The 224,429-nt window shown below is 34.0% G+C and overlaps 11 protein-coding genes and 1 long non-coding RNA gene across 20 annotated transcripts; 6 read left to right on the forward strand and 6 right to left on the reverse strand.

The window, feature by feature from the left end:
- Positions 1–9,919: 9,919 nt before the first annotated feature.
- On the reverse strand, positions 9,920–21,010 carry LOC115881499 (putative glycine-rich cell wall structural protein 1). The gene is made up of 4 exons (XM_030899004.1): positions 20,897–21,010; positions 19,321–19,468; positions 19,146–19,235; positions 9,920–10,048 (listed from the first exon to the last, which is right to left on the reverse strand). Exons 1-4 carry the CDS (start codon positions 20,957–20,959, stop codon positions 10,008–10,010), a joined length of 342 nt encoding a protein of 113 aa, XP_030754864.1. The 5' UTR covers positions 20,960–21,010; the 3' UTR covers positions 9,920–10,007.
- A 4,721-nt stretch (positions 21,011–25,731) lies between these two features.
- LOC115881951 (lipase 1-like) lies at positions 25,732–34,665 on the reverse strand. 2 transcript variants are annotated; one of them, XM_030899702.1, is made up of 6 exons: positions 34,487–34,665; positions 30,417–30,748; positions 29,219–29,465; positions 29,020–29,160; positions 28,121–28,348; positions 25,732–26,247 (listed from the first exon to the last, which is right to left on the reverse strand). In XM_030899702.1, the coding sequence occupies exons 1-6, from the start codon at positions 34,595–34,597 to the stop codon at positions 26,083–26,085; spliced, it is 1,224 nt and encodes a 407-aa protein (XP_030755562.1). In that variant the 5' UTR covers positions 34,598–34,665; the 3' UTR covers positions 25,732–26,082. The 2 variants fall into 2 exon arrangements, with proteins under 2 accessions (XP_030755562.1, XP_030755573.1); XM_030899713.1 differs by lacking the exon at positions 34,487–34,665 and adding an exon at positions 32,226–32,334 and having other exon boundaries at positions 25,734–26,247.
- Positions 34,666–34,843: 178 nt separating this feature from the next.
- On the forward strand, positions 34,844–69,790 carry LOC115881568 (protein sprint). The gene is made up of 16 exons (XM_030899112.1): positions 34,844–34,857; positions 35,927–36,129; positions 39,776–39,967; positions 40,899–41,104; positions 41,812–42,062; positions 42,133–42,481; positions 43,391–43,673; positions 43,766–44,038; positions 45,457–45,609; positions 45,670–45,817; positions 45,875–46,140; positions 47,372–47,652; positions 53,769–54,092; positions 54,190–54,456; positions 68,477–68,645; positions 69,370–69,790. Exons 1-16 carry the CDS (start codon positions 34,844–34,846, stop codon positions 69,492–69,494), a joined length of 3,504 nt encoding a protein of 1,167 aa, XP_030754972.1. The 3' UTR covers positions 69,495–69,790.
- An 813-nt stretch (positions 69,791–70,603) lies between these two features.
- On the reverse strand, positions 70,604–79,097 carry LOC115881964 (lysoplasmalogenase-like protein TMEM86A). Its single transcript, XM_030899724.1, has 6 exons — positions 79,012–79,097; positions 77,802–77,968; positions 76,422–76,615; positions 74,181–74,287; positions 74,011–74,121; positions 70,604–71,828 (listed from the first exon to the last, which is right to left on the reverse strand). Exons 1-6 carry the CDS (start codon positions 79,039–79,041, stop codon positions 71,757–71,759), a joined length of 681 nt encoding a protein of 226 aa, XP_030755584.1. The 5' UTR covers positions 79,042–79,097; the 3' UTR covers positions 70,604–71,756.
- A 988-nt stretch (positions 79,098–80,085) lies between these two features.
- LOC115881973 (radial spoke head 14 homolog) lies at positions 80,086–101,550 on the forward strand. The gene is made up of 8 exons (XM_030899737.1): positions 80,086–80,233; positions 80,409–80,554; positions 81,002–81,120; positions 87,928–88,139; positions 88,195–88,352; positions 88,917–89,063; positions 89,420–89,578; positions 101,231–101,550. The coding sequence occupies exons 1-8, from the start codon at positions 80,152–80,154 to the stop codon at positions 101,417–101,419; spliced, it is 1,212 nt and encodes a 403-aa protein (XP_030755597.1). The 5' UTR covers positions 80,086–80,151; the 3' UTR covers positions 101,420–101,550.
- A 1,445-nt stretch (positions 101,551–102,995) lies between these two features.
- LOC115881979 (1-acylglycerol-3-phosphate O-acyltransferase Pnpla3-like) lies at positions 102,996–131,873 on the forward strand. 5 transcript variants are annotated; one of them, XM_030899757.1, is made up of 11 exons: positions 102,996–103,320; positions 122,379–122,561; positions 124,179–124,417; positions 124,477–124,737; positions 127,161–127,336; positions 128,335–128,532; positions 129,341–129,498; positions 129,792–129,864; positions 130,083–130,266; positions 130,954–131,095; positions 131,613–131,873. In XM_030899757.1, exons 1-11 carry the CDS (start codon positions 103,161–103,163, stop codon positions 131,849–131,851), a joined length of 2,013 nt encoding a protein of 670 aa, XP_030755617.1. In that variant the 5' UTR covers positions 102,996–103,160; the 3' UTR covers positions 131,852–131,873. The 5 variants fall into 5 exon arrangements, with proteins under 5 accessions (XP_030755617.1, XP_030755638.1, XP_030755627.1 ...); XM_030899778.1 differs by lacking the exon at positions 102,996–103,320 and adding an exon at positions 104,702–104,873; XM_030899767.1 differs by lacking the exon at positions 102,996–103,320 and adding an exon at positions 106,041–106,290.
- On the forward strand, positions 107,395–109,230 carry LOC115881992. Its single transcript, XR_004050116.1, has 4 exons — positions 107,395–107,659; positions 107,722–108,389; positions 108,442–109,053; positions 109,146–109,230. It is a non-coding gene; the product is annotated as an uncharacterized LOC115881992 (long non-coding RNA).
- A 3,659-nt stretch (positions 131,874–135,532) lies between the features above and the next one.
- Positions 135,533–137,273, reverse strand: LOC115881998 (peroxisomal membrane protein PEX16). Its single transcript, XM_030899811.1, has 4 exons — positions 136,922–137,273; positions 136,627–136,864; positions 136,097–136,504; positions 135,533–136,012 (listed from the first exon to the last, which is right to left on the reverse strand). The coding sequence occupies exons 1-4, from the start codon at positions 137,043–137,045 to the stop codon at positions 135,751–135,753; spliced, it is 1,032 nt and encodes a 343-aa protein (XP_030755671.1). The 5' UTR covers positions 137,046–137,273; the 3' UTR covers positions 135,533–135,750.
- Positions 137,274–142,152: 4,879 nt separating this feature from the next.
- On the forward strand, positions 142,153–143,678 carry LOC115882041 (AP-1 complex subunit mu-1). Its single transcript, XM_030899866.1, has 2 exons — positions 142,153–143,329; positions 143,388–143,678. The coding sequence occupies exons 1-2, from the start codon at positions 142,282–142,284 to the stop codon at positions 143,606–143,608; spliced, it is 1,269 nt and encodes a 422-aa protein (XP_030755726.1). The 5' UTR covers positions 142,153–142,281; the 3' UTR covers positions 143,609–143,678.
- A 173-nt stretch (positions 143,679–143,851) lies between these two features.
- Positions 143,852–224,163, reverse strand: LOC115882007 (putative fatty acyl-CoA reductase CG8306). Of its 4 annotated transcripts, none has more exons than XM_030899838.1 (10): positions 224,055–224,163; positions 221,369–221,529; positions 221,109–221,193; positions 220,001–220,212; positions 209,175–209,388; positions 154,714–154,912; positions 154,415–154,657; positions 148,691–148,920; positions 145,686–145,791; positions 144,907–145,026 (listed from the first exon to the last, which is right to left on the reverse strand). In XM_030899838.1, the coding sequence occupies exons 1-9, from the start codon at positions 224,089–224,091 to the stop codon at positions 145,688–145,690; spliced, it is 1,485 nt and encodes a 494-aa protein (XP_030755698.1). In that variant the 5' UTR covers positions 224,092–224,163; the 3' UTR covers positions 144,907–145,026; positions 145,686–145,687. The 4 variants fall into 4 exon arrangements, with proteins under 4 accessions (XP_030755707.1, XP_030755682.1, XP_030755698.1 ...); XM_030899829.1 differs by having other exon boundaries at positions 148,657–148,920; XM_030899847.1 differs by lacking the exon at positions 145,686–145,791 and having other exon boundaries at positions 143,852–145,026.
- On the reverse strand, positions 150,947–152,413 carry LOC115882049 (activity-regulated cytoskeleton associated protein 2-like). The gene has a single exon (XM_030899876.1). The coding sequence runs from the start codon at positions 152,222–152,224 to the stop codon at positions 151,562–151,564; it is 663 nt and encodes a 220-aa protein (XP_030755736.1). The 5' UTR covers positions 152,225–152,413; the 3' UTR covers positions 150,947–151,561.
- Positions 189,414–191,646, forward strand: LOC115882032 (probable DNA primase large subunit). Its single transcript, XM_030899854.1, has 4 exons — positions 189,414–190,023; positions 190,091–190,448; positions 190,509–190,725; positions 191,223–191,646. The coding sequence occupies exons 1-4, from the start codon at positions 189,579–189,581 to the stop codon at positions 191,490–191,492; spliced, it is 1,290 nt and encodes a 429-aa protein (XP_030755714.1). The 5' UTR covers positions 189,414–189,578; the 3' UTR covers positions 191,493–191,646.
- Positions 224,164–224,429: the final 266 nt, after the last annotated feature.

A 224,429-nucleotide genomic window follows, 5' to 3' on the forward strand; every position in this document is an offset into this window, starting at 1 on the left:
ATAGGTACTTAAATGATGGCAAAAATAAAAGACTTACACTATATTTTTAGGGCCACAAATAAAAGAAATTGTCTAATAAAAACACATATAACAAATTATAGTTTGAAAAACGTTTTGATAATCATTTTTGATGATTGGCGCTATGACAACGACAATATTTTTTGAGAATTTGACAATAGTATGACAATGGCCGTTGGAAACTATGGAAACGACAAAAAAAATCTGGTTGAACGCCATCTGGCAATAACTAGTAGCAATTTCTTAACCTAAAAATTAATTGCACCACCACCTAGCGCCCGAGGCTAGAACTATTTTATTTGAAATTTCCGTGGAAACGGTGGAACCGCTTTTGCTATTTCACTTTCCGGCCCCTGGACTAATGTCATGTACTAGAGATAGATTGGACAAACGCCATATCCAAACTACTTCCATTTAAATCCCAAATAACTTATGAAAAGGAATACAAAATTTTTCAATAATGGAAGCAATTAAAAAACGTGCGAGAAGAAATAAAGTTTTTAACCCTCGCTGTTAAGGTATTTAATCTACCCTTGCGGTTAAAGTGCTACTTTATCTACTATTTTTGATAGATATAAGGCAATTTTAACAGTTGCTATGGAAAAAATAAGATATAATACACTTATTAGCAATTTTCTGCTGGTCCCTTGTATCCGATTGGCCCTTAAAATATTTAAAGCGACTTGTTAGAGAGAGAGAGAGAGAGAGAAAATCCGAAGAGGGTTTTTCCCTTCTAAATGAACTCCGGCAGGGATTTTCTTTGAACGTGAACTTTTCTCCGATGCGTTTTTGCGCTCGCTGGAATGGATCTTATTTTAAAGTCTTTCTCTGAATAGGGCTATTTTGCGTTTCGGGACGGCTAGAGGCTTTCCTGAATAATTTACTAGATTTTTAAACACTTTACGTCTAAGTTATTGCTTGTAGTTTTGTCTCTGGATCTTTTTTTATACTATATGGCATTTTTTTGTCAAGATTCTTTTCAGTAAATGGCATATTAAGTTGAAAAATATAATAAATATAGGTTTTTTTTTGAGCTTATAATACCCCGTATGATCGAAAAAAAATCGGCTTTGAAGTGACAATCGATGACATTCCCCGTATAGTTTTACATATAAAATGACAGCGATTTTCATTTCATAGCCATCGCTGACACCGTTTTTTATAAATTTAGCTAGAAAATGTATAATTCAAATATAGATTTTTTTAAAACTATAATTAAGGTACAAATCTTAAAATATACAAAAAATACAAGGTCCAGTAATAGTGCGTCGGGCCATCCGTAGCTGTATATAAAATAAGTAAATACTTTGGCAAATATATTTCGATAGTTTCAGAGATATTAATAAATAAATTAAAAAATATATACTTTTCAGCCTTTCTTAAAAAAATATTAAAAATACAAAAACTGTCCTGATATCAAAACTGTATTAGGTATGTACTTTAGATAGTCTGTACTTACTTTGCTATAAATAATGGTAATAGTAAATCATACAGGATGTTCAAAATTATACGCCAAACTTTCTAAAATATGTATATTTTTTTAGTTTTTTTTTAATGGAACACCCTGTATATTATTTCTTCAATAGATGGAGAATTAAAAAATGAACATTTTTTGTATTTAGAGTTTTTCAAAAATTTTAACTCTCAGATATTCGCGGTTTTATATTTCATATTATGACATTTTCACAGTAAATTTTTATCAAACCCACCCAATGATTTTTTTCTCGTATTTTATCCTTGAAAGAGCCATATAAAATAATACTGCGTGTATCTGCGAAACCATTAAAGCTTTGAAATACTTTAAATACAAAAAATGTTCAGTTTTCTAACTCTCCATTTTATATTTTAGAAAATTTGGTGTAGAATTTTGAACACCCTGTATGATTTAAGAATAAAATATTTATAGCAAAATAGGTATAGACCATCTAAAGTAACTACCTAATATAATTTTGATTTCAGGACATTTCAGGACAATTCTTATATTTGTAACTAGCGTGTACCCGCAACTTCGTTCGCGTCGAATTAATCATTTATAATGGTGATGATAAAGCAAAGCAAGAATTTCTATTAACATACAAACTGGAGCAGAATCGTCGTTAATCAATTATCCAACTTTTTGGAACACCCTATATGGTTTTTTAAAAGATTTCAAAGGGGCGTTTTCACCCTCTTGGAATTTGAGATGGAAACCCCTTCTTATCGAACCTCTACACCCCACAGTCAATCCGTTTGCCAAAAATCAGCTTTAAACATCAAGGAGTTTAAGCAGAATCATGATTACTCAATGGCCATATTTTATGAAACACCCTGTATAAGTTTTTAAAAAATCTTAAAATATGTAAAACAACAAAATAAAATATACGTGTTTAAGAGTTTTTTCCGAGAAACTCTTCGGTTTTTAAATAAAAAATATTCTAATATTTGAGGGGTTGTTTCACCCCCTTAGAATTCGAGTTTCGAAAAATCCCTTCTTATCGAACCTCTACATCCTAATGTCAATCCGTTTTCGAAAAATCAGTTTTTTACGTCAAGCGCTTTAAGCAGGATCGTGATTAATCAATGACCAGATTTTTCGAAACACCTTGTATACGTTTTTAAAAAATCATAAAATATGTAAAAAACAAAATAAAATATACGTGTTTAAGCGTTTTTTCGGAAACTTGACCGTTTTTTAAATAAAAAATATTGTAATATTTGAGGGGTGGTTTTACCCCTTTGGAACTGGAATTTCGAAAAATTCCTTCTTATCGAACCTCTACATGCTAGAATCAACCTGTATGTCAAAATTGAGCTTCGTACGTTGAGTGGTTTGAGCAGGTTCGTGATTAACCAGTATGTCAGTCACTTAAGGATTTTATATATTAGTATAGATAATTTTTTTAAAGAGGGTTAAAAAATATATATTTTTTTTTTATTTATTTATTAATATCTCTGGAATCATCGAAATATATTTACTCATATCTTAGGATTATGTAAAGTGATCTGAAAGGAAGCCAAAAATGCATAATATACAGGGAGTTCCATTAAAAAAAATAATTCCAATCCCCTCACACTTTTTTGAACCACCCTATAGAAGTTAAAATATTTTCCTGAAATGCATTCTCGTACAGACTTTAGGTTTGCACTTAAACAAAATTCTCAACATTATTATTCTAGGAGCTACAGATACTCGATGGACCCTGATATTTTCAATGAATCGAATAATTTTCAGAAATAAGTATTACAATTTTTTATAAACAATAACTAGTACTGTGTAAGATATTTATTTTTGTCTGGTGGTAACCGTACTAAAAGTACCAGAGTATCCCACTGAGATGACTTCATCACGAGAAAACAGCCCTTGTCTTTGCCCTGCAGGAGGTGAAACGCTCCTGCCCTCTGAATGTCAGCTAAAAATCATATTTGGTTGACCAAAAGCAACCGTTCCATAAGACTAATATTACATGTTGCTCCGTATCCTGTAAAAAAGTTAAAATTTATATAAGTTTTGTGCCATATTTCACGTAATATAAACATAATCTTAGTTAAAATTCACCCTGTATTGTAGGAACTAAGAGGGCTAGAACAAGTCTTTGTATAGAATCTTTAGTTTCATAAAAAAATAGCACAGTGATGTGAAAAACGCATCTTTGTAACTCTACTCATAAAGCTCCATAAAACATCGAAAATAGAACACCCTGTACATAGTACGTATTCTTTATTACCCTCTATAGTCTGCCACACTATATTCTAAGCTACTTTCGACCCCTTTTTGCAGCCCTTCGCATTCTAGCCCTGCCGAGAATTATGTTGTGTGCGGTACGGTGGATAATTAGTAAGTTTAGATAACTGCGGAACAGAAGCATTATTAAATAAGTTCCGTACGGGGTTTCTAGCCGTAACGTGATCCCACGTATTCATTTGCATCTATTTAGCCGTTTTAAGATTATCCGATTTAGAAGCTGCACAACAACGTCACGACCTAGTACGTTCATTGAAATTAACGACCATATATACTATTTTACAAGAACGAATTGAATAATTTGTAGAGCAGTAACGGTGATGCTTTAATGTTGTTAGTAAAGATAGAATATTATGGCGAAATGAAAGTTTTTTGAAGTGAAACTTCTTTACGCGCGATGGGAGTAAAAATTCAAAGCCGCGAACAACATTTGATTTAAAACTAAGAAAATCATTATAATAAACTTGATACTGTACCTGATGTGTACCAGTGTTCTCTGGTTGTGTGCTAGGAAGTAGATTTTCATATCGATAGGTTTGTAGCTTCTGATTCTGAATAACGGTCTAGGTAAAGCGTCTAGCTCATTTGCTAGCTCAGAATTAAAATTATTAGAGTTGGGCAACTCACATTTTCATTGAAGAACATTTTCATATTTATTTTAAACCTATAATCAACGAGAATACTCGTAAAATTAACAAAATTACTGTAAATCATAGAAAAATACAACAAGTTTAGATTGGAAAGCCCGTAAAAATTTTGGGTCGCGACCGTTATACGCGATCTGGCGCTGCTATAGCGGTCGCTAAGAACAACGGCAAACAGAAATAATTTTCTCTTGGCAAAGTCAGAATCTTCAAAAATCATAATAATCTTTCAAAATCTAAACCGCTCTCATTAAAGAAATTCCGAAAAGTGTTTATAGCGTCCATTTTCAAAGTAATAATTGCTATCTTGAGAGTTTAATTCAAGTTTTATTTACTCGAACGGGTGATAATTGTGAAAAAGTGGCATTAAAACCTTAAAAAGCTGTGCTGTGAACTGCAAAAACCATCGTGGATCGTGGCATAACGTCGGTTTCCAATGTTTCATAGGTATTTCATACATGCGTCCTTATATAAAATAAAGTTTCTTGTATGCAACACACTGTCTTTTATTTATAAAATTAAACAAAAATAATAATAAATTTGAATAAACAATATTTGGCGACATAATTCCGAAAAAAGCCGAACCGCTCCGAAATTTACAAAAGTTTTTGGTCGCGACCGTTGCAAAAATAGCGCCAAATAGTGTTTACATTGTCCTTATGGGCACTTTACAATCTAAACTTGTTTCATTTATCTATGCTGTAAATCACGGTAATGGCACGGCAATGCCGTCTCTAATAGAACAGCCTTGGGGCGAGATTTATGACGTCACGCTAGTTAGATACTACGGATTAATAAATATGTTATAGAATACATGGAAAACATAATTATTCCTCAGATTTTTGGTTTGTATTTTAAAAATGATATAGTTTACATGAAATATACATAATATACCGTTAATAACGACAACATATATACCTATTTATATTAATAAATACTTTGGCAAATAAACTATGAACCATACAAATGCAGCAAATGTTTTACAATATACAAATAATGTATTACATAAGATATTGGGTAAAATGTAAATATATTTTAAATTTTGGGGTTTAAAAATCGATCTAATTTAACAAAAAACATTCAATATCTACTAATAGTGATGTAAGAAATGCGCATGCGTACGTAAACGTTTACGTGTTTGTAGGCCGACTCGACCGTATGCCGTTGTTCTCTATTATATTGGGTAAAATGTAAATATATTTTAAATTTTGGGGTTTGAAAATCGATCTAATTTAAGAAAAAACATTCAATATCTACTAATAGTGATGTATTATTATTTGCATTCACAAAATTTATATGTATATTTTGCAAGTATCAATGTTCGAAAAATTATATTTACAAATAATACAATATCGATCTAAAAAGTTGAGATTTTAGGTTCGGGAAAATGCTGATTTAAGTTTTCATTTGGTTTTTTATTATTTTTATTTGTTTTTAAAAGAAAATTTGGCTAACTATAGTATTCATCAGTGTTGTGTCATATGAAAAAAATAGTGTCGAATATAATCCAAAAATTACATATAAAATTTCACACCACATAATGTTTACTGCAATTAATAAACTAATATAAACTTATCAAAAGATGACCACATATTTCTTAGAATTATTATTCTTAACAGTAAAACTATCTACATTGACTATGGAGTACGCAGTAAACATTATGTGGTGCGTGGTGTGAATATTTTATATGTAATTTTTGGATTATATTCAACATTATTTTTTTCATATGACTAACACTGATGAAGGCTATAATGTTAGCCGAAAGGTTTTTTAAACCAAATAAAAATAATGTCAGCGTTTTTCAGAACCTAAATCCCAAGAATAAAAAATTAGAATATTTAGAAACAAGGTTCAAGAATATCAAATTTTCCAAGATTGTAAAATTCTAGTTAATTATTTTATGTGTACAATTATTTAGGGAATGTCATCGATGTTCATTTCCAAGCCAAGTAGACGCCGATTTTTTTCGATGATACGGTATAATTCTTACATAAAATGTAAATAACATTCGACCAATTAAAACAAAGAAATATGAATTTCTTAGTAGTATATTTTTAGTAACACGTTTTTATTCTTAAAACTTAACTTTGTATTGCAAATATACCAATTTTATTGTTATTTTATTCATATTGTATTCAGCCATCACTTAAATATTTGATATTAATTTTGTATTATAAATAATCAACATTATTCAGTAAAAATTACTGAACAAATATATGTTATGCTTTACATACATTATATTATCAAACAAAAACACATTCTTCTTTTAAACTTTATCATTCTTGTCTTACAAAATCTTTTTAATTTTGAACTCAAAATAAAAATCTTTTTCATGATCTTTAATACAGCTATTCTTTATTTCATCCCTAGATCATAATACCTACTTACATGTTTATCTTACGTGTTTGAAACTATCGAAGCTGAACCAACAACACTTGGGTGGAGATTCCACAATATGAATAAAATAAACATAATTGTCCAGTTTTCTTTAATACCATCCTGGGAGATTATTATTTTTAAATTTATTAAAGATATTTTCAATAGAAACATCTTACATACATTATATTATCAAACAAAAAACACATTCTTCTTTTAAACTTTATCATTCTTGTCTTTACAAAAATCTTTTTTAATTTTGAACTCAAAATAATAATCTTTTTCATGATCTTTAATACACATATTCTTTATTTTCCCTAGATCATAATACCTACTTACGTGTTTATCTTACGTGTTTTCAATCTATCGAAGCTGAACCAACAACACTTGGAGTGGAGATTCCACAATATGAATAAAATAAACATAATTGTCCAGTTTTCTTTAATACCATCCTGGGAGAATATTATTTTTAAATTTATTAAAGATATTTTCAATAGAATTGTCTTGATTTATAACTCGTACCCACTTTTCTTGCTCTTCCGGATACTTTAAGCTGCCTAGTATAACTATCCTTTCCACCAGGAACACAACAAAGATGAGGCAAAGCACCAAAAACACACTCCACTTAAGCTTTATTGATGAATTGTTAGAGTCTTAAAAAACACACACAAAAATCACGATAAATAAAAAATTTATGGGCACTTTTAGGTTAAAGCATGGTTAAAACACTTAACAAAATGTGTAATATTTCGTGTTTTTTTATGAGAAACAGAGTGACCATCATAGTGACCATATATCTGGTAGTACTTTATGTCACTTAAACACCAAAATAATTAGTTTTTTGCACTACAATAACAAATAATACCAAAAATCAACGGACAAAATATGAATACAGAATCTAACCCAATATCTAAGTATGTACAGCTGATGAAGTAAACAGAAGTCCGCCCGTAGGCTGATTTTTTATAGAGGGCATTGGCCGTGGTAATGATGCGGATCCGGTGGCTGACCTTGAAACGGGTTTTTGCTGCATATAGTCACAGACACTACGCATGCGCACATCAACTTTCAACAGATTGAAAGTTATTTTGGAATTATTTTCAGTAGAAAACAAATATTTGCTTTTCAGTGTTTTTTTTAGTCAATATATACAGTATGATCGAAAAAACGGCGTCCAGTTGGCTGGGAAATGACGATTGAGGACATTTTCCATATAAAATGAAAGCGATCTTCATTTCATAGTCATCGCTGACGCTATTTTTTTCAATCATAGTACGCGCGGTATATTATTTTTTATATTATCGTTGATTGAAAGAACTGTGAATGTTATTTCCTTCAATCAACGATATTATTATTTTAATATTTCGCACAACACGTGAAACGTGAACGCTTATTATGTATTTTCATAGTCAATAAAATTAAATAGAAATAAAATTCTAGATTCCTATAATTAATCTAATTAGCTCTAGATTATTAAGCTACGTTTAAAAAGTGCTTTATTAAAAATTCGGGAAATTAAAAGGGATGTGTCCAAGTTTTTTCTTTTTTTAATTTTTAAATGCTGTAGCTCCATGTCATGTTCATAGGTTTTCTTAACATTCCATCAAAACTACGGAGGCCTTAAAAGGCCTTTTAGCCTCCGTAATTAAAATTGTTGAATCAGCTTCAGCAACATTTATTACAGTTACCTTGTTTAATTCTGCTTATACATATATTGCATTAATTTTTCTGCTACCTTAAGATTTCTCTATCCTTACACCTAATTTATGTGATTTTCTTAGCATATTATGATTTATAAACCATATTTTTCCTAATGGAAGAATGGAATAGGATATGCAAAATTAAGATATTTTAACATTTATTTTCCAGACAAAGCATAATATAGTATTAAGATTACATTTTAGTATAGTATAATATAGTATAGTATACACATAATATAGTATTAAGATTAGACATAACAAATATTATAAGAAAGATCTTAATATAAATCACAAACTAATCTTAATTTGGTCTTGTATAAACACAGGTATAAAACTAATAAGATCAAAACTCAACCTTCTCCATATTGTCAAGATTTGGCATTATAGGAAACAAGAAATTACAGTAAATTAAGAAAAGAATATCAAAGTACAAGATATTAAATACTGTAATGTATTCTACAACACAAACCGTCTTCCTTCTAAAGAGAAAAAGATAAAACATAAAGCTTATTTTAGTCTTATCAACACACTCTTCAATAAAATATATGTCTAAAATTGCTATTAATCCACTAACTTGATATTTTTAAGAAATTATGATACAAACATTATAAGCAAAGTATATTATATTAGTAACATTATAGGTAAGATGTTACTTTTATCTCTTATTGACGTGTATTGTTCTATAAGACTCCTCATGGTAGTATTTCAAAACATCAGTACATATACAGTACGTCTGTCCGTGCTGTAGCTACGGGGTATCCGTGAGAGGGGAAACGATATTCTCTCGATATTTTTCGTAAAAAATTAGATTACGCGTCCCATCAATAAAAAATCGACAAATTTGCAAGTAGCCAATAAAATGAGTGGGCGGAGCGATTTGCGGTGACGTACTCGTCAAGTCGACGTATAAAATATATTGCTGTTTATTTAAATGTTTTTGTCCGCATTCCTTTCAGAGACACAGATCCAGCAGATGTACTGTAATCAAAACTATTTTGTTGCCTGTAAATAACTAGAAATTAAATAACTTGAAAGAAATAAAATAATTCTAATAAGTTTAAAACCATAAGAAAAAATCCGTACATGATAATTTTTAATTCTAATGTAAATATATAAATAAATGTTATTATTTATTATTACAGTTTTATATATTCATAATACTTTCATTTCACAATCTTCATTATCCTTCTTACCTTAATTTTGGATATCAAGATAAATGTGTATTTTGGGTGGTATTCCTCAAAATTTGTAGGCTATTAAGGAAACAGAAAATGTACTGAAATAAATTGAAAATAATATTTATATTAAAACATTATATGCGACTTTTTCAAACATATCCTTCAAACCCTACAATTTAATAGCTGTTAGTAGGAAGTTTTACTTCAAATATGCGCACATAGTGCACACACTGTTTTTTTAAGACTCACCCTGTATAAAGGAAAATAAAACAATAATTTTTACTAAACCATTACTTATATTTTACCATAATGATATTAAAATACCCTTTGTATAAAGTTATTTTTATCTGGTCAATTTGTCATAGCGAATTTAACGTCCGGTGCTGTTCGATGGTGGTGGTGGTGGTGGACCTAGAAAGGAAAGATAAATAAAGTCGTAGATTTATGGACAGCATAACAGTATGATAATAAATATCTGTGATATATTATAACTTGTGACAAGCGCCCCTATTCTGTCCTATCGCTCTTTATTACCACTACTTCTTCATTTATTACTAATATTAGGAGACGGAAAATACTTTTGATACAGAAAGGCTTCTTACAGGGTGAGTCTTAAATAATTGCAAATATTTTCAGGGCTGGAAGATCTCGATAAAAGAAACATTTATTTTCTCTTTATCGTTTTTAAAATAAGTCCAAAATAAAAAATAACCGAGATATTTTATTACAGTTGAGGGTTGGAACCTTTGGTGTTAAACAGCAAAATAAAAACACTAAATCACCACAATACACCAAAACACTTTTACTTTTACACTGGACGCGCGTTTCGCTAACCATGTTAGCATCATCAGCAGATGATTATAAACTAAAGTACAATCTACAAGTTGAGCGTTTATATACTCGCCCAGTGGGCACCGAGTGGGCGTGGCAAAATCTAGCAAACCGAGTCAGAGCCCACTGAGCGTAACAGTTAGATTTCCGCCACTAGAGTAGTAGGAACAAAGAACCTGAAGGAATTGGACCATTGTCTCTGTTCATACTATCTTTACATTTATTAATTCTGATGCTTTCATATGCATCTAATTGCCTGTAATTTGAGACTTGTTTAATTAATTTTAAATTATTAAGATCTATACAATGTTCTTTATCAACAATATGTTCGGCAATGCAAGATTTATCCGGTCTACCATATCTTATCTGAGCTAAATGTTCTTTATATCTAGTTAATATTGACCTTCTAGTTTGCCCAACATATTTCTGATTACAATCTTTACAAGAAATTTCATAAATACCCGACCTTACCAGTGGAGGTGTTTTATCCTTTGGATTACCTAATAATTGTTGTAATTTATTATTAGCACTATACACAAGTTTATAATTTACATTCTTCAAAATTCCTTTTAGACCACGGGATAACTCTCTATCAAACGGCATCGAAAAATATTTAGACGTGTCTTTCTCCACTTGAAAAGTCGAATTTTCAGAAATCATTAACCTATACCTACGTTTTCTAATTAATTTATCAACTAGTGAAGGAGAATATCCATTACACTCAGCTACATTCCTAATGTAATCTCTTTCTATTTCATATCTTTCTTTGGAAAGTGGGAAACTAAGTTATCTATGAACTAGGAAATTTAAACTAGCCATTTTATGTTCAACACTATGATGTGATTCATTAGGAATATATCTGCGTGTGGTCGTATTTTTCCTATAGATATTAAATTCCAGGCAATTATTAATATTTCTAATAACTCATACATCTAGAAATGGTAATCTGTCGTTGTTCTCAATTTCATGCGTAAATTTAATGGAAGGAAAACGATTATTTAACTTAGAAATAAAATTATCTATGGTGTCTGAATGTGTGTCAAAAACAGCAAAAATATCATCCACATACCTAAACCAAACTCTTGGAAAATACTCAAACTGATTCTGAAATACTGAATACTGAAACTGAAGTGGAGGCTAGGAATAAAGGCTAATAATAAATTACAACAATTATTAGGTAATCCAAAGGATAAAACATCTCCACTGGAAAGGTCGGGTATTTATGAAATTTCTTGTAAAGATTGTAATCAGAAATATGTTGGGCAAACTAGAAGATCAATATTAACTAGATTTAAAGAACATTTAGCTCAGATAAGATATGGTAGACCGGATAAATCTTGCGTTGCCGAACATATTGTTGATAATGAACATTGTATAGATCTTAATAATTTAAAATTAATTAAACAAGTCTCAAATTACAGGCAATTAGATGCATATGAAAGCATCATAATTAATAAATGTAAAGATAGTATGAACAGAGTCAACGGTCCAATTCCTTCAAGTTCTTTGTTCCTACTACTCTAGTGGCGGAAATCTAACTGTTACGCTCAGTAGGCTCTGACTTGGTTGGCTAGATTTTGCCACGCCCACTCGGTGCCCACTGGGCGAGTATATAAACGCTCAACTTGTAGATTGTACTTTAGTTTATAATCATCTGTTGATGATGCTAACATGGTTAGCGAAACGCGCGTCCAGTGTAAAAGTAAAAGTGTTTTGGTGTATTGTGGTGATTTAGTGTTTTTATTTTGCGAGATATTTTACTTTGAAACTTTCAAAAAAATTGATTTTTCACTTATGTTTTGAGAACCACTGGATTTTTTCTGGGTTTTCTTTCTTGTAAACTATTACCTATGTTGCCAACTAAAAATTTAAAAAAAATTCCAAAAATTCTGAATTTTCAATTTTTTTTTGTAAAAAAACTCATAGACATGTTTCTGGGGCGAAATATACTACCCCTAAAAATATTTGTACTTATTTCAGACTCACCCTGTATACCTGGTGCGTCTCAAAAGTGGCTCACCTCTATAACGTTTTTACTTTTCACATAAAAAAAAGAGATTTGGTATGTTCGTATATGACATAAATTAGGATTGATTGACGTATTCAACTGTTTTTGGTCACTTCCTGTTTCACCGAAAATAACTACAACTTTTGATTTTTAAATAGCAGCCTCGGTATTTTTTTACTTTACTCGATAGAAAATGCCACAGTTGTGGGTTGGAACGGCGGTGCTTTGGTGTTACACAGCAAAATAAAACCCTAAATCACCACAATACACCAAAACACTTTTACTTTTACACTGGACGCGCGTTTCGCTAACCATGTTAGCATCATCAACAGATAATTAAAAACTGACTTTTTTTAATGATCTGCTGATGATGCTAACATGGTTAGCGAAACGCGCGTCCAGTGTAAAAGTAAAAGTGTTTTGGTGTATTGTGGTGATTTAATGTTTTCTTTTACAGAAAATGCCACTCTGAATTGACTATTCTTTTTTTAATTAGTGTCTATCAATTTACTTTACAAGGAAAGTCCAGACTTCATGATAAAAATAAAAATATTTGAGAATCAGCTGTAGTTATAATATTGTTACGTTTTTCGTCGGTTCCGTGTGGATAGAAAGTCATAATTTATTTAAACACTATTTATTTAACACTAATTAACAAAAACAATAACGATAAAAAAAACTTAAAGAACTATTTATAACTTATTTACAATTTATCTAATTATTTATCTAACAGAAATTTATATTGAATTAGCGCGGCGATTGTACCTCTACGCGTCGATCGGTTATTTATCTCTATCTCTCTTAGGCCCCGGCGTCTGCTTATATAGGAGAGAAACAGACAATCCAGACTTGTCTAGTAAATTCTTATTCGTTCTTAGAACGTCGGCATTGCTGGGCGTATGAGTCATAGGCGAGTGGCCAGGCCTAAGGCTGAGTTCACACGGCACGGCTCCGCAACACTGCCCCCTTCTTAGGTACATGCTCGTCCCGAGATGTACCCGGTGAATGAAGGTATTTGCAAAGCTGGCCCCTGGTACACTGCGAAGTCTGGTAGAAATAGCAGTCTACAGTTTTCTCTCCCGATCTCAGCTTTGGGTTGTAGCAGCAAACAAGGATCTCGATTCCCGTAAATTTGAACAAGACTTCAATCATGTTCCGGATTGTAGGCCAACTCAAACCATCGAGTCCACACGCCAGCCTCGGAATGGCTAATCGTGCAATGCTGTTGTTTAGCAGGGCTTCTCTCAGTTCAATCAGGGTCTTCCATAGATCGAGATAAGTCGGCTTACTCGGGGACCATTCCTTGGTGACCAGGTAGAAGATGTGTCTTGTTTGACCATGTGCATTGTCGGTTAGCCCCAAGACGCTTCCAACCTCTGGATCCTGTCGGCATAGTTCTCCGACACGCCCAAATTCTCATTGAACGTCGCAGCGATTCCTCTGAACATCCGCAAATCTCGGGCCGCACAGTGAGCGAGCGAATAATCAGGAGGCACGGAAAAAGGTCTCGTTGTTCTTCTTTGGTTACACCAGAGCGAGCCTTCTCACTGCTGTATCGGGCCATGAAATCGTCAAAGGACATCTCCGAATCAGGGGATCAAAGCTGCAGGTCCTCACGGTCCCAGCACGATCTTCTATTTCGCCTTGTAGGGGCTCAAACGGTTGAAATGAACTATCCTCGGTTTTCCTTTGGCAATTTTCTGATACGGCATACGACGTCATTAATTCTATCCGACTTCGTATGGGCCTTCCTACGAGGATTGTAGCTTCGAAGATAATCCACGACGTCTCTGCGGGTTAAATAGCCACACCAACTTCCATGGTTGGTATCCTCCATGATCAGCTTGAATGTCGTAGTGCTCCTCCATTCGGTCACTAGCGCTTTGAATATTTAGGCGGACTGTCTGATGAATGTCGTCCATCCTTGACGTAGCCTGTGGACATAATCTTCTCCAGCAACATCTTCTCCCGGTCGGCAACCAAACTTCAGATCACAAGGTAGACGCACTTCCGTCCCATAACGATGCTGGCTGGAGTTTGCCCTGTGGATTCTTGGACGGATGAGCGATAGGCCAACAGGAACAGGTGAAGGAATTTGTCCCAGTCTCTCTGGTGGTCAGAGAGTACTTTGGCCAAATAACGGTTGATGGTTCTGTTCATGCGTTCAACCATCCCATCGGATTGTAGATGTAGAGCCGTCGTCCTGGTCTTGCGGATGTTAAGGACTTCGCAGACGCCTTGGAACAGATTAGACTCGAAGTTTCTTCCCCGATCTGAATGAAGCTCCATGGGAACACCAACCCTGCAGATCCATTCCTTAACAAGAGCATCAGCAATGGTGGACGCTTCTTGATTTGGTAACGCGTAGGCCTCGACCCATTTGCTGAAGTAATCCATTACTACCACAATGTCTTTGTTGCCATCGTTCGTCTCCCGGAAAGGACCAGCCACGTCGATCGCTATTCGTTCAAAGTGACTGCCTACATTGTACTGGCGCATTGGAGCTTTTACCGCGCCTTTGTGGTCCATTGATAGCAGCGCAAACGTCGCATTTCTTACACCAGGCCCTCACGTCTTCTGTGCAGTTCACCTAATAGAACCGTTCACGCAGCCTGCCAAGTGTCTTGGTAAAACCAAGATGTCCACCGCTGGTTCCATTGTGAACTTCCTCCAAGACCTCCGGGACCCTCTTCTTTGGAATGACGATCTGACTTCTCTCTTCTTGTCCCTCTGGCCTCTCAATCACACGGCGGAGTAACCCGTCATCTATTACCAAGGAATTCCACTGGGCCCAGTACGACTTCACGTTCGGCGAATATCTGCAAACTTCATCCCACGTTAGTCTTTGGTCCACGTTTTTCTAGTTAATCACTAAGCCTAATTCTGGGCCACTGATTTGGTCGTTTGCAAGATCTTCGGGTTGCCAAGTATCTTTAACCACAGCTGTTCTTAGGAGTTTCACTTCTTCTCTTCTGCTCGGGAACAATGCTTACAGTCCTTATCGCAAGGTCTTCTGAAAAGTGCGTCGGCATTTTTATGGATCGCCCCAGCTCGATGTTCTGTGTCGAAATCAAATGCTTGTAATCGTTCAATCCATCTAGCTACCTGCTCTTCAGGATTCTTAAACTGCAACAGCCATTTCAAGCAGCATGGTCTGTTCTTAACAAGAACTTTCTTCCATAGAGATACTTGTAGAAGTGTTCCACTGCTTTAACTACTGCTAGTAATTCTCGTCTGGTTACACAGTAGTTCCTTTCCAGTTTCGACAAGGTCTTACTAAAATAACCACCATTTTTCTTGACCATCCTGGATCTGAGACAAAACAGCGCCTAACGCAACATTGCAAGCGTCGGTATCCAATATAAAGTTTCCGTTGCCAAGAGGGTAGCTAAGCATGGGGCGCACTAGTCAGGCCTTCTTCAATTTCCGGAATGCCTCGTCAGAATCTGAGTCCTAAGAGAAACGCCTCTCGCTTTCGGTAAGTCTGGTCAATGGTTTTGCGATGGTGGCGAAACCCCGTACATAGCGGCGATAGTATGTGCATAGTCCCCAAAAGCTTCGTAGTTCATGTTTATCTTTAGGTATCGGCCACTCTTCCACTGTCTTGGTCTTCTGTGATCTACCGCAACTCCTTGGGAGGAGACTACATGGCCCAAGTAGTGTACCTTTTCTTGGCATTAGATGACATTTTTAGCTAAGTTTCAAACCAGAGCTCCCTAGTCGCTTGAAGACTTCTTCCAAATTCTTCAGATGATCGTCAAATGATTTCCCAACCACTATGTTGTCATCCAGGTACACTAAACAGGTAGTCCAGGATAGTCCCTTTAACACAGACTCCACTAGTCTCTCAAAGGTAGCTGGCGCGTTGCAAAATCCAAAAGGCATGACGGTAAATTGCCACAGTCCGGAGCCCACCGAGAACGCTGTCTTCTCTCTGTCTTTCGGCGCCATGTCGACTTGCAAATATCCACTCTTCAGATCTAACGTAGAAAATATCGTTGACCCCGCCAGCGTGTCTAGAGTATCGGCTATCCTCGGCAGGGGATAGCCATCCTTCTTGGTAACATTATTGAGCTGCCGATAATCAACACAGAACCCGGTGGTACCGTCTTTCTTCTTTACTAGTACTACCGGCGATGTCCACGGGCTGTTAGATGGTTCGATGACACCCTCTTCTTTCATTTCTCGAAGGATTTTGTCAGCTTCTTCACGTTTGGCGAGCGGAAGTCTCGGATTTTGTTTGATTAGTCGTGCATCTCCGGTGTCAATTTTATGTTGTACTAAATTGGTACGACCTCTATGTCCTGCTTCGCCTTTATCAAACACATCTTGATACTTGATTATCAGGTTTCTCAATTTTCTACTTTCTTCGGGAGATAATCCCTTAACGTTTACTAACTCCTTCACCATTTTGTCCGGAATTTTGAAGTCGAAACTTTGGAGGTTTCCACGCTTCGAATGACTGAGGAGACCGAATAACAGTACCCTAACAGGGTTCACTTCTTCAAGGATACAGAATAATAATTCTTGTGTTCATTATTCTCACCGGTACAGTCTTCTTCGCTCGTAGCAGGGCTTTTCCAACAGCGACCCCCCGTCCTATTTCGCTGTCATGGTTCCTCGGCTCCAACAGAATAATACCCCCATTATTCATTTTACCTTCCAGGCAACCATCCAAAAATATCTCACTGCGCTCAGGGATCGAAACATCTTCTGTTACCACCACGCGAAGCGTCTCTTCACATTTTCGATGTAGAACCACTTCTTCTTCATTTATTTTCAAAATTCCCTGTTTGAAGTTTAGTTCAAAACCTCTAGTGGTCACGATGTCCATTCCGAGAATTAGTTTATCTTCGATATCTGCTACTAACACTGGATGTTCAAAACTGGTGCTCCCAATAACAAAATTAAGGTTTACCTCTCCATGGACAGCAGCGGAGCCCCCTGTAGCAGTACGTAGTCGCCATTGTGTTGTTTTAACCTTCTTCGATGTTTTAAGAATGCCCGGTCTGATGATAGTTTTCGTCGCACCTGTATCCAACAGCATGGTCCGAAACTCTCCATCAACAAAACCATCCACAAAAAATGCTGTTGAACTTGTAGCGAGGCGACTTGAGCAGTTTTCGTTGAGGCATGTTGGGTACAGGTCGACGTGTGCCCCTTCATTTCGACCCTTAGTAGTTTTCCGACCTCGACGAAGCCGGTTCTTCGTTCTTCTCCTTACAACGGCTTCGCACGTGTCCTACCTGTCCGCAGTTCCAGCAACGAACCGGTCCCTTCCACGGATTCGTCGAAACATTCGTCGATGGCCCGTACTCTTCCTAAAGACCGAGAACTTTGTTTCGCGGCCTCGAATTCTAGGGCACGTGCTAAAGCATCCACCAAGTGCGTTGGGTGGGCTAGGAGAAGTGCTTGTCTTGTCTCGTTGTCACGTAAGCCATCGGAGAATGCCTGTACTACCAACCGCTCATTTCTAAATGTCGTACCAATTGCTGATAATCTCCCTGTTCCGATGGTGACAGTGTCTGCAGGATGTCAGTCGCATCTCCTCGCAGTGCGACAGTCAAAGCGGTAGCCTTTTCAGCGATTGTCCATCCGTTCGGCCTCAAACTGGCAAAAAATAATTGGCCCAAGAGGTTTTTCCGTCAAACTGTGGAGGCTTAATAACTGACTTTGAGATATACTTATTTTCGTCGAGTGTCGGGCCCTCCGATGTTTCTTGACATTTTGGTGAATTTGCTTTTGCTATTTGTTCTTTCAAAATTTCGATTTTTCTATGTACATCTTCCTCAATCTCTGTTATTTTGTCTTGTGTATCTGTTATCTTTTCTTCTAATTCCTGTATTTTATTATTAAAGCTGGCCTGTATATCTTTAGAATTTTCGATGATCTTAGCTTCTAATGTGTTGATTAAATCCTGGGAATTTTCCATAATTTTATCACTGATTTTATCTTCTAAATTAATCCCAAGTCAATTATTTTACTATTCAAATTGTTTTCAATTTTTGTAGGCACGAGTCAAGGTCACCTTCCAACTCAAAGCAAAAGGTGTCAGGATCCTCACCTTCCTCAATCAAAACGTCTCTCAGTCTGGCTTGCAGAATGGTTTTCCATCTGTCTTTCTGCATTCCCTCTTCCAGTATGCATTTTAATTCGGATACTTTCAAGTCTTTCAACAATTTCTTCAGAGCCATTGTTAGTCTTTTATTTTTTAGTCTATCACACACGCTACACTTGACACCAATTGTTACGTTTTTCGTCGGTTCCGTGTGGATAGAAAGCTTCACAATTTATTTAAACACTATTTATTTTAACACTAATTAACAAAAAACAATAACGATAAAAAAAACTTAAAGAACTATTTATAACTTATTTACAATTTATCTAATTATTTATCTAACAGAAATTTATATTGAATTAGCGCGGCGATTGTAACTCTACGCGTCGATCGGTTATTTATCTCTATCTCTCTTAGGCCCCGGCGTCTGCTTATATAGGAGAGAAACAGACAATCCAGACTTGTCTAGTAAATTTTTATTCGTTCTTAGAACGTCGGCATTGCTGGGCGTATGAGTCATAGGCGAGTGGCCAGGCCTAAGGCTGAGTTCACACGGCACGGGTCCGCAACAATATGTACCTATACTAGTTAAAAAATGTAAGTTTCCTTACCCCCTCCACAAGCAGCAGTGTGAGTCTGATGAAACGCATGATGATTATTCAGGTCCCGTTTCACTAAAGACGCGCTTCCAGATCCGCCCCCTACAATGGAATCATAACAATAAGTTGTTGGGAATTAATGCAAACTGAAGTGTGTAGGTTTGTCTCGATTATAATATATTTGTACCTGATCCAGATGCTCCACCGCTAGCACCAGCTCCACCGCTAAGCCCCCCTCCAACTCCTGCTCCAAACTGGAAAGTTCCACTTCCTCCTACTTGTCCGGTACCATTTCCCGTTCCGCCATATTGAAATGGAGACGCATTGCATAACATCTATTTTAAAATTAAAAATGTTTATTATTTAGTCGAGTTTATTTCCTTCCGTCATGCGTCGCCCGTTGTTGAATTCCATTGCTTTATTTGTGGGTTAAGTGTCTCAAGAGTGGTCCACCCCCACTTTCTAATTTTTTCAGATAATCGAGATTGTTAGATATGACATAAATTGGGATTAATTGACGGCATTCCACAGCTTTGGTCACTTCGCTTCACCGGAATGACTACAACTTTGGTTTTTAATAGGCACGCTCGGTATTTTGTTACTTTATTCGATTGAAAATGGCACTCTGAATAGAATGACATATACGTCAACTTTTGACATTTTCGAATATGGTTTATTTGAAATTCCAACATGCGATTCATAACGACAATTTGACTCGAAATACCCAAAATATTACTTAATTAATACTCTTTCCAAATATGCTAATGAGCCACCCTCGTTCCATTTAAAAAAGTGAGATATGATTAAAAGTACGATTTGGGCATATTTTAACCCGCCAGGACAAGACACTAATAAAAGCATTAGACGATCAAATGTATTTTTCCAAGGCTCCTTGATTAATGTTTTAAACATAGCCATGGCACCCTAGATTGATATTTAAAATACAATTTTGTTTTAAGCGAAAATGTATAAAGTTGACATTTTTGTCATTCTGTTCAGAGTATCATTTTCTATCGAATAAAGTAAAAAAATACCGAGGGTGTCATTTAAAATCAAAATTTGTTATCATTGCCGGTGAAACAGGAAGTGACGAAAAACAATTGAATACATCAATCCTAATTTATGTCATATACTAACATACCAAATCTCGTATTTTTATCTGAAAAAATAAAAAAGTTACAGTGGTGAGCCACTTTTGAGACGCACCCGGTATATCGGACGAGGCAATACAGATACGCAGGCAAATTTTTGTACAAATTTTTGCTTGTTCTAAAATCGTTAATCCCGTTTATACTTTTGTACATGGAATATTGGGACACTCTGATTAATATAATTATTATATTTTACTTTTATGATTATATAAATATTTTAAGATCGATTAAAAATGACCATACTATACAGGGTGAGTCTTAAACAAGTGCAAATACTGGGCTGGCAGATCTCGATAATAGAAACATATTTTGTCTTTACCGTTTTTCAAATAAGTCCAAGATATCCGTGTTATTTTACTTTGAAAATTTCCAAAAAAATTATTTTTGCTTAAATTTTGAGAACCACTGAATCTTTTCTGGGTTCTTTATTGTAAATGTAATCCTACCTATGTTGCCATATTATCAAGAAATTATGTTTTTCAACTAAAAACTAAAAAAAATCAAAAATTTTTTTCGCGAAAAAAATTAGTCCTAAAAATATTTGCTCTTATTTAAGACTCACCCTGTACTAGATTTATGATAACAGTAAATAAATTTATAAAGAATACTTACCAGTGCTACTGCTATGAATACAAAAACAGATAACACAATGCAATTCGTCTTTATAGCAACCATTTTGATCGAGTTATGGCAGCCCACTGATATCCTCTCATTCCTGTCTTCCTCATTTTATACTATTTTTTAGAATTATTCCCAGGAAGTATTTTTTTTTAATAAATTGCAAATAAAAGTGTTATAAAGCGGAAGCAGTTCATCACCGTTCATTCTATTCGATTCAAATATGTATTACAAAAGGTTACGTAAATTTAATATAATTTATAAAATAATTTAAAATCGCGCTAATTTCATTGTAATTGTTGCACTTTGTATATGTTCAGTGACAGGTAGAACGACAATAAATTTTCGTATAATATTTTTAATTATCTCCATAAGCATGGGAAAAGTGTAGGCCTGTTAATTTATAATGCAAGTCTAGAGAAACTGACTGTCACTTTTTAAAACATGTCTTTTTAAAAACAGCATTATACAGGGTGTTTCTAAAAACATGTGCCATATCTCGTGGGAAGATTCCTCACGTAAAAATAAGATTTATTTCTCGTATCAACTTTCTTAGGTCCGATTTTGCTTTGTTTCGTAGCTACAGGGTGTTAAAATTTTAATATTTTTTCGATTTATTATAATTCTCTTCCAAGTGCTTTTAGTAAATCAAATGAAATTTTGAGGGTAAAAATTACTATAAATGCGACATATTTTAAAGCTAAAAAAGTGTCGACATATTCACCAGGGACGTGCATATAGGTTATCGCTGGAATATTTAAAAAAAACATGTGCGCCACTGACTTTTTTTATTTTGATATCAAAATTGTGTAGGCCGTTTAATGCCAATTGAAAGCTATCTCTTGATATTCTGTCGAATTCGGCCTCCTTGATGAGATAAACGCAATTTTATTAATTACAATTAATAAAATAAAAATAAAATTAATAAATTATGTATTTTACATAATTTATTATTAACTATTATTAATATTAGTTATTATTACTATTAGCAATTAATCTACAGCAATTTCAAATAAAAAAATAATGGTATTTAAGACAATTACAAAAAAACTAATTTTAAAATGTTTTAACATCCTGTAACTCTAAAACTTTGCATTTCCATACCCATGTTTATAGGAACATTATTTCATATTTTTCGATGAGGAATCAATGAGTACTTATTTAAAACTTTCGCAAGTTAATGTTATTAAAAATGTTTAAAGGTTGCTATTAAACTTGGATCAAGGCAAATTAATAAAATTGCGTTTATCTCATCAAGGAGGCCGAAATCGACAAAATATCAAGAGACAACTTTTAACCGGCATTAAACTGCTTACACTATTTGGCTAACAAGAGAAAAAAAAGTCAGTGGCGTACATGCTTTTTTAGAAAAATATTTCAGTGATAAACCATATGCACGTCCCTGGTGAATATGTCGACACTTTTTTAGCTTTAAAATATGTCGCATTTATCGTAATGTTTACCCTTAAAATTTCATTCGTAACGGTAAAAGTACTTGGAAGAAAATTATATAAATCGAAAAAATATTAAGACTTTAACACCCTGTAGCTACGAAACAAAACGGAATCGGACCTATGTTGATGTGAAAAATAAATGTTATTTTTACGGAATCTCCCCACGATAGATGGCACATGTTTTTTGAAACGCCCTGTATACAACAAAATAATATATTAATTAAATTTTCATGTACTCGTAATAGTAGTAGGGTATTTAATAATTAAATTAAATACTATTTTAATAAATAGATAATTACCATTAAAATAAAATCATCAACACAAAGAATTCTCGACGAGGATTTCGTATTTTTACAATTAAGTAATAATTAAACTGTATACAGTTTCTAGAGAAGTGAGACGGTATAATTTTATTTATTTTATATTTAAACTAACTTAAAAAAATACACAAATAATTGTTAAAAAGAAACAAATTTTAGCGAAATTATTTAACATTTTATTTGATAGAAAGTATATAATCTAGGCATTTTTTAATATGATTTTCACTGTAGGAGTCCCGCAGCGAAAAATTAATTACGAACTAACTTTAGTTAATTAAAGTTGGTCGCTCAAAAGTTTTACTGTTCTTAGACAGAATAAAAATAAAAAATAATGAAACCGACAGTATTTCTCTGTTAATCATTGGCTCTCAGCCAATGACACAGTCTAGCGCGAACTTCCTGAATGTTTTGGGACTCGAAGAAGGTTTCAAATTTAGTCATGAAATAGAACTAAACTTTTTATATGTCAGCTATATAGGGTGATAACTCTGTTTGTAGTTGGCAGGGGCGGATACAGGAATTCATTTTAGGAGGGGCTTTTTTAATTGAATAAAAAGGCACAAGAGTTTTTATAAAATTTGAAAGCGTCCACACGGTGTCCCACACAAAAATGCACCAGAAGAGATAAATACAAAGATACATTTACCCCCACAATGGATGGTAAAATTAACTATAGGCCTATTGCTAACTTGTGGCTTTCATTTTCAAGTCTTTTTGCTGGAACTGTCTCTGCGAATGTTGCACAAAATTTAGAAATAAAATACAATCATTATTATTGCAAGTATTCCTGAATAATTTTTATATAAATCTTTTAAATCTATTTTATAAAGTGAAACAATTAAATAATTAAACAAATTTCTGTTTGTTAACAGATTTCAGTAATATAAGTATAAAAAGCAAAAAGAAATTTAATTCGAAGCAATTAAGAGTAAAAAACATTTTTATATCGACCCTAAATTTTAAGGGAAATTAAACAATACTTACAATATAGCTTTATTTATTATTAGAATCAAGCCAGCTGGAGAAATCAGTGCCGTTTCCTCAAAGACTAGGTTGAGCAATATTTTCGTAAAAACCTTGATCATGTTCAAAGAGTATTAAAATTAATTCCAATACAGTTTCATGGGAGAATTATTTACACAGTTTTCTTGGTTGTAAAACTACTTTTGGATTACAGTTTGAATGTACCTTTGTTTTGAACAGGACAGGTCGTACAAGCTTATGATATCTCACATATTAGGCACGTAATGTCAATTTTTAATCACATTTCTAGGAATATTTGTATAGTTCTCTATTAATTATTCCACATATATCTTGAATTTTGGCAGTGCATAGTTCTAAGTTCGTCTTGGAACAAGTAGTTGGTCTTTTTTAGGAATTCTGTGTTGAAGGACATTGCTTAGAAAGTAGTATTTAGTTATTGTTTTAGTATTATCTGAAGCTAAACACTGGAAAGGAAATACATTATTAAAAATTTGGCTGTATTATAAGGGGTATATTTATTTAATAAAACGGTTTTATACCTTTGATTGTTCTTTCTGGTTCATGGCCATTCTACCACGAAATTCCGCATTCTCAGGTACCTTCGTTTACTGGGGGGATCGTTAAGATTCGCCTGGTCGGAGAGGCGACGCTTGCAATTCATCCTGTAAATGCTTGGAGTACAAACTTGGGAATGTTTTTGCCACTTTTTTTCAATCATTTCATAAAAGTGGTAATTCTTTACAAATTAAACAGAGCGCAAGAAGACTATTAAAAGTATTTTATTTTAAGTCTATGATTAAAAGTTAATTTTTAATAAAATATAATAATAGTATCATCAGCGAATCTTAGATGGTTAAGATATTCTCCATCTATTTTTAATCCTATGTTTTTTTAGAAAATATATTGTCTATTATATCTTACTAACTGGCAATATAAAGCCTTAATAAAAAAACACACACAAAAATAAAACCCAGTCAGTAGAACATGGTTTAATCCGTGATAAACAGCCTTGTTTCTTTTTCCTTTATTGTCGGAAACAGAACTTTTCACTAGCCACAAAAAGAGAATGCGCTCAGTTTGAAATATCTATCCACAAATTCGTTCTATAAATAACGGTCCAGAATGTAATAGGACGTCCTGGATTTCTGACTGGTAAACAAACACTTTTTCTTCGATTTTGTGTTGTCTACGACACTATACAGGGTGTCCATACATAAATTTATTTCTGGTGTCAATAAGGAAAATCCCTCCAGTTATTGCGAAAAGGCGAATCTGTATCGTGGATGACCTACAAATCGCTGTTTTGCCAGCTGTTTGGAATTGGGTAAGATCAATATTGAGATAGCACCAATTAAGACTCGTTTACGATGACATTAAATGGTACAAATGGCCATTTTACGAATGCGGATTGTTTAGGCTCTGCCGTAAAACTTAAACGAGGTTTGAATTTATTGCCGAATGGTGGTTTTTCCGTTAAAGTACTACGGAAGATATTTATTTCTGCGTTTTTTTTTGAAGATGTGTTAACAATAGATTTGATGTCTTAACAACAGCTTTAGTTATACAGGGTTACTCATCTCATTCGACACGGAGTATTGTGTATTGTAGCCAAATTATTAGATTTTTACAAATTGTAAATTGTTGGACTAGTAAAGCTATAATTTAAAATTATTTGCAACAAGTACAGAGTGTCCGCGATATATAAAAATATCAAAGATGTATTTTTTTAAATAAAACATCCTCTATAGTATTACATATTTAAGTAAAGATAACTTTGATTACGTTTTATCTCACCAAAATCGTTTTTGAAATATCACACCATTTTGTCAAGATGCTGTAACAATTTTAATGCTTCATACATACTTAAGTTTTTAAAACCGAATATTGTACTGAAGTTTTTCTATTTTCTAAATTTTGTGTTGCAATAATAAAAATAATACTTACTACAGAGTGTCTAAAAAAAAATGGGACACACTGTACAGATATACAATTCGGAGCATTGCTAAATGTAATTTGACATAAAAATAATTTGATGTGGCTTTTTGGCAGTCACTGTATTCTGGTACTCAAATAAAAAAAATTCTTTGTTATATTTAAACTTCATATTGTATCTACAAAACTTCCACCAAATAGTCGAAATAATTGACATAAAAGATATCATGTGATTGACAAAAATCAACATTAACGTACTTTAAATATCACAATTTTAACACTTTATAAAAAGGTTTTTTGCCAATCTTATGATATTGTCGATCACACATAACTTAATCTATAATATATTACATCTATTAAAACACACAATATAGTTTACAAACAATAACACTTACAAATTAAAAAAACAATAACATCCAATAAATATTTAAAACAATACATATAAATACATAATCAGTCAAATCTATATAGAGATAGATTAGTAAAAGAACTAACTTATTTCTCTGTTCACTTTTTGAATATTCTTTAAAGCTTCGATGTTCAGAAGTGATATTTCTTTGCCATAAATAAAATCCAAATGATTGAAATTGCTATAAGGCACAAGAAATTGTCCTACAACATTTGGCAGTTGTTTCGCTACTGATCCAAGTAATTCCTACAAAGAAAAAAGTTAAAAAAATATATATACAGGGTTGTTCACCACATACGACACGGAGTATTGTAGCTAAACGATTAGATTTTTACAAAAGTTTTGGGTTCGTTGAAGGACTGCTAGAGTTACAATTTAAAAATATTTTTTCAAGATACAGAGTGTCCCAAATAAATAAAAAATATAAAAGTTGTATTTTTTTAAATGGAACACCCTGTATATTATTACATTTTTAGTTTCTACGATTAAAATAAAGGTAAATTTGATAAAGGTTTATTACACTTAAACCTTACCGTTTTTGAAATATTTTCAATTTTGTGAAATTGCCGTAAAAATTTTAAGGCTTCATTTCTCCAAGGGTATCAAAGTTTTTAATACTAAATATTTACTGAAGCTTATTTATTGATCAGTTATTGTGTTGCAATAATAAAAATTATACTACCTTATACAGAGTGTCTAAAATTTTATTTTAAATAATTACTAGCTTTAAACGGCAATAACTTGTTCAATTTAAATGGAACACCCTGTATATTTTATGAGAATCAGATGCACAATTTAATTGTCTATCAAATTGTGTTATACCATTTTTTACCTATCGCTTCAAGTTTCCGTAGAAAATGCATTTTCTTGTAATTTTAAATTCATTTATCAATATACCCATGGAATACTGACATTTTAGATTATTTTTAAAGATGTACCAAATTTTTAAAAGGTACAGATATAGTTTGTTTATTTCATTAAAAAATAAAAAAAAACTGTTTAAATATTTATTAAAGAGGACCAATTAATATGATTCCAGTATTCAAACTACATTAATTGACTGTTTGCCTTGATTAATAATAATTGCTCCAAATACTAAAAAACTGAATCTTTTATGTGTATTAGACAGTGTGGTAAAAAGTAACACCTTAAAAATGATATTTCATTTTTTGACAAATGCTTATTTATAACAACAGAGACATTCATTTTTATAACTTATTATTATATTGATTTCTGATTCAAATCCACATTTATTTAGAATAATTTATTAACGAACATAATTAAGTATGTAATTAATTAGTATTTGGGCGGAAATAATGGAGGTATATTTAATTAATGGTATACTCTTTTATAAAGATTTAAATAGTTTTCTTTTTGCATACAAATGGGCTAGTAATATTATCATTTTGCTAAAAACGATAATATTACTATCCTGTACATCTTGTACATTTGTTGCTTTAAAAACAATCTAAAATGTCAATATTCCATGGGTATATTGATGAATGAGGTCCAAATTATAAGAAAATACATTTTTTACGAAAACTTGAAAGGATAGGTAAAAAGTGGTATAATACAATTTGATAGACAATTAAATTATGCATCTGTTTCTTCTAAAATATACAGGGCGTTCCATTTAAATTAAACAAGTTATTGCCGTTTAAAGCTAGAAATCATTTAAAATAAAATTTTAGACACTCTGTATAAGGTAGTATAATTTTTATTATTGCAACACAGTAACTGATCAATAAATAAACTACAGTAAATATTTAGTATTAAAAACTTTGATACCCTTGGAGAAGAGAGATTTTTTATTTATTTGGGACACTCTGTATCTTGTTAAACTATTTTTAAATTGTAGCTCTAATAGTCCTTCAACGAACCCAAAATTTTCAATTTGTAAAAATCTAATCGTTTAGCTGCAATACTCCGTGTCGTATGTGGTGAACAACCCTGTATACAGGGTGTTTCGAAAATCATGTGCCATCTCTGGTGGGGAGATACCTCACGTAAAAATAAGATTATCTCATCACATTCACGTTTTACAAAATTACTTAATCATTTTTCATTCGGTGAAGTTATATTTAGAATTTGTAGTAACAAATCTTGAGATATTACTTACCCCATTGTTTATAAGACAATCAGATTCACCGTAGTAAAGAATGATTGGTGCTGTAACTTTAGTCAAGTCGTAGGCTGGGGGATCTTTTCGTCCATATACTTCAACGTTCTTTACAGAACCGTAGTCAAATGGCCTGAACAGACCTGACTGGGTGCCTTGGACATAATGAGCGATTTGCTTCCAAGACATTCCCGCTGGAAAGTTGATCAATATATCCATCAGGAATTCCTAAAAATTTTAATAAATTTTTATTCGCCATTTTGCCAAGAAAAATTTGATTTTTTAAATTCTTTTGAACATTACAAAATGTTGCAAGAAAGAAGAAAGTTTATTGAAAATAAATTTATGTATGGAAACTTTTCACTATAATTTCTAAATTAAATATTATTTTTTTTATAAATTTTTGTATGTAGAGTAATGATGGACCTTAAGATTCTTTTTAGTGAATCAAATCACACGATTCGATTTCTCACACTGAATCGACTTTTTACGATTCGTTCATTTGAACGAACTAGTTTGTTTTTAGTGCTTTTGTTTGAATCTAAATATTGTTGCCCTATTATACAGGGTGTCCCAATCTTCCGTGGACATAGAACTACTACGTATTTTCGGAAGAATATTAGCGCATTCTAGATTTTATGCTCCTACATAGAAATATTTTTTGTTAAGTCAATTTCAAAAAATCATTTTTTTGTTAAAAAATAATGCGCTGTGATGGTGTTTTTACGACACAAAAATATAGTAAATACTAGAAGTAAAATATCTTAAAAAATGTGTTGATTTTTTAATATAATATTGAGACGCTTTGCATAAATACGCGGTCTTTTGGTGTACTGTGGCGAATCAGTGATTATGTGGTGAATAGGTTACATTTAAATAACTCAATTTCGTTTACTTACATGATCAGCTAATTGTTCTGGTGACGATCCAGTAACCTCGAAAAACAACTTGCATAAAAATCTCAATCTGCAGAGGTTCCTAAATACTTTCGCCGCAATCCTTTTGGTAAACATTTCATTCCATCCAATCATTTTTGCCAACTGAAAGAATTAAAAGTTTCATACATCTAATACTGAATTTACAAAAAAATACGTTTACCTTTAATAGTACAGGAAATCTAGCCAGAGTATTGATAGGCCAACTAGTTATGGCATGCATGTTAGTTACAGGCGCAAAAGCGTTCATAAGTAAAATTTTGTCGTTGTATTCGGGTCGGATAGACCCCATAACGGTGAACGATGTGAACCCTTCTGAATATCCTACATACGTCAATTTGGCGAATCCAGTAGACTTCAAAACGTAGTCAATCATTCCAGGAAGGTCGTACTTTCCGATTTCGTGGTAGCTAAAAATATTGAAAACTATACAGGAAAGTAAACGAAAGTCATAACTTTTTTTGGGACACCCTGTATACAACAAAATATTTTTAGGATATACCCCTCTAAAAACCATGCAAATCTGTATAAAACTTTTTTTCGTATCATCGACAACCAAGACGATATTGGACTTCCTAGCACTACAACGAGTCGCTCATTTGAACGAGTATTAAAAATGAATCGTGATATTGATGCATAAGATTTGAACCATGAGCCGTAAAAACGAATCGTGAGAATTGAATTTTATTTAATTTTCACGTTGATATTTTTGTTAAAATAACATTACCGACTATTAAATGCCGGACTAAAAAACGAAATCGTGTTTTTATGCAACTCCAAATAAATATTGTTGGCCTCTGCTCAATGTGATAAAAAACGGCGTCAGCGATGGTTATAAAATGAAGATCGCTGTCATTTTATATGTAAAATTATATGGGGAATGTCATCGATGTTCATTTCCGAGCCATTTGGACGCCATTTTTTTTCGATCATGCGGTATTATAATACTATATATTATGATTATTAAATCGGAATTAAAATATGGCTCTGAAAATATTAAATTGGTCTTAAGAAGTCTTTAATAAATAGTATATATAAATTGGATTGATAATTTAATTATTTTTGGTAAAATAATCAATCCAATTACGCCAGTAGTGTCATAAAGTGTTGAAAAACAAATGAAAGAACTGTACATTTCTTTTTCTGGTCCCTTAAGTTATTGTCCTGACAAATTATCGCCGGTAGTGCCAGTTACGATTCTTGTTTTTATGAAACGTAAATTGTGCATGTGTTTCGTTCAAATGAACGAATCGTAGGAGTCGATTCAGTATGAGAAATTGAATCGTGTGATTTGATTCACTAAAAAGAATCTTAATGCCCATCACTATACAGACTATACAGAGGGTATGCCGAAAATCTACCTGTAATTATAGAATGTTTTCGAGTCTCTATCTGGATCCAAGGACACGTGGTTTCGGGAAAAGGTGTTTCCCCTGTTATTTCCCAGCCAGACGTCGTATCCCGCGTCGGCCAACATCAAAGCCATCGCTTTGCCAGGCCCTAATATTACCCAGTCTACCGAACTGCACAATAAGCCGTGCATAAGAAAAACTGGAGGTTTCCTGTCTTTGTCGTCAGTGGATGCGGATTCTTTGCGGCCGTGAGGTATTCGGTGTAAAGTTAAGATGTAGCCGTCTTCGGTTTGAGCGTGATGGGTTTCCAGCGGGTATCCATTTTGGGAAAGGTATACATTCTGAAAAATCGAAATAATCTTGTTATTAAATGATGAATTTCACAATCATTTGGGGTATTGTTTGGCTGTGAATGGGGAATTATGTAAACATTTTATTAATTAGTATAGTTTAATAAAGTTCCTTGTATTATTTTGATCATCCCTTGAATAATTTGCAAATAAATATTTTAAAACTCAATAATGATTTTGACAGACGTGACAGACAGACGGACGGGCGGACAAACAACAAATTGATCTTATAAAGGTTCCGTTTTATGTCAGTTAATTCTGACTTATTATCAATTGCAAAAAATATAAAGATAATATTGTTTTAACTCCCCTAAATGAATCAGAAACACACAGTGGGTATTTATCAAGACGCCATTATTTTTAACAACCCAGGATACATAAAATTTAGGTTTTATTATCTAGTATTAGAGTGCATTTTATGGGGCTTTCACGCACTTGGAATAATTATTTAATTTTTATTAGAACAAGTCTAATGACATGTAAGACCATTAAGTTGTCACGCACTAAAAATAGTTATTTAACTTTTAGCACTGTAAATGAATGTAGCATTGGAATGGTAAAATAATTTAAGTAAAAAATCTGCATAAGAATTCTAACAGTCTATGAAACATTCAAATTACGTATAACACATATAATTGATAAATTATTTTTTTTTCAAACGTCACAAAAGTATTAATTTTCGCGACCTGACTGACAACATGAAAAAGTCATTTTAACGCCTAGGCATAAAAATGAAGCACTTTTACATCTAAGCACAAAAGTACGAAAATACCGTGTGATCGAGAAAAAAACAAGAAAGAATGGCTGGGAAATGACGATCGATGACATCTCCCATATAAATTTACATATATAAAATGACAACGATCTTCATTTCATAGCCATTGCTGACGCCGTTTTTTTTTCGACCATGCGGTAATTATTAAACTGACATAAAGTGTCAAATTCAACAAGCCTAACCATAGTTTCTCGATATATAGTTACATAAAAGGTGTTACTAAGAGTGTTACTATGGTGTTACTTTTAAATCTTTTCATAATATTTGGAACGTTTGAAATTGTTTAAAAAAATATTTGTGGCATTTGAAAAAAATAGCATGTGTTGTTCTATTCGGAGTAAAAATGACTTTTTGTAGCTCGCCTGTATGTCAAAAGTATAGCCTCGCCACAAAAAGTGTCATTTTTACTTCTAATAAAACAATATACTATTTTTGGATATCGACATTAGTATTTTTATAGAAACTACTTTATTATTTATAATTCAGCGGCGTAGCTTCTATTGATGCGGGTGATGCGTCGCATCCAGTTCTCTTTTTAAATTGGTTTGATTATTTTTTTAACCTGTTACATAGTTTTGAGAACACTTTTTAAAGCGGCTTAATACCTTTCTACTAATACTAAATGGTTGATTTAAACCTTGAAATACTCTTTAGTAACAGGCACTGTAAGAATAAATATGTAATAGACGTTACCAGATACATTATTTCATGAACAACAAACAACGGACTTTCTCGCACAGAACTAAACTGATAACATTAATTGTTGAACTAACGATACAATTACGCATTCTACTACAACTGAAATTACGATACTGCGAGATCAAGAGTCAATCGATTCAAGAAATAATTGCATAGGAAATTAATTGATAATGCATATACCGGGTCGGCATTTCTGGCCTTGGGTACCGATTTTCGTGCGTACGAAGAGTACGACCAATACGCTCAGTAAAATAAGGTGTACTGAAAAAAGAAAGAAGAGCAAGTATTTTCCCAAGCGGATGAAATCTAGCATCGGATTAAGTGGTTATGTAAACACTTCGCATTTTTCTCTCTCCAAGTTACTAGATCGCCATAACGATTCACTCATAAGGACGGTCCACACTTGCTATATAAAGGACGGTCCACACTTGCTATATAACACTGCTATATAGCAAAGTTATATAACATGTTACATATTTTTTAGTTATATTTAGCAAATTTCGATGCTATATAACTTGCTAGATGTTATCCATTTGTAGTCGGTAAAGATCAAAAGATGTTGTGCAACATTGCTATTGTAACATGAAACAACGCGTCCACACTTGCTAAATTTCTAGTTTAGCCGCTCATATTTTCAGGGACGTGCGCGACAGAATCTTAGTGTGGTGAGCTGATATTGGTTTGTTTATTTACTGGTCAATAATACCGTATGATCGAAAAAAACTGCGTCCCGTCGGCTTCGGCCTCCGTCCAGTTGGCTTGGACATGACGATCGATGACATTCCCCATATAATTTTCCATATAAAATGACAGCGATTTTCATTTCATAGTATGTATTTGGAAACAGAAAAAGTTGAGAAAAATGCGTAATCTAATAGGCCAGTTCCAGCGGGAACAAAAGAAATGCAAATCAGGAACTGCATGGTTTAGATGAAGTGGATAATTCAAAATGGTTTGCTTTTGCTTTTACAGTACGTCTGTCCGTTCTGTAGCTACGGGGTATCCGTGAGAGGGGAAACGATATTCTCTCGATGTTTTTCGTAAAAAATAGACGACGCGTCCCATCAATAAAAATTCGACAAATTTGCAAGTAGCCAATAAAATGAGTGGGCGGAGCGATTTGCGGTGACGCACTCGTCAAATCGACGTATAGAATATATTGCTGTTTATTTAAATGTTTTTTGTCTGCATTCCTTTCATTGACGCAGATCCAGCAGACGAGACGTACTGTAAATTATTAATGTTTTTAAAAGACAGAAACACACCACGAGAAACAGCCGAGGCAAGTATTGAAAAGATAAGCTAATTGAGTTCAACTGTATCTAGATCTTGCTGGTAGGCTATGGCGGACTCAAAACCGCTTTTTTTCTCGACTTTCTTTCCCTTAGTTCAAAAATAATTACGCACGCCGCTGCTGCGAGCTGAACCTCTTTCTCGCCAAAACGATTCATGACTACGAAAACTATAATGTGGACGGCTCCCGGTTTTTTAACATGTTACATGTAGCTTGTTAAATAGCAATGTTATATAACATGTTACTAAATGTGGACCCTCCTATAGACATGTAAACACCGACCCAAGACTTCGCTTGCCGACAGGGTATAATCGAGACAAAAAAAATTGGAAATTTGGAATTTTTTGAAACAAATTTTTGGATTTTTTTTTAATTTTTGGTTAAAAAACATAATATAATATCTTCATAATATGGCAGCATAAATAGTAGATTAATTGATAAGATTTGCAATAAAGAAAATAGATCTAATGGTTTTCAAAAATTAAGCGAAAAATCAATATTTTTTAAAATTTTCAAGATGATACAAGATGATAATTTTGAATTTTCTCACCTGGTTATTTTCATCCCGTACACAAAAATAATATTAAATAACAAACGGCTTAAACATAAATGAATTGTTATTAAAACCAGGATTTATTAGAAAAAAAAATATTTAAAAAAAACTTAATTCAATTTTAAGTATGATTTAAGTTTAAGTGCCGGAAAAAATTAACACATTATTGCAGTGACATTATCAATCACAAAATGTCAGTTTCTAATAATTTATACTTTGTATCACGAATCTCAATTTTGTCAATATTGTTTATGTTAAAAATGATTGGTATTTGAGTGAAAATATTTAGCCTTAACTGTTATGATCGTTATTCTTTGTTATAGGTAATTAACTAATGAGTTTTTAAATTTTATAAATATGCAAAGTATTTTTGTATACAAGGTATGAAAAAAATATAAGTATACTTACAATATTATCGATAGCATTTCGATACAGAGGTAAGCTGAAAGACTTTACACCCCCCAATGTATAAAGGAATACCAATGTGGCCACTGTAAGCAACATTGAATTTTTCAACATTTTTCTTTATAATACCGCTCAAACCGAAATACAGGTTTGCAATCACCTCTGTTCAAGACTGAGCACTTGTTTCTATTTGCTTTCTGTTTCTATGTCCCTATTTATACCTGGCCACAAAAACTGATAAGGTTTTTTCCCCACTATTTAAATTTTATTTTAATAATAATTACTCTCATAAAAATGGACATTTGTATTTATTAGTACATTTCGGTTTTGGACTAAACGCAAAAATATACATATAGAAATATGCGTAATACGAGGTGCTTATAGCAAAATTTAATCTTGGTGTTTATTAAATCTACATACGCTTTCGATATATGTATACGCTATGGAGTATAGAAGCTGTATATTAAAGGATAATTAAAAGAATTAGATTAAGAAGTAAAAAGACTTTACTTGTTAAATTTCTAAAATTGCCATGGTAACGAAATTCATGAAATGAAACTATATTTAATTTAGAATTATTATTTTTTAAGAGTCTATTACGCTGTACTTTCGGATAGCTCCTAGGGGTCGGTAAAACGGGTGTGTGGCTGAAAGATATATATTATATTACCTATATTTCAGAAATCTGCCCTAAGGCTTAGCCCGATCCTGTTGTGTGTGCTTTACCGAAAATTCCAAACACACGTGCTTTGATTAAGGGTTGATTATGCGTTGATTATATTAAAAATAGCGAGCAATTTGTTACAAAACCATATAAATTATATATCACTGTAATCACAAAACTTCAATCTATTTCCGTATTGTAACGGAATTTTAAATTATTTCTTTATTTTCGGGAAAATTTAGTCCAAACATAAGGAATATTTTGTTGATGTTTGACCATCAAAATCTTAAAAATAAAGAAGTTGTCTAAAAATGTGTTGCAATACGGATATAGTATAATCCTTTATCTTTAATTTCCTTCTTCGTTTTTGTAAAAATAGCTAGCCAGTTTTACATAAAACATTAAATGCCCAACGCTTATTTTGGTACTTTTTCGGACTAGTGAAATGGGCTCTTTTAAATAGCTCTACTTAAATCGTCGCCTGATTTTTTAAAAATTATACATATGGTTGAATTTAAAAAAAAACAAAGATTTGATCAAGTACTACAACAAAACAAACGGAAATAAACTTTTTTTTGTTCCTCCTCTGTAATATCCAATCTGTTGATTTAGACAGATCAAATAGATAATAGTATATTAATATCATGACATAATGAAAAACCCCTTTATATAACCATAGAAAAGAGTCTACCTATAATAAAAAAAATAAATATTGAAAAACTTTTAATTTTGACTGGTAGTGGGATGAGGTGATTCTGATTTCTTGTTTTTCGTTTCAGAAATGAGTCGTTCCTGGAACCCTATATCCAAGGACTGACCGACAGGCACAGCTGTCCTGTGGGCACATCTCCCTCGCCTCCACCCGTGAGAGTGGTACTGCCTCCACCCCCAGCGGATACATCATCCAGATCTATCTCCAGAGAATCCTTGATTTCTTCCAATGGTGGATCCGATGCCAGCAGTGAAGCTAGCGAAGGAGATGGTAAGTCGTATAAAAAAATTAGAGAGATAATCATAGACTTAAAATAAAATATAGACTGAGCATCTCATTCATAAATAGCTGGAACATGCGGTCAGACACTGTCTTGTTATTGTTGTGTTATTGTTTTAGGTTATAACGAGTGCGACACGAGCGATAGATAGGTTATCTCTGTCGTAACGGTCGTTCCCTGGCGACTCTGCCGAGAAACACAGCACTGTCTTTCGTTTCTCAAGTACACCTGAACTCTCCGTATCATAGCCGGGTAATTTTTTTATTTTAATGAAGCTGTAATTAAATTAAAAATATGTCGTATTTACTTTTTAACTTTTTTATATTTTATTAAGATTTAGGACAGGTTTTTTAAATAAAAGTTTAGAAAAAACAATTTAGAGTCCAAAAAGGATAAAAATAATAAAATACACGTTATAGAAGAAATTTTATAATCGAAATTGCGTAATTTTTGAAATTAATAATAAATTATTAATTTTAGTCAAACATTTACAACCCCTAATATTAATCAAAACAGGATCTATTCCACAGATATAATAGAATCGGCGACAGGGAGAAAAAAAAATATGATTGTTGTAATTTTTTTTCTGGTTAAGTGATGTCTTATTATGTAAATTAGAGAAAACATAAATCTGTTCCATTAAAGCAAGGAAGGTGATAAGAAGTGGATAAAATAAAAACTACATTTATTTAACTCGGTACTGTCTTTATTATACCGGGTGCGTCCCAAAAGTGGCTCATCCCCATAATTTTTATATTTTCAAATAAAAAACAAGATTTAGTATGTTGGTATATGAAATAAATTAGGATTGATTGACGCATTCAATTGTTTTTGGTCACTTCCTGTTTCAACGGAAATGACTATAACTTTTAATTTTTAAATGGCACCCTCGGTATATTTCTACTTTATTCGATAGAAAATGACACTTTGAATAGAATGACATATCATACGTCAACTTTTGACATTTTCGCATACGATTTAATTGTAATTGTAACACGCGGTTCATAACGACAATTTGACTCGAAATATTCGGTGGTATCAATATATTCATAAAAAATGCTTTTTCCAAATATGCTAATGAGTCACCCTTGTTCCATTTGAAAAAATTGACATATGTATGATTAAAAATACGATTTGTACATCTTTTAACCGGCCTATACAAGACACGAAACCTATTAGACGATCAAAACTATTTTTCCAAGGCTCCTTGATTAAAACTTAGTGTTTTTAACAACATCATGGCACCCTGATTGAAATTTAAAATACGATTTGTTTTTTAAGCGACAATGTCAAAAGTTGGCATATGATATGTCATTCTATTCAGAGTGTCATATTTTATCGAATAAAGTAGCAATATACCGAGGGTGCCTTTAAAAATCAAAAGATGTAATCATTTCGGTGAAAAAGGAAGAGACCAAAAACAATTGAATACGTCAATAAATCCTAATTTATGTCATATACCTACTAACATAAAAATCTGTTTTTTTTTTATCTGAAAAAATAAAAAAGTTATAGGGGTGAGCCATTTTTTGAGACGACCCGGTATATTAAAAATATTGTTTCATAATGTAATATCATTTTAAAATTCTTGTATGTTATTTTAGATTCTGAAGATAATTTTAGAATAAACCGGAATATATTTTTAATAAAAACATTATTAATTATTAACAGGGTTATAATTATGATTTTGTTACAATGTAAGTAAGTAAATAATGTAATGTAAGAGAAAAAATTCAGATTTTACATTTTACTAAAATATTATCTAAATAAGCGCCTTTCTACAACAACGCCACTGACTCCTAATGGGTAAATTGAGAGTTGCCTACCGGTCGAAAGTCGTTTCAAGACTTAAGTGGATTATTTAAGTCAAATTTCTTGCAAATTTGGCACTGGCGAACCATATTTTATAGTTCTTGAACAGAAAATGTCAATAAAATAAAGACTTAAGGACTACAAGCTAAGAAAATGCGTTAATACAGCCGGGGACATAGCGGCAACAAAGCTTTACCGCACACGTGCGACTCGTACTACAAGGTAATAAATGAATGAATAGGCTCGCTCGCCTCTAATCGGTGTTGTCATATTGTAAATAACTTTTCTTTTTTAAACAGTATCCGACTTATAATTTAGTAGTATAAGGACTATTTAATACATCTATGGAATATTAAAACCTACTTTATTAAACTGTAGTATTAATATCTCAATATATGTGTGTAACAAGAAAAAAAATATTGATAATATTAAAGACGTGACAACATAGGCTGGATGAGGAAGGCTCGGTCGACTGTACCCAGAAGTAAACATGTATACAAAAAAGATTGTTTGACCGCGTTGAGATGTAAATAGTGTAGTCTATATTTTATTTTAAGTCTATGGAGATAATAGTTTGGAGTTGAAACCTACGAAATATTTTTTTTCCATAGCAACTGTTAAAATTGTCTTATATCTAACAAAAATAGTAGATAAAATAGTACTTTAACAGCGATCGAGGATAGGTTAAAAATTTTATTTCTTCTCGCACGTTTTTTAATTGCTTCCATGTTTGAAAATGTTTATATTCCTTTTCATAAGTTATTCGGGATTTAAATGGAAGTAGTTTGGATATGGCGTTTGTCGCCTCAGCCTGAATATTTGTTGGTAATTTACTTATTTCGTTTTGAACCATTTCTGGCTCCAATTCAATCAGCAATCGACACGAAAGAGAATTAAAAAATATTGACTCAAAACTGACAACATAGATAAATGAAACAAGTTTAGATTGGAAAGTGCCCATAACGACAATGTAAACACTATTTGGCGCTATTCTTGCAACGCGCAACGGTTGCGACCCAAAACTTTTGAAAATTTCGGAGCGGTTCGGTTTTTTCCGGAATTATATCGCCAAATATTGTTTATTCAAATTTATTATTATTTTCGTTTAATTTTATAAATAAAATACAGTGTGTTGCATACAAGAAACTTTATTTTATATAAGGACGCATGTATGAAATACCTATGAAATATTGGAAACCGACGGCGACGTTATGCACGATCCACGATGGTTTTTGCAGTTCACAGTTCTCAGCACAGCTTTTTAAGTTTTTAATGCCACTTTTTCACAATTATCACTGGTTGGAGTAAATAAAACTTGAATTAAACTCACAAGATAGCAATAATTACTTTGAAAATGGACGCTATAAACACTTTTCGGAATTTCTTTAATGAGAGCGGTTTAGATTTTGAAAGATTATTATGATTTTTGAGGATTCTGACTTTGACAAGAGAAAATTATTTCTGTTTTTGTTTGCCGTTGTTCTTAGCGACCGCTATAGCAGCGCCAGATCGCGTATAACGGTCGCGACCCAAAATAATTTCGCGATCCAAAATTTTTACGGGCTTTCCAATGACTGACAACTAAAGAGACAGCTTTATTTAATTGTTAAATTACATAGAAACCAACGCCAACCCAGCACAATATTTTTTCTACTCGTAATAAATTCCTTGAAATAATAATTTCTGAATATTTTTTAAAACGTAACTCGCTATGGAAAGAAATATTGTTTTATACACGACGATAAAATTGCATTATCGTCTTGTATAAAAAATTACTATCTAGGACGATGATATTTTTAACCCGGTATAAATATTTTGTTACAGGGTATGGAGCAACATGTGATATTAGTCTTATGGAACGATTGCGTTTGTCTAACCAAATATGGTTTTTACCTGGCATTCAGAGGGCAGGAGCGTTTCACCTCCTGCAGGGCAAGGAGGAGGGCTGCTTCGTTGTGAGGAAGTCATCTCAGTCGGACACCATGGCACTCTCGGTACGGCTACCACCAGACAAAGGTAAATATCCTACAGTACTAGTCATTGTTTATAATAAAGTGTAATACTGATTTCTGAAAATTATTCAATTCTTCGAAAATATATATTTTGTATATTTGTAGGTTTGTAGGTTAATTGTACTATACCATCGAAAAAAAAATGACGTTGAGGACGGCTGGGAATTACAATCGATGATAATTTTGGCGAGGTCGAGGGTCACTTGGCCCGTATAATCTTTTCTTTATTCTGTCTGATTTTTTTCTCTTTTGGAAATAGATTGGTGTGTAAACGTTCTATCCTTTTTAATATTTCTATAATTAGTGTTAATTTTTTACAAGTCTTCTATCAAATTTTTACTAACTGACGTCTAGAGATTGACCTCGCCAAAATTATCGATTGTCAATCCCCAGCCGGCTTTGACACCGTTTTTTTTCATACCGTATTAATAAAACAATCATCCATTAGTGAAAAAATTTCTGTAATAATATATTGTTTAATTAGAAGTAAAAATGACAATTTTTGCGGCGAGACTATGACTTTGGCTACGACGTTTGACACTCAGTTTTTACTCCGAACAGAACATTCTATTTTTTTTCAAACGCCAAAAATAATTTTTTAAACAATGTGGTAATTGTTGAAAATGTATGAAATTGTATGAAATTACATATCGAAAAACTATGATTACGCTCGTTGAATTTGACACACTAAGTCAGTTTACTAATATATTTTCTTACTTTTAAAAGTGTTTACTTGTATGCCTAGACGTTAAAATGACTTTTTTATATTGTCAATCACGTCGCAAAAATTAATACTTTGTGACGTTTGAAAAAAAATATTTTTAGTAATTTTGATTTGTAGAAAACATATTCGATTTTTCTATTAAAATTCTTAGTCCTTAAAGTCACTCTCCGCCTTAACCTCGACAATAGTTACGGAAATATTGTTGTTCTAGGTCCATATATAGAACACTACCTCATTCACAGCTCAGAGGGCCGCTTAGGGTTAGAAACAAGCGAAAATCGTTTTATAGATATGGCCGCCTTGATTGCTCACTACGCCAGTTGTTGTGACGAACTACCGGTACAACTTACCCTGCCGAAAACAATAAGGGAATGTAAAAGTAGACAGCAGCTATCTTCCTTAGCCTTATTAGGACAGGTAGCAATATATAGTTCATACCAATTAAACTTTTAGTCACGTGATTAAGCTTGACCGGCACAGCGTTGCCCACTTTTACATATTTTCTTTAAAACAAAATATTTTAGAAAACAAAAACAAATTAATTATAAATATATAAACAGTTCTTATTTACACCAAAAAAACTCACCTCCTTAACAGCTCTTAAGGGACATAAAGGGCTAATACTACAGCTTTTCCGTTCAAAATGTTCTAATAAGGTTTCGATGAGTTTTTTGCAGCGCCTATTAAGCGCCTATTATCTTATAACTTCGCACTAACAGAGGTTCTAAAAAGAACAATGTTCGACTGCAAGGTCTGCTAGTAAACATTTTTAAGCTTAAAGTATCACAACACAATTCATTTAAGCAAAAAAACTTGTACTACAAACTTGTAATGACAATGTCAGGAAGTAAATAAATAAATATGGCAACTTGACATTTTTAACAGCAATTTTTTACAGCAGAGCTACCACCTGAAGCCCCAGGGGGAAATTCAAATTCCAGTTAGTCAGCCCGGCGCCGAATATGTCCATGGTTGGCAACAATGCATTTAAAAATCGCGCTCTCGATTACGTAACTAAATATTTAATTGGTATCGCTTATACATAATATAGTTCAAAAAAGTCTTCTGGTTGTTAAGACACATTACATTACATGAACTGTGTTCTATGAAAATTTGTATTTAAGGAATTCTGGAGCTATAGTCCCCCACCCTCGGCTGCTTCGAGCCCAGATGCGGATTTAATCCTTAATCTCAACCCTTTAATGAGTACCTTCAAGCAAGCGGAACCTGCAACGCCGGTACAGAACAAACCGGCGAGGCCTAACACACTTAATTTGCTCAATAAAAATGATCCGAAATCTGAACTGATAAAAAGTACCACATCTCTGAAAGCCAGCGATTCTTTGGGGAAGAATCCTCCACCTCCACCACCTAGGTAATTTGTAATTAATGACATTCAAGTCGAAACGAAACATTATTTAAGAAATTTATTTAAATTTTTGTAGGTGGTCAAAACCAACAACACCCCAACAAAGTAATTTTACAGTTACCACAACAGTAACGTTCAGTGTGAACTCTCAAAGCCCCAGCAATGAGAAACCCACGCAATCACAAAGTGAAATGATTCATTGCGATCCCAAGAGAATATCGCCTGAAGGACAGGGAAATAATTCGACAGTATCATCTAGAGGAAGTCTGAGAAACAAAAGTATAAGCAACGTGACATCACCAAACTCAGTACTATCCCCTAGTTCGGATAGTTTTATTTCACCTGACACTCTCTCTCCGTTGTCGGTTACTAAAGGTACTCGACATAGCAAAAGGACCAAAAATAAAATTTCAAAACATTATCAGGTAAAACACCTTTTTAGTTGCTTTATGTGGTGGATTCATCTCTCCAAAAAAATCCTATATGGGTATTTCGCCATTGCAAGAAAATCTACAAAATAAAATAGTTATTTTTTTGTAAACACTGCTGCGTTAATCCAACGGAGACTAATAATAATTGTCAGCAGTTAAGTTTACTGATAAACAAATTTGCCTAACGACCAAAAAATTGCTTAACGTTTCGGAAAGTTTATCTCTCTCCGTCGTCGGAAGCAAAAAAATACAGAGAATAAAGAAAAAACTATTTAAATATTTAAATGCAATTATTCGAAAATACTTTTTTTTTTAAAACAGATACGTCTACAAAAACCGTTGACGTTCTGTTAAAATGACATTATATGAAGTTAAACTTCAAAAGTAACAATTACTACCTGATAACAATTACTTATAAGGTAAAATCAAAAAGCTTCAAACTTTCTGTATGATTATTTTTAATTTGTTTTTAATTTTTACTTATGTTATGTTCTTTAAAATCAAAGAAGCGATTGTCATACATTAACTAACATCTACAGATGCATGAGCAATATATTTATTATTAGATTGTAAAAAAGACTCTTTATGTATCTTTTAGAGGCTATCGCTTCTTTCATTATAATTGCCCTGTGTCCCAAAAATGCTGACAAATCTTAGATTTGTGAAAGTCGCCCTTTCTTAAATAATCTTTATCTTCTTTAATTCGAACATTTTTTTTTCGGAAACCAGCATTAAGCATTTTTTTGTTTATTAGGCAAATTTGTTAACCAGTTAAACTTAACTGCTGACAAGTTGGTCTCCGTTGGATTAACGCAGCAGTGTTTAACAAAAAATAACTATTTTATTTTGTAGATTTTCTTGCCGAATTGTAAATATACTCGTAAATCGAAATTATTGTTTTAGGAAAGCGATATAGTTGATTCACCGACAATGCTCTATTATAAGAGCGGTTTGGGTGACAAGATCAGCGATTATGAAGACGTGTGGACCAACGACGGTCAAGTAATCAAACCTAAAAGCAATACCAATGGAAGTGGACACCTGGTCTCGCCAGATATTCTCCAACATATGCCTGGACACATAGTTTCTCTAAATAATAATGTACTGAGCCCTACAGATTCCTCGCATCATAGCTCATCGCACAGGAGTTTGTGTGGTACACCAGTTCAAAATGGTTCAAATAAAGGTCAGTTTCTATTTTCAACAATAACTGCGATATAAATTGCAACAGTAAAAATTTGACACCGAATTGCGATCTTAACGAGTGTATTTTGACAGTACCTAACAGACAGTCCCCAGCTACGGATTTTCTGTCTCCGCCTCAGCACGAGGACCAATCTAGCCCTCACACACCTAAACAGCAGAGCCCTTTCTATGCGGAACCCGCCGATTCATTGGCACCTGTACAGCAGATACCACGAAGAATCATTAGCAGGGTGGCGCCGGGCATTCCCGCACACCATCGACATTCTAACCCGCCGGGACTAAACTCGATGAAGTCCATTAATCCAGTTCTCGAAAAAGTCGACGATTTTGGAGAATTCAATGGAGGTAACGAAACTTTAATATACAGGGTGGTCCGAACTGTATTCCGGAAAGTTCGTATAAATGTATGCCCTAAATTGCTCAGTTTCGGAGATACAGGGTGTAGAAGTTTCATTTTTTATTTCGATTTTTCCAAATAATTTCTGCAGTAACGTCAATATTTGGATGAAAATTGGTGTCTGGAAGTTTTTTGACATGTCAATATATGACTCCTGTTTGTAGGAGGCGCCACATACATGTGTTTTAACTGTTTTGAAGAGTCATAACTTTTTGTGCGTACCTGTATAAAACTACTGAGTGAAAAATTATACCTTTCAGTGATTTTTTACGTAAAAAATGTCTCTTGGTAAAAATCGCTACGAGTTATTTAGAATGGAAGTAGTCGATACATGTCGTTATTGACAAAAAATAAACATGTTGAGTAGATAGGTACAGTTCCTGTGTCCATGAAAGGAATGCGGACAAAAAACATTTAAATAAACAGCAACATATTTTATACGTCGACTTGACGAGTACGTCACCGCAAATCGCTCCGCCCACTCATTTTATTGGCTACTTGCAAATTCGTCGAATTTTTATTGATGGGACGCGTCGTCTAATTTTTTACGAAAAACATCGAGAGAATATCGTTTCCCCTCTGACGGATACCCCGTAACCTCAGAACGGACAGACGTACTGTAGTTATTTGACTGAAATGATAAATTTGGGAATTTTTTATTTTTTTAAATTAATCATAAATTTTTCTTCAAAAAAAATGATGATAAAACAGTTTCTGTTGAACTTTTGACACAAAATCATTTCAAATTTATGATTTCATCAGTCTAATAACTATTTAGTCAACATGTTTAATTTATAACAATGATGACAGGTATTGATAATTTCCATTCTAAATATCTTGAGAACGGTTGCTCGTAGCGATTTTTACCGAGAGACATTTTTTACGTAAAAAGTGACGAAAATGTATATTTTTTCACTCAGTAGTCTTATACAGGTACGGAGGAAAAGTTATTACTCTTTAAATCGGTTAAAAATATGTAAGCTATACAAGTAGGAGTCATATTGACATCAAAATCGAATTTTTCATGTCAAAAAACTCCCAGACACCAATTTTTATCCGAATATTGATGTTACTTCAGAAATTATTTGGAAAAAATCGAAATAAAAATAAAACTTCCTCACCCTGTATCTCTAAAACTAAGCATTTTAAGACATAAGTTTCCGGAATACAGTTCGGACCACCCTGTATATGTTTAATAATCAGTATTGCCAACTTAATAGGAATCTTACTCAATGTAGTAGGTTCGGCAGAAGCCTAGGTAGGAAATTTTACCGTTAGTAGGAGACGATTAGTAACTTAAGCGTTGGCAAAACTGATGATAATAATTATTAATAATTATTTACGTTGGCGTTAATTGATATTTCAGGTTTAATGTCATCGTCGGTCGACAATCTCAGTCCGAAGCAAAGATTTTTGGGTTTAAGAAAGACAGAAATCAAGCCCGTGTTGCCGCCATTCGTCAAACCAAAATTATATGCGAACGAAAGTTGGCAAGTGGACAACAGTTGGAAATTTATGAGTAAGATATTTTAAACGCTTGTAAACTTTAGGTTCATAATTTCATATCGTATTTATTTAGCTCACGAAGGTGATATAACAGTGGAATCTAGCGAGCCAGACTACGAGTCCGACTGGCAGGCCATTCCCAATTTACTAAGTTCTTTGGATAGCTACACCCCGGATAATTTAGACGGACAAGTTACCTTGCAAGATCTCATAAGCAAACGGTATGTAATAATTCTATTAATAGTCGTTATTATTATTTTATAAAAATTATATTTTAGATTTCCCGATATACGTACCACTTCAAACGTGGTAGCTGAAGGGGAGCGTTACCGCATGTCCTCCTATGACAACGTGGAAGAGAGGAGAGTACCGCGGGCACCTCCCTCAGAAATTAGCGAATTGACGGAATTTTCCGACCCATGGGCCGAGCCGAATCAGGTCATCACCGAAACGGACGAATCTTATTCGGAGACGCCTCAGAAGATGAAGTGCGCTTCGATTGGCAGATCGAAAAGTTTCCGGGACCGTTTAGATCCAGTTATTGGTAATACAACCTCTACACTATGTTAAAAACTGTTCGAAGCAGGTCAAGGTCGTGTTTCCACGACTAATTTTGCCTCGTCTCGGCTTATTTCCGCTTGTCTTGACCTACTTTAATTTCTTAAAAACGCCTCGAAACTACTCGTGGGGGGATTTTTTTGAAGACAATAAAATAATAATCAATATGATTTATTTTTAAATTTCCGATGCACGTGATCAACTTTGAGTGACAAGCCATGTCGACAGCGCTGCCAGATTGTGATGGATTTATGAAATGAATCTTAATTTAAAATTGACAAACAATATATTTATTATATAATTTTTTAAAGATTTTTACGTTTTATTTGTGATTTAATAACTAATATTTTAGTAATTAATTGATTAATTTGTTTTATAGCTTATTTTACTTAAGACATATTGGCAAAAACTAGTCCATTATGAGGATTTATTCTAACCGTTATTATGGGTTATTTATTTATTTATTGATGTACATCTTACAACGCCATAAGTGGTAATAACAAGTAAGGGGGTGCTATTCATGCGCAAACTAATAATCATAGAATTTACTAAAAACTAACGTAGAAATAGCTTTGAAAGTGGTATAATGTGCTTATCAATCTAACTTACTTCTCTGGCTGTAGTCAAGGGTAATAAAGGACCTTTATTGTCACGTTCTTGTTCAAAATAATTTATCAGGGAAGCTACAAGCTCCTTGCTTCGATTGTTTAAATGCCTCGGCATATTTTCAACACAATTTCAAGAAATGCAATACAAAAACTCGAAAATTTGGTTCTTAAAAGAACTGTTTGTGCTTAAAAGTACAATCTTAAAAAAAACTATAAAAATAGGCAAAAAACCGAGAATTACTCACAAATATTCAACAACACGATATTATACAAAATAATGACTGACATTAGGATAATTGTCAAATAATAAACGACAACGTTGCTGAACACGGCGCAACGTGTTTAAATGGCGCAATTCAGTTTAAACTAATTTTTGCAGCTTTAATCGAAATAAAATATCTGTTACAATCATTTACTCTATAAAGTAAAATAAAGAGCTGCTCGGTATCTTAAATTATACAACAAATTTAAACATTTTTGCCAGATTTTCATTTAGTCAGGTTTATAGACTTTAGTGTCAATGTCGATATGATTGATGACGTGCATCGGAAAATGTTTTGCGATCACCGTATGTGTATGGATTTCTATAATAGAAAACTTCATTTTCAGCGTCAACACCTATTGAGGCAATGAAGAACGCGGAACACAGCAACGGCCCCAAAACCGTTGGCTCGGCGATAAGAAATTACGCCCTCGAACTTGCTCAAGACAAAAGTACAACGTTTGCTCAAAACATCGATAATTTTATAGCTTGCACCTGCGAATCCAAAGAGATTAGTCCGCAGATAGTTATGCGTAATATGAGACAATTTATGTCCGGCATGAAAAACTACCTGGTGAAGCATGGCGAAAAGGAATTTTACAAAGAAATAGAACGAGAGAGGAATAAGGTAATAGTCTAAGAGGCAGTGAAGATTTTCGGTACTTATTTTTATCTCAGTAGAGTCTAAGTTTATTATTATTCTTTATATGGTTATCTTCGGCAGCATATTATGCAGATAAAAATTCTGCAAGTAAAAAAGTTCTTATAAATGTATGTCCTAAAATGCTTAGTTTTGGAGATACAGGGTGTAGAAGTTCCATTTTTATTTCAATTTTCCAAATGATTTCTGAAGTAACGTGTATATTTGAATGAAAATTAGTGTCTGGGAGTTTTTTGACATAAGAAATCTGATTTTGATGGCAATATGACTCCTATTTGTAGGGGGCGCCACCTACATGTGTTTTAACTGTTTTGAAGAGTAATAACTTTTCGTCCGTACCTGTATAAATATACATTTTCGTAATTTTTTACGTAAAAAATATCTCTTGATAAAAATCGCTACGAGCAACCATTCTCAAGATATTTAGAATGGAAATAATCAATACATGTCATTATTGACAAAAAATAAACATGTTGATTATAGTTATTTGTGACTGAAGTTATAAATTTGGGAACTTTTATTTTTTTCAATTAATCATAAATTTTTCTTTGAAAAAATAGGAGCTATATTGACATCAAAATCCCCAAATTTCTCTTGTCAAAAAACTTCCATACAGCAATTTTCATCCAAATGTTGACGACACATTTGGAAAAAAATTGAAATAAAAATGAAATTTCTACACCCTGTATCTCCAAAACTAAGCATTTTAAGACATACATTTATACAAACTTTTTTACTTAGTTTTATCTGCAGAATATGCTGTCGAAGTTTCCGGAATATAGCTATTTTAGTTATAGCTATTTTTTTTCGGCAGGCCCCCAAACTAATTTGCAATCTTTAATTTGCAGCTAAAGTCGACTGAATTTTTAAACCTGGACGCCATACTGGAAGGTGTCATGCACAAATTGGTTGTGAAACCGTTAAAGAACCATCTCCAAAAACTGTTTCTAGACCACTATACAAAGACTGGCGCTATCAGACTTCTGGCTGATAACATTCAATACGCCGCCACGCGGCCTCTATGCGAACTAGCGATAAACTCGAAAATAACACTACCATCTGAAAATATGCTCAACAAGATTTCGGTCATTATACAGAGACTTCAACAATCCAATTCCCCTTTAGACAAACTGGAATATCTCTTGGCCGCTATAGCTACAATATTCAGTTCTGTAAGTATTTTTCCCGTAGACAAGTAAGTGTGTAAAAAATGTATGTGTTTTTAAAAATGTACTATGTTCATATGATTAAAAAATAATTTTTGTTGCAGGTTAAACGGGACACTTAACAGGTTCGGGACGTATGGTCCATTTAGGAGCGGATGACTTTTTGCCGATTTTCGTTTGGGTTCTGGTCAAAACGAACTTTGTAGCCGCCGAAATAGAAGCCGAATACATGTGGGGTCTTTTGCATCCTTCGCTGTTCAGTGGCGAGGCCGGGTATTACCTAACCACCTTATCTTCTGCGGTGCACGTACTTAAAAAACTTTAAAAAGGGCTCTGAAGAAAACAACATGAAAAACCACGTTGAAAATGATGTAAGTTAAATTACATAAACGGCTATAATTGAAATTATTTGATATTATTTAAATTGTTGTTATTGATTCACATCAAAATTTTGATAATGAAAATTTCCAGACTTTTGTTTGCAGTGCTGTGGGTCTGGCAGTAGTTGTGTGTCGGGTATCTGTAGCTCCTAAAATAAAAAAACTTAGCAATTTTTGTTTAAGTGCAAACCCAAGTATGTGTTCCCATATAACTAGAGGATATCCACTTGAGGATATCCACCAAGGATATAGTAAATATCTTAGGGATATCCAAAAACCCGAGGAGGATATTTATAGGATATCCAGATGGGACAAAAAAAGTCATCTTCAACACATCCCTAGGCAGACCTTTTACGATTATTTGGGATATTTATAGGATAATACAAGGATGATGTTGGGAGCATTATAGAATATTTTTAGGGCATTATATCAGGCCTGTTTTTTGACAATACTTACTTCATCCTTAGTTTATAGTAAAAACGTTCGCAATTTAGTTTTATATTTAGCCACATTTTGACGTTATTTATTGGATATTTTATTAACAGCTCTAAAATATACCAACATATTAGAAAGTCAATGAATTTTGCACAAAATTTGAAGTTTATTTGTATGAGTTAAGAGGTTTCACTTATACCAAAATTACCGAAAAAAAAACGGCGTTGAATTAGCTTGAAAATTACGATCGATGACATTCCCCATATACCTTTTTACATACAAAATAACAGCAATCTTCATCAAGCCACCTCTAACGCCGTTTTTTCGATCGTATGGTATTATACCAGATCATACTACCCTTTATGGAGTCTAGCAGTTTATGTCTAGCAGCAACAGTTTATATCAAAGTTAGCACACAGGATACAGATATAATTTCTAACACCACATTCCAGAAACTCACAATTTAAACACAAAATAGGATTTCTGTTTGAATAGATCAAACACGAAAATGAGTTTAGGGATAAAGAACAAGCGCTTTTCGACAAATGTTCACCTATAATTTTGTCACAAATTTTTCATTGTGAGATCCTGAGTTGTTCGTCGTTTTTCGACATTAGTTGAGTTTAGGATAGAATTTCTGCTAGAACAAGGCTAGAACTATGAGTATAAGAAAAACTAAGTCAAACTCAACCACTTTTGTTAGTTTCAGTCATTTTTAAGCCCATTCAATATCGACAAACGACCGAATTCACCTCGAATTTCACTTAAATCAAAGAACTGAATAATACTAATACACGATGCAAAAACAAACAACTGGTGAGATGGATTGTGGGAAATTTGTTGCGCGGGCGTTTTAAATTCTCTGTATTAGTGGGAGTGGCCAAGCTCATAAATATCCAGATTATCCAGAAGACACCAACAGGATATGTTGTTGCCTTGACGTAATATATATCTATCTGTATGGTTTATTGCATTTTATGTAATAGAAAAAGTAGTACATTATTTATTTTTCCTAAATATCTAGACGATATTGTTAGGATATTTTATTATCATGAGCATGTTTGGATATCTCAGCTGGATGTATATTAGATATACGACAGAGAGAGATATCCATAGGATATTCTATTCTGAGACATCTACAGGATTTCAGGATGTCTGGAGGATATCCTATAGATGGCTTTATAAGATAATCTTATAATGGGACATTCCGACATTCTATGAATATCCTGCGGATATTGTGTGTTATAAGTGGTTAGGGATGTATTTCAGGAAAATAATATAACCCTACAGGGTGACTCAAATAAATGTGAGTGGATCGGGATGATTTTTTAAATGGAACACCCTGTATTTGCACTTATTCGCTTCTTCTGATCATCACTTTACATAATCTTAAGATCTTTTTAAATAAGTTTTGATCATAGATTTAGGAAGAACAGATATCACATTTTGCATTTTAACCCGATCAAACAATCGGAGGTTGACTACGTACTGTAAAAACCAACTGAGATAGAGAAGGCGACATTGCCACATCTCAAATTTGCTCCTATCTACTTAGTTTGATTTGCAGAAAAGGTGACTTTTAAAACCTTCACCGGATATCAATAAATCTCTTAATTTCTACTCAAATTAATAGTTTATTTTTAAAGAAGCATGCGTAATAATATGTTATTAACCAGAGGATATATGCGTTACTATTAAAGGACATGTTTACTGTTTAATGTTCTGAAACGTCTAGAACTATTGGCAACGTCGCGCTAGTCTTCCAGAATGAAATAAGCCGTCCGTCCCACCACCCTCGCGACGGCCAATGGTCCGTTATAGCGTACTACGTTTAGCTTACGGTGTGTTTGAAGTCGGAATCAAGTCCGAAGTGAACTTTTCAGTGTTATTCAGTAGTTTTGCTTTTGTTTAACGTACTTTTGAATCTACGAATTTTCAATATGGTACGACAGTGTCAAATGTGTGGAAAAATAAGCCCAAATTACCTGAATTTGTCTTTTCACAGGTAGGTATTGCTTCCGCCGCGCCGTAATCGCCGTACATAGGTGTCCCACAAGGGAGCCTCTCTCAATTAAAATAATTTCTAATTATATTTGTTGAATTTTGAGCTATTAAAACAACGTAGTAGAAGCTGGTAATTGAATTATAATTCTTCTCACTACTACCTAACTGTTGCAGATCATAACAAATTTGAATATAAACGTTGCATTTGAAACTTTATTATAAGCCAGAATGTGACATTTTTTCTTAAAATTATGTCATATTTTGGTCATTATATACGATGATCTAAAGGAATTTTGTTTCAACAAATAAACAAAGGTGTTTACCCGCCCTTTTTACATTTTATTGCATTATTATATCTGCCCCTTCGGCCTCGTTTAAACAATTTTTTACCACCGTATCTTTTTTTTTAGAATGGGAAGAACTGTAAATAATTCTTAGGCTACTAGTTTTATACATACCTATATACAGAATAATCAGGCCTCCAAAAAAAAGCTTTTTATCTATTACGTTTTTGGTTTGTAATTTTTATTTCAATTTTTACATAAGATGGGGCCATTGTAACGCACATTTTCAAAAAATATTTTTGTCAACATACAGGGTGATTCAAACCGCAATACATATGCTTAATACAGTTCATGAAGATTGGGACATTTAACTAAAATTTGATTGTCTGATGAAGCTACCTTAAAAGTAATGGATTTGTAAATAAACGTAATATTCATTATTATGCAACAGAAATCCCATATTGTAGCACACAGATTTGATACTTTTAACGATAAATGCCTTCTATTGAGAGACTAAAAGGTAATTGCCTCTTATCAGAGCCATCATAATACAAGAAGAAGACCGAAAGTCAAATCTTGTCTTTATATTTTCAAAACACAATTTTCTCATTAAATGGTTGATTTTAGGTATAGGAAGTTATTAATAATACAAGATTAAACAACTATTACACAGTACTTTACGGGAAGCTATCGATTGCGAACTAACTAAATCGTTACTAATTACTAATTTTAAAAAAGTTCTTTTTAAGATCAAAAAGGTAAAACTAAAACCTAAATTATTTCATTTGAGATTAAACCGGAAGTTCTAATGTTGCCTATTTCTAAACAAGAAAAACACCAGTGCAGTTGACGCGCTAAAATTCAAAATAAATTCTTAGTTATAAATCGTTTGTAAATAGTTCTATAAGTCTTTTATCGTTATTGTTTTTGTTAATTAGTGTTAAATAAATAGTGTTTAAATAAATTGTGACTTTCTATCCACACGGAACCGACGAAAAACGTAACAATATTATGCAGATAAAAATTCTGCAAGTAAAAAAGTTCTTATAAATGTATGTCCTAAAATGCTTAGTTTTGGAGATACAGGGTGTAGAAGTTCCATTTTTATTTCAATTTTTTCCAAATGATTTCTGAAGTAACGTCTATATTTGAATGAAAATTAGTGTCTGGGAGTTTTTTGACATGAGAAATTTTGATGGCAATATGACTCCTATTTGTAGGGGGCGCCACCTACATGTGTTTTAACTGTTTTGAAGAGTAATAACTTTTCGTCCGTACCTGTATAAAACTACTGAGTAAAAAAATATACATTTTCGTAATTTTTTACGTAAAAAATATCTCTTGATAAAAATCGCTACGAGCAACCATTCACAAGATATTTAGAATGGAAATAATTAATACATGTCATTATTGACAAAAAATAAACATGTTGATTATAGTTATTTGTGACTGAAGTTATAAATTTGGGAACTTTTATTTTTTTCAATTAATCATAAATTTTTCTTTGAAAAAATAGGAGCTATATTGACATCAAAGTCCCCAAATTTCTCTTGTCAAAAAACTTGCATACAGCAATTTTCATCCAAATGTTGACGACACTTCAGAAATTATTTGGAAAAAAATTGAAATAAAAATGAAATTTCTACACCCTGTATCTCCAAAACTAAGCATTTTAGGACATACATTTATACGAACTTTTTTACTTATTTTTATCTGCAGAATATGCTGCCGAAGTTTCCGGAATATAGCTATTTTAGTTATAACTATTTTTTTTCGGCAGGCCCCCAAACTAATTTGCAATCTTTAATTTGCAGCTAAAGTCGACTGAATTTTTAAACCTGGACGCCATACTGGAAGGTGTCATGCACAAATTGGTTGTGAAACCGTTAAAGAACCATCTCCAAAAACTGTTTCTAGACCACTATACAAAGACTGGCGCTATCAGACTTCTGGCTGATAACATTCAATACGCCGCCACGCGGCCTCTATGCGAACTAGCAATAAACTCGAAAATAACACTACCATCTGAAAATATGCTCAACAAGATTTCGGTCATTATACAGAGACTTCAACAATCCGATTCCCCTTTAGACAAACTGGAATATCTCTTGGCCGCTATAGCTACAATATTCAGTTCTGTAAGTATTTTTCCCGTAGACAAGTAAGTGTAAAAAAATGTATGTGTTTTTAAAAATGTACTATGTTCATATGATTAAAAATAATTTTTTGTTGCAGGTTAAAACGGGACACTTAACAGGCTCGGGACGTATGGTCCATTTAGGAGCGGATGACTTTTTGCCGATTTTCGTTTGGGTTCTGGTCAAAACGAACTTTGTAGCCGCCGAAATAGAAGCCGAATACATGTGGGGTCTTTTGCATCCTTCGCTGTTCAGTGGCGAGGCCGGGTATTACCTAACCACCTTATCTTCTGCGGTGCACGTACTTAAAAACTTTAAAAAGGGCTCTGAAGAAAACAACATGAAAAACCACGTTGAAAATGATGTAAGTTAAATTACATAAACGGCTATAATTGAAATTATTTGATATTATTTTAAATTGTTGTTATTGATTCACATCAAAATTTGGATAATGAAAATTTCCAGACTTTTTGTTTGCAGTACAGGGTCCGGCAATAGTGTGTCGGGTATCTGTAGCTCCTAAAATAAAAAACTTAGCAATTTTGTTTAAGTGCAAACCTAAAGTATGTGTTCCCATATAACACAACACAATCCTATAGATATCTTGAGGATATCCACCAAGGATATAGTAAATATCTTAGGGATATCCAAAAACCAGAGGAGGATATTTATAGGATATCCAGATGGGACTAAAAAAGTCATCTTCAAGACATCCCTAGGCAGACCTTTTACGATTATTTGGGATATTTGTAGGATAATACAAGATGTTGGGAGCATTATAGAATATTTTTAGGGCATTATATCAGGCCTGTTTTTTGACAATACTTACTTCATCCTTAGTTTATAGTAAAAACGTTCGCAATTTAGTTTTATTTAGCCACATTTGGACGTTATTCATTGGATATTTTTATTAACAGCTCTAAAATATACCTACATATTAAGTCAATGAATTTTGTGTCAAAATTTAGAAGTTTATTTGTATGAGTTAAGAGGTTTCAATTTATACTGTACCATCGAAAAAAACGGCGTTGAATTAGCTTGAAAATTACGATCGATGACATTCCCCATATAATTTTACATACAAAATAACAGCAATCTTCATTTCCAAGCCACCTCTAACGCCGTTTTTTTCGATCGTATGGTATTATACCAGATCATACTACCCTTTATGGAGTCTAGCAGTTTATGTCTAGCAGCAACAGTTCATGGTACAAAGAAAACAAGGTATGATCGATAGCGGCCCCAATTTCGTTAAGTTTGCGCATACCACCTGTGACGTCATACGCCATACAAAAAAATATCCATCTTGTGCAATTGCCACTAATAAAAAAAGACCTAAAATAGGGAAGAATTAGGACATAACCCTAAAAGTTATGTCAAATCATCGTGCTTGACATTTGAAAAATTATTCTGACATTTATCGTGTCATCTGTTTGACAATTTGAAATTGGCGCGCGGAACTTGCCGACCAATGGTGCCGTTTATCACCTGTGACGTAGTGACCAACCTGCGCAATATCATACCTTGTATTCTTTGTATCATGGCAACAGTTTACATCAAAGTTAGCAGACAGGATACAGGTATAATTTCTAACACCACACATTCCAGAAACTCACAATTTAAACACAAAAATAGGATTTCTGTTTGAATAGATCAAACACGAAAATGGGTTTAGGGATAAAGAACAAGCGCTTTTCAACAAATGTTCACCTATAATTTTGTCACAAATTTTTCATTGTGAGATCCTGAGTTGTTCGTCGTTTTTCGACATTAGTTGAGGTTAGGACAGAATTTCTGCTAGAACAAGGCTAGAACTATGAGTATAAGAAAAAACTAAGTCAAACTCAACCAGTTTTGTTAGTTTCAGTCATTTTTAAGCCCATTCAATATCGACAAACGACCGAATTCACCTCGAATTTCACTAAATCAAAGAACTGAATAATACTAATACACGATGCAAAAACAAACAACTGGTGAGATGGATTGTGGGAAATTTTTTGCGCGGGCGTTTTAAATTCTCTGTATTAGTGGGAGTGGCCAAGCTCATAAATATCCAGATTATCCAGAAGACACCAACAGGATATGTTGTTGCCTTGACGTAATATATATTATCTATCTGTATGGTTTATTGCATTTTATGTAATAGAAAAAGTAGTACATTATTTATTTTTCCTAAATATCTAGACGATATTGTTAGGATATTTTATTATCATGAGCATGTTTGGATATCTCAGCTGGATGTACATTAGATATACGACAGAGATATCCATAGGATATTCTATTCTGAGACATCTACAGGGTTTCAGAATGTCTGGAGGATATCCTATAGATGGCTTTATAAGATAATCTTATAATGGGACATTCCGACATTCTATGAATATCCTGCGGATATTGTGTGTTATATGGGTTAGGATGTATTTCAGGAAAATAATTTAACCTCTACAGGGTGACTCAAATAAATGTGAGTGGATCGGGATGATTTTTTTTAAATGGAACACCCTGTATTTTATTACATTTTTCGCTTCCTTTCTGATCACTTTACATAATCTTAAGATCTTTTTAAATAAGTTTTGATAGTTTCAGAGATATTAAAAAAAAATAAAAAAAAATGTTTTTCAGCCTTTTTTAAAAAAATTATTAAAAATACAAGGACTGTCCTGAAATCAAAACTATATTAGGTGTTTACTTTAGATAGTCTGTACTTATTTTGCTATAAATTATAAATATCGTAATCTGAAATTATACAGGGTGTTCAAAATTCTGCGCCAAACTTTCTAAAATATTTAATAATTTTTCTTCGTTTTTTAAATGGAACACCCTGTATATTATGCTTTTAATAGATGAAGAATTAAAAAAAATAAACATTTTTTGTATTCACTTTCAACGGTAAAATACGAGAAAAAAATCATTGGGTGGCTTTGATAAAAGTTTACTATGGAAATGCCATATGAAATATAAAACCGCGAATATCTGCGAAACCGTTAAGAGTCCATTTCACTAGTCCAAAAAAGTAGCAAAATAAGCGTTCGGCATTTACCGTTTTATGTCAAACTGGCTAGGTATTTTTACAAAAACGAAGAAGGAAATTAAAGATAAAGGATTATACTAAATTCGTCGTGTAGCACATTTTTAGATAACTTGTTCATTTTTAAGATTTTGATGGTCAAACATCAACAAAATAAACGTTATGTTTGAACCTGGTTTGAACTAAATTTTCTCGAAAATCAAAATATAATTTAAAATTCTGTTACAGGAGGGAAATAGATTGAAGTTTTGTTATTACAGTGATATATAATTTATATTGTTTTGTAACAAATTGCTCGCTATTTTATGGAAAATGCTGAAGCTCTGCAAGCCCTAATCTAAGGAATTTAAAAATTATATTTTTTCACTGAAAGCACGTGCGTTTGGAATTATAGCTGTGGTTTAACACGACAGGATCGGGCTAAGTTTTAGGCAGATTTCTGAAATCTAATACATATAAAAAATTGTCTTCTCACAGGTTGTTACTGTACTCCTCCGAAACGGCTTAACCGATTTTGATGAAATTTTATATGCATATCAGTACGTCTGAGAATAGGTTGTTATCTATTTTTTATACCCTTAAGTGACAAGGGTGACCCACCCCTTTTTTTTATTTTTTTGGGAAAATTTTTAATTTTTCTTTTTTACGATGTGGCATTAAAAAATACATACAACACTAAATTTTCACTTTCAAATAAGGGTTGTTTTTTTTTTTAATTTTTTGTTGCCATACTTCTCCGTAACGGCTTGACCGATTTTGATAAAATTTTATATGTATATTCAGTAGGTTTGGTTTCAATAGGTTGTTATCTATTTTTTCTACCCTTAAGTGACCAAGGGGGCCCACCCCATTTTTATTATTTTTTGGATAAAATTTTTAATTTTTGTTTTTTTTTAATTTTCACTTTCAAATAGGGGTTGTTTTTTTTTAATTTTTTGTTATCATACTTCTCCGTAACGGTTTGACTGATTTTGATGAAATTTTGTATGTATATTCAGTAGGTCTGAGAATAGGTTGTTATCTATTTTTATACCCTTAAGTGACAAGGGAGGCCTACCCCAATTTTTTTTTAATTTTTGGACAAAATTTTTAATTTTTGTTTTTTTACGATGTGACATTAAAAAATACATTTAACGCTAAATTTTCACTTTCAAAGAGGGGTTGGTTTTTTTTAATTTTTTGTTACCATACTTCTCCGTAACGGCTTAACCGATTTTGATGAAATTTTGTACGTATATTCAGTAGGTCTGAGAATAGGTTGTTATCTATTTTTTATACCCTTAAGTGACAAGGGGGGCTCACCCCAATTTTTTTTATTTTTTGGACAACATTTTTAATTTTTGTTTTTTACGATGTGGCATTAAAAAATACATACAACACTAAATTTTCACTTCTTTGTCCGTGAGAGGGGAAACGATATTCTCTCGATGTTTTTCGTAAAAAATTAGACGACGCGTCCCTTCAATAAAAATTCGACAAATTTGCAAGTAGCCAATAAAATGAGTGGGCGGAGCGATTTGCGGTGACGTACTTGGCAAGTCGATGTATAAAATATATTGCTGTTTATTTAAATGTTTTTTGTCCGCATTCTTTTCATAGACACAGATCCAGCAGACGTACTGTAATATTTCTACATAAATTGAATTACGCTTATTTATGTGTGAAAATTTACTATTTTTTGTCACTGAAAATCGTTAATATCACAGTTAATATGTTGTTTTGTTTGGTTTACATGTTTTCATACACAATTGTATACTTTTAAAGCTTTTTAGCTAGGGATTTTAGGGATTTTAGTTAAGTATCTATCTATAATTTGAAGAGCGGCACATACCGACATTATAATTTTATACATTATCAATTAGAATCCGCTAAAAATACTGTAATATATGAAAGGAATTTATATTATATTATATAGCATCGAGATAAATAAATAGACCGCTCAATAAACAAACTCGTGCATCGAAAATCATCAAAGGCATTGCGCTCACAGGCGGTTGTTTACTAACGATTTTTATTTTTCAAATATTTTTTAAACCGCTCGACTTAAATTGTTAATTAAATGCCCGTATACTGCTAGAAATTGTTATATAAACGAAGCAATTTCAAAGAGATATATAGATTATATAGAAGTCGATGGAAATTAATTTTTGTTAAAAAAAACACAACTATTATTATCAGGTTCAAGGTAAATTAAATATTGCGTCGAAAGATAAATGTTACAGCGCTTTCAGATGGAGCGGACCGTTCGCGACTTCGAGCAAGTACCATGAGTTTATATGAACAATTTCACATGGGTCGCGTATGCTCCGTCCGGATGATTTCGTCCGACGGCTATCTTGAAAATACACGCGGACTAACAGTGCGGACGCTCCGTTCCATCTGAAAGAGCTGTTATTTTTTGGTTGGGACTATGGTTGGGACACTGAAAGAACTTGTACAGGGTGGGTCAAATTCGACGCTTTTAAATGGAAACACTCTTTTCTATAGGAGATAGACAAAAACTAATACAGGTGTCTGGAGCTCAATTTTTGTCAAAAACTTGATGGTGAAAACCGCATATCGATATCTGTTTCCGTTTCGGAGTTACGAGGTGTTTTTCAAAAATATGCATTTTTAACAAATCGCTGTAACTTTTTTGCTATGGAAAATTTTTTATTTTTATGAAAACATTTCTAAAGCACCTTTTTACGTAGAATTTAATGGTTTAAGCATATTTTTTTTAAAATTAATAATTTAAGAATTATCAACAGAAAATTTGATTTTTTATATGGGACACCCTGTATATTTTTAATTTATTGAAAAGAATTTAAAATTATCTTTCCAAAAATATAACACACTTGATATTTTGCTCGATTCCTCTTCGAGATATAGAATATATAAAAATTCGCCCGCTTTAAATAAGTAGGCTTGGAACGGCACCAGCTGTAATGCAAAAAAAATCTAGCTGTAAGCATCAATTAAAACGAAAATAATATTTGCTATGAGATATGCAGAATTTTATAACAATTTAAAATAATATTAACCAACATCAACATATTTAGACTATATCTAATAACAATAAAAATAAATAGTAAACCAAGACATGAGATTTTGCTACAGGTGTTCGACATATCGACCGTCTTCTGTTATGGACAATTTTTGAACATTTCTCGTGCAATTCATTAACTCAGTGGAAGTGAAAGATACCCTCTCGTAACTGCTAAGTATTTCTAATTCTTGTCGAGATTATACGGAAGAATAAGGAACCTTTATTCTTCCGCAAATATATCCATAGGGTTAGATCCATGGGCACTAAGTCAGGCGGCCCCGACGGCCAACGGCTGGGATCTTGGTTAGCTATTCAATTATTCTTGAAATTGGCTGCAAGAATTTGCTGATAACTTCAGCGTTCAGAGGCGGTGCCTCGTCTTGCTGGAAAAATATGTTTTCGAGTTCCATTAAGAGCATATCATCAATAAGGGGTCCAAAGCCTACTAGTTAAAAGTGGTAAACTTTTAAAAATTCTGTATTTCGAAGGGGATTATAACAAAATATCAAGTGCGCTATATTTTTGGAACGGTAATTTTAAATTCTTTTCATTTAATTAAAAATATAGAGGGTGTCCCAAATAAAAAATAAATTTTTCTGTTGATAACTCTTAAATTATTAATTTTAAAAAAATTATACTTAAACCATAAAATTCTACGTAAAAAGGTGCTTTGGAAACGTTTTCATAGAAATACAAAATTTTCCATAGCAAAAAAGTTACAGCAATTTGTTAAAAATGCACATTTTTGAAAAACACCCCGTAACTCCGAAACGGTAACAGATATTGATGTGCGGTTTTCACCATTATGTTTTTGACAAAAAATGAGCTCCAGACACGGATATTAGTTTTCGTCTATCTCCTATAGAAAAGGGTGTTTCCATTTAAAAGCGTCGAATTTGACCCACCCTGTACATACCGGGTCACCGGGTGCGGGTGCGTCTCAAAAATAGCTCACCCCTATAACTTTTTTATTTTTTCAGATAAAACAACGAGATTCGGTATGTTAGTATATGAAATAAATTAGGATTGATTGACATATTTAATTATTGTTTTCGGTCACTTCCGGTCTCACCGGAAATGACTACAATTTTCGATTTTTAAATGGCACCCTCGGTATTTTTTTACTTTATTCGATAGAAAATGACACTCTGAATAGAATGGCATATCATTTTGACATTTTCGCATATGGTTTATTTGAAATTATAACATGTAACGGTTCATAACGATAATTTGACTCGAAATACCAAGTGTGTGGTATCAAATTATTCGTAAAAAAATGCTTTTTCCAAATATGCTAATGATCCACCCTTGTTCCATTTGAAAAAATTGAGATATGATTAAAAATACGATTTGGGCATCTTTTAACCGGCCAGAACAAGACACTAAAAACATTAAACGATCAAATCTATTTTTCCAAGAGTCCTTGATTAAAAATTAGTGTTTTTAAGATAGCCATGGCATTCTAGATTGAAATTTAAAGTACAATTTGTTTTTAAGCGAATATGTCAAAAGTTTAGATATTATGATATGTCATTCAATTCAGAGTGATATTTTCTATCGAATAAAATAAAAAAATATCGAGGGTGCCATTTAAAAATCAAAAGTTGTAGTCATTTCCGGTGAAACAGGAAGTGACCGAAAACAATTGTATATGTCAATCAATCCTAATTTATGTCATATACTAACATACCAAATCTCATTTTTTTATCTGAAAAAATTAAAAAAAGTTATAGGGGCGAGTCACTTTTGAGACGCAGCCGGTATATATAGAAATTAAAATAGACAAACATTTCTTTGAAAATCAAAAAATGTTGCCAAAGCTGGAGAATTTTATTTTAATTGTTTTTACCGGAAATAATTCACCCTATAGACACATTCCTGGTATGCGAATTAGAGGACCCAGTAATGAAAAATAGTTATTACAGACAGTTAGATAAGAATTATATTAGAGTTGGCATTTCTGGCCTTGGGTGCCGATTTTTGTGTGTACGAAAAAATTATGAAATTTTTATGAAGAATACATTTTTCTCAGAATGTCAGTAATAATGCATATAAATCCCATGCATATAAATTTATATATGTATAATAAAACAATAATTACCTAATAATAACCGTCTGCCGAAAAAATAAAAATAAAATCGAAATGATATTACCATAGAAACGCCTCTTGATTTTTAACACTGAAAAAATTCAACAATATTTTCAAGTTTTTTTTTAATTTTCTCTAAAACGGTATGGAAATTTGAAAAAGTATAAACGGGATTAACCATTCTAGAACAAGCAAATTTATTTATGAAGAATACATTTTTCTCAAAAAGTCAATAATAAAAAAGTTTTTCCTCTTGTAAAGACAATATTGTTGTACAAAAGTTATACATAAGGTATATTTAAATAAACATTATGATTATTACTATTGTTTCAAAATTATTCTTAAAATCATATACTCCCCCCTACTTAACGGAACATATATTTTAATATAGGAACAAATATCTGAATTATGATACTGTTCATTTTATTGTCAATTTAAAAAAGCTACATTATTAAGTATAAATGCATTTAATATTATTTTTATTTAAAAATAAAATGAAATAAATGTAATATAGAATAAAATTTTAAAAAATATTTTTTTAAGTTCTGATGCTGGAGAAATAAATACTTCTATCAGCTTCTATCAAACTATCAAATAATATGGGTATTATTCAGATGCGGATTTACACTGAATGCGTCCGACCAAAAATCAGGCGGTGGGGGATCGTGAACGGACCGCCTTCCACAGCACACCCGCTCTACCCGACCCCTGAGACCGACCCGAGCGGTGTAGCGCAAATGGACTCTTAAAAATTTTGAAATACTCTAAATACAAAAAATGTTCATTTTTTAATTCTCCATTTACTAAAAAAATAATATATAGGGTGTTTCGTTTAAAAAAAAAACGAACAAAATTAATTTTACATTTTAGAAAGTTTGGCGAAGAATTTTGAACATCTCTGTATGATTTAAGATTACGATATTTATTTATTAATATCTCTGAAACTATCGGAATATATCTACTCATATCTTAGGATTATGTAAAGTGATCTGAAAGGAAGCCAAAAATGTAATAATATACAGGGCGTTCCATTTAAAAAAAAATCATCCCGATCTACTCACACTTTTTTAAGCCACCCGGAAGAAGTTAAAATATTTTCCTGAAATACATTCTATAGTACATACTTTAAGTTAGCACTTAAACAAATTTTCCAAGTTTTTTATTCTAAGAGCTACAGATGCCCGACGCACTATTGCCGGACCCTGTAGATTCAGTAGATATTAACACCAGTATAGAAATAACGGAATATTTTTTTTAAATGGTGATATATTAGTGTGTGTGCAGCTAGGGAGTCTCTCCAGTCCATTTTTCATTCTTTTGGTATATTCATGCATGTTGACTCACCAACTAGAATAACTAAAACTGGCTCTAGTACTATAGATTATGTCGTATCGTCTTTTGACCCGGAATTCGTTGACTGTAGAGTCCTTCACTCAGGTTTCTCTGATCATGAGGTAGTATTGACAACGTTTTTGCCACATTCCAAAGGCAAAAATACCTCGCGCAAATTGGGCCGTATTTTTTCGGATAAAAATTTTCTAAATTTTCACCACCTATGTCTAACAACTGAGTGGGTTGTCCTCTCGGCTGACGTCGATTCCGAATTTTCTAGATTTATAAATACCTTGTCTAATCTGGCGTGCAAGGCGTTTCCTCTTAGGCCTATCAAAAGTAAGCAAGGTATACCCTGGTCTACGACCGGCTTGCGTATATCTGCAAAGAACATGCGCTCATTATCTCACCTTAAAAAAATCACAGACAGCGTTTTCCTTCATAATTACGTGAAACTTTATAGAAGGGTTTATCGTAAGACTATAAAAGCTGCCAACGACATTTATTATAGTGGGAGGCTAGCCAAATCCGGTAATGTTTCTAAAGAGACTTGGGCTATTGTAAATGACTTAAGGAATAAGACTTCTTCGTCTGGCACAGTCTTTAATTCACCTGAAGATTTAAACACTTACTTTGTTAATGTGGCTAAAAATTTAGTGAACACCATAACTCCTTCTCATGATTCACTTTCATATCTCCCTAAAGCAAATGAGAATTTACACAGTTTCTTCTTCACGCCCGTAGCATTAGATGAGCTCCGTAGTACAATTAAAAGTATTAAAAATAAATTCTCATCTGGGACTGATGGGCTTACCTCAAAATGTTCTCTGAACTTCCGGAATGCACATTAATCTATCTTACTACTTTAATTAATGAGTCATTCCAAAAAGGAGTTTTTCCAAACTGCCTTAAGACAGCAAGAATTATTCCTCTGCATAAAGGAGGAGATAAAGATCAAGCTTCGAACTATCGCCCAATTGCTCTCCTGCCCACATTATCTAAGATCATTGAAAGATTGGTTAAAAAAAGGCTTCTATCTTTTCTCCTTAAATATAAAGTACTTTCTACCCATCAATTTGGATTTCTAAGTAACAGTTGCACAAATGATGCTATGTTCGATCTTTTTAATAATCTATACTCTAGCCTGAATAACCATCACTCTACAGCTACAATTTTCTGTGATTTCTCTAAGGCTTTCGACTGTGTAAATCATAATATCTTAATTAACAAATTGCAAACTATGGATTCAGGGGAGTGCCGCTCGAATGGCTTAAGTCGTATCTTGGCAACAGAAGGCAGCTTGTGAGGATTGATACGTCTATGTCTTCTTGTAAGCCTATAGAATATGGTGTCCCTCAGGGTTCAGTACTTGGCCCTATTTTATTTCTGGTGTTTATCAACGACATTGCAAATCTAGACATTAGCGGTAAAATCTGCCTCTTTGCGGACGATACTAGTTTCACTTGGAGCGGTCCAGATGTCACGGCACTATATGATACTATATCCAGTGACTTACGCACCATTAAATCTTGGTGCGATTCTAATCTCCTATGCCTCAACCTTTCAAAAAGTAAAGTTTTGTCATATAAAAGTACTATACAACCTTTTGTACTTAATAACATCACTATTGACGTCGTGGAGATTCTTAGGACTTGTTGTGGACAACTCTTTAAAATGGGACTTGCACATCGAAGCCTTATCAAAGAAACTAAGCTCTGCCTGTTTTGCGCTAAGATCAGTGTCTAAGGAACTTAACTCATCAACCTCTAGAATGGTCTATTATGCCCTTTTTGAGTCGCATCTTCGTTATGCCCTTCCATTCTGGGGTACTTGCTGCGCGACAAAATTTGATCGTATTTTCAAATTTCAAAAGAGAGCAGTTCGATACTTATTGGGACTAAACAGTAGAACTCACTGCCAGAATTTCTTTAAAAATTTCAAAATACTGACTCTTCCTTCCATATTCATTTTTGAATCCGTTTGCTTAATCCGCAAGCACATATTCTCTATTCTGGAAAGGCCTTCTCACAACTATCCACTTAGGAATGCTGAGCACGATATTTATCTGCCAACCCCGAGCTCAGAACTAGTTAAGGGCTCAATACTGTACAATGCCAAGAAAATGTACAATCATTTGCCTTCGAATATCAAGTCACTTTCATTCTTTCCCGCATTTCGCAAAGCTCTGAAATCATACTTAGAGAGAGCCCTATATGCGGTAAACGACTTTTTTGTTGATGTTTAATCATGAACAATTTAGAATTTTAATTTTAATATTTTGATCATCTCACACACTGGTTAAAGGTCTAGTATTTAATATTTTATAACTCTTGATTTTATGTTATTATAACATGATTTTATCCATTTACAGTTTTCCTTTTGTAAAATTTTCTAGATACGCCTGTGTTCTGCAATGTCCATATATGTTTTATTTGTAATTTTATGACGTATTTTTTTTAATTGATTTGTATTGTATGACATTTTTTTATTATTTATTTATATTTACTTTTAAGTATATTTGTTTTTGTGCTTTTTTTGTTTTGCTTTGTCGATGAAGTTGTTTTGGCTTTTTGTACAATAAAGCGTTGTTTTTTTTATTATTATTAATCTTGAATTTATTTAGAAAGTCGTTTTCAAAAGTTACAATTAATTTTAGTAGGTATTATTACCCATATAACACAACACAATCCTATAGATATTTTGAGGATATCCACCAAGGATATAGTAAATATCTTAGGGATATGCAAAAACCAGAGGAGGATATTTATGGGATATCCAGATGGGAAAAGAAAGTCATCTTCAAGACATCCCTAGGCAAGCCTTTTACGATTATTTGGGATATTTATAGGATAATACAAGGATGATGTTGGGAGCATTATAGAATATTTTTAGGACATTATATGAGGACTGTTATTTGACAATACTTACTTCATCCTTAGTTTATAGTAAAAACGTTCGCGATTTAGTTTTATTTAGCCACATTTTGACGTTATTCATTGGATATTTTTATTAACAGCTCTAAAATATACCTAAATATTATATCAATGAATTTTGCGTCAAAATTTAGAAGTTTATTTGTATGTGTTAAGAGCTTTCAATTTATACTGTACCATCAAAAAAAAACGGCGTTCAATTGGCTTGAAAATTACGATCGATGACATTCCCCATATAATTTTACATACAAAATAACAGCAATCTTCATTTCCAAGCCACCTCTGACGCCGTTTTTTTCGATCGTATGGTATAATACCTTTGTACCATAGTATTATACCAGATTATACTACCCTTTATGGAGTCTAGCAGCAACAGTTTACATCAAAGTTCGCACACAGGTTTAATTTCTACAGGTATACAGGTATAATTTCTAATACCACACATTTCAGAAACTCACAATAAAACACAAAAATAGGATTTCTGTTCGAATAGATCAAACACGAAAATGGGTTTAGGGATAAAGAACAAGCGCTTTTCAACAAATTTTCACCTATAATTTTGTCACAAATTTTTCATCGTGAGATCCTGAGTCGTTCGTCGTTTTTCAACATTAGTTGAGGTTAGGATAGAATTTCTGCTAGAACAAGGCTAGAACTATGAGTATAAGAAAAAACTAAGCAAACTCAACCAGTTTTGTTAGTTTCAGTCATTTTTAAGCCCATTCAATATCGACAAACGACCGAATTCACCTCGAATTTCACTAAATCAAAGAATTGAATAATACACGATGCAAAAACAAACTGTCGAGATGGATTGTGGGAAATTTTTTGTGCGGGCGTTTTAAATTCTCTGTATTACTGGGAGTGGCGAAGCTCATAAATATCCAGATTATCCAGGAGATACCAACAAGATATTTTGTTGCCTTGACGTAATATATATCTATCTGTATGGTTTATTGCATTTTATGTAATATAAAAAGTAGTACATTATTTATTTTTCCTAAATATCTAGACGATATTGGTTAGGATATTTTATTATCATGAGCATGTTTGGATATCTCAGCTGGATGTACATTAGATATACGACAGAGATATCCATAGGATATTCTATTCTGAGACATCTACAGGATTTCAGGATGTCTGGAGGATATCCTATAGATGTCTTTATAAGATGATCTTATAATGGGACATTCCGACATTCTATGAATATCCTGCGGATATTGTGTGTTATATGGGTAACTGGGAACTAAGACTGGGAACCACCCAATGTGAATAATAGAGGGTGGTCCGAACTGTATTCGGGAAACCTTGGTAGCATATTCTCCAGATAAAAATAAGTAAAAAAGTTTATATAATTGTATATGTTCCAAAATGCTTCGTTTGGGAGATACAAGGTGTAGAAATTTCATTTTTATTTCGGGTAAAATTGGTATTTGCGTGTTTTTTGACATGAGAAATTTGATTTCGATATCACTATGGCTCCTACTTGTAGAGGGCGCCACCTACGTGCGTTTTAACTGTTTTGAAGAGGAATAACTTTTCATCCGTACCTGTATAAAAATACTAAGAAAAAAAATGCGTTTTCGTAAAAAAATTTCTTTTCCGTAAAAAATCGTAACGAGTAGAACCAGTTAAAAATATGTAGGTGGTGCCCTCTTCAAGTTGGAGTCATATTGACATCAAAATCAAATTTCCCTTGTCAAAAAACTCCTAGACCCCAATCTTCATCCAAATATTGACATATAGTTCAGAAATTATTTGGAAAAAATCGAAATAAATATGAAAGTTCTACATCCTGTATCTCCGAAACTAAGCATTTTGTATAAGGCAACCTTTTCATTTATTTTTATCTGTAAAATATGCTACCGAAGTTTTCCTGACTACCCTGTATACTGATATTTAAATTAAATAATTTCGATTCAAAAAATATTATTCTATAAAGCAATCTAATAAAATAATTATATTTTTTTGTCGTAGTCGGTGTTGAAAGTTGTTGTACCAGACGAACTCCACGGCTCAATATTAACGAAAACTTTACCGGCCCGACCTCATATGACTACCAAAGAAGTGTGCAAAATTATTGCCCACAAAGCCAGAATTACCAATCCTCAGGATTACGCTCTTTACAGACTCACCGATGGCGAAGGTAAGCTTCCTTTTTATGTTAAACAGGAAGAGTGATCATTTTGCTGTCACCATTGACTCTAATGCCGGGTCCAGACCAAGGCGACAAAAAGAAAACACGATTTTGAGACAAAAACCAGATAAACTTACGACAAAAAATGGGGAATTCTGACAAGACAAACTTGAGACAAATTTTCCACACCGCAAGAACAAAAATACAACAAAATCAAAAGTTTAGTTGTTGCGAATGGTTTTATTAAATAACATATCAGATCATAGAACTAAAAAAAGTACTATTACATAAAACCAGGTGATACAATACTTCAAAATTAATTTTAACATAATATCAAAACCGAAAAATCAAACTGTAAACACAACCACACTTATCACAACAGAAATTAACACACACTTCCGCGGCAAATGTCCAAGAAAGACTGATCATTCTGATTGGTTCTGGTCCGGTCGTAGCTCACGTCGTATTGTCGGTAAGCAAAATCCCTGTCCAAAAATTTTGACGATCAGCGCCATCATCCGTCATAATTGGGAAACTTTTGCTGGAACCATTTTTAATATTTCACTTACATGGCCCTGGACACTTTGATCTTTACCTTTACCGACTCGAGACGGGACATTGAAAAGTCTCCGAATTTTGAAACAAAACAAAAATCAGATAAAAATGTCTCCTTTGTCTGGACCCGGCATAACAATCGACATTTTTCAATAAAACTGTTATTTTCTTGTTACAGAGACGATGTTATTAGACAACGAATGTCCACAAGATTTCATGAAAGAAGGAAAACATACCATGTTGGCCTACAAAAGGATAGACGCGAAAATCGCCTGGCCTACACAGGATAAGCTCAAAATCTAGTCATTTGTTTATTGTTACTTTGTTGCCTGTCCTGTTATATTACCACAAGCCCGTGTAAATACATCCTAACCTAACTATTAATATATAAGATATAATATAGTGTAAAAGTCCTGTAAACAAGAAATAAATCCAACAATCCTTTTGATATAAACATTTAACAGTTTTTACTACTCTTGTCACTCAATACTATATTAGGCTACATTATTTATTTCGATAAACTACTGTGAATTATGTCTTTTTAATCCAATTTTTTTAATTTATTAAAGTGTACTAAATAAAAAAATAATATATTCTTATTTTGATATTTTATTTAATAACATTAGAACCTACATATGTCCAAGGAATATACAGGGTATCAAAAAATAGTATATTTAACTTTGGTAGGTGATTCTACAGATAAAAATAAAAAAAAAGATCTTATGGTAAAAATAAATTATTTTTATTTAAGCTCGAAAGCTTAAGTAAAAATAATATATTTTGTTTATTTTTAAGAAATTAAAATTGGTAAACCATTTTTCCTGAAAGTTGGTACTTTTACACACATTTTAATGCCAAAGCGAATGATTGTGTAAAATTCCGTAACAGCCTTGAAAGCGTACTTTCTATTAGGGTAGTGAGTAATATACTGGTGGTACTTCTTTTAGCTTTATAGATAGAGTAATTTCAACAAATAATATAAAAAGCTGTATATATATATATATATATATATATATATATATATATATATATATATATATATATATATATATATATATATATATATATATATATATATATATATATATATATATATATTTTTTTTTAATGATTTACTCGTTTGTAGCTCGTCCATTTCTTAAAAAACTGGGGTATTTGGCCACAATACACTATAACAAATTTTAACAACAATTTGTCAGATATTTGGGTATAAACCAAGTATATACCCAAATTTCTTTATTATACCTATTGGGTACTTACCCACCGCTAAAGTTTCAGATTTATTTTCATCACATTTTCAAGAATTCATTAAATTACATGCATGGCTAACAAAGATTGACAATTTGAAGAAGACTAATTAACCACAGTCACATGTTTCTGCGACGATTCATATAAAAATAAATAAAAAAATACAGATTGAACTAATTTTTATTTTCATATTATACCTACTAAACATTTTAAATAGAATAACACTTTAGATTAATTTTAACTTATAGCTATTACATTTTCTTTGAGTACCTACGTAAGAAAGAATCACAGATAAAATTTGTGCAGTCTACCTAAATTTATAACTATTTCAAATAGTTGGAAGACAAAAGACACACCTATTTTTTCCCAAAAAAAAAATAATTGAGCTGACATAATAAACTCATATTTATCCAGTGTTAGTTTTTATGTCTTTTTTAAGATTTTGTTTGATTGTACAGTATGCAAAATTACCGTGCACTATGCAACATACCGTATAGAAAATAGAGTATGTACTCCCTAAAGACCAAAAACATCCCCATATACAGGGTGTCCCAATGTAGGATATATCTACTGTCTATAGATAATTTATCTCTATGCAAAATTGCGTTTGTCCGCTAGGGGGCATCAAACTTTAAAAAAATAAACACGTTTTTCAGATATTTTAAGAACCGTTATTCCGACTTGAATGATATTTTAGGTGTCTATGTTTTGCTAAGTGCTTTAACATTTGCCTTTGACAAAAATCAAGAAAAAGTACGGGAAGGTTGAAAACTACCCCCACCCTTACATAAACTTTCCTTAAGTATTAATATTTTCCAACTCCACCGACGTGACGACAATTTTTCTATTAGAATAAATAAATTAATTGTGGCACATCAGTTAAATTCAGGTGAGTCGAACTTCGTAGTTTTTGCATCTTGTTAAAAATATATATTTATCTAAATCAGATGATATAATTAATTGTTAAAAATAAATGTCTTCTATCACACAAACGCGAATGAAGTTAAAAAAGTATAGCATATAAGTACATTTTTCGTAAATTGTTCTGTCCCTTAGAGACATGTCTTTTTTTTCTTTTTATTTAATATAATATCATTTTAAGAACCCTGTAAACCTAAATTAATTTAATATCACAATTACATAGTTGCACTAATTTAGTGCATAATATAGGTACATTATATAATTTGATCAACACATGCCGTACACATAATATACGTACTGTACTAACCATTCTACTCTATATGAGTCGGACGTGGATTAACATAATATATGTATATTTTATACCTTTATATAATTTTAAAAATGTCAATGTCAATATCAATATGGTGGCTCCATGACGCTTAAAGCTATTCCAAGTTGAGCAGCATAGTATGTGGATATTATAAGAACCTGAAAAAAATGTATTTTAGTACACCTCCTAAAAAATTCTACTACAGTTTATTTAACACCGTATACGAACCATAACAACTAAATGTTCGGACAAACAAAAATTTATTAAAAATTTTATTTTCATTAACTGAATTATTTACATTTAAGAAATACATTAAAAATATATTAAAATCTAACATTTCTTATGAGTATTTAAATAGTTTAGTTTCTATAAACATTAAACTAAACTGTAGGCCAATAAATAAACAAAAATATTGCACAATATTGTGAAAACTAAATGTTCGGACACTTTAAAAAGTAACTGTACTAATATGGCGTTACATCGGCATGAACTTTTGCAACCACTGCAAGCCTGTTTGGCATTGTCTTTTATTAATAATTGACGGTTGACATACGCCAAAAAATTTTTTTTGCCATAATTCACTTAATATCATCGTCAAATGGGCAACGGTTTCTTGGGAATCGTGGCACAAATTTTGTTTTGTTTTATGCCACATGTCTCGATAACATTAAGGTCCGGACTGTGCGAAGGCCATGACCTTGTCCTTCCCACTTGACACAAGAATATTTTTCAAATTTTTTTTATTTTTTGACGCATCAATTATCCCTTCTACCACGTCATACTTTTCTGGGCCTTATATATACACCTTCAAATCATAATGCCTTTAGAAAATTTCACCGTCCTTTTGAGGCAATCTTTATCAAATAGACACTCTAGCGGTGTTCGATTATATTTATTATATCGATATTGCTTCTATATCACTTGCCATTTGCGATTGGAATTATTAGCGTCGGATTGGGAAATAATTAAATTTTTTACCTTAATGTCATTTTTGTAGTTTGTGACACCAGAAGTTCCAATCCGACGCTGATAATCCTAATCGCAAACTGCAAGTTCAAGGATTACATCTGCACGCATACATGATCTTTATGAAAATGGACAGTGAAATTTCCTAAAGACATTATGCTTTTAGAGTTTATGCCCGCAATGGGTCTAGGAAGGTATGAGGTGGTAGAAAGGCACAACTAATGTGTCAAAATATCAAGAAATTTTGAAAAACAGTTTTGTGCCAAGTGCGAGAGACCTTTACCAGGATATGAATTTTATATTTCAACAGGATGGCGGGACATGCCATATGGCTAAAACTACTAAAAATGGTTTAGGGACATGAAAATCAAGGTCCCCTCATGGCCTTCGCATAGTCCGGACCTTAATGTTATCGCGACATGTGGCATAAAACAAAACAAAAATTATGCCAGGATCCCCAAGAAACCGTTGCCCATTTGACGATGATATTAAGTGAATTATGGTAAAATTTTTACTCTGGAGTATGCCAATTATTAATAAAAGCAATGCCAAACGGGCATGCAGTGGTTGCAAAAGTTCATGCCGATCTAACGCCATATTAGTACAGTTAATTTTTAAAGTGTCCGAACATTTAGTTTTCACGATATTGTGCAATATTTTTGTTTATTTATTGGCCTACAGTTTATTTTAATGTTTATAGAAACTAAACTATTTAAATACTAGATTTTAATATATTTTTAATGTAATATAATTAAATTTAAATGTAAAAATATACTTAAATGTAAATAATTCAGTTATTGAAAATAAAGTTTTTTAATAAATTTTTGTTTGTCCGAACATTTAGTTGTTAGTGCTCGTAATAGTAATAGACTGTATTATAGTTAAATGGTGATCGTTGTATTTTAAAGTTTTATATATTGTGTTCTACTGGACCGATTTTGATGAATTTTTAAGCAATTTGTATCTAAATTATTCGCCTTTTTAAACTCTCTTTCTAAGTTAAAAAGTTCCCATCTATGAATCATTTTCGTGAAAGTTTGGAACACCCTATGGAATATGTTAATAAAGCAAGTAATTTGAAAATCATTTTATAATCTATGTGCATCTTTTCTCGAAATTACGAAAAAATGATACTGTCTTCTTCAAAAGCGAATATCTCCAACAAAACTAAAGATATTGAGATGAACCAAAAAACAAACTACGGAGAAAGAATGTACCTAGATGATAAAATTAATCAAATATAATAATAAAGGCATATGCATTAGCATTTACATGGAAATAACATTGAACACATCGGAAATAATTGATATATTAGACATAAATTCGTTCATTGTTACTAATAATAGCTTGGTAGGGCAAATCATTTAACCTTACCTGAGCATGTGGTATCGGATCCAAGAACTGATTTGTACCAATTATAAAATCTGATAGTCCAAAAAGCACAGCTCCAATACATGTCACCAATTGTAGCCAAGTCCAATCAGTCTGAAATACCAAACACAATAATATAACATTTCGAAAAAAAATGTTCACTTTAAATTTACTTGTAAACGTGCTGCTGCTCTCCAGATCATCAAATTCATTAGGAAACAATATATAGGAACTCCAACCACAAAAGTTTTCGCTAAACCTGGATACAAATGGGCGACAGCTTAAAAAAATTCGATTACTAAAATACCTTATGATTGAAAAAAAACGGCGTCCCGTTGGTTTGAAAATAAACATCGATGACATTCCCCATATGAAATGACAGCGATCCTCCCTTCACAGCCATCGCTGACGCCGTTTTTTTTCGATCGTACAGTATATTAAACTAGTGCAAATTGGAATTTAAAATTCCATTAAATAAAAAAAATGAATTAAGAATTAATACTTTAAGGGCTCGAACTCACTGACGACCAGGTCGCAACGACCTGGCCGTCGGCTGCGGCCAGATGAACGACCAGTTTCAACAGAGTTGTCAAATCTAACGATTGTTTACGTTTTACCAAAGAATATTATAGGTTTTACCCTTTTTTACCAATTAGAAAATATTGTTTCAGAAATGTTAAAATATTCCAGTTAACTAAAAAGCGAAGTTGATATTCACAACAAACAAAAAGCATTGTGTACGCGTGACCGACAAAAAATGAGATATTCTGTTTCTTTTTTCTACTGATATGGTGCCCTTATCGACTTTAGAAGTAAACATATTAGGGTCATCGTAAAAAAAGATCGTCAGACACTGGCTATAAATATAAGCAGGTAGAAAGTTTAGCTTCCAGTTATTTCAATGTTTACAGTATAATGAAGAATCTACAACAGTAGTTCTATTTTTATGAATGTTTAAGTTATGGTGGGTTCATACAGCCAAATAAAATAAAATAAGAATAAAATAAAATAAAATAAGAAAGTTGGTTATATGGGATACCGTACATGCGTTCATACAGCCAAATAAAATAACAAATAAAATAAGAAGTCTTTATCTTTTAACTTCTTGTTTTATTTTATGTGAAAACGGCTTTGCGCATGCAAAAAAAACAAGTGGTTGTAGAAAAACTTTAAATATTATTTTTTTTTATTTTTTAAACATCGAAACTCAAAGGTATAATAACAGGTATCATACTAACCATAAATAGAGTAGGTATGCCATATAAAAATGTTTTGAGTTTTTACTAGAATCGACCTTTGATAAAAAAAGGGATTAGATTTAAGTTTACCTTTGATCCAGTCTGTATACTATTTCTTTGGATTTTCTGCACGTGTGCAAAAACTACACTAAAACACTATATCTTATAGAAAATAAAATATTGTGCCTTGAATTTGAGGTATTTCATCTGAAAAATTATTAATTTGGAAGAAAACCGGCAACAAGCGGCAGAAAATAATAATATTTCCGTGCAGTCTTCTGGTCGCAACGATCAACAGACGGCCAGGACGTTAGTATGTGCCATTTCATTTGATTTAATGGATTTAATGGTTTTAGAGGTAGGTGCGGCCTGGCCGGTGCGACCTGGTCGTCAGTGTGCTTGAGCCCTAATTTAGAATGTTAAAATTCAAAATAGCACACATTCAATAATTTTCTTTTAAAACAAGTCAATATAACGAGTTCGAACATTAGCAGCATATACTGCAGACATATAAGTAAAAAAGAATTCGTATAAATGTATGTCCTAAAATGCTTCGTTTCGGAGATACAGGGTGTAAAAGTTCAATTTTTATTTCAGTTTTTTCCAAATAATATCTGAACTATAGTGGATATTTGGATAAAAATCGGTGTCTGGGTATTTTTTGGCATGAGAAATTTGATTTTGATGTCAATGTGACTCCTGGTGACTCCTACTTTTAGAAGGAACCACCTACATAATTTTTAACTGGTTTGAGGATAATAACTTTTCGCCCGTACCTGTATAAAACAACTGAGTGATAAATATAAATTTCTCCAAACACAAGCTCCCTTCAGACACGAATTTTCATCCAAATATCGCGGTTACTTCAGAAATTATTTGGAAAAATTCGAAATAAAAAATAAAAAAAAAATTCCTTAATTTTATCTGCAGAATATGCTGTCGAAATTTCCCGAATTCAATTCGGACCACCCTGTAAATACGCTACTGGATCAATTAAGTAAAATTATCACAAAGAGATATGTGTAAACAATTAGTTTGTTTATTTACAGTATCATTTCACTCTACTTAATATAATCCTTATTTCAAGATGGGACAATTTGTAGTAAATGGTTAATATTGAAAATAATTAAAGACATCATTTAAATGTAACAAACTTAAAAAAAAATCACTTTTTACCTCCTATGCCGAAACAGAAGGACACCAATCCCAACCGTGGTTTTAAAGGTATTAATTGGAATGCTATAATGTAATTGATATGTCCCACTGAGAAAGCTAACATGGCTAGTAAAAATAGTTTATCCCAGAGTATAAGCATGTCGCCTATACAGTCTGCTACTAAACCCAGGAATATTCTTCTTGGATATACGGATCTGTAATAGAATAAAAGAATTGTTAGTTGTCTCCTTTTCTAAATACACATTTCCAAAAAATGATTTTATTTCCACATCTTTTTTTCCATTTCTGGCAATGTAAACTATCTAAATTGTTACTTGAGCCATTTATTTATGAATCCCCAATAATGACAGACTATCTGAAAATCTTAGGAAGATTTTGGGAAGATTACTAAAAAACCTGAGTGACCAGCGACGTAGCGTGGCGTCAATAAAAGGGGATGTAATAAATAACTAGAATTAATATTTTACCAACATAATAAAGTTTTCTTCTTTTGTTTATTAAATCTTTAATTTTGAATTTACAAAAATAAAATATATAAAAAATGTAACAGGTTAAAGAAATAATCAATTTAAAAAAAGACCTAAATTTCAAAGAAAGGTAAAAAAACTGTGAACGTATACTGGGTGCGTCTCAAAAGTGGCTCACCCCTATAACTTTTTTTTTCAGATAAAAAAAAGAGATTTGGTATGTTAGTATATGACAAAAATTAGGATTGATTGACGTATTCAATTGTTTTTGGTCACTTCCTTTTTCACCGGAAATGACTACAGCTTTGGTTTTTAAATGGCACCTTCCGCATTTTTCTACTTTATTCGATAGAAAATGACATTCTGAATAGAATGACATATCATATGTTAACTTTTTATATCCTCGCTTAATAAAAAAATCCTATTTTAAATTTCAATCTAGAGTGTCTTGGCTATATTAAAAACACTAATTCTTAATGTTTTAGTGTCTTGTCCTGGCCGGTTAAAAAATGCTTAAATCGTACTTTTAATCATTTCTCAATTTTTTCAAATGGAACGAGGGTGGCTCATTAGCATATTTAGTATTACTTGGTATTTCGAGTCAAATTTTCTTTACGAACCGCAAGTTATAATTTCAAATAAACCATATGCAAAAATGTCAAAAGTTGACATAATATGATATGCCATTCTATTCAGAGTGTTATTTTCTATCGAATAAAGTAAAAAATACCAAGCAGGGTGCCATTTAAAAATCAAAAGTTGTAGTCATTTCCGGTGAAACAGGAAGTGACCAAAAACAATTGATTACGTCAATCAATTCTAATTTCTGTCATAAACTGAAAAAATAAAAAAGTTATATAGGTGAGCCACTTTTGAGACGCGCCCGGTATAATAAAAATGTAGTAATACTTACTGTTTTTTGAATCCTACAATAACTATAAAATACATCAGACTGATAATGGGAGCACATTTCCTTAATATAATAGGAATTGTAGGGGTAGTACCGTACGGTTGAAGCCACCAGAAGTAGACTATGACACTAACAAAATATGGCAGCAGATGTTTACCTACGCTACGGACCTGGAACATTTTAAAAAACCCTATTTGAACAAAAAAATTTCTAGAATGCCTCGCTTTATGAACCGGTACTGTACAACTAATTTTGTTTATTTATCGAATAAAGTACGGGCTTCAGATAATTTTGTTTAATCGCATGTCTCGTTACTAGACCAATCAGTTAGCAGCGCATTGTTTTTATGTGGTAATTACTCAGTGGTATATATTGCCACATTGATAAAGTCCGCTTCATGTGGATTTTTTTATTATAGTTGATTGAGAATAAAATTAGCGTTTTTTGCTCTAAAATAGATTAAGTAGTTACTTAAATTTTTAGGTGACCGTCAAATTTGACATTTAAAGTATTGTTAAACTGAAAAAAAAGAATGAATAACAACTTTGAAAGGGAAAGTTAATTTTATTGTAAAAAATTTGACTTAAGTGATGCAAAATCTAAAAAACTTCTATTATATCTCCAAACACAAAATCATAAAAAAATTTCTGCGGAAATGCATCATTCGCTTTTTTCTCTTTAGAATAAATGAACTCAGTTACGTAAAAACATGTTCCTGCTTTACATTCTAAACACTCTTCTTGTGTAGATATGAACTTAATCTAGTAGATACTGTAATTTAGACATCAATGCCGTACCGTGAAAAAAACGAAAATAAAGAAAAACGAACCAACAAATCAAAACGATACAAAGCAATCGAAACACGCTGTCAGCTAAAACGCGTCTGGTTACGAATAATTCCAATTTCAAATATTGCTATATAATATTTTAACAATAAATGAAAATTGTCCACTTCCACAAGAAGTTTTTTGCGTGTCTATGAAAAAAATATCTAGAATGAAAAACAGAAACGTGTTTTCATGTAACTGGTTTCAGCTATTCTGAAGTTGAAAAACTGAAAATAATGCATTTCGTGACTTTCTATTCAAAAAGGCTTTCAAATACTAAATAAACAAATATTTCTTAAATAACTGATTTCTGCTAAAGAAAGTTGAGCCCTTGATAAAAACGAAGAAAGGCGAAAAATATTCGATTGTGTAGTCGAGTCACTCACCTGTACAACGACGCCTGGCGTCGTTACCATGACGCTGCAGTCGATCGCACTAGGTATTGAGAAAGGTCGTTTGGCAGAGAGCTCTTTTTACTGCTACAGCATAGCATAGCAGCAAAAAGTATAGATTGCACAGAAATCTTGCGCTTGCGTTTCAAGAAGCACATTTTAGTGTAGTCGAGTTTACCGATCAGATGCATATTCATACAAATATCACACGGTCAAACCATATCTATTAAATTATTGGATTTATACCACAGATAGAGGAAAGTAACCTAATATGGAATAGTATCCCTAAAGGTTGATTCTCTCTATACCTTCCATAGCAGCTCCCTTCCGTTTATATAAAATATTATATCATGTAAATGAATAGGACAATAGAAGTACGGTTAGAACGTATAGTACGCTTTGCACACTATACGTTCTGTTTCCGTTCCGTTCCACATCCTTTCCTTCCATCAACCATATATTTTTTTGGTGGACGGACTGAAGCATATCGGAAACTGCGTTGTCAAGTTCTTACATTTGTACCAGTTCTGTTAACATTTTGCTGATATTTATTCATCCTTTCACCTCTTAATTAAATCTATTACCTTTTTTAAAAGATACAATTTTTTAAAATAAAACTTGCGTAACGATATAAATTGTGCAATAAAAGATATGGAACTGATACGGAACGGAAGCTTACGTAAAGCGTTAATACAATAAAAATACGGAACGGATATGGCAGGGTATAGAGAGAATCAACATTTATGGAATACCGCCATTTCTAAGAAATAAATAGGCCTAATCGCGAAAGACCGATTTTTAATATCTTTCTGGCATTATATCGCGCAGTGAGAGTTTTTTCTTTCAGCACTATGAGCGCAGTTTTCTTTCAGCGCTATGAGAGTACTCAGAAAATAAATATTTCTTGATAGGTTATTGCGAATAATATTGTATATTATGATTTAAGACAGTGCATTGTTAGATTGTTTTAAAGATATTTTCTTGTCTGAATTGGTTCTTTTATAAACTATTTTATTAATGAATGGGGACCTAAACTTGTATATTATTTAATGACACACAAACGTCAGATGCATATTTGTTGTCAAGTAATTATATTTCTTTTATTCCAGTTCCAGTAGATTAAAAATTTGGAATATGTATTCCTGTCATAAAAATTCATATCTGCACGGAAATACTGACATTAATGCGGGAATCATAAATAGACTGGTAGAACGTGGTAAGTTAAATAGATAAAAGTGATTAAGAATATATCTGTGCAGTGGTATTTTTTTATACTTATTGTAGGTAATTTATTTCTTTTTGATTGTTTTGAAAAGCTTATCAATTAAATTAACAAATAAAAATTAATGTGCCATGTTTAGAATGTTTAAATTTAAGATATATTTCTTTAGCTTGGGACGGCATACACTTCGTGGATGAGTATGACCGGGCTCCACCATTTAACAGACTTACCTCGGAACAACCCTGTATACCCGTCAAAAATGTGGATTGTACCAGAAGGCCTCAAGGTTTCGGACGGTGGGCAATGCCAAAGCTGGTATAAAATTGCACTTTCGATTGATTAATGAATTTGACTATATCCAGTGAACTTTCCTAAAGGTACGTCCATAGTGCACCAGCTCTCCGCTTTCTGGTGGCCCGCTTGCAGTAACATAGGAACGCACTATGGCTACGCGCATACTGTTGTTCCTCTATTTTTCACCGCTAGTCTGCCGTGATAAAGCGAGAAGCCGGTGCATTATGGACGTACCCCAACTCGAACTTCCTTAACTCAAAATATTCTTTACTTCAAATAAGTTTTGCGACTACCTCATTTAGATTTTACACCCTGACAATGAATTTTTATTTCTATAAGCTAATTATTTTTATATCTACAAATAGAATATTTCTGTGGAATGTAGAGTTTTTAGGAGTTGAATTCCTGAAGTGCACTGATTATGTCTTTAAGATGGTAGTACCTATAAATAAGTTATTTATATTTTAGAGAAGAGAATTACACGATAAAGATGCTCAAGTAATCTTAGCGGCATTGACAAGCATCTGCGACCTAATACACGACCCAGAAAGAGGGTATGAAGCTATTCATTTAGGAATTGTAGAAAGGTAAAGTCTGTCTATCAGTGAGATACAATAATATGATCGAAAAAAAAATCGCTGTCATTTTATACAGAAAATAAAATGGGAAATGTCATCGATCGTTATTTCCAAGCCAACTGGACGTCGTTTTTTCCGATCATACGGTGCCTTTCGACAGTGGACATCCTAATGTTGCCCTATTCATAAATATACGTAAAAATTAGGTTTTGATTAAAAATATGTATTAAGAGTCTATCACGCTGTACTATAGTAGTTCGGGTCGCTCTCAGGGGTCGGGAAAAGCGGGTGTGTGACCGAAGGAAATATAATTATATTTCAGAAATCTGCCTAAAACGGCCTGCACACGTAACGATTTATTGTACTGCGCGTTGAACTGCAGATCGTAAAGAAAATCGTACGGCTTGCAGTACAGCCATTTTTTGTACATACGATGTAACACATTGTACTGCCGCAGTTCAAATTATTCACTTTTCGTCGAGAAGGACTACCGTTCTGTCAAGAAATTCAAAGAAGAAAGCTGCTGTGCTGGTAGCTGCGGTATTGCTGATAGATGAAGATGATGAACAAAAGGAAATCAAAAAGCGAAAATGGTGTAAAAAGTGGTTACTGGAGAGAAAGAAATATTCACATATGAGGTTGGTAAAAGTGCTGGAAAATGAAGAACCTCTTGATTTTAAAAACTATTTAAGAATGGATTCTGATGCCTTTACGTGTTTGATGGATTTACCTAGTTTGTTATAAAATTACCAAGCAAGATACAATTATGAGAAACGCAATAGCTGTTGAAGAAAGATTGGTTGCAACACTAAGATATTTAGCAGCAGGATGTTCTTATATTGTTTATTTTCTTTTTCATCACTTCTTGTGATGCTTCTGGGAACAATTCCTTAAATTTTTTAAACAAAATTTCATAACTTTTATATTTTATTTGCATAATCGTTTAATTTCAAATCCCGTAGGCATCTATTTTCTCTATATTGTTACGTTTTTCGTCGGTTCCGTGTGGATAGAAAGTCACAATTTATTTAAACACAATTTATTTAACACTAATTAACAAAAACAATAACGATTAAAAGACTTAAAGAACTATTTATAACTTATTTACAATGTATCTAATTATTTACCTAACAGAAATTTATTTTGAATTAGCGCGGCGATTGTAACTGTACGCGTCTATCGGTTATTTATCTCTCTCTTCCTTACGCCCCGGCGTCTGCTTATATAGGAGAGAAACAGACAATCCAGATTTGTCTAGTCAATTCTTATTCGTTCTTAGAACGTCGGCATCGCTGGGCGTATGAGTCATAGTCGAGTGGCCAGGCCTAAGGCTGAGTTCACACGGCACGGGTCCGCAACACTGCCCCCTTCTTAGGTACATGCTCGTCCCGAGATGTACACGGTGAATGAAGGTATTTGCAAAGCTGGCCCCTGGTACATTGAGAAGTCTGGTAGAAAAAGCAGTCTACAGTTTTCTCGCCCGATCTCAGCTTTGGGTTATAGCAGCAAACGAGGATCTCGATTCCCGTAAATCTAAACAAGACTTCAATCATGTTCCGGATTGTACGCCAACTCAAACCATCGAGTCCACACACCAGCTTCGGAATGGCTAATCGTGTAATGTTGTTGCTTAGCAGGGCTTCTCTCAGTTCAATAAGGGTCTTCCATAGATTGAGATATGTCGGCTTACTCGGGGACCATTCCTTGGTGACCAGGTAGAAGATGTGTCTTGCTTGACCATGTGTATTATCGGTTAGCCTAAGACGCTTCCAACATATGGATCCTGTCGGCGTAGCGCCCAAACTTCTCATTGAACGTCGCAGCGATTCCTCTGGACATCCGCAAATCTCGGGCCACACAGTGAGCGAGCGAATAATCAGGATTCACGGAAAATAGGTCTCGTTGTTCTTCTTTGGTTACACCATAGCGAGCCTTCTCACTGCTGTTGTATCGGACCATGAAATCGTCAAAGGATATCTCCGAATCAGGGGGATCAAAGCTGCAGGTTCTCACGGTCCCAGCACGATCTTCTATTTCGCCTTGGTAGGGGCTCAAACGGTTGAAATGAACTATCCTCGGTTTTCCTTCTGGCAGTTTTCTGATACGGTATACGACGTCATTAATCCTATCCATGACTTTGTATGGGCCTTCCCACGAGGATTGTAGCTTCGGAGATAATCCACGACGTCTCTGCGGGTTGTACAGCCACACCAAATTCCCTGGTTGGTACCCTCCATGTTCAGCTTGAATATCGTAGTGCTCCTTCATTCGGTCACTAGCGCTTTGAATATTTAGGCGGACTCGCTGATGGATGTCGTCCATCCTTTGGCGTAGTCTATGGACATAATCTTCTCCGGCGAAATCTTCTCCCGGTCGGCAACCAAACTTCAGATCACAAGGTAGGCGCACTTCCCGTCCCATAACGATGCTGGTTGGAGTTTGCCCTGTGGATTCTTGGACGGATGAACGATAGGCCAACAGGAACAGGTGAAGAAATTTGTCCCGGTCTCTTTGGTGGTCAGAGACTACTTTGGCCAAATAACGATTGATGGTTCTGTTCATGCGTTCAACCATCCCATCGGATTGTGGATGCAGAGCAGTCGTCCTGGTCTTGTGGATGTTAAGGACTTCACAGACGCCTTGGAACAGATTGGACTCAAAGTTCCTTCCCTGATCTGCATGAGGCTCCATGGGAACACCAAACCTGCAGATCCATTCTTTAACAAGGGCATCGGCAATGGTGGACGCTTCTTGATTTGGCAACGCGTAGGCCTCGACCCATTTGCTGAAGTAATCCATTACTACCACAATGTATTTGTTGCCATCGTTCGTCTCCGGGAAAGGACCAGCCACGTCGATCGCTATTCGTTCGAAAGGACTGCCTTGTACTGGCGCATTGGAGCTTTACCGCGCTTTTGTGGGCCATTGATAGCAGCGCAAACGTCACATTTCTTGCACCAAGCCCTCACGTCTTCTTTGCAGTTCACCCAATAGAACCGTTCTCGCAGCTTGCCAAGTGTCTTAGTAACACCAAGATGTCCACCGCTGGTTCCATTGTGAACTTCCTCCAAGACCTCCGGGACCCTCTTCTTTGGAACGACGATCTGCCTTCTCTTTTCTTGTCCCTCTGCCCTCTCAATCACACGGCGGAGTAACCCGTCATATATTACCAAGGAATTCCACTGGGCGCTTCACGTTCGGCGAATATCTGCAAACTTCCTCCCACGTTGGTCTTTGGTCTGCGTTTTTCCAGTTAATCACTAAGCCTAATTCTGGGTCATTGATTTGGTCGTTTGCAAGATCTTCGGGTTGCCAAGTATCGTTAACCACAGTTGTTCTTAGGAGTTTCGCTTCTTTTTCTTCTGCTCGGGAACAATGCTTACAGTCCTTATCGCAAGGTCTTCTGGCAAGTGCGTCGGCATTTTGATGGATCGCCCCAGCTCGATGTTCTGTGTCGAAATGAAATTCTTGTAATCGTTCAATCCATCTAGCTACCTGCCCTTCAGGATTCTTAAACTGCAACAGCCATTTCAAAGCAGCATGGTCTGTTCTTAACAAGAACTTTCTTCCATAGAGATACTTGTAGAAGTGTTCCACTGCTTTAACTACTGCTAGTAATTCTCGTCTGGTTACACAGTAGTTCCTTTCCGGTTTTGACAAGGTCTTACTAAAATAACCAATTACTTTTTCTTGACCATCCTGGATCTGAGACAGAACGGCGCCTAACCCAACATTGCTAGCGTCGGTATCCAATATAAAGTTTCCGTTGCCAAGAGGATAGCTAAGTATGGGCGCACTAGTCAGGGCCTTCAATCTTCGGAATGCCTCGTCAGAATCTGAGTCCCAAGAGAAACGCCTTTCGTCTTCGGTAAGTCTGGTCAATGGTTTTGCGATGGTGGCGTAACCTTGTACATAGCGGCGATAGTATGTGCATAGTCCCAAAAAGCTTCGTAGTTCATGTTTGTCTTTGGGTATCGGCCACTCTTCCACTGTCTTGGTCTTCTGTGGATCTACCGCAACTCCCTGGGAGGAGACTACATGGCCCAAGTAGTGTGTACCTTTTCTTGACACAGATGACATTTCTTGGGGCTAAGTTTCAAACCAGAGCTCCCTAGTCGCTTGAAAACTTCTTCCAAATTCTTCAGATGATCGTCAAAGGATTTCCCAACCACTATGATGTCATCCAGGTACACGAAACAGGTAGTCCAGGATAGTCCCTTTAACACAGACTCCATTAGTCTCTTAAAGGTAGCTGGCGCGTTGCACAATCCAAAAGGCATGACAGTAAATTGCCACAGTCCGGAGCCCACCGAGAACGCTGTTTCCTCTCTGTCTTGGCGCCATGTCGACTTGCCAATATCTTCAGATCCAAAGTAGAGAATATCGTCGACCCCGCCAGCGTGTCTAGAGTATCGTCTATCCTCGGCAGGGGATAGCTTTCCTTCTTTGTAACATTATTGAGCTGCCGATAATCAACACAGAACCTGGTGGTACCGTCTTTCTTCTTTACTAGTACTACCGGCGATGTCTACGGGCTGTTAGATGGTTCGATGACACCCTCTTCTTTCATTTCTCGAAGGATTTTGTCAGCTTCTTCACGTTTGGCGAGTGGAAGTCTTCTCGGATTTTATTTGATTGGTAGTGCATCTCCGGTATCAATTTTATGTTGTACTAAATTGGTACGACCTCTCTGCCCCGCTTCTTCTTTATCAAACACATCTTGATACTTGATTATCAGGTTTCTCAATTTTCTACTATTTTCGGGAGATAATCCCTTAACGTTTACTAACTCCTTCACCATTTTGTCCGGAATTTTTGAAGTCGAAACTTTGGAGGCTTCCACGCTTCGAATGACTGAGGAGACCGAACAATAGTATTCATTCCCAACCACTATGATGTTGTTGTTCGTGTTCATTACTCTCACCGGTACAGTCTTCTTCGCTCGTAGCAGGGCTTTTCCAACAGCGACCCCTCGTCCTATTTCGCTGTCATGGTTCCTTGGCTCCAACAGAATAATACTCCCATTATTCAGCCATAGTTACGTAAGCCATCGGAGAATGTCTGTACTACCAACCGCTCCATAACATTCTCGGGCGTAGCAGGATACGCAAGGCGAACGAGGCGGGCTACGTCGGCTTCAAACTCCTGCAGAGACTCATTTGACTTTTGAATGCGATTTTTTAGCTGGGAATGATAGACATGTTCCAAATGAGCTTGGCCGTACCTCATTTCTAAATGTCGTACCAATTGCTGATAATCTCCCTGTTCCGATGGTGACAGATGTCAGTCGCATCGCCTCGCAATGCGACAGTCAAAGCGGTAGCCTTTTCAGCGATTGTCCATCCGTTCGCTCTCGCAGCGACCTCAAACTGGCAAAAATAATTGGCCCAAGCGGTTTTTCCGTCAAACTGTGGAGGTTTCATCACTGATTTTGATGCATACCTATTTTCGACTAGTTTCCGTTCTTCCGATGTTTCTTGACGTTTTGGTGAATTTGCCTTTGCTATTTGTTCTTTCAAAATTTCGATTTTTCTATTTACATCGTCCTCAATTTGTGTTATTTTGTCTTGTAGTTCTGTAGAATTATCTATAATCTGGAAGATTCCTGGATTTCTGTTATCTTTTCTTCTAAATTAAGTATTTTATTATTAAAGTTGGCCTGTATGTCTTTAGAATTTTCCGCAATCTTATCTTCTAAAGAATTAATTAAATCCTGGGAATTTTTTATAATTTTATCACTGATTTTATCTTCTAAAATATTCATTTTATCATTTAAAGTTTCTTGCAAATTGTCGTATAAATTGTCTTGCAAATTTTTTAATGACGAGTCAAGGTCGCCTTCCAGCTCGAAGTAAAATGTGTCAGGATCCTCACCTTCCTCCACCAAAACGTCTCTCAGTCTAACTTGCAAAATGCTTTTTTTTCCATCTGTCTCGCACTCTCTCTCTTCCAATATGCATTTCAGTTCAGACACTTTCAAGTCTTTCAACAATTTTTTCAGGGCTATGGTCAGTCTTTTTATTCTTCTAGTCTATCACACACGCCACACTTGACACCAATTGTTACGTTTTTCGTCGGTTCCGTGTGGATAGAAAGTCACAATTTATTTAAACACAATTTATTTAACACTAATTAACAAAAACAATAACGATTAAAAGACTTAAAGAACTATTTATAACTTATTTACAATTTATCTAATTATTTATCTAACAGAAATTTATTTTGAATTAGCGCGGCGATTGTAACTGTGCGCGTCGATCGGTTATTTATCTCTCTTCCTTACGCCCCGGCGTCTGCTTATATAGGAGAGAAACAGACAATCCAGATTTGTCTAGTCAATTCTTATTCGTTCTTAGAACGTCGGCATCGCTGGGCGTATGAGTCATAGGCGAGTGGCCAGGCCTAAGGCTGAGTTCACACGGCACGGGTCCGCAACAATATAAATCAATAAAGTCTTCCCAGAACGTCTAATTTTTTAAAACTATAATATTGATTAAACCAAAAATAAATAAAAATTATATCATAACTGCGCGCTGCGGCAGGGAGTATACTCCACACGTTCAGACTTTCGTTCAAACCCCACCCCAGATACGACCCATTGATACGATATTTTACGGAAGCTCCGTACTGCAAACGATTTGACGACTGCATACTGCAAACCATCCAATTTCCCTACACACACTACGATTTATCGTTAATGCGGCAGTTTCGATGGATATCGTACTGCATGCAGTACGATAAATCGTTACGTGTGTAGGCCGTTTAAGTAAATTTAGATGTAGAACTATAATTTTAAAACGAATTTATTATTGATAGGTTGGTTGATCATACAACTCACGAACTGCCAACGATTAGAGAACGTAGTACGCATTTACTAAAGGTTTTGGCCGAATTGGCAGAAGGAAAAGAGGCCATAGTAGAAAATCCACATCTTCTAGCAAACTTAATAGACAATATAGATGACGAATTTGCAGAAGTCAGAGTACAAACGGCGGCATGTATAGAAATGGTGGCCGCATTTTGGAAAAGTATTATTCTGAAAGATAAAGATAAATGATAAGTTACATACTAACATTTTTACAGCTGCAGACGTTCTTGTCGAAAACGGTTTGATCCAAGTACTTCTTGCCAACCTAAACGACAAACCGGAAGTCGTTCAAATTCATTTGGAGACGCTAAAACACTTAATATATTGCAATGGGAAAAAAATCGTCATCGAAAATGATGGATTCAGTATTTTAGTTAGTATACATTTGTGAAATAATAGCAAAGAGTTTTTAAAAATATCCTGACATAGTTCATATCAAATAAACTTTTAGTCACGTGATTAAGCTTGACCGGCACAACTTTGCCCACTTTTACTATTTTCTTTTAATCAAAATATTTTAGAAAACAAAAATAATCTACATATATAAAATGCTAATATTTATCTGTGTCGTCTCTACTGAAGTAACGACTTGCTCTAGAAAGTTGCCTTTTTTACTAAAAGATAGCTAATTAGCTCTTCTAAAAACTGTCGTCGCCGGATTTTTTGTTTTTCATTTAATTAAAAAAAATAAAAAGTTTCCTGATTTCGTGGCGGATGTGCCAAGCTTCAACTTGTTTAATCTGTTTTGTGAGTTTAATTATAAATATATAAACAGTTATTATTTACATCAACAAAACGCACCTCCTTAACAGCACTTAAGGGACATAAAGGACCACTACTACCGCTCATTCAACCTCGACATACTTCGAGATGTTTTGGGCATAGTGTAGGGTGTTTTAGGGTGTCTTAAAATTCGACATAAAAATACAATTTTTAGGTAAAGCTTTTACAAAGAGACGAGAGTGAAATACTAGCAAAAACCTGCACATTGCTATCGATTTTATGCAGCATTAAAGAAGGAAGAAAACTAGCCAGCAAAGAATTCAATTTGTTACTAGAATTAAACAGACTACTACATGACGAGGTTAGCGTATATAATTTCTATTATACAGTTATATTATTACGCCAAATTTTTTTTATTAAAAAACAAGATGCCAACACTAATCTGTGCATGTTTAAATTCGCCATACCAACGAGAAATTGATGTCACTTTCATCCTTAACGTATAAATATAAAAAATAGTACTTGACTTGTTAAAAAGAATATACCCAGTGGCGGATCTAGGGTAAAATACGTCGTGGGCAAAGAGAAAATTTGGCGCCCCCACAATTCAAAAAATGTGTAGACCCCCCCCCCCTAGATCCGCCACTGATATACCACAAAGACCCCATCTCTTGGTGTTTATTCAATTGTCATATATTATATTACTACTAATTTTAGAGGGAATTGATACACACTGCCGCTGCAGAAACAATCATGTTCTGCACCATAAAGAGCGCAGAAAAAATTACGGCCAGCAAAATAAATTCAATGCCCAAACGTCTTGTCCAACTCACCAACAACAGGCTGAATGGACGAACTCAGATGTTCGCAATGAAGGTAAAGTTTCATATCTAAGTAAAAAATGTATTTTTGGTTATATTGTTATGCCAGGCCCTGGTCAAGGCGACAAAAAGTAAACACAACTTTGGGACAAAACCAATAAGACAAACTTGCGACAAAAAATGGGGAATTCTGATAAGACAAACTTGAGACAAATTGTCCACAACGCAAGGATAAAAGTACAACAAAGTCAAAAGTTTAGTTATTGCGAATGAGTTTTATTAACCATGTGTGATTTCGCTGGTCTCCTACTATTGGCAGCACACGCCATCCACACTGCGCCGACAACTTGTCGAAAAATATACGAACAAAACATAGACACTTTGATCTTTACCGAGTCGAGACGGGACACTGAAAAGTCTCCGAATTTTGAAACAAAACAAAAGACAAAATTGTCGCAGATATGTATTGAATTTGTCGCAATTTTGTCGTAAAACATAAATTTTTCTGTCTTGTAGCTGTTTTGTCTGCTTGGTCTGGACCCGGCATTACCACTTAACGATGTATAATTTCTACTTTCTTGAACATCAAAGTTTTTCTGCAGATTGGTAAGGAATATGTAGTATAATATGTACAGGGTATCAAAAAAATAGTGTATCTAATATCGGTGGGTGATTTTACAGATAAAAATAAAACAAAAAGTTCCTAAGAGCATATCTATGAGCTAAAATGCTTCACTAAAAAGTTGCAGCTCTAGAAAGTTAATTTTTAAAAACATTGTTAAACCATTTTTCTTGAAATTTGGTAGTCTTAGGTAGTCGCCCACTAGACAGCGGCGCGACGCGGCGCGGCTCGGACTTTCCGTCAAGAAGATGAAAGACTTCTCTAGCAACTTTTTTCCGTCTCCCGCGTTTCGGCGCGTGGCGGTGTGCGTACTCACAACGGAAATAATTTTGCATCTCGACTCCCTTCAGTTGGCTTTTTGACTAGGAACTAGTGATACGTATCAATGGTACAAATGTATTTTAAAGGTAAATTAGGCAACATATTTTCATAAACGAATATGATATTTTTTTCAGTCTTCCCTCACTAGAGACAGATGGACGAAATGTTTTTCTATCAAAGATTTAATATAATTGAGGGGTGTAGAAGCAAAACCGGTAATCTCCACTTTTTGACAAAAGTGACTATCTCCAATTTTTAAATTCTAATTACCTAAATATATAAAAAATAGTTTTTTTTCATCACATAACTAATATCAAGGCTAATATACACATCAAAAAATATGATGAGTAGAGATACCCGGTGTTTTGCTTCTAAAACCCTCAATTGAGCAGTTCGTAAAATGTTTCCTTTATATTTTGTAATACTGATAAAGATGCTTTTGTAATGTTTTTGTAAATCAGGAAAAAGATGGTAAAATTCTCCAAACTTTGTTTTTTTGTTAATCTTATTAGTCCAAACTTTCCTTTTCTTCTCACCTGCTCTTCCAAGAGCACAAAAAATACGCTTTCGTTCGTACTTGAACTCATTGCTTTAAAAACTAAACTACAGTAAGTAAAAAACACTTCGACTAACTAAATAGCGTTTCCGCGTTTTAAAAGGGCGCTATAGTGGGCGCAGTCCCGTCGCAGCCGGAAAAAATTCTCTTCCCAGCGCCGCGCCGTGCCGCGGTCTAGTGTGCGACAACCTTTAGACAAATTTTAACGCCAAAGCGAATGGGGCAGTGGCGGACTAAGGGGGGGCGGAAGTGGCGGTCCGCCCCGGACCCCTTCTTCTAGGGGCCTCCAAATCTTAATAAGCAATTTGTAGTTAGAGTATGAACCATTATACGCAAACTAAACACAGTATAAATGGAAGCAGATATTTACTTAATTATCAATTATTAGGCCCCAGTAATTGTCAATGGCATTTTTTTATTTACGAAATTAAATCAAGGGGTAATTTTCTTTGTTTAGAATATCGAATAATTAGTATTTTTTATATTCGAATAATTATTATTTATTCTTGGACCTATATAGGAGTATACCGCGATTTTGTAAGGGGCCCCTTACAAAATAGCGGTATTTACCTGGTACGGTCGCGAAAGTAACGCGGCTTATATGTGGAACCAGTATTCCCATCACTTTGTCATCATAAATTGCCATTAAATGTATGTAAACATTCGCTCGGGGATTGTTTTATTACGTCAAATTGCATTCGTTTTTCAATTTAAATGTATTATTATAAGCTTTAAAAAAAATGATGTTATCGTTTTTGATACCTTTTTGAAGCTGGGGCCCTCGAGGGGGCCCTTAATTCTTTGGTCGGGGCCTCTCGCGCGTCGGGTCCCTACGTAAAAACGGCACTGCCGATGAATAACATATTTATATCTACAGTATGTCCGCGGATTGTCCTCATAAAATTTTTTGCTTGTTCTAAAATGGTAATTCCTGTTTATACTTTTCAAAATTTCCATACCGTTTTAGGTTTTAGAGAAAAATAACAAAAAATGAAAATTAATAGTAGTTAACGGTAGTTGAATTTTTAAACTAGTAAAAATAAAACGGGGGGGCCTTTCTATGGTAATATAATTTCGTGATAATTTTTTGATAGATTATTATTGACAGAACTTTAATTAATTTAAGTTATATTTTTTGCTGTTTTAAAATGTTATAGAAGCACAAAATTTATTTAGTTCAATGCTACGGAAAGGGTGATAATAGTTATCGGAAAATGTGACTTTAACATCAAAAAATATGACGTTAATCAAAATGAATTATAACGATCTATCAAAAAATGAAATCGAGAATGAAATCGAAATTATATATAGTCTGTCCAACGAGAAGATCCTTGACAGTGATAGATGCGTCTGTCATTTTAATTTCAAATTAGTTTATTTTATTTTACAAAGAAATAAGTTGGTACAACTGGAACGCATAACAGGAAATTAATATATTTAAAATTTGACTGACAAGTGATTACTTCAAAATATTGTGAAAAAAACTGTATAAAACTGAAAAAATGTAATCGAGTTATTTTATTTAATAAAAAACGGTATGTGTTAATACAAAACAAACAAGAACAAGATACCACATACCAAAAAATATAAAAAAGAACTATTTCTTACTTTCAAGCTTTATGAAACTTCCCGCATTTATGATTATATTTATCAATATAACTTATGTACAAATACAAACTTGTAATATTCCACAGGAATAAATAAAATAACATAAATAAAACAAACTATTTTATTAATAATAGCACCAAACCAAATTTTATACTTATTAATTAACTTTAATCTTAATTTTTTTAAACCAGTACCTTTTGACATTATTTTTCTGCAGTACTAAAATCCATTATTTACCTATCGTGTGATGTCGATATTTTACAGCTACTCCAGTTTTTAGTATGTGTTTAGTATGGTCCTTCTATCATATTCGAGATGCACTTATCTACGACGAGATGGTATACGAACTTTATTGATGGTAACTTTCTTTATTGAGGCAAGACTTTGACAAGCGTCAAAAATCTAAAGGCGAGTTCATACGCATCGGCGTCCGTTTGCCGTTCATCGTTCCGTCAAACCAATAAAATTGAAATACGATCTGTCATTTTTGAAATAAACCAATAAAACTGGTTAAAAACTACAAGAGACGACGTATGACGGATTTATATTTAAACCCATCCATAGTTAACTTAAAAATTATTAAAAACTTTTGTTAGTAAAATAAATAGATTGGTATGGGACGTCATCTGCTTTTCTTCTGTCATCGTCTGTCGAAATCTTACCTGAGAAAAAAAACAGAGTATACCATAGCGTTTTAATTTTTAGGACTTTTAGTTTTTTTAGGATTTTTTTTGGGGAAAAATTACATTAAAAAACTACATTTTTATGTTTTTTTTTATTTTTTCTAAAACGGTATGGATATTTAGAAAATTATAAACGCTATTTTACAACAAGCAAAAATTCTTATGAACGCATTTTTTTCAAAAAGTCAATAATTAAAAAGTTTTTCCTCTTGTAAAGACAATCCGGGGACATACTGACTGTAATATACAGAGTGTCCCAGAAATAAGTACAAGTATTTTACTGGTAGTATAGTTCAACCCCAGAAACACGTCTATGAGGTTTTTTTGCGCGAAAAAACAAATGAAAACTTCGGGAATTTTTTTAGTTTTTAGTTAAAAAACTTAATTTCTTGTTAATATGACAACATACATATGTTGTCATCATACATAGATTAAATTTACAGGAACAAATTTAAAAGAGCAAAAATTTTTTTTGTATATTTTCAAAGTAAAATAACACCGTTATTTTGGACATATTTAAAAAACGATAAAGAAAAAATAGGGTTCTTTTATCTACCACCCCTTAAAATACTTGCACTTATTTCTGTGACACCCTGCATATATATATCGTTTTTTATTACAATTAGTACAGTATATAAATACTTGAAATTTGTCAACCATTATTCATACGCCATTCAATCTTTACAAAATGTGCAGACCGGGGGCCACATTTAGCTTTGCCGCCCCGGGCCCCCGACAGGCTTAGTCCGCCACTGGAATGGGGTTAGTGTAAAATTCCGTAACAGCCCTGAAAGGGCACTTACCGTTAGGGTTAAGTTAGGTACTACTGGTGGTACTAGAGAGTATACTACTGGTGGTACTTTTTTACTTATATACAGTAATTTCAACAATTGACATACAAATAGGACTTTTTACGTAAGAAATATGCTCTTCGTTTACCATACCATACCATACCGCTATTACTCGCTGACGAGTATTTGACACGCATCAGAAGACGGTCACGCAAGGCGTTTTCTGTCATGAGCTTTTTTGTGACTGAAAAGCCCGATACGTGATGTTATCTGTCTACCGCACTCCAGACATTCAAAAATCTCATTGCTTTGTTGCTTCTTTACTTTTTGGTTGTCGCTGTTAACTGACTTTACAATTCTTCTCCATTCCGTTCTATTGTGAGCTGCCCCTTCCCACTCATTCTGCTTGTTAATTCCTTTTAAGTTTTCGTGGAAAATATCCTTGAACCTTTTGAGTTGTCCACCCGGCCTCCTCTTACCGTCTACAAGCTCACCGTAAAGTAGAGATTTTGGTATGCGGTTTTCTTGCATTCTGCATGCGTGACCAGCCCACCTTAAGCGGGACTTTGTAATCATGACTTCAATACTCTCGCAGTTAGCTTTTTCAAGGACCGATACATGATTTTATTTTATTCTTAAGAGTTATCTAAGATGTCTCTGTTGCAACTTGTTTAATGCGTTCATGTGTCGGCGGTACGGTACCCAAGTTTCGCTTCCATATAACATGGTGGGAATTATTATCGCTCGGTACACTGCAAGTTTCGTTTTTGTGCTCAAGTCGTGATTGTAGAAAACCCTGTCTTTTAATTTCCAGAATGCTCTTGAGGCGCTGCTAATCCCGTGCTGAATTTCAGAGTCGATATTGGCCTTTTCCGAAATCAAACTGCCGAGGTAATTGAATTCCGCTACATATTCCAACAGCTCATCTCCGATTTTTATAGCATTGTTGTGATCTTCTGGGGGAGTGCACATGATTTTAGTTTTATCGATGTTCAGCTTAAGTCCCAAGGCCTCGTATGCCCATGTATATGTTTTCAACATTTCTTGCAATTGCTGTAACGTATTTGCAACTAGAGCATATTGTTGCGGACCGGTGTGGACTCAACCTAACCTAACTATATAGCCAGCCCTCGGATGACCTTAACATCGCATTAAGAATAGACACCGTAATGATTCATTCGAAGATTCGAGAAGAAACGAGTTCCACTGAAATGGAGTAGTACATACGAGAACAATCGAAAACTTCTCTATGCACCTAACGACCTATGGACTATTCTAGAGATCTTTAGCTGTCGGTATAAAAGCCGGCGGCTGTGGCCTAAAGAGGGCAGTTATAAATAGACGAGAGCAGTTGACGCGCTAAAATTCAAAATAAATTCTTAGTTATAAATCGTTTGTAAATAGTTCTATAAGTCTTTCATCGTTATTGTTTTTGTTAATTAGTGTTAAATAAATAGTGTTTATATAAATTGTGACTTTCTATCCACACGGAACCGACGAAAAACGTAACAATTGGTGTCAGGTGTGGGGTGTGTGATAGACTAGGAAAATAAAAAGACAGACAATGTCTCCGAAAAAATTGTTGAAAGACTTGAAAGTGTCGGAATTAAAATGTATACTGGAAGCGAGAGAGTGCGAGACAGATGGAAAGAAAAGCATTTTGCAAGCTAGACTGAGAGACGTTTTGGTGGAGGAAGGTGAGTATCCTGACACATTTTGCTTTGAGTTGGAAGGTGACCTTGACTCGTGCCTACAAAAATTAGAAAATAAAATGACAGAGAATTCTCAAAAATTAGACGACAACTTGAATAATTTGAATAGTAAAATAATTGACTTGGAAGTTAATTTAGAAGATAAAATCAGTGATAAAATCACAGAAAATTCCCAAAAATTAGAAGATAAGATTATAGAAAATTCTAAAGATATACAGGCCAGCTTTAATAATAAAATAATAATTTTGGAAGAAAGTTTTAAAAATAAAATAACAGAGATTGAGGAAGATGTAAATACAAAAATCGAAATTTTGGGAGAAGAAATAGCAAAGGCAAATTCACCAAAATGTCAAGAAACATTGGAGGGACCGAAACTAGTCGAAAATAGGTATGCATCAAAATCAGTTATGAAACCTCCACAGTTTGACGGAAAAACCGTTTGGGCCAATTATTTTTGCCAGTTTGAGGCGGCTGCGAGAGCGAACGGATGGACAATCGCTGAAAAAGCTACCGCTTTGACTGTCGCACTGCGAGGAGATGCGACTGACATCCTGCAGACACTGTCACCATCGGAACAGGGAGATTATCAGCAATTGGTGCGACATTTAGAAATGGGGTACGGCCAAGCTCATTTGGAACACCTCTATCATTCCCAGCTAAAAAATCGCATTCAAAAGGCAAATGAGTCTCTGCAGGAGTTTGAAGCCGATGTAGCACGCCTCGTTCGCCTTGCGTACCCTGCTACGCCCGAGAATGTTATGGAGCGATTGGCAGTACAGGCATTCTCCGACGGCTTACGTGACAACGAGACAAGACAAGCGCTTCTCCTAGCCCACCCAACGAACCTGGTGGATGCTTTAGCACGTGCCCTAGAATTCGAGGCCACGAAACAAAGTTCTCGGTCTTTAGGAAGAGTACGGGCCATTGACGAATGTTCCGGCGAATCCGTGGAAGGGATTGTTCGGAAAGTAATGGACCAGTACATGGGCAAGAAAGGACTGACTTGTTGCTGGAATTGCGGCGAGGCAGGACACGTAAGGAGTCACTGTAAAGAAAAGCACGTGGACCCGGTTTCGCCAAGCGTCGAATCAAAGGGACACATATCGAGCAGTACCTAACAGGTTCCAACGAAAACTGCTCAAGTCACATCGCTACAACACAAGTTCAACAGCATTTTTGTGGATGGAGAGTTACGGACGATGCTGTTGGATACGGGTGCGACCAAAACGATCATCAGGCCGGATATCCTTAAAACATCAAAAAGGATTAAAACAACACAATGGCGACTACGTACAGCTACAGGAAGCTCCGCTCTCATCCATGGAGAGGTAGATCTTAATTTTGATATCGGAAGCACCTGTTTTAAACATCGAGTGTTGGTAGCAGACATCGAAGATAAACTTATTCTCGGAATGGACATCATGACCACTAGAGGTTTTGAGCTAAACCTCAAACAATATAAAAACTACTACTGAAGATGTTTCAATCCCTGAGCGCTGTGAGATATTTTTGGATGGTTGCCTGGAAGGTAAAATGAATAATGGGAGTATTATTCTGTTGGAGCCAAGGAACCATGACAGCGAAATAGGACGAAGGGTCGCTGTTGGAAAAGCCCTGCAACGAGCGAAGAAGACTGTACCGGTGAGAGTAATGAACACGAATTATTATTCTGTATCCTTGAAGAAGGGAACCCTCTTAGGGTACTGTTGTTTGGTCTCCTCAGTTATTCGAAGCGTGGAAGCCTCCAAAGTTTCGACTTCAAAAATTCCGGACAAAATGGTGAAGGAGTTAGTAAACTTTAAGGGATTATCTCCCGAAAATAGTAGAAAATTGAGAAACCTGATAATCAAGTATCAAGATGTGTTTGATAAAGGAGAAGCAGGACAGAGAGGTCGTACCAATTTAGTACAACATAAAATTGATACCGGAGATGCACGACCAATCAAACAAAATCCGAGAAGACTTCCACTCGCCAAACGTGAAGAAGCTGACAAGATCCTTCGAGAAATGAAAGAAGAAGGTGTTATCGAATTATCTAACAGCCCGTGGACATCGCCGTTAGTACTAGTAAAGAAGAAAGACGGTACCACCAGGTTCTGTGTTGATTATCGGCAGCTCAATAATGTTACCAAGAAGGATAGCTATCCCCTGCCGGGGATAGACGGTACTCTGGACACACTGGCGGGATCGACAATATTCTCTTCCTTAGATCTGAAGAGTGGATATTGGCAAGTCGACATGGCGCCGAAAGACAGAGAGAAGACAGCGTTCTCGGTGGGCTCCGGTCTGTGGCAATTTACCGTCATGCCTTTTGGATTGTGCAACGCGCCAGCTACCTTTGAGAGACTAATGGAGTCTGTGTTAAAGGGACTATCCTGGACCACCTGTTTAGTGTACCTGGATGACATTATAATGGTGGGTAAATCCTTCGACGATCATCTGAAGAATTTGGAAGAAGTTTTCAAGCGACTTGCGAGCTCTGGTTTGAAACTTAGCCACAAGAAATGTCATCTGTGTCAAGAAAAGGTACACTACTTGGGCCATGTGGTCTCCTCCCAGGGAGTTGCGGTAGATCCACAGAAGACCAAGACAGGGAAGAATGGCCGATACCCAAAGACAAACATGAACTCAGAAGCTTTTTGGGGCTATGCACATACTATCGCCGTTATGTACAGGGTTTCGCCACCATCGCTAAACCATTAACCAGACTTACCGAAGGCGAGAGGCGTTTCTCTTGGGACTCAGATTCTAACGAGGCATTCCGAACACTGAAGAAGGCCCTGACTAGTGCGCCCATACTTAGCTACCCCCTTGGCAACGGAAACTTTATATTGGATACCGACGCTAGCAATGTTGCGTTAGGCGCTGTTCTGTCTCAGATCCAGGATGGTCAAGAAAAAGTCATTGGTTATTTTAGTAAGACCTTGTCAAAACCGGAAAGGAACTACTGTGTAACCAGACGAGAATTACTAGCAGTAGGTAAAGCAGTGGAACACTTCTACAAGTATCTCTATGGAAGAAAGTTCTTGTTAAGAACAGACCATGCTGCTTTGAAATGGCTGTTGCAGTTTAAGAATCCTGAAGGGCAGGTAGCTAGATGAATTGAACGATTACAAGAATTTGACTTCGACACAGAACATCGAGCTGGGGCAATCCATCGGAATGCCGACGCACTTTCCAGAAGACCTTGCGCTAAGGACTGTAAGCATTGTTCCCGAGCAGAAGAGAAAGAAGTGAAACTCCTAAGAACAACTGTGGTTAATGATAGTTGGCAACCCGAAGATCTTGCAAATGACCAAACCAGTGACCCAGAATTAGGTTTAGTAATTAACTAGAAAAACGCAGGCCAAAGACCAACGTGGGAAGAAGTTTGCAGATATTCGCCGAACGCAAAGTCGTACTGGGCCCAGTGGAATTCCTTGGTAATAGATAACGGACTACTTCGCCGTGTGATCGAGAGACCGGAGGGACAAGAAGAGAGAAGGCAGATCATCATTCCAAAGAAGAGGGTCCCAGAAGTCTTGGAGGAAGTTCACAATGGAACCAACGGTGGACATCTTGGTGTTACCAAGACACTTGGCAAGCTGCGTGAACGGTTCTACTGGGTGTACTGCAAAGAAGATGTGAGGGCCTGGTGTAAGAAATGTGACACTTGCGCAGCCATCAATGGGCCACAAAAGCGTGGTAAAGCCCCTATGCGCCAGAACAATGTTGGCAGTCCCTTCGAACGAATAGCGATCGACGTGGTCCTTTCCCAACAAATGCATTGTGGTAGTAATGGATTACTTCAGCAAATGGGTCGAGGCCTACGCGTTGCCAAATCAAGAAGCGTCCACCATTGCTGATGCTCTTGTTAAGGAATGGATCTGCAGGTTTAGTGTTCCCATGGAGCTTCATTTTTTAACTGGATTTTAATTTTTGATATTAAAAGACGGTGGTCAGTGCCATATTCGGCATCTACTCTGCCTTTTGTGAGACTGACATCTTTTAGGTGCGTCCTTCGAACGATTACGTTGTCCAATTGGTGCCAATGTCCTGATATCGGATGTTTCCAGGTACCTTTAAACTTGTCTTTCAACACGAACCACGTATTGGTGATGCAGAGATTTTACTCTGTGCATGTTGTTAATAAGCGTTCACCATTGTTATTTACGTTTCCCATTCCGTGTTTTCCCAATACGTCAGGCCATATTTCTTGTTGTTTGCCGACACGGGCATTAAAGTCACCTAGCAAAATGATTCGTTCGTGCTTTGGAATTTGTTGGAGTATATTTTGCAAAGCTTGGTAAAATTTATCCTTATCCTCAATTTTAGCATCTAGGGTAGGAGCGTAGGCACTTATGATGTTGACGTAAGTTTTGTCTGATATGGGGTACCTTAGAGTCATAAGACGGTCGGAGACACCAATAGGTACCTCAGTTAATTTGGTGGCTCCTTTTAGTGTGTTGTAATAATGGTAACAATTAGCTGATAAAGTTTTGTCAATTGGTTTTCATTTTTGATTGCAATGCCTACGCCATGAATTCTCCTGTGTGTTGCCGGGTGACCCTTCCAAAAGAGGGTGTAATGCTCCTCAGTGAGACTACCTTCATCTGCAAAGCGGGTTTCGCTAAGAGCGGCAACATCTATATTTAGTCGGTGGAGTTCCTGTGAGACCAGTGCTGTTCTTCTCTCTGGTCGATTGGAGTTTGTCTTATCCAGTAGAGTGCGGACGTTCCACGCCGCAAACGTGAAACATTGACGATGTTTAGTTCCCCGATGATACGCTGGAGTAGGCACCCCCTCTTGGAGATCCGATCGAGGAGGTATTTTACCTCCGGACGATGATTTTGTCATACTCGAATGTTCCATCTTTGATGAGTGTAAGCTGCGTAAAAAGGTTAAACTGTGACGGTTACGCTGCCGCACAGTTTGGCTGCAACTGTAGCACGGGATGGCTATGGCACAGGGACACACAGTGAGGACTCCGACGATAGTTCCCTTGTGCTACGTTCTCGGCCGGCTAGGAGTAATTTACTACTCCTCTTTCCCAGAAAGGTGGTAGGTCTGAGGGTTGTATAATGATATACTGCCTATACTCGGTCGTCAGAGCCTCGTTTGTTTAAACAGGGTGCACCACGTGAACACAACGTGAAGGTGAGGTTGACTTTTGGGTAAGCTAGGCTATATGTATCGCTTCAATACCCCTTGCACCCCTTGCATCCTTGCTCTTCGTTTAGTTCGAAACGGTGAACAAGATATTTGCGTTTAAAGGTTACGATGCATCCATTTTATTATTAGCGAAATCATGACACTAATTTATTTATAATTTCTTTATATTTCATCATTTTGCTTTCTCTGTTCTGTTTTATCTGTAGAATCACCCACCAAAGTGAGATACGCCCAACAATACTCAACAATATGTTCTATTAAAGGCTTTAACGAATATTTGTGAACATCCCCTAGTGAGGAAGGAGGTCAGTACGAAGTACTACTTCGACATTGAAAATTCGCAACTTTCAGAAGATATTGCTGAATTACAGAAATATAAAAATACATTGATGGGTATGTTGAAATGGGTTCCAGAAACCAAAGACGATTTGACTGCTGGAAAAAACTACTAGAAGTAACTTAACCATCGTTTTTTATCTGGAAAACTTTAAATCTAGTATAATTAGCCATGGAGTTTTCAAATGCAAAATTTCTATTAAAATCAAAAATTTGTACAACCTTATTTCTTAAATATAAAATAAATATTTACACAAATTAAAAATTTGTTTTTATTAAGGAACACGTATACAGAGGGTTTTTTCCCCACAAACAAGTGATTTGTGCAGGAAATAAATAATATTTGAAGATAAATGGACTATTGACGTAAAACTGGAAGGTCGCACAGCAGTTAGAACTTATGTAACTGCGAACCACTTGGTTATCTACAGTAGTTTTTGCGTAAAAATGTTAACGTGAGAAATATTGGGGTCAAACGCATGATCCCATTCGGCCACCAAAGCTGTGCTTGCGTTATACTATACAGGGTGTTCCAGAAAAATGTGCAAGTATTTGAACTGGTAGTATAGTTCGACCCCAGAAACACGTCCATGAGATTTTTTTGGCAAGAAAAATGTTTTTCTTGACATATTCCGGAAAATATTAAAAAACTTTTGAGTGCTGCTTGTTCAATTTCCGGAAATTTGTTCGAGAGAATGCAATGTTTTCCATCTCCTATGTTGTCCATATTCTGTATGTTTATAAATTATATATTTCTACAAAAACACAAGGTAATTGCTTGGTATTTGTTGCCGATTATCGATCGCTGCCAAAGGCTCTCAAAATGTTGCAGTTCTTTTTAATTTTCAAAGTTAACACGCCTATTTTCAATTTATTTTAAAAATAGTAAAGAGAAAATATGATTATTTTGGTCAGATCTACCACCCTATAGAATACTTGCAAAATGTGCCCTTATTTCTGGTACACCCTGTATAATAGACATAAGGAAGGACGATGATAAGACAAATCGAGAAAAAGTTTATATTAAATAATTTCTATTGATAGAGATTCATATATTAAAATTAATTGCAGTCTAAAGCATTCTTATTTCTTCATTTATCATATTTTATGCTCCTTAGAACATTCATTTTAAAATAAATTTGGACAGAGGAGTGCTAGTCTAATTTATAATGGATCAACTTTCGGTTAACTGAAAAGATTAAGAAATATTTGTTTATTTAGTATTTGGAAGGCCTTTTAGTAAAAATAGTAAATCTAAGTGATTTTGGTGTTTGCGAGGCTTCGTAGTTCGTACCCAGTCGTACCTGAATTCCTTGACCCACAGAAACGGTCCCTTTAACATGAATGATTTAAGTAAATGCCACACCACCATTTTCGACCAATAGGAAACGCGGAATGAAAATACCCAGTTCCTAGATATGCCATCAACTTGTTTTATGACGTGTAAAGCGAAAAACGCGGTAGTACCTGAAACTATGCCGTGTTGCCAAATTATGCATCATGAAATATTAATTATAAGAAAACATACTTTAAAGAAGGTATTTAGATTAGTTTAATGTATTTCCCGTTCATTACAATACCGTTAAAATACTTGGCTTCAATATTTTAATCTAATCATTTGAAAATGGAGATAAATTTAATAATATATAAATTATAAACGGGCAGGAAAAGTGGCAACGGGTTTAAAAACATCTGTTATCGAGAGCAGAACGTCAGAGTCAGAGAATTGTTGATAAACTTTAAACGTAATACATCGTCTGACTTGTGAAGGAGTGAGAATTTACGAGTGATTTTAAATTGTTTTCTTAAATTAAATTTTCATTTTTGGTTCACCCTTAATTTTCCTAAATAGAGAAAATGAATTTGTCGTTCGCTGGTTGCGGGTTTTTGGGTATTTACCACGTCGGAGTCGCGTGTTGTTTTCGAAAATATGCCCCACATTTGTTATTAGACAAAATTTCTGGGGCATCAGCTGGTGCTATGGCGGCCTGTTGTTTATTACTGGATTTACCTTTGGGTAAGTTATTTTCTAATATTTACGTGTTGCCTCTTTAGTTGCTAAAACGATTTACTTATACCACAGATTATACCTCCTGAAGAATAATATAAAATTATTTATAGCTTATCAAAATGTATTTCACAATGCCCAGCACATTACGGTATTTTTTCATTGTCAGTGAATTCAATTATTAAACCTTGAAAATATTTTTTTTGGTCAACAATAAAACAATGTCACCAAGGGAATATTGTAGGGACATGATATTAAATAAACCTAATATACAGGGTGGTCCGAATTGTATTCGTAAACTTCATTAAAAAATGACGGATAAAAATGAGTAAAAAAGTTCGTATAAGTTTATGTCCTAAAATGCTTGGTTTTGGAGATACAGGGAGATAATAACTACTTGTCCGTAGGTGTATAAAACCACTGAGCGAAAAAATATACATTTTCCACGTAAAAATTATATTTTGGCAAAGATCGCTACAGGCAACCGTTCTCGAGATATTTAAAATGGAAATCACAGATGGAAATACCTAGTCAATACATGCTATTATTAAAAAAATAAATATGTTAAGTAGATAATTACCTATTTCCCTAAAATAGTAACTTTGGGAACTTTTTAATTTATGTCAATGATGACATGTATTGCTTATTTCGATTCCAAATATCTCGAGAACTTTTACTCGTAGCGATTTTTACCAAAAAACCTTTATTACCTTTTTTATTACAAAAAAAAAGTTATATATTTTACGCGGTAGATTTATACAGGTACGGACAAAAAGTTATTACTTTTAAAAGCAGTTAAAAAATAAGTTGGTGGCGCCCTCTACAAATAGGAGTCATAGTAAGATCAAAATCAAATTGATCGCGTCAAAAAACTCCCAATTTTCACCGAAATATCGACGTTCTTTCAGAAATTATTTGGAAAAAATCGAAATAAAAACGAAACTTCTACTCCCTGTATCACCCTGTATAGGAACATACTTTATTAATTTATACGAACTTGTTTGCTCATTTTTATCTGCAGAATATGCTGTCTAAGTACCGAATTCGGACCACCCTGTATATTCTGATAAATATATTTTTACAAAGCCTATTTTGTGCTATTAAGTACATGTCCGTAATTATCGTATTTTGGACAATTAAAAATATTAGCTATGAATACAGGAATACTCAATAAACAAGCTATTAAATTTATATCATCGACAATAGAAAAAATGCGGTTGATTAGACTTTCCGATGTACGCGTAAAATGATTACGGACAACAACAAAGGATGTAATATAAATAATAGCAGAGTTGCAACTATGAACTTTGCTTTAACAAATTATAACGATTAATTAGACACATTTTCAAATATTATAGAGCTTCATAGATAAGAAGGCGGTATTTTCGGCAACTTTTATCCGAACATGAATCTTTCCTTCTCCGGTTGTGGTTTTTTGGGGATGTATCACGTGGGAGTGGGTTGCTGTTTTCGAAAATTCGCGCCACATTTGATAAGAGAAGTATCTGGAGCATCGGGCGGCAGTATTGTCGGCTGCTGGATACTACTGAACTTAGATCTGAGTAAGCACTTCATCTCTATTCTTTTGTATTAATTATTATCTTGATTATTATTAAAATTATACAGGGTGGGTCTTAAATAAGTGCAGATATTTTAGGGGTAGTATACAGGGGTGATCCGAACTGTATTCCGGAAACTTCGCCAGCATATTCTGCAGATAAAGTAAATGTAAAGAAGTTTGTATAAATGTATATCCAAAAATGCTTAGTTTTGGAGATACAGGATGTAGAAGTTTCATTTTTATTTACATTTTTTCCAAATAATTTCTGAAGTAACGTCAATATTTGGATGAAAATTGGTGTCTGGAAGATTGTTGACATGAGAAATTTGAATTTGGTGTCAATATGACTGCTGTTTGTAGGGGGCACCACCTACATATGTTTTAACTGTTTTGAAGAGTAATAACTTTTCGTCCGTATTCATCTGGATAAAACTACTGAGTGAAAAAATATACATTTCCGTGATTTTTTACGTAAAAAATATTTCTTGGTAAAAATCGCTACGAGCAATCGTTTTTAAGATATTTAGAATTGAAATAGTCAATACATGTCATTATTGACAAAAAATAAGCATGTTGAGTAGATAGTTATTTGGATTTAGATATTGGAAAATATTTTTGGATTTTTTTTAGTTTTATTTTAAAAAACATAATTTATTTGGTAATATGACTGCAACATATATGTAGTAGATTAAATTTACAAGAAAGGAAACCCAGAAAAGATCCAGAGGTTGTCAAAATTTAAGCAATTTTTTTTGAAATTTTTAAAGTATAATAATTCGGTAACAATAATTAATTAAAAATTACTTTTTGTGCCTTTCCACAAAAGGTGGCAAAAGTGTTATTTTTACTCCCAATAAAACAATATTTATACTATTTTCGTATGAAATAATGATCGTTTATCATACCTACGTTGGCTTGATCTTCGGCTTAAATTTCGAAAAAATGACCAAAATAGAGATCCTGACTTGCTAATTATTCATAATTTTCCATTATATTATGATATTCAACTTGAATAACGTTAATTTAGTTTTTTATGCATTTAACTGCATGCGCTCAAATAATACGAACTTCATTATTTATAATAATCACTCGACAAACAACAGGTATATTACCATTATAGCCTTGACAATTTTCGTATAACTAAAGTGGTTATCAAATTTTGAAACAGTTTTCATCAGACCATACCCATACAGACATTGAGACTGTTGTGACTATTTCTTGTGGAGTATAATCTCAGATAAATTACCGTTTATACTATACAATGACTCTATCCTTCGCTGGTTGTGGCTTTATGGGTTTTTACCACATAGGAGTGGGATGCTGTTTTAGGCAATTCGCCCCCCATCTGATAGAAAAAGTTTGCGGAGCTTCAGCCGGAATTATCGTGGGTTGCTGGATTTTGTTGGATTTAGATTTAAGTAAGTTGGAAGTTGGTATTTATGGTTGGTCCATTCTTATCAGTAAGTCTGTACAGAATAAAAAGATTCATTTTATTTTATTCAAAACGTGTAAAAATATCATGAAGGGTAGACTCAATAACTTGTTTTATTTTACGTTATCTATAAATGTTGATAGTTATTAAAATAATTGTTATAAACATATACAGGGTGAGTCTTAAATAAGTGCAAATATTTTCAGAGCTGGTAGATCTCTATAAAAGAAATATACTTTCTCTATACCGTTTTTCAAATAAGTTCAAAATAACCGAGTAATTTTGCTTCAAAAATTCCCCAAAAAGATGATTTTTTGCTTAAATTATGACAACCACTGGACTTTTTCTGCATTTTCTTTCTTGTAAATTATTTAATCTACTACCTATGTTGTCATATTATCAAGTAATTATGTTTTTTAATTAAAAACTAATAAACATTTCCACATTTTTTTTTCAAAAATTCCAAATATTCATTTTTTTGCGGAAAAAATATCATAAAGTTTCTTCTCATCATAATCGTTAAGACTCACCCTGTATAATTCTAATAAAAATAGATAAATTATAATAATTATATTTAATGACACAAATATCAGATACGCTACTGAAGCACGTAAGTCAAATTGACGTATCTTAGTTATTTTTGACAAGTATAGTAGATAAATGAGAAATTGCAAGAAAAGTGTGACGTGAATCTCAATGTTCTTTTTAAACGGAACACCCTGTATATTATTGAATTTTTAGCTTCTTTTCTGATCACTTTACATAATCATAGTCGTAGCGGTAGAACCCAAATACACGAAAAACGTTTCAAATAATGATAGAAATAAACCACTTGGTATAGGTGGTATATGCACATAAACAATCGATTTGACCCGCAGCACCTTATTGCAAGTGGAGGCAAATTCAAAATGGCGGCGTTTTTTAGAATTACTGTTTTTTTTGTTTTTTTTTAAGTTTTTTAATGGATTAAATTAATAAGTATATTTTGAATTCAAATGCTAATATGATTAATACTACACTAAGTATATAAAATTCAAAATAGCGGAATTTAGTTCTGTATTAATTAGTAGTTGCGAGCTAATTCTCTATCAGCTACGCGCGAGATATAAATTTTAGTTCAAATCAAAAATTTATTACAAGCAGCAGCGCACCAAGAAAGTAATTATGAGAAGACCCCCTTCCGTCCCTCCTTCCCCACCAGCCCACCAAACAAAAAAAAATCCGTTCCAAACTTTCCCGTGAACTGGATTAAAATGTGTTCTTTCAGCATGAAAACGAACAATGCCCACCATCTCTGTCTCAAAATGGAGAATTACGCCGGGGGCAAAAAAGTGACCTCACCAATATTCTTGAAGGTACATAATTAATTACGCGTATTAAGTTTTAGTTTTACATATCTATATTTTTTCTGTTGTAGAACCGGTACCAAGCGATACTGATCCAGAATCATGCGATTGTATTGTTTACGATGGTGCAGCTCTTGTACACTTTGTCATTCCCCGTTATAGCAAAATATTTCAAGAATATTTTGATCTGGATCTTAAATCTTATGTTGAAAAAGATGTCGCAAAATTGGGAGCATTGCGCATTGATATTGTTTGGGATCGATATGTAATTGATAGCGTTAAAAATACTGTCTGTGAAGAACGAGGACATGGAATTCGCCGCCAAGTAACCGGCCTACTAGACTTCCACTAAACTGGCCAGATTTCTTAAAAAGCCCATTAAACAAAATTTATCTCTTCTTTTTTTAGCAAAATCTTTTATTGCAGTAGAAAGCAAAATAGTATATGTATCAAATATAGGTGACATAATTTACTCATCAGCAAAGGCAAACTCGTCCCTTAATGGTGTCAAATGTAGTACTGAAGAAGAAGCAGATGGCAGAATAATATTACATTTAAAGGATGCGGGATGCGGTGCAGCATGGGTCCCAGAACGTGGTAGTGCGAACAGTTGATACTGATGTACTAGTACTATGTATAGCTTTTTACGCACCATTTAAATCTCTTGGTCTCCAGAATTTATGGTTTTTTTTTGATACAGGTGCAAAGAGACTATATTTAGCAGCACACCTTATGGCAGGTAAGCCTCTCACACACAAATAACACACTTGGCTTAAAAAATCATATTTTAGATGCTCTTGGCGACAAGGCTAGCGCTTTTCCTGGGTTTCATGCTTTTACAGGATGTGACACGGTGTCATTCTTTTCTTACAAAAGAAAAAAGTCTGGAAAACATGGAATTCGCAGAGCGATAAGGCAACCGAAGCTTTTTTCAAGCGATTTCAAGCCCATCACTGTCTTCCATTCTGGACGATGTCGTCAAAGTCCTTGCTAGCTTCACTGTTCAGATGTACAATCCACTTAGCACTGCAACCAACACTGACACTACAAGAAAAAAAAATATTTTTTTCTCAAAACAAGCCAATTCATTTGATACCTCCGACTTCTGCAGCACTGTATCAACATATCCTAAGGGTTACTTACCAAGCTGGTCAAGTCTGGGGTCGTTCTTACGATATGGATAACGTAACGCCATCACCTAAGGGGCTGGGTTGAAAAGAATTCAAAGTGGACTCCTCTATGGTCTGTTCTTCCAAATGTATGGCAGACATGCCAAGAGCTAGCTAAATGATCCTGCGTAAAACTGGATGTAGCAGTAGTCGGTGTAAATGCAAAAGTGATCTTCCATGTACACTGCAATACAGTTCCTGCAAAAACATGTACACCAACAGTGTAATTCAAAAGTTGGTATTTATAAATATTTTTATATTTTTCCGAGCTAGACTAACAAAAAGTTTCTGCGAGTAGACTTATTCTTTTTAATTTTTTATTTTAGTTTAGAAGATTCCGAAGACTAAGGAACGGTATCCGGCGCCATTTTGTAAAAAATCACGCCATTTTATTTTTTTTCTTAAAAACGCTGTACTTTTAATAAATTATAAAAGTTAAAATTGCTATTCTATTAATTTTAACCCAATTAGTCTCATAAGAATTAAGTTAAGCTGTGCCATTTTGAAAAATTCCGCCATTTGGAATTTGCCTCCACTCCTGATAAGGTGCTGAGTGCTAAATCAACCTACTATATTACAGTACGTCTGTCCGTTCTGTAGCTACGAGGTATCCGTGAGAGGGGAAACGATATTCTCTCCATGTTTTTCGTAAAAAATTAGACGACGCGTCCCATCAATAAAAATTCGACAAATTTGCAAGTAGCCAATAAAATGAGTGGGCGGAGCGGTTTGCGGTGACGTACTCGCCAAGTCGACGTATAAAATATATTGTTGTTTATTTAAATGTTTTTTGTCTGCATTCCTTTCATAGACACAGATCCAGCAGACGTACTGTATGTAAGTAAACTTTCTGCCAAGCGGTTTTATTCTATCACGATTTGAAACGTTTTTTAGTCTACCGCGACGACTATCATAAGATATTATTAAATATTATGATTATTGTTAGTTCCCAGTAGTTAATATGCAGATAAAAAAAATCGTGAGTGTTTGGGAAGGCTTGAAAGGAAACTATGTTTTTGCGACGTTTCGCGACTTTATTGTCGCTTCTTCAGGCACCAAAACATATATTAATCCACATTATGACTACAAACATTCATGGCGACTCCAACCGCCAACACTAAGACACATACAGACGAATCGAACAGAAACTTGACAGGTATTGTTTGGCCCGATATACATCGATGCTCGGTTTGTGTCGTACTCATTTTGTGTCGTACGCATTTTGGTGCCTGAAGAAGCGACAATATAGTCGCGAAACGTCGCAAAAACATTGTTTCCTTTCAAGCCTTCCCAAACACCCACGATTTTTTTTTATCTACATTATTAAATATGTTTTGATAGTTTCAGAAATATTAATAAATAAATAAATAAAATATATTTTCAGCCATTATTAAAAAAATTATTAAAAGTAAAAGAAATGTCCCGAAATCAAAACTAGACCAGATATTTACTATAATTGGTCTGCACTTACTTTCCTATAAATATTGTAATCTTAAACCATACAGGCTCTTCGAAATTCTATGCCAAACTTTCTAAAATATAAAATAGACTTTCTTCGTTTTTTTTAATAGAACACCCTATGTATTATTCCTTTATTAGATAGAGAATTAAGAAAAGAACATTTTTTGTATTTAAAGTATATTATAAAGTTTATTTTTGCCTTTAATTAAATATATATATATATATATATATATATATATATATATATATATATATATATATATATATATATATATATATATATATATATATATATATATATATATATATATATATATATATATATATATATATATATATATATATATATATATATATATATATATATATATATATATATATATATATATATATATATATAAGAGAAAGAAATAGTGAGGGATAGTAAGGGAAATGTATAAAAAAAAAAGATTAAACGGCTCAGCCCTCAACAACTCGTAACCGTATACACCAGTGTACACCAGTGCAGACACGCACACCCATACACTCACACAACCACACCTACACTAGTGCACACCGATGTAACTGCCTTCAGGCTTCATCAGTACGGTAAGGATTCAGGAAGCGAAGAAACCGATCCCAAATCACAAAAATCCAGGAAGCAAACGATGCAACGAGGCACCGTGTGCAACCCAGGAGATGGAAAAAAAATGTGATGAAGAAACGAAAATAAATGATGGAAAAAAAAAGGAGCAAACGGGAGCCTAAAGCCCCAATTTGCAGCCAAGAACCAGAGTCGCCCAGGATTTTGGGCTTCGTCCAGAACAGCCGCGGAGGTAGCCAACAGCAACCCGCCGCAATACCCTTAGCCGTGGTACCAATATGAAAGAGAAAGAAATAGTGAGGGAAATGTATAAAAAAAAAGATTAAACGGCTCAGCCCTCAACAACTCGTAACCGTATACACCAGTGTAGGTGTGGTTGTGTGAGTGTGTGGGTGTGCGTGTCTGCACTGGTGTATACGGTTACGAGTTGTTGAGGGCTGAGCCGTTTAATCTTTATATATATATATATATATATATATATATATATAAAAAATATTATATATATATAATATTTTTTTATTTTTTTAACTCGTTTTCTAAAGAAAAATGGTACATTTATTTTTTTGTTTAATTACATACATTACATATTTATCTATTTTTTGCAATGTGTTGAAGGTAAGTTATAATTGGGAAGTCACTTTAAAAATATGTATTTATTATAATGGAAATTTTTGATGTATCGTTTTCTAGCAATTAATTAAAACTACAATTAGTATATGAAATAATGAAATAATATGATATTATAATGAATAGAGATATATTGAACCACATACGTATAGGTATCTATACTGTATGATAAGTTTAAATTATATAGCATCCTGTGGACCCTGTTTAGTGTAAATCATTGTATTATCTGTCTAAATTTAGACCACTTGAATAACAACATGAAATTTTACTTTCAATGCGAATATTCTACTTAAGTACTGATCTATATCGGGTGTTCTTCAAAAGTGGCTCACCCCTATAATTTTTTTATTTTTTTTAAGACATGAAAAAAAAAATGGCGCCGGGAGGCTCGTATAGCCGCCCATACTAAAATATGTTAATATCTCGAAAACTACGACTTTGACTGATTTTGATGTTATTACAAATTTTATTGCAAATATTACTCCTAATCTTAATTTGAAAACCGCGTTTCGCTAGCTACTGTAGTTTTGGAATTACGATTTTTTTAAATTTTTAGCCCTCTCCCATACCCCCTTACCAACCCCCCACCCTAACCAAAAACTAATGGCCAGATTCTCGGGTGCCACAGTATCGGTTCAGCGGTTTTCGAGTGAAAATCGGTTCAGCGGTTTTTGAGTGGAGACGGTCAGACAGACGGACAGATGGACAGACGGACAGACGGACAGACAGACAGACACCATGAAAATATTTTGTATTTAGGTCATTTATGACCCAAATAACTCATTTTGAGTGAAATTAAAAAAAATTTTTTTTGCCGATCTTAATAGCCTACCATACCTATTGGTATGGTCGGCCAATAATACAATACAGGGTGGCGCCTCTCATACGCCGCGGAAGCTCCAAGAAGAACGGTAGATTATATCGAAATGAAATTTTGGCAACATATGTAGTTATCTGAAAGCATTTTATAAAAATATATAGAATTATACAGGGTGTCTCCAAAAAAAGTTACACATCAAAGTTTTGTTTTTTCTAATGGAACACCCTATATATTAATTGATTTTCGGATTCTAGGAAAAAAATAAAGGTGAGTTTTATTAAAGAAGCATATACCTAAAACCTTTGGATTTTGACATATTTCACATTTTGTGAAAATGAAGAGTAAATTATAAATTTCGCTAACAGCTAACTAAATTTTAGTTGACCTTGTATAGCCTGATATTTAATTATGGTAAACATTGTGTGTTAAACCAAATTGAAATTTGACCCGAAAAGTTATACAGGGTGAGACAAAATTAATATGGAACATTAGTCACTTTTAAAAGCAAGTTACTCCTTTATTTTAAATGGAACACCCAGTATATTATTCCGGTGTTCAATGGGGAATTTATATATCTTTAAAATATTATTAAGGTTGTCTACCCCCAGACAAAGATTTTCCTACATATTTTAATTTTTATGATTTTGCGTCAGTAGGCCTTTATCATTTGAAAAAATCTATTTGGCTGTGATATACCTTTTGTTAATTTAACAAAAATTAAATAATGTAGAGTAACTAGATATAAACCTATAATTATGTGACAAAATTAGCTAGATGAAATCAAATGCTCAAAATGCTTCCTTTCCTGTTAACTGCATAAAATTATTGTCTTGTCAAAAGGATATTTTCATTTTAAAAGCCATATGTGGAGTTCTACCTGAAGCAGCTACAATAATTTCTCTCATGTTGTCGACAATAGTTGGTCGAGTTTTGTAAACACTGTCTTTAACATATCCCCATAAAAAAAATCCAGACTAGATAAAATCAGGAGCATTTAAGTATTCTATTAATAAAAGCATGTCAGTTCTCGCTGATGTAGGATAAGTTTGCATTTTCGGCAAATTTCTGAGATATTTTTTTATCTTAACTGATACAAAGTGATAACTAGTTGTTATAGTTGGACTAATTAGACAGTTATGTTGAAGTAACGTCAAACATAACACCAGCCACCTTTTATCAAATAATAAAGCCCAAACCAAAATCTTGGTTTGAGGGGTAGGCAACCTTAATAGTATTTTGAAGACACATGAATTCTCCATTGAATATCGGAATAATATACTGGGTGTTCTATTTAAAATAAACGAGTAACATGCTTTTAAAGGTGACCAATGTTCAATATTAATTTTGTCTCACCCTGTATAACTTTTTGTATCAAGTTTTAATTTGATTTAAAGTACAATAGTTAGTTTAACTACGTATTAGGCTATACCGGCTAAATTCCAATCTAGGTAGCTTTTATTGTAATTTAATAATTGTTCTTTATTTTTAGAAATGTTAAATATCTCAAAAACCTTATATTTTAGTCATATACTTCTCTTATAAAACTCACATTTATTTTTCTCCCAGAATCCGAAAATCAATTAATATATAAGGTGTTCCATTACGAAAAACACAACTTTGATATGTAACTTTTTTTGGGGACACCCTGTAGAACTCTCTATATTTTGAAAAAGTGCTCTGAAGTAAACTACATATGCTCACAAAATTTCATTTCAATGCAAACTGTCGTTCTCCTTGGAGCCTCCGCGGCGTATGAGAGGCGCCACCCTGTACATATGATCATGATTCTTAAACGAAAAGCCGATTTTTAGAAAATTTACTAAAAATCGTCAGGGAATGTCTATTATACACTCAGGATTTTTTTAGAATTTTTTGAAGTGGTGGAACAATATGAAAAAAAAATAAAAACTCATTTTTTTTCTAATATCTTCTGTTTTAACTAACTTATATTTTTGTTTAGTGAAAAAAGTGCGTAGAAATTTTTTTTTAGACAGACTTAGACAGACGGACGAACAGAGAAAAGTGTTACTATAAGAGTTCCGCATTTTCCTTGTGAAGTAAAGAACCCTTTAGCTAATTTTGTTTATTCAAAGTATATAAAAACGAAATTATTTTCTGTATATTTTAAATATTCCGTGTTTTATATAAAAACTAGCGTGTACCAGCGACTTCGTTCGCGTCGAATTAATCAGTTGTAAAGGTGATGATAAAGCAAAGCAAGAATTTCCATTAACACACAAACTGGATAAAATTTTCTCACATTTATGTCAGCATGAGAAAAAACAATATGGCGATATTATTATATAACTTGGTAATATTTGAGGGGTAGTTTCATCTCGTTGGAATTTGACTTTCGAAAAAGCCGTTTGCCAAAAATAAGTAATAAGTAAATAAGTAAAAGAGCAGCAGTCTAAACTTTATGTTGCATTCATCGATCTAACAAAAGCCTTCGACTCTGTGAACAGAGATGCGCTTTGGGCAATTATGGAAAAGTTCGGTGTACCCAACAAATTTCTTACAGTGTGTAAAAGCCTCCATAACAACAACAAGTCAAGAGTGTCACATCATGGATCACTGAGCGACCCATTCCTAACAAATACAGGAGTTAGGCAGGATGTGTCTTAGCGCCTCCTATTCAACATATTCATGGCAGCGCTCTCCATTATAGTGGACAGCAAACTGCAGGAGAGAGGATTAGGCATTAGATACAGATATGACGGCGTCTGTTCAACATAAAAAGACTCAGGGCAAAAACACGTACAAAATTTATCACAGAACTTCAATACGCTGACGACTGCGCTCTAGTTGCAAACACGGTACAACAATTACAAGAAATGTTGAACACATATACCTGGGCATACGAGGCTTTGGGCCTTAAGCTGAACATCGGCAAAACTAAAATCATGTGCACTCCCCCGGAAGATCACAACAATGCTATAAAAATCGGAGAAGAACTATTCGAATATGTGGCGGAATTCAATTACCTTGGCAGTTTGATTTCGGAAAAGGCCAATATTGACTCTGAAATTCAGCACAGGATTAGTAGCGCCTCAAGAGCATTCTGGAAATTAAAAGACAGGGTTTTCTACAATCATGACTTGAGTACAAAAACAAAACTTGCAGTATACCGAGCAATTATAATCCCCACCATGATATATGGGAGCGAAACCTGGGTGCCTTACCGCCGACACATGAACGCATTGAACAAGTTGCAACAGAGACACCTTAGACAACTCTTAAGAGTCCGGTGGTTCCATCATGTCTCAAACGTATCGGTCCTTGAAAAATCTAACTGCGAGAGTATTGAAGTCATGGTCACAAAATCCCGCTTAAGATGGGCTGGTCACGTATGCAGAATGCAAGAAAACCGCATACCAAAATCTCTGCTTTACGGTGAGCTTGTGGACGGTAAGAGGAGGCCGGGTGGACAACTGAAAAGATACAAGGACATTTTCCACGAAAATTTAAAGGGAATTAACATGCAGAATGAGTGGGAAAAAGCAGCTCACAATAGAACTCAATGGAGAAGGGTTGTAAACTCAGTTAACAGCGGCAACCAAAAAGTAGAGAGGCAACAAAGCAATGAGATTTTTGAATGTCCGGAGTGCGGTAGGCAGATAACATCACGTATCGGGCTTTTCAGTCACAGAAAAGCTCATGAAAGAAAACGCCTTGCATGACCATTTTCTTTATGTGTGTCGAATACTCGTCAGCGAGTAACGGCTGTATGTATGTATGTATGTATGTATTGCCAAAAATAAGCTTTTTACGTCAAGCAGTTTAAGCAGAATCGTGGTTAAAAAATTATCCAACTTTTTGGAACAACCTGTATGATTTTTTAAAAAATTTCAAAATATGTAAAAAAACCAAATAAATTATGCTTGTCCAAGCGTTTTCCCGAAAGACTAACCGTTTTTTTAAATAGCAAATATTGTAATATTTGAGGGACGTTTTCACCCTCTTGGAATTTAAGATTCGAGAAACCTCTCCTTATCGAACCTCTACACCCCACAGTCAATCCGTTTGCCAAAAGCTTTAAACGTCAAGCAGTTTAAGCAGAATCATGATTACTCAATGGTCATATTTTATGAATAAATTTATAAAAAATCTTAAAATATGTAAAACAACAAAATAAAATATACGTGTTTAAGAGTTTTTCCGAAAAACTCACCGGTTTAAATAAAAAATATTTTAATATTTGGGGGATAGTTTCACCCCCTTAGAATTCGAGTTTCGAAAAATCCCTTCTTATCGAACCTCTACACCCTAAAGTCAATCTGTTTTCCAAAAATCAGATTTTTATGTCAAGCGCTTTAAGCAGGATCGTGATTAATCAATGACCAGATTTTTCGAAACACCCTGTATACATTTTTAAAAATCTTAAAATATGTAAAAAACAAAATAAAATATACGTGTTTAAGCGTTTTTTCGGAAACTTGACCGTTTTTTAAATAAAAATATTGTAATATTTGAGGGGTGGTTTCACCCTCTTGGAACTGGAATTTCGAAAAATCCCTTCTTATCGAACCTCTACACCCTAGAATCAACCTGTATGCCAAAATTGAGCTTCTTACGTTGAGTGGTTTGAGCAGGATCGTGATGAATCAGTATGTCAGTCGCTTAAGGATTTTATATATTAGTATACATACTACCCACTGGATTAGCGTATACGACAAATGCAGTACCGATAAAAGTCGCGATCTCGTCATTCATTTTAAAATGAATTTAATTTAGTCTCCGTTCGAACGTCACACTCGAAACAAGTGGCGAAGCGCGTATTTTTATCTCATTACAAGCGCGACAACTCCAAAGCGATATTTGTGAAATAATTTGTGCAAACGCAACATTGAAGTATTTTCGGACAAGGCGCTATAAAAATGAACCTGTCCTTCGCCGGTTGCGGCTTTTTGGGCATGTACCACGTCGGGGTGGCTTGCTGTTTTCGAAAATACGCGCCCCATTTACTTCTGGACAAAATTTCCGGAGCATCGTTCGGAGCTATAGCCGCCTGTTGCTTACTATTGGATTTGCCATTAGGTAGTATTGCTTTTTCCATTTAATAGTTTTACCTTAGATTGAATACCTACTTGGAATATACAGGGTGTCCCAGAAATAAGTGCAAGTATTTTAAGGGGTGGCAGATCTCGATAAAAGAAGCATATTATTTTCTCTTTATCGTTTTTCAAATAAGTCCAAAATAACGATGTTATTTTACTTTGAAAATTTCCATTAAAAATGATTTTTTGGAAATGAACCACTGGATTTTCTTTCTTGTAAATTTAATCTAATACCTATGTTGCCATATTATCAAGAAATTATTTTTTTTAACTAAAAACTAAAAAAATCAAAAAAATTTTTCAAAAAATTTCAAATTTTCAAAAATGTTTTTTCGCGAAAGAAAAACCTAGACGTGTTTCTGGGGTTGAACTATACTACCAGTTAAAATACTTGCACTTATTTCTGGGACATCCTGTATAACGTATCTTGTTTTAAAATGAAACGAGCGCAAGATATCCGTTATAGAGGGTGGTCCGAATTGTATTCGGGAACCTTCGGCAGCATATTCAGCAGATAAAAATAAGTATAAAAGTTTATAGAAATATATGTCCTAAAATGCTTAATTTCGGAGATGCAGGTTGTAGAAGTTTCATTTTTATTTCGGATTTTTCCAAATAATTTCTGAATTATAGTCGATATTTGGATGAAAATTTCTGGCCTGAAATTTGAATTCGATGTCAACATGACTCCTGAATTGTAGGAGATGCAACTCGCATATTTTTTGACTGGTTTGAAGAATAATATCGTTTCTTCCATACCTGTTTGAAAGTACAGAATGAAAAATATAAATTTCCGCCGTTTTTACGTAAAAAAGGCCAGTAAAATATAATTAGTTTGCCGTTGTAACACCAAAGGTTCCAACACCCAACTGTAATCTAAAATAGGCCTCCTGATAAAAATCGATACGAGTACACATTATCAAACTATTTGGAATGTAAATTATCAATACCGTGTCATCATTCACAAAAAATAAATTTAGGAACTTTTTTGAGCCATTAAATTTATACATTAAATACAATGAATATTGGAAATGCATTTACTCATAATTCGATTCAAGTACTAACGCATTGCACAAATAATCATGTCCAATATTTTCAGTACTCAGTAAATAATTATTCAGGCTATTAGGTCTGAACTTAACTTAATAATAATGGACACTGGTTAGATTTTTCATAAAATGATGTTAGGAGGGATTCCGTTAGAGTCATCCAAGTTATTTACAATTTTTTTTTATTTACACTTAGCATACAAAACCTTATTAACCCTATTTGTTTAACATTATTCAGAGACGAGTTCTAAGTTAAATATTTGACGTTTCTAAATTTGTTTTCGTTAAACTATGAAGACTGTATATTTTAAAAAATAATTCAATGATATTAAACCAATGATTAAAGAATACAAGGACCAATTAATTGTTACCATACCTCCAAACAGTGCCGTGCCACATGTTTTTCTTAACTTAACTGTTAACAAAACTAGTATGGACGTATAGGGTATATGAAGTACACATAATATCAGAAAAATAATTATCAAATACAATAAGTAATGGCTAAAAAGGTGGAGGACGTAAAATTAATACTAACTAAAAACAGTTTTTATTTCCATTTAAATTTTAAAGTAGCTGTGATCTAAACAAGTTTTAATAAACAATATACAATAACAACATAATGAAAAAATAACAAACAATTTTAGATTGTTCGCAGTTGTTTTCAATTTTTGTCTGTGGTCACGGACCAGTAATCGTTATTTGTCAATACAACAACCAAAGTTTACCAAATCTATAGCCTGTCTTCATATCAGCATTTGTGCTTCCTTTATTTTTGTGTATCAAAACTTTTTGTGTTAATTTATCTGCAGCTAAATCACATTACTTTCGAATCTTTTTACTCTATGAGCATATGAGCACTATGAGCATTAAATAACTATATTGAAAAACTGATAATATCTGGTCCATCATTGTTCTTCAACAGACAAATTTTCTTCTATAAAGAAAGTTATAGTCTAACAATACATACACGGACCAAGCAAATGACGCCTAGGGCTTGACCTCGCCAAAATTATCATCGATTGTCATTCCCCAGCCGTCTTTGACGCCGTTTTTTTTTCGATCGTTTTACGATCTAGAGTTCATGACTAAGAGGCTTTATCAAGAATACAACAAATGGGGACTTCAGGTTAGTCTAAAGAAGACCGAATACTTAGCTGTCAATTCCAACGCTTGTTTTGAAGTCTTCATTAATGATAACGTCCAGATTCAACAAGTAGACAAATTTAAATACCTGGGTGCTACTATCAACAACGAGGGTTTGGGCAAAGTAGAAATACAAACCCGAATTCAGAAGAGCAAACAAGTTATTGGATGTCTTAACAGCCTCTGATGGGACCGAAACTTGTTTGCAACAACTAAAAAGAGACTTGGAAGAACATTGGTGGAGTCAGTTCTTTGCTATGGTTCAGAGCTGTGGACTCTGAGTGCAGACGCGAAGCGCAAAATCCAAGTTGTTGAAATGGACTACCTTAGAAGAAGTGCAGGTATATCTAGGATGGAAAAAAAAAGACAAACATCGAGGTCAGGCGTATCATGAATGCATCGGAGGAGACAGTACTGGATCGAATCGAAAAATCCAGCTTAAAATGGTTTGGACATGTTCTGCTTATACCAGAGAACAGGTGGCCAAAAAGAGTTTTTCAATGGGCTCCCCAGGGCAGAAGAAAGAGAGGTAGACCTAGAAAATCCTGGAACGGAACGGTTACGGAAGTAATGGAAGCTCGTAACCTTGGCAATTGCCCAGTAGCAAAGCCAAAACCCAGACAGTTCGTAACCTAGAAGCTGATGACGCTCTAAATCGAGATGTGTGGCGTAGGGTAACGGGAAGGCAGCAATAGGCTGTAGTTGGAAATGAGTATTAAATACTTAAAAAAAAACCAAAATCCCGTTTATATATATATTTTTTTTTTCCGATCGTATGCGGTGTTTAGAGTGGGTATTTATTAGGCGTAATGACTCACTATACGGGAATATATCATGTTATTAAAATTTGTTTTTTTGCGTTTCATGAACTTTGCTTCTCACTACATTTTATCTGCGTTGTAGATCATTAATTTGAACTTGGTACCAAATTATCTACCTGCGAATATTTTTTTTATATAAACTATAAAAATATGATCTCATTAATAATATACAAATAAACATGAGAGAGTTTTAATCAATTCAGAATTCTCTTCATACGTTTTGTTATTTTTGTTTGTAAATCATTTAAACTATTTTATCAAAATATTTTTAATTCGCCGTCTTTATTCTAAATATTCCGCGAATTTTGTTAAGAACGATAATAAAATCTTTATTAATTAGGATGATTCCATAATGTCTGAAATTTTAATAACAATTCCAATTACTTATCCATAGAATAGGTAAATTCCACGAATTAATAAATCTATATTTAATTTATCTTAATTGTTGCAGAAAACTTTAACAATAAACCTTATATTATTAAACAAATAAACGTTGTATTCTAATAGTTATTGTTGGGAATATTTAAAAATAATAGTAATTATCTTCCTTCCTTGTGCAGTGAAGTCATGCAATTTTCTTTTACTAGAATTTACTAGACATTATTATGAAAGTTCTTTATTATTTATAAATTACCTTTTTTCATATTCTTACTCTAATTTTTTATCTTATTCAAACCGAAGTTTTTCAAAATAAATATATCACTTAAATTTCTGGAATGTAATTAACGATTATCATATGTATCAATTCAACCTATTTATTTCAATAGTATGTAAACTAATCAAATTAGGATAAGCTATCATACATAATAGTTCGTTAACTCTATGATAAGCCTGGGAATAGAAACAAAAGACAACAAAGTTTCTTTGCAAAAGTCAAACAAAAAGATTAGTCCTTCACATAACTTTTTACTATTTACTTTGCTTTAAATATTACGAAGACGATAAGTAATGAGAGTCATGTTAGACAAGGTTTTAAATATTAGTCAAGTTAGATTATTCTTATGCCGGTTTCAGACCAAGGCGACAAAAAGTAAACACAATTTTGATACAAAAACAAGACAAACTTGAGACAAATTGTCCACACCACAAGGACAAAAGTACAACAAATTCAAAAGTTTAGTTGTTGCGAATGAGTATTATCAAAGAATATTTTTGTTTTATTAACCATGTGTGATTTCACTGGTCAAACCAAAGCAAACCATCCACACTGCACCGACAACTTGTAAAATATACGAACAAAACATAGACACTTTGATCTTTACCGACTCGAGATGGGCCATTGAAAAGCCTCTGAATTTTGAAATAAAACAAAAATGAGACAAAAATTTCGCAGAAATGTATTGGATTTGTCGCAATTTTGTCGTAAAACATAAATGTTTCTGTCTTGTCGTTGTTTTGTCTGCTTGGTCTGGTCTGGACCCGGCATTTAGATTTGTTTTTATTAATACCAGTTCAAAAAGTATAGTATAGGTAAACTTTTACTGGTACTGGTACTTTTTGAACTTTGGATTTTGTCAAATTACACATACCGTATGATTAAAAAAATGAGACCAAACCAAAAATGAGACAAAAATTTCGCAGAAATGTATTGGATTTGTCGCAATTTTGTCGTAAAACATAAATGTTTCTGTCTTGTCGTTGTTTTGTCTGCTTGGTCTGGTCTGGACCCGGCATTTAGATTTGTTTTTATTAATACCAGTTCAAAAAGTATAGTATAGGTAAACTTTTACTGGTACTGGTACTTTTTGAACTTTGGATTTTGTCAAATTACACATACCGTTTGATTAAAAAAATGGCGTCCGTTTGGCTTGGAAATGACGATCGTTGCATTCTCCATATAATTTTACATATAAAATGACAGCGATCTTAGTTTCATAGCCATCGCTGGCGCCGTTTTTTATCATATTCCATCATAGTGCATGTTCACTTTAAAAAGTTCTTCAGTTAAGTTTCACTTCAAAAAAAATAAAATAAATAATATATGTTTCGTTGTTTTAGGTGAAACCACAAGCGATGTTCTTAGAGTGGCAACAGAGGCTAGAAAAAAATCGTTAGGGCCTTTCAACCCTTCGTTCAACATTCACCAGCTACTGTTGGAAGGGTTAGAAAGATTTCTACCAGATGACGCTCACATCAGAGTCAGTGGGAAATTACACATTTCCCTCACAAGAGTACGGGACGGTAAGTAAACACAATTACATATTTCAATAGGCCGGGCCTTTCCGTGTATGGGTAGCTAATATTCTCCTTTTGGAATTAAATTCGACCCTTTATAGCAGTTTTTATATTGACCTCAACTCCAGAAAAAACTCCAGATCTTGTGAAAAATCACCAAATTTTGTGTATTTTACCTTTTTATATGTAAAAGAATATTTTTAAAAACTTATTTCTGATAATTTTTTTTTAATAACACGATCGAAAATACTGTGACAGATACTTGACAACAGTATTATAAAGTATGTTTCAAAAAATTTATTGCTAACAATGACCGCCTGAACGAATAGTTAATCGTGCAAGACGCCATGATCGGCTGACTTATTAGACATATTTTCCGTTTACCTATTTATTTCTTTTCAACATCGAGAACTTTGAAGTTGAAGTCTTTCGAATTGAGGACTTTTTGACATCATCATTGGTTTGAATTGAGGCATCCTTAATTAAACACCGTTATAGTGAAAAAATAGATGTAGGAAAAACAATAAATAACTCTACTACATATCTTAACAATTTTTATTGTGCAAAACTGCCAGAAACCTTCACACCATTGTCTTAAAACTCCTTCAGCCCTCTAATCGAGGAAATTTGACTATAAAATTCCTCATATTGAAGGATATCCTTCTATTCTGGTAATATAAATAAACATTAAAACCTTAACATCATAACTATTTAAGCCTATATATGAGTGACTGACGTTTTTTGATATTCCATATAAATACATTCTCTTATCATCGTATCATATATATCTTTTAAATAATTTGTAATTGCATACATCAATTAATAAGGGTAATTATACAATGATTATAAATAGTTCACTCGAAGCGGCTTATAACAAACAAAATATTATGTATGAGTGGCATTAACTAGATTTATAAAACATAAGTTTTTCTGTTTCTAAACATGAAAAGACATTATTTATTGATCAGATATTGTTGTTATTTTCTGCATCAACCACATATTTATTGACGTTAACATATTATTTGTATTCAAAGAAAATTAAACGTATTTTTATAGATTATCAAAAACTTATCGACTCATCGGGTCACTTAACTTGTTTTAAACTATTATGTGTATGTATCTAATATTATCTCTTAGGATATTATACCGTATGATCGAATAAAAACGGCGTCAGCGATGGCTATGAAATGAAGATCGCTGTCATTTTATATGTAAATTTATATGGGAAATGTCATCGATCGTCATTTCCCAGCCAACTGGACGCCGTTTTTTTTCGATCATACGGTATTTTTAAATTAACTTGCCCATAAGTGTCGATTTCACTAGTCCGAAAAGGGAGCAAAATAAGCGTTCGGCGTTTAACGTTTTATGTAAAACTGGCTAGGTATTTTTACACAAATGAAGAAATAAATTAAAGATAAAGGATTACACTATATCCGTATTTTTTATTTTTAAGATTTTGATGGTCAAACATCAACAAAATATTCCTTATGTTTGGACTAAATTTTCACAAAAATAAAGACATAATTTAAAATTCCGTTACAATATACGGAAATGTACAATGCGTGTTATAGCATTTTGGATACAGACGTCAAAAAAAATCATAAGTAATGTTTTTTTCAGGAAAAAATGTTATGGTATCCCAGTTCGACTCCAGAGACGAACTAATTCAAGCCCTCCTAGCTTCCGCATTTATTCCCGTTTTTTCGGGATTGTTTCCACCCAAGTTCAAGGGCGTCAGATATATGGATGGAGGCTACAGCGACAACTTACCAACACTAGACGAACACACAATCACCGTTAGTCCTTTTTGTGGCGAAACTGATATTTGCCCACGCGATGACAGCTCCCAGTTGTTTCACGTAAGCATTATTAAAATTCTTTGTGAACTTACCTTAAGCTAGTATTTCTTTCTTTCTAGATTAACTTGGCGAACACAAGTATAGAACTATCGAAACATAACATCTATAGAATGGTAAGGATACTGTTCCCCCCTCCTCCAGAAACCCTAGCCAACATGTGCAAGCAAGGTTTTGACGACGCCCTCAGGTTTTTGCACAGGAATAATTTAATAAATTGCACCAAGTGTTTGGCAGTTCAGTCCACGTTTGTCGTGTCGGACACGTTAGAAGAACAATTAGTTTACGATCCCCAGTGTAAAGACTGCAAGATACACAGACAGGTAAACACCTGTCATATGGAGTGGTCAGAATTAAAATGGATCAAGTCCAATTTTATAACATATTGTTTTTTCCATTAGAGAAATGAATCAAGTCATACTTCACGCATAAAGCAGCTATAGCCTGTTTCTGTTTGGTTTCTGAATATTCTGTTGATTTCTTTCAGAAGTGAACTAGATCAAGTCTATAAAATTTAACGCTGTGCGCGATTTAAAGTTTAGAGCTAAAAAATATTTTTTTTTGATAGAATTTTTACTATTCACTATTAATAGACAACGCGAAATCAAAAAATCCCTTATAATAAAAAAGGATGTACCGATGAACCAATTTATACCTAAAATTTAAAATATTTTCGGAGATAAAATGGTTCAAGCCCAAAAAAGTATAAACAAGTATTCTTAAAAATGACCACAGTTGTATTTTGAGTTACTTTAGTTTGCATTTATACAATTTATAGTATAATAAAGCTTTATGTCAATTAACTGTCATTTTCTCTATAATTATCTTCTAGGACTTGGTCCAGTTCACACACCGCTCATATAGGCGATACCAATTAAACTTTCAGTTACTTCGAGGGCGCGATTTTTAAATTCATTGACGTAGTTTATTTTTAATTATTTATTTTAGTTTATTTGGTATGATCTATATTTCTACCTATTGATTTAAATATAGGAACTAATAAATAAGGTTACATGCTATGGTTACATGCCACCTTTTGTATATAATTTAGGCGTCAAGTTGCAGAACCCGCCTTATCCATTAAAAAATGACCTAATGACATATATTACTAGTCGAGTTTAAAATCTACATAAACATAGTCACAAACTGCAGCAAAAGTCGCCATTACTATATAAAATTCACTACAAATTACGTTATTACAACAAAATCCGTCTTATTCACTTGTGCTTGCTTTTTATTGTCATGATTGTTGCAAAATCCCGCATTTTTTCATAGGATTTTTACGCAAGTATAATATTACTACTGAAGTCTTATCCATTTCAAGTCTTTACCTAATTTTAATAGAATAACATACTTAATAATCCCATGTTAGGATGCAAATATCCCAAAACTCGCCTTATCCGAATTATTTTTGTGTTTTTTATTTTTAATCATTAAATATTAATTTTTATTTCTAGAAAAAGGAATTGTATCTCCTTTTTCTAGAAATAAAAATTAATATTTAATGTTTAAAAATAAAAAACACAAAAATAATTCGGATAAGGCGAGTTTTGGGATATTTGCATCCTAACATGGGATTATTAAGTATGTTATTCTATTAAAATTAGGTAAAGACTTGACAATGATTCCACTCAATAGACACGTTTTTTGTAAAATAAGGTTGAATAGCAGACCAGTTTTCTATAATTTAGAATACAATTAGTTATGCCAAATAATTAGCGAATAATATAATAGATATACCCAAGTAGTAGCATGGCAACAAATCATCTCGTATTATTGTTATCGCGAACCTGTCGTTTTTACTAAAGTGAACCTTAGACTTTATTTATTATGTATCTTTGAATTTTGTTGCTCAGTCTTTGTCTCAATAATTATATATTTTTTTTAAATAGACGATGATCTAACGCACATCGCAAAAAGATAAATTACACACTAATTTATATTACTTATTATTTGTGTCTTTCAACCGTGAAAAGTATACTAATTATACTAGTTATTCGTTTAAAACTATGCTGTGCGTCATCGTTATCCAATAAATACTGTTTTCTTTAAGAAATATGTCTTTGTTTGCTTTGTCAAGCTAGTGTTTGAAAAACATGATTAATAGATATAATATTAAAAGTATCGTCGAGATCAGATCTATTGATCATTTTTTCAAGGCCATTTTTAAGTATATTTAATTGTTTTAAGCCTAGATCATATATACTTACGTGGATAATCAACGCCATAAGTTTAGCATTAAAAAATATGTCTCCGACATCACGACTCACGACTCACGACATGCCATTTTCAAACCTTCTTTATTGCACTTATGAAACGTTCAATAGGTTTGTTTCTTCCAAGGAACTTACTTTGCGCATGCGCATTAAAAGTTGCACTTATTTCCAAAATAATCACAATTTTATACGGTTTAGAAAGTACAAATTATACATTGTTATGGAAACATCTTGTCATAATCTTATTTCCATTGTGTAATGACGCTTGTTTTACACGTTTTTTATTTTAAAAATTGTATTAATTACTCGTTTTTCGACCTCTTTTATATAGCCAAAGATGCCAGTGTGTTCAGTGAGAAGTTAATTTTAAGTTTGTTTAATTATATTTACATGTGCATTAAAATGTCAGACATAACATAAAACTGTCATTCTCATGTACTCTCTTAGTCTCTCATTGTGCTAGACTATAATTAATAAGATACTGAATATAGTAAAACAAAATTTTCTAATTAAACTTCTTAATTTTACAGGAAGCTTTAGTGTCCAACGTTCCAGACACCGTACTGAACGTATTTCAAGAAGTCATTGATACAGCTAACAAAGGCGTTTCAAGTTGGCTGTTCAAACACAGGGGCATGAAGCTTTTATCGGTTCTAAGTTTGCCTTACACATTACCGGCGGATATCATGTATGCCACGTTTACAAAGTAAGTTGTAAGAGAAAGTTCTTAGCGTTAGTAATATTATTTTTTGTTCTTCACAATGGATTATATACAAGACGAGTCTTAAATATGTTCAGGGCTGGTAGATCTCGATAAAAGAAAAATATTTTCTCTTTGCCGTTTTCCAAGTAAGTCCAAAATAACCGAGATATTTTACTTAAAAAAAATTATTTTTCGCTTAAATTTTAAAAATTAGAAGTGATGAACGAAACGTTGTGTAAGCAAAAATAAATAAAGATAATGGAAGTCCGAAATTCTCTTTGTCTCAATACTGAATCGTTGTCTACCACATTCAAAGTAGCAATAGATACATAAAAAAGTAGGATGAAAAAGAAAATTCAGCAGTTAAGGAGTGCTTTTTTATTTTATCTTTGTTTTGTTTTAGTTTTTATTATTTTTATTTTATTATTTGTTATGGCAAAACTTATCTATAAATAGATATAAATATTTTGTATAAATAATAATACCTACGTAATTTATCTGTTTTCCTACTTTCTTTTCGACAGATTCGCAGTCTTCTAATCTCGATTGTTGACCTTCCTGAATTTTTAGATAATAGAATTATGCCAATTTTTTTTAATATATAAAATGGTTAAACCAAGTTTGCCCTCTATTATCTAAAGTAAACATATATTTTTTTCTGAAAACAACAACATATTATTTGGTAATAATTGTCTCTTCCTTATTTATTTAAAAATCTGTAAAATAGGTAAAGGTACCTAAATTCTTATTGCCCATGGCACTTGTCAAGAAAAACATAAAATTTTGAACATTTTTTTTCGCAAAAAAAAACTTCATGGGCGTGTTTCAGGGTCGAACTATACTACCAGTTAAAATACTTGCACTTATTTCTGGGATATCCTGTATACGAATCCAGCACAGTAGAGAGCTGATTTCCGCCGGATTCTAAACCTAGTGATATTTTACAATAAACAAAACATAATTAATAAATTATTTATTTTATATTTATACCACACTTTTAGGTTGCGCCTTTTAAAACCCGTCGTTCCAAAATTGACCCGTAGACTCGTTCTACATAACATCACCAATTTTCAATTGATAACGTCCATTGGAAATCAGTTTGAAACATTTTCATTTGATTACAAACCATGCCAAGCTCTTGTTCTGCCCCATACTAATAATGCATGCGTTCAGAATCCACCGTCAATGGGGCATGGAAGGTGACTAACTTTTTTCATTCTTTAATGATTTACTAATAACCTGTTAAATGTGCTGTTGTACCGTGTACCTTTTGATGTCCCTTGTATGCTTTCAAATACTGTACGATAGAAAAAAAATAGTTATATAGGAACATGTTTTAATTAAAGTTGAGAAATAAATACAGTAATTGGTTAAAACATTTATTAAATTATTTTTTTTTCTCAATAAATAATTAGCTCTAGGACTTTACACCACTCTAAGCGTTTTATTTAAATTTACTTATCTCTCTTCATCCAAAGTCTACTGGCACAGAATATACAGGGTGGTCCGAACTGTATTCCGGAAACTTCGGCAGCATATTATTCTGCAGATAAAAATAAGTAAAAAGTGCGTATAAATGTATGTCTAAAATGCTCAGATTTGGTGTAGGAGTAGTAGGGGGTTTAGGTAAGAAGTAGTTTTGGTACAGGATGTAGAAGTTTCATTTTTATTTCAATTTTTTTGCAAACCAAACTTCTACACCCTGTATTCCTGAAACTAAGCATTTTAAAACATACATTTATACGAATTTGTTTACTTATTTTTATCTGCAGAATATGCTGCCGAAGTTTCCGGAATACAGTTCGGACCACCCTGTATACACAAGCTAGATATTCTGTGCTACTGGTGTATAAAACTTAAACACTAACGTCGAGTTTCTTAATGAGTTGTTTACTGTACAAAAAAAATTATAAATTTAAAAAATAGATATATTTAATTATTCTAGTTTTATTCGATCAAAATGTAAATTTGTAAAACTGGTAATCATTATATTTCTCAATTTGATAGATTAATGGCCACAGCACCGCAAGTAGGGAATACCCTTTGGGATGTCAGTAAAGTAGTCCTTGATCAAATGTCAAATATACTGTCGAGGGTCAACAAGAAGAGACAACAACTGAGTGCTAAAATAACCTGTCAGTTAGCTATTACGGAATATGGAGGCAGTAAGTAGCGTAGTCTACATGTATGTACGTTCATAGCGCACCGGCTTCCCGTTTTCATATCGCTTTGTGAACCTGCGCCATTGAAGTAGGCAGTAGTCATTAACAACCGCTTGCAGGAAGCGGGAATGTCATTCGGCATCATGGAACTATCCCGTGGGGATCTATTGTCTTTATATTGTTTAATATGTTCATATTAAACTGATAAAACTGGGGGGAAGCTGGTGCACTATGGACGTACCTTATCTGGTTACCATTTTTGAAAAAAAAATACTAATTTTGTTTATATTTTACAGGTAAAGAAGAAGTTGATGAAAATCTACTAGAAAATAAGATGAATCTTAACTTTACACTTGACCTAGATGATTGGTAAGTAAACCGCATAAATATCTCAAAGTCTGAAATGCCAAATTCTCTATTTTTTTCAAGTTAGACATTATAGATTTTAAGAATGATATAATGACAAACAATATATATATATATATATTTTGCAATTAAAAAAAGCAGCACTAAATTGTATTTGATAGATTTTGTTCAGTTCGATGTAATATGCGAAATATTTTGTTATCGCCGTGTTTTATTTATAGCGATTTACCTTTGGATCAGAATCCCCAAAGGAAGTTCAACACCAGGCAAATCTTGCAGCGTAAACCAAGCTTTACGGTCAACAAGACGGACACGATGGACGATGACACTTTCGACCACATCTTGCAAGTCACATCGCAGCACGACGCCATCATGGCGTATTATTACTTGGACGAAAACAATAAGGTACTTCCAAGCAAGACACTTTACCTAATATATTGCTAAATCCTTAAGAGCCTATATTAGGCTGTACTGTTCGGGTCGCTCTCAGGGGTCGGGTAAAAGCGGGTGTGTGGCCGAAGGAAATATATATTATATTTCAGAAAACTGCCTAAGGCTTAGCCCGATCCTGTCGTGTTAAGCCACGCCCAAAATTCCAAACAAACGTGCTTTGATTAAGGCTTGATTAAGGTTTGCAGAGTTTTAGTATTTGCCATAAAATAGCGAGCAATTTGTTACAAAACCATATAAATTATATATCAGTGTAATCACGAAACTTCAGTCTATTTCCGTATTGTAACGGAATTTTACATTATGTCTTGATTTTCGAGGAAATTTAGTCCAAACATAAGGAATATTTTGTTGATGTTTGACCATCAAAATTTTCAAAATAAAGAAGTTGTCTAAAAATGTACTACAATATGGATATAATATAATCCTTTATCTTTAATTTCCTTCTTCATTTGTGTAAAAATACCTAGCCAGTTTTACATAAAACGTTAAATGGCGAACGCTTATTATTTTGCCACTTTTTCGGACTAGTGAAATGGACTCTAAGTAATACATGGCGAAAAATAAACAAGATTCTAGTGAATTGAGCTACTTTTTATTTTGATTTCTTTCCTGTACTGAATTATTTTTTTTTTGTTCTAGGTTAAAGTTACTGAAATATTCGATGTAACGGAAGAAGAGTCGTCCGTTTTACAGACTCCTAATGAGAAAGACGCCAACAAAAATTTAGAATTCGATGATAGTTGGACAGACTATAACCAAGTTGATGAATATCAGGATGATGGTATAAGAAATAAACTTCTCTTTTTTACAGGGTGTTTCAAAAAACATGTGCCATCTCTGGTGGGGAGATTACTCACTTAAAAATAAGGATTATTTTTCATATAGACATTGGTGCGATTCTGCTTTTTTTCGTCGCTACAGGGTGTTAAATGTCTTAATACCAGAAAAATGTCCAGTGAATATTAAAAAATGTTCCAGTGATAACCCATATGCACGTCCTTGATGAATTTATCGACTCTTTTCTAGCATTAAAATATGTAGCCTTTATAGTAACTTTTACCCTCAATATTTCATTCGAATCACTAAAAGTACTTGCAAGAAAATTATTGTAAATCGAAAAAATTTTAAGACTTTAACACCCTGTAGCTACGAAACAAAGCAGAATCGAACCTATATCGATATGAAAAATAAATCTTATTTTTACGTGAGAAACGAGAGATGGCACATGTTTTTTTGAAACACACTGTTTTTTTTTGAAATCACAAACAGACCATAATATATTTTATTCTTTATTTCAGAGCACTCGGAATATTCGCTGGAAGACATTTTGGACAGCGACAAAAACGTTTTTTCGGATCCGGAAAGCGAGTGGATCGGCACGTGCAAAGTGGAAGAACCGGAAGACGAGTTAACATTCACGCCGAACGATACGAGACCGGAAAGCGATCGATCTCCATTAGAAGCCAAAACCGACAACCATGAGACGGAAATACCCCTAGAAGAATACACAGTTCAATCTTCGTGTCATAACAAATAGCTATATTACTATCTACATTTATCTAGAATTTTCTTTTTTTTTAAATTTCACAAGTCGTAAAGTATATACATTAGGTATAGTTATAGTCTGGCTGACGAGAGGATCTCTGACAGTGACGAGTATTTTCTGACGTTTTTTTTGGATGTCATCTGTCTAAATATTCCCGTATGTCGTTGGACAGATTATACATGGTGGTACGAACTGTATTCCGAAAATTCTGCAACATATTCTGCAGATAAAAATAAGTAAAAAAGTTCTTATAAATGTATGTCCTAATATGCTTAGGGCTCTAACTCATTGACGACCAGGTCGCAACGACCTGGCCGTCGGCTGGCCGGATGTATTGCGTTTATAGCTGCGGCCAGATGAACGACCAGTTTCAACAGAGTTGTCAGATCTAACGATTTTTTACGTTTTACCAATTAGAAAATATTGTTTCAGAAAGAATTAAGTTTCAGAAAAGTTGCTATTCATGAGCTTATTAAATGTTCTAATATTAAATAATGCATTTAAAATATTCTTGGATTTTTCGTTAATAAATACTGGTGTGGTAAATGGAGTAAGTAAAATCTCCAACCCCGACTATACGATAACGTCGTTATTTCCATGTTTTTCAAATCCGCGATGCCTGCTATTCCATCAGTCGTTTCATAACAGAATATTCTACATCCTAAATCTATGTAATTTAATATGCATAGAGTGAGACATGTAACTCGTGAGATTTTCAGCATTATATCAATAAAGGACAAAAACAGTATTGTTCCTAAAGGTGCGTCCAGACTTGGGCATTTTAACCCGAATGAACCGAGCGGGCACGAATAAGCAGAACAAATAGGCCGAATATCAAGGATTGTGTACGCACGACCGGCAAAAAGAGAGATATTCTGTTTCTTGTTTCTACTGATGGATGGACTCTTATCGACTTTAGAAGTAAACATATTAGGGCCATCGTAAAAAAGGTCGTCAGACACTGGCTCTAAATATAAGCAGGTAGAAAGTTTAGCTTCCAGTTATTTCAATGTTAACAATATAAATTCCTCTTTTTTATTGTTACTGAGAATCTACAACAGTAAATACTTCTATTTTTATGAATGTTTAAGTTACTTTTACTCTTATTTTTTTTTAAATAAAGTACCTAGTAGAAATATAGTCCAATGGACCCTGTTTGAAAAACGTTAAATTAAATATAATGTTTAAAATACAGTTGTCCTCCTTCTACATGACTACAATACAACTAAAAAAAATAATTTATTTTTAAAAAACAAGTGGTTGTAGAAAAACTTTAAATATGATTTTTTTATTTTTTAACATCGAAACTCGAAGGTACAATAACAGGTATCATACCAACCATAGAGTATGTCATATAAAAATGTTTTGAATTTTTACTAGAATCAATCTTGATAAAAAAGGGACTAGATTTAAGTTTTCCTTTGATCCAGTCTGTACACTATTTCTTTGGATTTTCTGCACGTGTGCAAAAACTACACTAAAACACTATATCTTATAGAAAATAAAATATTGTGCCTTGAATTTGAGGGATTTCATCTGAAAAATTATTAATTTGGAAGAAAACCGGCAACAAGCGGCAAAAAATTATAATATTTTAGTGCAGTCTACTGGTCGCAACGACCAACGGACGGCCAGGGCGTTAGTGTGCGCGGTATCATTTGATTTAATGGTTTTAGAGGTAGCAGCGGCCTGGTCGTCAGTGTGTTCGAGCTTGTGGTTCGAGCCCTTAGTTTCGGATCATACAGGGTGTAGAAATTTCATTTTTATTTCGATTTTTTTCAAATAATTTCTGAAGTAACGTCAATATTTGGATGAAAATTGGTGTCTGGGAGTTTTTCGACGTGATAAATTTGATTTTGATGTCAATATGACTGCTATTTAAAGGGGCCCCACCTACATGTATTTTAACTGTTTTGAAGAGTAATAACTTTTCGTCCGTACCTGTATAAAACTACTGAGTGAAAAAATATACATTTTCATAATTTTCTACGAAAAAAATGTCTTTTGGTAAAAATCGCTATGAGCAACCGTTCTCAAGATATTTAGAATGGAAACAGTCAATACATGTTATTGACAAAAAATAAACATGTTGTGTAGATAGTTATTTGACTAAAAAGATAAATTTGGAAACGTTTTATTTTTTTATTCAAATTAATCTTAATTAATTAATAATTAACTTTTGGCACAAAACATTTCAAATTTATGATTTCAGTCTAATAACTATTTAGTCAACATGTTTAATTTATGTCAATGATGACAGGTATTGATAATTTAGATTCCAAATATCTCGAGAACCATTACTTGTAGCGATTTTTCCAAGAGTCTTTTTTATATAAAAATTTCGTGAATGCATATTTTTTTACTTAGTAGTTTTGTACAGGTACGGACGAAAAATTATTACTCTTTAAACCAGTTAAAAAATATATAGGTGACGCCCTCTACAAGTAAGTCATATTGACATCAAAATCAAATTTCTCATGTCAAAAAACCAAAAACTCCCAGACACCAATTTTTATTCAAATATTGACGTTACTTCAGAAATTATATGGAAACAATCGAAATAAAAATGAAACTTCCACACCCTGTATCTCCGAAACTAAGCATTTTAGGACATACATTTATACGAATTTTTTTACTTATTTTTATCTGCAGAATATGCTGCCGAAGTTTCCGGAATACAGTTCGGACCACCCTGTATTAGGGTTCCCAACCGTCTCGGTTTGGCCGGGATTAACCAGGAATCAGAAAGTTTGTCCCGGCGAAAGTTTTGCCTTGGCCGGGACCTGGAAACTAAAAAAATGTATGTACTACACACATAATATATTTTATTTTCTAATATTTAATGTCTTGCTTCAATGATTTAAAAGCTTAAAAATAATTGTCCCGGAATCGCCGATGCTCAAGTTGGGAACCCTACCCTATATACATAAAGACTAGGTAGAATAATAAAATTAATTATTAATAATTTATTTCATATACAGGGTGTCCCAATATTCCGTGGACATAAAAGTACTGTAAATAATTGGACACGGTACAATTTACCTCAATACAAAAGTGCTTCGTTTGTCCCTTAGAGGGCATCAAACTTTAAAAAATCTTGATGTTTACGGAAGATTGGGACATCCTGTATAACTCTTCTTAGCATTCCTTCTATTAAAAAAGTAAAAGTGCAAACAGGTAATAATTGATAAAGTTTGGTTTGGTTGGTTTGGACTGCCACAAAATTATGTTATGTCAGTTATAAGCATTCCTTTTTTTTCTTCTCAGTAAATGCTTAGTACTTAAGATTATTAACATTACCGACAAATATTACTAATGAAACATAACCAATAGTTTATACAATAAAAAATGATTTTGCTGTTACGGAAAGAAATTCAAATATATTTAAGAGACGTTAATATAGAACAAGAAAAATATTTTTTGTACTAGCAGTGATTGTGAACCGAATGTGATATGTTTGTTATTAATAAATATTTTTTAGTTTAAGGAAGTAAACAGTTTCGTTATTTTTATTTTAAGAGTATTTTTTGTAAAGTAATTTATATTTTTTGTTGTTAATGGAGTCAATAAATATTTATATAAAACATGTTTCTACCTTTGTTTAAATTACTGCCATAATACACATTTGGGCATACTAGGCGTTAATATGGGCACATATAAAAACAAAAATAGTACCTATAAAAATATATATTTTTATCAGCCTAAATAAAAAGAATATATGTAAAAATGTTTACAATAATGGATTAAATCTGAAATACTCTACATTTTTTAACTTAAAATATAACCTCTAACCCAAATTGATATAAACAAATCCCCAATTTTTCAAGAGGACCTTAAATCACATTTTCTTTCTCCACATTAAATCTAACTATAAATAAATCAACTAAATTTTACGTAGACCACATATGGAAGTAATTGTTCTGCCAGAAAGGTAAATACTGTAACAGTGGAGTACATACTATTCTTGCCAGAGGTACATTATTAATTAGGGCGTTCAAGAAGGCATTTATTCTATTTTCGCTGCACTTTTCATAGAAGGGAGAACGAAGGAGATATAAAATTAAAAGTAATACCCTTTTTGATAACTGTATCTTTTGAGCTTTGGTCAAACTTCCTGAGGAGAGCTTCTGGGTCGACTTGTACAGTGATAAACTAAAAATAACATTTCAAAATTAATAAAAATTAATAAACAAACTTTCGTGTTTATAATATAATATCAGATTTACTAATACTAACCTAACTGTATCGAATCCAAGAGCAATCATCCATGGTTTCCACGATCTTGTTCCAAAAACCCCCGCCGAAGCTAAATGTACTAGAGGCTTTGTTATATAAATATATTCAGCTATGAGCTGTCTGTTTATCACAATCCTGTTAAATTCATTACCCAAATCCCGTCTTATAATTTCCGGCTCTAAAGCCTTCCAAGTCCTTAGAGGTAAAGGGGGTGAAGCATCTATTTTTCTAATTGCACGTCCCGAGTGTTTTAAAGTAAACGATGTGGACAAACTTAAATCAGCCACATTGTTTGAATCAGAACTGCCACCTTTTAATGTTGTTTTTGTTCGATCTAAAGGGGGAATTGGTGGTGTTTCGATAATTACTTCTTTATATTTATGTACCAGCAAGAATCTAGCAACACACCTAAAATACATACTACATCATTACCAAGCCAACTTGTGTTTATTCTATAACATAAAAAAAACTACAAAATTGAGGTGGTCGCATATCTTAAAATTGTTAAATAAAAATTAAAATACACTTACTTAAAAATCTGTATTACTACAATAATAAACCATTTGCCTGTTTTGCCCCATAATTTTTGGAAACTCAATTCGCAAAATACTTCAGAATACTCTACGACTGTAAGCCATAATTTAATTTTTTCAACTGCTGTGCTTCCTTCTCCAAACGATTTTCTTATAATTCTGTCATTGAATAAAACCACCAAGTTCGACAAACAATATACTAGTTCCGATACGACATGAGAATTATGGACACGACCTAAAAAATAAGTTTATTATAATAAAACAGGTATATATTTTTTTGCTGTATTTTTACCGGCAAGAAAATAAGATAACCATTTAACTGTCGTTTCATAATCACTGGCAAGCTGTGGATTATGTTTAACCCAAGATTTATACGAATTAAATAATTCTGGCAATGTAATAAGTATACCGCTCATTTTATATACCTACACTACCTTAAAGTAATATAATCAAAATAATTATGTTATTTAGATATACTCTAAAATGTATATAAAACCATGAATGAACTGAAAGAGAATATTAAAAAGTTTATGGACTAATACATAATATACGCAAAGTACAATACGATGTCATAAATTTAATGTAAAATTAAAAAAATTTCAAAACATAAGCAAAGTACAAAGACCGAACAGCTGATAAATTTGACAACTAGCTATATAGTTCACCCAGGGTTCGGAAAACTACATGTTACTTTTAAAAACTACATAAACTACATTACATGTAGTTAATGTAGTTCATGTAGAGGGTGTAGTTTAGTAGCTTGTACGTGAGTTTGTATAATATGGTATTATATTTGTTAAGGTAATGGTGTGGATCCGGTGGCTGACCTTGAAACGAGTTTTTGCTGCATATAGTCACAGACACTACGCATGCGCACATCTTCGATGTTGCCAGATTGTGAGTTATTTTGGAATTATTTTCGGTAGAAAACAAATATGTGCTTTTCAGTGTTTTTTTGTCAATATATACCGTATGATCGAAAAAACGGCGTCCAGTTGTCTGGGAAATGACGATTGAGGACATTTCCATAAAATGACAGCGATCTTCATTTCATAGTCTCAGCAATGACGCTATTTTTTTTTCAATCATAGTACGCGGTATATTATTTTAATATTTCGCACAACACGTGAACGCTTATTATGTATTTTCAGTCAATAAAATTATATAGAAATAAAACTCTAGATTCCTATCTAGATTATTATGCTACGTTTAAAAAGTGCTTTATTAAAAATTCGGGAAATTAAAAGGGACGTGTCCAAGTTTTTTCTTTTTTTTTAATTTTTAAATGCTGTAGCTCCATGTCATGTTCATAATAGGATTTTCCATCAGAGATAGGACATTCCATCAAAACTACGGAACTACAGAGGCCTTAAAAGGCCTTTTAGCCTCCGTAATTAAAACTGTAGAATCAGCTGCAGCAACATTAACAGTTACCTTGTTTAATTCTGCTTATACATATATTGCATTAATTTTTCTGCTACCTTAAGATTTCTCTATTCTTACACCTAATTTATGTGATTTTCTTAGCATAATATGATTTATAAACCATATTTTTCCTAATGGAAGGATGGAATAGGATATGCAAAATTAAGATATTTTAACATTTATTTTTCAGACAAAGCATAATATAGTATTAAGATTAAGACATAACAAATATTATAAGAAAGATCTTAATATAAATCACAAACTAAGTCTTAATTTAGTCTTGTATTTCTATTATCATTATTATTCTTATAAAACTAATAAGATCAAAACTGAACCTTCACCATATTGTCAAGATTTGGCATTATAGGAAACAAGAAATTACAGTAAATTAAGAAAAGAATAACAAAGTACACGATATTAAATACTGTAATGTATTTTACGATACAAACCATCTCCCTTCTAAAGAGAAAAGATAAAACATAAAAGCTTATTTTAGTCTTATCAACACACTCTTCGATAAAATCCACTAACTTGATATCTATGCTTGATATTTTTAAGAAATTATGATACAAACATTAATTATAATCAAAGTATATTATATTAGTAACATTATATAATAGGTAAATGTTACCTCTGTCTCCGATTGACGTTTATTGTTCTATAATAAGACCCGTCATGGTAGTACTTCAAAACATCAATACATGCATATAATCAAAAATATTGTTGCCTGTAAATAACTAGAAATTAAATAACTTGAAAGAAATAAAATAATTCTAATAAGTTTAAAACCATTAAGAAAAAATCCGTAAATGATAAATTTTAATTCAAATGTAAACATATAAATAAATGTTATTATTATTACAATTTTATATATTATAATACTTTCATTTCACAATCTTCATTATCCTTCTTACCTTAATTTTGGATATAAAGATAAATCTGAAATTATAGAATTTGTATTATTATTGATTAACACGCAAAAAAAAATTTCAACTGCAAATAATTCGAAAATAAACTGCAATTTGGCAACATCGACGATGTGCGCTTGCGTAGTATCGATGATCAAAAGCAGCAAATATGGGCTTCAAGGTCAGCCACCGGATCCACACCTTTAAGCCCCGTTCTCAGAACTGCGACTGTCGCCAGCGACACTTCAAAAGCACCAATCAGATTTGTACAAAATTCAAACAGCTGTCAATTTTAAATTTAGTACAGTTCTCATTGGTTGTTTGAAATGTCAAACTGTGTCGCACGCGACACGACGTTGTTCTGAGAACGGGGCTTTAAAGCCCCGTTCTCAGAACTGCGTCGTGTCGACAGCGACACTGATTGACACTTCAAACGACCAATGAGAGCTGTACTAAATTTAAAATTGACAGCTGTTTGAATTTTGTACAAATCTGATTGGTTCTTTTGTCGTGTCGCTGGCGACAGTCGCAGTTCTGAGAACGGGGCTTAACAACCCATCACTAATGGTGGGTTCATACAGCCAAATAAAATAAAATAAGAATAAAATAAAATAAAATAAGAAAGTTGGTTATATGGGATACCGTACATGCGTTCATACAGCCAAATAAAATAACAAATAAAATAAGAAGTCTTTGTCTTTTAACTTCTTGTTTTATTTTATGTGTTATTTTATTTTAAACGGCTTTGCGGACGCTTAATTCTAACCTACAAATATTTTCAGTTTGGATTTAATTTATTTTATAATTTCACATAAGTAAAATATATAATATAGTAGGCAACGAACAAATAAATATACTATAAATAGTAAAATTACTATAAACAATCGTAAAAGTTAACTTTTATCCAGCCTCATCGTACTGCGCATGAGCAAATATATATTTCTTATTTTATTTTATTTGACTGTATGAACGCACACAAATAAGAATTCCTTATTTCTTATTTTATTTTATTCTTATTTTATTTTATTTGGCTCAAACCCACCATAAAGCGAACTATCCTTATCTCTATAGTATCCTTGCCCACAGATAGGATAAGTCACCTTCTTTTAAATAATTTAAAAGCCCAAACTATTAGGACTATCCGGCCTGTTATAGGGTAGCCCCGATTATGTGATCAATTGTTGAGACAGGATCCGCCTTGATCTTCTTTTATGTGCCAAATTTCGGTAATGGTGTGGATCCGGTGGCTGATCTTGAAACGAGTTTTTGTTGCATATAGTCACAGACACTACGCATGTGCACATCTTCGATGTTGCCAGATTGCAAGTTATTTTTGAATTATTTTCAGTAGAAAACAAATATGTGCTTTTCAGTGTTTTTTTTGTCAACATATACCGTATGATCGAAAAAACGGCGTCCAGTTGGCTGGGAAATGACGATTAAGGACATTTCCCATATAAAATGACAACGATCTTCATTTCATAGTCATCGCTGATGCTATTTTTTTTTCAATCATAGTACGCCGGTATATTATTTATATTATTTTAATATTTCGCACAACACGTGAACGCTTATTATGTATTTTCATAGTCAATAAAATTAAATAGAAGTAAAACTCTAGATTCTCATACTTAATCTAATTGCTCTAGATTATTATGCTGCGTTTAAAAAGTGTTTTATTAAAAATTCGGGAAATTAAAAGGGACGTGTCTAAGTTTTTTCTTTTTTTTTAATTTTTATATGCTGTAGCTCCATGTCATGTTCATAATAGGTTTTTTTAACATTCCATCAAAACTACGGAGGCCTTAAAATGCCTTTTAGCCTCCGTAATTAAAATTGTTGATCAGCTTCAGCAACATTAACAGTTACCTCGTTTAATGCTGCTTATACATATATTGCATTAATTTTTCTGCTACCTTAAGATTTCTCTATTCTTACCTTACACCTAATTTATGTGATTTTCTTAGCATATATGATTTATAAACCATATTTTTCCTAATGGAAGGATATGGAATAGGATATGCAAAATTAAGATATTTTAACATTTATTTTCCAGACAAAAGCATAATATAGTATTAAGATTAAGACATAACAAATATTATAAGAAAGATCTTAATATAAATTACAAACTAACTAAGTCTTAATTTGATCTTGTATAAACATAGGTATAAAACTAATAAGATCAAAACTCAACCTTCACCATATTGTCAAGATTTGGCATTATAGGAAGCAAGAAATTACAGTAAATTAAGAAAAGAATATCAAAGTATACGATATTAAATACTGTAATGTATTCTACGTCTCCCTTCTAAAGAGAAAAAGATAAAACATAAAGCTTATTCAACTTATTTTATCACCACACTCTTCGATAAAATATATGTCTAAAATTGCTATTAATCCATCTATTAATCCACTAACTTGATATTTTTAAGAAATTATGATACAAACATTATAATCAAAGTATATTATATTAGTAACATTATAGGTAAAATGTTACCTCTATCTCATTGACATGTATATTGTTCTATAAAGACTCGTCATGGTAGTACTTCAATACATCAATACATATAATCAAAACTATTGTTGCCTGTAAATAACTAGAAATTAAATAACTTGAAAGAAATAAAATAATTCTAATAAGTTTAAAACCATTAAGAAAAAAATCCGTAAATGTAAATATATATAATAAATATTATCATTAGTACAATTTTATATATTCATTATACTTTCATTTCACAATCTTCATTATCCTTCTTACCTTAATTTTGGATATCAAGATAAATCTGAAATTATGAAATTAATTATAGAATTTGTATTATTGATTAACACTAAAAAGAAATTTTTCAACTGCAAATAATTCGAAAATAAACTGCAATTTGGCAACATCGACGATATGCGCTTGCGTAGTATCGATGATCAAATGCAGCAAATATGGGCTTCAAGGTCAGCCACCGGATCCACCCCTTTACCCAAATTTCTTTTCTTTGGTATATGTTTAAAGACTAAACTAAGGGACTATTTCATTTTTTGCGTTTTAATGTAAAATACCTTCAACTAAATTTCACACGTTTTTTACACTGTATACAGATGGGCAAGGATGGGCATCTTGACTTGTCTCGAAGCTATGGAAGCGGAGCAAAGACAATCAATGGTTAAGATCTGTCAAATATTTGTAGTGTCATGTCAACTTGTGATTGTCAAATGTCAATCCGAGATGATTCTGACGTGTCTAGGTGTATAATAAATACAAATGTTTTTTTAGAAAATGTAAAATAATTATACTTTATATAGTGTTATACGTAATATTATTATATATAAAATGTCTTCGTCAGCGATTTACATTTTGGATATCAAAGGAAAAGTCCTAATTTCTCGAAATTACAGGGGAGATACGGATCTAGGAGTAATTGAGAAATTTATGCCTTTGCTGATGGAAAAAGAAGAAGAAGGTTTACTTACTCCCATTCTACAAACGAATGATAGTACTTTCGCGTACATCAAAACTAACAATTTGTATATTGTAAGCACGACGAAGAAAAACGCCAATATAGCCTTGGTATTTGTATTTTTACATAAAATTGTCCAAGTAATGACCGAGTACTTTAAAGAACTCGAAGAAGAGAGTATTAGAGATAATTTTGTTGTTATTTATGAATTGTTAGATGAGCTAATCGATTTTGGTTATCCTCAAACCACCGATAGCAAAATTTTACAAGAATATATAACTCAAGAGGGTCATAAATTAGAAATTCAGCCGCGTATTCCGGTGGCCGTAACTAATGCAGTTTCATGGAGATCAGAAGGTATTAAGTATCGAAAAAACGAGGTTTTTCTTGATGTGATTGAATCGGTAAATCTTTTGGCAAATGCTAATGGCAATGTGCTAAGAAGTGAAATTGTAGGTGCCATAAAAATGAGAGTATACTTATCAGGAATGCCTGAATTAAGATTAGGTCTTAACGACAAAGTATTATTTGAAAGCACTGGCCGAGGCAAATCAAAGTCTGTCGAACTGGAAGATGTAAAATTTCATCAGTGTGTAAGACTATCTCGTTTTGAAATTGACCGGACAATATCTTTTATTCCACCCGATGGGGAGTTTGAGCTCATGTCTTATAGACTCAACACTCACGTTAAACCTTTAATTTGGATTGAATCAGTTATAGAGAGACACGCTCATAGTCGTGTAGAATATATGATTAAAGCTAAATCTCAGTTTAAAAGAAGGTCTACTGCCAATAACGTTGAAATAGTTATTCCAGTTCCTCATGATGCCGATTCGCCAAAATTCAAAACCACAATTGGAAGTGTAAAATATGCTCCTGAACAAAATGCTATTACATGGACTATTAAGTCATTCCCTGGAGGTATTTAAATAAATTCAGTTTTATATTACAATAATTATAACATATTTTATTTTTTTAGGTAAGGAATATCTAATGAGAGCTCATTTTGGTCTACCCAGTGTTGAATGTGAAGATACAGAAGGTAAACCACCGATTCAAGTTAAATTTGAAATTCCTTACTTCACCACATCTGGTATTCAAGTGCGTTACTTAAAAATCATTGAAAAAAGTGGTTATCAAGCTTTACCTTGGGTCAGATATATCACACAAAACGGCGACTATCAACTTCGTACTAATTAATATTTAGTTATATAATTTATCTGCTTTGTTAGCTATTATAACACTAAGTAATATAGTTTATCGACTTAATTTTTTTTTATTCCAAATAAATTGTCAATTTTCTAAAATTTTAAATGAATACAGTAGAACTCGGTTATAATGAACTTGAAGAGACCAAAATATTTGTTCGCTATTGCCGAGTGATCGTTATATCCAGTTTTTTGTTAATTTGTATTTTTTTTAAATAAAAAACTACATACGTAGTAAACATCATAAAAAACTGTATTTCAAAAATGTATACATATGTGCTACATAAGTTCATATATTAAAAAATGCAGGAAAATACATACTGTATGAAGTTATGTATTCATAATGCGAAAAACAAACCGGCACACATAATGAGAAATATAAATGCAGATTAACGTATGTAGGTAAATACATAAATACATGATACGTAATATGTATGTAAATTATAAAAAATACGTATCAGAGGTATTCTAATGTAGGTACAAAAGAACCTGCTAAACTTTAAACATTACCTAATTACTGTTTGGTAAAAAGTAGTCGGTCATTTTGTTTCGAACCTTATTTTTAGTAAAAGCTTGTTTTTCTATGTAAGAATACAATTTATCATATGCACTGAATACGCTAGAATCGGCACCAGAATAGTGTAAGAACTGTGAAACTGCAGTCATTGAATGAAGAGTTTTTGAAACGGTTGGTACTTCTTCACTTGGTTCATCTTCTCCTTCTTCATTTTCTGAATCAATGGCGAGATCAATGGTTTCAGCCTCTGGCGTCATTAGTTCAATATCGCTTGGAAGTTTAGTGGTTACTACATTTTCATCGATTGATACAAAGTCTGTACTACCAAACACCAACGACTTAAACGTCCGAAATTCGCTTAATCGCTAAAATTGACTACGATTTATTATTGCCGTGGGTGGCGTGATATTACTGCTACGTGATTGGTCAGGACAGTAAAACATATGCATATTTGTTCGCTATAACCGATCCGACCTGCGATTTTTCCCGATAAAAGAGTTCGTTTAAACCGATCGTTCGCTATAAATGTGTTCGTTATATCCAGCCATAAAAAGCACGTGTATATGGAAAGATAATTTCTATTTTATCAATTGTTCGTTAAAACCAAGCGTTCGTTATAACCCGGGTTCGCTATAACCGAGTTCTACTGTATTTGAAAACATGAATATGTTGTAGAGTTGTAGAGAAAGACTAGCCACTTAACATTTTTGTATTTATTTAATACTAATCATTAATAGATACAATTAATATTATTGTTTTTTTATTAATATAATCCTGTCCAGTTGTTTGAAGTAGCACCCAAAAGAGCTGCTATTATATTGTACTTGAAGAAGGCAATCCAAATTACGCATATATAAAAGATTCCTTTACAAATCCTGTCCAAATAATAGAACCTACAAAAAAATAAACAAGTTTCTAATATGTGTCTAGTATTACCCTTAAGCCCCGTTCTCAGAACGACGTCGTGTCGCTGGCGACACAGTTTGACATTTCAAACAACCAATGGGAGCTGTACTAAATTTAAAATTGACAGCTGTTTGAATTTTGTACAAATCTCATTGGTCCTCTTGACGTGTCGCTGTTCTTGACGTGTCGCTGTTCTCAGAACTGCGTCGTGTCGACAGCGACACTGATTGACACTTCAAACGACCAATGGGAGCTGTACTAAATTTAAAATTGACAGCTGTTTGAATTTTGTACAAATCTGATTGGTTCTTTTGTCGTGTCGCTGGCGACAGTCGCAGTTCTGAGAACGGGGCTTTAGATTAACAATGTATTACCCAATTTATAGATTTTAGGGGGGTGGAGGTGGCCCGATGGGCACCCCTCTGTATCCGCCACTGTCTTTGATTAAATCGTTTTAATGTTTATATGGAAAAAAAACAACTCTTTATTTATTCGTTTTATTTTAAAGATTAAATGGGAATTACATATATGTATGTTTTTTTTTAATTGAATAAAAAGGCACTTTAAATAGACGCATTGGAGTTTTTATAAAATTTGAAAGATTCTACACGGTGTCCCAAACAAAAATGCATAATACTCTATTTACCCTCACAATGGATGGTAAAAGTAACTAGGCCTATTAAATTGCTGACTTGTTGCTTTCATTTTCAAGTCTTTTTGTTTGAACTGTCTCTGCCAATGTTGAAGAAAATCTAGAAATAAAATACAATCAGTATTGCAAGTACCTATTCCTGAATAATTTTTGTAGGTACATCTTTTAAATATATTTCATAAAGTAAAATAATTAAATAATTAAACAAATTTCTGTTTGTTAACAGGTTTCAGTAATATAAGTATATATTTAAAAGCAAAAAGAATTTTAATTGGAAGCAATTAAGAGTAAAAAACATTTTATTATCGACCCTAAATTTTAAGGGAAATTAAACAATACTTGTATAGAAAATGGCGAATGCGCGGATTATTAAAATGCTTCAAACTAGCTTTATTTATTATTAGATGAAATTCACACATTATTACTTTGGAATATCTAGAATGTTATTTTAAGAAAATCAGATCCAAGGATTCCCAGCCTCGGTTGAGATACAGAGTGTGAATTTCCTCTAGTGAAGACTTCTTACAATTTTATCCTAACAACACAGTCAAATGAATCAAGCCAGCTGGAGAAATCATTGCCGTTTCCTCAAAGACTAGGTTGAGTTGGTAATCCCCTGATGTGCAACAATAAGGCAATATTTTCGTAAAAACCTTGATCATGTTCAAAGAGTCTTAAAATTAATTCCAATACAGTTTCCTGGAATAATTATTTACACAGCTTTCTTGGTTGTAAAACTACTTTTGGATTACAGATCAGTATGAACGCAACTTTGTTTAGTTTTTAGTTTGTTTTGAACAGGTCGTAGGTACAAGCTTATGATATCTCACATATTAGGCACATAATGTCAATTTTTAATCGCATTTCTAGGAATATTTGTATTGTTCTATATTAATTATTCCACATATATCTTGAATTTTGGCAGTGCATAGTTCTAAGTTCGTCTTGGAACAAGAAGCTGGTCTTTTTTAGGACTTCTGTGTTGAAGGACATCGCTTAGAAAGTAGTATTATAGGTACTAGTATTTGGTTATTGTTTTAGTATTATCTGAAGCTAAACACTGGAAAGGAAATACATAGTTAAAATTTGGCTGTATTATAAAGGGTATATTTATTTAATAAAACGGTTTTATACCTTTTATTGTTTTTCTGGTTCATGGGCGATATTCGATTTCCCGCGAACTTGCCGCCATCTTTCACTGATGAGAAATTGAAATGTCAGTCGTTAATTTTTTAAAATTTCTTAAAAATAATATTTCATATAAAATATATAGGTATAATAATAGATAATAGCTCCCGTATATAGCGTTTAACGCCTTGGGAGTAGCAAGGTACAGTTTGCTATACTAGAGCCGTTCGGTATACAAGCATATAAAATACCGTTACGAAATATACCGTATGATCGAAAAAAAATGGCGCCTGGCGTCCAGTTGGCTGGGAAATGACAATCGCTGACATTTCCCATATAATTTTACATATAAAATGACAGCGATCTTCATTTCAGCCATCGCTGACGCCGTTTTTATTCGATCATACGGTATAAAAATCATCTTATCATATAATTTATCTTCTACTTGAAGTATATGGAAGCAATAATTCACCTTTGTTTAGTCAATTAATTAAACAAATTATTTATGAAACTTTAGCAACCAGTAATACACCTTTGGACAATCAATGTGCGCGTTCAGGGATACAGCGGCTGACCGACCGCTGAGTATTTTACTCAGCGGCTGACTGTTTTTGCGTGTAAAAATAGACCGTTTAGGGAAACCCACAGGGGAAACCGCTTACTCAGCCACTCAGCCGCTGACCGTCCCTGAACGCGCCCAATGTCTTAATATCTCACCGCTCGCTTCCGACATAAAATAAGTACTTATATAAAAAACAAAAGACAATCATTTGGGATTCGCAGACGCGGCGTGCAATGTTTAACTCTAATCCTACTTTCTGGCGCTTGAGGTATTGTACAGTACGTCTGTCCGTTCTGTATCTACGGGGTATCCGTGAGAGGGGAAACGATATTCTCTCGATGTTTTTCGTAAAAAAATAGATGAGGCGTCCCATCAATAAATATTCGACAAATTTGCAAGTAGCCAATAAAATGAGTGGGCGGAGCTATTTGCGGTGACGTACTCGTCAAGTCGACGTATAAAATACCCTATGATCGAAAAAAAACGTCGTCCAGTTGGCTTGGAAATGACGATCAATGACATTTCCCAAATAATTTTACATATAAAATGACAGCGATGTTCATTTCATAGCCATCGCTGACGCCGTTTTTTTTCGATCATACGGTATATTACTGTTTATTTAAATGATTTTTGTCCGCATTCCTTTCATAGACACAGATCCAGCAAATGTACTGTAGGTATGTGAGGATGTGGGAACCATAAAATCATTAACTAGGGTGGGAACTGGTCAGCCCGCGATCCGCCTCTTGAGTTGTTGTTAGGAATTAGATATTGTTTCCGGTCTGTGTTCCGGTCGTACGATGTCTGCTAAGGTAGTCTAATGATGACGAGGCACCGGTCAATTCTACCACGAAATTCCGCATTCTCACGTATACCATCGTTTACAGTGGGATTGTTAAGATTCGTCGGGTCGGAGAGGCGACGTTTGCAATTCACCCTGTAAATGCTTGGTGTACCAACTTGGGAACGTTTTTGCTACTTTTTTCAATCATTTTGAATTTCATAAAAGTGGTAATTATTTACAAATTAAACGCAAGAAGACTATTAAAAGTTAATTTTTGTCTACAGGGGCGGATACACAAATTTATTTTAGGGGGGCCCTAATAAAAAGTAATGTAGAATATGCTTTTTAGGGCGCCATTTTAACACAAAAGCCTAATATTTAACCCAATTTATAGATTTTAGTAAGTTTAATAAGTAATAAACGGCCTTCCAAAAAATAAAATTATAATATAGTATAATTCTGGAATTACCTAATATCTCAAATTTACTTACCCTTTATTTATTTTGAACGCGGAGGATTTAGTACCTTTGCTTTGCCCCAATAAGAGCCATTTCGTGGTTTTGAGACTCGCTTTTAGATACCGATACGCGTGTTCATTATCATTCACAACTATGTATTTGAAATCTTCTTTTTCAGAGTCCTCTAAACATTCAAATAAACGGAGCGCTTTGTCATTTAGAAAATTCCACTCATGGGTAGTAAAATAGCTTACAGCTAAGTTAGCTATAAAAATTTTTCTTTGTATTTTAAATAATCTGAAATAAATGTCTATTTTTTACACACACAATATCTAAATAAAATTAATATACAGGGTGTTTCACTCGTGTGCCATCTCTCGTGTGGAGATTCCTCACGTAAAAATAAGATTTATGTTTCATATCAATATAGGCAGCGGCGTGCGGTGACAATTATAGGCGGGGAACCGAATCGGTAAAAAAACCCTATTTCGAGACATTACTTTTACATTTTCTTAAAAAAATTACCTTTGAAAATTCCGAGGCCAATTCCATTGTTTGATTAAAATTCTATCGAAAATTGTTAAACAAACAAAAACACATAAAGTTATAATAGTTAAAATACGATATTTTAAATTAATTTTCCGAAGCACTTGACGCGCGATAGGCACCTATTTGTATTTGAGGTCTATTCGTCTCTCAGCCATTTTGCGGTTTCCAAATCATGGTATTCCCGTATGATATGAGGAATTTGGCTAGAGGGTATTACTTGTTGCGGTTCTTCCTCGTCAATATCTGGATTATAACGAAATAGAATTCCGTTTGACATTATATATCCACGTTCAGCCCATTTCTTGAAGTCAGTACTAGTGGCGGAGGATTCTAGGTCAGTAATGATTTTACGAAGCTCTGGATCTTCTAGTTGTTCAGCTCTAACGTCACTAGCGGGTTTATTAGGCATATCAACACTAATCATGTTGCTGGAATCAGGTGACTCGTCAAGAACAGGTCTGGACAGGGTGTCGGCAATTACATTCTTCTTTCCAGTTATGTAATCTATATGTAAATCGAACGCTTGTAAGCTGAAAGCCCAACGAGCAAGTCGTCCGGTTGGAATCTTCAAAGACATAAGCTATCGTAGTGGTTGGTGATCACTCTGAACAAGAATTGTGGCTCCTTCTACATATCCGCGAAATTTCTGGATTGCCCAAACAATAGCAAGAGCTTCTCGTTCAGTAGTGGTGTAGTTCTGTTCAGCGATTGTTAACAATCTTGATGCGTATTCAACAGATCGTTCGTCTGCGCCCTCCCCCTGGAGTAAACATGCTCCCAGAGCATAGCTACTGGCATCAGTGCTTAGTATATATGGTAACTTCGTATCTGCTTGACGTAGGATTGGGGCTGAACTTAGCACACTTAACACTTTTAGCTGATCAAATGCTTCTTGCTGTGGTAGTTTCCAATTCCAAGTTGCATTCTTTTTCGTAAGCATCGACAACGGTTTGGATACTTCAGCAAAATTGTGGATAAATCTCCTGAACCAAGAGCAAGTTTGCAGGAAACTGAGCAACTGCTTAACGTTTTTGGGCGGAGTCATCTTCAATATTGATTCAACTTTTGAGTCGTCGGGTTGTACACCTTCGGGAGAAATAAAATGTCCAAGGTATAGAACAGATTTACAGCAAAAGAAACATTTCTTCCTATTCAATTTCAGTTTAAATACCTTCTGAAGATCAGCAAGATGCTCTTCGAAACTTGAAGAAATGACAATTAAGTCATCTAGGTAGGCTAATAGGAGAACTTCAGGTATTCCAGACTTGAAACGATCCATCAACTTTTGAAACGTTGAAGGCGCTGTGGATAGTCCAAAGGGCATTCTGATATATCTGTACGTACCAAAAGGGGTAATAAAAGCTGTCTTATCTCGATCTGAGGCTTTGACATTAACCTGGTGATAACCGCTTTTCAGATCTAGGGTAGTCATGTAATTTGTTTTCTTAGCTTCATGAAGCAGGTCATCGATTCTTGGCAACGGATATTTGCACGGTCTCGTCACGGCGTTTAACTTTCTGTAGTCTACAGTTAAGCGTATTCCATCATCTTTCTTAGGTATGGAGGAACTGCGATGGGATTGTCATCTGTCAAAACGATGCAATGTTCTGCGTATGGAGTTGGTTCGTTACTACTCTCGAAGACTGTATGATTTTCTTGTAAGAGACTATTTAAGTTCTTCCTTTCTTCTGGTTGCAAAGAACTACCTTCTTCGTCTCGTAGAATTATCTGAGAAAAGGTTACAGTGTTGACTGAGACTAGCGAAACAGACTCCTCTGTGGTAAAGTTATAACATTCATGTGGATTTTCACCAAAGAAGTATGTCTTGTTTGGAATATCAAGGATAACGTTAGCCTTGTGAATGAAGTCTACACCTAGTAATGTACGACTGTTTTGACGTTCTGGGACAGCTAATATTTCTATAGGAACACTTCTTCAATGAAATATGATTTCAATGTCAAAAATATGGGCGGTAACTTTTCTTCTAATACCATCAGCAAGTGACATTTCAAGGTCGTTCTTGATAATGTATGGTATATTGTCTTTTAATAGTAGCTGAGCTAATGCAGATCCGGCAACACTGGATTTTGCACCTGTATCTAAGTAAGCATATCCATTATGCTGATGTATACTTATGGGAACCAATGGCCTAGTCAATGATGATTCGTGGTTGATTGTGTTACAGAGGAATTCGGTACTCATCACAAAATGGTCATCTTGCTTCAGTTGCTTCTGATGTAACCTGGATTTCCGCATCCATAGCACGCAATACCATCATTCTTCTTGGGCTCTTTTTGAAGTACAGCTTTGTTACTTGAAGCAGTTGGTTGTGGTACAGAATTTCTTGAATCTGCTGACTGAGTTTTCTTCAGCTTGCGACAATCGTCTTTTACATGGCCAAAATTACGACAATACAGACATCTTGGACGTTTATCTTTGTCTGCGTGGACATTTGTCTTTTCATTTCGTGAGTCGGTGCGTTCAAACTTTCTTCAACTAGTCTAGCTTGGGATAGAAGTTCGTTGAAGTTGTTGATTTTGTTGCGAGAAAGTTTTTCACGTAATCTTCGATGTAGGAGTCCATATACCATGTCTAATTGAGTTTCTTCTGTTAGAGTATTATTTGGAAGTTGTGCTAGCGTAGAACGGGCTTTACAAACGAAAATGTCAGTAGGTGTACTTTCATCTTGTTCATTTGCAAATAATTCACGATACACACGATAGGCAGGTTTTTGCGGTCCAAACGTAAGCTTCCAAAGATCAATTGCTTCTTTCCAGGTACTTATGGTAGCTTTTACACCTTGATACCATTCGGCAGCGAAACCATCTAGTAACATCGGAAGTCCTTTCATCGCATTTTCATCTGATACTTGCGCACAGTCTTTATATATCGATACCAAGTCAATAAATGCTTGAACACTGGAAATTTTCGCACCATCAAATCTCGACAAACAACCAGTAAAATTTCCATTTTGAGCTAAAGCAACTTGAGTAGGATTTTGATTACCTACGGAAAGTCTGGCTAAGAGTTGTTGAAACTGTTCATCACTCATTGTTATTGACGTCTTGTTTTCGTTATCGTGAGGGTAGTTCTGACGGGAACGTAAATTATATCTGTGTGTGTCCGTGGTTGCACAGAATTCGATGGGTATTTATAAATACTGTTGATTTTCTTGAACCGTGAGCACACTGATGTAAAAGAAAGTCTTATTTGAGTGTTTTGTTAGTCCTTAATCAGTTAAACCATTAGTGAATTGAAATTTCTTGGAGAACTGGGAGCAAAACAAATTTCTGTCCAATCCAAGGATTTTCTTCAAAACGATTACGTCAAGAATGATTTGGATACGTGGTATCGTTCCTGACTTTTTTGGGCGTGTGACGTCACAACTGACGATACGGCGGGATTAACCTCTTCTTGAGCAATAATTTTCAAAGAATTGATTAATAAAAGCTTTTGGACTTACAGTTTCTTGTTTCAGGAAAGGATTGCCAAAGATCCGGTATTGCTTTACGACTGTAAAGGCTTATTCGGGGCGAACCACTATGACTGCAAGACTTCGGTTTTTTGAAACAATTCTACGATTTTTCACCTTTTATGGCCCCACGTTGGGCGCCAATTTGTGACGGGGTTCCGTTACATTTATTTTGTGGGGTGTCGAACCATAAATTTTGTGACAAAACTTGAAGAATTTAACAAACACTTTTATTAATAAACTTTACGTGACAATACTTTCACATTTCTTAAGATACTAATCATATGTTATTCTTCTTCCTACTGTCCCTCGCTCTCTTGATAATGGACTCGTCCTATCGGTCCGGTCCAAGAGGGGCGCTATATAATAGTTCTGTGTTACAAGGCTAATTAAATTTACTACGTTTATGTAAGGTTTCAAATAAATAATCTTAACAAATTAAATTAATCTTTTGTTACAAAATAACAGTATTATTACCGTTTAACTATTTATTTTTTTATCTTTAAAAAGTTTAGGGAAGCGGTGCTTCTTCCGCTTTTATGGACCACACGTCGCTGAATATAGGGCCGATTGTTGCGCAGCATATTTTTCGATTTATTATATAATTTTCTTTCAAGTATTTTTAGCGATAGGAATGAAATTTTGATGGTAAAAGTTACTGTATGTGAGACATATTTTAATGCTAAAAAAGTGTCAACATATTGTTCACTAGGAACGTGCATATTGGTTATCATTGGAATATTTTTCTAAAACAAGCATGTACGCCACTAACTTTTGTCTCTTTAACGAAATAGTACACAATTTTTTTATCGATTTCAGTCGCCTTGATGAGATAAACGCAATTTAATTAGTTTGCCTCAGTTCAATAGCAAGCTTTATTACATTAAATAAATAATGTATTAATTGTATTTTTATTTTAATTTTATTAATTCTGATTAATAAAATTGAGTTTATCTCATCATGATCTCATCGAGGAGATCGAAATGAATGAGAATATCAAGAGACAACTTTTAATCGGCTTTAAATAGCCTACACACTTTTGCTAATAAGAATTTATTCCCTTTGTAGCTATACGAGACAAAGCAGAATCGGACTCATGTTGAAATCAAAAACAAATCTTATTTTTACGCAAGGAATCTCCCCACGAGAGATGGCACATATGTTTTTTGAAACACCCTGTACAGGTAAATTTTGTGTCCAATTAAAGGTTGATTCTTACTATACCTTCCGTTTCCATTCCATATCCATTCCATATCCGTTTCGTATTTTTTATATTGTATTGACGCTATACGTAAGCTTCCGTTCCGTATCAGTTCCATACTTTTTATTGTACAATTTATATAATTACGAAAGTTTTGTTTTAAAAATTTGCATCTTTTGAAAAAGGTAATAGATCTAATTAAAAGATGAAAGAATAAATAAATATCAGGAAAATGTTAGCAGAGCTGGTACAAATGTAAGAACTTGACAAAGCTGTTTCCGATACGCTTCGGTCCGGCCGCCAAAAAAATGAATGGAATGAGAGGATACGGAACGGATAGTGTGCATTCTCCTATTCATTTACATGATATAATATTTTATGTAAAGGTACGGGAAACGGAAGATAGTTGATATGGATGGTATAGTGAGAATCAACCTTAATTTATCTTCATTCCAAACGTATGTGTAGTAATTTTTGTCTACGGAATATTCTCTCTTACCCTGTATATTCTAAAATCTGTAATTGAATTTTACCGAACTCATCAGACAACTTATTCAAATTGTACTCACATTGGTTTGTATCGAAATATTCTGAGAAGTAAATCAATACATATTGCCGGTACTAGATGAAATAAAACTGCGTTGATATAGTAATAAATCCAACTTTGAGTAAACGTCATATTTGGGTACCAAATTTGCATGTCTAACGGGTATTTATGCACTACTTGTTGGCCTAGTTGCGCAAACAATTTCAATGAATACTTCTTGAACCCGAAAGCGCTCGGTTGAATTACGTCCACAGATGTAGATGATCTAGAAAATATTTAAATATATCTAAATGCATATATTGCTAAAATTTTGATTCATACTCGGACTGTGACTGTGCCGTGTTTCTACCGGCCAATATTAGTGCTTTAATTACTGTATCTATTGGAACATAATCCATAGATATGTTTAAGTCGGCCATAAATATCCTAAGCACTCCAAAACCATTTCCTATACTTATACCAACTGGACCATTAAAATTATCGCCCCAGCCAATCATTGGTTCGCTAATTGAGTTAGTTACTAGAGAAAATAAATCAAAATTACTAGAGGAGAGTAACCAAATATGGAATAGTATCCCTAATATGGAATACCGCCGTTTCTCGGAAACGAAATCGCAACAGACAGAGATTTTTAATCTCTTTCCGTCATTATAACTCACGTGCAAGTATTTCTTGATACGTGATTGCCAATAATATTGTTTATCCAACAGCCACTACTTATACAGACATTCATTACTCACATGTATACATACATTGTATAAAATAAATAATAACACACGCGTGAGTTTTTGAAGTTATAACAAACTATAGTGTGTTATAACTTCAAAGCCACACCATTAATAATTATTAATTATTAATTCAAATATTTATTTAAATTAACATTAACATGAAATGAAAATGATTTTTTTTGTAGATTCAGAAACATGGTAAAACCTTGTACTCCTCCAGATGCTGTCCCTCCACTAATACCATAAATAACTCTTATTGTGACAATAATGCATTGATTATTACATATGCGTTTGATTATTTCAGGGGTCTTTTCTTGTCTGAATGTGTTTAATAAAAAAAAGTCTGATAAGCGTAGGGTTTCCATACGTCCGGATTCACCCGGACATGTCCGGATCTTTAAAGTGTTCGGGGCAGTCCGACCCGGACTTTTAGAAAAACGTCTGGGAAACCTGACCGCAAAAGCAATTTAACTTAATAAAAATATTTTACCCCCAGTTAGAGTTGAATTAATTTCTCAGATACTTTGTTGAATATTTTAGTTTCTACGATGCTACAGCTCTACTTAACTGACGCATGTTTGAAAGTACCCATTTCTATATACTTTGGCGCTCAAAATTTTGGCTTTTGGCGCATTCAGTGAATGTTTTTTGGTTTATATTTTGTTGATTCCGGGGCTATTATTTGCGTCCTATAAAAGTTTATAAACAAATTTATAGTTTCTTTTTTACGACGGCGACGCGCGACGTCCGTATTCTGTCCGGATTTCAGAGTTCATTTGTGCGGAATTCCCAAAAGACTATGGAAACCCTAGATATACGTCTTGATTAGTTTGAAGCGTTTGTTTTATGGTGGTCCATAATTGGGTACCTATTCCATAATTAGATGCTTTAATGTCACAATTTGTTTTTGAGTAAATTTTATACTTTAAATTAATTTCTTTTGAACTTTAAATTAAGTCGGTCCATTTCGTTCAATAGCTTTGAACTACGCAAGCGCGAGAAGTGCTTCGCGATTAGTTGATTTATTTCATACTAACCAATAGGAGTAGTTTTCTAAGTTTCTATCCACCACGTAAATCAATTTAGCGTCTGACCCGTGGTCTGACTATTCGCGCCTTTACTTATAAATTTCGCGCTAGTTCGCGCCTTTATATTTGTGTGCAACAATGACTAATAGACCTACATAAAAAATCTTATCATCGTTACATGGCTAATTTTTTGTGTGAAGTATCCTTTTGTGTAGCCATTATGAAATAGTCATGTCTGCCAGCGCATCACGGGGCTCATGCCCGTGATCACGGGGCTTAAAGCGGGGGCGGCCAATCGAAAGGGTGAAATTTTGATACTAAAAATATTATAAGGTACACGAGTTATAATTGCCAAATAGCTTTTATTTATTATTAGGAAACGTAGACATTTTTCTCGTGGCTGAAATGCCGGCAAACAACGCGAAAGAGGCATAGAATTTTGACAAAAGAAAATCATCGCATACATGCATGTCGGTTGGTGGAATGTCATGTTTATTGTTAATTAATTTGAAAAGCCGTATGCAAAAGGGCAGAAAAAAAAATCGTTATTGAAATAATAAAAAAATATATTTATAATATAATCGTATATTATATGATTTATCTATACTTAAATGGATGGGGCGGCCAGCGTTCCCTGAATAAAGCGCTAGAGTAATATCGCGCTTTTGATAACTGTCTGCAGCTGATTGAGCCACGATCTTTTTGTCTGCCCTTTTGCATACGGCTTTTAAAATAAATAAATATGGTTACACAAAAGGATCATAATGGCTACACAAAAGGATACTTCACACAAAAAATTAGCCATGTAACGATAATAAGGTTTTTTTATGTAGCCAGCTCTTAGACTATAAAGAATACAAGGACATGTAACGGCCATATACGGGCTGCAGCAAAATTTGTCACTTTTATACGCCATTTTTTTGGACATAACGAATGAATCATCAGCTGATCATCAGCGACAATTTTGGCGATTTTTAATAGTTGGTTGTTTGTAGTGAACTTTGTATAAACTTTATTACAATGGTAATTTGTTCAGTTTTCAAGTGTAAAAGGCGCAATGATAAGAAAGATCCAGGTGTTACGTTTTAAAGATCGCGCACACTATACATACACGGACCAGTACGGACCAGCACAGCACAAACCTGCATCCTGCATGACGTCGCACACTTTACCGCCACAGACCAGCAACATAAGCGAGAGTTTCGAAAAAAGTACAGTTGTCAAGGCTCAACTACTAGAGCGTGCAACATAGAAGTATTGAAAATGAGTAGTTCAGAGGAAGAAATTATTATTTTAGCCATGTTGTGTGAAGAAGAGGAGGAAGAGAAGGAAGCTAAGAAAAAAAGGAAATTTCGGGTTCATCCTATAAATCAAAAGAGAAAGCAATATGGCGAATTTCATCATTTGTTTTCTGAATTAAAAAGATTCGAGGAAAAGTTTTTCCAATATTTTCGAATGTCACAAATCAAATTTGATTATTTTTTTTTGCTATCGACTCCCATATTGCATCTTTTCGTTCTTGGTCTGTATATGTATATAAAATGCTTGGCTCGTATCGCACAGCTCTGGATACTTTTGTACCAGTAAAATAAGCTTTTCTTCATTCATATTTAAAACGATTTAAAGGTTCGAACAAAAATAAACGAAATCTAACCTACATCATGCGACTTGAGCCAGCTAGCGTACTCGAAATACTGACGAACCCTTCAATATTTGCATGTTTGTGGAGGTGTACTGGTTCGCCCGTGCGCACATTAGGTCGGACCAGCACGACCAGGCATAAATATTGCCGGTCATATTTGTCCCTGACCGACACGACCTGTTTTGACGGTCGTGGCTTGTGGCGGTACGTGCTGGTACTGGTCTAGTGTGCTCTACTCTATTAAATAACACGGTCACCTTCACCGGTAGATTTTACTGGTCTGGTCCGTGCCGGTCCGTGTAGGTATAGTGTGCGCGATCTTTTATAGGGAAATAAACAGTCCACTACACCTTTTTAGCGTTTTTTTTATTGAATTCGATAATTATTTTTCTGATATTATATGTACTTGATATGTACTATACGTCGATACTAGTTTTGTACCTTTTGTTAACATTTTAATACGTTTTTTTCGTAATAAATTAGCATGTTACCACAGGACACACCAGAGGCGTAGTGAAAATATTTACCAAAAATATAAATATCGCTTCAAGCGGCTATGTTAAGAAAAATATGTTCCACGGCACTGTTTGGAAGAATGGTCACAATTTGGTCACGGTATATAAATCACACGGCAGGCCGACTCGCTTTGGCGGAAACGCTACGCGCGTATCCTCGCGCACGCCGCTATTTGCGTTTCCATCAACAGAAAGTAACCAGTGTCGTAGTTTTTTCAGCGACAACACACAGTTACGGCAGATTCGGGTCAGTAGCGTGCGACTTAATTTATTTTGATTTTTTCTTGAGTAATATATTTTGTTTTTGTTTATTATGTGATATAGTTGGGTTTTCTAGTTTTATTTTCGTTTCTTATGTATTATAATTGCTAAAAGGTGCCCAGTGGCGTAGAGGTACAGGCTCTCGTCTACCAATCTCAAGGTAGTGGGTTCGAATCCCACACCCGTCATTTCATCAGCCGACAATTTTTATTAAAATAAAAATAGTTTCGGTACTTAGGTCGACTCAGCCTTAAATGAGTACTTGGGATTCACAATCCTGAGGTAACGCGAAATTTCGAGAAATAATAGGCGGTTGAAGCGTAGTGCTAGCCACATTACCTTCCTTTGTATACCGAACGGCTCTAGTATGGCAAGCTGTACCTTGCTACTCCCAAGGCGTCAAACGCTATATACGGGAGCTATTATTATTATAATGTAATATAATTTGTTTTAGTAGTTTTATTTTTGTTGTTCAATAAAAGTTTCTTTCTGTTTCCTAGATATCCTATTAGGTATGTATATATGTGATTAATTATTTTAACATATTTTAGTTGTGAAAAAAAACAGTACCTAGTATACATATTAGGACATTCAGCTAAATAGGAAGATCTAATTAAAAATCTTAACAAACTTTAATATTAGTAAGATTTAATGTTAAATATTTAGTAAAATTTAATGTTGTATCTAGACATTATAAATTATATTTAAAAATCATTATACTATTAATTTAAATATAATTATAAAAGTAAATAAAATGAGTATATCTAAAATACATTACAGTTAACAATACATTTTGAAGATATAAATAAGGCCCACAAAAGGTACAAGTTGCGTTCTGTTCATTTTGAATTTAAAATGTTTACCAATTCACTTTGTAACCGTATAAAATACAATGCGGTACCTACTTTGTTTCCTGCCATGAAAAAATAGAAGTTTCTCAAAAAAATTGTGGATTTATTAATTTGTGAAATTTGAATATTAATAAAATTTGCTACGCCCATTGATGGGCATAATTTGTACGTAGCCTCTTTATATTGTTCAATAAATATTTTATTGGTATTTCTTTAATTCTTGTTTGTAACTCCTGGCATGTTTTTGTTAGTTGCATGTTTTTTAATTTTAATTGTCTATTCTCTATAGTGAAATATTTAATTGATTTTTTCATTTTTACTTGTCGAGAAGTATGCGCGGTTAAGGATTCATTTGTTTGGACAAAAGTATTGTGTAAATAAAATTCAGTTTCAGTCAATTACAGTATTTTTTTAATAGGACCCTGTCGTATTTTCTGAGAGATTTTTTGATACGTTTTAATCCGGCCCTGACTAGGAAACGATAATGGCTCCGTCAAGGTCAAATTTTATAGAAATTTTAAATAAAGGAATCTGAGCAGAATTGGCGTGCCGATTGTTTTATGTGCCGTGGTTTGGTCTCGGTTGCTATATTTGTCCTTGTCAGTGTTGCCAGAACTACGGAGTAATCCGTAGATTGACGGATTTCGGCAATAACTAAAGAATATAAGGACATGTAACGCCACTATACGGGCTGCAGCAGAATTTGTGACCTTAGAGACCTTTCATTTGGTGGCAAACAATGAGTCATCATTTGCTCACCAGCGACAATTTTAGCGTTTTTTAATAGTTTGTGTATAGTAAACTTTGTATAAACTTTATTACAATGATGATTAGTTGTTCAGCTTTCAAGTGTAAAAGCAACAGCATAAGAAAGAGCTAGGAGTTACGTTTCATAAGTAAATAAACAGTCCACTCCAATTTTTTAGCGTTTTCTTATTGAATTCAATAATTATTCGTCAATTTCAATTAACATATAGATGTACTTGATATGTGCTATACGTCGATACTAGTTTTGTATCTTTTGTTAACATTTTATTACGTTTTTTTCGTACGGCACTGTTTGGTGACATCGTCACAATTTGCTCTCGGGTGTTATTTGTCCTTGGATTCTTTAGTCATTGGATTTCGGATATATTCTACGGACGTACGGATTTTTTTCCAATAATACGGATTTTCAGTTATTGAACAATTTAACATAATATTATATGATTAAAAAAGAACAGCGTCACAGTTGCCTTGGAAATAAAGATAGCTGTTATTTCATATGTAAAATAATATGGTAAATGTTCATTTCCAAGCTCACTAAACGACTTTTATCATACAAAATATGCAGTAGGTACCCGTACCCATAAAAGAATATTTTTTGCAAATTAGAAATTTTATCTATTACCATTGATTAATCGACAATACTAATCATACAAAGATATAATAACGGATATTTTTGCCCATCGGATCATATTTTTATAATAAAAAAAAATTGTGGTTTTTGCAACACTTGTTTGTCTCATCTATTCTTGTACATGTAATACTACGTAGCTAATACGTAGATATTGAAGAGTAGTAATATTTTTTTTTTGTTTGGTTAGGTTAAAATGTTTATATTTGATATTTATTTTATGTTTAACACGAATTACTTGATCAATAAAATACAGGGTGAGTCTTAATAAGTACAAATATTTTCAGGGGTGGTAGATCTCGATAACATATTTTCTCTTTACCGTTTTTCAAATAAGTCCAAAATAACCGAGTTATTCACGTTTGAGAATTTGAAAAAAAATATATTGTTATCGACGCCTATGATCCTTATGATAGGCAGTCATTTTCACGCCGTGCCTGCATCCCGTGTCCGCTGATGTTTGCGAGTAGCGGAGTAGTAGGCTTTGGAAACAGTTGAATGTCAGAGATTATTGATTTCGGCCCAGAGAAGACATTGTTTTTGTCAAGCTAGTTAGAATTACATTTTAAATATCAATTTCTGTTAAATATATTAATCTCCCGATTACATCAGAAGTGGCGATGAGTTTAATCCAGCGTTCTTAGGCCGTACAGGCGTATTTCTGACTTACTGACGACTATTGACTTGACTTTGACCTTTGACCATATCGTTTCGTAAATGCGTCGGTTTCGAGGATCTATTCGGTCGTCTCAGATACGGGTACCTGTCAGATTTCGGATACCGTCGTCGGATCGGCGAAGTGCGAAAAGAAAACCGGAGGGATCATTCTGCATATGCATTCTGCTAGCTCTAGTGCTCGAAGGTAATAGCGAAAAAAATGCAGTGCTGGAAAGAAGCGTCATATCACCCCTACAAGTTACAGACTCCGGAAGATAACAGGAAAAGGTAGTGAGCCAACACATTATCTGAGCAAATCTCTTCTGAAAGGTATTTTAAAAATGGCTAGAAAAAAAAAATCGAGATAAATACTAAGGTAATTACAAGATAAATTCTATGGTAGTATTTTTATACAGTAAAAATTGTTGTCATGGAGACAGATTTCAGTTTTTTAAAAAAATTGTTCGGATTTTTCGATTTCGGTGATATGAATCGCCTCGTGGTTCAAGAGGTCTCGAAGAGAGGGCGCTACCGTAGTCGGTTGATAAGGGTCGATTTCGCTTGAAGCACAAACAGACAGTTCTTCACGTAAAAAGTAAAATTTTATTGTTAAAATTAAAAGTTAAATAAATATCTATCTACGAGTATGGTACTCTTGAGGAATAAAATTTCTAGAGTTATGTGTTATTTAGTATATTAGTTATGTTGAGTATGTGTTATTTTATTCTCATTAAACTTCTTGATCAAGCCGAAACGTGGAACGGTGGTTTTCAAACATGATTTTTATTTTTTTGTACGTTGAAATATTTTGTTGAGCTTTTTAATTAAAAATATTAAACAAAAGTCGAACAGTAATTTAATAATTTCATTGTGTAATAAAAAAAATCTATCAAGTATATACAGGTATATTCAAGACATTTTATGTGGAAAGGTAAAAAATGTCTTCAAAAGTTTTTCAGTTTTTCAGAAGTACCTACTATCGATTGTTTCATAAATATATAATTTATATTTTTCATATATACATTTTTTAATTATACCCCATTTTACTTATTACTTATTTTATTACTTTAAGTTTAGTTATAGATGTTATTAATATTTCAGCTATATTTTTAATTTACTGAAACTTTCAACTTTAGGTAGTCTAGTATTGCTATATCAGAAATATACTAGGTGTTACATGAATGTACTTGGTAATTATCTTTAGTGATTAGAAATACAAGAGAGAAATAGTAGATATGTAAAATTTAAAGTTGAACATTTATGAAATCAAACGTTTATTAAGGAATATTAATTTATTATAGACACCTCATAATCCTTCTAGTATACACGCATTTTCGATCTAATATTTGAAAATTCATTTTAAGATGCTGTTTTTAACGTAGTCTTTAAGAAAGTTATTTTGTTTTCTACCTATTTATGTAGTTGAATAAATATATGGTTGTAGAAAAGTTAAGTAGGTTCCGAACTTCAGGTTTTGCAAATTCACTTGAGAATTATATTAAAAATTCACATAATTTATAAGTATTATTAGTTTTTAAATTATTATAATATAATTTTAACCACCTCATTATATTTCAGAGTTTTTCAGTTTAATTCAGGTATTTCACCAGTATTTTCAGGAAATTTATCTTTGTATACGCCATAATTAATAGCAAATAACCCTTCGAATAGTGTTGTAATAAATTGACACATTGTGAGTGTTAAAATAGTTGTGTAAAATTTTGTAGAAGATGAGAACGAAGCGTTTATTAAAGTACACAGGGCTACTTTTTAATAAAAGCGTAATTTCTTTTAATTAGAAATAAATGTAAATGTCCAGATGGGTCAAATTCTAGACGCCAGAGTACTATTATGTAGTAGATTTCACAACACGCTGTAGATATCTCGAAAACAAACTACTAAAGCACGACATAAAATAAATATTCTCGGAAATAACATATTGTTTCTGTAAAAACATGTTTAAATAGTTTTTAACAAAAATGTCTAATAGTTAATATACAACTAGCAAATTCGATTATCTTAATCTTATATAAAATGCATATACTTTTCATATTATGCGTAAACAAAAATAAATAAAGCGGTACTATATTATTTTAATTCAAAATACATAAACTAAGCTACCTAGGTATGTATTTAAATCTTTATGCGACGTTAATATATGAGTTTTACAACCCCGAATAAAGTTATCATTTAAGGATACCCCTTTACCTAAAAAAAATGAATATTCTCAATATAAACAAGCCATATCTCACTAAGTGAATACTGTTGGACACAACTGTTGGACATCCACGTGGAATGGGACAAGTAGAGAGGTATAATCTCTAGTACGTGTAACGACTTGCATGACGATATCTAGGTTGAAAATGTTTCAAACATTCAGTTTGGATTGTGTGGAATCTAAGCACTAGAAGCAAAATGAGCATATCTGGACAAGTTGAGTGTATCCCTCCGGTCGTAAATGATAAAGTCGGCATTAGCGAGTTTCGGCCTAAATAGTTAGCGATTTTCGGCGTAAATTAGTAGCGAATTATGCGAAATATCAAGCGGAATAAAAGAAAAATTGGATGCGTAGCGAACTATATTCAGCGTTAGATCTACTAAGGATCACTTCGACACAGCTAATAGGATCCCAATCAACTCCATGGTAGACAGCTGTGGTAGACAGGTTCATCTGAACTTCTAAGCAGCTGAGGATTGGATGATATGAAGTTAGAAACATCCTAGGATGGCATGCAACGTCACAGAACAAGTACTGTGGAATAGCTAGGTTTGGCAAGCTATGGATTTGGTTATGGTAGATTCAAACGTGTATTAGAATAGGAAAAAGGAGTAGGGTTAGTTCTACCCGGTATTCTCTTTTTCAAGGTATACGTTAGTATGATAGCTGGAAAAGGCGTGTGGTGGTTTCTAAGGTATGAGTTTACCACCTGGGCGCTTTGTGAGTAGGGCGGACAAGACTTGCGAATAGGGATGAGTCCCGGTATTCGGTCTGGTTAGTTCGACCCGGATTGCTCTCTTTTCCAGTGGCTGGAAAAGGCGTGGGCCCATAGTTAGATTTAGATTTTAGAATTTAGATTTCAGATTTAACTTTATTTTGTTGCACGTAAGCTGCAGATTGCGTGTAACACCAATATATAATAAGTAATTCGTTTATTTTACCTTTTGAAATTTTCTTTAGTCCCTGAATAATGTATTTGTCCATCATGAGTTTTTGAGTATTGTTTCTGAGTGAGTTACGATATTTTATTTTTATTTATTTAAGTAGCAAATAAGACGTAGCTCCAGTATGAGCAGTGAACAATCTAACTATATTTTTATTTCAGCTTTTAAAAATGTCCTTTAAATGATTCTGATTATGTTTCTCCTTTTAATGTGTTGTAATAATGGTAACAATTAGCTGATAAAGTTTTGTCAATTGGTTTTGTATCAATTGTTCAATATCAGCAGCAAACAATCTAACATATATTTTTATTTCAGCATTTAAAAAATGTCCTTTAAACGATTCTGATTATATTTCTCCTTTTAGTGTGTTGTAATAATGGTAACAATTGGCTGATAAGGTTTTGGCAATTGGTTTTGTATCAATTGTCTAGTATCAGCAGCAATCAATCTAACATATATTTATATTTCAGCATTTAAAAATGTTTGCCTTTAAAAACGATTCTGATTATTTTTGTCCTTTTAGTGTGATGTAACAATGGTAGCAATTAGCTGATAAAGATATAGCTCAGCAGCAAACAAGCTAATAAATATTTTTATTTCAGCATTTAAAAATGCCATTTTAAAAGGTTCTGATTATTTATGTCCTTTTAGTGTGATTCAGAGGAGTGAGGACACTCATAAGTCAGGAATGGCCCAATGTTATCGACGCCTATGATCCTTATGATAGGCAGTCATTTTCACGCCGTGCCTGCACCCCGTGTCCGCTGATGTTTGCGAGTAGCGGAGTAGTAGGCTTTGGAAACAGTTGAATGTCAGAGATTATTGATTTCGGCCCAGAGAAGACATTGTTTTTGTCAAGCTAGTTAGAATTACATTTTAAATATCAATTTCTGTTAAATATATTAATCTCCCGATTACAATATTTTTAAAAAATTTTGAGACCTTTCTTTATTAATTTCTGTATTTGCACCCCTCTTAAGTGTCCGATTTTTATCACATTTTTTGCTAAAAACCTCATAGACGTGTTCCTGGGGTCGAAATATACCAGCCCTGAATATATTTGCACTTATTTAAAACTCACCCTGTATAAATACGGATTTTTTATTCATATTTCGACCAACGAAATACGGATATATTTTCATCTGGCAACACTGGTCCTTGTATTTTTTAGTCATTGGTGTGCAACGACTGATATGTGATATAACCTATAACCACGGCACATAAAACAATCGGCACGACAACTCTGCTCAGATTCCGTTGTTTAAAATTTCTATAAAATTTGACCTTGATAGCGCCATTATCGTTTCCAAGTCAGGGCCGGATTAAAACGTATCAAAAAATTTCTCAGAAAATAAACTATTGATAGACAGGGTCGTATTAAAAAAATACTGTAATTGACTGAAACTGAATTTTATTTACACAATACTTTTGTCCAAACAAATGAATCGTTAACCGCGCATACTTCTCGAAAAGTAAAAATGAAGAAATCAATTAAATATTTCACTGTAGAGAATAGACAATTAAAATTAAAAAACATGCCAGGAGTTATAAACAAGAATTAAAGAAATACCAATAAAATATTTATTGAACAATATAAAGAGGCTACGTACAAATTATGCCCATCAATGGGCGTAGCAAATTTTATCAATATTCAAATTTCACAAATTAACAAATCCACAATTTTTTTTTGAGAAACTTCTATTTTTTTCATGGCAGGAAACAAAGTAGGTACCGCATTGTATTTTATAGGGTTACAACCTGTACCTTTTGTGGGCCTTATTTATATTGTTGCGGACCCGTGCCGTGTGAACTCAGCCTTAGGCCTGGCCACTCGCCTATGACTCATACGCCCAGCGATGCCGACGTTCTAAGAACGAATAAGAATTGACTAGACAAATCTGGATTGTCTGTTTCTCTCCTATATAAGCAGACGTCGGGGCCTAAGGAAGACAGAGATAAATAACCAATCGACGCGTACAGTTACAATTGCCGCGCAAATTCAAAATAAATTTCTGTTAGATAAATAATTAGATAAATTGCAAATAAGTTATAAATAGTTCTTTAAATCTTTTAATCGTTATTGTTTTTGTTAATTAGTGTTAAATAAATTGTGTTTAAATAAATTGTGACTTTCTATCCACACGGAACTGACGAAAAACGTAACAATTGGTGTCAAGTGTGGCATGTGTGATAGACTAGAAAAATAAAAAGACTAACAATGGCTCCGAAGAAATTGTTGAAAGACTTGAAAGTGTCCGAATTAAAATGCATACTGGAAGAGAGGGAATGCGAGACAGATGAAAAAAAAGCATTTTGCAAGCTAGACTAAGAGACGTTTTGGTGGAGGAAGGTGAGGATCCTGACACATTTTACTTCGAGCTGGAAGGTGACCTTGACTCGTCATTAAAAAATTTACAAGACAATTTAAACGACAATTTGAATAGTAAAATAACTGACTTGGAAGTTAATTTAGAAGATAAAATCACAAAAAATTAGAAGATAAGATTATAGAAAATTCTAAAGATATACAGGCCAGCTTTAATAATAAAATAATAATTTTGGAAGAAAGTTTTAACAATAAGATAACAGAGATTGAGGAAGATGTAAATAGAAAAATCGAAATTTTGCGAGAAGAAATAGCAAAGGCAAATTTACCAAAATGCCAAGAAACATCGGAGGGACCGAAACTAGTCGAAAATAGGTATGCATCAAAATCAGTTATGAAACCTCCACAGTTTGACGGAAAAACCGCTTGGGCCAATTATTTTTGCCAGTTTGAGGCCGCTGCGAGAGCGAACGGATGGACAATCGCTGAAAAGGCTACCGCTTTGACTGTTGCACTGCGAGGCGATGCGACTGACATCCTGCAGACACTGTCACCATCGGAACAGGGAGATTATCAGCAACTGGTACGACATTTAGAAATGAGGTACGGCCAAGCTCATTTGGAACATGTCTATCAATCCCAGCTAAAAAATCGCATTCAAAAGTCAAATGAGTCTCTGCACGAGTTTGAAGCGGACGTAGCCCGCCTCGTTCGCCTTGCGTACCCTGCTACGCCCGAGAATGTTATGGAGCGGTTGGCAGCGAAACAAAGTTCTCGGTCTTTAGGAAAAGTACGGGCCATCGAGGAATGTTCCGACGAATCCGTGGAAGGGATTGTTCGGAAGGTAATGGACCAGTACATGGGCAAGAAGGGACCGATTTGTTGCTGGAACTGTGGACAGGTAGGACACGTGCGAAGCCGTTGTAAGGAGAAGAACGAAGAACCGGCTTCGTCGAGGTCGGAAAACTACTAAGGGTCGAAATGAAGGGGCACACGTCGACCTGTACCCAACATGCCCCAACGAAAACTGCTCAAGTCGCCTCGCTACAACACAAATTCAATAGCATTTTTGTGGATGGTTTTGTTGATGGAGAGTTCCGGACCATGCTGTTGGATACAGGTGCGACGAAAACTATCATCAGACCGGACATTCTTAAAACATCGGAGAAGGTTAAAATAACACAATGGCGACTACGTACAGCTACAGGAAGCTCCGCTCTCATCCATGGAAGGTAAAATGAATAATGGGAGTATTATTCTGTTGGAGCCAAGGAACCATGACAGCGAAATAGGACGAGGGGTCGCTGTTGGAAAAGCCCTGCTACGAGCGAAGAAGACTGTACCGGTGAGAGTAATGAACACGAATTATTATTCTGTATCCTTGAAGAAAGGAACCCTGTTAGGGTACTGTTGTTCGGTCTCCTCAGTCATTCGAAGCGTGGAAGCCTCCAAAGTCTCGACTTCAAAAATTCCGGACAAAATGGTGAAGGAGTTAGTAAACGTTAAGGGATTATCTCCCGAAAATAGTAGAAAATTGAGAAACCTGATAATCATGTATCAAGATGTGTTTGATAAAGGAGAAGCGGGGAGAGAGGTCGTACCAATTTAGTACAACATAAAATTGATACCGGAGATGCAATCCGAGAAGACAACCAATCAAACAAAATCCGAGAAGGCTTCCACTCGCCAAACGTGAAGAAGCTGACAAAATCCTTCGAGAAATGAAAGAAGAGGGTGTCATCGAACCATCTAACAGCCCGTGGACATCGCCGGTAGTACTAGTAAAGAAGAAAGACGGTACCACCACGTTCTGTGTTGATTATCGGCAGCTCAATAATGTTACAAAGAAGGATAGCTATCCCCTGCCGAGGATAGACGATACTCTAGACACGCTGGCGGGGTCGACGATATTCTCTACTTTGGATCTGAAGATATTGGCAAGTCGACATGGCGCCAAGACAGAGAGGAAACAGCGTTCTCGGTGGGCTCCGGACTGTGGCAATTTACTGTCATGCCTTTTGGATTGTGCAACGCGCCAGCTACCTTTAAGAGACTAATGGAGTCTGTGTTAAAGGGACTATCCTGGACTACCTGTTTCGTGTACCTGGATGACATCATAGTGGTTGGGAAATCCTTTGACGATCATCTGAAGAATTTGGAAGAAGTTTTCAAGCGACTAGGGAGCTCTGGTTTGAAACTTAGCCCCAAGAAATGTCATCTGTGTCAAGAAAAGGTACACACTACTTGGGCCATGTAGTCTCCTCCCAGGGAGTTGCGGTAGATCCACAGAAGACCAAGACAGTGGAAGAGTGGCCGATACCCAAAGACAAACATGAACTACGAAGCTTTTTGGGACTATGCACATACTATCGCCGCTATGTACAAGGTTACGCCACCATCGCAAAACCATTGACCAGACTTACCGAAGACGAAAGGCGTTTCTCTTGGGACTCAGATTCTGACGAGGCATTCCGAAGATTGAAGGCCCTGACTAGTGCGCCCATACTTAGCTATCCTCTTGGCAACGGAAACTTTATATTGGATACCGACGCTAGCAATGTTGGGTTAGGCGCCGTTCTGTCTCAGATCCAGGATGGTCAAGAAAAAGTAATTGGTTATTTTAGTAAGACCTTGTCAAAACCGGAAAGGAACTACTGTGTAACCAGACGAGAATTACTAGCAGTAGTTAAAGCAGTGGAACACTTCTACAAGTATCTCTATGGAAGAAAGTTCTTGTTAAGAACAAACCATGCTGATTTGAAATGGCTGTTGCAGTTTACTGCAAAAAAGAATCCTGAAGGGCAGGTAGCTAGATGGATTGAACGATTACAAGAATTTGATTTCGACACAGAACATCGAGCTGGGGCGATCCATCAAAATGCCGACGCACTTTCCAGAAGACCTTGCTATAAGGACTGTAGGCATTGTTCCCGCCCAAGTAGCAAAAAGAAATTCTAAAAGGATTGAATTATTTTATAACAGTCGAATAGCGTTTTCTTAAGGACTGCTTGATTTTATTAAGTGTTTGGTTTCGACCATTCTGTTTTTTAATTAAAGTTGTCATATTAAACTATATTCTAGTAGTTTTTACAACGTATCCTATAACTCATTAAACGATAATTTCTTTTAGTATGATATAACACTTAATAAGATAATGCTATATGATAACAAATATATTATTTTATTAGACTTTTATACCCACCATGTAAGAGTTCTATAATATTCATATAACTAGTAGTCACAAGATCATATAATAGTTACTTAAACTTGTCTTATTAAAGTTGTATTACGTTGTATGATAGAATGTTTTATTGCGTTAAACTACGGTGCTGTATACAACACCAGTTATACAGGGTTGTTCACCACATACGACACGGAGTATTGTAGCTAAACGATGAGATTTTTACAAATTGTAAGTTTGGGGTTCGTTGAAGGACTATTAGAGCTACAATTTAAAAATATTTTTACAAGATACAGAGTGTCCCAAATAAATAAAAAATATCAAAGTTGTATTTTTTTAAACGGAACACCCTGTATATTATTACATTTTTAGTTTCTACGATTAAAATAAAGGTAAATTTGATTAAGGTTTATTATATTTAAACCTTACCGTTTTTGAAATATTTTCAATTTTGTGAAATTGCAGTAAAAATTTTAAAGCTTCATTTCTCCAAGGGTATCAATGTTTTTAATACTAAATATTTAATGAAGTTTATTTATTGATCAGTTATTGTGTTGCGTTTAGCTACAATACTCAGTGTCGTATGTGGTGAACAACCCTGTATAGCCTTATATGATAAAATTGTGATTAACCAAATAAATTCGCTGTAATATCTGCATTATAAAACTGGTAATGTATAATATAACCTCATTTTAAATTAAATGGTATACCTAGTTATTTATTTTGTAATTGTTGTTGTTGTAAAAGTAATATCTACGTACGAGTATAATCAATCACAGCTATTATGAATTCTGGAAACCGTTGGAAAAAAGTTAACAAACGCAGTGGTAGTTATAAAAAGCATGTAAGAAAAAAATCCTTGAAATTACGGCAAATAATCCCGAGAATTCCCTGGGTTCCCAAAAGCCAAAATCTTTTGGGTTGTCTGGCTTCTTCAAAGCATTGTTGCCACGTTGATGTAAAAGTTTTACTGTAGTAATGTTTTTATTGTTTTATTGTTGTTTTTCCAAGTAATTAGGTTGCCGCTCACTCGTCGGGCACGCATGAAATGCATTGCGTGCATGAATCCATGAAAATCTGATCATGTTTGTTAGTTTAAATACTAATCAAATGAGATTTGGCAACATCTATTTGTCACAAATCTCAATGTCCAAAATAGTTCTATAGTGACTGGAAATTCTGCGTAATGATAGATATTTATCCTATACCGTTTTATTTTACAACAAAGACTTATTTAAGGGATTCATTTATAATAAAATGGTTGCATTATAATTCGCCATGTTTAAGGCAGAATTTTTGTATGGCCTATGGTCGCCATTATATGAAGCAAAATTAAAAACATCAAAATAAATTGTAAAATGTTATTTTTGAGAACTATTTTGTCATAAGATTCCCACATACAGTAATAAAGTGTTTAATTAAATTAAAAACAAGAATTTTTGAAAATTTTATTTTATTTTATTGTTTAAATTTATACGTAAACCTTAATCGAAATTAAAGCGCTTTAATTTTTTGCCAAATACATACCTATAATCTACCAGTAAAATTTTCGGCGCAACAAAAATTGTACCTACTTTTCAAACCCTATTAATGATTTTTTATATTACATATTTGTTGTACCTTCTGGCTGTACCCGCCATTTTCATTGTCGAGTAAAGTCTCCTTTTTAACAAACCACATCCTCTAGATTCAATTTACCACACGCTTAAAATATAATTTGCTCCTAATATTCTTCGGTAAAAAATAAAATACTCTTTTACCTCGCTAAATGATCAAATGTTTTTATTGTTCTGTTTCTTAGATGTGACCACGTAATACACAATAAAACAAGTTTTATAATAGTTATATAACGCTGTGTAAAATAATTGCATAAGAGTTGTATACACTTTTTATAGAACTTCTATACTACTAAAGGGTTATATAAAAATGGGCCTTTTTTGGTTGTAAAGCTATCATATTACGGTCTTATAGCACATTATATGAATTGAGGTATCCTATAAAAATTATCACATAGCTGTTTATACAGCCTTTATAAAATAAAATTTGCTACTTGGGCGAGCAGAAGAGAAAGAAGCGAAACTCCTAAGAACAACTGTGGTTAACGATACTTGGCAACCCGAAGATCTTGCAAACGACCAAATCAATGACCCAGAATTAGGCTTAGTGATTAACTGGAAAAACGCGGACCAAAGACCAACCTGGGAGGAAGTTTGCAGATATTCGCCGAACGTGAAGTCGTACTGGGCCCAGTGGAATTCCTTGGTAATAGATGACGGGTTACTCCGCCGTGTGATTGAGAGGCCAGAGGGACAAGAAGAGAGAAGGCAGATCGTCGTTCCAAAGAAGAGGGTCCCGGAGGTCTTGGAGGAAGTTCACAATGGAACCAGCGGTGGACATCTTGGTGTTACCAAGACACTTGGCAAGCTGCGAGAACGGTTCTATTGGGTGAACTGCAAAGAAGACGATGTTCGTCGGAGTTGCAGAGGATGCATTTTATTTGGCATAGGAAGGATCCGTCTTCCTTACGGTGAACATGAGGTGTCTCATTTTCCGGTTCTAGGCTTCTACAATTGAGACGATGTCTTTACATGATGTGTAGTTTTTGTGAATGAATATGTCGTAGCCTAGGTTTTTTAAATGTTTGTTTTGTAGAAAGTTGTTCGCCGCCTTGAAAGAATCAAAATCTACACCTAATCTATTACGTCCTTTGATGTTAATTTTTAAAATGTTACTAAGTTTTAGATCAAAGATATCTTTAGCAATTTTCAGATGATTAAACCCACCTATATTGTTGCCCGATTTTTCTGTTGATTCGATGTATACAGTAAAAGGGGTTTTATCTTTAGCTGTGTATATAATTTCATTGCTATTGAATTCTGGATTGAATGCGGACTCTGTCAGCGTGGCTTTTTATTCTGGGGCATGTGCATTTTGTGAGGTTAGATCCGGGTTACTTTCCGCAAGAATAGCTTCCGAATTGTTTTGCAAAGGACCCTGTGGGGTTTGGCTTAAGTTTCTCGTGCCTATGATATCTTCTATGATCTCATAATCTATGTTCCGGTTGCTCTTTTTCCTAGGGGGGGGATCCGGTCCCCCCGGGAGACTCCATTATTATATGCGGCGGCCGAAAGCCGCAAAATACGCAATTATGAGGACAATAATGGAATGATACTTTATGAAACTATTTAATTTTAGGCTTGACTTACCAGGAGGTGAACACAAATGTTAGTATTTTTTTTTTCGCGTTGTCACTTGTTTCAAGTTTCACACACGATTGCAGTGTTAAGTAAAATAAATAAATAATAAATAAGGAAATTTTCAGGTTAGATGTCGCCCTCTATGATCTATCTAGATCTACGTATCTATGTAATATAATAGTCGATAGTCGAAAACGAGACGAAAATAAGTTGTCTTTTCAGAATGTTAAATTTACTTTGTTAATTGTTTTTTGTACGAATCATTTAATAATAAACAGTTATTATTGTGGTTCTGCGTAGTTTGTCTGCATTAATATAAAACACACAAAGAGAGAAGATAAGATAAAATTAAAACTAATATAAAACCCAACATAGGAGGGGAGTTGTCACCGCGACCTTAAAGATCTATTGTGTGAAAATTAAGGGTAAGAAGGATAATGAAGATTGTGAAATGAAAGTATTATGAATATATAAAATTGTAATAATAATAACATTTATTTATATATTTACATTAGAATTAAAAATTATGATTTACGGATTTTTTCTTAATGGTTTTAAACTTATTAGAATTATTTTATTTCTTTCAAGTTATTTAATTTCTAGTTATTTACAGGCAACAATAGTTTTGATTTCATATGTATTGATTGCATTGAAGTAAATACCATTTACTCACCACAGACGAGTCTTATAGAACAATACACGTCAATGGAGATAGAGGCAATATTTTTACCCCAAGTAATGTTACTAATATAATATAATTTTGATTATAATGTTTTGTATCATAATTTCCTAAAATATCAAGTTAGTGGGATTAATAGCAAATTTTGTGTATTACATATTTTATCGAAAGGTGTAGTTGATAAAGACTAACATAAGCTTTATGCCTATCTTTTCTCTGAGATGGTTTAAATGTAGAATGTTACAGTATTTAATATCAGGTACTTTGATACTTCTTTCTTAATTTAGTGTAACTTCAAGAATATTATAGTTTTAAGAACTCTCGTGTGGAAGCTTTAGTGATTTGTCACACGGTGGCGCTTTTGAACATAATCGAAGACTGAAAATGCTAATATTTTAAATTTTGAGGACTACGCGCGGCGATATTTCGTACGGTGTTGCCAAACATATTTTATTTCTCGATATTTAAAGAAATATGTATTGATTATATATTTCGTATTCGTTAGTACATGAGGCATCCTAAGGCTATAAAAACGAAGCTACGAAAATAAAATTTTAGATTTTTAATTTTTTTGTACCTTCTAATAAAAATTACTTCTATTCCAATAAAAAATTAACTAGTATGATTATGCGTTATCTGTGCTAGTATTAGGAAACTGGAGTAAATACAGAGAATTTTAAATCGTTCTCTAAGATGAGCACTACTAAGTAATTATTTAAAATTGGACCCATAGGGGGGTGTAATTAGATAAAGGGGTGTAATTATACAAAAAAAAATATGTACCTACTAGGAGTATGAACTTTTGCACAGATGTGGCGCATTTGAACATTGATAAGCGATTTTTGGAAATGTATAGCCCAAGGGTAGTGAAACTGGGGGGTGAAATTTTGTACAAAAAATGTTAGTTCTAGGAGTATGAAATTTTGTACAGAGTTTCCTTAAGTGACGAAAGTGAGTACCCAGAAGCTAATTTTTGACATTCATCCCCTAGAAATAAGGGATGAAAATTTGTACAAAAGTTTGTTACAATCCGTTTTAGAAGTATGAAATTCTGCACAGACGTTCCTTATGTAACGTAATTTATTAGCACTAAGTAGCACTTTTTGGAAATTCGCCCTCTAAGGGTGTGAAATGAGGGGTGAACGTTCTGAAACAATTCTGTTGAAGGATAAGGGGGTAAAACTAGGGGTGAAAATTTGTATAATATTTTATGTAAAATCCGTTCTAGGACTAGGAGTATGAAATTTTGTTCAGAGGTCCCTTAAATGATGAAAGTGAGTACCTAGAAGCGAATTTTAGGCATGCATTCCCTAAAAAATAAGGGATGAAAATTTGTACAAAAATTTGTTAAAATCGGTTTTAGAAGTATGAATTTTGCAGACGTTCCTTATGTAACGTAATTTACCACTGAGAAGCAATTTTTGGAAATTCGCCCTCTAAGGGTGTGAAATGAGGGGTGAACGTTCTGAAACAATTCTGTTGAAGGAATATGAAAATTTGCACAGAGGTTCCTTATGTAGCGTAATTGAATAATTAGAGCGATTTTTGGAATTCATTCCTTAAGGGGGTAAAACTAGGGGTGAAAATTTGTATAATATTTTATGTAAAATCCGTTCTAGGACTAGGAGTATGAAATTCTGTTCAGAGGTCCCTTAAATGATGAAAGTGAGTACCTAGAAGCGAATTTTAGGCATGCATCCACTAAAAAATAAGGGATGAAAATTTGTGCAAATATTTGTTAAAATCGGTTTTAGAAGTATGAATTTTGCAGGCGTTCCTTATGTAACGTAATTTAGCACTAAGAAGCAATTTTTGGAAATTCGCCCTCTAAGGGTGTGAAATGAGGGGTTGAACGTTCTGGAACAATAAATTCTGTTCAAGGAATATGAGAACTTGCACAGAGGTTTATTATGTAGCGTAATTGAATAATTAGAGCGATTTTTGGAATTCATTCCTTAAGGGGATAAAACTAAGGGTAAAAATTTGTATAATTTTTATGTAAAATCCGTTCTAGGACTAGGAATATGCAATTTTGTACAGAGGTCCCTTAAGTGATGAAAGTGAGTACCCAGAAGAAAATTTTGGACCTGCACCCCCTAAAAAATAAGCACTCCCTATAAAACAATTAAAATAAAATAAAAATTCTAAAAAATAAAAAAAAAAGTTGGGATGGACCACTCTTATCACTTAGGGGTATAAAAAATAGATAACCTGGGAATAGGTTGTGACCAAACCAAACCAAACCAGACCTACTGAATATACATATAAAATTTTATCAAAATCGGTCTAGCCGTTTCGGAGATGGTAACAAAAAATTTAAAACAACCCTAATATAGGGGATGATGCAAACGGGTGTGAAATTTAGGTTATTTGCATTTATTAATGCCAACTAAAATAAAAACATTTTTCTTTTCAAAAATAAAAACAGGTGGGCTACCCCAACATAAGGGTATAAGAAATAGATAACAACCTATTCTTAGACGTACCCGAATATACATATAAAATTTTTATCAAAAATCGGTCGCCGTTTCACGGATGGTAACAAAAATTAAAACAACCCCCTATTAAAAAATAGGGGGATGATGGTAGAACGGTGAAAATTTGGTTCTTTGTATTTTTAAATGCAAAATAAAAATAAAAATATATATTTTTTCAAAAATATAAAAAATAAACGCCACCTTATCACTTAAGGGCACAGATAACAAACTATTTTCAGACCTACTCAATATACATAATAAATTTCATCAAAATCGCAAACCGTTTCGGAAATGGTAACAAGAAACTTAAAACAACCCCATTAAAAATAGGGATGATGGTAGAACGGGTGAAAATTTTAGAGTTGTTTGTACTTTTAAGGCCAACAAAAATATATTTTTCAAAAATAAAAATTAGGTAGGCTACCCCGGCTACCCCTTATCACTTTCCTAAGGTATAAGAATAGATAACAACCTATTCCTGGGACGTACTGAATATTATTACAAAATTTTATCAAAATCGGTCAATCGGAGATGGTAACAAAACCGAAACAACCCCTATTAAAAAAATAGGGATGATGTGGTAGAACGTGGTGAAAATTTAGGGTTATTCTAGGTTTTTAATGCCAAATGTAAATTAAAATAATTTTTTTCAAAAATAAAAAACAAGTGGGCTACCCTTACCAATTTACGTATAAAAAGAAAAATAACAAACTATTTTCAGACCTACCTAATATACATAATAAATAAGTCATCAAAATCGGCTAAGCTGTTTCGGGAGATGGTATCAAAACAACCCCATTAGAAAATAGGGGATGATGGTAGAACGGTGGTACCCTGAGTTGTTTGCATTTTCTACAACAAAATTAAAAAAACATTTTTTCCAAAAATAAAATCGAGGGTGGGCTACCCTCGGCTACCCTTATCACTTAAGGGTATAAGAATAGATAACAACCCATTCTTAGACGTACTGAATATACAATAAAATTTTATCAAAATCGGTTAAGCCGTTTGGAGATGGTAACAAAAATCTTAAAACAACCCTGTTAAAAAATAGGGATGATGGTAGAACGGTGAAAATTTGGTTGTTGGTATTTTTGTAATGACAGCTGTGGTTTTAAAATATTTTTTAAAAAGTAAAAAAATAGTAATACCTATCACTTAAGGGTATAAAAAACAGATAACAACGTGGTATTCTCAGACCTACCTGAATATACATATAAAATTTTATCAAAATCGGTTAAGCCGTTTCGGAGATGGTAACAAAAAACTTAAAAAAACAACCCCTATTAAAAAATAGGGGATGATGGTAGAACGAAAATTGAAAATTTAGGGTTGTTTGTATTTTTTAATGCCAAATAAAAAAAATTAAAATATTTTTTTTTTAAATAAAAAAAATGGGGGTGGGGTACCCTTATCACTTAAGGGTATAAAAATAGATAACAACGTATTCTCAGACCTACTGAATATACATATAAAATTTCATCAAAATCGATCAAGCCGTTTCGGAGATGGTAACAAAAAATTTAAAAAAAACATCCCCTATTAAAAATAGGGGATGATGGTAGAACGGTGAAAATTTAGGGTTGTTTGTATTTTTTAATGCCAAATAAAAAAAATTAAAATATTTTTTTTTTCAAAAAATAAAAAAAAATGGGGGTGGGCTACCCTTATCACTTAAGGGTATAAAAAATATATAACAACCTATTTTCAGACCTACTCAATGTACATATAAACTTTCATCAAAATCGGTTAAGCCGTTTCGGAGATGGCAACAAAAAACTTAAAAAAACAACCCCTATTAAAAAATAGGGGATGATGGTAGAACGGTGAAAATTTAGGGTTGTTTGTATTTTTTAATGCCAAAATAAAAAAAATTAAAATATTTTTTTTTCAAAAAATAAAAAAAATGGGGGTGGGCTACTCTTATCACTTAAGGGTATAATAATAGATAACAACGTATTCTCAGACCTACTGAATATACATATAAAATTTCATCAAAATCGATCAAGCCGTTTCGGAGATGGTAACAAAAAATTAAAGAAAAACATCCCCTATTAAAAAATAGGAGATGATGGTAGAGCGGTGAAAATTTAGGGTTTATTGTATTTTTTAATGCCAAATAAAAAAAATTAAAATATTTTTTTTTAATAAAAAAAATAGGGGTGGGCTACCCTTATCACTTAAGGGTATAAAAAATATATAACAACCTATTTTCAGACCTACTCAATATACATATAAAATTTCATCAAAATCGGCTAAGCCGTTTCGGAGATGGCAACAAAAAAATATAAAAAAACAACCCCTATTAAAAATAGGGGATGATAGCAGAACGGTGAAAATTTAGGGTTGTTTGTATTTCTTAATGCCAAATAAAAAAATAAAAACATTTTTTTCTTTTCAAAAACTAAAAAAAATGAGGGTGGGCTACCCTCTCGGCTACCCTTATCAGTTAAAGGTATAAAAATAGATACCAACCTATTCTTAGACGTACTGAATTACATATAAAATTTTATCAAAATCGGCTAAGCCGTTTCGGAGATGGTAAATGTTCAAAACAACCCCTATTAAAAAATAGGGATGAAAGAACGGTGAAATTTAGGTTGTTTTGTATTTTTAATGCCAAACAAAAAAATTAAAATATTGTTTTTTCACAAACAAAAAAATGGGGTGGACTCACCCTTAATCATTTGGCGGGTATAAAATATAATCCACCCATTCTCAGACCTACCGAATATACATTATAAAATTTCTACTCAAAATCGGTTAAGCCGTTTTGGAGGAGTACGGTACAAAACTGTAACATCGGAATTATAAGATAATATTGTTACGTTTTCGTCGGTTCCAGTGGATAGAAAGTCACAATTTATTTAAACACTATTTATTTAACACTCCTTAATTAACAAAACTAATAACGATAAACGATTCTATAGAACTATTTAAGCAAACGATTTATAACCAGAATTTATTTTGAATTTTAGCGTCAACTGTATATTTATAACTTCGTTCTAGGTCACCGCCGCCGGCTTTATACCGACAGGTAAAAGAAACGTCCAAAAGATCGTTAGCGCATAGGTTTCTGAATGTTCTCGGCCAAAATGAGTCCATTCTTCTAGGTGGGTCTCGATTCTTTCTCGAACGAATGAATCATTGCGGTGTCTATGCGATGTTATCATCCGAGGGCGCTTATACAGGAGGTTAGGTCGAGTCCACACCACTGCAACACTGCCCCTTCTTAGTACACAAGCTCGTCCCGAGATGTATACGGTGAATGAAGGTATTTGCGTGCTGGCCCCTCTGGTACATTGCGAAGTCAGAAATACAGTCTACAAGTTTTCTCTCCCGATCTCAGCTTTGGGTTGTAGCAGCAAACAAGGATCTCGATTCCCGTAAATCTGAACAAGACTTCAATCATGTTCCGGATTGTACGCCAACTCAAACCATCGAGTCCACACGCCAGCTTCGGAATGGCTAATCGTGTAATGTTGTTGTTTAGCAAGGCTTCTCTAAGTTCAATCAGGGTCTTCCATAGATTGAGACTCACTTGGGGGCCATTCCTTGGTGACTAGGTAGAAAATGTGCCTTGCTTGACCAAGTTCATTGTCGGTTAGCCTCAAGACGCTTCGAATCTCTGGATCCTGTCGGCGTAGTTCTCCGACTCGCCCAAACTTCTCATTGAACGTCGCAGCGATTCCTCTGGACATCCGCAAATCTCGGGCCACACAGTGAGCGAGCGAATAATCAGGAGCCACGAAAAAGAGGTCTCGTTGTTCTTCTTTGGTTACACCATAGCGAGCCTTCTGACTGCTGTTGTATCGGGCCATGAAATCGTCAAAGGACATCTCCGAATCAGGGGGATCAAAGCTGCAGGTTCTCACGGTCCCAGCACGATCTTCTATTTCGCCTTGATAGGGGCTCAAACGGTTGAAATGAATTACCCTCGGCTTTCCTTTTGGCAATTTTCTGATACGGTATACGACGTCATTAATCCTATCCATGACTTCGTATGGCCCTTCCCACGAGGATTGTAGCTTCGGAGATAACCCACGATGCTCAGCTTGAATGTCGTAGTGTTCCTTCATTCGGTCACTAGCGCTTTGAATATCTATGCGGACTCGCTGATGGATGTCGTCCATCCTTTGGCGTAGTCTATGGACATAATCTTCTCCGGCGACATCTTCTCCCGGTCGGCAACCAAGCTTCACATCACAAGGTAGGCGCACTTCCCGTCCCATAACGATGCTGGCTGGAGTTTGCCCTGTGGATTCTTGGACGGATGAACGATAGGCCAACAGGAACAGGTGAAGAAATTTGTCCCAGTCTCTTTGGTGGTCAGAGACTACTTTGGCCAAATAACGGTTGATAGTTCTGTTCATGCGTTCAACCATCCCATCGGATTGTGGATGCAGAACAGTCGTCCTGGTCTTGCGGATGTTAAGGACTTCACAGACGCCTTGGAACAGATTGGACTCAAAGTTTCTTCCCTGATCTGAATGCAGCTCCATGGGAACACCAAACCTGCAGATCCATTCCTTAACAAGAGCATCAGCAATGGTGGACGCTTCTTGATTTGGCAACGCGTAGGCCTCGACCCATTTGCTGAAGTAATCCATTACTACCACAATGTATTTGTTGCCATCGTTCGTCTCCGGGAAAGGACCAGCCACGTCGATCGCTATTCGTTCGAAAGGACTGCCTATATTGTACTGGCGCATTGGAGCTTTACCACGCTTTTGTGGTCCATTGATAGCAGCGCAAACGTCGCATTTCTTGCACCAGGCCCTCACGTCATCTGTGCAGTTCACCCAATAGAACCGTTCACGCAGCTTGCCAAGGGTCTTGCTAACACCAAGATGTCCACCGCTGGTTCCATTGTGAACTTCCGCCAAGACTTCCGGGACCCTCTTCTTTGGAATGACGATCTGCGTTCTCTCTTCTTGTCCCTCTGGTCTCTCAATCACACGGCGAAGTAATCCGTTATCTATTGCCAATGAATTCCACTGGGACCAGTACGACTTCACGTTCGGCGAATATCTGCAAACTTCCTTCCACGTTGGTCTCTGGTCCGCGTTTTTCCAGTTAATCACCAAGCCCAACTCTGGATCACTGATTTGGTCATTTGCAAGATCTTCGGTTTGCCAACTATCACCAACCACAGTGGTCCTTTCACTTCTTTCTCTTCTTTGCAACGATTTCCCATCTGTCCGCAATTCCAACAGCGAATCGATCCCCCCTTCTTGCTCATATACTGATCCAGTACTTTCCGCACAATCCTTTCCACTTTGTAATCGTCGGAACTCTCCTCAACAGCCCGCAACAATCCTAGAGACCTAGAGCATTCTTTCGCGGCCTCAAATTCCAGGGCACGTGCTAGGGCATCTCCCAAATGCGTTGGATGAGCTAAAAGAAGTGTTTGCCTTGTCTCGTTGTCACGTAAACCATCAATAAAAGCCTGTACTGTTAAGCGCTCCATAACATTTTCGGGCATAGCAGGGTACGCAAGGCGAGCAAGGCGGACTATTTCTGCTGAACACGATTTTTGAGCTGGGAATGGTAGACATGTTCCAAATGAGCTTGGCCGTACCTCATTTCTAAATGTCGTACCAATTGCTGATAATCTCCCTGTTCCGATGGTGACAGTGTCTGCAGGATATCAGTCGCATCTCCTCGCAGTGCGACAGTCAAAGCGGTAGCCTTTTCAACGATTGTCCATCCGTTCGCTCTCGCAGCGGCCTCAAACTGGCAAAAATAATTGGCCCAAGCGGTTTTTCCGTCAAACTGTGGAGGTTTCATAACTGATTTTGAGGTATACCTATTTTCGACTAGTTTCGGTCCCTCCGATGTTTCTTGACATTTTGGTGAATTCGGCTTCATTATTTCTTCCCGTAAAATTTCGATTTTTCTGTTTACATTGTCCTCAATTTGTGTTATTTTGTCTTGTAGTTCCGTCGAATTCTCTATAATCTTATTGTTTAAACTTTCTTCTAAATTAAGTATTTTATTATTAAAGCTGGCCTGTATATCTTTAGAATTTTCTCTGATCATATCTTCTAAAATATTAATTTTATCACTGATTTTCTCTCTAAATTAACTTCCAAGTCAATTATTTTACTATTCAAATTGTTCAAGTTGTCGTCTAATTTTTGAGAATTCTCTGTCATTTTATCATTCAAACTGTCTTCTAATTTTTGTAAGGACTAGTCAAGGTCACCTTCCAACTCAAAGCAAAATGTGTCAGAATCCTCACTTTCCTCCACCAAAACGTCTCAGTCTAGCTTGCAAAATGCTTTTCTTTCCATCTGTCTCGCACTCTCTCTCTTCCAGTATACATTTTAATTCCGACACTTTCAAGTCTTTCAACAATTTTTTCGGAGCCATTGTCTGTCTTTTTATTTTCCTGGTCTATCACACACGCCACACTTGACACCAATTGTTACGTTTTTCGTCGGTTCCGTGTGGATAGAAAGTCACAATTTATTTAAACACTATTTATTTAACACTAATTAACAAAAACAATAACGATAAAAGACTTATAGAACTATTTACAAAACGATTTATAACTAAGAATTTATTTTGAATTTGAAGTGCGTCAACTGTATACTGCCCTCTAGGTCACTGCCGGCTTTTATACCGACAGGTAAAGAAATCTAGAATAGTCCAAAGATCGTTAGCGCATATTAGTTAGTTTCGGAATGTTCCTCGCATGTACGAACCATTCTAGTGGGTCTCGATTCTTCAACGAATGAATCATCGCGGTGTCTAAGTAGTGATGTTAAGGTCATCCGAGTGGCGGGCTTTCATATTGTGAGGGTTAGGGTCGAGTCCACACCGGCCTCGCAACAATATTATATGTAAACCGGGTGGAGTGCGGAGAACGGAAAGATCAATTATAGCAATAGATAAAATTCTAAATCCACTTAAAACCATTCAGCAGCACACACAAAACAAGGCAACGCCAGCGCGTCTATTCGTTCAATTCCTTTCCGAGCAAAAATAGCGAGGTTCGATAAAATGCCACAAAGCGAGGCCCCATCGACAGGTCAGATTTGAGGCCAGACGAGACTTCTAGGGTATTAAGATATTCTTTGCGTAATTTCTTTGTTCTCATAATGCCAAATTCATATGTGGCGAAGGCTGAGTTTGATCCTATTAGCCTTTTATACCCGTGCTTCATACAAGACCAATTAAGATTTAGTTTGTGATTTATATTAATATCTTTCATTTGTTGTTCCATCTTACTTAGTACGCTTTGTTCAATAACAGTTAGGTTATTTTATTTCCAGCATAACTTATTCTTCTCATTAGGAAACATGAGTTATAACATACATGCTAAGCAGCAACACAGGCTCAGGCAGAATAGAGAATTTTACAGGGGCAGAAATTAAATATAACAAGGTGGTCGTTATCGCTGCAGCTGATTACGGAGTAGCTTCGCCCTTTAAGGCCTCTGCAGTCCTAGCCTTGATGGAATGTCCTATCTCTGATGGAAAATTTATGAACATGACATGGAGTTACAGATTTAAAATTGTTAGTGACGTTCCCTTTTACTCTCGACAAGTTATCTTTTAAACGTAGCATATAGATCTGAGTAATGAAGATTATAGGGAATCTAGAGTTTGTTATTATGAGTTGATTCGAGGAAAATACATAATGCTAATTCACCTGTTAAAAAATATTAAAATAATAATATAAATAATATACCTCGCAATATCGAAGATGTGGGTAGACAGGTTCAGATTATATAAGAAATTAAATAAGCACCGGATCCACACCATCCTTGTTTCCTTATTTCGGTAATGGTGTGGATCCGGTGGTTGACCTTGAAACGAGTTTTGCTGTATATAGTCACAGACACTACGCTGCAGGCACATCTTCACAAGTTGCCAGATTGCAAGTTATTTTGGAATTATTTTCAGTAGAAAACAAATATGTGCTTTTCAGTGTTTTTTTGTCAATATATACAGTATGATCGAAAAAACGGCGTCCAGTTGGCTGGGAAATGACGATTGAGGACATTTCCCATATAAAATGGCAGCGATCTTCATCATAGTACGCGCGGTATATCATTTATATTATTATTTTAATATTTCGCACAACACGTGAAACATGAACGTTTATTATGTATTTTCATAGTCAATAAAATTAAATAGAAATAAAATTCTAGATTCCTATAATTAATCTAATTGCTCTAGAATTATTATGCTACGTTTAAAAAGTGCTTTATTAAAAATTCAGGATATGTGTCCAAGTTTTTTCTTTTTTTTTAATTTTTAAATGCTGTAGCTCCATGTCATGTTCATAATAGGTTTTTTTTAACATTCCATTAAAACTACGGAGGCCTTAAAAGGCCTTTTAGCCTCCGTAATTAAAATTGTAGAATCAGCTTCAGCAACATTAACAGTTACCTTGTTTAATTCTGCTTATACATATATTGCATTAATTTTTCTGCTACCTTAAGATTTCTCTATTCTTACACCAAATTTATGTGATTTTCTTAGCATAATATGATTTATAAACCATATTTTTCCTAATGGAAGGATGGAATAGGATATGCAGAATTAAGATATTTTAACATTTATTTTCCAGACAGAGCATAATATAGTATTAAGATTAAGACATAACAAATATTATAAGGAAGATCTTAATATAAATCACAAACTAATTACAAACTAATCTTAATTTGGTCTTGTATAAACACAGGTATAAAACTAATAAGATCAAAACTCAACCTTCACAATATTGTCAAGATTTGGCATTATAGGAAGCAAGAAATTACAGTAGGTAATATTAAATACTGTAATGTATTCTACGACACAAACCGTCTCCCTTCTAAAGAGAAAAAGATAAAACATAAAGCTTATTTTAGTCTTATCAACACACTCTTCGATAAAATATATGTCTAAAATTGCTATTAATCTACTAACTTGATATTTTTAAGAAATTATGATACAAACATTATAATCAAAGTATATTATATTAGTAACATTATAAGTAAGATGTTACCTCTATCTCCCATTGATGTGTATTGTTCTATAAGACTCGTCATGGTAGTATTTCAAATGATCGAAAAAAAACGGCGTCCAGTTGGCTTGGAAATGACGATCCATGCCATTCCCTGTATAATTTTACATATAAAATGACAGCGATCTTCATTTCATAGCCATCGTTGACGCCGTTTTTATTCGATCATACGGTATTTCAAAACATCAATACATATAATCAAAACTATTGTTGCCTGTAAATAACTAGAAATTAAATAACTTGAAAGAAATAAAATAATTCTAATAAGTTTAAAACGATTAAGAAAAAATCCGTACATGATAATTTTTAATTCTAATGTAAATATATAAATAAATGTTATTATTATTACAATTTTATATATTCATAATACTTTCATTTCACAATCTTTATTATCCTTCTTACCTTAATTATGGATATCAAGATAAATCTGAAATTATAAAATTAATTATAGAATTTGTATTATAATTGATTCCACCAAAAAAAAAAAAATTTTTCAACCGTAAATAATTCGAAAATAAACTGCAATTTGGCAACATCGACCATGTGCGCTTGCGTAGTATCGATGATCAAATGCAGCAAATATGGGCTTCAAGGTCAGCCACCGGATCCACACCTTTACCCTTATTTCTGTTTTAATCACAGGTTTTAATTTTTATCTGTTCTGTGACAGAAGTGTCTAGTCCTAGCAGTCAACTATTAAGCTTGACCAATCAGGTTGGTTAGCGTGGCTAACGTGATTGGTCAGAAGTGTCTAGCCCTAGCATTCAACTATTAAGCTTGACCAATCAGGTTGGTTAGCGTGGTCATGTAGAGTGTGTTAATCAGGGTTCGGAAGTAGTTAATTAAGACGTAATTTACCTGATTAACTACGTGTAGTTTTTCTTCAAAAACTACGTCTTTTCTCGTTCATTAACTACATGAAAACTACGTTAATAAACTATGTATTGATATATATGAATAATTTTCCTTTGTATGAGGTGTAATAGATAATATGGTGTAAATATTATATTTAAAGCCATATTCTGTTTTCTAAATACATTATGTGTTTTAAAGCTTCAACTTATAACCTCACCTCAAACCTTTATTACTTCAAAGTTACATACATAGGTTGGCATAAACTACACCCTTCTTACATAAATTACATTAACTACATGTAATGTGCTTTACGTAGTTTCCTTTTAAAAGTAACATGTAGCCTTCCTCGAACCCCGCTTATTATAACCCTCACCCCAAACCTTGGACATTTGAAAGTTACATACATAGGTTTGTAAACTACATCTCCTTTACATAAATCCACATTAACTACATGTAAATGTAGTTTATGTATGGAAGCAACATGTAGTTTTCTCCGAACCCTGGTGTTAATCATAGATCCTAAAATAAAATATAGACTGAGCATCTCATTCATAACAGCTGGAACATACAACAAGCCTTTTTGAATTAGTGTTTAGAATAATTGAGATAATAATAAATTTTAACTAGATAACAACACGAAAAACAAAACAAAAACAAACAGATGCCTTTCAACAAAAGAGGGGAAGTGACAGCGAGACCTGGAAGATTAACTGCCATCTTACCGTCGACAAAAATTCCCTGATGCGCACTGTCGAGAGCTCATTCTCCCACTTCCATATCTCTTAGTACACCTGAACTCCGTATCATAGCCGGGTAATTTTTATATTTTAATGAAGCTATAATTAAATTAAAAATATATCGTATTTAAACTTTTTTATATTTTATTAAGATTTAGGACAGGTTTTTTAAATAAAAGTTTAGAAAAAACGTCTTAAGAGTCCAAAAAGGATAAAAATAATAAAATACACGTTATAGAAGAAATTTTATAATCGAAATTACGTAATTTTTGAAATTAATAATAAATTATTAATTTTAGTCAAACATTTACAACCCCTAATATTAACCAAAACAGGATCTATTCCACAGATATAATAGAATCGGCGACAGGGAGAGAAAAAAAAATGATTGTTGTAATTTTTTTCTGGTTAAGTGATGTCTTATGTAAATTAGAGAAAACATAAATCTGTTCCATTAAAGCAAGGAAGGTGATAGGAAGTGGATAAAATGAAAACTACATTTATTTAACTCGGTACTGTCTTTATTTACCGGGTGCGTCCCAAAAGTGGCTCAACCCCATAATTTTTTTATATTTTCAAATAAAAAAACAAGATTTAGTATGTTAGTATATGACATAAATTAGGATTGATTGACGCATTCAATTGTTTTTGGTCACTTTCTGTTTCACCGGAAATGACTATAACTTTTAATTTTTAAACGGCACCCTCGGTATATTTCTACTTTATTTGATAGAAAATGACACTCTGAATAGAATGACATATCATATGTCAACTTTTGACACTTTCGCATATGGTTTAATTGTAATTGTAACACGTGGTTCATAACGACAATTTGACTCGAAATACCAAGTGTGTGGTATCAATATATTCATAAAAAAATGCTTTTTCCAAATATGCTAATGAGTCACCCTTGTTCCATTTGAAAAAATTGACATATGTATGATTAAAAATACGATTTGTACATATTTTAACCGACTTAGACAAGACACGAAACCTATTAGACGATCAAAACTATTTTTCCAAGGCTCCTTGATTAAAACTTAGTGTTTTTAACAACACCATGGCACCCTGGATTGAAATTTAAAATACGATTTGTTTTTCAGCGACAATGTCAAAAGTTGACATATGATATGTCATTCTATTCAGAGTGTCATTTTTTATCGAATAAAGTAGCAATATACCGAGGTTGCCTTTAAAAATAAAAAGATGTAATCATTTCGGTGAAACAGGAAGAGACCAAAAACAACTGAATACATCAATAAATCCTAATTTATGTCATATACCTATAACATACAAATCTGTTTTTTTTATCTGAAAAAATAAAAAAGTTATAGGGGGTGAGCCACTTTTGAGACGACCCGGTATATTAAAAAATATTGTTTCATAATGTAATATCAATTTAAAATTCTTGTATGTTATTTTATATGCTCAAGATAATTTTAGAATAAACCATATTTTTAATAAAATCATTATTAATTATTAACAGGGTTATAATTATGACTTTGTTACAATGTAAGTAAGTAAATAATGTAATGAGAAAAAATTCAGATTTTACATTTTACTAAAATATTATCTAAATAAGCGCCTTTCTACAACAACGCCACTGGCTCCCAATGGGCAAATTGAGAGTTGTCTACCGGTCGAAAGTCGTTTCAAGACTTAAATGGATTATTTAAGTCAAATTTCTTGCAAATTTGGCACTGGCGAACCATATTTTATAGTTCTTGAACAGAAAAAGTCAATAAAATAAACACTTAAGGACTACAAACTAAGAAAATGCGTTAATACAGCCGGGGACATAGCGGCATCAAAGCTTTACCGCACACTTGCCACGCGTACTACAAGGTAATAAATGAATGAATAGGCTCCCTCGCCTCTAATCGGTGTTATCATATTGTAAAGAACTTATCCTTTTTAAACAGTATCCGACTTATAATTTAGTAGTATAAGGACTATTTAATACATCTATGGAATATTAAACCTACTTTTATTAAACTGTAGTATTAATATCTCAATATATGTGTATAATAAGTAAAAAAATATTGATAATATTAAAGACGTGACAACATAGGCTGGATGAGGAAGGCTCGGTCGACTGTACCCAGAAGTAAACATGTGTACAAAAAATATTGTTTGTCCGCGTTGAGATGTAAATAGTGTAGTCTATATTTTATTTTAAGTCTATGGTGTTAATTCATTTGTGTTTGTCAAAAACTCTAACGTAATTGGTCGGGCTTAATAGTTGCCTGCTAGGGCTAGACACAAGTGATTGGTCGGGCTTAACAGTTGCCTGCTAGGGCTAGACCTCTGGGCTAGACACAAGTTTCTGTAACTTCCACGTGACCATAGATAAATGCTTTCATTTATCTATGCACGTGACTTCTGTGTTTCTATTTGTATCAATCGTATCAATTTGTTTATCAGTTCTAATTTATTATTATTTTATAGTTTGGTCAGTTTGGTGTGACTGTGAGTTATGTCTTTTTATTTAAGACCACCAAAAGGAATTACTAACATAATCAATTTGGAAACTACTGTACGCCAAAGATTTTTATGTTACCAGAATATTATAAATGAAGATATCACGAATACCATCGTTGATCTTGAATGTTTGGTGGAAGATAGTGTCCTAGATCGATTAGGACACCACCTATTTAGGTTACTAGCTTTAAAAAGCAGACACTTTTACACAGTTTTCATAGAACATGAAGTTCAACTATTAGGACTTCGATTAGCTTCTTACAATCCAGAAGACGCTAAAAATTTTGTTAAATCACTAAAAAGTCAATGTGCAACGTGTTTAGAGGCAATTAAAGTTGACGGAAAAGTGAAAAACTACTTTATTGAACTTAGTTCCGTGTGTTTAAAACTATTGTCCTATTTTCGAACACCTGACAATGTTTCAAAAGCACAAATTCAACGTATGTAGATAGTTTTGAGTAGAACTAAAGATTCTGATATATTTATGTTTTTATTATATTTTTTTAGTTCACTTTTCCTATTGTTTTGATCTTCTTGCAAAAAGACAGTACGACATAGCTAATGGAATGTTGTTGATAAATTGCACAGAATGGAAAGCATTATTACTGTCTTTGTATAAAAGTTATCTACATCTGGCTTTGTTTGATATGAAGTTCATACCTCAAGTGAATGATGCTCTTCAAGATGAAAGAATTAAGAGTGTTTTAATCTTGGCTCGAGATCTGTTCTGTAAAAATAATTCACTTAGAAAATTTGGTAGTTTAGACATGACACGTTTTGAAGAAGAAACTGGAAACTTCCCATTGTGCATGAAGACCTTATATAATAATTTATCAAAAAATAACAGATTAGGTCATAATGCGAGGTAATGATTTGAATTTCTTTTTTTTATTGAATTTCTAAACACATTTGTTTCTTCTCTTAGATTTGATTTTAGTTTGTATCTGAAAGACATCGGGGTCGAAATAACCGATGCCTTTGAGTTTTGGAGGAAATTTTATTCCAAACAACACTCAAGTTGCTCAAGTTGTACTCACAGTTGGGAACAAAACGAGAAAAGATATATTTATGGTATTAGACATCTATATGGATTAGAAGGGTCTAGAAAGTCTTATAATGTAAAGGATTGTTCTCAAATACAGGTATACATTTTGTTATAGAGGGTGTTTCAAAAAACATGTGCCATCTCTTGTGGGGGATTCCTCACATAAAAATAAGATTTATTTTTCATATCAACATAGGTCCAATTCTGCTTAGTAATAATAACTAATAGCAATAATATTTAATAATAAATTAGGTAAAATATATATAGTTTATTATTAATTTAATTTTATTAATTGTGATTAATAAAATTGCGTTTATCTCATCAAGGAGACCGAATTCGACGAAATATCAAAAGATAGCTTTTAATTGTCATTAAACGGTCTATACAATTTTGATATTAAAAGAAAAAAATCAGTGGCGCACATCGAAAAATTATTAAGACTTTAAGACCCTGTAGATACGAAACAAAGCATAATCGGACCTACGTTGATGTGAAAAATAAATCTTATTTTTACGAGACGAATGTGGTGGCACACGTTTTTTGAAACACCCTGTATTTATTATTTTGCAAGTACCTAATTTATTGTATTTGAAGAATACAATTCTTGGTGCAAATGAAGAAGGTGGCTGCCCTTTCCAACATTTTGATGACAATAATTTGAGGTCGCTTTTGAAAAACTCTCTACCTGTGAATAGGAGTGAAAAAATTGAAACAATAATTAATGAAAGAAGAGGAAATCCAAAAAAAGGCTGTGAAAAATTTTTAGATTTTTTGGTAGAAAAAGATGCGGTTAATGATGAACTACATTTTAAAAATCCAGCGGAATATTATTTCTTATTAAAATCAATTAACTCTGAGGTGTAATCCGTACTGATTTTTTACCACTGAAATGTAATATTAAGATGTATACAGGTCAACAAAAAAATAGTGTATCTAACTTTGATGGGTGATTCTACAGAAAAAAATAAAACAAAACTTTCCTATAAACATATGCCTTAAAATGCTTCCCGAAAAATTACAGCGCTCAAAAAGGAAAATTAAAATAATATACAGGATGGTCCGAACTGTTTTCCGGAAACTTCGGCAGCATATTCTGAAGATAAAAATATGTAAAAAAGTTCCTGTAAATTTATATCCTAAAATGCTTAGTTTCGGAGATACAGGGTGTAGAAGTTTCCTTTTTATTTTAATTTTTTCTGAATAATTTCTGAAGTAACTCGTTTCTAATTTCTGAAGTAAAATTGGTTTCTGGGAGTTTTTTGACATGAGAAATTTGATTTCGATGTCAATATGACTCCTACTTGTAGAGGGCGCCACCTACATATTCTCGAACTGCTTTGAAGAGAAATAACTTTTCGTCTGTACCTGTATAAAACTACTGAGTAAAAAATTATACATTCACGACGGTTTTTACGTAAAAAAGGTCTCTTGGTAAAAATCGATACGAGTAATGGTTCTCGAGATATTTGGAATCGAAATTACCTGACTAACAATCAGGTTTCTACGCATTTTAACCAATGAGAAACGTGCTGACTAGTCAGGGATTCTTCTGGGAACAGACCTGTAGACTAAATAGTTATTAGACTGAAATCAAAAATTTGAAAAGTTTTTGTGCCTAAAGTTCTTTATCATCATTTTTTGTTGAATATTTTATGATTAATTTAAAAAAAAAATCCCAAATTTATTATTTCAGTCAAATAACTTTCTAGTCAACATGTTTACTTATTGTCAATAGTGGCGTGTATTGACTATTTCCATTCTATATATCTTGAGAACAATTGCTCGTAGCGATTTTTACCAAGAGACATTTTTTACATAAAAATCACGGAAATGTATATTTTTTCACTCAGTAGTTTTATACAGGTACGGACGAAAAGTTATTACCCTTCAGAACAGTTAAAACAAATGTAGGTGGCGCCCCCTACAAATAGGAGTCATATTGACTTCAAAATCAAATTTCTCACGTTAAAAACCTCCCAGAATTTCATCCAAATATTGACATTACTTCAGAAGTTATTTTAAAAAATCGAAAAAAAATGAAACTTCTCCACCCTGTATCTCGAAAATTAAGCATTTTAGGACATACATTTATAAGAACATTTTACTTATTTTTATCTGCAGAATATGCTGCCTAAGTTTCCGGAATACAGTTCGGACCACCCTGTATATTATTTTTATTTACCCTTTCGAGGGCTATAACTTCTCCAGGGAGCATTTTAGCTAGTGATCGATCGATACCGATACCGATATGAAAATATCGGCCATATCGGCCATCATGCCGATTATCGGTATCGGCCGATATACAAATGTATATCGGCCGATATTTTATTTTATTGATTATTCACGGAAAAGGAATAAAAAAAAATTAAATGAACTTGATTTTTTTAGTAACAACTTTATTAAACATATATGAACACAAACTGAAACGGATTCTTTAAACTAATAAACAGAAAAATAAACTAAAACAAAAAATTTGAAAAAAACAAATTTCCCTTAAATCTGTCTAAAAAAAGCTTTAGTATAAGAATACAAACCGGACGATTTCTTTAAAATAAGACAGAAAGATAAAAAGTAACAAATAAATAAAATACTAAATAAAAACAAGACTCCTTAAAAATTAGTTAACATTAACTAATAAGAATAATCCATTTTTTTTCAATTGCTATGAAGAATTATCAGACTCAGATGTACTTGTTGTATTCAGCTATTTCCAATATTATTCAGCTATTTTCCATTTCCAATAAATACTCTTCTTTGAAGCCATTTCAATTTAGTTTAAACACAACACGCTGTATACCAATGACTAAAGAATCCAAGGACAAATAACACCCCAGAGCAAATTGTGCCGATGTCACCAAACGGTGCCGTGGCACATATTTTTCTTAACCTAGCTGTTTGAAGCAATATTTTATATTTTTTGATAATTGTTTTGACTACGCCTGTGGTGTATCATACTATACAGTATTAAAATGTTAACAAAAGGTACAAAACTAGTATCGACGTATAGCACATATCAAGTACATATAGTACATATAGATGTTAATTGAAATTGAAGAATAATTATCGAATTCAATAAGAAAACGCTAAAAAGTTGGAGTGGCCTGTTTATTTACCTATGAAACGTAACTTCTGGCTCTTTCTTATCGCTGCTGCTTTTACACTTGAAAGCTGAACAACTAATCACCATTGTAATAAACTTTATACAAAGTTTACTACACACAAACTATTAAAAATCGCTAAAATTGTCGCTGGTGACCAAATGTGACTCATTGTTTGCCATCAAAAGAATGGCCTCGAAGGTCACAAATTCGACTGCAGCCCGTATATGGGCGTTACATGTCCTTATATTCTTTAGTCATTGCGGTATACTTGGGTATACCCAACAGGCATTTATCACCCTAACAGGATAAGACAAATTCAATCCCAACAAGCCCAGAGTCTAGTGAACGAAAAATGCTGGGGGAAAATGCTTCTGGGAAATACCGAATAATAAAGAAACTCGGGATGCTCGGAAACGGCCGCTGTGTCGCGAAGACAATTAGAGGATTTACCAAGGTCATTAATTCATTATTACTACTACTGTGGTGCAATGTTGCCAAATGTTCGGAATTAAATCATATGCATATATATATTAGGCGGAAGAACTTGAGCTGAACCTCGCCGCTATAAAATAAGGCAATTAAAAAAAATACGCCGATAGGCCGATATATATCGTATCGGCCTGAAACATATCGGTATCGGCCGATTATCGGCATCGGCCAAAAAAAGCCTATCGGCCGAACACTAATTTTAGCGCATGCGTTTATAAGAACTTTTTGTTATATTTTTATCTGTAGATCACCCTCCGAAGTTAAGATACACTACTACTTTGCTATAAATATCGTAATCCTTAATCATACAGGGTGTTCAAAATTCTACGCCAAACTTTCTGAAATATAAAATAATTTTTCTTTTTTTAGATGAAACACTCTGCATATTATTTTTTTATTAGATGGAGAATTAAAAAAGGTAATGGCGTGGATCCGGTGGCTGACCTTGAAACGAGTTTTTGCTGCATATAGTCACAGACACTACGCATGCGTACATCTTCGATGTTGCTAGATTGCAAGTTATTTTGGAAATATTTTCAGTAGAAATTAGAATTAGAATTAGAATGAGTGGGAGGGGGGTTAATCACTTCGACCTTACAGATCCATTGTGTCCCCCTTTCTTGAATCATAACTCATCATACAGTCCCAGGGCTTTGACAAAAGCCAGTATCTGGGACGGTTTTATAGAGGGTAGTTCTCCATCTCCAATATCAGTCGTACCAAAATTCATGGCATGGCACGAATGGTTGTCGTCTCGGCGCTCTCAGTGATGAGGTGTACTGGTGTTTCACCATCTTCCCCACAGAATCTGCATTCGCCGTTTCTTCTTAGTTTCAATCTACTGAGGTGTTCATTGAGGAGACAGTGTCCTGTTAAAAACCCCGTGACAATCCGAAGATTGTTCTTACTCAGACCCAGGAAGATCTGTGATTTTCTTGATCATAAGCCCTCAGAAACTTCTTCGAGTGTCCTAGACCATTGCAAGATTTCCATTCCAGGTTGCGGATGGAATCTTCCAAGTTCTTGAGTTCCGCCTTGAGTTGGTTACCACTGGAAAGCAGAACGGTTCTGGTCCAGTTAGTGGAGTGTTCGCTCCTTTCCTAGCTAGATTATTTGCTTTTTCATTGCCTTCTATCCCTTGGTGAGCAGGCACCCAGTGTAGGAGGACTTTGTTTTCTTTGCCTAATTTATTCAGCTTCTCTATGCATTCTTTGACCAATTTCAAATCGATTGATACTGAGTTGATCGCCTTTAACGCTGCTTGACTATCAGATAAGATGGCTATTTCTTGTTTCCGATAGTTCCTATCTAAGATAAGTTGTACGCATCTCTCGATAGCGTAGATTTCTGCCTGTAGGATACTAGGGTAAGTGCCCATTGGTTCGGAGTAATTAGCTCTCGGCCCAAACACTCCGATCCCTGTTCCCGTATTGGTTTTGGAAGCATCAGTATACCAAGTTATGGTATGGTCTTTTAACTGCTGGGCAAGCGTTTCGCTCTTCCAATCCTTCTTATTGCTCAATACTACATTGACATGCTTGTCAAAGTAGTTTCAGTAGAAAACAAATATGTGCTTTTCAGTGTTTTTTTTGTCAATATATACCGTATGATCGAAAAAACGGCGTCCAGTTGGCTGGGAAATGGCGATCGATGACATTTCCCATATAAATTGACAGCGATCTTCATTTCATAGCCATCGCTGACAACGTTTTTTTTCTCGGTCATACGGTATTTTCCACAGTAAATTTTCATCAAAGCTACCCAATAATTTTTCTCTCGTATTTTACCGTTGAAAAAGCCATATGAAATAATAACGCGAGTGAGTACCTATCTGCGAAACCGTTAAAAATTTTGAAATACTATAAATACAGAAAATGTTCATTTTTTAAAGTAAAGGTGTGGATCCGGTGGCTGACCTTGAAGTCCATATATAGATATATACCTTCGTTACCATTTGAAAAATAAAACCGCGAATATTTGCGAAACCCTTAACAATTTTGAAATACTTCAAATACAAATAATGTTAATTTTTTAATTTTCAATGTATTAAAAATAATAATATACAGGGTGTTCCATTTAAAAAAAACGAAGAAAAATAATTTTAAATTTTAGGGAGTTTGGCGTAGAATTTTGAACATCCTGTATGATTTAAGACTACGATATCTATAATACAATTTTTGATATTACCTAAGACTGTTTGTATTTGTTGTTATTGTTTTTGTATTTTAAATTTTTTTTATAAAATGGTTAAAAAATATATATTGTTTATTTATTTATTAATATCTCTGAAACTATCAAATCATATTTACCCATAGCTTAGTATTATGTAAAGTGATTTGAAAAGAAGTCAAAAATGTAATAATATTATACGGGGTGTTATATTTATAAAAATCAGCCTGTTAATCAAATGTTATCTGTGCTGATATCTAAGAGTAATAATTTTTTATTTACAATACGTTTTAGCAATCCATCCATACATATTGTTACGTTTTTCGTCGGTTCCGTGTGGATAGAAAGTTACAATTTATTTAAACACTAATTAACAAAAACAATAACGATTAAAAAAAAACTTAAAGAACTATTTATAACTTATTTACAATTTATCTAATTATTTATCTAAAAGGAATTTATTTTGAATTTGCGCGGCGATTGTAACTGTACGCGTCGACCGGTTATTTATCTCTTTCTTGCTCAGGCCTCAGGGGTCTGCTTATATATGAGAGCAACAGACAATCCAGATTTGTCTCCACAATTCTTATTCGTTCTAGAACGTCGGCATCGCTGGGCGTATGAGTCATAGGCGAGTGGCCAGGCCTAAGTGTGCGAACACAGTGCAAGCAGGTTTGCCGCTTTCTGGTAGCCAGCGTTAATCTGGGTACCTATTCTTGACATCGTTCGCAACTTTGCGTATACGCATCACGTGTATTGTTATAAACAGGGTATCCCAGAAATAAGTGCAAGTATTTTAAAGGGTGGTAGATCTCGATAAAAGAAACATATTTTTTCTTTATCGTTTTTCAAATAAGTCCAAAATAACGGAGTTATTTTACTTTGAAAATTTCCAAAAAAAATGATTTTTTGCTAAAATTTTGAGCACCTTCTTCATGTGCCTTCTCCTCATCGAAGGTTGGCGACCATCAATTGGAATTCCTCCCTGTCTTGAGCCAAACGGATAATTGCACTTGCCTCTCCTATATTAAACCACTGGCGCAAATTCCGCAAGCAGGAAACCCGTTTACGCCCGATGGCCTCGTCGTCCTTCAATCTTTCCCTCAACGATCAGCTGTAGGAAACTATATTTGTTATTTCGAAAAATATGATCAAAATATGCTGTTTCCGTCGTTTTATTGTAGTCAATAGTTCTTGGTCCTTACCATAGACTTAAAATAAAATATAGACTACACTATTTACATCTCAACGCGGACAAACAACCTTTTTTGTACACATGTTTACTTCTGGGTACAGTCGACCGAGCCTTCCTCATCCAGCCTATGTTGTCACGTCTTTAATATTATCAATATTTTTTTTCTTGTTATACACATATATTGAGATATTAATACTACAGTTTAATAAAGTAGGTTTTAATATTCCAGAGATGTATTAAATAGTCCTTATACTACTAAATTATAAGTCGGATACTGTTTAAAAAGGATAAGTTCTTTACAATATGACAACACCGATTAGAGGCGAGGGAGCCTATTCATTCATTTATTACCTTGTAGTACGTGTCGCACGTGTGCGGTAAAGCTTTGTTGCCGCTATCTCCCCGGCTGTATTAACGCATTTTCTTAGCTTGTAGTGCTTAAGTGTTTATTTTATTGACTTTTTCTGTTCAAGAACTATAAAATATGGTTCGACAGTGCCAAATTTTCAAAAAATTTGACTTAAATAATCCATTTAAGTCTTGAAACGACTTTCGACCGGTAGGCAACTCTCAATTTACCTATTAGGAGTCAGTGGCGTTGTTGTAGAAAGGCGCTTATTTAGATAATATTTTAGTAAAATGTAAAATCTGAATTTTTTCTCTTACATTACATTATTTACTTACTTACATTGTAACAAAATCATAATTAATTCCCTGTTAATAATTAATAATGTTTTTATTAAAAATATATTCCGGTTTATTCTAAAATTATCTTCAGAATCTAAAATAACATACAAGAATTTTAAAATGATATTACATTATGAAACAATATTTCTTAATATACCGGATCGTCTCAAAAGTGGCTCACCCCTAATAACTTTTTTATTTTTTCAGATAAAAAAAAAGATTTGTATGTTAGTAGGTATATGACATAAATTAGGATTTATTGACATATTTAATTGTTTTTGGTCTCTTCCTGTTTCACCGAAATGATTACATCTTTTGATTTTTAAAGGCACCCTCGGTATATTGCTACTTTATTCGATAAAAAATGACACTCTGAATAGGATGACATATCATATGTCAACTTTTGACATTGTCGCTTAAAAACAAATCGTATTTTAAATTTCAATCCAGGGTGTCATGGTGTTGTTAAAAACACTAAGTTTTAATCAAGGAACCTTGGAAAAATAGTTTTGATCGTCTAATGGGTTTCGTGTCTTGTGTAAGCCGGTTAAAAGATGTACAAATCGTATTTTTAATCATACATATGTCAATTTTTTCAAATGGAACAAGGGTGACTCATTAGCATATTTGGAAAAAGCATTTTTTTATGAATATATTGATACCACACACTTGGTATTTCGAGTCAAATTGTCGTTATGAACCGCGTGTTACAATTACAATTAAACCATATGCGAAAATGTCAAAAGTTGACATATTATGCTATGTCATTCTATTCAGAATGTCATTTTCTATGGAATAAAGTAGAAATATACCGAGGGTGCCGCTTAAAAATTAAAAGTTATAGTCATTTCCGGTGAAACAGGAAGTGACCAAAAACAATTGAATGCGTCAATCAATCCTAATTTATTTCATATACTAACATACTAAATCTTGTTTTTTTATTTGAAAATATAAAAAAATTATGGGGATGGGCCACTTTTGGGACGCACCCGGTATAATAAAGACAGTACCGAGTTAAATAAATGTAGTTTTTATTTTATCCACTTCCTATCACCTCCTTGCTTTAATGGAACAGATTTATGTTTTCTCTAATTTACATAATAAGACGTCACTTAACCAGAAAAAAAATTACAAAAATCATATTTTTTTTCTCTCCCTGTCGCCGATTCTATTATATCTGTGAAATAGATCCTGTTTTGATTAATATTAGGGGTTGTAAATGTTTGACTAAAATTAATAATTTATTATTAATTTCAAAAATTACGTAATTTCGATTATAAAATTTCTTCTATAACGTGTATTTTATTATTTTTATCCTTTTTGGACTCTAAGACGTTTTTTTCTAAACTTTTATTCAAAAAACCTGTCCTAAATCTTAATAAAATATTTAAATACGATATATTTTTAATTTAATTATAGCTTCATTAAAATAAAAAAGTTACCCGGCTATGATACGGAGAGTTCAGGTGTACTTGAGAAACGAAAGACAGTGTTGTGTTTCTCGGCAGAGTCGTCAGGGAACGACCGTTATGACAGAGACAACCTATCTATCGTTCGTGTCGCACTCGTTATAACCTAAAACAATAACACAACAATAACAAGACGTTGTCTGACCGCATGTTCCAGCTATTTATGAATGAGATGCTCAGTCTATATTTTATTTTAAGTCTATGGTCCTTACATATTCTTTCCAATACTCCGAGATTTGTTTGAGAACCAAACCAAACCAAAAATATTTTCAAAAAATTCCGAATTTTCAAAAAAAAATTATTTAGAAAAAAATCTCATAGGCATGTTTCTGGGGTTGAACTATACTACCAGTTAAGTTAAAATACTTGCACGTATTTCTGGGACACCCTGGATATGGTTACATAGTAGCGCCGCGCCGCGCCACCTCGCGCATATAACCTTGAAAAATTAAAGCGTGTTATCAAATAGGCTAGTTCAGGTAGGAGCCGTCAACCAGCGTTCATCGGCGTTCTCGCTTTTACCGGAACGAAAATTTATTTATTTCTGCTTTGCAGGCGCCGACGGCGCCACAGAGGGATTAAGAACTAAAAGTTGGCCAAAATTAAGTTTTATGATTTTTTTGCTTTTTTGCTAGTAATATTAATTATTAGAGGACAGGGTGCTAATATGGAACCTCATTTTGTTTTTCCTACACAATATTTTTTCCTCTACTCTGAAACCCTTTCCACCGATCAAATAAAGCCATTCTGTGCAAAACCAAGCAATTGGATGAGGATGCTAGAACAAGAAAGTAATTTGTATATTGTCGACGATATTTGAGCGAGGATGGGTGTTATAGGGTAAAGACTATTTTCTTTAAGAATCTATTTAAATCAATGTTTTTTGGCAGTGGCAAATATTGGCAAGATTTTTGTACATATTCCAAAGTTGGAGACTTTAAGCATTGAACGGATACTAATTTCAATGCGGAATATTGCCGAATAGTCTTACACCTTATAAAAATGCCTCTGATTTTTTTAAATATGAAACATTATAAAGAAATAGAATAGAAGGAAACGTTTCAAAAAAAATATGGCATAAAACAGGACTTGCCAGCTGGCTCTGTATCCATCATGACAGTTATTATAAACAATTTGCAAAAAAAGCACTACAAACAATTCCACTATTTTATAATCTTAGAAATATTCAGAATACACTCAAGATAATTAATACTTATAATTGAAATATATTATTTATTTGATAGTCATCTTACGACTTAAAAAAAGCTAATAAACGTGCTTACATTTAGTATTTATAGATTTGTATTCAGTTAAAATAAAAAATGAAAATAAAAAAAATATCACTTTTGGCCAGGTTTATAGACCAAATACCCCTATGTGCGGCCCCGGCGCGGCGGGCGCGGCGTTTCAATATGGTTAGGTTAGGTTAGGTTAGTTAATCAGGTAAATTTCCTCTTAATTAGCTACTTCCGAATCCTGCTCGCATCTCCGAAAAACATCTCCCCGCAAAAACATCTCCGAAAAAGCCATATAACAATACACGTGATGCATATACGCAAAGTTACGCATCACGTGTATTGTTATATGGCTTTTTCGGAGATGCGAGATGTGAGCCATATTTGAAGATGCGAGTGAAATGTGCGAATATTTGAAAGTACGAACATAGTGGAGGCAGGTTTCTGCTTTCCGGCAACCAGCGCCGTCTCTGGGGACCTATTCTTGACCACTCGCATCTTCAAATATCGCTCGCATCTCGCATCTCCTAAAAAGCCATATACAATACACGTGATGCATATACGCAAAGTTACGATTCGCAGAGTTAGGATTACGCAGAGTTAGGATTCGGAAGTAGATAATTAAGAGGAAATTTACCTGATTAACTAACCTAACCTAACCAAACCATATTCAAACGCCGCGCCCGCCTCACCGAGGCCGCACGTCTATAAACCTGGCCAAAAGTGATATTTTTTTATTTTCATTTTTTATCTTAACTGAACACAAATCTATAAATACTAAATGTAAGCACGTTTATTAGTTATTAGCTTTTTTAAGTCGTAAGTTGACTATCAAATAAATAATATATTTCAGTTAAAAATATGAATTATCTTGAGTGTATTCTGAATATTTCTAAGATTATAAAAATAGTGGAATTGTTTGTAGTGCTTTTTTTGCAAATTGTTCATAATAACTGTCATGATGGATACAGAGCCAGCTTTGTTTGTTTGCTCTGTTCTGTTTTATCCCATATTTTTATTTTGAAACGTTTCCCTCTATTCTATTTTTTTATAATGTTTTATATTTAAAAAATCAGTGGTATTTTTATAAGGTGTAAGACTATTCGGCAATATTCCGCATGGAAATTAGTATCCGTTCAATGCTTAAAGTCTCCAGCATTGGAATATGCACAAAAACCTTGCCAATATTTGCCACTGTCAAAAAAAATATTGATTTAAATAGATTCTTAAAGGAAATAGTCTTTACCCTATTAACACCCATCCTCGCTCAAATATCGTCTATAATATACAAATTACTTTCTTGTTCTAACATCCTCATCCAATTGCTTGGTTTTGCACAGAATGGCCCTATTTGATCGGTGGAAACGGTTTCAGAGTAGAGGAAAAAATATTGTGTAGGAAAAACAAAATGGGGTTCCATATTAGCAACCTTTCCTCTAATTAATAATTAATATTACTAGCAAAAAAGCAAAAAAATCATAAAACATAATTTTGGCCAATTTTTAGTTCTTAATACCCCCTGTGCGCCGTCGGCGCGTGCAAAAGCAGAAATAAATAAATTTTCGTTCCGGTAAAAGCGAGAACGCCGATGAACGCTGGTTGACGGTGCCTGCCTGCTTTCACTGTGAACTAGCCGATTTGATAACACGCTTTAATTTTTCAAGGTCATAAGCGCGAGGCGGCGCGGCGCGGCGCTACTCTGTAACCATATACAGGGTGTCCCAGAAATAAGTGCAAGTATTTTAACTTAACTGGTAGTGTTGTTCAACCCCAGAAACACGCCTATGAGGTTTTTTTCTAAATAATTTTTTTTTGAAAATTCGGAATTTTTTGAAAATATTTTTGGAATTTTTTTGCATTTTTTTTTAGTTTTTATTTAAAAAAAATAGTTTCTTGATAATATGGCGACATAGGTAGTAGATTAAATTTACAAGAAAGAAAAATCAGAAAAGATCCAGTGGTCTCAAAGAAATCTCGAAGTATTGGAAAGAATGTGTAAGGACTAAGAACTATTGACTGTAATAAAACGACGGAAAGCAGCATATTTTGGTCATATTTTTCGAAATAACAAATATAGTTTCCTACAGCTGATCGTTGAGGGAAAGATTGAAGGACGACGAGGCATCGGGCGTAAACGGTTTTCCTGGTTGCGGAATTTGCGCCAGTGGTTTAATATAGGAGAGGCAAGTGCAATTATCCGTTTGGCTCAAGACAGGGAGGAATTCCAATTGATGGTCGCCAACCTCCGATGAGGAGAAGGCACATGAAGAAGAAGGTTCTCAAAATTTTAGCAAAAAATATTTTTTTTTGGAAATTTTCAAAGTAAAATAACTCCATTATTTTGGACTTATTTGAAAAACGATAAAGAGAAAATATGTTTCTTTTATCGAGATTTACCACCCTTTAAAATACTTGCACTTATTTCTGGGATACCGTGTTTATAACAATACACGTGATGCGTATACGCAAAGTTGCGAACGATGTCAAGAATAGGTGCCCAGATTGGCGCTGACTACCAGTAAGCGGCAAACCTGCTTGCACTGTGTTCGCACACTAAGGTCGAGTTCACACGGTACGGGTCCGCAACAATATATAAAAGCTCAAAGGGTTTTTTGTTACGTCCATCCCGCCGAAACCGCTTCACCAATCTTGTTAATTCTTTTTTTAAATGAAAGGTATATGTCTAGATTTGTTATGAAGTATTTTTATATTGCTTAATGGCTATTTTTTTGTGTAAAACGACTAAATACTAAAACACCTACACACAATACCTCTCTCAGAAATCCAATTATTTGTCATTGTCAGTGGTGTGTCAGTTAGATTGTATATCAAGTTTTTAGATATTTTAGGGGTCAGTTAATACAGTCAGCTTTAGATACATAAATATTAGCACTTAGTACAAAGGTTTAAATGCCATTAGTGAATTAGCTACACAAAGCGATTTTAGGAAATTCATCGTCTTAGAGAGTAAAAGTATGTCAGAAATTTCGTTGTTCGTTACTATCTGGTATGAAAAGCTGGAGAAAAAATCCTTAAGTGAAGAACGCTAAGAAGAGATTTTCCAAATTCATCAACTAAATGGGTAAAGTTAATAAAAAATTATATAAAACTTCGTGACCGCTGGATTATACACACAAAAATTGCCACAAAGATTCTTTAAGAGCCATGAGTTAATTTATTGGACAACACAACTTTAGGAAATTCATACCTACCCTTAGGGAGTAGAATGGGATATTAAAGTTTGCTGTACGAAAAAATTTTGCTATAACATCTCGAAGTATAAAACTCTTTTTAGTGCCATCATTGTCATCAATAATATGCACTAAATATTTCTTACTCAAACCATCTCTCTAGGGATAAAAAATAACCTATAAATAGAGTATTAGTACTCTTATAAGTCTTATACTGACGTCTTTTATTGCATTTCAGAGGAAAAATTAAAACAAAAGAACAATTTTTAAAGGGGTATATCAAGAAAATTATTGAGAATTGAAAACTTTCATCTTAAATATTGTTACGTTTTTTCGTCGGTTCCGTGTGGATAGAAAGTCACAATTTATTTAAACACTATTTATTTACACTAATTAACAAAAACAATAACGATAAAAGACTTAAAGAACTATTTACAAACGATTTACAATTATTTATCTAGAAAGAATTTATTTTGAATTTCGCGCGTCAACTGTACTCGTCTTATTTATATCTGCCCCTTCCGGCCCCAGCCACCGGCTTTTATACCCGCAGCTAAAGATGTCTCGAATAGTCCATAGATCGTTAGGTGCATAGAGAAGGTTTCGAATGTTCTCGTATGTACTACTCCATTCCAGTGGAACTCGATTCTTCTCGAACGAATGAATCATTACGGTGTCTATTCTTTAATGCGATGTTAAGGTCATCTGAGGGCGGGACATATAGTTAGGTTAGGTCGAGTCCACACGGGTCCGCAACACTGCCCCCGTCTTAGGTACATGCTCGTCCCGAGATGTACACGGTGAATGAAGGTATTTGCAAAGCTGGCCCCTGGTACATTGAGAAGTCTGGTAGAAATAGCAGTGTACAGTTTTCTCTCCCGATCTCAGTTTTGGGTTGTAGCAGCAAACGAGGATCTCGATTTCCGTAAATCTAAACAAGATTTCAATCATGTTCCGGATTGTACGCCAATTCAAACCATCGAGTCCACACGCCAGCTTCGGAATGGCTAATCGTGTAATGTTGTTGTTTAGCAGGGCTTCTCTCAGTTCAATAAGGGTCTTCCATTGATTGAGATAAGTCGGCTTACTCGGGGACCATTCCTTGGTGACCAGGTAGAAGATGTGTCTTGCTTGAACATGTGCATTGTCGGTTAGCCTCAAGACGCTTCCAACCTCTGGATCCTGTCGGCGTAGTTCTCGGACACGCCCAAACTTCTCATTGAACGTCGCAGTGATTCCTCGGGACATTCGCAAATATCGGGCCACACAGTGAGCGAGCGAACAATCAGGAGGCATGGAAAAGACGTCTCGTTGTTCTTCTTTGGTTACACCATAGCGACCTTCTCACTGCTGTTGTATCGGGCCATGAAATCATCAAAGGACATCTCCGAATCAGGGGGATCAAAGCTGCAGGTTCTCACGATCCCAGCACGATCTTCTAATTCGCCTTGGTAGGGGCTCAAACGGTTGAAATGAACTATCTTCGGTTTTCCTTTTGGCAATTTTCTGATACGGTATACAACGCCATTAATCCTATCCATGACTTCGTATGGGCTTTCCCACGAGGATTGTAGCTTCGGAGATAATCCATGACGTCTCTGCGGGTTGTACAGCCACACCAAATTCCCTGGTTGGTATCCCCCATGCTCAGCTTGAATGTCGTAGTGCTCCTTCATTCGGTCACTAGCGCTTTGAATATTTAGGCGGACTCGCTGATGGATGTCGTCCATCCTTTGACGTAGTCTGTGGACATAATCTTCTCCAGCAACATCTAAGCCCGTTCGGCAACCAAACTTCAGATCACGCACTTCCCGTCCCATAACGATGCTGGCTGGATTTTGCCCTGTGGATTCTTGGACGGATGAGCGGTAGGCCAACAGGAACAGGTGAAGAAATTTGTCCCAGTCTCTTTGGTGGTCAGAGACTACTCTGGCCAAATAACGGTTGATGGTTCTGTTCATGCGTTCAACCATCCCATCGGATTGTGGATGTAGAGCCGTCGTCCTGGTCTTGCGGATGTTAAGGACTTCACAGACGCCTTGGAACAGATTGGACTCAAAGTTTCTTCCCTGATCGGAATGAAGCTCTATGGGAACACCAAACCTGCAGATCCATTCTTTAACAAGGGCATCAGCAATGGTGGACGCTTCTTGATTTGGCAACGCGTAGGCCTCGACCCATTTGCTGAAGTAATCCATTACTACCACAATGTATTTGTTGCCATCGTTCGTCTCTGGGAAAGGACCAGCCACGTCGATCGCTATTCGTTCGAAGGGACTGCCTACATTGTACTGGCGCATTGGGGCATTACCGCGCTTTTGTGGCCCATTGATGGCAGCGCAAACGTCACATTTCCTGCACCAGGCCCTCACATCTTCTTTGCAGTTCACCCAATAGAACCGTTCACGCAGCTTGCCAAGTGTCTTGGTAACACCAAGATGTTCACCGCTGGTTCCATTGTGAACTTCCTCCAAGACTTCCGGGATCCTCTTCTTTGGAATGACGATCTGTCTTCTTTCTTCTTGTCCCTCTGGTCTCTCGATCACACGGAGAAGTAGATAATCCGTTATCTATTACCAAGGAATTCCACTGGGCCCAGTACGACTTCACGTTCGGCGAATATCTGCAAACTTCCTCCCACGTTGGTCTTTGGTCTGCATTTTTCCAGTTAATTACTAAACCTAATTCTGGGTCATTGGTTTGGTTATTTGCAAGATCTTCGGGTTGCCAAGTATCATTAACCACAGTTGTTCTTAGGAGTTTCGCTTCTTTCTCTTCTGCTCGGGAACAATGCTTACATTCCTTATCGCAAGGTCTTCTGGAAACTGCGTCGGCATTTCGATGGATTGCCCCAGCTCGATGTTCTGTGTGGAAGTCAAATTCTTGTAATCGTTCGATCCATCTAGCTACCTACCCTTCAGGATTCTTAAACTGCAACAGCCATTTCAAAGCAGCATGGTCTGTTCTTAACAAGAACTTTCTTCCATAGAGATACTTGTAGAAGTGTTCCACTGCTTTAACTACGGCTAGGAATTCTCGTCTTGTCACGCAGTAGTTCTTTTCCGGTTTTGACAAGGTCTTACTAAAATAACCAATTACTTTTTCTTGACCATCCTGGATTTGAGACAGAACAGCGCCTAATCCAACATTGCTAGCGTCGGTATCCAATAGTATAATAACTAGTCAGGGCCTTCTTCAATGTTCGGAATGCCTCGTCAGAATCTGAGTCCCAAGAGAAACGCCTCTCGCCTTCGGTAAGTCTGGTTAATGGTTTAGCGATGGTGGCAAAACCCTGTACATAACGGCGATAGTATGTGCATAGCCTCAAAAAGCTTCTGAGTTCATGTTTGTCTTTGGGTATCGGCCACTCTTCCACTGTCTTGGTCTTCTGTGGATCTACCGCAACTCCCTGGGAGGAGACCACATGGCCCAAGTAGTGTACCTTTTCTTGACACAGATGACATTTCTTAGGGCTAAGTTTCAAACCAGAGCTCGCAAGTCGCGTGAAAACTTCTTCCAAATTCTTCAGATGATCGTTGAAGGGTTTCCCCACCACTATAATGTCATACAGGTACACTAAACAGGTGGTCCAGGATAGTCCCTTTAACACAGACTCCATTAGTCTTTCAAAGGTAGCTGGCGCGTTGCACAATCCAAAAGGCATGACGGTAAATTGCCACAGTCCGGAGCCCACCGAGAACGCTGTCTTCTCCCTGTCTTTAGGCGCCATGTCGACTTGCCAATATCCACTCTTCAGATCCAAGGTAGAGAATATTGTCGACCCTGCCAACGTGTCTAGTGTATCATCTATCCTCGGCAGGGGATAGCTATCCTTCTTGGTAACATTATTGAGCTGCCGATAATCAACACAGAACCTGGTGGTACCGTCTTTCTTCTTTACTAGTACTACCAGCGATGTCCACGGGCTGTTAGATGGTTCGATGACACCTTCTTCTTTCATTTCTCGAAGGATTTTGTCAGCTTCTTCACGTTTGGCGAGCGGTAGTCTTCTTGGATTTTGTTTGATTGGTCGTGCATCTCCGGTGTCAACCATCCTTTATACCCAGGGTAAGAAGAATCAAGTTTGTATACTCTTGCAGGTATAGTAATATTGCTTTAGAGGTTACTCTAAAGCAATATTACTATACCTGCTTACTCTCTGCTAACGACATCAGCGTTATGCGTCTGGCTTCCCTCTTAACCTAATCAATAAACGTGCAACCCATCGCACTTCCAGTTACTGGTGACATTCCTAGTGGTACTGCTGTCGTGTCCGGATGGGGATCACTCGGACCTCCAAATAACGTTGCTCCCAACAATCTTTAGTTTGTTGAAGTTCCGCTCTTGTCTAAAGATGGTAAGTAAAGAATATGAAATAATATAAATCGATACTAACAGTTTATTCCTCAGACTGTGCCAGTTTAATAGCGTATCTCTCTGGAATGGATAATCCCGTTCAGAACCGCTTTTAACCTTTGCACAACTACTTATCCTTCCCGCACCGAAGCTGTTTGCAATAGTGACAGCGGTGGCCCATTAGTACACAACGCCCGTTTAGTCGGTATTGTTTCCTGGGGATACACTCCATGCGAAAACCCTGGATTCCCGTCCATATACGTCGATACTGCTGCTTACATATCGTGGATACAACAAACCACTAACAACCTATCGGATTAGTGCAAACTCTGTTCGTTTATTTTATTTAATTTAAAGAAAAAAAAATTGAAAATTAATTATTACTTTTTATATATTTTTTTTTATATTTCACCCCCAATGGCCGCAATAATTGTAGATTGAATAATGAATAGTATTAAAATCGAAAACAGTTTATGCTATAAAACAATTATATACATATGAGTTTCTTCTGGTTTGGCAATGCAAATTTTAAACTTAGTTTAAATATGAACTCACACTGAACCGAGTGTAAACGACCGACGAACTGTATTAGATCATATTAGACAAAGGAACGATTTATTTGAAAAAATGTTGCGTATATTACCAAAATCTTACCTATAGTAGGTTTCACGATTACTGTAGGAATCTTGGACCCTAATAATTCATTTATACAATGATCTGCCAAATGTTTCGTATATGTATAAGTATTCGGATACTTCCCAACAATTTTGTGACTTAAGATGTTTAGTAAGTTTTCATCGCATTTTTCAGCAACGTAGATTGTTTCTTTCCAGTCAGCTATTGCTGGAATCAACTCTTCTGGAACTGTCTAAAATAACCTCTAATAAATAACTCAGTCATACATTGTTGTATTTTATATCAAAATATGGCCAAAAATATTTGGGGGTTCTGTATATTAATCTGAATCAAGGAGTGTCTCACTTGGGTAAAACACGCACTACCAAAATTTTTTTTGCCAAGCGATTGCTAATGACTGCGAAGAAGATTGCCTATATGTCAATCTAAATCTATACCTGCTGTTTCTCAAAAGTGGCTCACCCCTATAACTTTTTATTTTTTTTAGATAGAAATATACATGATTTGGTATGTTAGTATATGACATAAATTAGGATTGTTTGACGTATTCAAATGTTTTTGTCACTTCCTGTCATAAAACATCCCCCTTTAGAACTTCGTCTGTAATGTTAAGAGATGAAAGTAAATAATAAAGCGCCTCTCGTGTTTGTTCGCACTCAAAAAAATTCAATTAATACCTGTACATATTTTTAATATATTTTTTAAATTTACATTTTTTTAATACGCTCCATTAGTGTGACGTCATGTAGCCGAAGGTCAAGTGTCGCAAAATCCAAACAAAGCAAGAATATAATGGGATAATCTAATTTTTCTTAATTTTTTATTATATTACTCTGTTCAAAGGATATTTTTGTCTTTCTGAGTGAGTATATACGCGTTTACCATAGGTATAATTACATAAAAGGATGCATATAGGGATAAGTAATATGAGGTTATGTTAAAACAATAAAGAACACAAATCTCCATAGTATTATAGAATTTATTAACTATAGAGTGCACTGGTACGGTTCAAAATTAAATGTACTTACTTGGAAAAATACAATTATCCTGAAGAAAACAGAATAACGAGAAAAAAACGGATTACTAGTGGGTTAATTCACGCTTTGTTTAGATTTGACTTTGTTTTTGATTTGCGACACTGACATTCCGCAGCACGACGTCACCACTAATAGAGCGTATTGTAAAGTAATATATTACATTTAAATTGAATATATTACATAACAATTATGTCAATTACAGAATTACAAGCTTGTTTTCTAACATTTTTTAAATAAAACGAATTATAAAATTTCAATATATGTATATTTGTCGTAGGTATGGAAAAAGTAAAATATAAAATGGGACAAACACTTACTTACATTGCAATAAAACTTCCACTTTTAGTTTTGCAATCCAAAAGCAATGTTTCTATTTCACAAATAAACATATCCGACAACACTAAAATCACTGAAACTTCCACGGCTAACAACGAAAACTAAAAAATATAACGGCACTTTTTGTTTTGGACATGCATATCAACATTACGCTGTACTATTATGTGTTTGTTGTTGAAATAATATAAAATATCTAATTATAACTTGTAAATTTGAATGTTTTAACATGATTTTAACTACTTTTGAGAATAACCAAAAGAATAACTAACCATAGATAAATGCAACAAGTTTAGATTGGAAAGCCCGTAAAAATTTTGGGTCGCGAAATTATTTTGGGTCGCGACCGTTATACGCGATCTGGCGCTGCTATAGCGGTCGCTAAGAACAAGGGCAAACAAAAACAGAAATAATTTTCTCTTGTCAAAGTCAGAATCTTCAAAAATCATAATAATCTTTCAAAATCTAAACCGCTCTCATTAAAGAAATTCCGAAAAGTGTTTAGAGCGTCCATTTTCAAAGTAATTATTGCTATCTTGTGAGTTTAATTCAAGTTTTATTTACTCCAACCGGTGATAATTGTGAAAAAGTGGCATTAAAAACTTAAAAAGCTGTGCTGTGAGCTGTGAACTGCAAAAACCATCGTGGATCGTGGCATAACATCGGTTTCCAATGTTTCATAGGTATTTCATACATGCGTCCTTATATTATTATAAAATAAAGTTTCTTGTATGCAACACACTGTATTTTATTTATAAAATTAAACGAAAATAATAATAAATTTGAATAAACAATATTTGGCGATATAATTCCGGAAAAAGCCGAACCGCTCCGAAATTTTCAAAAGTTTTGGGTCGCGACCGTTGCAAGAATAGCGCCAAATAGTGTTTACATTGTCCTTACGGGCACTTTCCAATTTAAACTTGTTTCATTTATCTATGTAACTAACTGTTTGTCATCAAGATGACATTTTAGACGGCAACTGACATATATGTCATAATATTTGAATCTTAAATATGTATGTAATATAATTTAAATTACTATATTGCAACTTTATACTAAGAAAACATTTATACATTCACAAAATACAACAAAGTCTAATAATATAGTTTGAAAACAATGAATATTGAATTAAAATTGAAAAAGTTAAGCGCGACTCCTTCTGTCAAAATTAGATGATTAAATTTTCGCAATTTTTACACCATTTGATGACCGGTGGCGCCTCTAGTGTTTGTTCGGGCGGTTGGTCTTTTACTCCTGCTTATGGCCGTTAAAGAAAAAGTTCTAAAGGGGGATGTGTTGTGCTTCCTGTTTTACCGGAAACGACTACAACTTTTGATTTTTAAATGACACCCTCAATATATTTCTACTTTATTCGATAGAAAATGACACTCTGAATAGAATGATATATGACATGTTAACTTTTGACATTTTCGCTTAAAAAATCGTATTTTAAATGTCGATGTTAGATGTCAAAACGCTAATTTTTTATCAAGGAGCTTTTGAAAAATAGATTTCATCGTTTAATATTTTTTGGTGTCCTGTCCGGTTAAAAAGTTGGCCAAATTGTATTTATAATCATATCTCAATTTTTATTTCAAATATAACGAGGGTGGCTCATTAGCAAATCTAGACAAAGCATTTTATTACGAATAATTTGATGCCACATTATACTTGGTATTTTGAGTCAAATTGTCGTTCTTGGGCCTTCTTAAACAGGCATAAGAACGTGTAATTTTCAAACTATTGCTTATTTGATCTGATAAACTACCTAATTACTTAGCTGTTAAGGTAAATTAATTGCTAGTTAAGTTTTTTTAAGTTTGAAATTTCGACTTATAATCAGATTTATAAAATTCCGAAATATTTGTCTGTACAGGGTGGTCCGAATTGTATTCCGGAAAGATGATTCTTCGGCAGCATATTCTGCAGAAAAAAATAAGTAAAAAAGTTCCTATCATGGGCGTAGTCAGGGAGGGGCAGGGTGGGGCGCTTGCCCCCCCCTGGACGGATCCTATTAAAAAAAATAAAATTATATAACTAAAAAAATTTAAATTCAAATGATCCTACCCTATTTACTTCCATGTTACTTCCTTAACCTCTTAACTGGGTATGACAGATACATTCGCATCCTAAAAAATTTGATTTTGCGGATGTGAATTACAACCCTTTTAAAAACACACCGGGAAAATGTTAATGACGAAAACGTAAACATAATAAAAAAAGCCGAAAAAATTGCAGAGGCCATTAATACGGATTTTAAAATGCCGAGGGTTACAAATCGACAAACGCTTCGTGCAAATCCTCCAGCAGGTTCTTCTTTCGAGTACTGGACGAGATCTTTCATAATTCCGTATCTGGATTCATTGATAATGTCTTTAGAACAGCTATACTCTAATGAAAATCTGCCAGCCTACGAGTTGCTTTCATTACACCCTAATATTTTTCTTGCTTTACCATTTGCTGAGTTTAAAAAAAAAAAGATTTTTTTTAAATCTTTTGTGACTACTACAACTTAAACGAGATTTTGTCTGAAGTGGAACTATGGTATAATCTGTAGAAAGAAAAAAAAAATGTTAGACTCGGAGTTAAAAGAAATTGACCTAGTTGAACTAGTTAAAGAGGCGCAATCTTTTTACCGAGGCATTAAAAAAGCGCTCCAAATTTTACTCGCGCAACCTTGCACTACCTGCACAATAGTAAGATCATTCAGCACCTTGCGTCGGGTAAAAACTTGGTTACGGTCAACAATGTCGGAACAACGACTTGTTGGACTTTGCATGATGAGCGTCCATCGAAAAAGAGTTTTAAAAGCGAAGGATCAGTATGAAAAAGAAATTTTGTTCAAGTTTAGCCAGAACTCGAGAAAGTTAATGCTAAAATAAAATACTTACAAATTATAAACCCAACATGTTTTTTTAATAAATTTTTTATGTTATGATGAATTTCCTTGTTTTCTTGCCCCACCCTGGGGAACACCCTGGCTACGCCCATGGTTCCTATAAATGTATGTCCTAAAATGCTTAGTTTTTGGAGATACAGGGTGTAGAAATTTCCTTTTTATTTCGATTTTTTCCAAATAATTTCTGAAGTAACGTCAATATATGGATGAAAATTCAAAGATGAAAATTGGTGTCTGGAAGTTTATTGACATGAAAAAATTGATTTTGATGTCAATATGATTCCTACTAGTAGAGGGCGCCACTTACATATTTTTTAACTGGTTTGAAGGTTTGAAGAGTAATAACTTTTCGTTCGTACTTGTATAAAACTACTGAGTAAAAAAATATACATTTACGACATTTTTTACGTAAGAAAGGTCTCTTGGTAAAAATCGGTACGAGTAATGGTTCTCGAGATATTTGGAATCGAAATTGTCAATACCTGTCATCATTGAAATAAATTAAACGTGACGACTAAATAGTTACTAAAATTGAAATAATAAATTTGAGATGTTATTGTACCATGGTATAAAGAAAACAAGGTATGATCGATAGCGGGTCCAATTTCGTTCAGTTTGCGCATACCACCTGTGACGTCATACGCGATACAAAAAGATATCCATATTGTTCAATTGCCACTAATAAAAAAAGACCTAAAAGAGGGAAGAATTAGGACATAACCCCAAAAGTTATGTCAAATCATCGAGCTTGACATTTGAAAAATTATTTTCACATTTTGACACAATTAAATTTCACAGATGACACATGACAGATGACATCTGTTTGACAATTTGAAATTGGCGCGCAGAGCTTGCCGACCAATGGTGCCGTTTATCATCTGTGACGTAGTGACCAACCTGCGCAATATCATACCTTTTATTCTTTGTATCATGTTATTGTACCATAAGTTCACTAGAAACTGTTTAGTCATCATTTTTTCGCAGAAAAATTTATGATTAATTTAAAAAAATAAAAATTTTCCAAATTTATTATTTTAGTCAAATAACTGTACCTACTCAACGTGTTTATTTTTTGTCAATAATGACATGTATTGACTATTTCCATTCTAAATATCTTGATAACGGTTGCTCGTAGCGAGTTTTACCAAGAGACATTTTTTACGTAAAAAGTCATGGAAATGTATATTTTTTTACTCAGTAGTTTTATACAGGTACGGACGAAAAGTTATTACTCTTCAAAACAGTTAAGACACATGTAGGTGGCGGCCCCTACAAATAAGAGTCCTATTGACATCAAAATCAAATTTCTCATGTCAAAAAACTCCCAGACACCAATTTTCATCCAAATACTGACGTTACTTTACAAGTTATTTGGAAAAAATCGAAATAAAAATGAAACTTCTACACCCTGTATCTCCGAAACTACATACATACATACAGCCGTCACTCGCTGACGAGTATTCGACACACATAAAGAAGATGGTCACGCAAGGCGTTTTCTTTCGTGAGCTTTTCTGTGACTGAAAAGCCCGATACGTGATGTTATCTGCCTACCGCACTCCGGACATTCAAACAGTTCATTGCTTTGTTGCCTCTTTACTTTTTGGTTGCAGCTGTTAACTGAGTTTACAACCCTTCTCCATTGAGTTCTATTGTGAGCTGCTTTTTCCCACTCATTCTGCATGTTAATTCCCTTTAAATTTTCGTGGAAAATCTCCTTGTACCTTTTCAGTTGTCCACCCAGCCTCCTCTTACCGTCTACAAGCTCACCGTAAAGCAGAGATTTTGGCATGCGGTTTTCTTGCATTCTGCATACGTGACCAGCCCATCTTAAGCGGGATTTTGTGACCATGACTTCAATACTCTCGCAGTTTTTTCAAGGACCGATACGTTTGAGACATGATGAAACCACCGGACTCTTAAGAGTTGTCTAAGGTGTCTCTGTAGCAACTTGTTTAATGCGTTCATGTGTCGGCGGTACGGCACTCAGGTTTCGCTCCCATATAACATGGTGGGGATTATAATTGCTCGGTACACTGCAAGTTTTGTTTTTGTACTCAAGTCATGATTGTAGAAAACCCTGTCTTTTAATTTCCAGAATGCTCTTGAGGCGCTACTAATCCTGTGCTGAATTTCAGAGTCAATATTGGTCCTTTCCGAAATCAAACTGCCAAGGTAATGGAATTCCCCTACATATTCCAATAGTACTTCTTCGATTTTTATAGCATTGTTGTGATCTTTCGGGGGAGTGCACATGATTTTAGTTTTGTCGATGTTTAGCTTAAGGCCCAAAGCCTCGTATGCCCAGGTATATGTGTTCAACATTTCTTGTAATTGTTGTACCGTGTTTGCAACTAGAGCGCAGTCGTCAGCGTATTGAAGTTCTGTGATAAATTTTGTACGTTTTTTTGCCGTGTTTTTATGAGTCTTTTTATGTTAAACAGACCGCCGTCATATCTGTATCTAATGCCCAATCCTCCTCCTGCAGTTTGCTGTCCACTATAATGGAGAGCGCTGCCATGAATATGTTGAATAGGAGAGGCGCTAAGACACATCCCTGCCTAACTCCTGTATTTGTTAGGAATGGGTCGCTCAGTGATCCATGATGTAACACCCTTGACTTGTTGTTGTTATGGAGGCTTTTACACACTGTCACAAATTAACTATAACAGATGCGAAAGTACACCGAATTCCGCGTTTCGGTTTCTGCGACCTTCAGAAAGAGTTCATAGACAATCCGCATCAATGTATAGTTTCCGTTATTATTTGTTTGGGTTAAAATAATCTGCACCAATATGTGATCGAGGCGATATGTGATAGGGAGTGTAGGATGTTTAAAAACCTACTGCCTTACTTACACTGCCCTAAACTTACATTGTTTAGGTAGACAGACGTCTGCAAAAGCTATATAAATTTATGATCAAAATTCCCAAAGGTAATAGTAAAACTTATCAATTAGAATTATATTGTAGGGTCGTTTATGACAGATTTCCGCCGGAATCGCGCCACAGCCAGCTGATTTGTTGTTTTTAAGCTGTTTTATGGTTGTCTTTATTTCCTGTTCTGTTATTGGGATGTCTAATACATCGAGGCTGTTATACTGAGGTATTGTGTTTAGTGCTTCTATATTGGGGTTGTTTTCTTGGTTAAGGATATGGCATATAATCGAGGCATATAATCTCACAGTAATTTAATAGATTGCTCATCATATATCAGTTCGTAGGAAATTAGAAAAAAAAAAGATATTTATAGTATAAAAACATTAATTAAGGCCCTAAGTTGTAAAAATTATTAGCCGGTTTGAGATTTACAAAGGGCTAATGCATATATGGTATATGGCAGACAAACTTACTTAAATTGTCGTGTTTGTATCTACATACACCGAATAATAATATAACAAGAAGGGTCAGCCGGCGTTCTAGCTTTCATGTGGCGTTTACAAAGACGAGCCGCGGCGGTAGCAAAATTTTTTATGGTCGTATGCAGCCGCTGGGTCGAGCGTTCGAATACGGGGTTTCTTCACAAATAAATGCGGCGCGGCGGATGGAATTAAATGTAAATAGTATGAAGTCTGGTCGGTATGTATTTGAAATAGGATAACGTATAACAAACAAACATATTATGTTAAATAAATATATTAATTGTGTATATTTATTTACACAGAACAAAAACTAAAATAATAACAAAATTAATGACCTAAAAAAGCATAATCCGAGGCAAAATAATCTAAAAATTTTAACTTTTGAACATAAACGTTTTTTATTAAAATAAATAGACAAATAAAAACATTTTTTTACAAAAGAACATCACGTCAAGATGGATGATCTCAATTTTGTAAGTTTTTACCAATAGAGCTAGGTAACAACTTTAATAAATATACTCCGTACAAAAAAACACACCGATTTTAAATAAGAGCTTCCGCTAAAAAACACAGCCACGTTGAAATAACGTAAAATAGGGCGGGATTTAGAGTGACTCTTCTTGCTATATTATTATTCGGTGCTATATATTATGTAGTCTAATAAAAATAAAAAACTACCTAAAGAAAAAGCCACAAAAAACTGAAAGACAAAAACGAGTCAATCCACAAAAGGCGATTTGTCATTTTTGTCAACCACGCCAAAGTTGACAGAATTAAAAACCACACTATCATTTTAGAGTGAGTAGGGGGAGTGTTTTAGGAGTTAGGGAGTATAGTTTTAGGGAGTGTAGGATGTTTAAAAACCTACTGCCTTACTTACACTGCCCTAAACTTACATTGTTTAGGTAGACAGACGTCTGCAAAAGCTATATAAATTTATGATCAAAATTCCCAAAGGTAATAGTAAAACTTATCAATTAGAATTATATTGTAGGGTCGTTTATGACAGATTTCCGCCGGAATCGCGCCACAGCCAGCTGATTTGTTGTTTTTAAGCTGTTTTATGGTTGTCTTTATTTCCTGTTCTGTTATTGGGATGTCTAATACATCGAGGCTGTTATACTGAGGTATTGTGTTTAGTGCTTCTATATTGGGGTTGTTTTCTTGGTTAAGGATATGGCTGTAATGTTCTTTCCAGCGATTTCTGATTTGTTCTTCCTCTTTTAGAAGTTCGCCATTTTGTGCCATGATTGGGCAGCTTACTCCCAGTTGAACCGTATACTTCTTTTACAGCTTCGAAGAATTTACGATAATCGTGATGCGTGGCGTACTCTTGAATCGGATTCGCTTTTTGTGACCACCAGTTATCCTTTACTTGGCGCAGTTCTCTTCGAAGCGTGTTGTTGGCTGATTTAAAGTTGTCTACCAGTCTTGGATTATGTGGATTTGCAGTGACTGCTTGATGTGCTCTATGCTTTTGTTCCAACAAAGCCTGTATATGCGGTTGATTTTCGTTAAACCAGTCTGGTTGTTTCTTTTTGTTCGACTTTCCCAGTACTGCTTCGCTGGTTTTATGAATCGCATCCCTTAATTGTGTCCAGCCTTGTTCAGCTCCCAATATTGAGATTGAAGTTATCAGTGGAAGTCTTGATGGCTTTGTTGATTTTGCTTTGTTTATTTTGTTATTCTTTGATGGCTTCCCGGAGGGCGTAGGCGGTATTTTTGTTCTCTAGACCCCGTACGTTCAATCTGGTCATGTTGTTTTGCTTTTTACAGTGTGGATGTTTGGGTTTTAACAGGATTTTCATTTTTGAAATTAAAAGTCGGTGGTCAGTGCCGCATTCGACATCTATTCTGGCTTTTGTGAGCCTAACATCTTTTAGATGCGTCCTTCGAACGATTATGTGGTCCAATTGATGCCAGTGGCCTGATCTAGGATGTTTCCAGGTACCTTTAAACTTGTCCTTCAACATGAACCACGTATTGGTGATGCAAAGATTATACTCTGCGCATGTTGTTAATAAGCGTTCACCATTGCTATTTACGTTTCCCATTCCATGTTTTTCCAATACGTCAGGCCATATTTCCTGTTGTTTGCCAACACGGGCATTAAAGTCATCTAGCAAGATGATTCGTTCGTGCTTTGGAATTCATTGAAGGGCATTTTGTAAAGCTTGGTAAAATTTATCCTTATCCTCAATTTTAGCGTCAAGGGTGGGAGCGTAGGCACTAATGATGTTGACGTAAGTTTTGTCTGATATGGGGTACCTTAGGGTCATAAGACGTTCGGAGACACCAATAGGTACTTCTGTTAACTTGGTGGCGATTTCGTTTTTGATCGCAATGCCTACGCCATGAATTCTCCTGTGTTGCGGGGTGACCTTTCCAAAAGAAGGTGTAATGCTCTTCAGTGGGACTACCGTCATCCGCAAAGCGTGTTTCGCTTAGAGCGGCAACATCTATATTTAATCGGTGGAGTTCCTGTGAGACCAGTGCTGTTCTTCTCTCTGGTCGATTTGAATTTATCTTGTCCAGTAGAGTGCGGACGCTCCACGCCGCGAAGTTAAACATTGATGTTTTTTCTTTCTCCGATGATACGCTCGAGTATGCACCCCCTCCCGGAGATCCGATTGAGGGGGTATTTTACCTCCGGATGATGATTTTGTCCCACTCGAATGTTCCATCATTGATGTGTGTTAGCTGCGTGAAAAGGTTTAACTGTAACGGTTGCGCTGCCGCACAGTTTTGGCTGCAACTGTAGCACGGGATGACTATGGCACAGTGAGGACCGCGACGATAGTTCCCTTGTGCTACGTTCTCGGCCGGCTAGGAGTAGTTTACTATTCCTCTTCCCCAGAAAGATGGTAGGTCTGAGGATTGTATAAGGTTATAACCGCATATACTCGGACGTCAGAGCCTCGTCTGTGTAAACAGGGTGCACCACGTGAAGGTGAGATTGACTTTTGGGTAAGCTAGGCTATATGTATCGCTTCAATACCCCAATCGAATTGCACCCCATCCGAAACTAAGTATTTTAGGACATACATTTATACGAAATTTTTTACTTATTTTTTTCTGCGGAATATGCTGCCGAAGTTTCCGGAATACAGTTCGGACCACCCTATATATCAGGTATAGAGCTAGTAATGAATAATAATTATATGACCTTTTGACATTCCCAATAACTGATTTAGGCAGAGAGAAAACTTACTTTGCCTTCACTAATACTGCAATAAGCCGTCGAAACATGAACGAATACATCCAACTTCTTCATTTTGAGTGCCAACAATGCCATATCTCTTGCACTTGTTAAATTTGTCCGAATTGCATCTTTCAAAAAATCATCAAATTTAACCGAAGCAGCACAATGAAATACGACGTGAACGTTTTCTATTAACATCTTCATATCACCACCGGATATACCTGTTAGAATAAAATAACAGAAAATAAAAAATGTAATAATACTTAGCAGTTTATTTCTTTAGCACAGACTAATATTTGGTGGAAAAGATAACCAATTAGATTTAACCAATTTTTAAAAAATGTTATTTTAACGTAACGAACTGAATTTGCCACCAACAATTTGCAATTTCTTCAACTATCATTACTTTATTTTATGATGCTATTTTTCAATATCACGAGGTGGCTTTGCTGACTATTGTCGTAATATCATCTTGAGGCGCATTAAAATACTATATTTAACTTTAAAAGACGTTAAAAAGTAAAGATATAGGCTTGCAGGCTTGGTTTTAATAAATATTAGTAACACTAACAGAACTAACGATATTTAAAAAACATAACTGTGATAACTACTGTCACCAAGGCCGTTTCGTCATATTGAAAAATAACATCAAAAAGTAACGATTAACGATAATTGAAAAAAATTGCAAAATGTTTGAAGCAAGTTCATTTTGCTCTTAAAAATGAACCAAGGCATGTGTTAGCATGAGCCAAAAAGCAGAATGCTCAAGAGACATGGTTTAAAAATAATGATGTAGGAATATTTGCTTATGCAAGAATATGCAATTATTGCACAGGGCATTTCAAAATTATGGTAAAAGTTAACCCTTTCATTAACATAATAAGCCAAATAACATTTTATAAAAAAACTGTGTTTACGGATTAAAATTGATATATTTATATACAGTCTGATGAAAAATGCATGAAAAAGGGCTAAAAATAAAAAAAATATATGAAACTTTAAGTATGGTAAAAAAAATTACGTTGCGTTTTTTTGTATCTGACTGTATATAGGTGATTCTGCATAATTTATTAATTTATGTATATATCATATCTGTAATAGATCGTATTTATATTACCTAAATTGTCTTCAGCGACATCGCCTTGTATGAATAAGACTTTGCGAAATAATTCAGGCTGATTGTCTCTCAACAAATCAAATATCTAAAATAATTAAATAAATGAAAAACTTTGATATTGTGTGTGCAGGGAAAATACTATAAAATCTCTTTTCATACACAAGTCAGTTTATAAGAGTTTTTGATATTTGAGAGTACGGGCAAATCATTATAATTAATTACTATCCTAATCCTTAGAATCCTAATAAAATAATATTTACTGGATTGGAGAATAATTGCTCTCTCCTTTCCTTTAAAGTTTTTCCTTTTTTGTTCCTCACTAGCGCATATAGATTATGAATATCTGGACAACTGCGTAACAATTTCTCAATAAGAGCTTTTCCAATGAATCCAGTAGCGCCAGTAATAAAAATGTTTTTAGCTGAAAAAATTAAACTTGATTAAAAAAAATTAAAAATCACTACAAAGTGAAATAAAAGTATCAATTAACACGGGTCCGTTTGTACAGAATGGGCTCGTCCAAGAGAATACTACTAATTTACAATATTTTTTTAACTGTTACTTTTGTCTGTTAATGTTTAATTTTTTCGCAGTTACTATAAAAACAAAGGAAATTAAAAATTCGGTCAAAAATTTAACAATAAATCACAAAGAACAAAGAAAAAGTATTTAAAATCTCGCAATACAACTATTCAAGAACACTTCAGTTTTGTTCAATAGATACGTCGTTTTGCTTCCGACTTCCGACATGCTTCCGACTACGAAGACGGGTAAAGATATACTTCTCGAAACGTTAAATTTTTTGTCAGTTTGGCAAATATGTTTATAATATGTGTAATATTTGTTAATATAATATTTATTAATAACTGCTGACACGTTGGTCTTTGTTGGATTTACTCAGCGGTGCTTACAAAAAATAACTATTTTATTTTGTAAATTTTGTCACAGTGCAAGTGGCAAAATACTCATCCCATAGCACTTTTTTGAAGAGATGGATCCACCACAGAGGTTTCTATAATCTAACACTTACTTTATGTATTATAGAGCGAGGAAGCGTCCACACCAATTCTATTGGCTGAAATTTTTGACAGATGGGTTTTCGAAGAATTTCAGCCAGCAGAATTGCTGGAGGTCGATCCGCCTTTCTGCTTTTTCTACTATGGTGTAGATCTGTGGATGTATTCTCAATGATTGATTGGTAGAAGAATTTATAAAAAATGAACTAAACATTAATTAATTTAAAGTTGATTTTTTGAGTCGTTTTATAAAATTCCCAACAATTTTTAAAATCCTATTAAGAACGTTAAATACAGGGTGGCGCACCTCATTCGCCTCGGTTGATTATACGAAAACGGAAAGAGTTAGAAACAAAATATTTTATGGGTATATGTGGAGGTAATGTGCACAATTTTAAATTATTTTGAAATGTACAGGGTGTTTCAGAACTAAGATCCATACCAAAGTTATATTTTTTCTTATGGAACACCCGGTATTTTATTTCATTTTTGGATTCTTGGGCCCAAAAAAAGGTATTATTTACGTATTTATTATAAGGATTAAACACGTTTAAAATCTTTGGTTTTTGAGAATTGTAATCAAGATGGCTAGAGTTGTCATGGCCAGTTTCTAGTGACAGTTAGTAGCTATTTTCAAAATCGATATTAGTTTATGGACTTATTTAAATTTATATCAGTTTACTTTTATTTAATGTACCTACAATAGTTTAATAAATAATATTTATTAAATATGTGTATATTATTCTATTAAGAAAAACGAAGTAGTTTTTTGAATTATTTTACGATGACTTGTAGATATATGGATTTTCTATAAAATAGCCAATTACGGTAAATTAATTTTATTCACTTTCCTAATAGGTTTTTTATAAACCACACTACCAGCTCTGCAAAATAGGACAAGAAGTTTTTTTTAAAGAAACGCTTATCAGGAAGATTCCTATTTGGACATCTAAGCAATTTTCCTCAGAAAATAATATCACTAGTAACATATCTATTCGTTGCTTTATTTTTGTTGATAAAATAATGAATACATACTTACTTATTAAACTATTGTAGGTAACTTTGAGAATAGTTGTTAACTGTCACTAGAAAATTGCCATGGCAACACCCAGCCATCTTGATTGCAATTTTATTTAAAAATCGCTTTTTATTCAAAATCTGAGCTAGATAGGTATAGGAAACCCTAATATAGTTTAAAAGAGCATTTGAATCTGCTTCGATTTATTTAAAAAAAGACAGGGTGTTGTATTTGAAATAACGAAGTGTTTATATAAAATATATCCTTAAAATAGATCAGCAACTTTTGATAGCCCTGTATAAATTTAAGGAACCAATACCATTTTTCAGTAAAGTTTATTTCTCTACCTTTAATAATAATTAATTAATTTAAATTTTTAAATTAAAAAATTAATAGTCTATTCTATTGTATAGCATGCAAGTTTATATATCTTTAAATATCTCGAAAACTAAAGATTTTAAACATATTTAACCCTTATAATAAATGCCTTTTTTTGGGCCCAAGAATCCAAAAATGAAATAAAATACCGGGTGTTCCATAAGAAAAAATATAACTTTGGTATGGATCTTAGTTCTGAAACACCCTGTATATTTCAAAATAATTTTAAATTGTGCACATTGTCTCCCCACATATACCCATAAAATAGTTTGTTTCTACATATTTCCGTTTTCGTATAATCAACCGAGGCGAATGAGGTGCCCTACCCTGTATATTCATAATTATTACTTAGTTGATTATTACAACAAATAAAATATATAAGCAATAATCAAAATCCAATATCTACACACGCCTACATATAAATTGATTACGAAACACAATATACACAGCTATTATTATACAAAACACGTAGTTTTTATTAATATGTATAGATAGTTCAAATTCGTTAAAATTTCGTAAAAAGAAATTACCCACCTTTATAAAATTCTCGTACACTATTTCTGTTTTCCATTCTAATTACTGATCAATCAAAGATATTTTTTTTAATTTGTTTGGTTTTCTAAATGTGAGTGATGAACTAAACTATTCGTTCATTATTAATTTAAATCACTTACGTATATTTATTTTCTATTTAAAATTCATAATATATTAACCTTTACGATTATTTTGGGCTTAAATGGAAATATGTGTCAGTTGAAATTAAAGCGTAATATTTAGATTACTATTTTTTATATTTTACGCCACTTTAGCATTTTAATATAATCAATATTTTTCTACTACTTATTTACACGTGTTTTTATTATTCTCCTATTGTTTACCATACTGCGTCTTACAAGATTTACTAGTCAT

This window comes from Sitophilus oryzae, unplaced genomic scaffold (genome assembly GCF_002938485.1).
Source record: "Sitophilus oryzae breed Bouriz unplaced genomic scaffold, Soryzae_2.0 scaffold_1111_pilon_pilon, whole genome shotgun sequence".
Lineage (NCBI taxonomy): Eukaryota > Metazoa > Arthropoda > Insecta > Coleoptera > Curculionidae > Sitophilus > Sitophilus oryzae.

What these genes read in the sequence shown, in the direction of transcription:
- LOC115881998 (XM_030899811.1), bottom strand. Translation starts at nt 137,045, where the DNA reads ATGAGCGGTATACTTATTACATTGCCAGAATTATTTAATTCGTATAAA. An exon ending in GTTATCTTATTTTCTTGCCG is followed by an intron (nt 136,865 to 136,921) that starts GTAAAAATACAG and finishes CTTATTTTTTAG; the next exon opens with GTCGTGTCCATAATTCTCAT. An exon ending in GTAGTAATACAGATTTTTAA is followed by an intron (nt 136,505 to 136,626) that starts GTAAGTGTATTT and finishes TATGTATTTTAG; the next exon opens with GTGTGTTGCTAGATTCTTGC.
- LOC115882041 (XM_030899866.1), top strand. Translation starts at nt 142,282, where the DNA reads ATGTCTTCGTCAGCGATTTACATTTTGGATATCAAAGGAAAAGTCCTA. An exon ending in TATTAAGTCATTCCCTGGAG is followed by an intron (nt 143,330 to 143,387) that starts GTATTTAAATAA and finishes TTATTTTTTTAG; the next exon opens with GTAAGGAATATCTAATGAGA.
- LOC115881568 (XM_030899112.1), top strand. An exon ending in AAATTTCAAAACATTATCAG is followed by an intron (nt 42,482 to 43,390) that starts GTAAAACACCTT and finishes TTATTGTTTTAG; the next exon opens with GAAAGCGATATAGTTGATTC. An exon ending in CAAGATCTCATAAGCAAACG is followed by an intron (nt 45,818 to 45,874) that starts GTATGTAATAAT and finishes ATTATATTTTAG; the next exon opens with ATTTCCCGATATACGTACCA.
- LOC115881979 (XM_030899757.1), top strand. Translation starts at nt 103,161, where the DNA reads ATGAATTTGTCGTTCGCTGGTTGCGGGTTTTTGGGTATTTACCACGTC. An exon ending in CCTCACAAGAGTACGGGACG is followed by an intron (nt 122,562 to 124,178) that starts GTAAGTAAACAC and finishes TGTTTTTTTCAG; the next exon opens with GAAAAAATGTTATGGTATCC. An exon ending in TGATGAATATCAGGATGATG is followed by an intron (nt 131,096 to 131,612) that starts GTATAAGAAATA and finishes TCTTTATTTCAG; the next exon opens with AGCACTCGGAATATTCGCTG.
- LOC115882007 (XM_030899822.1), bottom strand. Translation starts at nt 224,091, where the DNA reads ATGGAAAACAGAAATAGTGTACGAGAATTTTATAAAG. An exon ending in TGTACGAGAATTTTATAAAG is followed by an intron (nt 221,530 to 224,054) that starts GTGGGTAATTTC and finishes TAATTTTTTCAG; the next exon opens with CTAAAAACATTTTTATTACT. An exon ending in AATCGTGAAACCTACTATAG is followed by an intron (nt 154,913 to 209,174) that starts GTAAGATTTTGG and finishes TATTTTCTCTAG; the next exon opens with TAACTAACTCAATTAGCGAA.
- LOC115881499 (XM_030899004.1), bottom strand. Translation starts at nt 20,959, where the DNA reads ATGGTTGCTATAAAGACGAATTGCATTGTGTTATCTGTTTTTGTATTC. An exon ending in CGGTGGAGCATCTGGATCAG is followed by an intron (nt 19,236 to 19,320) that starts GTACAAATATAT and finishes ATTCCATTGTAG; the next exon opens with GGGGCGGATCTGGAAGCGCG. An exon ending in CACTGCTGCTTGTGGAGGGG is followed by an intron (nt 10,049 to 19,145) that starts GTAAGGAAACTT and finishes TTTCCTTTCTAG; the next exon opens with GTCCACCACCACCACCACCA.
- LOC115881973 (XM_030899737.1), top strand. Translation starts at nt 80,152, where the DNA reads ATGTATTCCTGTCATAAAAATTCATATCTGCACGGAAATACTGACATT. An exon ending in CATTTAGGAATTGTAGAAAG is followed by an intron (nt 81,121 to 87,927) that starts GTAAAGTCTGTC and finishes TATTATTGATAG; the next exon opens with GTTGGTTGATCATACAACTC. An exon ending in ACAGACTACTACATGACGAG is followed by an intron (nt 89,064 to 89,419) that starts GTTAGCGTATAT and finishes TACTAATTTTAG; the next exon opens with AGGGAATTGATACACACTGC.
- LOC115881964 (XM_030899724.1), bottom strand. Translation starts at nt 79,041, where the DNA reads ATGGTAACGACGCCAGGCGTCGTTGTACAG. An exon ending in CTTCTGTTTCGGCATAGGAG is followed by an intron (nt 74,288 to 76,421) that starts GTAAAAAGTGAT and finishes AATTTTTTTAAG; the next exon opens with CTGTCGCCCATTTGTATCCA. An exon ending in ATCCGATACCACATGCTCAG is followed by an intron (nt 71,829 to 74,010) that starts GTAAGGTTAAAT and finishes CATTTTTTTCAG; the next exon opens with GTTCTTATAATATCCACATA.
- LOC115882032 (XM_030899854.1), top strand. Translation starts at nt 189,579, where the DNA reads ATGTCTTTTTATTTAAGACCACCAAAAGGAATTACTAACATAATCAAT. An exon ending in TTCAAAAGCACAAATTCAAC is followed by an intron (nt 190,024 to 190,090) that starts GTATGTAGATAG and finishes ATATTTTTTTAG; the next exon opens with TTCACTTTTCCTATTGTTTT. An exon ending in AGATTAGGTCATAATGCGAG is followed by an intron (nt 190,449 to 190,508) that starts GTAATGATTTGA and finishes TTCTTCTCTTAG; the next exon opens with ATTTGATTTTAGTTTGTATC.
- LOC115881951 (XM_030899702.1), bottom strand. Translation starts at nt 34,597, where the DNA reads ATGTTGAAAAATTCAATGTTGCTTACAGTGGCCACATTGGTATTCCTT. An exon ending in GAAATGCTATCGATAATATT is followed by an intron (nt 30,749 to 34,486) that starts GTAAGTATACTT and finishes TCGATTTTTCAG; the next exon opens with AATGTATACCTTTCCCAAAA. An exon ending in AAAACATTCTATAATTACAG is followed by an intron (nt 29,466 to 30,416) that starts GTAGATTTTCGG and finishes CAATATTTTTAG; the next exon opens with CTACCACGAAATCGGAAAGT.
- LOC115882049 (XM_030899876.1), bottom strand. Translation starts at nt 152,224, where the DNA reads ATGAGTGATGAACAGTTTCAACAACTCTTAGCCAGACTTTCCGTAGGT.